The sequence below is a fragment of the Squalius cephalus genome (assembly GCF_949319135.1).
Source record: "Squalius cephalus genome assembly, chromosome: 2".
In the NCBI taxonomy this organism is placed as follows: Eukaryota; Metazoa; Chordata; class Actinopteri; order Cypriniformes; family Leuciscidae; genus Squalius; species Squalius cephalus.
The window spans coordinates 15,382,490-15,599,989 of NC_137123.1; the positions used below are offsets into that span (position 1 = coordinate 15,382,490).

At 39.3% G+C, this 217,500-nt stretch overlaps 13 protein-coding genes and 1 long non-coding RNA gene across 19 annotated transcripts in view; 6 read left to right on the forward strand and 8 right to left on the reverse strand.

The window, feature by feature from the left end:
- The window catches only part of LOC307152176 (sialoadhesin-like), a 49,229-nt gene extending 39,317 nt beyond the window's left edge, over nt 1–9,912 (reverse strand). The window contains exons 1-4 of the mRNA XM_079860583.1: nt 9,820–9,912; nt 9,282–9,632; nt 3,543–3,788; nt 3,032–3,373 (exon numbers count right to left, since the gene is read on the reverse strand). Coding sequence (XP_079716709.1) covers nt 3,032–3,373; nt 3,543–3,788; nt 9,282–9,632; nt 9,820–9,892 — 1,012 coding nt within the window. The 5' untranslated portion in view covers nt 9,893–9,912. The remainder of the gene's footprint in view (nt 1–3,031; nt 3,374–3,542; nt 3,789–9,281; nt 9,633–9,819) is intronic.
- Nucleotides 9,913–15,153: 5,241 nt separating this feature from the next.
- On the reverse strand, nt 15,154–36,112 carry LOC307152596 (B-cell receptor CD22-like). Of its 3 annotated transcripts, none has more exons than XM_079861371.1 (8): nt 35,720–36,112; nt 35,216–35,563; nt 16,980–17,225; nt 16,389–16,652; nt 16,199–16,310; nt 16,006–16,051; nt 15,814–15,891; nt 15,154–15,728 (listed from the first exon to the last, which is right to left on the reverse strand). In XM_079861371.1, exons 2-8 carry the CDS (start codon nt 35,247–35,249, stop codon nt 15,624–15,626), a joined length of 885 nt encoding a protein of 294 aa, XP_079717497.1. In that variant the 5' UTR covers nt 35,250–35,563; nt 35,720–36,112; the 3' UTR covers nt 15,154–15,623. The 3 variants fall into 3 exon arrangements, with proteins under 3 accessions (XP_079717497.1, XP_079717498.1, XP_079717499.1); XM_079861372.1 differs by having other exon boundaries at nt 16,208–16,310; nt 35,720–36,105; XM_079861373.1 differs by having other exon boundaries at nt 16,980–17,247; nt 35,720–35,948.
- A 2,903-nt stretch (nt 36,113–39,015) lies between these two features.
- On the reverse strand, nt 39,016–45,098 carry LOC307152845. The gene is made up of 3 exons (XR_013820069.1): nt 45,000–45,098; nt 44,624–44,700; nt 39,016–39,256 (listed from the first exon to the last, which is right to left on the reverse strand). It is a non-coding gene; the product is annotated as an uncharacterized lncRNA (long non-coding RNA).
- Nucleotides 45,099–71,170: 26,072 nt separating this feature from the next.
- LOC307152361 (B-cell receptor CD22-like) lies at nt 71,171–102,550 on the reverse strand. Its single transcript, XM_079860921.1, has 10 exons — nt 101,663–102,550; nt 82,554–82,901; nt 81,120–81,371; nt 80,619–80,963; nt 73,435–73,677; nt 72,840–73,115; nt 72,676–72,766; nt 72,478–72,517; nt 71,914–72,149; nt 71,171–71,783 (listed from the first exon to the last, which is right to left on the reverse strand). The coding sequence occupies exons 1-10, from the start codon at nt 101,823–101,825 to the stop codon at nt 71,729–71,731; spliced, it is 2,049 nt and encodes a 682-aa protein (XP_079717047.1). The 5' UTR covers nt 101,826–102,550; the 3' UTR covers nt 71,171–71,728.
- LOC307152464 (afadin- and alpha-actinin-binding protein) lies at nt 80,749–161,499 on the forward strand. Its single transcript, XM_079861144.1, has 14 exons — nt 80,749–80,752; nt 154,724–154,759; nt 155,007–155,071; nt 155,164–155,267; nt 155,885–155,953; nt 156,025–156,178; nt 156,578–156,656; nt 156,876–156,993; nt 157,741–157,891; nt 158,455–158,558; nt 159,193–159,354; nt 160,884–161,001; nt 161,105–161,252; nt 161,363–161,499. Exons 3-14 carry the CDS (start codon nt 155,011–155,013, stop codon nt 161,415–161,417), a joined length of 1,323 nt encoding a protein of 440 aa, XP_079717270.1. The 5' UTR covers nt 80,749–80,752; nt 154,724–154,759; nt 155,007–155,010; the 3' UTR covers nt 161,418–161,499.
- LOC307152419 (B-cell receptor CD22-like) lies at nt 107,173–131,314 on the reverse strand. Its single transcript, XM_079861056.1, has 10 exons — nt 131,295–131,314; nt 119,909–120,061; nt 119,742–119,785; nt 111,444–111,785; nt 111,114–111,362; nt 110,770–111,030; nt 110,606–110,696; nt 110,203–110,245; nt 108,281–108,516; nt 107,173–108,149 (listed from the first exon to the last, which is right to left on the reverse strand). The coding sequence occupies exons 2-10, from the start codon at nt 119,980–119,982 to the stop codon at nt 108,095–108,097; spliced, it is 1,395 nt and encodes a 464-aa protein (XP_079717182.1). The 5' UTR covers nt 119,983–120,061; nt 131,295–131,314; the 3' UTR covers nt 107,173–108,094.
- On the reverse strand, nt 127,313–131,552 carry LOC307152477 (pregnancy-specific beta-1-glycoprotein 5-like). Its single transcript, XM_079861161.1, has 9 exons — nt 131,478–131,552; nt 131,295–131,338; nt 130,073–130,414; nt 129,742–129,990; nt 129,382–129,657; nt 129,218–129,308; nt 128,118–128,175; nt 127,959–128,030; nt 127,313–127,882 (listed from the first exon to the last, which is right to left on the reverse strand). Exons 2-9 carry the CDS (start codon nt 131,335–131,337, stop codon nt 127,811–127,813), a joined length of 1,203 nt encoding a protein of 400 aa, XP_079717287.1. The 5' UTR covers nt 131,338; nt 131,478–131,552; the 3' UTR covers nt 127,313–127,810.
- LOC307154749 (B-cell receptor CD22) lies at nt 134,649–144,993 on the reverse strand. Its single transcript, XM_079864838.1, has 12 exons — nt 144,928–144,993; nt 141,598–141,652; nt 139,910–140,239; nt 137,813–138,073; nt 137,187–137,441; nt 136,848–137,102; nt 135,679–135,933; nt 135,332–135,595; nt 135,135–135,225; nt 134,997–135,054; nt 134,838–134,909; nt 134,649–134,761 (listed from the first exon to the last, which is right to left on the reverse strand). Exons 1-12 carry the CDS (start codon nt 144,928–144,930, stop codon nt 134,690–134,692), a joined length of 1,971 nt encoding a protein of 656 aa, XP_079720964.1. The 5' UTR covers nt 144,931–144,993; the 3' UTR covers nt 134,649–134,689.
- Nucleotides 150,968–154,537, forward strand: LOC307152806 (guanine nucleotide-binding protein G(I)/G(S)/G(O) subunit gamma-5). The gene is made up of 3 exons (XM_079861733.1): nt 150,968–151,099; nt 153,658–153,798; nt 153,921–154,537. Exons 1-2 carry the CDS (start codon nt 151,007–151,009, stop codon nt 153,781–153,783), a joined length of 219 nt encoding a protein of 72 aa, XP_079717859.1. The 5' UTR covers nt 150,968–151,006; the 3' UTR covers nt 153,784–153,798; nt 153,921–154,537.
- Nucleotides 161,500–162,590: 1,091 nt separating the features above from the next.
- Nucleotides 162,591–163,463, forward strand: nanos3 (nanos homolog 3). The gene has a single exon (XM_079854383.1). It carries the CDS (start codon nt 162,664–162,666, stop codon nt 163,138–163,140), a length of 477 nt encoding a protein of 158 aa, XP_079710509.1. The 5' UTR covers nt 162,591–162,663; the 3' UTR covers nt 163,141–163,463.
- Nucleotides 163,368–169,071, reverse strand: LOC307148663 (uncharacterized protein). Of its 2 annotated transcripts, none has more exons than XM_079854351.1 (7): nt 168,920–169,032; nt 168,565–168,595; nt 168,358–168,446; nt 166,761–168,248; nt 164,791–164,921; nt 164,557–164,649; nt 163,368–164,429 (listed from the first exon to the last, which is right to left on the reverse strand). In XM_079854351.1, exons 2-7 carry the CDS (start codon nt 168,590–168,592, stop codon nt 164,330–164,332), a joined length of 1,929 nt encoding a protein of 642 aa, XP_079710477.1. In that variant the 5' UTR covers nt 168,593–168,595; nt 168,920–169,032; the 3' UTR covers nt 163,368–164,329. The 2 variants fall into 2 exon arrangements, with proteins under 2 accessions (XP_079710477.1, XP_079710478.1); XM_079854352.1 differs by having other exon boundaries at nt 164,285–164,429; nt 169,030–169,071.
- A 15-nt stretch (nt 169,072–169,086) lies between these two features.
- On the forward strand, nt 169,087–191,426 carry cc2d1a (coiled-coil and C2 domain containing 1A). Of its 2 annotated transcripts, none has more exons than XM_079854329.1 (29): nt 169,087–169,298; nt 169,742–169,820; nt 170,646–170,790; nt 171,218–171,324; nt 171,414–171,632; nt 171,893–172,187; nt 172,293–172,402; nt 173,288–173,360; nt 173,448–173,525; nt 173,608–173,735; nt 173,824–173,896; nt 174,589–174,713; nt 175,449–175,560; nt 175,639–175,811; nt 176,457–176,579; nt 176,674–176,732; nt 177,575–177,691; nt 177,771–177,844; nt 178,530–178,588; nt 178,910–178,961; nt 179,068–179,167; nt 179,437–179,527; nt 179,601–179,750; nt 181,455–181,513; nt 187,793–187,862; nt 187,936–188,056; nt 189,098–189,174; nt 189,546–189,593; nt 189,679–191,426. In XM_079854329.1, exons 2-29 carry the CDS (start codon nt 169,764–169,766, stop codon nt 189,715–189,717), a joined length of 2,934 nt encoding a protein of 977 aa, XP_079710455.1. In that variant the 5' UTR covers nt 169,087–169,298; nt 169,742–169,763; the 3' UTR covers nt 189,718–191,426. The 2 variants fall into 2 exon arrangements, with proteins under 2 accessions (XP_079710455.1, XP_079710454.1); XM_079854328.1 differs by having other exon boundaries at nt 169,087–169,262.
- Nucleotides 191,427–194,005: 2,579 nt separating this feature from the next.
- Nucleotides 194,006–208,710, forward strand: mri1 (methylthioribose-1-phosphate isomerase 1). Its single transcript, XM_079854370.1, has 6 exons — nt 194,006–194,383; nt 198,249–198,472; nt 199,540–199,709; nt 200,909–201,085; nt 201,915–202,139; nt 203,020–208,710. Exons 1-6 carry the CDS (start codon nt 194,015–194,017, stop codon nt 203,151–203,153), a joined length of 1,299 nt encoding a protein of 432 aa, XP_079710496.1. The 5' UTR covers nt 194,006–194,014; the 3' UTR covers nt 203,154–208,710.
- Nucleotides 208,711–210,151: 1,441 nt separating this feature from the next.
- The window catches only part of LOC307154593 (putative RNA-binding protein Luc7-like 1), an 8,017-nt gene continuing 668 nt past the window's right edge, over nt 210,152–217,500 (forward strand). The window contains exons 1-10 of one of the 2 annotated variants that reach the window (XM_079864588.1): nt 210,152–210,750; nt 211,757–211,851; nt 211,979–212,077; nt 212,167–212,277; nt 214,338–214,481; nt 214,618–214,794; nt 214,871–215,049; nt 215,994–216,023; nt 216,101–216,238; nt 217,099–217,500. The exon at nt 217,099–217,500 is cut by the window's right edge and continues 668 nt beyond it. In XM_079864588.1, the coding sequence (XP_079720714.1) occupies nt 210,690–210,750; nt 211,757–211,851; nt 211,979–212,077; nt 212,167–212,277; nt 214,338–214,481; nt 214,618–214,794; nt 214,871–215,049; nt 215,994–216,023; nt 216,101–216,238; nt 217,099–217,345 (1,281 nt within the window). In that variant the 5' untranslated portion in view covers nt 210,152–210,689 and the 3' untranslated portion in view covers nt 217,346–217,500. The remainder of the gene's footprint in view (nt 210,751–211,756; nt 211,852–211,978; nt 212,078–212,166; nt 212,278–214,337; nt 214,482–214,617; nt 214,795–214,870; nt 215,050–215,993; nt 216,024–216,100; nt 216,239–217,098) is intronic. The other variant, XM_079864589.1, reaches the window with a different exon arrangement.

Here is a 217,500-nt window from a genome sequence, read left to right on the forward strand (position 1 = left end):
CTAGATCTAGGCACAATGAGTCGACAGTGATCACTAGATCTCAGAGCTCTAGAAGGAGTGTACGGACAGAGTAGATCAGTCAGGTACCGAGGGGCCAATTTGTTGAGGGCTTTATAAACAAATAATAAAATTATTAAAATCAATTCTAAATTTGACAGGTAGCCAGTGCAGTGTGGATAAAATAGGGGTGATCGACTCATACTTGCGGGACTCAAAACATTCACCTCATAACATTGTTCATGCAATTGTAATTGCAGTGAAAATGCATAAATACCACATTTGTGTGTGTTCAATACTCACTGCTGTATGTGTGTGTGTTCAATACTCACTGCTGTCTGTGTGTGTGTGTGTGTGTGTGTGTGTGTGTGTGTGTGTGTGTGTGTGTGTGTGTGTGTGTGTGTGTGTGTGTCTGTGTGTGCACTTGGATGGGTGAAATGCAAAGCACGAATTCCAAGTATGGGACACTATACTTTGCTACATGTCATGTCACTTTCACTTATCTAAAGTCACTTCATGCAGCTTCTGTACTTCAGTGCAGTGCTAATATGAGTTTTCTTTACACTGATTCATTTAATTGGTAACAATAGTGAAGTGAAGTGACATAGGTGTGTGCAATATTGATAAAAAGTGTTTATTGTCCTGGTACCTCAACAGGTTTAGGACTGCCATGGACAGCTGACTCTGTGTGGTGGTCAGTTCACAGCAGTGACAGAAATTATTTTCCCCCAATACGTTTCAATTTATTTTTACCTTTTATGGGCATTTTTACCTTTTTTTTTAACTAATTGTGCATGCACCATTTTGTGTGTCTATTTCATAAATTTAACCAAATTAAATAATAATAATAAGGCACAATAGGGCTGTTACCAATCAAATTAAATAAGTATCAACAAAATTCATCTTTGCAATGGAGAGGAAGCAGAAGCTGCATTTGAAGTGGCATTTAGATGCATTTACACAGAATCAACTCAGAGGTGACAAACGAATAATCTGCAGTTACAAATGCATAAATAATGTTTTGATGTTTTAAAGATAAAACGTTGAATATTGGTATTTGAAATGATTTAAAGGGTTAGTTCACCCAAAAATGAAAATTATGTCATTAATGACTCACCCTCATGTCGTTCCAAGCCCGTAAGACCTCCGTTCATCTTCGGGACACAGTTTAAGATATTTTAGATTTAGTCCAAGAGCTTTCTGTCCCTCCATTGAAAATGTATGTACGTATACTGTCCAGTGTCCATGTCCAGAAAAGGTAATACAGACATCATCAAAGTAGTCCATGTGACTACAGTGGCTCAATCTTAAGTTTATAAAGCGACAAGAATACTTTTTGTGCGCAAAAAACAACAAAAATAACGACTTTATTCCACTATTCATTTCCTTCTCTCTGTTGGTTCACGTAGTGTTTCAGCGCAGCGCTTCTGTGTTGTACGTCACACGCATCACACACATGACCAGCGTCGGCCAATAGTGAGCCTACGTGTGACGTACAACACAGAAGCGCTGTGATGAGGAAATGAATAGTGGAATAAAGTCGTTATTTTTGTTGTTTTTTGCTCACAAAAAGTATTATATGATAAACTTAAGATTGAGCCACTGTAGTCACTTGGACTACTTTGATGATGTCTGTATTACCTTTTCTGGACATGGACAGTATACCGTACATACATTTTCAATGAGGGACAGAAAGCTCTCGGACTAAATCTAAAATATCTTAAACTGTGTTCCGAAGATGAACGGAGGTCTTACGGGCTTGGAACGACATGAGGGTGAGTCATTAATGACATAATTTTCATTTTTGGGTGAACTAACCCTTTAAAAGATGAAAAGATACTTTAAATGTGAAATTAAAACCGCCAGTAGGTGGCAGCAAGTCACTGTTAATGAGTGAGTCATTGAGATTCAACCAATTCATTCAAACGGCTGATTAATTCAGGAATGTCTTAATCCATCTTAGTCACTGATTTGCTCAAAAAGCTGATTCCTTCAGTAAGGAAACACCGCCATGTGTTGCTCAGACGCGATTACAGTGCTGTGGCTTTGCTTTGAACTATTTTGTTTGGCGAAATAGAGCAAAAACAGGCAATATGGTGTCTAAAATGTAAGTCACTTAATATTAACTTCTTGTTTATTAAACTTGTGTACACTCAATATCACATTTGTTACCATACTGATTTCTGGAGAAAAACTGCACTCTCTGTGTGATATTTATTAACTAAATTAAATAATAAAAAATTGACTAAATCACGCAGTGAAAGCGTGCACTCGTAATGTGCAACACTAGTCTAATCTACTAGACTACAACACGTAGTGTATGCATGCTCTCTCTCGATGTGTGTGAGGGGTAAACTCGATAATGTCAGATCGCACATCGTTAAAACAACAATTACCACATTATCGCAGACAATATATATCGCACACCCCTACGTGACGTGTAGCCAGGTATGGTGTCCCAAACTTGGAATTTTTGCTTTGCATTTCACCCATCCAAGTGCACACACAGAGCAGTGAGTATTGAACACACACACACACACCGAGAACACACACATAGTGAACACCCATTTTTGCTGCGGCGCCCAGGGAGCGATTGGGGGTTCGATGTCTTGCTCAAGGGCACCTCAGTTGTGGGTAAAGAGAGTGGAGGAGTTCATTCACTCCCTCATCTACACTTCCTGCAGGAACCAATCAACGTTCCTCTAATGTTGAGTTGTTCATAAAAATGAAGTTGATAGAATGATTCAGGAACATCATACTAATCTTAAAAAAAACGTTCCACTAACATTAAGAAAACTGGACATGTTACCGTTTCCAGAACCAAAACAATGTTTGGAAAACGTTCTTAGAACAATAATTCGTTAGCTGGGATAATGCTTCATGTTGACAGTCTCATCACACCGGACAAACACAGCTGATATAAAGAGCTGTTGTGCTCTGGATCATGTGCTCATCTCATTCCTTTCTGTTTCTCCCTGAACTTTCCTGTCATTTATGCACTACTATATAATAAATGCAAAAAGACTAGTTTTACCTGTGACATCAAGACGAGCTCCAGGAATCACTGTCCATCTTTTCTGCCATGCTGTAAATCTGCAGTAGTAGATGTGTTTATCAGCTTCTGTTACAGCCGTCAAAGTGATGCTGGAAGTGTTTCTATTTTCACTCAAACACTGAACTCTTCCTTTCTTCTGTGGATCTGAACACAGATCAGGTGATTCTCCATCAGTTACAACAGGTTTAGTCCAGAAACCTTCTACGAGTTTATTACTCTGAGGATATGTTAAAGTACAGGATATTGTCACTGTTGATCCCTTTAATGCACAAACATATGAAGGGCTGTAATTCACTCCCCAATCCTGCAGACCATCAACCCCTGAAACACAGAAATGAGGAAAATAATTAAAGAGACTTTCAGCAACAAATGCAGAAATCTTTCATCACACCAGGGATTTTTGTACCTTTATATATTCACCCAAATGAAATGTAGAAATTCCAAGTGTGTGAAATATTTCACTAATATTAATGAATCAGTTTGTACTCACATCCTACTTTGAGATAAACAGGAGGAGAGATCAGATGTTCATGTCCTTTAACGGCACACCTGTAGTATCCAGTATCAGAACGACTGACTGACCGCAGATGAAGCGGATTCACTGTTGGATCAGTTATTCTCTGTGTGTTTCTGTACCAGATGAATGTTGTGTGTTCAGGCAGAGAGCAGCTGCTTTTACATGTCAGAGTGACTGAATCTCCCTCTTTCACACTCTGCTGTGTCTCCACCTGCAGGTCTGACACAACAACAACAACAACAACAACAACAACATCAACATCAACAACATCATCAACAACAACAACAACATCAACATCAACAACAACAACAACAACAACAACAACATCAACATCAACAACATCATCAACAACAACATCAACAACATCATCAACAACAACAACAACATCATCAACAACAACAACAACATCAACAACAACAACAACATCATCAACAACATCAACAACAACAACATCAACAACATCAACAACATCATCAACAACAACATCAACAACATCAACAACATCATCAACAACAACAACAACATCATCAACAACAACAACAACAACAACATCAACAACAAGATTCACTGTCAGCTTAAAGTTAAGAGTTCATCCAAAAATAAAAATTCAGTCCTTTATCATTATTCGTGATTTTGTTATAAAGCCATATGACCTTCTTTCTTTTTCAGGTCACAAAAGGAGACAATTAAAGAAGAAAAAACAGTTAAATTCATATATAATAATTCTTACATGTACAGTGCTTTGGTACATATTGTTTAAAGCAGCTTTACAGCAAATTAATGTTTCAATGATACAATGTCACTGTTCTTAATGAACAGTGAATCTCGCATTAAATCAACACATTTATTTTAATCTTTTTCAGTTCTAGTGAGTTTCAGCAACTGTCACGCTCGGTGACTGTAATGATCGCACAACGATGCAGAATAAATAGAAAAAGTCTTTATACGGACCACAGAAACTCAGGAGAAATATAACAACCACATTTAACATTGACGACACCAAACACACAACTGAGGAAACTAAGGGTTCGTTTACACGACAACGACATGCTTAAAACTGAGACGTTTTTCCTTTTAGTTTTCCACGTACAGACGACATCGTCAAAAAGATCCCCATTCACACGGATCCGTGAAAACGACTAGAAACCCTGTTTTCTGCTGCTATAGATAATATACAATATCACTCAGTATTACTATTAAATACTATGGCATGGCCGTAAATTAGTCCTACCTACGACATTCCCTTCTCTTATAATAACCTTTTTTATCATAATAAAATCTAGATATCGTTCCCAACAAAAGCATTGTTTAGCGTAAAATGTTGAAAATTAGTGGAAAGGCAGTCGATTCATTAAATGATAAGGTGTTTCCTCACAAAAGCTGTTTATTCAGTGTTTTGAAGCCTCTTATTGACATCCATTTTAAAAAAACGGCCTCTGTGCTGCGTTCCAGTCCACTTTTAGACACACACTTGCGAACTTCCCTAAGCACTTCCCCTCGAGGGAATCCCCGCCGCCATTTTGAAGTGCCTTCCACTTCGTGAAGTGGAATAGGGAAGTTTATATGGACAGATCGTTCCCTCGAGTCTACTTCATAAGTACACTTCAGGCACCTATATGTCCCACAATGCAGTACGATTGTGATGTCACAACCAATCTCGTCTAATCACCACCAAAACAGACAACTCTATGATATATTAATTATATACATTTTTTAGTTTAAAACAACCCACACACACATATATACATTTGGATGCTACATTAAACAAATTCTTAAAGGGAAAAAATGTAAATAATAAATCAACTCTTTAGCTGATTCCAAGTGATCAAGGGCTTAAGACGTTCCAGTTCAGCCCATTGCAGTTTCCGCCAGTAGTGGGCACTCGTGCACCGTAAGCAATGACGTACATCCGAGTGAACGAGACGGAGGGAAGTTAGCGAGTGAAGGGCATGACAATTTTGGACTGGAACGTAGCCCTTGTCTCATTTCCCTGCATACTAACCATAGACTGTAAAACATATGGATGTAGTGTCCGTGTCGTCACCCGTAGGTTTCTGAAGAGCGATTTCTGAATAGAGGGTTTTCACTACAGGTCATCAATCCGGAAGTCGGCCATTTTGGAGGCACTGAACCGAACGGACTCGCAAATTTGGCTGATTATTGCTGCTGAAAATGGTCGAGTTTTGGACTGTACTAATCGGTCGCACCGGGAAAAAACATTTCGAGTTCTTTAGACTGTCAGAAGTTAAAGAGAAGAGTGCAAACAACTGATGAAAGAAGGCATTTGTGGTTGAGAGAAGCACAGCATCAGCCACATGTGTAAATGAAGCGCTGACTATGGCTAAAATGCTGACGTAGTTAAAGGAACACTCCACCATTTTTATATATTAAACTATGTTATTCCCTTAAAGGAGACATATCATGCTTTTAAATCGTTCCTTTTTACATATAAATCATACATTTGTAGTCTATATAAAGCGGAACTGCAATGCTTGGGTCTGAATTCCTCATTATTATAGCTCCACAGGCCCCTTTTCTACCCCTTTTCTGATGTGCGTCTGAGAGCAACTCGTTTTGGTGCGTTCTCTTTAAATACAATTGAGACACTTCATACCCCGCCCCCTCTCCAGGATGCAGAGGTGACACTCCACCCCGTTCGGCCATTTTTGTAGTTTGATAGCAGAGATACGATTATCTAGCGGCACAGAAACTTTTTATTCACACGTTATTAACAAAATGTCAACAACGGAAGACTTGTCCAGCCAGCCTTACATGTTCGAGCCAGAGTCGGAGCCGGAGCGAGATGAAAATGAAGACGACGAACCTGCAGAACAACGTCTTCATATGGATGTATCGCAATGGTGTGTTACTGTATTTACACATGAAACTTTGGTCTTCCGACCTTTTACCACCGTGTCGATTTATTTTGATTAATATGTGCGAGGGAGAGAGAGCAAGACAGCGTCTAGTTTGGAGCATAGACTGTAAAAAATAGGTTTGGAGACGGTGTCTTGTTTACATTTTCGCCTGGCTCCGAAGAGAGAGAGTGCGCGCGCGTGCAACCGGGTCTCTCTCTCTGCTCGTTCTTTCAGTTAAACATGCGCCCTGTCACAAGCGTGGCAGTTCATCTACATTAGACGGTGTAATGAAGCGTGTGGGTTACTACATCCAACAACCGAACATTTTAACTTACCCTCTCGTAACTTCTGCATCCTTTAGCTTGGACTACAAAATTGCAGCGAGAAATAAAAATGGCGGATTGCTCGAAGTGTTGGGCCGGAAGTCAATGCCCTTATTTGGCAGTTCCGCTGCAAATACTGTGACGTAATAGTTCACAAAACTTCATAGATAACAGAAAAATCGGAACAGGTTGAAAAATAAGGCCAAAACAGAATATAAAGATATCAACGAAGTACCTGAAGAGAATAATTTCAACTTTTCTGTACTTCTAAACACTCCAAATATACAACACAATGCATTTAAGGGCTAAAAAAACATGATATGTCCCCTTTAACTAAGACGAGTTGATACATACCTCACTCGTCTCAGTGCGTGCACTCAATTGCTCTGGCACGCGGCGACACTTTGATAGCACTTAGCTTAGCCCAGTTCATTCATTAGGAACCAAATCTCTGTTTGACATGAGGACATTTTTTCATAGTCGATTTTGATCAAACTTTGTATCTTTGTATCCGATTGGAATATGATCTAAAATTATGTCCACACTGTGTATCGCAACTGTTCAGATCTGATTTGTGTGTCCATGCAGCTCTTTGGCAATTACGTTGCATTGTTGGAGGGGTTTGCATTTGTAATAGAGATGTTGTCTTATTTAAATTTTACAACATGGAAATGTGTATCCGCCGCGCTGGACTACTGAGCCTCTTGAGCCGGCTGCAGAACTGTAGGAGGCTGGTATGCACAGCTTTTTTTCGCGCTCTTATCTGCACCGGTTTCAAAAATAAAAATGTTCTGCTCGTCCGGCACTTTGCAACAACACAGCCTTGTTTCGGCAGCGACTTTCAGCATGTTCCCTATAACAACGTCTGACGTTTACATTTTACGTGGCGTGAGAAAGTCACATAAACCACGCAAAATCCGATCAGAGCGTTCAGACTGAAGCGGATTTCCTGGTATGTGATTTGAATAGGATTTCACATGTGGATGTAGCTTGAAACGGATTTCATGTGCTTTTTTGGACTGACAATCTGAACGTAGCCAATGTCGGGATAAGAAATAGAAGGAAGAATTGCAGTAAGGGGTAACGTTAGAGAAGCTAGCTCATTCGGATCTTTACCACATATTAACTTTAGCATGGCAAAATTTTGCGCTCTTTCCTGCTTACTAAGTTCTTCTCTATATGATTTCGCAGCTTCCATGTGTTTTTTCTGTGGTTTATTAGTGTAACAGTGTGTTCAGTAGTACATAAATTGTGCAATCTATGCTGTTGTTTACATCCGAGTGCCTCCATAATGGCCGCGCATCCGGGTTACCACCCAGAACATGACGTCAGTGAAAACCCTCAATGGTTAAAAGCACTATATAAATGAAGGTGACTTGACATGATATTTCATGACTCTTGCCACTAGAAGGCCTTATAGCACTATTTGGAGCAAATGAGCTGTTCCTCTGGGTCACAAAATCCGTTTACTTCAGGATGCATTCAGATACACATGTAGACATTATAAAAAAAAAAAAAAATGTTTGAATTTTGAGCATTTTTAGGTTTTCTATGTGTACTGAAGCATCGGGGGCAATTTGACGTGAGAGAAGGTTACTTTTTTAAAGGTGACCTATTATGCCCATTTTCACATGATGTATTATAAATTTCTTGTGTCCTCAGAATGTGTCTGTTAAGTTTAAGCTCAAAATACCACCCATATTTTTTATTATAGCTTGTCAAATTTGCCCCTATTTGGGTGTGAGCGAAAAATGTTTTTGTGTGTCCCTTTAAATGCAAATGAGCTTCTGCTCCGCCTCCATTCAGAAGAGCGTTCAAATCCAGCGTTGTACTGACCCTCGTTGATGAAGCAGTCATGTGTAAAATGATTTGCGCAAATATATAACATTTTACCGATGTTCTTCGGCACATTTCCGTCAAAACTGATAATCCACGGTGTCCAGTGACTCGGAGAGTCTATGGACACTCGTATGTTTAGTGGTACATCCAGCAGTAACAGAACATTTATAATGTTCTCCAGGCGCAGACATTGTAATACTAGCTGATACAGAAAGTAAACAGTAATGTCGGACTGCTGCTGCTTCTCACTCAGGGCGGGATCTAGTGCAGATCATCACCAGTCGTTGGACGGGTTTCCCTACGTAGGAGTTTAAAATTTACTGCTTATAAAAGTGAATTTTGCATATAGGTCCTCTTTAAATTTCAACCACAAAACTCCTTGAATCCATTAAAAAAACAATTTGTGTATTCGTGGTTCAAGTGCGACAAAAGTCATGGGGTCTTGGACCCCTCAGATGAACACTCGATTTAAAAAAAAAAATCAAACAAAATTTCTGGATCAAAATGACCCGAGGGAAGGATGAAGCTTGAAGAAGGTGCTGTCATTATATTAACATTTGATAAAATATCTCCTTTTGTGTTTCAACAAATAAAGAAGGTCATCTGGCAGATTCAGTAACATAAGAAAGTGTGTGATGATGTGTGTGTTTGTATGTTTCTGTGGTCTATTTCTGAGAGTTCAGTAGTTTTACCTGTGACGTCAAGCTGAACTCCAGGAATCCCCGTCCATTTTCCAACCGCTGTATCTGTAGTAAATCTGCAGTAGTAGATGTGTTTATCAGCTTCTGTTACAGCCGTCAAAGTGATGCTGGAAGTGTCTTTATAATATTCCCAGTAACACTGAATCCCTCTTCTCTTCTGTGGACTTGAACAAAAGTTAGGCGGTTCTCCATCATTTACAACAGTTTTGGTCCAGAAAGCTGTTCTGATCTCATAACCATAAGGATATGTTAAAGTACAGGATATTTTCACTGATGATCCCTTTAATGCACAAACATATGAAGGGCTGTAATTCACTCCCCAATCCTGTACACCATCAACCCCTGAAACACAGAAATGAGGAATGAAGAGACTTTCAGGTGTTTTGAAGGAATGTACAAAAAATATATTTTCACTTTTGATCATTTTTATGTTAGCTGACAGTAAAACACTCATGTCCGTTTATAAGTGTGACGAGCTCAATCATCTTTTGTTAAAATACCAGTATAGAGATTGAAAGTGAAGACTCACCCACAGTCATGATCACTACGATCAGAGGAAGAGACTTTATGAGAGACGACACCATAGTGACTTCTGCAATCATAAAACTGACAATTATGACATTATGAGCATCATCTATATACAACATCACAAACTCTATTGATAAAGCACATGATGATTAATAATTCACGGCTCATTGAAGGCTTGATGTGAACTGATGATGTTCCTCATGTCAGGCCTCGTGTGTCTAAAGAGCTTCACACAATATTTACACATGAATCTACAACAGATATTGAGCTTCTGGAGTTTAAATCACTTCATCAAATTAACATTCACCTTAAACAGTTTTACAAACATCAATCGTAGCTCTACTGAACTATTTTAAATTACAGTAAAATGGTCTTACCGTTCTGAAGTGTCAATGTTTCAGTGTCGAGGGCCAAATGAGGAAAACATCCGCAGTTTAAGGCGTCAAACGCTGCAGTTTTCACATTAAATATTGTGTAACTAAATGTTGGTCTTCCTCTTTGTGGTTATGAGTGACCGTCATCTCAACTACACAAGAACAACTGGAGAAGAAAGTTAACGTCTCAGGTGTCAAACACACACAAGCTTTACATGTATCTCTGTAGAGCTCAGTATTGTCAGATCTTTGTGAGAGAATATGTGAAAGATGTTTGCTTTGAGGAAGAACAGTGTAAAGATGCTCATCATGTCTGCAGGAGCGTCTGAGCAGCATCTTTACAGCTCTTAGTTTCACTTCCTCTTTCTGACACAAACTCTGTGTTTAACACATGAAGTGCTGGACAACACACACACACACACACACACACATACCCACATAGCAACATTATGTCTGCCCAGATCCGGCCCACATCTGGCAAACGTGGAAAGATGATCTGGCCCACATGCAGCGTGGAATGACGGCCCTTGGGCGGCTCACTCCTGTTTGCCAGATCTGGGCCACAAGCAGGCCATAGCAATGCCACATGTCAGCCAAGAGCAAAGAACTAAACCAGAACTGGACCTTATCTGAGCCACAAAGTCTGTGTATATTAAATATGGAGTCATCTCAGCCTTAATAAGCCTGTTAACAAGCAGAATCACTGAAGGAAAGAAGAGAACAGAAAAAAGAGACGAGCAGAAACACAAGAACTACAACTAAAGAGAAAAGAAGACATTAAATCTGTGAAGATCTCAGCAGAGGAGGATTAAACAACTCCACAAACAGCATTACCAGCTTCACTTATTACTAACCAGACTGACTTTATTTCTGTCAGACGTCTACAGAAGTTTTATTGAGAATTAACAGAGGTTTAACTCTAATGTGTTTCATTTGAAGTCACCATAAGAGTGATTAGTGTTTCCATTAGTTGGGCTCTTAACTCTTATTATATCTATTGTCTTCTTTGGCCGCTGTGACAGAGTGTTTGTCAAACACATTTGCAGCTGCAAAGAAAGCTAAAGTGAAATGAGATCAGGTGATGATGGTTACCTGCTGATGGTTTTATAATCATCGTGAAATAGACTAATTCACTACACAGCAAAATCCCCAGTGTTAAATTAACACTCCTCAGTGTTTATATGTGTCCACTCTACAGGGTGTGAAAAATTAACACTGAAGCAGTGTTGAAGTTAATGCAATAATTAAGTGATTAACAGATTTAATGTCTTCTTTTCTCTTCAGTTGATTTCATCTGAGGCTGTGGCTGAAATTACTCCATATTTAATATACACAGATTATTTTGGCTACGATAAGGTCCAGTTCTGGTTTATTTCTTTACTCTTGGCTGACATGTGGCATTGCTATGCAGAGGTGTAAAGTCCAGGTTCAGAAAGTAAAAGTCCTCCTCAGTATTTTGTTCCAATCACCTGGATTTGCTAATTCAGCAGGAGAGAGAACTAATTAGTGAAATCAGATGACTTTTATGTTTGACAGTTTATGCGTGGAATAAACATATGGCAGGACTTTTACTCTTTGGCCCCTGGATTACCCACCTCTGCCTATTTCCAATAGACTATATGCACCAAGCCTGCCTGGGGGTCACAAAAAAATTGATCACAGAGTGGATGAGAGGAAACCGGAATGTGCGAATGCCAGCTGGACAAATCAATGAAGTGACCCAACGGCTGCTGGCACTCAGAAAAGACACTCCGAGCTGTTTTGCTAGAAAACCAAGGGGTCTGGACGACATAGATAGGTGGAAGGCAACAGAACTGTGGCAGTTTGCCGTGTACACTGGCAAGATTGTACTAAAAGGAATTCTGGCCGACCAGCTGTGATGCAGGTGATGGCGATTCACTACTAATCAAGGAACCGGCTTTACTGACGAGATGCGCATAACAATATCGCGATTTAAATCGCCCAGCCCTACTGTAAATATAAAAAAACGTGTTTCAAGATTTAATCCACAATGGACTTTAAAGTAATATATTTCTCTCTCTTCTCCACAGGCAATCAGGAAAAGCCAAGATCTCCCAACTTATTTTGTAAGAAGCTTTAAATGTTAATAAAAACAATTTAATGTCCATGTATACCTATTGTACATTTATACTCTATTAAAAATGTATTTATTTACAGCAGAGGCATCACTGTCGTGCTCACTGCAAACTGTGTCACCACCCCATCAAGGTGTGTAACAATTTCATTGATATTCATAAACGTGTATGTAATGTCAATTTTGAAACATAGGTATTTTTTTTTTTTGCCACAGCAGATCAATGTCAGATCTCCTCTTAAGAGAACCACAGGCCTCATCCGAAGAAGCAACAGAGTAAGCTTACAGCTCTGTCACAAACATGCATACACATTTCAGGAACTGATTCCATAATATTTTTTTGTTTGCTTGTTTGTTTTTAGACTACCGCACAAAAGTCTTGCAGAAGTTACAAGAGCTCTGCGAGAACCAGCAAGACATCCTCACACTGCAGAGAAGACTGTTGGCTGCTATGACTGTGCCAGGGGTAGAGACAGAGGAGGAAACTCTAGAAAATGGGCTATAGAAGAGCTTAAACAGTTTGACACCTCATTAGAAAATAAAGAGACTAATAAAATTGGTTTCTGGGAACCAAAAATTGTTTGCTGGGATGATGCAAATGTCATTTCAAGGAAGAAATTTTATCATTTATGGTCATGTGACCCAGCGAATAGGGTGCTCTTGATTTATTTTAAAGCCAGATGGCTGGAGAGTTCGAGATAACAAACAGAGCAATTCAAGTTGTTTTGTCCGTGATATATTTCACATATGTTGTCACTTGTTTTGTTTAAAGTTTCATCGGTAAGAAATGTGTTAGGTAATGTGCAGGGTCCAAAGATGACACGACACGTTTTAAAGTTGAGAGTAGGGCTGTGCGATATATATCGTGAGATTGTTATGCGCATCTCGTCAGTAAAGCCGGTTCCTTGATTAGTAGTAAATCGCCATCACCTGCTTTCAGATGAAGCGGCATTTAGGGCTGAGGAGATAATTAAGTGATTAATTTAGTGATGATTGAGCATTATTGAAGACACCTGATGTTAACAAGCAGACTCACTGAAGAAGAAAATCACAAATTGTAAGTTACCATTAAGGTGATGGGTGTTTGCTTTAGTTGGGATCTAGACCATTATATGTTTACTTTAATATTTACTGTTGTTTGTCTGCTGTTATTGATTTATAACAGTTAAATGAACAAAGTAAAATGTTATCTATCTTATAGTGTTGGTTATGTTTTGACATAATCATGCTGTGATTTGAAAAAGGAAACTTATTGAGATAGTTTGGTTTAACTTGTTAGCAGCCGTTTAGTGATTCTTCAGCCTATGATTATCAGTATTTTACTTATAATTCTAAATATTTAATAAACATTGTTCTGATCAAAAGACATTCAGATAAATTCATTTAAAACACAGACATCAATAATCAGCCTGTGAATCTCAACAATGGTGACAATAATAAAGCATGTTGCAGTGGCTGCCACCAATCACAACTCATTAATGGCTCCCATCATGCATTGCGGTATGAATAAATTATGATCTGAATTGTCTATGTAATTTACTTTTCCTAATTGAATATTCTGCTCCTCACCATTGTTGAGATGCATAGACTGAATCTTGACATCTGTGTGTGCCTAAAAGATTGATTTTTTTTAACAACTTTTAAGAAATCCTTTATATTATATCAAAAATTCTGGGCATTTATGCAGATTCACTAACCAGTTCACTGAGTTCAGTGATCAAGTTCAAATGACGATTGTCATAATATAACCTACACCATCAGATCACTTTTTTTTTCTTTGTTTATCTGTCAGTTATAACTCAGATACAGCAGCCAAATAAAATCTAAAGTACACATATAATGGTCTAGAGCCCAACTAAAACAAACACCCATCACCTTAATGGTAACTTACAATTTGTGATTTTCTCCTTCAGTGATTCTGCTTGTTAACATCAGGTGTCTTCAATAATGTTCAATCATCACTAAATTAATCACTTAATTATCTCATTAACTTAAACACTCTTGAGTGTGGACTCATACACTCCCAGGAGTGTTAATTTAACACTGGAGTTTTTGCTGTGAAAGAGCCGTAGTTAACTGACAAGCTGAGCCATATCGCATTAAGTATCGCTGGTGATACGTCCGCGATATTAATGCGATATGGCTCAGCTTGTCAGTTAACTACGGCTCTTTGTAGTAAATGCCGCTCCATCTGAAAGCAGGTGATGGTGATTTACTACTAATCAAGGAACCGGCTTTACTGACGAGATGCGCATAACAATCTCACGATATATATCGCACAGCCCTAGTTGAGAGCAGAGAAATACACTCACCGTTTGGAAATTGCTCTTGCTCTGAAAGTCATGAGGACTCAAATTTTCCCGCGCTGTGGGCGGAGCAACGGCGTCACGTCAGGCGTTAATCTGATTGGTGTTTAGACTCCTGCAGTCTCATTAATCCTGTTTGACTGGTTATTTTTTGCAACGCTTTGCACAATTATACATTTTTTAAATGATTAACTATTAAAATTAATTATTAACTATTCTGGTTCGCTGTGTTTGAGTTTTCCATTTTGTCCAATCTCAGATTTCTAATTCTTCACTTCTGGCCTTTCATTACTTACTGTATAATTCATAAAGGATCCTAATATCAGCATCTCAAATAAACATTTCTCTCGTTGCTGATGTGTATTTTATCATTATAACTGATATTATAACTGACATTTCATGTGCCATCTAGAGGATATTACGTAATAGGCAACATTTATTATTACGTAATATCCTCTAGATGGCAGTCTGGACACACACATGAAATATCAGTTATAATATCAGTTATAATGATAAAATGCACATCAGCAACTAGAGAAATGTTTATTTGAGATGCTGATATTAGGATCCTTCATTAAAGATACAGTAGAACAAAATCCAGTCAACAGAGCAATCCAACATGACAGAGAAACTAGAGACTTTAATACAATCAGGTACAGATTTTACTGAGTTTAACAAGATAATATGTGCATTTAGCTGTGCAATAAACATACATAAATACATTTATACTCCAGTGAAGCAGATAATCAAGTATCGACTACATTATTGCAGTGTTACTTTAAATTGCACAAGTTTTCTCCTCTAGTGCATTTGCTTTGCTGCACAAATATAAAATGTGAAATAAAGGCTAAAATATAGATTTGCAAGACTAATACAAAAAAACTATTCTGCCAACTCTTATAAGCTCAATGACAATATACACAGTTTAAGAAATCAGAATGTTATTGATAATGAAATTATGTTTATGAGCTCATAATGATGGATTATCAGTTTGTGAGGAGCATCAGATGTATATTAGCAGTAATACAGTTTAATGTGGATCTGCTGAAGTCACTGCTAGAGTCTCATATTCAGAAGATCTGGACTGAAGCTCAAGAGCCGTGTAGGAGTCATCAGGAGCTCTGGACTGAACAGACTGTGAGAGACAGATCAACAACAGCCTGTTTATGTGTGGATCTGCTGAATCTGAGTGTACAAGTGTGTAAAAGACATTTACTGACTGTGATTGTGCTGTAAACGTCAGATGTTCTGGACGCTGGATCCAGAGCTGTGTATGTATCATCACTCGCGTCAGCCGCCTATAGAGGAAGATTTATACACTTATATTGCTTCACTGTTGTATTCATAGTTCAATGCAACAATAATCACACTGTATTGCAGTTGTAGATGGAGGTGTGTGTGTGTCGACTCGCCTGCTTTTGATTCCCGTCTTCAGTTCCTCCTCTCCTCTTCTTCCTCCTGAAAACAGAGAGAAAACTATTAAGAAATACATTTTAAAAAGAAAAGGCTTGAAATCCAGTCCATTTACTTTGTATGTGAGACTGATTTTGGTCGATTTTTTTAGTGAATAGACTTAGATTTAGTGTGCAGATAAACTTCACTCACTTTATGAACACGATGATGATGATGATGATGATGATGATGATGATGATGAAGATCAATCCTCCACATCCCGCAACGATCCCAGAAACTGTGAGCAGAGCATCTCTCTGAACCCCTGAAACAAGATGATCATGAAGATCATTTCACACGTGAGACAGATGAAACTGAAAGAGTGTCTGATTATAGAAAATACCTTTAACAGTGAGTGAAACAGACGCTGATCTCTGAGATCCATGTTTATTCTGAGCCTCACAGTAGAAGCGTCCACTGAAACTGGAGTTAAAGCTGGAGATGCTGAAACTCTGTCCAGATCCAACAGCTGAGGTTTCATTCTCCTTAATCCAGCTGAAGTTCAGAGCAGGAGGGTTTGAGTCACTGCTGCAGTTCAGAGTCACTGAATCTCCCTCCACTATTACACCAGACCGACTGACCGACACTGAGACGCTCTGTGGAGAATCTACATGAAATATATTTAACATATATATATAAATCAAAATAGGAATGAAAAATTTGCAAATCTACATCTGAACTGGTGCAAAGTCAATGAAACAATATAATATTTACAGATATACTGTATCAACTCAAGATTCATAAAAAAAGATCACTAGATTCACGATTTACATTCATTTTGCGTATTAATAAATTAATATGAATAATCATGATTAATACACAAAAATGTCATGCAGTCTGTCTGTATATGATCGGGCCTGAAATGATCAAACAAATCTGAATAATCTGAACTATTTCACTAATATTAATTCATATGTTATTAATATGTACTCACATTCAACATTAAGATAAACAGGAGGAGAGATCAGATGTTGTTGTCCTGTAACGGCACACCTGTAGTCTCCGGTATCAGAACGACTGACTGACTGCAGATGAAGCTGATTCACTGTTCGCTCAGTTATTCTCTGTGTGTTTCTGTACCAGATGAATGTTGTTTGTTCAGGCAGAGAGCAGCTGCTTTTACATGTCAGAGTGACTGAATCTCCCTCTTTCACTCTCTGCTGTGTCTCCACCTGCAGGTCTGACACAACAACTCTCCACATCTTAATGAAATCATGTTACGCCTATGTAAACCAGAGGCCTACCTTCAGATAGAATATTAGAATATATATATATAGAAGATATTCATTCAAGTTTCCAGTAGCAACAATTAAAACAAATAATAAAAACAAACAAAACAAGACAAGCTGCCCAATATACATAAATACATAAATAAAGCCCTGCTCACAGGTATGAATTAAAAAGCTGTATCGCCTGAGGGACAAACGCCTTCCCTCAGTGTGTCTGTGGAACAGGACAGAGACAGCATCCTGAAGCTGAAGGTGCTCTTCTGCCTGACGATGGTATTGTGCAGTGGGTGATGGACATTGTCCAAGATGGACAAAAACTTGCTACGGGTCCTCCTCTCTGCCACAGATGTTAATGAGTCAAGTTCCACAGCCACCACAGAACCAGCCTTCTTCACCAGCTTATCCAGTCCCTTTTCTTACTGCCGCTCCCCCAACATACCACAGCATAGAAGAGGACGCTAGCGATGACATCTCCAGTAGCTTCTGACTGATACTGAAGGACCCTAGCCTTCTCAGGAAATAGAGTCGACTCTGTCCCTTCCAGTATAGGGCATCTGTGTTCTTGTCCAGCCCAGTCTGTCGTCCAGCTGCAGAACTATCTTTGTAGGTCTGGACCACCTTCACACAGACGCCTTCGATGAACACAGGGGCCTTGGTCCCCTGGAAGTTGACCACCATGTCCTTAGTTTTTGTAGTTTTGAGCTGTAGATAGTTAAAGCTACACCACCTCACAAAGTCCCCAATCAAGGTCTGATACTCTCCCTCATCTCCATTCTTGATACACCTCATGATGGCAGTGTCATCAGAATACTTCTGGAGACTTCCGGTTTGGTGAGATGGCGTAGACACACGTTAAGTCTCGCTCCCACTTTTTTTGTTGTTGCCTATAATAGTTTTAAAACCCCACTATTTACTTCTACTTCGCTACGCTAAGTGGGCAATATCTTTGTTGCATACATATTGGCATCAAATTATGGCAGCTAAATCTACAAAACAAAGGCAAGGCAAGGCAAGGCAAGGCAAGTTTATTTATATAGCACATTTCATACACAATGGTAATTCAAAGTGCTTTACATACTATTAAAAATAATCAGAAGAAATAAGAATATACAAAACAGTTTAAAATAAAGAAACAAGAAAGAACTAAAAATAATTAAAACAGTTTAGAATAAAGAACAGTTTAAAATAAAGAAACGAGAAAGAACTAAAAATAATTAAAACAGTTTAGAATAAAGACTAAAATAAGACACAGTATAAACAGTCGGACAAACAGTGACACAGTGCTCATTCATTAAATGCAAAGTTAAACAGAAGTGTTTTGAGTCTGGATTTGAATGTGACTAATGTAGGAGCACATCTGATCTCCTCTGGAAGCTGGTTCCAGCTGCGGCTGGCATAATAGCTAAAAGCAGACTCACCATGCTTAGAGTGAACTCTTGGAACTTCTAGCTGATGTGATCCTAATGATCTGAGTAATCTGTTGGGTTTGTATTCCGTGAGCATATCTGCAATGTATTGAGGTCCTAGGCCATTAAATGATTTATATACTAGTAATAATACTTTAAAATCAATCCTATAAGTAACTGGCAGCCAGTGTAATGACCTGAGTACTGGTGTGATATGATCATATTTTCTGGTTCTGCTCAGAATCCTGGCGGCAGCGTTCTGTATGAGCTGCAAATGTTTTATGGTCTTTTTGGGAAGGCCAGTGAGGAGTCCATTACAATAATCCACCCTGCTGGTGATGAAAGCATGCACTAGTTTTTCTAAGTCTTGACTGGAAACAAAGCATCTAATTCTTGCAATATTTTTCAGATGATAGTATGCTGATTTAGTTATTGCTTTGACATGACTATTGAAACTAAGGTCTGACTCTAAAGACACACCAAGATTCTTGACCTGATTTTTAGTTGTTTGACCTTTAGAGTGAAGGTATGCGTTCACCTTGAGAACTTCATCTTTGTTTCCAAACACAATGACTTCAGTTTTGTCTTTGTTTAACTGTAGAAAGTTTTGGCACATCCAGCTGTTGACTTCATCAATGCATTGAAGCAGAGAGTCAATGGGGCTGTAATCATTAGGCGATAGGGCTAAGTAGATCTGTGTGTCGTCTGCATAGCTGTGGTAAGAGATTTGGTTCTTTCTCATTATTTTGCTCATTGGGAGCATATACAGGTTGAACAGGAGTGGCGCAAGAATTGAGCCTTGAGGGACTCCGCATGTCATGGGCGTCCACTCAGACTTATGGTCACCTATACTCACATAATAACCTCTCCCATCTAAGTATGACCTGAACCATTTTAGAACTGTCCCAGAAAGCCCCACCCAGTTTTCCAGCCTGTCTAGAAGTATTTTGTGATCGACAGTGTCAAATGCAGCACTGAGGTCGAGTAGAACCAGCACTGATAATTTGCCTGAATCCGTATTTAAGCGAATATCGTTTATTATCTTAATGAGCGCCGTCTCTGTGCTGTGATGCGATCGGAAGCCAGATTGAAAATTATCAAAGTATCCATTTGAGTTTAAGAATTTGTTCAGCTGGTTGAAGACAACTTTTTCAATGATTTTGCCTGTGAAAGGAAGATTTGAGATCGGTCTATAGTTGCTTAATATAGTCTTATCCAGATTGCTCTTTTTCAGGAGGGGTTTGACAACAGCAGTTTTAAGGGAGTTTGGAAAACTTCCATAGAAAAGTGAGGCATTTACCACTTCTAGGAGATCTGCTTCTAAACAGTCTAACACACTTTTAAAAAAAGATGTGGGAAGTGTGTCAAGAGCGCAGGTTGATGTTTTAAGGTGCTGAACGGTTTCTTTCAGAATTGTGCCATCAATTTCTTCAAAATCAGACATAGTAACTACTTTCTCAGGTTGTAGTCTGATCTGACTGACCCCAGCGCAACTCAAGGATGTGCTGATCACCTTTCTAATATTATTGATTTTCTCAGAGAAAAAGGTAGCAAACTCACTACACTTGCTATCGGAGAGCATTTCACTGGGAATCTGGCTTGGGGGATTTGTTAGTCTGTCGACAGTAGCGAAGAGATTTCGAGTATTATTTAGGTTTCTGTTTATGATATCGGAGAAGAAAGTCTGTCTAGCTTTGCCTAGTTCCATATTGAAAGCACGAATGGTGTCTCTATAGATGTTATAGTGGATTACAAGTTTTGTCTTTCGCCACATGCGCTCTGATTTTCTGCATTGTCTTTTCATAATTTGCACTGCTGTTGAGTTTCTCCAAGGTGCTTTTTGTTTACCATTCTTCCTGACTTTCACAGGAGCAATATCATCAATTACATTTTTAACCTTCGAGTTAAAAGAATCAAGGAGAGAATCAACCGAGTCAGCAGATATGCTCGGTCTTAGGGATATGGCCTTCATAAATAGTACACTAGTGTTCTCATTTAGGCATCTCTTCTTGACAGACACAGATCTAACTTCAATGGCAGGAGAGATCAATATATCAAAGAAAATACAGTAATGATCAGAGAGTGCGACATCCTTAATATCATTCAATGAAATGTTTAGACCCTTACTGATAAGTAAATCTAGAGTGTGTCCACGATTGTGTGTGGGCCCATGTACATGTTGAATCAGATCAAAAGTTTTTAAAACAGTATTGATTTCTTTTGCCATATTATTTTCTGCATTATCTATGTGAATGTTAAAATCTCCAGCAATAGTGAAACTGTCAAACTCTGAGGAAATTATTGATAACAGTTCTGTAAAGTCTTCAGCAAAGGCTGAAGAGTATTTTGGAGGCCTGTAAATAGTGATAAGTAAAATCCGTGGAGCACCTTTTAACACAATACCCAGATATTCGAAAGACGGGTAATTACCAAATGATATTTGCTTACATTGATAGACATCTTTAAAAAGAGCAGCTACACCCCCACCTCTCCTTCCAGCTCTGGAGACACTCATAAAGGTAAAGTTCGGAGGAGATGTTTCATTGAGAATTGTTGCACTGCAGCTGGCTTCTAGCCAAGTTTCATTTAGAAATATAAAGTCCAGGTTGTATGTGCTTATAAAGTCATTGACTAGAAGTGATTTATTTTTAAGTGAGCGGATGTTTAAAAGTGCTAACTTAACAGTCTTGCTTTTTGTGTCCACAATCTTAGTTTGTCGTGTGATAGGCACCAGATTAGATGGGTTTGCTGTACGGCTTTTAAAGGCCTTAGACTTTCTAACATGTGAATGAACAGATGATACAGGAACACTGGGTTCCCGCTTGTTCTGTAAACATTTGAGAAAGTTACTGTTATCACAGCGGGGACCCGGCACAAATCACTTGGAGCTGGTATCGGTTGATTTTGTAACACCTCGAGCAGACGGTGGAAGTTGTGGGCCCTGGCGTTGTGGAAGGGGCCTTAATGCTCGGGGAGGAGGGGGAGGGGGGAGAGGGCGAGCTGCGCCCATAGACTTTGGTGGTAGTGATGTTTTTCTGGTTGATATCTGGGGGCTTCCAGCGAATTGGGTTCCAGCATACACTAGTTTTTCCATTTTCTCTGAGAAACACATCAATGGGGATGTAGGAGATAGTGATAGCGGTGAGAGTGGCTGTGGTGTTAATGGAGGCTGTAATATGCTGTCTTGGCTTTCCTGGTCGTGTTTGGGTGCTGAATCTGTTGTTACTGGTGGCTGTAATGTACTGTCCTGGCTTCCCTGGTCATTCTTGGGTGCTGAATCTGTTGTTATTGGAGGCTGTAATATGCTGTCCTGGTTTCCCTGGTCATTCTTGGGTGCTGAATCTGTTGTTATTGGAGGCTGTAATATGCTGTCCTGGCTTCCCTGGTCATTCTTGGGTGCTGAATCTGTTGTTATTCGAGGCTGTAATATGCTGTCCTTGGGAGCTGAATCTTGTGACATTTCTAATATGTCACAGTCTGACTCTGGTGAGCTCAGTGGGCAGGGCTCAGCTGAAGTTGTGTCCGTGAGCAGAAGTTGTTTTGGCAAAGCAAAAAGTATTAGAAAGCTGAGGCGTGTGGAGACGACGGCAAAGAGGTTAACATGGCAGCCATCTCTAACCTCCTGGAGGAACACCGGGTCACTCTTTCTGCAGACTTTAAAACCGCCGTTTCGACACTCGAGGTAAAGCTAGACCAAATTCAAACTGCCGTGACGGACCACGCTTCGAAGATTGCCTCGCTCGAGACACACGTAAATGCACAGGATGAGCGCGTGCAAGCCCTGGGTACGACTTGTGCTATCCCAACAGAGAGCAACGCTAAATTGCTAGCCAAAGTCGTGGATCTCGAGTCCCGTAGCAGGCGCAATAACGAATTATTTGACTACCTGAATCCATTGAAGGGCCCCGACCATCTATCTTCTTCTCAGAACTACTTGCGGAAGTATTTGGGGACGGAGTACTGGAATCTCCGCCGGAATGTGATAGAGCCCACCGGTCGCTGTCTGATAAACCGAGGCCGGGGCAGAGGCCTAGGCCTGTTATCATTCAGCTACATGAATTCCAACAGAAGGAAAAGATCATCCGTGAGGTCAGAGCGAGGAGGGGAAAGCTTTACCGCGGCACACTATTTACGAAGACTATAGCCAGAGGTGCTGGAACAACGCTCCAAGTACAGAGAGGTGCTATCTGAACTGTACAATCTTGGCCTAAAACCAGCGCTGTTGTTTCCGGCCAGACTTACTATCGTAACGAAGGATGGAGATAAGAGAAGATTTGCATCGGTCACTGAAGTCAAGGACTACATTGCATCTATTCGTCCTGCTGAGGTCTAAACTCGAAGTGACTTGTGGAGTAACTCATGACTGGATCGACTGACTCAAGAAGTAGTATTCATTAAATGCTTGTATTTCTATACTTACTTAGGTGGGCGTATTATACATAGTGTTTGGTTGTTACATATGAAAGTGGTTACTCTAGATCTATAGATCTATTTTATTTGGCATTAGGGAGGCATTGTTTTGTATACACCCTTGTGTCCACTTAGATCATTGATTTAGATCTAAATTTAGATCACTGTACACTTACAGGCGAACCAAATTAATAATATTATTATTATTATTATTATCTATTTATTTTTTTCTCTCTTACCTCTCCTCCCTTCATTAGGCCTGGTGCTTGTGGTTATTATACACATTTTGTTTTAACAAATTTTTGGTCAGTCCATTAGCCACAGACTAAGGTTTCTGCAAGGTTTTTTTTTTTTTTTTCTTCTAAATTTCAACACTTTTGAACCACTACACACCCAGTGCCTGAGAGACTAGTTCCCTTACGAGAACGTTCTCTCGTACTGCGTTGCAAACGCTGTGGGAAAACTCCTTTTCTTGAGAATATTGAAGCCTTTATTTTAAAACGCATTGCATGCAGCACAGGCGAGAGCATCAAGCTCGCGCGAGCGAGCTGATAGGCTGTGCTGTGGGCAACTGCACGAACCAATGGCGGATCGGCAGAGGCGCGCGAACCAATCAGGGAGCTTGGCACACTGCCAGTGTCAAGCGCGCGAAACTGCACGTGACCAAAGCATATAAATATAGACAATATTCCGCCATTTGACAGATTTTATCTCCTTCAGCTCGACTCACCTCGTCGCTGATCTTCTCCGGATAAAGAAGCCGCTCGTCGTTGAACAGCCGTCCAGCGGAACAGCTTCGCATCCCGGCATCTGCCAGCTGAGCGTTTCCCTGTGGCATCCGACGAGTATCCTTTTTCTCTATCTCTCTCTCTCTTTCTAAAAGAGCTAAATCGCTGTTTTCACAGCGCGCGGCGTTGTTTCAAATGCCGCTCTCTATTTGTGAATCCTGCGGGGTTCCTCTGCATGTGTCTGACAGACACACACAGTGTGCTGCCTGTCTCGGCCCTGAGCACGCCGAGTCAGCGCTCACTAAAGGCGGCTGCCTTCTCTGCGACGGGATGCCTGTTTCTACTCTCCGCTCGCGGCTCGTGCACGCTTCGTCGGTGAGTGATTCCGCCCATCTTCCATCTTCGGCGCCCCGCGAGCCCCGTAGGAAGAAGCGGCGCGATCAGAGGCTTCCTGAACGCGGTGAGTTCAGCGAATGCACGCCGGGCCTCTCTCCACGTGCTTCGCCCACGCCCTCTTCGCCTGTTCTATTCTCTCAGAGCGACCAACGCCCCTCATCTGAAGCGGCTGGGCTCGTCTCTTTCGGCGGATCTGCTGATGATATGGAGGACGCAGTTTCCGTGGCGGCATCTGAGAGTGAGGATTGGTCGGGCTCCGCGGACCCCGCCCCCCCCCCTCTCAGTTAGATCCTTCTGACACTCGAGCGAACATCGACGCCGAACTCTTCCGTGTCATGTCTCGCGCTGTTGACGAGTTGGGACTCGACTGGCTCTCCCCAGCTGAGCCTGCCAGAAGCCGCCTCGACGAGTGGTACCTGCCGGGGCGCCAACAGGCCCCTCGTCAGCGCTCCGCCCCTTTTCTGCCTGAGGTCCACGAAGAGCTCACAAAAAGCTGGCGTGCGCCCTTTTCAGCGCGAACGCGCTCATCTGCCTCTTCAACGCTCTCCACTGTTGACGGCGCTGAAGAGAAAGGTTATGTGTGTCTCCCCCCACTGGAGGAAGCGGTCGCTGCACACTTATGCCCTCCCACTGCAGGAAGTTGGAGGTCTAAGACTGTGCACCCATCTAAGCCGTGCAGAACTACTTCGGCCATTGCCAGCCGCGCTTATGCTGCCGCCGGTCAAGCCGCCTCTGCTCTCCACGCCATGGCGACCCTCCAAGTGTTTCAGGCGAAGCTCCTCCGCTCCATGGATGAGTCAGGCCCTGACCCAGACACTTTTAAGGACCTCAGAAGTGCGACAGATCTAGCGCTACGGGCCACTAAGACTACCGCTCAAGCACTGGGCCGCAACATGGCCAGCCTAGTAGTTTTAGAGCACCACCTTTGGCTGACATTGACCGAAATCAGGGACGCAGACAAAACCGCCTTCCTCGATTCTCCGGTCACAGCATCTGGTCTCTTCGGCCCATCTGTCAGCGGCTTCGCAGAACGCTTCACTGAGGCTCAGAAAGCCTCCAGCGCCATGAAGCATTTCCTCCCCAAACGCTCCAGTTCAGTCCAGCGGCGCCCCAAGAGCACGCCGCGACCTGAGAGGGTAGCTTCACAAGTCCTCCAGCCCCGCCCAGTGGCTGAGACTAGCCAGCGCATGAAGCCTGCAAAACGGTTCCCGTTCCCTAAGCGCCAGGGCCCGCGGCCGAAGCTCACGCTCGATCACGAGCCCAAGAAGCCGTCCTAACCGGCTTAAAAAGGGGTCATTGTCCCGCCGCGGCTGGACCAGCCCCGAAGATCGCTCGAGTGCTACTCTCAGCCCCCTCTTCAGTTCAGGCGGTTGGAGCAGTATTAAATGCAGAACATGGGCCCGTCACCTGTCACGCACCCCTGCACACAAACGCTGTTTTAACAGCGACCCACAAAAAGCACAAATCGAGCAAAATTTCTCCCTCACATACATGTCAGTTCGAACCCCCAACACTGGGCGTTCCAGATATGATAATGTCTCTGTCTCTGCGGGCTCTAGCTTGGCAAGCTATCCCCGGAGTTTCAGAATGGGTAATGAACATCATAAAGCGCGGTTACTCGCTTCAGTTCGCCCGCAGACCACCGCGTTTCCGTGCGGTTATACAAACCACGGTAAGGAGCACACTGAGTCATGTCCTCCGCACCGAAGTGTTAAGTCTGCTGGCCAAAGGGGCCATCGAAAAGATCCCCCTTTCTCAGAGCGAGTCAGGTTTTTACAGCCGTTACTTTCTTGTTCCAAAGAAAGACGGCGGCCTGAGACCCATTTTAGATCTGAGACATCTGAACAAGGCTCTCATGTCACGGCCGTTCAGAATGCTCACGACCAGACACATCCTGGCGCAAATTCGCCCAGGCAACTGGTTTTTCTCAATAGATCTAAAAGACGCTTACTTTCACATTCAAGTGAACCCCCACCACAGGCCATTCCTAAGATTCGCCTTCGAGGGGCAGACATACCAGTACACAGTCCTACCATTTGGACTGGCACTGGCACCTCGTACATTCACGAAGTGCATGGATGCAGCTCTCTCCCCCCTGAGACAGCGGGGAATGCGCATCCTGAACTACCTCGACGACTGGCTCATATTGACCCAGTCAGAGGCGGAGTCACATACTCACAGAGCCTGGCTCCTCAGACATCTAGAATGTCTAGGGCTCAAGGTCAATTTTGCCAAGAGTATTCTGTTGCCCAGCCAACGTATCACGTTCCTGGGAACAGTTCTCGACTCCGTACTTATGAGAGCATGGCCCACACCGGCCCGTGCTCTAACGATTCAGCAGCTCGCAGCATCGTTCACAGAGGGCTCTTATGTACCCCTCAGAACGTTCCAGAGGATCCTTGGCCTCATGGCCTCCGCATCATCAGTACTCCAACTCGGCCTACTGCGTATGTGTCCTCTTCAGCTGTGGCTAGCACCTCTGGTGCCACCCCACGCCTGGCATTCAGGCCACTTGGTTATCAAGGTGAACCAGCGCTGTGTTCAAGCCCTGGCCCCTTGGAAAGACGCCAGCTGGTACCAGCAGGGCGTAAGCATGGGGGTGGTCTCAGAGAGGAGGGTGATTTCAACAGACGCTTCCAACTCAGGTTGGGGAGCGCTGTACGAGGGCAGGCCTGCCTCCGGCCTCTGGTCGAGCTCGGAGAAACGCCTACACATCAACTGCCTCGAAATGAGAGCAGTTTTTCTAGCCCTAAAAACCTTCCTTCCTCACCTGGCTGGACACCACGTGCTGGTCCGAACGGACAATATGTCAGTGGTCTCCTACATAAATCGCCAGGGCGGCCTCAGGTCCCACAACCTGCTTGCCATAGCCACGCAGCTCCTGCTATGGGCTCACACCAACCTGCGCTCGCTCAGGGCAGCTCACGTGCCAGGCACGTTGAACACAGGAGCAGACATGCTCTCTCGGGGCAGAGTTCCCCCAGAGGAATGGTCTCTCCACCCTCAGACGGTTCTCCTGCTTTGGGAGGTCTTCGGGAAGGCAGAAGTAGATCTTTTCGCCTCAGAAGACAACTGTCACTGCCCAATATTCTTTTCAAAGAACAGGGATGCGTTGGCCCACGACTGGCCCAACCTCCCTCTCTATGCGTTTCCTCCGGTCTCGATGCTCCCTCAGGTCATCGAACGGATCAGGAACACCAAAAGCGCGGTCCTCTTGGTGGCTCCTCTCTGGCGGACCCAGATTTGGTTCCCAGAGTTGATGCAACTGTCTGTAACAGACCCTTGGCCAATTCCACTGAGGTGCGACCTTCTGGCTCAGGCCAACAGGACAATCTGGCATCCTCGTCCCGACTTGTGGGCCCTACATGTATGGCCACTCAACGGGTACCCCAGGATCTCCCAGAAGGTGTCCTAAACACTATTATGGAGGCTAGAGCTCCGTCTACTAGACGCCTCTATCTCCTAAAATGGTCAGTGTTTTCCAGCTGGTGTTTAGCTCGAAACCTCGACCCACACACTTGTGAAGTGCCAAATGTGCTTTCTTTTCTACAGGAGATGTTGGATGCGGGTCGCTCCCCCTCCACTCTCAAAGTGTACGTGGCAGCCATCGCTGCTTTTCACGTATTGGAAGCCGGAGCCTCCTTAGGTAAAAACGACCTTATAGTTCGTTTCCTTAAGGGTGCCAGAAGGCTTAACCCGCCTCGGCCACCGTCTGTGCCGGCCTGGGACCTTTCACTGGTCCTGCGGGCTCTTAGGGGACCTCCCTTTGAACCACTTCAGTCGGCAGATCTCAAGCCCCTCTCTCTGAAGACAGCCCTGCTTCTGGCACTGGCGTCAGTTAAAAGAGTAGGGGACTTGCAGGCGCTCTCTACTAGCGCTTCCTGTCTAGAGTTTGGCCCTAATGACTCCAAGGTCATCCTTAGGCCAAGACATGGATATATTCCTAAGGTGCTCTCAACTCCGTTCAGAGCCCAGGTTATTTCTCTGTCAGCTCTTCCCTCCTCCGAAGAGGACAGTGATTCTCTCACGCTTTGCCCCGTCAGAGTTTTGAGAATTTATCTGGAGCGTTCAGCCTCTTTCAGACAGTCTGAACAGCTCTTTGTTTGTTTCGGGGGCCGAACCAAGGGCCTTCCTGTTACTAAGCCCACGCTGTCCAGGTGGATAGTTGACGCCATTGCTCTGGCTTACACTTCACTGGGCCTTTCCTGTCCCATAGGTGTTAGAGCTCACTCCACGAGAGGTGTCGCCTCTTCGTGGGCCTGATCGAGTGGTGTTCCTATCGAGGACATTTGTGCGGCGGCCGGCTGGTCCGTTCCGTCCACATTTGTCAGATTCTATAACCTAGACGTTCCTGCCCTGCAGGCACGAGTTCTTTCTGTCTAAACCCTGGCTTTGCGGACCCAGGCTGACTTTAGGACTCAGACACATGAGTGTTCTTATCCGGACATTTGTGCGGCGGCCGGTTGGTCCGTTCCGTCCACATTTGTTAGATTCTATAGCTTGGATGTTCCTGCTCTGCAGGCACGAGCTCTTTTCTGTTCAGAACCTGGCTCTGCGGACTCAGTCTGACTTCAGACCTGAACACGTGAGTGTTCCTATACAGGATATTTGTGTGGCGGCCGGCTAAGTCCACTCCGTCCACATTTGTGAGTTTTTTCAACTTATATGTCTCTGCTTTGCAGACACAATTTTTCCTTCTAGACTTTGGCTCTGTGGACCCAGACTAGTTGTGAAATTGGACACTCAGTTGTCACTGGACTTGTGGTAAAGTTAATCTGGCCCTTCGCCCAGATCTTTATTATTGGATATTTTCTGGGCCCGAAATTCGGTCTCGTTTTATCCTGGCTATTCTGTAACTTCCCGGAACATCTGGTGAGTCAGAGCGGCCATAAGAGATTAATTGCACGGCGTTTTAAATAAGCGTTCCCACAGCGTTTGCAACGCAGTACGAGAGAACGTTCTCGTAAGGGAACGTACTTGGTTACTTACGTAACCTCGGTTCCCTTAGAGATAAGGGAACGAGTACTGCGTTGCCTTGCCGTGCAATCTCTCTTATGTCAGGTGTTTTCGCTTCAGTCGATTATATCTGTCAAATGGCGGAATATTGTCTATATTTATATGCTTTGGTCACGTGCAGTTTCGCGCGCTTGACACTGGCAGTGTGCCAAGCTCCCTGATTGGTTCGCGCGCCTCTGCCGATCCGCCATTGGTTCGTGCAGTTGCCCACAGCACAGCCTATCAGCTCGCTCGCGCGAGCTTGATGCTCTCGCCTGTGCTGCATGCAATGCGTTTTAAAATAAAGGCTTCAATATTCTCGAGAAAAGGAGTTTTCCCACAGCGTTTGCAACGCAGTACTCGTTCCCTTATCTCTAAGGGAACCGAGGTTACGTAAGTAACCAAGTACGTTTTCTGCTCATAAGAATTTGCAGTGGTGCTTTATAGTAGTGATGCTTATAGTATGTGCCTATTCGAATATACATGAAAATAGTTATAAAGAGTATAAAAATATATTTATGTTTTTCTTTTCTTGGCAAATGTACATTGTATATGAACATAACTTAATTTTTGTTGTTTACTTATTTTATATATATATATATATATATATATATATATATATATATATATATATATATATATATAATATTTTTGTTTGTATATGGTTTCCGTTTGTTGTCTTTTTCTTTTTTCTTTCTTTTTTCAGGACAAGGTTGGATATGCAGATGGCACACAGATCTACTTAGCCCTATCGCCTAACGATTACAGCCCCATTGACTCCCTGTGCCAATGCATCGATGAAGTCAACAGTTGGATGTGTCAAAACTTTCTTCAGCTAAACAAAGACAAAACTGAAGTCATTGCGTTTGGAAACAAAGATGAAGTTCTCAAGGTGAATGCATACCTTCACTCTAGGGGTCAAACAACTAAAAATCAAGTCAGGAATCTTGGTGTGTCACTAGAGTCAGACCTTAGTTTCAGTAGTCATGTCAAAGCAATAACTAAATCAGCATACTATCATCTGAAAAATATTGCAAGAATTAGATGCTTTGTTTCCAGACAAGACTTAGAGAAACTTGTGCATGCTTTCATCACCAGCAGGGTGGATTATTGTAATGGACTCCTCACTGGCCTTCCCAAAAAGACCATAAGACAGTTGCAGCTCATACAGAACGCTGAGCAGAACCAGAACATATCAACAAATCACACCAGTCCTCAGGTCTTTAAACAGCAAAATCCCCAGAGTTAAATTAAAGGTCCCGTTTTTCCTGTGTTTTTGAAGCTTTGATTGTGTTTACAGTGTGCAATATAACATGTGTTCATGTTTCGCATGTAAAAAAAACACAGTATTTTTCACACAATTTACTTATCTGTATACCGCTGTTTTCACTGTCCTAAGAACGGGCTGATAACTTCCTTGTTCTATGAAGTCCCTCCTTCAGAAATACGTAATGAGTTGATTGTGCCAGCGGTTCCTGTGTTGTGATTCGACAGCAGCTTAAAGGTCACGCCTCTTACCATAACGTGGAGATGCATGCGCTCAGTGTTATTGTAAACATGTCTTTAATATTACCCTATCAATTTGAAGGCCAAACAAAGGTGATTGGAGTCAGGGATGAAAGTAACAGCGTCTCGACGACATGGCGACAAACACACTCTACAAACGCAACTCTTCCTCTTCTCCGTGGGAGCGCAACAAGACCACGCCCCCTTTTTTTGTGTATTCCTGTGGGCGGAGGTTAGTCAAAAAACTGTTCTAGTGACGTCATTAAAGAAGGAAGTAGAGGGATGTAGTCCAAACCGGCCGTTCACTGTAGGTGACTTCTGTTAAATAAAATATCTCGCTTGGCATTGAACTTTGAGCTTTATAATTTTACAGATATTATTTATACTCTAACAACAACATTACACACTAACTAAAGTTTGAAACATGGGATCACGAAGAACGGGACCTTTAACACTCCTCAGTGTACATATGTGTCCACACTACAGGGTGTTAAAATGAACACTGAAGCAGTGTTGAAGTTAATGAGATAATTAAGTGATTAATTAAGTGATGATTGGCTATTAGTGGTGACACCTGATGTTAATAAGCAGAATCATTGAAGGAAAGAGAAAAAAACAGTAACAGAAAAAAGAGAAACACAAGAACTACAACTGACTTCGTGACATTACACATTATTGCACTTAATATTACCAGTTTGACTTTATTTCTGTCATACATCTACTTGAGATTCAACAGAAGTTTAGACGGTAATGTTTTATGGAATGTTTCATTTCAAGTCACCATTATGGTGATCAGTGTTTGCTTTAGTTGGGCTCTTGACCCTTGTAATTATTTGACGATAGTTTTTTTCTGACTGTTCCAACGTTGTGTTTATAAAGCACATTTGTTACTGCAGAGTAAACATGACCTGCTCACAACATGATTTGATGATGACATTATCAGCATGTAGAGACCTGATTCACTGATGTCATTCAGAGTCTAAATCTTTTCCTGTATGCTTGATGTTTTGTAGTCCTGAGATTCGACAATTTGAGATCCTATAGCAATATGAACAATTTCAAAAATACTTTGTGCACTGAAGTTTTTAAACACACAGACATCAAGAATCAGCATATGAATCTCAACAATGGTGACAATAAACAAACTAGTGACAAACAGATCAACTCTGAACATCACAAAACTAAAGTCATAATAAAACAATAGCAAAATAAAAAACAAACAGGAAAAAACAATAAAAATTACAGGACAATTCAGCTGCATAATTTATTCATGCTGCAATGCATGATGTCAGCCATTGATGCTTTTTGATTGGTGGCTCCCATCATGCATTGCAACATTAAGCATTTGTTTGTTTGTCACCATTGTTGAGATTCATATGTAGATTCTTGATTTCTGTGTGTGATTTTTAAAGCTTCATAATATTAAAGCATTGCTGAAATTAACTACTGTAGTGAAAAATGAATGAAGCTTTTGTATATTAAGTTTATAATGCTGGGTGAGATCAGTGAATCAGGTCACTAGTAATTTCTTCATAGAAACATAACCAGGGCTGCATTTCCAAAAGCATCTTAAGCCTAACTTGATCATAGATCAACTGCAACAAATGGTCTGTACAATTAAGTTAGGCTTACAATACTTTTGGGCAACACAGCCAAAGTCATAGTTTCTCTTGCAACAACAAATGTGTTTTATAAACACAGAGTTGGAGCAGCCAGAGAAAAACTAATGTTAAAAAGTAAAGGGTCAAGAGCCCAACTAAAGCAACCACTGGTCACCATAATGGTGACATAATACGAAATATTCCCATAAACCATTACCATCTAAACTTCTGTTAAATCTAAATAAGACCGTGTGTAGATGTATGACAGAAATAAAGTCAAACTGGTAAAATAATAAGTGCAATAATGTGTAATGACTCGAAGTCAGTGGTTCTTGTGTTTCGCTTTTTTCTGTTCTTGTTTCTCTTTCCTTCAGTGATTCTGCTTATTAACATCAGGTGTCTTCAATAATGCTCAATCATCACTTAATTAATCACTTAATTATCTCATTAACTTCAGCACTGCTTCAGTGTTAATTTTAACACTATGTAGTGTGGACACATACAGTGCTATGCATAAGTTTAGACACCCATGCTAAAGTTGACTAAAAAGAGGAATAAAAAATCATCTTTTGGAAATTGAACTTAATGCCTTAATTTAAAAAATTAGGAAAAATCCAACCTTTAAGGACACCAATTTTCTTTGTGAATGAATAATGTATCGTAAATAAATAAATGTTCTTCCTTAAAATACAGGGTGCATAAGTTTGGACACCCCTATGTTAAATTCCCATAGAGCCAGGCAGATTTTTATTTTTAAAGGCCAGTTACTTCATGGATCCAGTATACTATGCATCCTGATAAAGTTCCCTTGGCCTTTGGAAATAACATAGCCCCACATCATCACATAGCCTTCACCATACCTAGAGATTGGCATGGTTTTATTTCAGTTAGCCTAATAGCTAGTTTGATTTGCATTGAGAGATGATCTTATGGAAAGTACTCCATGCCAATCTCTAGGTATGGTGAAGGCTATGTGATGATGTGGGGCTATGTTATTTCCAAAGGCCAAGGGAACTTTATCAGGATGCATAGTATCCTGGATCCACGAAGTAACTGGCCTTTAAAAATAAAAATCTGCCTGTCTCTATGGGAATTTAACATAGGGGTGTCCAAACTTATGCACCCTGTATTTTAAGGAAGAACATTTATTTATTTACGATACATTATTCATTCACAAAGAAAATTAGTGTTCTTAAAGGTTGGATTTTTCCTAATTTTTTTAATTAAGGCATTAAGTTCAATTTCCAAAAGATGATTTTTTATTCTTCTTTTTAGTCAACTTTAGCATGGGTGTCTAAACTTATGCATAGCACTGTATGTACACTGAGGAGTGTTAATTTAACACTGGGGATTTTGCTGTGTACACTGGCTTCCAGTTAGATTTAGGATTGATTTTAAAGTATTATTACTGGTATATAAATCATACAATGGCCTAGGACCTCAATATATTGCAGATATGCTCACTGAATATAAGCCCAACAGATCACTCAGATCATTAGGATCATATCAGCTAGAAATACCAAGGGTTCACTCTAAGCATGGCGAGTCCACTTTTAGCTATTATGCTGGAACGCTTCCAGAGGAGATCAGATGTGCTCCTACACAGTAAAATCCCCAGTGTTAAATCAACACTGCTCAGAGCACATATGGTCCCACTCTACATGGTGTTAAAGTAACACTGAAGCAGTGTTAAAGTTAATGAGACAATTAAGTGATCAATTGAGTGATGATTGAGCATTAGTGATGAACACCTGTTGTTGTTAACAAGCAGAATCACTGAAGGAAAGAGAAACAGTAGTCACTTTCAAATCCAGACTCAAAACACTTCTGTTTAGCTGTGCATTTACTGAATGAGCACTGTGCCACTGTTCGTCCGACTGTTTGTACTGTACTGTATTTTATTTTATTTTTCTAAACTGTTTTAATTATTCATATTTCTTATTATTTTAATTTCTTGTATGTAAAGCACTTTGAATTGCCATTGTGTATGAAATGTGCTATATAAACATGCCTTGCCTTGCCTTTAAGTTAGGCTTGGATGGGTTTAAATATCTGGGGATATTTATCACCGGTTCGCTTAAAGACTTAAGGGTTGGGGTCTATATTACTGTGTTGAACTGTTCTGCTGTTTTTTCCATCTTTTTTTTTTCTTTTTCAGACACCTTGTTTTATTTTACATCTGTTGTAACACCCTTTATATGTCTGCAGAAAACGTAATAAAAAACACTTGGGATAAAAAAAAAAATACTTCTGCACTTCTGCATGTGACACAATTGACTGTTCGCAAAGACCCGCCCCCTTTAGTTACCGTTGCTATGTCCGACAAGCCTCATGCCTCACCATGTTCTCACGCAGTGAAAAATACATCGCGGTACAAAGAGGAAACTGACACCATGCCGACAGACAGGACAGAGCAGAAAAGTTGAGCAGGTCTCAACTTTCAAATTTGGTCATTTTTTGTAAGAAATTTAAACAAATACCGTTTTATGGCTTTTATGTGTCGTGACAGATCGCTGTACAGCCTCAGTTAAAGCTGCGAGTGAAACGATCATCTCTTCCTTCTAGTTAATTTATAGCATAAATATGAATGATCAGAAGGAATGTTGTTTCAACCGCAGAAAGACGTCAGTACACAACATTTTTAATGTTTAAATCCACCGACGTTAATCTACTAACTCTCCTGACTGCTTTGTCGGACAAAAATGGCGGATGGTGGATTACGTTGCTGCTCTACTGGTACTGGAACTACTGGTCCTCCAGGACTCGAGTTAAAGAGTCCTAATGCAAACTTAATTTAATATGATAAAAAAATGAAGCAGGTCGTAGTTAAATAGCTTTATACTGTATGTGTGTGTTTGTATGTTTCTGTGGTCTATTTCTGAGAGTTCAGTAGTTTTACCTGTGACGTCAAGCTGAACTCCAGGAATCCCCATCCATTTTCCACCCTCTCTGTCCGTAGTAAATCTGCAGTAGTAGATGTGTTTATCAGCTTCTGTTACAGCCGTCAAAGTGATGCTGGAGGTGTCATTATCTTCTCTGTCACACTGAACTCTTCCTTTTTTTTCTGGATCTGAACACAGATCAGGTGATTCTCCATCAGTTACAGTAGGTTTGGTCCAGAAAACTGTTCTGATCTCATGACCATCAGGATATTTTACAGTACAGGATAATTTCACTGTTGATCCCTTCAATGCACAAACATATGAAGGGCTGTAATTCACTCCCCAACCCTTCACATCATCAGCCGCTGAAACACAGAAATGAGGAAAATAATTAAAGAGACTTACACACACCAAAGATTTCCTTTTGAAACTACAGTAGCTTTATATATTCACCCAAATGAAATTCAGAAATTCCAAGTGTGTGAAATATTTCACTAATATTAATGAATCCGTTTACTCACTTTCTACTTTGAGATAAACAGGAGGAGAAGTCAGACGATGTTCATTTCCTCTTATTTCACACTGATAGTTTCCTCTATCAGAACGACTGACTGACCGCAGATGAAGCTGATTCACTTTCACTGTTCCTTCAGTGAATATCTGTGTGTTTCTGTACCAGATGAATGTTGTTTGTTCAGGCAGAGAGCAGCTGCTTTTACATGTCAGAGTGACTGAATCTCCCTCTCTCACTCTCTGCTGTGTCTCCACCTGCAGGTCTGACACAACAACAACAACAACAACAACAGATTCACTGTCAGCTTAAAGTGAGAGTTCACACAAAAAATATTTTTCATTATTTATAGTTTTGTTCTAAAGCTTCATGAACTTGTTTCTTTCTTTTATTTTCAGCACACAAAGGGAAAGAATATGTTAATCCTGTCCCATCATTAATGAATAACTACACAGGAACAGATTACACAACACTGACGGTGGACTTGCGCTCAGGAGTAGAGCGGATCAATTGCGAAAATTTAATTTGAACAAAGTCCTGTTTGCGTTTGTTTATTGAGCCTACTAGCAGTTCAATTCACTTTTGGCACAATCACTGTATCTGAAATCTAGCCACATAGCAACATTTTGACGTCCCAGATCCGGCCCACATCTGGCACACGTGGAAAGATGATCTGGCCCACATGCAGCGTGGAACACTCTCTTGAACAATGTCTTCTTTCTTTCAGTGATTCTGCTTGTTAACAGGCTTATTAAGACTGAGATGACTCCATATTTAATATACACAGGTTTTGTGGCTCAGATAAGGTCCAGTTCTGGTTTATTTCTTTGCTCTTGGCTGACATGTGGCATTGCTATGGCCTGCATGTGGGCCAGATCATCTTTCCACGTGTGCCAGATGTGGGCCGGATCTGGGATCTGATCTTTTAAAAAAGTACATTTATTATTTTTGGTAATAAAATATATACCTTTATATAAAAAAAGGTGACTTGACTTGACTCTAAAGGCATACGACAGGGATTGATGAGTAAAAAAAATAGTGTCATTTAATATTTAGTGAAAACCTTGACTTTGCATGTATGAGAGTCTTTGAGAACAGCAGTTCAGTCTGAGAACTGTTATGACTGACAAACAGAAAACATCTGAGAAGAAAGTACAGGCATAATATTGATAAACTTATAGACATTGGGCTTTAATGTGCATGAACTGCTGCTGTCATAAACTCATGAATGTGCACAGGAGAGATTTTGAGATTAATTTCTGCTTATTATTTTATTTCTTGTTCTAGTCTATTTCTGAGAGTTCAGTAGTTTTACCTGTGACGTCAAGCTGAACTCCAGGAATCCCCGTCCATTTTCCCTCCGCTTTATCTGTAGTAAATCTGCAGTAGTAGATGTGTTTATCAGCTTCTGTTACACTCTTAAAAGAGATGTGTTAAAAAACAACACACAGCATGTGTTGATGGTATTTTGACACATGTTGTGTTGTGTATATTTTTAACACACAATGTGTGTTAAAATGTAACTCTGGATAGAATAGCACTGGGTGGAGGAGAGTTTGTGTTTATGAAAAAAATTATAGGTATTTTTATATGGTATCCCATAAAATGCTCTAAAATATATAAAACAATACATTCAAATAAATAAATTCAATCTTAATTCATGAAAACTTAAAGATTAATGGGTGTTTTTTGCAGCCAATCACATCATGCCTCTTTTTCAATGTCTTTTTCAAATGCTGCTTTCACTTGTTATTAATAACCAGATTAACTTTATTTCTGTCAGACTCTACAGAAGCTCTTATTGAGAATTAACAGGTTTTGGTGTTGATGATTCATTGAATGTTTCATTTAAAGTCACCAGAATCGTGATTAGTGTCAGCTTTATTTGGGCTCTTGACCCTTGACTCTTTAACATTAGTTTACTCTGATTGCTGTAAAAGTGTGTTTATTTGAACACATTTGAAACAGCAGAAATAATCATGAGAAAAACATGCTCAGATAATAATATTATCACTATGAACATGTAAAAATGTTAAGCTAAGCAAGAGTTAAATATTTGAAAGATTAGTGTACTTTTAAAAGGATTATCATATTACAATTAGCTTCAAATTATTTTTAAATACCGTTCGTACAGGACTTTACAGACTATGGTAACAAACAGACATCAAGCATCCGCGTATGAATCTCAACAATGGTGAAAAACGAAAAGCTTCATGCCGCAATTCATGCTGGGTGCCACCATACACATCTCATCCATGACTCCCAGCATGCATTGCGGCATGAAGCTTTTCGTTTGTCACCATTGTTGAGATTCATACGCGGATTCTTGAGGTCTGTATTTGTCTAGCTTCTGCTGCAGATTACAATTTTTGGAAAACATGTTTTAATATGATGGATAGCATGATGTAGTGTCACAAGATTGCTATAAATAACAGAACATAAATAAATTAAATGCGCACCATCCATATACTCATAAACTTGATCAGATCAGCACTTGTTCATTATGACATCATCAAGAAACATCTGATCATATTATCTCTTGCCAAATGTATTTTATTAAAATACATTAAAAGTAGCCAGAAAAAAACTAAAAGAAGAGTAAAGGGTCAAGAGCTCAAATAAAGGAGCCATTAATCACGATTCTGGTGACTTCAAATAAAACATTCAGTGACGCATCAACATCTAAACTCAGTTAATTCTCAATAAGAGCTTGTCTATGTAGATTCATGATGTCTAAAACATCCAAATGTTCAAACAAACTCTTTATTAAACGTCACTGGACTCCATAAACACAAGTTAACAATACGTTTCAGTGTTCGTCCAAACACTCAGTTGTAAAAACACAGAAAGTGACTCTGGCAAATACACACCGACTACAGTCACATGTGACACATATCTGACACAAGTTGTGTAACTATAACACATTAGTGTGTAAAAGGTTTTAACACACTTCTGTGTTAAGAACAATAACACACTGATTGAGTTAAAAGTAACACAAAATGTGTTGTCCTTAACTAGACACACAGGTGTGTTAAGATATAACACAGGTTGTGTTGTTTTAACACATCCATTTTAAGAGTGTTTTAATTGGTCACATATATGACATCTATGACACAAATTGTGTGATTTATGACACATTAGTGTGTTAAATATTTTAACACACTCACTGTGTTAAGAACAATAACACACTGGTTGAGTTAAAAGTAACACAAAATGTGTTGTCCTTAACTAGACACACAGGTGTGTTAAGATATAACACAGGTTGTGTTGTTTTTAACACACCCGTTTTAAGAGTGTACAGCCGTCAAAGTGATGTTGGAAGTGTCTTTATCTTCACTGTCACACTCAACTCTTCCGTTTTTTTCTGGATCTAAACACAGATCCGGTGGTTCTCCATCAGTTACAACAGTTTTGGTCCAGAAAGCTGTTTTGATCTCATAACCATCAGGATATGTTAAAGTACAGGATATTTTCACTGTTGATCCCTTTAATGCACAAACATATGAAGGGCTGTAATTCACTCCCCAATCCTGCACACCATCAACCCCTGAAACACAGAAATGAGAAATGAAGAGGCTTTCAGGTGTTTTCAAGCAATGTAAATATATTTATTTTTTTCACTGTTCACCCTTTTTATTTTAACCGTCAGCACAATCATGCCTACGGTGGCTGAGAGAGCTCAACATGCTGCAACTGAAGAAAACATGAAAATAGAAAAAACACCAGTAAATTAAAGGCACAATATGTAAGTTTTCTCCACCAGAGGTCGCATTATCAAAACAATAACAAACACAAAGCTTGATGACGCTATGAAGGAGAGTGGAACGATGGGAGATTGTTGTTTCACCATCCAGAGATGAATAGAATTCATGAATCATGTTCACAGATGAGGTAATGAATTAGTTATTTTTATTACCTGTACATTTGATCACATTGTTTAATGTCATCGTAATGAAATATCTGCAAGGAAAGTGACATGTAATGCTATAATAGCCTGTTACTGATATGTATTTGTCAAATGATTTGGTGGGTTAATGCTGCACAGTTTTAAGTGTTTAAAATAATCGTACTAAAAGTACATTTGAATGAACTCAAAGTATTTGCAAGTATTGGCTAAATATTTTTGTGCAACACATACTGTATTTATTTTCACTGCCATAGACTTGATCACCAGACTGGATAAAAAGCGTTACTGAAGCACAAACAAAGAGCAATATAATGTGTACAATAAATAATATATATTTGTTCACCTGTCTATTAAAACACATGTGAGAGCAGATTCCGTCAAGTCCAAGTTTGTCTCGAAGCTCTCTCCATCTTGTTTTATTTCTCTGTTTGTCCCAAAGCCTGCTTGCCTCAGTTTATCTACATTAACAGTCATTTGTTTTATTTTTTTCTGTATACAGCAAATTTCCTCGTTAATTAACACCGCTCAGTGTTTATTTGAGTCCACACTCAGAGTGTTAAGTAGCCTAACACTGAAGCAGTGCTGAAGTTAATTAGGTAATTAAGTGATTAATTGAGAGATTATTGAGCATTGTTGAAGACATCTGATGATATCAAGCAGAATCACCAAAGGAAAGAGAAACACAAGAACTACAACTGACTTCCAGCCTCAACCTTGGATTAAATCAACTGAAGATTAAAGAAGACATTAAATCTGTGAAGATCTCAGCAGAGGAGGATTAAACAACTCCACAAACAGCATTACCAGCTTCACTTATTACTAACCAGACTGACTTTATTTCTTCTATTTTTCTGTTTTTCTCCTTCCTTCAGTGATTCTGCTTGTTAACAGCAGGTTTTTTGGAAGTTTTCCTCTCTGTCCTGCAGTTGCCACGCCCCATTTTTCTTTGCCACTCAGTTCCCCACACCTTCAACTAATTAGCCTCAATCACTTCATTAGACAGCACCTTCCTTAGTTCATGCCACATGGAGGAATCCTTGTGTGTTGCTGCTGGAAATGCCTAGTCTCCTGCCTTGTGTGCGTTATTGAACTATGTAAGTTCCATACGTTTCTACTGTTAGATTGAACAGTTTAACTTGGTTTATATTGCTCATGTGACTCACTGTGGTAATTGTAAGAATATGTGCATTTGAGTATTTATAGGCCTTACCAGTTCATTAATTCCAGGGCAGAGAAAATGTATTGACTTTGTTTGTAGGCTACCTAGCTAATTTCCTGCAATCTAAGTTCTTGTACAAATGTTTGATTATCATTCAAATGAATTGTGGCCTTGTATTGTGGCATTATGTACACTGTTAACCCTTGCTGTAAAAAAAGACCAAATTCTGACAATATCATACCATTTTCCATTAAAACAGTACTATACCGTAGAAAACAAAACTAGCCTACAGGAATATACTGTGAATTAACATTGCTCAAAATCGACACTCAGAGGCTGTTTTCACAATCACACCCTATACCCTCATTCACTATTCCCTAGTTCACCAATAAAGTCCACTTGAATGAAAAGAAGTGAGTGAATTGAGACACTGATGAACATCTGATAAGCAGAATCACTGAAGGACAGAGAAACAAGAACAGGAAAAAGAGAAACACAAAAACTACAACTGACTTCCAGCAACACTGAGTGTGAAAACATTTTACGATTATTTATTTCATACATGTACAAAAGTTCTTGTTGAGAATTAACAGAGATATAGTTAATAATAAAGTTGGTTGTCACCATGATGGAGATCAGTATTTGCTTTAGTTGGTCACTTGTCCCTTGACTTCATATCATTCATCTCTTTCTGACTGCTGTAACTGTGAGTTTATAAAACACATTTGTTATGGCAAGAAAGAGCCAAGAGGAAGATGACCAGGTGTGTTTGAATTTTGTGATGATGTCACAATCATCTTGGACATGTCTGATTCTCTGATCTTTTCTGCAGATATTATTTGAATTTATGGGTATTTCAAATTTAGCATATATCTGTGAATCTACAACATGAAATCACTATTTCTATAATCAGGTCTTCTGAAGAATATCAAAATCATATAGTGCTTTAAACCATTTTGAACTCCTGCTTATCCTGGACACACACAGACATCAACAATCAGCACATGAATCTCAACAATGGTGACAATCAAAAGTTTCATGTCGCAATGCATGCTGGGTTCCAGCATGCACTGCTGCATGAATAAAAAAAATATATATATATTGCCACCACTGTTGAGATTAATGTGCTAAATTGTGATATCTCTGTGTTTCTTTAAGACAGTGTAGCTCTGTTTCTCTGGTTATGCATGATGTGTTAAAAAAATGAGTCATTGTAATTTATTGCTGTGGTTTCACAGTGGTGGTAATGTAACACTTTTGATTGAGGATTAAACTCTGAACGAGTGAGAATGAATTTCCTTAGTGAATGAACAGGCAATATGAGGATTTTGTCATCACAATCATTTTAACCGCAATCATTCATAAACTGTGTGTGTGCACAAGTGTGACTTGCAAAAACAGCTCAAGCAGCAAAAGAAACACTAATGTTATAGCATCAGCAAACCAACTAAAGCAAGCACTGATCTCTATAATGGTAACTTCAAACCAAACATTTTCAATTAAACATCTCAATAACAACTTCTGTAGATGTATGACAGAAATAAAGTCATACTGGTTAATAGTGTAATAATGTGTAATGGCTGGAAGTCAGTTGTAGGTCTTGTGTTTCTCTATTTTCTGTTCTAAAAGCAGGTGTTCATCACTAATGCTCAACAATCACTTACATATTCCCTTAATTATCTCACTGCAACACTGCGTCAGTGTTACTTTATACTCTTTGTAGTGTGGATTTCCCTGTGGGGTTGAAAGGGTTAACAGTGTAAGATAAAAAGACACACCCACAAAATGTATTTTAACAGTAATAAACTGTAAGTTAAAAAACAGGTATATACTGGCAACACTGTTGCCAGTAGTTTACTGTAAAATGTATTTTTTGGGTCACCATTGTGCAGAAGAGAGCCTGTGCTTCAGTCCAGGAGAAGATCTACAACCATTGATGATTTGCTGCATGTTGCTTTATTTAACAGGCGGTGACTGTGTAGTTGCTCGTCCAGTGGAAATCTCTTTATTTACAAAAGTTTTGTTGTGGTTTCAAATGAAATAAGTTCACAGTAATACTTTGCTCACGTTATTAATGCATTATACATTTTAGTTAATACAATTAAATGACAGTTGGTCAATTTAAGGCAGTCGGTTTCTGCAAGTGAAATTAGTTAACTCGAGTTTTAGTGCATTTTACAGTAAAGAACTGCACAATTAACAGTAAATTACTGGCAACAGGGGGATTAAAGGGGGATGTAAAAACAATTATTGCATCACAATAAGTGTAATTGTGATTGTCAAAACATTTGGTAACTAAATAGAATTTTATGAAGTTTAGTGACAACATGTTACAATGTTTACATTGTACAATGACTGGTAGGATACAGTTTTTATTATTGCTTGACTGGTAGGATACAGTTTTTATTATTGCTTGACTGGTAGGATACAGTTTTTATTATTGCTTGACAAAAATTTCAAGATTTCAATTCCATTCTTGTGATTTGATTCCGATTTTGACTCAATATTGACTCATCTGGATACATGTTTATTTTAAATTTTATTTAAAAAAATAATCTCACCTAATGCTGTAAACATAGAGGGCCCAATCTGCTGGTATTATTAAAGGTTAAAAATAACAAATTAAATGAAATATAATGCAGTTTTTGTTATAATAACAATTATTTAATGACATAAGTAAAAATACAATAAATATGTAATATAGTGCTCAGCAAAAGCTCCTCTCTAGCTATTTTTTCTATTCAGTTAACATGCTATGGTCATTAAATGGCTTTCCTGAGGTAAATGTAACGTTATGTGACATAATTGTTCTCCTGCTGTTATATTTACCGCTTTCCGTGGTTGAAAAACACTAATTGGTCGATATTATGTATACTTTCGGTAAGTTGTAGGCTACTGCATCTTTAAATAAAAAAGTAACAGATGATCGTTTCACGTGCACTTGAACTGAGGCGCTCAGCGATCTGTCACGTCACATTTACAAGCGCCAAACGTATTTTTGTCTGAATTTCGTAATAAAATTGACGGAATCTAAGAGCTGAGAATTAGTTTAATATTAAAAGTAGGCTACGTCTTTGCTCCGCAATTTTTCGGTGCGTGAGAAAGTGGATGTGTGGCGTGAGAGCGTGTGAAAAGTGTCAATTGCGTGAGTCTCACGGTGAATGCGTGAGAGTTGGCAGCCCTGTAATTGTATCCCATATATTTTTCCCTCCTAGAAACCACACACACATACCTAATAAAGAAAGACGTTGTGTAATTAAAGTGACTGGACTGTTCTTACCGACACCTCCACTGGTCTCAAGCCAGCCACTACACATCCTTCTCAAACCTCCTTTTCACAGGTGCTTATCAATAATTCTCAATCAACACTTAATTAACCACTTTATTATCTCATTAACTTCAACACTGCTTCATGGTGTTTTTTCTATTTGCATGTTCAGTTGCAGCATGTTGAACTCTCTCAGCCACCGTACATGTCAGTTGAGTTAACAAAAAACTACAAAGTGTGAAGAGCTCAATCATCTTTTCAAAATATCTGATAACACATTACAATAAGGTACATTAGTTAACATTAGTTTATGTATTAATTAATATGAACTAACAATGAGCAATACATTTGTTACAGTATTTATTAATCTTTGATAATGTTAGTTAATAAAAATACAGCTGTTCATGTTAATTCACAGTGCATTAACTAATGTTAACAAATACAACTTCTGATTTCAATAATGTATTAGTAAATGTAAAAATGACTATTAACTAAGATTAATAAATGCTGAATAAGTATTCTTAATTCTTAGTTCATATTAACTAATGAACCAGTATAGAGAGTGAAACTGAAGACTCACCCGCAGTCATGATCACTACGATCAGAGGAAGAGACTTTATGAGAGACGACACCATAGTGACTTCTGCAATCATAAAACTGACAGTTATGACATTATGAGCATCATCTATATACAACATCACAAACTCTATTGATAAAGCACATGATGATTAATAATTCACGGCTCATTGAAGGCTTGATGTGAACTGATGATGTTTCTCATGTCAGGCCTCGTGTGTCTAAAGAGCTTCACACAATATTTACTCATGAATCTACAACAGATATTGAGCTTCTGGAGTTTAAATCACTTCATCAAATTAACATTCACCTAAAACAGTTTTACAAATATCAATCGTAGCTCTACTGAACTATTTTAAATAACAGTAAAATGGTCTTACCGCTCTGAAGTGTCAATGTTTCAGTGTCGACACCCAAATGAGGAAAACATCCGCAGTTTGAAGTTTTAATACTATATATTGTGCAACTAAATGTTGGTCTTCCTCTTTCTGGTTATGAGTGACCGTCATCTCAACTACACAAGAACAACTGGAGAAGAAATTTATCAAACACACAACAAGCTTAATCGCTGTAGAGCTCAGTATTGTCAGATCTTTGTGAGAGAATATGTGAAAGATGTTTGCTTTGAGGAAGAACAGTGTAAAGATGCTCATCATGTCTGCAGGAGCGTCTGAGCAGCATCTTTACAGCTCTTAGTTTCACTTCCTCTTTCTGACACAAACTCTGTGTTAAATACATGAAGCAACACACACACACACACACACACACACAGTCATAACCATCAGCAACTACATTGAGTTTAAGTGGGTCAATGGCAGTTTCTGACAGACGACACAAGCACTCAGAGACCAGACCGACGACAGATACAGGAGAAATAGTTTTAATGGTCTTCATAAACACTAATACATCACTGATGGATCTATTTAATAACTCCTAATAATGGAGCAGTGATGTTCACTGCAGAGCCAAATGACGTCCAGCTCCTCCTCAGTGGATCTAATGGGTGGAGGGAGAGAGTTATGGGTCGGTTAGGGTGTTGTTGGACCGTCTCGCTCCACCCATTACACCCAAATTACATCCAGAGAGAAGAGCTGGACTTCTCTCTCCACCCACGACTCTGCAGTGAACAGCCTCTCAAAATAGAGGAATTACATCCATTACTCAAATCTTTCCTGCACTTCCATTGACTTTACTGTCATCTAGTGGTCAAAAAGATCCAGTGCACTTTACTGCCATTACAGCAGCTTTTACATCTGACTCTTGACATTAATTGATATTAGAAGTAATGAAAGTTACTAAAGTTGTATTTTCTATATTGTTCACTATGTGTTAATAAATCAGTCATGTAAATAGGAGAAGCTAATGTGTGCTTCATATATGTATTACAAAGATATTGTACTAAAAAAAAATGCACGTATGTAAAATGAATGAAGCTTTATACATTTAGGATGGGAAATGAACACCCGTCACCAGCCAAATACTGGAACTTTTAGGACAATAGCTGGTTATATTACTTCATCTGCCAGTCAATGTGTCGCCAATCCAACATCTCAGATTATCCTTTGACCAAAAAACTGCACAAAAAATACAGTGCGAATGCGTATTGTAAGACTGGGAAAACTGGAAGAGAGGGCAACTCTCTGAGAAAACAAAGGAAATTAACATCTGAACTCTCTTGCTGTAACATCCCCATTCGAGCACGATCACACTTGATTTGATCACCATTATGTCTCAGTGCGACTGGTACAAAGGTCTCATCCCCAAAGAAGTCAGACAAAAGGTGATAAAGTTTTTAAGAGTTTAGACACATCAGCAACAAGATAAATGTTTATTTCAGTTGCTGCCCTTTTAAACACTACAAAAATGATTAGTATCCTCAATTAAAGATACAGTAGAACTAGGGCTGGGCGATTTAAATCGCGATATTATTTTGCGCATCTCGTCAGTAAAGCCGGTTCCTTGATTAGTAGTAAATCGCCATCACCTGCTTTCAGATGAAGCGGCATTTACTACAAAGAGCCGTAGTTAACTGACAAGCTGAGCCATATCTCATCAATATCGCGGACGTATCACCAGCGATAATTAATGCGATATGGCTCAGCTTGTCAGTTAACTACGGCTCTTTGTACACAGCAAAAACTCCTGTGTTAAATTAACACTCCTGGGAGTGTATGAGTCCACACTCAAGAGTGTTTAAGTTAATGAGATAATTAAGTGATTAATTTAGTGATGATTGACCATTATTGAAGACACCTGATGTTAACAAGCAGAATCACTGAAGGAGAAAAGCTCAAATTGTAAGTTACCGTTATGACGATCAATGGTTGCTTTAGTTGGACTCTATACCCTTATATTATTAACTTTAGATTTTGTTTGTCTGTTGTTTCTGAATTATAATCACCAGTTGAACAAAGAAAAAAGTGATCTGATGGTGTTGGTTATGTTATGACAATCATCATTTGTGACCCGATCTGGCGAAATGAGTCGGAAGTCGCAACGTTCCATTTTAAGATATGGGCCGATTATGTGGAAAAACAATGAAATAATAGATTTTTTTTTTTTTGATTTTTTTTGCTAAAATCCAAAGAACAGACATTCAAAAATAATCTCCTAAAGTTTCGTAGTCCAGATAATTGAGTAAAGGTATTTAAATGACTATTAAAGTTTACAAAGTTTTACTAAATTCGCTGAAAATGAATATTGCTTTTCTCAACTCCTTTCGTCACCTCTGAGCATTTCCCCCTCAAACGTCTCTGCTCTCCAAATATGGTGTTTCACGTTGTATAGAACCAATCAAAGAGCTTAGAAATGTACACAAACGCTGATCATTTGTCAATGGGAAGCCCCGTTTCGACTGACCGGCACGCGATTGGTCCAGCCATCTTCCTGTCAGACTCGTAGCGCTATGTGTAAACAAGCTAGCAGATCTCCTCAGAAAGATTAAATATTATTAATTTGAGAAATGTCGCTGTCAAAAGAGAGCAAAGTCGCCAAAAAGTCGCCAAAAGCGTTGAAATCACTAGAGGCTTCTAACCTAAGCTCTGCTGCTGGTCATCAAGAGTGGCTAAGGCTAGTCAGTGATTTTTTTGGATCTGGAGACGTGTCATCCTCTGATGACAGCGACAGCAGTGACAGCCCTGTGGTATTTATCGTGTATGGATGTGAGTGAGTGCAATTATTCTGTGAGTGTATTTATCTGCAAGGAGAATCCATTACAATGTGTTTGATTTATTTTAACCCAATATTTAACTGTTGGTATCTCCGTTATGAATGTGTTAAACTATTATTGTCAACTAGCCTACACAAATATATGATTGCATAGGCTAACATTATTTTGTTCTCTGTTTCCTTGTCTCTCTGCCTCTCTGCCTCTCTCTCTCTCTCTCTCTCTCTCTCTCTCTCTCTCACACACACACACACACACACAGACACACACACACACACACACACACACACACAGACACACACACACACACACACACACACACACACACACACACACACACACACACACCCTCTCTCAAGGAAAACTGTAGCAGTAGTTCTTATACTATACCATGTGTCAAAATGATTGATGACTTCCGGTCCCGCCCACTAGATATGACATCTGGTCACCGCCCTTCCGGTTGTCCGTTGACTTGTCCCGCCCTTTCTGGTGTATATTGATAAGGATATGGATTGTCGTATTGACCGTTCGATCATGCGTTTTGACCGTTCGATCATGCGTTTTGACAGTTTTATCTACCGCATATGTTGTTTTTTATCTATTATCTTTCCGGCATATGTTGTTATGGTTTGCCTATCGTCCTAGCTAGTTGTAGATAATGTGGTTTTGTCAGAAAGTTTGAAGACTGTGTCACACACAAGCATTATCTCTTATGCACACAAGCTGGGTGTATTTTCTGTGTTTTTGATCTGTTTTTGACAGAAAGTTTGAATTTGTGGTCTGTATTCACTGAATGGGTCCTAAACACTGATATCTCTGCTACGCAGACGTCCACCCTCACATTCCAGAGGTAACAGTGAAAGTGAGAAAAAAGAGAGATGACTCTAATCATGTTTTTATATTTCACACAAATGATATACAATAATATCTTAGCAAAAAATCTACTGAAACCATTTAATTCAGCTTTAGAGAAACAAAAGAATAAAAAAATCATATTACATAAACATTCCGTTCTTTAGGCCTATAAGTGTATAAAATAAAATAGCTATCTTGCTAATTTAACTAAAGTTGAAAACCATTCAGTTCTTTATAAAAGTATATAATGAAATGCTTATAAAATAAATATCTTATTGATCCAATTGTTTTTGATAAACAAAAGAATAAAAATCATATTACATAAAAAAGGGTATACATTAAAATGGTTATCTTGCTAATTTAACTAAAGTTGAAAAACATACCGTTCGTTTAAAGTATAAATGAAAAGATTATAAAATAATTTAATAAAGGTTGAAAAACATACCGTTCTTTTATAAAGTATAAATGCAAAGATTATAAAATAATAGGAAATGTCAGTGTTTCTCTCTCTCTCTCTCTCTCTCTCTCTCCCTCTCTCGCAGCTCCATCTCGCGGCGTCTCACTCATTCAGTGTTTACGGTGCACGCGCAGGTGTCTGTCTTTCTAAGCGCGCGTCCTCCTACTCCTCACTAGCCTATTCCATATTAGGTAACAGGGGATTTTAGTTTTAGATAAATAAATAAAATTCTTAATCTCACATGTTTATAGACAGTTACAACTCCCGAACTTATGTGTTCAAGAAAGCTGATGTAAGCGCCTTTGTGCACAATCATTATCTCTTGCACGCACTAAACGGTCTATTTTTCACTTTGTGTAGCCTACTGGTCATTTTAGCAGTCCGTTTGACTTTACGATCTGTATTCGCTGAATCGCCCATAAACACTGATATCTCTGCAACGCATGGTTTAACGTGTTAGCCGTTTCTGTTTAAAGATACACAGATGGTGGACATTTTATTAGTCCGTTTGACAGGTTGAAATAGATTATTGGCGTTGCATAGGGTGTTGGCATCCTGTTTCGATCCTGACTCGTGATGTGCATTTCCTGAGTACAAATTTATTCCTTATGCAAGAGCGCCATCTTTCGTTGCAGTACCGTTTTTTCACCACAGGCACAACAGGTCTATAAATACAGAGTTTGGATTTCAGCCAAACCATCAGTTTACCGACTCTGACCAACTCACCTTTTCAAGATGCAAAAAAGTAAGTGTTTTATGTTATATTACTACGCTGTTTTTATACATTATGAATAGCATTGTTTTAAATCATTGATTGACTAGTTGCTTTTTGACTGTTATTGCGGCTGTTTTATCTAAGAAACATTGTTTTAAACTGCTTTGTCAAAAACATGGGTTATCATATCATAATTTCCCGGTTGTCGCACTCACCAGGACACATAAATCTGATTGTCAACTAGTTTTGGTCTATGTTTCAGAAAAAAACAAAATTATAATTTTGTTCGTTTTCCCATGACTTTTATTATGAAAAGACTAGGTCTTCCTTAACCCCCGTCGGTTGATTAGCCATTATGCTACATTTGTTTTTGTCTTTTTATGTTCACAACAAATGTTTTTCCCCACATCTAAGCTTTCATTACGTCTTTGCTCTGATTGTGTTCTAACGCTGGCCCGTCTGATCTCATTTTGATGTTCTATTATAAGTTATTGGCTTATCATATCATATGCGTGCTAACTGTGACTTATGTTCTATGAGTTCTACGTGTAATTGTTTACCCAAAAAATAGTTTACCGCCGTCTACATGGTTTCTTAAGTTGGGTCGCTATGTTTTCGTGATGTTTTAAAACATAAAAGTCTGTTTTTACACTTTCTGAAAAGCGGGGTCATTCAACCCAGCTGTTGTTGTTGTTGTTAAACCGACGCCACAGCAACCCTAGCGTTGGGGATGTAAGAACTACATCCTGTTTATGGTAAATTGTTCCTCGATTATGGTTGAAACCGAATACATATAGTGCTCTGCTACCATCTCGTGGTTGTTTTTGTTATAGCACCCCTGTTTTTGTAAAATACTGCCATCTCCTGGTTGTTTTTGTTATAGCACCCCTGTTTTTTGTAAAATACGGCCATCTCCTGGTTGTTTTTGTTATAGCACCCCTGTTTTTGTAAAATACTGCCATCTCCTGGTTGTTTTTGTTATAGCACCCCTGTTTTTGTAAAATACTGCCATCTCCTGGTTGTTTTTGTTATAGCACCCCTGTTTTTGTAAAATACTGCCATCTCCTGGTTGTTTTTGTTATAGCACCCCTGTTTTTGTAAAATACTGCCATCTCCTGGTTGTTTTTGTTATAGCACCCCTGTTTTTGTAAAATACTGCCATCTCCTGGTTGTTTTTGTTATAGCACCCCTGTTTTTGTAAAATACTGCCATCTCCTGGTTGTTTTTGTTATAGCACCCCTGTTTTGTAAAATACTGCCATCTCCTGGTTGTTTTTGTTATAGCACCCCTGTTTTTTGTAAAATACTGCCATCTCGTGGTTGTTTTTGTTATAGCACCCCTGTTTTTGTAAAATACTGCCATCTCCTGGTTGTTTTTGTTATAGCACCCCTGTTTTTGTAAAATACTGCCATCTCCTGGTTGTTTTTGTTATAGCACCCCTGTTTTGTAAAATACTGCCATCTCGTGGTTTGTTATTGGTACGACAAGCTGTTATATTTTATTTTATGATTGATAATCTGTTTAATTTAATTTAATTTATTTATTTTAATTATTTATTTTTTATTTTATTTATTTTTTATTTATTTATATTTAATTATTTTAAATTTTATTTTATTTTAAAATTTAATTATTTGTTTTTAAATGTAATTTATTTATTTATTTTTATTTTTATTTATTTATATTTAATTATTTATTTTTTTATTTTTTTATTTTATTTATTTATATTTAATTATTTTAAATGATTTATTTTATTTTAAATGATTTATTTTAAAATTTAATTATTTGTTTTTAAATGTAATTTATTTATTTTATTTATTTTTTATTTTATTTTAAATGATTTATTTATATTCAATTATTTTATTTTAAATGATTTATTTTTATTTTTTAATTTATTTTAAATTCATGCTGTGTGTGTGTGTGTGTGTGTGTGTGTGTGTGTGTGTGTGTGTGTATGTGTTTGTGTAAAATCAACTCACTAAATTGTCTTTCATGCATAAACAGGTTTTATATTTTTCCAGGCTCGAATAACCCGAATATTGAATTGAACGCCTTCCAAGCCATTAATGATGCATGTGAGAACTTATCTTTTATATTGTTTTATAAATTAAAATGAACTTATTTTATTCCATTTATTTTAACTAAATTTTTATTTTACAGTATCGGCTGTGATAGATCTTACGAAAGATGATGACGACGGCGAGAGTGCTGGACCAAGCGGTGAACCTTTGAGAAAGGTTAGAAAGACCAACGATTCCACCCCGCACGACGATGACGGCGAGATTGCTGGACCAAGCGGTGAACCTTTGAGAAAGACCGCGCGTTCCAGTTCCCCCGGTACCCCACCAACCATTCCACTAGCCGCCCCACCCCCCAGTCCTATTACACCGCCTACCAGACCTCCTGTCACGCCTCCTACCATCCCTCCGGTCATTCTACCTATCACCCCGCCTGTCACCCCACCCGTCATTTCCCCTACTACCCCGCCTGACAATCAGTCAGCCAGACCATCTACCACTGGCGCAAGCAGTCGGCAGCACAGTCCTGACACGACCGGATTTTACGGTAAGACTAACTACATTATCATAAGTTTAAAAATCCAAATTGAAACCGACCATTAAGAATTTTGTTATTTTTCTACACAACAGGTTCGACCGGAAAGCATGATGATGTGACGACTTGGAATAGTGATCAACTGGAAGCATGGGAGCGTGGTTCTTGGGCAAGTGAGCTCGACGACGACGAGGTATCGGTCGCAAACACTAATCAAACAATTGATGAAAACAGCGGTCAATCATCGGAAGAAGAAGACGAAGGAGACATTGAGGAAGAAGTAGCCCCAGCGGGAGGGTCTCAGGCAGTTGATGACGACGCTGCTACTCCTCTGATGCATACGCTTATTGATTCAATAGAATCATTGAGACAACAGTTTCGCGATGCACACAGCGAAACACAAAACCGATTAGAGACACTGCACACTCAGGTTCGTGACATACAGATAGAAACACGTAGTAGATTAGTCGCATTGAGCGACGATCTTCACAACTCTCAGTTGCAGGTACATAGCAGAATCGATGCGCAAGATCGATTTATTCAAAATCTGGTTGATAAAATATTTCGACGTATCAATAGAAACGGACGCGTGTTCAACGAACACCATCGTGAACTGGTACTTTTGGTTCATCATCTTCTTCTCATTCTCGTCGAACAGTCAGATGAGTAAAATACATGTGTTCCATTAAATCATGTATTGATTTTTATATATTCTGATTTTTATATTGTACTATTTCATTTATGGTTTTATACTCTGATTTTTATATTGTACTACTTCATTTATGGTTTTATACTCTGATTTTGTACTATTTTATGTTTGCTTTTTATACTTTTTTACATATACTCTTTTTTTTTTACTATTTACTTTTTACATATACTCTGATTTTGTACTATTTACTTTTTACATATACTCTGATTTTTTAAATATACTCTGACTTTGTACTATTTCATGTTTTGGTCTGAAATCTAAAATGGACGGTGCTAAAAGCTTTGACGCTGACGACACAGAACTGTCACCCGACGAAATTGAAATGCTAAGTATACTTCCTGATTCTTTAGAAGACTATCTGTTTAATTTAGAATCTTCACAACCCTTCGCTAATTTGGATCTTTTCGAATTAGCTGTAAATCCAAATATGAATTTGTACGATCACATGCCAAGTGTAGACGTTGATCCTGTTGTACAATTTGGCGGTGTTTTAAACAACCAACCACCACCAGACCACCCCGGCGGTAATGATACTTCGCAACCATCCACATCAGGTAATGTCGATTCTACTACTACACAGACTCTAAGTCGCACAGACATTGACAGGTTGATTCGTGAGGGTGGGGGCGTTAACGGATATCATGTTTTACCACGACCTCGTTTCAATAGCGTAACATTGAGAAGGACTATGAATCTGAGAGAGATTAACTCTACAGATTTGGCCTCTTATCACACTTACTTGCACGACATGGTCAATGGGATTGTTAATTTTGCTAGAGAATTCGACCACAATTCCGTAATCAATATTACATTGTCAGCCCCCAGTCTCCAAACACCAGTCAGCGGGGTTTTAACTCATGGTAATAATTACAACGTGGATTTACTTCTCGATCAAATTGAAAAAGTTTTACAGAGCAACAATCGGTTACTATCTGACCAAACCGTTGAAATTGATGCGTCAGTAGCAATGAACAGACAAGGAGGAGGTCGTCGAAAAATTACAGATCTGGCCGTTGATCAGGTAATTAAAAGAAAAAAGTCGAGCTTATTCTGCCCAAACAATATTTCAAATAATTTGTGCTTTTCCATCTGTATCGCCCATTTCCTTAACCCACAACAGCCCGAGAGTGAGTTAGAAAAAGTGGCTGCCGTTATCCAAAACAGCGTAGGCTTCTCAATCCAAGACAAAATCGGTCTTGACGACATAGCATCGTTTGAACGTGCGCTAGACATTAAAATCGTCGTATTTCACAGATCTAACGCAATGGTCTTAGAAACGTACAAAAATTCTGACGAACCCCACCCAAAAACGATTTTCCTTTACCTACACAATGATCATTACTACATGATACTGAATTTGACTGGGTTCATGGGTTCACCATACGTGTGTCCATTTTGCTACAAATCTTACACCAACCGCAGGGACCATCGATGTAAGCACGCTTGCAACATCTGTTTTGACACCGATTGTCACAGGTTCCCTGTAAGAATCATACATTGTCCAGATTGTTTGCGGTACTGTAAATCGGCATATTGTTTCGAAATGCATAAAAAAAACTCACCTCCCGGTCAGGAATACCGAGCCTGTGATATGATTAAATACTGTGAGCTATGTAACAGACGTTACTACGTTAAACCGGGTGACAAGAAAAAAAGTAAACACATCTGCGCCCCGGACAAATGCATGCACTGTCGAGAGCGTCTGACGGGCAATGGGGAGCACCAATGCTTCATACAACCTCTAGAGCCTAAGGAGCCTTGTGAGAAATACATCTTCTATGATTTTGAAACGCGTTACGAAAATGGTAGGCACGTGGCTAATTTTGTTTGCGCCATCACATTCAAAGGTAAGAAATTTACTGCTCATGGTACCAACTGCATCGCTAAGCTAATCAACCATTTCAGACAACCTCAATACGAAGGCTACTGCTTCATCGCTCATTACGCCTCCAGATTTGACTCCTTTCTAATCCTCGAGTATTTTTGCAAATCCGGGATCGCGCTTGAGGTCATAATGCAAGGGTGCAAATTACTTCTGTTGTACGACGAAGCATTCTCCCAGCGATATATCGACAGTTACTCATTTTTCCCATTCGCTCTGGCCAAAATGCCCGCGGCGTTAGACTTAACGACGACTGAAAAAGGTTACTTTCCGCATCTTTTCAACAGGGTGGAAAATGAGAACTATTTCGGACCATACCCCGACAAAAAGTTCTACAACTACGATAACATGTCTGATAAAGACAGAGAAAAGTTTGATGCGTGGTACAGCACGGTTCAGGGTAAGTTCTTTGACTTCAAGAAAGAACTGTACGCGTACGGCGTTAACGACGTCGTCTTATTACGCGAAGGGTGTATGACATACAGAAAGTCTTTCATACAATGCACCAAACTTGACCCTTTTGCGTTCACGACGATCGCCAGCTGCGCGATGGGTGTCTTCAAAACACATTATCTCAACAGAAACACGCTCGCCCTGACCCATAACAAAGCGTACGTCCATCAGAATAAGGCCTACTCAAGCGGTTCGATCGAATGGCTAGAGTATGTAAAAAAGACTCGAAACGTGGACCTTCACCACGCCGTAAACCATGGTGAAGTATCGATCGGTAACTACTTTTTAGACGGCTACTACGAGCAGGACGGTGTTAGGCACGGTTTAGAGTACGCCGGCTGTGTCTTCCATGGTCATTGCTGTCGCTTTGAACCCCATCATAGCCACCCCCTTTCTGGAGTACCCTACGGGGTTCTCAGGGGCGAGTTTGACGATAAGATTGAAATTCTGCAGAACGCGTACGGTTTGCAAATCGATGTTCTTTGGGAATGCGAATGGAACCGGATGAAAAAGACCGACCCCTCTGTGATAGAATTTATGACCGATTATTCCGCCCCGGAGAGATTGAACCCCCGAGATGCGTTGTACGGTGGCAGAACGAACGCCTACAAACTTTATCACAAAGTGACCGGTGATGAGAAAATAAGGTATCTCGATTTCACTAGCTTATATCCATATTGTCAAGCGAGGAAAACCTATCCGATCGAACACCCCCAAATCATATTCACAGATTTTGAACCGATTGAAAATTATTACGGGCTTATCAAAGCGACCGTGTACCCTCCGCGTAAATTACTGCACCCGGTTCTCCCTTACAGATGTCAAGGAAAACTCATGTTCCCGCTATGCAGAACCTGCGCTCAGGAGCAAAACCAGACCACGAGTTGTAGTCACACGGACGAGGAAAGATCGCTCTCGGGCTGTTGGGTCAGTATCGAGCTTTTAAAAGCCATCGAGAAGGGATATGTGGTGGGCAAGATAGACGAGGTTTGGCATTTTCCGCAGCGGTCAGACACGTTGTTTGCCGAATACGTAAAAACGTTTTTGCGCTTGAAACAACAAGCGTCCGGCTACCCGTCCAATGTCGTCACGGATGCTGAGAAAGAGACTTACATTCGTGAGTATTTTGAAAAAGAGGGGATTCAACTCGACCCCGAAAAGATTAAGTACAACGCCGCCCAGAGGGCAATAACGAAATTAATTTTGAATTCGCTATGGGGACGTTTCTCTTTAAGACAGAACTTGCCTCAAACTACTCTGGTGAACGACCCCGAAGATTTCACCAGAATTGTTTTTGGCAATACCGACACGTTGTCGTATTTCTCATTCGTTTCAGATGACGTAGCGCTCGTCCAGCATAAACCATCCAAAGAGGATGTTTGCAAGGCGCGCGACGTAAACGTTTTTGTAGGTGCTTTTACCACCGCGCACGCCCGACTGGAATTGTACGAATTGATGGACAGACTCGGCAGCCGATTGCTTTACTCTGACACAGATAGTGTTATTTTTGTGTCTAGGGAGGGGGACTGGGAGCCTCCTCTGGGGGATTATTTGGGAGATCTGACTAGCGAATTGGACGATGGGGATTTTATATCACAATTTTCGTCGAGCGGTCCCAAATCGTATGGTTTTGCCACGGCCAAAGGTAAAGTGTGTATGAAAGCTAAAGGGATAACCCTGAATGCTAAAAATTCACAAGCTATCTGTCTCGAATCCCTGATTGGTCTGGTTGACAGTTATGTGACGTCGCATGATAGATCCAAATACATCCTGGCTCAGAGCGGGAATATTGTGCGAAATAAGAGCTCTCTCACATTGCACAACAAACCAGTCGTTAAAAGGTTCAAGGTCGTGTACAATAAACGTAGACTTTTACAGGACTTTAGCACGCTTCCTTATGGCTACTGATCAGATGATGCACAGAGGCTCTCAGGATGTTTCCGATTTTGATTTCAGACTTCAACACCCTTTCTCTTGTGTCGTGAGCGGCCCATCAAATTCTGGAAAGTCTTATTTTGTAAAACTTTTGTTGGAAAAAGGTTTGAATATCATTTCCAAGAAAATTGAAAACATTGTTTGGTTGTATGATTGTTGGCAGACTTTGTACGATGATTTACTTCAATTGTATGACATTAAATTTGTGCAAGGAATACCCCAGACTCTGAATGATGATGATTTACTGCCTGTCACCAAGACAAACCTACTCGTGGTGGATGATTTAATGGAGCAAGCTAGCGGTAACGTGGAACTTCAACGGGTTTTTACGCAATACTGTCACCATAGGAATCTCAGTTCTATTTACATAGTGCAAAATTTATTTGCACAGGGTAAGTCCAGCCGAACCATAAGCTTAAACGCCAATTATATGATACTGTTTAAAAATCCTCGGGACGTCAATCAAGTAGCGATGCTAGGACGTCAAATGTACCCGGGAAACACTAAATACTTTATGGAGTGTTATCACGACGCAGTCGACCGTCCTTTCGGCTACCTAATGATAGACTATAAAGCAAAAACTCCGGAGCAGTACCGTCTCAGAACAGGATTGCTTTCTGACCGTCAAGTGGTTTATATCCCGAAAAAAAGAAGAACGTGATCAAACGTCATGTCCGCCAGACTTTGTAAACATCTGCCGGTGTTAAAACTGCTACATAAATCCAGTCCTAAACAGCGACGTCTTATTTTACAATCGTCGTCCGACGAATTCATTTTAGCGTTGTGTGAAGTGGCGCTTAACATCCTCTACGGTACCATTCCGGTCAATAGGCAACAGTACCAAAAACTGAAAAAGAGAAAAGCCGAAATCAAATTTATAGCCGATAAAAAAATTGGCATTACGGCCAAGAAACGAGTCTTCAACCAGAAGGGTGGATTCCTATTGCCGCTTCTAAGCGTCGCAGTACCCTTTATATCAAGCTTAATAGCAAATCGATAGGATGGAGTATGCCGAAAAGATGTATTTAGTTCCACACCATCAACTGGATAAGATGAAGAGTGAAAATGTTCGCGAGAACATTCAACGGAGCGTGGAAAACGATTTGGATGATAGCATAAGAAATATTTTACGTCGCACTGACCTGAATCCGTACGAAAAAGCCAAACTTTACACCAATACCCTGAGTAGGTTTTTGACCATCGTTAAACAAGGCGATCGTGAGAGCAGTGTTTTAACGCTTTCGCTACCCGATACTGATCTCAATCATAAAGACGAACCAGCGGATGGTGATAATAATGTCGAAGACGGCAGAGCTGAGGGGGAGGACATTGTCGATGAAGTTCTGAAGAACGTACCTTCGAGAAGCGTGAAAAACAGCAGATACATATTAGACAAGATGTCTAAAGCTAAAGCGCTAAGTACGTGGAACGAAACGGGGGAGTTTGTGTTCAGGGGTAAAGCCGTACAAGGGTCGCACATGGTCGATTTGTTAAAAAATGTTACGGCACCGCAAAACGTTAGGGATGAACGGAGACCTCGAGGATGGTCAGAGTTTCTACGTGCCTTTGCCGAATTAAACATCCCATTTTCTACAGTACCAAATCAGCAGGTCAGACGCAAGATTAAGTCTCTAAAGACTAAACCCGGCAGCCCTCCACGTGTTAGACCTTATAAAAAGACACAAAGATATTCACCTTACACGGTTCCAAACCCCGAAGACTCGGTGTTTAAATCGCCGGCTCTCAAACGAAAGCGATGGTTGGAATTTTAACAAATACATTAAATAAAAGATGCTAAAAATATATATAATGGTTTCAAGATTTTTATTTATACGTCAAACACGTCTGCACACAGGGGACACAGGATAACATTTTATCATTACAAACATGCGGTCTTAATCTCTTTACAAAGAGGGACACCATTTTATCATTTTTGATATAATCATCGGTATATAGTTTCATCACATGGTTATAGTCATAACCTCTGACTAAATGATACAGAAAAAACACACAATGCTGACCACAGGTATCTGATGAAAAATCCTGAACACGTCTGTCGGAATATAACACATCGACGTTGTTGGCCGTTAGAAAGTTATTGATGGTGATTGGAAAGCGGGGGCTGTTGGGCGGATTGCCAAAACTATCGAAAAAACAAGCGGCTCCGTCTTGGGTTAAATAAACGGCAACCCAATGCTCTCCCGGTAGCCGAGCAGGGTGGGTGTTTATGACGGCCATCGACGGTAAGATCCTAAGCGGTTTTTCGGGTAGTTGATCGCTCGGTAGCACGCCGAGAAAATGAGTCCTGCACGTAATTTTATCCATGATCGCGGTCAGTTGTAGAGTATTCATCTCAGTAGTAATCGACTAGTACTTGTCGCCGGTTAGACACTTCAATGATGCTGTCGAATACGGCATAAATTAATAAATTAACGGTATTCGGCAGCGGTTGTCTGAATCGAGCTTCGAGTCTGATATTCCCGGACTTGATGAGGGAAATGTGCTGACCACAGTCTTCATCAGGCGTGAGATTAAACGCGTAAAGCGTGTATCCGTTCAGGAAATCAGCCCTGTCGATAGAGAGTGCCTGGTTTTTAAGATGTCTTCCTGTCGTCATCGCCAACTGATAAAATTCACGCACTGCCGTACCAGCTTCGAAATTAGGCTGTAGAGGCTTGGAGGGGAATTGTTGACCGTCTACATAGACGGCCAGGAACTCAAGATCGTAATGTTTGAAAGCAAATGGATTTTTTTCGTAGGAACCGGTGAATGCGTCATTGTCGACCATGGCTATGACGATAGATTTTGGTAGGGTCCCTAAAAACAGATTTTCTTGATTTGAAACACGTGTACCCTCAGGTATGGAGAAATTTTTTAGAACCACCCTATCTATGGGGTACTTTGCGGTTGTCGAGAGTAACGCCTGGGCGTGCCCCAGTCTCACCGGTGGTGCTACGGCAACTTTCTTGACAAATAGGGACGCCGACTCTATTTTTATTTTGTAAGCCACATCATCACACCTCATCAGACAGAATTCATCTTTTGCTCTAATTAGACGTATCTTGATGTCAACTCCATTCAGCAAAAGTTTTTCTTGAAAGAATATATCACTGTGTATAGGGGCCATCAGCTCCACCACCTTACTTTCGGTGGTGTAGGTCGATCTCTTTGTCAACCCCGCGTTACGGCCTACGGGGTCATTCACATCCATGTGACCGGCAGTGTCTTTGTAAAACAGTCCGGCGGAGAAAAGAGATTCCAACGCATCTTTACTGTAGTTGATCAGACTCTCTATGATGCAACGGTAAGGGTAGGTGCTCGAACTCTGTGATATCAGACGATCGCCCAGGGTCACGTCGACTTGTGAAAATATGGTGGCTCCGGGGTAATTTATTAAGGCAACCCGTGCAGGATGCACAATGTTCTCTCCATTAGGTCTCGTGATTTTCAGGCGTAGATAGAGCATCGTGTTATTTAGGTCCACATAATCATCGCCATTGCCTGCGATAAAAAACTCTAATGGCGCGGTGTCCGATATGGCGGATAAAGGGGCAACTTCTAAATAGCCGTTTTTCTCAATAACCGTCTGTGTCAGCGGGACCGTAAATAAGTCCAACTCGGACTTGATGCATTCCCCCGACATACGATGCAGTAGCGCCATGTTAGAATATGGTTTTTACGAATCTCTTGGTCGTCGCTTTTCGACTAACAGACTTCTTACGCTTTCTACGTGTGACTGGACGCTTCCTTGTTCCGCTTGTTGTTTTCTTCTTCTTATTACCCCATTGACCACGCCTCCTCACACCAGGTGGTTTAGACATCCTCTTACGGGCCATGACCATCAGTCCAGATCCGTCTTGAGCATTAGCATTATTGCTATGCGCCCGCGTCAATACGTTTGAGACGACGTCGGATACTATATTTTTAGCAGCGGATTTTAGATGGGGTTTCGCGATGCTAAATCCTCTTTTTAACAGAGGTATGGCCATCCTGAACAAACCTCTGAAAAGTCCTCCTAACCCTGCCCCGTACATAACCCCTCCCCCGGCATAGCCTGGCAAACCCCCGCCGGCCTGATTTCGGTAATAGTCCACATAGTCCGCGGTATTGTGCTCTCTAGGGCCATAGTAATAACTCATTTTAAAGAATAGAATGATTCGTTGGCTTAAAGTGTAGTTTTACGATGACTTTCCCGTAAGAAAATGGTATTTCACAGTTTTGGTCGTCCTTCAACTCTATGGTAATGCTGGTGATGTGATCCTTGTTGATCGATGCGTAATGCGGGTTGTCGTATCTAGCAATGACCGTCTCGTTGCTTTTACCCGATATATGTACGCATCTCAAAAGCGGGACGTAAGAATCACCGACCGATTGATATTGAATGATGTCGGTGTAAACGTACATTGTGTAGAACCCTGCGTTGATATCGGATTGATGAGGAGCGTACGTGATATGACTCGTAGTAAAATCTGCTTCTTTATGGTAGTTCGAGCGTCCGAGAGCATCGTCCGGTATCATTCCTAAAATAGTGGCTAGTCTGCCTTGAAAGCTGACTGAAACATTGGGTTTCGCGATCAGAAACACTTTGTTTTTTAATTCATCGTAATCCAATACGGCCGTCGGTGCTAGAAGTTGATTTATCACGCGGAGGATCGCACGAATGTTCGCGTAGTACCCACCAGATATGTATAATATCCTCGATACAAAAAACGTGGGTAAGTCTTTTTTAACTGTGTCTTTGGGGTCCCCACTATTTTTGAATATGGGGCCTGTGTACAGGGTGAAACCCCCGTCTTTGTCATTAAAGTTATACCAACTTCTAGGATATTCGATTTCGGCGAGCCCCACCTCCCATTGTCCTTTCAATTGTATAGCTTTTGCTAACCTGGTTGTATAGCCGGATATGCGATTTTCGGGGTAAACCGAGCTCGATGCATTGCACGGTAGCGTAATGTAGAACCCTTGATCATCCATGACTGTCCTTCGCTCGTATGAACTCATCCATTAAACGTCGGGGTGTTTTAAGTCCAACAGTGTTTTTTTATCTATATAACTATTGAATTTTGAAGGCCAGCCTAGCCATTTCACTAAAACAAGCGTAGATTTCCCTTGTTTTTTCTGACCTAAAATCTTTTCCACCTTAAAAGATTTGTTTTTACTCACAATTATTTTTTGTAACTCTTTTTCATAAAAAACCCCCTCGATGACATCACCGTCATAATCGCTGAGTCTGTAGACCGGGGGTTGTCGCGGAATGCATGCGGATATGGTGAAAAATTCTTCCGTGTAGTTCTGCTCATAACCTTTGGCGAACGGGCCTCTCACTTTAGAAATCCTGACGACGTCGCCGACTTTGAAATTAAATACGGCTCTCTCGGTCTTCTTTATATCACCATACAAGTTTTGAAACACTTGATCCTCGTTTACTTTGTCGACGTCCACGGGTCTCATGCAGATACTTCGGTGATAACTGGTGTTGTACCCCTGCATAATGTCTTGTAAAACATCTGTGTATCGTCGGGAATTTGTAGCTGTTAAAAATCTCCACATACGACTCTTTAACGTTCTATTAAATCGTTCTACGACGCTGGCTTTCAAATCGGTAGCGGTAGCGAAATGATCAATGTTGTGCTTTTTCATTACATCTTGAAATTGTTTGTTAAAAAATTCCTTCCCCTGATCCGTCTGCAATTTCTGTGGCACACGACCCTCCTCGAGTATAGACTCGAACGCTCTAGCGACCTCGGGCCCACTCTTATTCTTCAACACGCGACTCCACGCATACTTGCTAAATACGTCTATGCAAGTCAACAGATATTTATTGCCGTCGTTATCCTTGGCATAGGCGATCATGTCGACTAGATCGGCCTGGAACTGGGTATCGACCCCGTACACAACCACTCTATTTCGTTTGTATTTTATAGGAGCTGTTTTGTGTAAAGTGTAAGCATCCTCACCAGACAACCATTCTGAAACCTTTTTATCGCTTAGTCGGACCCCGCTATCTTTTAAGACGGCGTCTTTTAATCGTTTTTTACCCCCTAAAGAGCCCGGGTTGGAGGGTGTATAATAAGCCTTTTTCATGAGCTCCGACATGCTGCCGTTTCAACCGCTGCAAAAGAATAACTCATACATGTGGTTTGAATCAATCTTTTATTAAAAAATTACAGGATACATGATTGAAGTAAAATAGTGTTAATATAACGCAAGTAAAATGGATATAATAAAAGATAGTATACATGGATATAATAATAATAATAATCTTAGTACAACAAAATCTAAGTAAAATTGATAATAATAATAATAATAATGTTAGTACAACAAAATCTAAGTAAAATTGAATATAATGATGTTAGTACAAAACGGAATATAGTAAAATTAGATATAACGATGTTACATGCATAGTCTAAGTAAAATGGATCACTGATAGTCTAACCAGAAAAGAAAATCGCGACAGGCCATCATGTTTTTGTCTAGGATGTAATCGACGTACATTACGACAATTTCATTGACATTTTCAGACATTTCGTCCTGATCATCAGAGCCATATTCTTTTGATTTCTTCACCAGCTCGGTACACACATCAACCACATAGGTACAAGTACATAGCACATCGGTGACCCCGAGCGGGAGTTGTGATTCACACATCATATCTAGAACCTGTTTTATCATTACACCGGGGGGATCGAAGCCATAAGAACATTTGTCCGTCAAATCATCCCATGAATTAGCGGCTCCTCTTATATACACCATTTGTTTCTTGAAATTTGCTTCACGCGTAGTTGCCTCCATAGGTGGATGACCGTCGCGTGATGCAAAATCGATAATCTTTTTCATCAGTTTGGTCATCTGTCGTCTGTAATGTCCTTTAAACAGGAATTCCATACAGCTGGTTAGACTACTGGCAGCACCCATACTAGTGGGGTCTTGGTCACTCTCCATTCACGATCGAAATACCTTCCCAGAGATCAACGACGTCGTGCACTATTTCCTCACAGGGTTTGTCCAGAAGTCTCGTCCTGATTTCTTCTAGCTTAGCGGCGATGAATGGTTCGTCTTTTAATTCGTACAGAATAGTCCCGACTGTTCCTTGAATACGTTGTGGGTGAGATTTCAACCCCAACCGTCCTAGGAGGATACCGATGATGGCGTGAAAATAGGGTCTAAACAGTTTGCCTGAAAGTTCATCAAAATGTGTGTCAAAGTAGTAGTTAGGTGGGTCGAACAGGCAGGAATGTTGCAGTTGACTAGGGTGATCAATCTCACACCCTTCGCACTCGTCCTTCAGCTTCTTTCCGATGAGATGTTGCAGCAAAACCACTGTCGCGGCTTTTATGATTTTGAATCCCACGTCACTGAAACATCCGTCTGTAGCATCGAAACCGGGTTTAGCATGAGAGAGGTCAGGCAGGTTGGGAGATTCAAGCTTTTTGTTGGATGGTGATGGTGGTGGTGGTGGTGGTGGTGACCATGGTTTAGTACAAGCACAGTCGCACTCGATCTCCGGATCCCTGTCTAAGCTACGTTTGCGTCTTTCAGCCAGAGCCCAGTCTTTGCGCAGGTCCAATGGTTCAGGGTTGAAAATGTTACCCGGACACCAAACGCTTTCAATGCATGGTTCAAAGTCTATGCGACGTTTGATAGTTTTAGCCGGAGCCCAGTCTTTGTGTATGCCCAATGGCCCGCAGGCGTCAGTCAGAGTATGGAGGGTTGCGTTGTCGTCAGGAGGTTCGAGAATGCTACCGAAAGAGATACCGCAGCTGCATACATGATTGGGTTCTGAAGTGGCGTCTTCAGCCATGGTTTATAAATGCTGCTTGGAAGGGTCTGGTCGCAGGAATTTATGATAGTTGTAGTAAAGGGGCGGGGTTGTTGTAGCACTCAAAACCTGATTAATAGGCGTTATTTGGATAGGTCTGGCTTGCGAGCTTTAGGATGGCTGTAGTAAATGGGTGGGGATGGTCGAGACCACATGCCACTCCGTGGGCATGTCTGAGGGTTGAACAGTTGCACTTTAATTTTGCTGTATTCGTCATGCATGTCACACCATTTGAACATTTTGTTGATGATTGAAAAAACCATATTCAGGAGATTCAGATCGCACCAGTCGAACAAAAATTGCATTTCATACAGATCGTGATGCTCGTTAGGCTGGATGCGTCCCGACCGCTTGTTGTTGAGCTTTGTCTTGTCTCTACAACAGAATATGTAAACAGAATCAGTAGGACTCTTGTTAGTATGGTCACCTACCACACGGTACCGAACATTATCGGTCACCCCGTCCCACTCCGAAATGTACAAAGGCTCTTCGCCGTCATCATTCAGATCCTTCCAGACACGATTGTAGAAGAGAGTCCAGTCTTTTTCAGGAAATACCACACACGTATCTTCCCCAGGCTGAAACTCTCCGACGCTGTCAGTGGTGTAGAGTGTAACAACTCGAGTTGGTTTGTGAAATTTGTAGCCGAATACACGGTTCCTACACATTACATATTCAGCTGTAGTCCATTCCGAAAGTTCATGGAGAAAACTTGTCAAACGGATGCGTCCGAAAGGGTTCTTTTTTCTTGGTGCCATAGTCAGCCTTTCCATCATTTGGTCGCACACCCCCGGCTCTGGGGATTGAGGAGAGGATAAACCATCCATGCTCATGTAGCTCATGTTTTTGGTGATGGTTTTACAACACACTACCACCCATTTATATACATTGCTCTGGAATGTGAGGGTGGACGTCTGCGTAGCAGAGATATCAGTGTTTAGGACCCATTCAGTGAATACAGACCACAAATTCAAACTTTCTGTCAAAAACAGATCAAAAACACAGAAAATACACCCAGCTTGTGTGCATAAGAGATAATGCTTGTGTGTGACACAGTCTTCAAACTTTCTGACAAAACCACATTATCTACAACTAGCTAGGACGATAGGCAAACCATAACAACATATGCCGGAAAGATAATAGATAAAAAACAACATATGCGGTAGATAAAACTGTCAAAACGCATGATCGAACGGTCAAAACGCATGATCAAACGGTCAATACGACAATCCATATCCTTATCAATATACACCAGAAAGGGCGGGGCAAGTCAACGGACAACCGGAAGGGCGGTGACCAGATGTCTTATCTAGTGGGCGGGACCGGAAGTCATCAATCATTTTGACACATGGTATAGTATAAGAACTACTTGTAGCACCTCTGTTCAATCTTTCTGATTTTAGTAAATGTTTGTAAAAGTGCCTTTTAAATTATTTATTAAAATAAAAACTTTAAAATAATTTGAGCTTCAGCCTGGTTTAATAGCATATATTAATGTCTTTGGTCAAATTAAGCTGTACAATAAATAGTTTACCCCTTTAAATGCAATGGATTTTGAAAGATATCAACAAAAAACGGGCAAAAAACTTTAAAAGCGATTTTCTCAGGTTTTCAATTGTAAAAAGAGGACAGACGACCATAATTCAAATGTGTATATCTTTACAACCATTCAAGGTATGACTTTGACTTGGAAAGCTTATGGTCAACTCTTTCCATTAATACCAAAATCTCAATTTTGAAATTTGGGTCACTGTGACTCATTTTGCTGGATCAGGTCACATTTGAACTTGATCACTGAACTCATTAAAATCCTTCTTTCTGACTTCGATTTATGTTGTTGGTTAGTGAATCTGCATAAATGCCCAGCATTTTTGATATAATATAAAGGATTTCTTAAAAGTTCTTTAAAACAAAAAATCATTCTTTGAGGCACACACAGATGTCAAGATTCAGTCTATGCATCTCAACAATGGTGAGGAGCAGACTATTCAATTAGGAAAAGTAAATTACATAGACAATTCAGATCATAATTTATTCATACCGCAATGCATGATGGGAGCCATTAATGAGTTGTGATTGGTGGCAGCCACTGCAACATGCTTTATTATTGTCACCATTGTTGAGATTCACAGGCTGATTATTGATGTCTGTGTTTTAAATAAATTTATCTGAATGTCTTTTGATCAGAACAATGTTTATTAAATATTTTGAATTATAAGTAAAGTACTGATAATCATAGGCTGAAGAATCATAGAGCTGCTGCTAACAAGTTAAGCCAAACTATCTCAATAAGTTTCCTTTTTCAGATCACAGCATGATTATGTCAAAACATAACCAACACTATAAGATAACATTTTACTTTGTTCATTTAACTGTTATAAATCAATAACAGCAGACAAACAACAGTAAATATTAAAGTAAACATGTAATGGTCAGAGCCCAACTAAAGCAAACACCCATCACCTTAATGGTAACTTACAATTTGTGATTTTCTTCTTCAGTGATTCTGCTTGTTAACATCAGGTGTCTTCAATAATGCTCAATCATCACTAAATTAATCACTTAATTATCTCCTCAGCCCTAAATGCCGCTTCATCTGAAAGCAGGTGATGGCGATTTACTACTAATCAAGGAACCGGCTTTACTGACGAGATGCGCATAACAATATCGCGATTTAAATCGCCCAGCCCTACGAACAAAATCCAGTCAACAGAGCAATCCAACATGACAGAGAAACTAGAGACTTTCATACAATCAGGTACAGATTTTACAGAGTTTAACATGAAAATACTGCTTACTGTGCAATTAACATATATAAATAAGATGTGTAATACTCCAGTGAAGCAGACAATTAAGTATCAACTACGTTATTGCAGTGTTACTTTAAATTGCACAAGTTTTCTCCTCTAATGCATTTGCTTTGCTGCACAAATGTGAAATAAAGGCTAAAATATAGATTTGCAAGACTAATACAAAAAAACTATTCTGCCAACTCTTATAAGCTCAATGACAATATACACAGTTTAAGAAACCAGAATGTTATTGATAAAGTAATGATGTTTATGAGCTCATAATGATGGATTATCAGTTTGTGAGGAGCATCAGATGTATATTAGCAGTAATACAGTTTAATGTGGATCTGCTGAAGTCACTGCTAGAGTTTCATATTCAGAAGATCTGGACTGAAGCTCAAGAGCCGTGTAATTAGTTAAGTTTACCTTATGGATTATAGCAGCACTGTCCTTGTACAGCATAACAGTTCTAGCTTTTTCAATTAAATCCAAATTACTTCTTAATAGTAGTTCAATTACAAAAAAAAAAAAAAATTCGAAACAAAATTTATTACGCATGCAGACTAGGCACACACAGACATCAAGAATTAGTATGCATCTCAGCAATGGTGACAAACAGATCAAATCTGAACATAAGGTACATACATAAGGCTGAACATTATTTATTCATGCAGAAATGCATGATGGGAGCCATGAATGTGTTTTGATTGTGGCACTGCACCAATGTTAAAACACAATCAACATCATCAGATAACTTTTGCTATGTGTTCATCTAGCTGTTATAACTCAGTTACAGCAGCCAAACTAAACTTTTGTTTAAGGGTCAATTTTGTGAAGAGCCCAAATAAAACAAACACTGATCACCATAATTGTGACTTGTATTTTTTTTATTTTCTCCTTCAGTGATTCTGCTTGTTAACATCAGGTGTCTTCAATAATGGTCAATCATCACTAAATTAATCACTTAATTATCTCAATTTTAACACTGCTTCAGTGTTACTTATAACACTCTGAGTGTGGACTCATATATTTCATTTCATTTTATTTTGTTTCGAACATATTACAAATAGACAAAGAAAATACAATATAACATATATAAGTTGTAAACAAAGCAACAAAACAAAACAAAACAAACAAAGTATTTATCCACAATATTTGAATAAATAACTAATGTGTTCGAAAAGGAGCAGGAGGAAGCCAAAGCTTATTACTTCCCACCCCTGATTTCAATGCTCATAATTACTTAAACACTTATTTACACCATTTCTTTACAAACTTAAACCAAACACCCCAAAAACAATGAAAACAGAAACACAACAGCCAAACATAATAATTTACTGTGCAACCCAGCACATTATAATCACCTGTCCCTTTACAGTCTGTATAATATCCCCGCCCAACATTACCTGTCTTCATCCCTGTATCCTTTTATAAGCATGTTTCTATACAATATTTTAAACTTATATGTACTGTTTTTTAGCTCCAACTCCAAACCATTCCACAAACTCACCCCACATACCGTTATGCACATGCTTTTCATATTTGTTCTGACTTTGAATTTTTTGAAATTATATTAGCCTACCCTCCTAAAGCTACACTGTGTAACTTTTTTAGTTGATTCTTAGCAAAAAACACTTAGTTCTTTCAAAAATATATGTGCTCATTAATGTATATTTACTTCTTTCAAGTAATAAAGTATTCTCTTAAGTTTATAATCTGCCATTGAAAGTACATACGGGTGAGGGGTTCGAATGCCGGTCGCCATGTTGCCCCTCCATCTTGAAACTACATTAGCCAAAGAGGGACATACCTGTAAATTCAAGCTTCGCCTTTTGTGTTTTTCACTCAGTGACACCGTGACGAATGCGAGGGGGAGATTACTCGAGAGCTCGCGAGTGCCGGCAGATTTGAAAGATAGTGTGGTGTGTGTGTGTGTGTGTGTGTGTGTGCGTGCGTACTCACATTTGAAAGAGAGAATTAAAACGTCAACGCGACAGACAAATCAGCAAGACCATAGTCAATATTGGAGTAACTTTTCCCAGATGGAAAGAGCTCATGAGGAGAAAAGATTTTAAAACGGACGCCGAGGTTGCCTGCTTTCTTCTCGACAGGTAATTCAGCCTGTTGTAATTCATTTGTGTAAATTCGAAGTTTTATAGTTGCTTGTCTAACCATAGCATGGTTGTGCATAACGCCAGAACGACCTCTAGTATAACTTCATCCTCGCGTCAATGGTGAAAAAGTATTGTTTACCTTGTAACATAAATCTGTGCTGCGACGGATCACAGGTAATGAATAGTTTTAAAGGCACAATTTTTTAAGCTATATAAAAAAAAGGACACTGTAAATTTTAGTTATTTTTAATTGCTTTTACTTTGTACACATTGTAACGTTAGCCTAATCTGATTATGCTGGGATAGCCGATTCCAAGGGTGACATTTACTGACATCTGTCCTGTAGTTTTATTCATTTTAGACGTATTGTTTAGTCGAACTGGAAGCCATGTTAATCTTGGAATAATACGGCCACCGTAGGAGTTAAAACGCCCTCGGAATTGAGAGGAACAGAAACTAATATTCACTGGGTAGTCATATACAATTTCACCGCTAGATGGGGGTAAAAATCACACAGTGTAGCTTTAAGTTATACCCACCCTGCCTATCCATAAACATTTTTTTGCATATTTCCTGGAAGTAAATTATTTCTTGCTTTGTACAAAATTTGAGCAGTCTTAAATTTAACCAAATCAATGAACTGTGAACAATGAACATTTAATATATGTGATTTAAAAAACAATAGATTGGTATGTTCAAGGTGTCCTGTATTATTAATGATTCTTATAGCTTTTTTTTTGTAATGTGCATAATGGCTGTATAAACACTGAGAGTGTTAATTTAACACTGGGGATTTAGCAGAATCACCGAAGGAAAGACAAACACAAGAACTACAACTGACTTTGACGCACTAAGAAACAGCGTTATCTGGAAACACACCCCTGACCTTCTGCCGTCAGTCTGAAGCTCTGGCTACGCGAGACTAATTGATCAAACAGCTTTACAAAAATACCTGAAATAGTTTGCTTCATTATTTTAGACAGTTCAACCGTGCACTGAATGTTTTTTAATATATATTGTATCGGGATGTTGTGGCCGATCGACCACTTGGGATTTTGAAGAAGCAGAAAGGTTCTTTTTTAAACACTCAATGAAGCCAAGGTTGAAGATAAAACCCAACATTTATTAACACACTTCATGGGCATGCCCCAAAAAAAACAAGCAGTTATCAAGCAAACACACTCGCCCTCCACCAGGAGGAGGCACTGATGCTCTACTCTTTTTAACACATACAAAAACAGATTGTAGTAAATACAATCTTCCTTAATAAACAATCTATGCCATATGGTCTTTTCAACTCAGTATTCAAAAAGAACATACTTTAATATGTTTCTTCACATTAAATACACCACACTTGATACTTTATTAGTTATTAGAAAAACAGTGGATGAAGTGATATTTACATGCAGTTCACAGTATGAAACAAAACTCGCAAATGTTCTATTAGTCATGTGTCTGTGATGAAGCAGCTTGTGAATGAGCAACACACTCTGCAGGAAAAGACAATTTATACAGACTTCATATATCCAAAGCAGTAACACGCACACACACACACACACACAAAAGATTCACTCAGAAATACATCACAGTATGGTATTAACGTTGGTTGCAACTTGCAACTTAACACAATGGCATTCACTTGAGGTGTTTGTGATCAGATGCTCAAAATCTTCCTGCAACATTGATGCTGCTGTAGATCACACTGGAATCATCAGATCTGTTCAATAAGTGTAAAAAAAGACAAAATAAGATTAATCATACACATAAAACCTTGTTTCTCTGAGTCGCCTGCAGAGTTTTAGGGATTGGTTCAAATCTTTAATGGTGAGTAACGAAGTGCGCCTCACCTGGCAGAGTCAGCAGGACCACGATCCCTCACGTCTCCAGACTGACCTTCACCCTTCACACTCGTGTTCCCTGTGTTTCTGTGGTGCTGGACGGTGGCGTACTGAACCTCGTCTTCATCTCCAGCGCTCTGAGGCTTCCTGGGTCTCTTCTGAGCGATGCTTGCGTACATCAAGTCATTCTGAACGCCTGAATCACTCGTGCTCATCTGATTCGTCCCCGCTGCGCTGATGTTTTCCTGAACGAACACACACAGTCCAGATGTTCACACTACAATCTGTCACTGTTCCTGGATCAACATTCCTGTCCAAAAATCTAATCCCACTACCCATAACTTGAATGATAGGTGAATAACACTGTTGAGAAGCACCTAATCCTGATTTTAAGCCTAAACTTGACATAAACTGTAAACTTGTCCCTCAAATCTGATTGGTTGATTGGAATGTTGTTCCAGGATCAATAAATATGTTTATCCAGGAACATGTTGTACTTTGAGAAATCATGTTCACCAATTGGGATCATAATTGCATGAAAATGTGCTGAAATAGACACTTTTCTAGACTTGCCTGTGATACGCCACCTTGGACGCCAGTATCTCCTGCTTTCCTAACGGAGAGAAGAGAAATTGGAAACATACAGTATCTATATCATGGAAATGCACATCTTAAAAGGGGGAAATACAGGATTAAATGTGTCATAAAAGTGATTAATATGACCTGTGAGTTATTAATACATCATATATTTCCACAGCAGTTTTCTCTTACCTTTTGATTTTTATCACTACAACAATAATGCAGATGCCGATGAGCACCGCCCCGATCCCAGCAGCTGCGTACACACCTGTGCTCTGGCCACCTGAGCGAAGAGAAACATCATTCACACGGCTGATAATGACACCAGCATAAGAGCCAACGGCACATATCAACACCTGCAACTGTTTCAGACACGAACAAAGACACAGACGCTGATCTCCCAGATCCATATTTATTCTGAGCCTCACAGTAGAAGCGTCCACTGAAACTGGAGTTAAAGCTGGAGATGCTGAAACTCTGTCCAGATCCAACAGCTGAGGTTTCATTCTCCTTAAACCAGCTGAAGTTCAGAGCAGGAGGGTTTGAGTCACTGCTGCAGTTCAGAGTCACTGAATCTCCCTCCACTATTACACCAGACGGACTGACAGACACGGAGACGTTCTGTGGAGGATCTACATGAAATATATATAACATATTTATAAATCAAAATAGGAATGAAAAATTTGCTAATCTAAATCTGAACTGGTGCAAAGTCAATGAAACCATATAATATTTACAGATATATCAACTCAAGATAAAAAAAAAGATCACTATACAGATTCACGATTTACATTCATTTTGCGTATTAATAAATGAATATGAATAAATCATGATTAATACACAAAAATGTCATGCAGTCTGTATATGATTGGGCCTGAAATCATCAAACAAATCTGAATAATCTGAACTATTTCACTAATATTAATTCATATGTTATTAATATGTACTCACATTCAACATTAAGATAAACAGCAGGAGAGATCAGATAATGTCCTGTAACACCACACCTGTAGTCTCCGGTATCAGAGCGACTGACTGACTGCAGATGAAGCCGATTCACTGTTCGATCAGTTATTCTCTGTGTGTTTCTGTTCCAGATGAATGTTGTTTGTTCAGTCAGATTGCAACTGCTTTTACATGTCAGAGTGACTGAATCTCCCTCTTTCACTCTCTGCTGTGTCTCCACCTGCAGGCCTGACACAACAACAACTCTCTAAATCATCATCAGCTTAATGAAATCATGTTACGCCAATGTAAACCAGAGGCCTACACCTTCAGATAGATAGATAGATTCTTTATTCATTCGCTAGGCAAATTCAAGTTTCCAGTAGCAACAATTAAAACAAATAATAAAAACAAACAAAACAAGACAAGCTGCCCAATATACATAAATACATAAATAAAGCCCTGCTCACAGGGATGAATTAAAAAGCTGTATCGTCTGAGGGACAAACGCCTTCCCTCAGTGTGTCTGTGGAACAGGACAGAGACAGCATCCTGAAGCTGAAGGTGCTCTTCTGCCTGACAATGGTATTGTGCAGTGGGTGATGGACATTGTCCAAGATGGACAAAAACTTGCTACGGGTCCTCCTCTCTGCCACAGATGTTAATGAGTCAAGTTCCACACCCACCACAGAACCAGCCTTCTTCACCAGCTTATCCAGTCCCTTTTCTTACTGCCGCTCCCCCAACATACCACAGCATAGAAGAGGACGCTAGTGATGACATCTGCAGTAGCTTCTGACTGATACTGAAGAACCCTAGCCTTCTCAGGAAATAGAGTCGACTCTGTCCCTTCCAGTATAGGGCATCTGTGTTCTTGTCCAGCCCAGTCTGTCGTCCAGCTGCAGAACTAGATCTTTGTAGGTCTGGACCACCTTCACACAGACGCCTTCGATGAACACAGGGGCCTTGGTCCCCTGGAAGTTGACCACCATCTCCTTATTTTTTGTTTGAGCTGTAGATAGTTAAAGCTACACCACCTCACAAAGTCCCCAATCAGGGTCCGATACTCTCCCTCATCTCCATTCTTGATACACCTCATGATGCCAGTGTCATCAGAATACTTCTGGAGACTTCCGGTTTGGTGAGATGGCGTAGACACACGTTAAGTCTCGCTCCCACTTTTTTTTTTGTTGCCTATAATAGTTTTAAAACCCCACTATTTACTTCTACTTCGCTACCAAGTATGCAATATCTTTGTTGCATACATATTGGCATCAAATTATGGCAGCTAAATCTAGAAAACAAAGCAAAAAGTATTAGAAAGCCGAGGCGTGTGAAGACGACGGCAAAGAGGTTAACATGGCAGCTAACCTTCTGGAGGAACACCGGGTCACTCTTTCTGCAGACTTTAAAACCGCCGTTTCGACACTCGAGGTAAAGCTAGACCAAATTCAAACTGCCATGACAGACCACGCTTCGAAGATTGCCTCGCTCGAGACACACGTAAATGCACAGGATGAGCGCACGCAAGCCCTGGGTACCACTTGTGCTATCCCAACAGAGAGCAACGCTAAATTGCTAGCCAAAGTCGTGGATCTCGAGTCCCGTAGCCGGCGCAATAACATAAGAATTATTGGACTACCTGAATCCATTGAAGGGCCCCGACCATCTATCTTCTCAGAACTACTTGCGGAAGTATTTGGGGACGGAGTACGGGAATCTCCGCCAGAATGTGATAGAGCCCACCGGTCGCTGTCTGATAAACCAAGGCCGGGGCAGAGGCCTAGGCCTGTTATCATTCGGCTACATAAATTCCAACAGAAGGAAAAGATCATCCGTGAGGTCAGAGCGAGGAGGGGAAAGCTTCACTACCGCGGCACACCTAGCACTATTTACGAAGACTATGAGCCGGAGGTGCTGGAACAACGCTCCAAGTACAGAGAGGTGCTATCTGAACTGTACAATCTTGGCCTAAAACCAGCGCTGTTGTTTCCGGCCAGACTTACTACACAGCAAAATCCCCAGAGTTATATTAACTCTGCTCAGAGAACATTTGGTCCCTCTCTACAGAGAGTTAAAATAACTCTGAATCAGAGTTAAAGTTAATGAGATAGTTAAGTGATTAAGTGATGATTGGGCATTAATGATGAACACATACTGTCAACAAGCAGAATCACTGAAGGAAAGAGAAACAACAAGAACAGAAAAAAGAGAAACACAAGAACTACAACTGACTTCAGCCACAGCCTCAGATGAAATCAACTGAAGAGAAAAGAAGACATTAAATCTGTGAAGATCTCAGCAGAGGAGGATTAAACAACTCCACAAACAGCATTACCAGCTTCACTTATTACTAACCAGACTGACTTTATTTCTGTCAGACGTCTACAGAAGTTCTTTATTAACAGAGAATTAACAGATGTTTAGATGTTGATGATTTATTGAACATGCTTGGTCACCATTGTGGTGACCAGTGTTTAATTTAGTTGGGTAGTTTGACTCTTAGGGGTTTTTTGGTGAATTTGTGATTTTTGTAACATAACACGTAATTTGTTGCAAAGAAAGCCAGAAGCAAAGATGAGAAGGTGATACTGTTTTCAACAACAAAAAGTAAACTAATGCACTTATCTCATCACTGTCCAAAAGTGGTTATTTGATGTTAATAGATTATATTCACTAATACTACTCTCTTGACACAGATCAGACTTTCTGAATTTTTTTATTTTTTTATTAATAATAAAAAATTATTTCCCCATTTTCCCAACCGTCCACCCGAATCAGAAATTGATTAAATTCTCACCTTTGACCCTGATCAAAGATGACTGATTTCAACCATTTATGGTAGAATATCTCCTTAACCCCTTCTCCGACTGACTCCCTTAAAGCAGGATTTGGGCACTGACATTTCCGAGGACCAGTGGAAAAACATTCTCAGTTTAGTTCACTCTTCGTATATTTGTGCTAGACATGCCCTAATACAATGTAAAGTGCTTCACAGAGCCCATTTCACTAATGCCAGACTGGCTAAATTGTTTCCTAACAGAAGTGGTGCCTGTAACAGATAAATCTGCAGACAATCTCCAGCTGATCATCTTCACATGTTCTGGTCATGCCCGGTGCTATCAGACTACTGGTCAGACATTTTCAGAACTCTCTCACAGGCCCTCAATGCCACCATTGTCCCCAATTCCTTGACTGTCCTGTTCGGCCTTTCCCCAATCACATTCACTGAGATCATTTCATAAAACTTGAAGCCCTGTACTGACTACTATTGAGGGCCTTATCAGGAATTCAGAACCTCCTGATTAGACTTCTGTGGGGAGGGGGGAGACTTTTCTTTGTTTACTGTCTTATAATAACTTTTGTATGTGTATTATGTACACAGCAAAATCCCCAGTGTTAAATCAACACTGCTTAGAGCAAATATGGTCCCACTCTACAGAGTGTTAAAATAACACTAAAGCAGTGGTAAAGTTAATGAGATAATTAAGTGATTAATTGAGTGATGATTGAGCATTAGTGATGAACACCTGCAGTTAACAAGCATCACTGAAGGAAAGAGAAACACAAGAACTACAACTGACTTTTAGTCACAGCCTTAGATTAAATCAGATGAAGATAAAAAGAAGAGATTCAATCTGTGAAGATCTCAGCAGAGGAGGATTAAACAACTCCACAAACAGCATTACCAGCTTCACTTATTACTAACCAGACTGACTTTATTTCTGTCAGACGTCTACAGTTCTTATTGAGAATTAACAGAGGTTTAGATGTTGATGTTTTAAAATCCCCATTAAAAAATCACCATTATGGTGAACAGTGTTGCCTTTAGTTGTGCAATTTGACTCTTGACTTCTTATGAGAGTTTACGGTTTTTGTAAGTTTACAAGTTTACAAATTGTATCATTGACTGAAAATGGTTATTTGTTATTAATATATATTTTTCAACAACATTGACTTCTTTCTTCAGATCAGACATCAAGCTGTTTTTTTTTTGTTTTTTTTTTTGTTTTTTAATTATTGGGAAAATAATCTTTGGACAAACACACAGACATCAATAATCCACATATGAATCTCAGCAATGGTGACATGCTTTTTATGCCGCAATGCATTCTGGGAGGCACCATAGTATAAAACGCTTGGCTCCCAGCATGCATTGCAGCATGAAGCATGTCACCATTGTTGAGATTCATATGCTGCTTCTTGATGTCTGTCTGTTTGTTCCTAAAAAAAAAAAAAAGATTTTCAAAAAATATTCAGCAATGTATATAAAAATAAAAATGTCAGCTCTGTATCAAGAAAGGTGTAAGCTATTTTTAAATAACAAGTGACAACTTATGATCAGGGAAAAGATTAGTGAATCACTCTACTTTATAATAATGAAAACTAAAAACCACCTGAACGCCTTTGTTTTTGGCATTCTTTGTAACAAATTATGTGTTTTGGTAAATACTGTTACAAAGACCAAAATTGTACTTAAAATGGCAAGATTCAAACTGCCCAACTAAAGGAAACACCGATCACCATAATGGTGGCCAAACATTTTAAAACCCCATAAGATCAACATCTAAACCTCTGTTCATAGACATATGACAGAAATAAAGTCAGTCTGGTTAGTAATAAGTGAAGCTGGTTGGTGTCTATATTACTGTGTTGAACTGTTCTGCTGATTTTTCCATCTTTTTTTTCTTTTTCAGACACCACACAGCAAAAACTCCAGTGTTAAATTAACACTCCTGGGAGTGTATATGAGTCCACACTCAAGAGTGTAAAGTGTTAAAATATGAGTGTTAAATTAACACTCAAGAGTGTTAAAGTTAATGAGATAATTAAGTGATTAATTGAGTGATGATTGATCATCATTGAAGACACCTGATGTTAACAAGCAGAATCACTGAAGGAGAAAATCTCAAATTGTAAGTTACCGTTATGGTGATGGGTGTTTGCTTTAGTTGGGCTCTTGACCCTTATATGTTTACTTTAGATTTTGTTTGAGTCTGGACTCAGATACACTCCCAGGAGTGTTAATTTAACACTGGAGTTTTTGCTGTGCATGTTTGTTTGTTTTTTTTACATCTGTTGTAACACCCTTTATATGTCTGCAGAAAACATAATAAAAAAACTTGGGATAAAAAATATTAAAAGAATATTTAAATAAAGAATACTTCTGCATGTAAAACTATTGACTGTTCAAAGACCCGCCCCCTTTAGTTACCGTTGCTATGTCTGACAAGCCTGATGCATCACCATGTTCTCACGCAGTGAAAAACACATCGCGGTACAAAGAGGAAACTGACAACATGCCGACAGACAGGACAGAGCAGGAGAGTTGAGCAGGTCTCAACTTTCAAATTTGGTCATTTTTTGTAAGAAATTTAAACAAATACCTTTTTATGGCTTTTGTGTGTCGTGACAGATCGCTGTACAGCCTCAGTTAAAGCTGCGAGTGAAACGATCATCTCTTCCTTCTAGTTAATTTATAGCATAAAATAAATATGAATGATCAGAAGGAATGTTGTTTCAACCGCAGAAAGACGTCAGTACACAACATTTTTAATGTTTAAATCCACCGACGTTAATCTATTAACTCTCCTGACTGCTTTGTCGGACAAAAATGGCGGATGGTGGATTACGTTGCTGCTCTACCAGAGGTGGAAAGTCCAGGGGTCAGAAAGTAAAAGTCCTGCCATATATTTATTCCACCCATGAACTCACACAGCAAAAACTCCAGTGTTAAATGAACTCTCCTGGGAGTGTATTTGGCTCCAGACTCAAGAGTGTTAAAGTTAATGAGATAATTAAGTGATTGATTGAGTGATGATTGACCATTATTGAAGACACCTGATGTTAACAAGCAGAATCACTGAAGGAGAAAATCTCATTTTTCAAGTTGCCATTATGGTGATCAGTGTTTGCTTTAGTTGGGCTCTTGACACTTAAACTGTTAACATTAGATTTTGTTTGGCTGTTGTATCTGAGTTATAACTCTCAGATGAACAAAGAGAAACATTGATCAGGTGGTGTTGGTTATGTTTTGACATAATCATCATTTGACCTGAATCACAAAACTCATTTAGAGAGTTAGGTTTACTTTGTTGATTACAGCAGTCTGTGATTCTACAGTATACTATTTGCAGCATTTTCAATATAATCAAAAAGATTTCTTAAAAATTGTTCTGATCAAAAGACTTTAAATAAGTATTGTATTTGGACACACAGACATCAATAATCAGCCTGTGAATCTCAACAATGGTGACACTAATCAAGCATGTTGCAGTGCATTCTGGGTGCCACCAATCAAAACTCATTCATGGCTCCCATCATGCATTGCGGTATGAATAAATTATGATCTGAATTGTTTTAGTAATTTCCTTTTCCTAATTGAATATTCTTTTTGTCACCATTGTTGAGATTCATACACTCATTCTTGATGTCTGTGTGTGCCTTAAAGAAAGATTTTTTTATTTTTTTATATCAGAACAACTTTTAAGAAATCGTTTGGATTAAATTGAAAAATCTGGATCTTACTCTGTAGAATCACTGTGATGCTGTAATGACCAATATACATTTAAGTCAAAGATTAGGCTCTAAATGAGTTCAGTCATTCAGGTCAAATAATGATTATGTCAAATCATAACCAACACCACCTGTTCAGCTTTTCTCTTTGTTCATCTGAGAGTTATAACTCAGATACAACAGCCAAACAAAATCTAATGTTAACAGTTTAAGTGTCAAGAGCCCAACTAAAGCCAACGCTAATCACCATAATGGCAACTTGAAAAAAGAGATTTTCTCCTTCAGTGATTCTGCTTGTTATCATCAGGTGTCTTCAATAATGGTCAATAATCACTCACTCAATCACTTAATTATCTCATTAACTTTAACACTCTTGAGTCTGGAGCCAAATACACTCCCAGGAGAGTTAATTTAACACTAGAGTTTTTGCTGTGTGAGTTCATGGGTGGAATAGACATATGGCAGGACTTTTACTTTCTGACCCCTGGACTTTCCACCTCTGTGCTCTACTGGTACTGGAACTACTGGTCCTTCAGGACTCGAGTTAAAGAGTCCTAATTCAAACTTAATTTAATACGATAAAAAATGAAGTAGGTCGTAGTTAAATTGCTTTATACTGTATGTGTGCGTTTGTATGTTTCTGTGGTCTATTTCTGAGAGTTCAGTAGTTTTACCTGTGACGTCAAGCTGAACTCCAGGAATCCCCGTCCATTTTCCCTTCGCTTTATCTGTAGTAAATCTGCAGTAGTAGATGTGTTTATCAGCTTCTGTTACAGCCGTCAAAGTGATGCTGGGAGTGTTTTTATCTCTGTTACACTGAATTCCTGCTCTCTTCTGTGGATCTGAACACAGATCAGGTAATTCTCCATCAGTTACAACAGGTTTGGTCCAGAAAACTGTTTTGATCTCATAACCATCAGGATATTTTACAGTACAGGATATTTTCACTGTTGATCCCTTTAATGCACAAACATATGAAGGGCTGTAATTCACTCCCCAACCCTTCAGATCATCAGCCGCTGAAACACAGAAATGAGGAAAATAATTAAAGAGACTTACACACACCAATGATTTCCTTTTGAAACTACAGTAGCTTTATATATTCACCCAAATGAAATTCAGAAATTCCAAGTGTGTGATATTTCACTAATATTAATGAATCAGTTTGTACTCACTTTCTACTTTGAGATAAACAGGAGGAGAGGTCAGATGTTCATGTCCTTTAACGCCACATCTGTAGTTTCCTGCATCAGAACGACTGAATGACTGCAGATGAAGCCGATTCACTGTCACTGTTCCTTCAGTTATTCTCTGTGTGTTTCTGTACCAGATGAATGTTGTTTGTTCAGGCAGAGAGCAGCTGCTTTTACATGTCAGAGTGACTGAATCTCCCTCTTTCACTCTCTGCTGTGTCTCCACCTGCAGGTCTGACACAACAACAACAACAACAACAACAACAACAACATCAACAACATCAACATCAACAACAGATTCACTGTCAGCTTAAAGTGAGAGTTCACACAAAAATATTTTTCATTATTTATAGTTTTGTTCTAAAGCTTCATGAACTTGTTTCTTTCTTTTATTTTCAGCACAAAGGGAAAGAATGTGTTAATACTGTTCCATCATTAATGAATAACTACACAGGAACAGATTACACAACACTGACGGTGGACTTGTGCTCAGGAGAAGAGCGGATCAATTACGAAAATTTAATTTGAACAAAGTCCTGTTTGCGTTTGTTTATTAAGCCTACTAGCAGTTCAATTTACTTTTATTTGTATAGCGTTTTCCACAATACATATAAATTCAAAGCAGTTTCAATGGCACAATCACTGTATCTGAAATCTACCCACATAGCAACATTTTGACGTCCCAGATCCGGCCCACATCTGGCACATGTGGAAAGATGATCTGGCCCACATGCAGCGTGGAACACTCTCTTAAACAATCTCTTCATTCTTTCAGTGATTCTGCTTGTTAACAGGCTTATTAAGGCTGAGATGACTCCATATTTAATATACACAGGTTTTGTGGCTCAGATAAGGTCCAGTTGTGGTTTATTTCTTTACTCTTGGCTGACATGTGGCATTGCTATGGCCTGCTTGTGGGCCAGATCTGGCAAACAGGAGTGAGCCACCCAAGGGACGTCATTCCACGCTGCATGTGGGCCAGATCCTCTTTTCACATGTGCCAGATGTGGGCCGGATCTGGGATCTGATCTTTTAAAAAAGTACATTTATTATTTTTGGTAATAAAATATATACCTTTATATAAATAAAGGTGACTTGACTTGACTCTAAAGGCATACGACAGGGATTGATGAGTAAAAAAAATAGTGTCATTTAGTATTTAGTGAAAATCTTGACTTTGCATGTATGAGAGTCTTTGAGAACAGCAGTTCAGTCTGAGAACTGTTATGACTGACAAACAGAAAACATCTGAGAAGAAAGTACAGGCATAATTTTGATATACTTAAAGACGTGTTTTAATGTGCATGAACTGCTGCTCTCATAAACCCTCAGTAAAGTGTAGAGGAGAGATTTTGAGATTAATTTCTGCTTATTTTATTTCTCGGTAGTCTATTTCTGAGAGTTCAGTAGTTTTACCTGTGACGTCAAGCTGAACTCCAGGAATCCCCGTCCATTTTCCCTCCGCTTTATCTGTAGTAAATCTGCAGTAGTAGATGTGTTTATCAGCTTCTGTTACAGCCGTCAAAGTGATGCTGGAAGTGTCTTTATCTTCTCTGTTACACTGAATCCCTGCTCTCTTCTGTGGATCTGAACAAAAGTTAGGTGGTTCTCCATAATTTACAACAGTTTTGGTCCAGAAAGCTGTTCTGATCTCATGACCATCAGGATATTTTACAGTACAGGATATGTTCACTGTTGATCCCTTTAATGCACAAACATATGAAGGGCTGTAATTCACTCCCCAATCCTGCACACCATCAACCCCTGAAACACAGAAATGAGAAATGAAGAGACTTTCAGGTGTTTTCAAGCTATGTAAAAAAAAAATATATCTTTTTAACTGTTCACCCTTTTTATTTTAACCGTCAGCACAATCATGCCTACAGTGGCTGAGAGAGCTCAATGTGCAGCAACTGAAGAAAACATGAAAATAGAAAAAACACCAGTAAATTAAAGGCACAATATGTAAGTTTTTACCGCCAGAGGTCGCATTATCAAAAGCTTGATGACGTTATGAAGGAGAGTGGAACGATGGGAGATTGTCTTTTTCACTATCCAGAGATGAATAGAATTCATGAATCATGTTCATGGATGAGGTAATGAATTAGTTTTTTTATTACCTGTACGTTTGATCATTGTTTAATGTCATCGTAATGAATTATCTGCAAGGAACGTGAAATGTAATGCTATAATAGCCTGTTACTGATATGTGACTATTTGTCAAATGATCACCAGACTGGATAAAAAGCATTACTGAAGCAATATAACAAAGTGCAATATAACTATGTGTACAAGAGATGCGCGGTTGGCGGTTACAGCCACGGATAAACTGCGGATCGGGCGGATGACGTGACGAAAAATAATATTTTAATTAAATTCGGGCGGGTGGCGGGCGGTTGAATCAATCAAATGAAAAATATATGTATACACCAATCAGCGGGTGGCGGGCGGGTGCGGTTTTGAAAATTGGTCAAAAACGTTGGTGATGATGAGTTTTGTGATGCGGTTGCGGATGAAATAATAGCCCATCCGCGCATCTCTAATGTGTACAATAAATAATATATTTTGTTCACCTGTCTTTTAAAACACATGTGAGAGCAGATTCTCTGTCAAGTCCAAGTTTGTCACAAAGCTCTCTCCATCTTGTTTTATTTCTCCGTTTATCACAAAGCCTGCTTGCCTCAGTTTATCTACATTTACGGTTATTTTTATTTATTTCACAAACTAGACTCTGAATGAGATCTGTAAATGAGACAATTACATGATGATGATTACAATATCTTTACATTTCTCTTACTGTTTTTTCCATATTTACAATAGCCAGTGTAATGTTGTAAAAATCAAGTGTCAAACTGCCCAACTAAAGCAAACACGGATCACCATAATGGTGACTTCAGCCAGAACTTATTTTCAATAAATCATCAACATCTAAAGCTCTGTTAATTTTCAATAAGAATTTTTTAGACATCTGACAGAAATAGTCAGTCTGGTTAGTAATAAGTGAAGCTGGTAATGCTGTTTGTGGAGTTGTTTAATCCTCCTCTGCTGAGATCTTCACAGATTTAATATCTTCTATTTTTCTTTCCTTCAGTGATTCTGCTTGTTAACAGCAGTTGCTTATCAATAATTCTCAATCAACACTTAATTAACCACTTTATTATCTCATTAACTTCAACACTGCTTCATGGTGTTTTTTCTATTTGCATGTGTTTTCTTCAGTTGCAGCATGTTGAACTCTCTCAGCCACCATACATGTCAGTTGAGTTTATAAAAAAAATACAAAGTGTGAAGAGCTCAATCATCTTTTCAAAGAGTGTTAAAATATCTGATAACACGTTACAATAAGGTTCATTAGTTAACATTTGTTAATGTATTAACTAACATGAACTAACAATGAGCAATACATTTGTTACAGTATTCATTAATCTTTGATAATGTTAGTTAATAAAAATAGAGCTGTTCATTGTTTGTTCATGTTAATTCACAGTGCATCAACTAATGTTAACAAATACAACTTCTGATTTCAATAATGTATTAGTAAATATAAAAATTAATATTATCTAAGATTAATAATTGCTGAAGAAGTATTCTTAGTTCATTCTTAGTTCACGTTAACTAATGAACCAGTATAGTGAGTGTTGGAAAGGCCGAGTCATGTGCGCATGCGCTACTTACTGTCAGTCATCATCATCAGCAGACGAGCGGGACTGTACAAGCAAGACTGTGTGTGCGAAGTGCGTCAATAAATATATACCACAAACACACACATCTAAATACTTTAAGCAATCTGTGTACTGCTGTGTTGTGCATAGCCAAAACTGTCAACAATAAACCACCTTTGCATGGAACATTCTGGGAACAATGATGGGTGAACTTCAGATAATGAAAGATCAGATCTTAGCGGCGGCACCTACACTCTAAAAAGAGATGTGTTAAAAAACAACACACAAGATGTGTTGATGGAATTTGACACATGTTGTGTAGATTTTTAACACACAATGTGTGTTAAAATGTAACTCTGGAAACACTCTAAAAAGAGATGTGTTAAAAAACAACACACAGCATGTACAAGCAAGACTGTGTGTGCGAAGTGCGTCAATAAATATATACCACAAACACACACATCTAAATACTTTAAGCAATCTGTGTACTGCTGTGTTGTGCATAGCCAAAACTGTCAACAATAAACCACCTTTGCATGGAACTGATTCAATCTAGTGTGTTCTGATCGACACCCCATTGAGGAAAGCTAGAAATAATAAATCATCACCTATTACAGTCCAATCCTTCTATCGAATAAATGGTCCTTCGAGCCGGATCTGGCATTTCTCATGGACAAAGAATTGATCAGTACACTCTAAAAAGAGATGTGTTAAAAAACAACACACAAGATGTGTTGATGGCATTTTGACACATGTTGTGTAGATTTTTAACACACAATGTGTGTTAAAATGTAACACTGGAAACACTCTAAAAAGAGATGTGTTAAAAAACAACACACAAGATGTGTTGATGGCATTTTGACACAATGTGTATTACAATGTAACTCTGGATAGAATAGCACTGGGTGGAGGGCAGTTTTTATGAAAAAAAATTATAGGTATATTTTATATGGTATCCCATAAAATGCTCTAAAATAAATAAAGCAATATATTCAAATAAATAAATTAAATCTTAATTCATGAAAACTTAAAGATTAACAGGTGTTTTTTTGCAGCCAATCACATCATGCCTCTTTTTCAATGTCTTTTTCAAATGCTGCTTTCACTTGTTATTAATAACCAGATTGACTTTATTTCTGTCAGATGTCTACAGAAGCTTTTATTGAGAATTAACAGGTTTTGGTGTTGACGATTCATTGAATGTTTCATTTAAAGTCACCAGAATCGTGATTAGTGTCAGCTTTATTTGGGCTCTTTACCCTTGACTCTTTAACATTAGTTTTCTCTGATTGCTGTAAATGTGTATTTAATTTAACACATTTGAAACAGCAGAAATAAACATGAGAAAAATATGCTCCGATGATAATATTATCATTATGAACATGTAAAATTGTTCAGCTGAAGCTCAGAAAGAGTTTAATATTTGAAAAATGAGTGTAATACATAATAGATTAGCATAATGCAATTAGCTTAAAATTAATTAATAAATACACAGTTCGAACAGAATCTTACAGTCTAAGGTATCAAACAGACATCAAGAATCAGCGTATGAATCAACAATGGTGACAAACAAAATGCTTCATGCCGCAATGCATGCTGGGTGCCACAATAGTGCAAATCTCATCCATGACTCCCAGCATGCATTGCGGCATGAAGCTTTTCATTTGTCACCATTGTTGAGATTCATACGCTGATTCTTGAGGTCGGTGTTTGACTAGTTTCTGCTACAGATTAAAATTTTCAGAAAACATTTATTTTATTATTCTGCAGTGCTGGACAGCATGATGTGTCACAGGATAATTATAACTAACAGTACATAAATAAATTAAACGTGCACACCATCCATTTACTCATAAACTTGATCAGATCAGCACTTGTTGATTATGACATCATCAAGAAACATCTGATCATATTTTCTCTCGCCATAACAAATGTATTTTATTAAAATACAGTTAAAGCAGCCAGAGAAACACTAAAAGAAGAGTCAAGGGTCAAGAGCTCAAATAAAGGAGCCATTAATCACGATTCTGGTGACTTCAAATAAAACATTCAGTGAAACATCAACATCTAAACCTCAGTTAATTCTCAATAAGAGCTTGTCTATGTAGATTCATGATGTCTAAACCATCCAGCTAATAAAATGTCCAAACAAACTCTTTATTAAACGTCATTGGACTCCATAAACACAAGTTAACAATACGTTTCAGTTTTCATCCAAACACTCAGTTGTAAAAACACAGGAAGTAACTCTGGCAAATACACACCGACTACAGTCACATGTGACACATATCTGACACAAGTTGTGTAACTATAACACATTAGTGTGTAAAAGGTTTCAACACACTTCTGTGTAAGAGGAATAACACATTAGTTGTGTTAAAGGTAATACAAAATGTGTAGTCCTTATAAACACAGAGATGTGTTAAGAATCGACACAGGTTGTGTGTTAAATTTGACACAACATGTGTTGTCCCTGAGCACACTCACTACATGTGTTAAAACTGACACAATATGTGTTAAAATCTACACAACATGTGTTAAAATCTACACAACATGTGTTGTCCCTGAGCACACACACCACATGTGTTAAAACTGACACAACATGTGTCATTTTTAACAACTCTTTTTACAGGTTGTGTTGTTTTCAACTCCTCATTTTGAGCGCCGACACTCACCATCACTGTGAATGGTATGCAGTGTTTGCTATGTTCTCAAACAAACAGGCCAGTGTAAATACAAGTTATTTATATACAATATTTTGTCAGCTGCTTCATTTTAATAAAATTCAAAGTGCAAACTCGGTTAACCTTTATTTCTTCATGAACTTTTGTCAAAAGCAGCATTATCAATTAGGGGTTGAAGTGTGAATAACTGAATAATGTCCAGTACAGTGAGTCTGTCCAGTCATTGAGCTTGAAACATTGTGTTGTACTTTGTGTGCACATGCATTCTGTACTCGACTATTGATTAAACGGTTAATATTTTTGCATCTGGCCCTTTCGCTTTATTTTTTAAAATGACACAATTTGTGTGTTAAAATGACTTACACATTTATTGTGTTAAATTTGACACAACATGTGTTGTCCCTGAGCACACTCACCACATGTGTTAAAACTGACACAACATGTGTCATTTTTAACACATCTCTTTTTAGAGTGTATCAGTATGCAACCTGAAGAAGCACATGCACAGATTGTAAGACCCAAACGTCAGGTCCATCCTCCTGCCTACCTTAAAGACTTTGATCTTACAACTGTGCGTCATAGAGCAGCCAGTCAGCCGGTATCACCTTACACAACACAGCATACACAGTGGCTTGGAGATGCTGCAGAGAACGTTCCTTCACCTTCTACCAGAGTATCAAGTCCCATAAGTCAAGGTCCATGGGACACAGTGGACGAATGGTCTGTAGTCGGGGAAAGGGATCCTTTTTTCCAAGGAATGGATAACACTGAACTGCAACAACCTAGCGCCAGCTACGCTCCAGTGCAGCCAGTTCACCATCCTCAGTCTTCTCCATATCATCGGCCATGGGAAGAACATCATTCCACGCCGTTGCCAAGTACATCTTTCCCTGCACAGGATAGACTCCTCCCACATCCTGGAACGGCATCTTACCATTCACACTCCATGGTGTCTACATCTTTGCCCCCACCTACCTATGGTAAGCGTCGCCAGACAGACTACACAACAGCGCCACCTCTAAAGCCACACCAGCCCCTTCCTGCTACAACAGGTGACTCTAAAATGTTAGACATTCTGGGAACAATGATGGGTGAACTTCAGATAATGAAAGATCAGATCTTAGCGGCGGCACCTACACTCTAAAAAGAGATGTGTTAAAAAACAACACACAAGATGTGTTGATGGAATTTGACACATGTTGTGTAGATTTTTAACACACAATGTGTGTTAAAATGTAACTCTGGAAACACTCTAAAAAGAGATGTGTTAAAAAACAACACACAGCATGTGTTGATGGTATTTTGACACATGTTGTGTAGATTTTTAACACACAATGTGTGTTAAAATGTAACTCTGGATAGAATAGCACTGGGTGGAGGAGAGTTTGTTTTTATGAAAAAAATTATAGGTATATTTTATATGGCATCCCATAAAATGCTCTAAAATAAATAAAGCAATATATTCAAATAAATAAATTAAATCTTAATTCATGAAAACTAGGGCTGGGCGATTTAAATCGCGATATTGTTATGCGCATCTCGTCAGTAAAGCCGGTTCCATGATTAGTAGTAAATCACCATCACCTGCTTTCAGATGAAGCGGCATTTAGGGCTGAGGAGATAATTAAGTGATTAATTTAGTGATGATTGAGCATTATTGAAGACACCTGATGATAACAAGCAGAATCACTGAAGAAGAAAATCACAAATTGTAAGTTACCATTAAGGTGATGGGTGTTTGCTTTAGTTGGGCTCTAGACCATTATATGATTATTTTGATATTTACTGTTGTTCGTCTGCTGTTATTAATTTATAACTGTTAAATGAACAAAGTAAAATGTTTTGACATAATCATGCTGTGATCTGAAAAAGGAAACATATTGAGATAGTTTGGCTTAACTTGTTAGCAGCAGTTTTGTGATTCTTCAGCCTATAATTATCAGTACTTTACTTATAATTCAAATTTAATAAACATTGTTCTGATCAAAATGACATTCAGATAAATTAATTTAAAACACAGACATCAATAATCAGCCTGTGAATCTCAACAATGGTGACAATAATAAAGCATGTTGCAGTGGCTGCCACCAATCACAACTCATTAATGGCTCCCATCATGCATTGCGGTATGAATAAATTATGATCTGAATTGTCTATGTAATTTACTTTTCCTCATTGAATATTCTGCTCCTCACCATTGTTGAGATGCATAGACTGAATCTTGACATCTGTGTGTGCCTAAAATAATAATTTTGTTTTTTAAATATCTTTTAAGAAATCTTTTAAATTACATAACAAAATTCTGGCCATTTATTCAGATTCACAGTTATGCTGTAACCAACAACATAAATCGAAGTCAGAAAGAAGGATTTTAATGAGTTCAGTGATCAAATGATGATTGTCATAATATAACCAACACCATCAGATCACTTTTTATTCTTTGTTCAACTGGCAGTTATAACTCAGATACAACAGCCAAACTTAATCTAAAGTAGGCTACATATAAAAGGGTCAGAGCCCAACTAAAGCAAACACCCATCACAATAATGGTAACTTACAATTTGTGATTTTCTCCTTCAGTGATTCTGCTTTTTAACATCAGGTGTCTTCAATAATGCTCAATCATCACTAAATTAATCACTTAGTTATCTCATTAACTTAAACACTCTTGAGTGTGGACTCATACACTCCCAGGAGTGTTAATTTAACACTGGATGTTTCGCTGTGTACAAAGAGCCGTAGTTAACTGACAAGCTGAGCCATATCGCATTAAATATCGCTGGCGATACGTCCGCGATATTAATGCGATATGGCTCAGCTTGTCAGTTAACTACGGCTCTTTGTAGTAAATGCCGCTCCATCTGAAAGCAGGTGATGGTGATTTACTACTAATCAAGGAACCGGCTTTACTGATGAGATGCGCATAACAATATCGCGATTTAAATCGCCCAGCCCTAATGAAAACTTAAAGATTAACGGGTGGGTTTTTTTTCAGCCAATCACATCATGCCTCTTTTTCAATGTCTTTTTCAAATGCTGCTTTCACTTGTTATTAATAACCAGATTAACTTTATTTCTGTCAGACTCTACAGAAGCTCTTATTGAGAATGAACAGGTTTTGGTGTTGAAGATTCATTGAATGTTTCATTTAAATTCACCAGAATCGTGATTAGTGTCAGCTTTATATGAGCTATTGACTCTTTAACATTAGTTTTCTCTGATTGCTGTAAATGTGTATTTAATCTACGCATTTGAAAAAGCAGATATAATCATGAGAAAAATATGCTCAGATGATAATATTATCATCATGGACATGTAAGATTATTCAAATGGAGCTCAGAAATAGTTTAATATTTGAAAGATGAGTGTAACACACAAAAGATTAGCATAATGCACTTAGCTTAAAATTAATTTTTAAATACACAGTTCGTACAGAATCTTACAGTCAAAGGTATCAAACAGACATCAAGAATCAGCGTATGAATCTCAACAACGGTGACGAACAAAAAGCTTCATGCCGCAATGCATGCTGGGTGCCACAATAGTGCAAATCTCATCCATGACTCCCAGCATGCACTGCGGCATGAAGCTTTTTGTTTGTCACCATTGTTGAGATTCATACGCTGATTCTTGATGTCTGTGTTTGACTAATTTCTGCTGCAGATTAATATTTTCAGAAAACATTTATTTTATTTTTCTGCACTGCTGGATAGCATGATATAGTGTCACAAGATCATTATAACTAACAGCACATAAATAAACTAAATGAGCACCATCCATATACTCATAAACTTGATCAGATCAGCACTTGTTGATTATGTCATCATCAAGAAAAATCTGATCATATTTTCACTCGCCATAACAAATGTATTTTATTAAAATACAGTTAAAGCAGCAGGAGAAAAACTAAAAGATGAGTAAAGGGTCAAGAGCTCAAATAAAGGAGCCATTAATCACGATTCTGGTGACTTCAAATAAAACATTCAGTGAAACATCAACATCTAAACCTCTGTTAATTCTCAATAAGAGCTTGTCTATGTAGATTCATGATGTCTAAAACATCCAAATGTTCAAACAAACTCTTTATTAAACGTCACTGGACTCCATAAACACAAGTTAACAATACGTTTCAGTGTTCATCCAAACACTCAGTTGTAAAAACACAGGAAGTAACTCTGGCAAATACACACCGACTACAGTCACATGTGACACATATCTGACACAAGTTGTGTAACTTTAACACATTAGTGTGTAAAAGGTTTCAACACACTTCTGTGTAAGAGGAATAACACATTAGTTGTGTTAAAGGTAATACAAAATGTGTAGTCCTTATAAACACAGAGATGTGTTAAGAATCGACACAGGTTGTGTGTTAAGAATCGACACAGGTTGTGTGTTAAATTTGACACAACATGTGTTGTCCCTGAGCACACTCACTACATGTGTTAAAATCTACACAACATGTGTTGTCCCTGAGCACACACACTACATGTGTTAAAATCTACACAACATGTGTCATTTTTAACATCTCTTTCTACAGGTTGTGTTGTTTTCAACTCCTCATTTTGAGCACCGACACTCACCATCACTGTGAATGGTGTGCAGTGTTTGCTATGTTCTCAAACAAACAGACCAGTGAAAATACAAGTTATTAATATACAATATTTTGTCAGTTGTTACATTTTAATTAAATTCAAAGTGCAAACTCGGTTAACTGTTTCTCTTCAGGAACTTTTGTCAAAAGCAGCATTATCAATTAGGGGTTGAAGCGTGAATAACTGAATAATGTCCAGTACAGTGAGTCTGTCCAGTCATTGAGCTTGAAACATTGTGTTGTACTTTGTGTGCACATGCATTCTGTACTCGACTATTGATTAAACGGTTAATATTGTTGCATCTGGCCCTTTCGCTTTATTTTTTAAAATGACACAATTTGTGTGTTAAAATGACTTACACATTTATTGTGTTAAATTTGACACAACATGTGTTGTCCCTGAGCACACTCACCACATGTGTTAAAACTGACACAACATGTGTCATTTTTAACACATCTCTTTTTAGAGTGTACTAAATCACACATTCAGCCAACCATGTGTGGTGAACGTGCTGGCTATGATTTCCCTTCCTGGCAGTATCCTGAAAACCCAAGTCACCCTCTTTATCAGAGAACAGCTCTTCCTATGCCGGGCCTTCAAGCAGATACTCCTGTCCCTCACTGGCATTCCAGGACATTGTACAAGTCCCCAAGAGAGACTTTAGATTACCCTACACAGGTGCGTTCTCAGTCCCAGCAACCCACAGGGCCACAGTTAGTACACAGAGATCCTTATGCCTCTAACCTGAATCCTGTAAGACAAGAAACCACCTACCGAGGTCCAGTGCCAACCATACCCAACTTTTGTACTAAGGACCCCAGTGAGTTTACTCGTTTAAAGATAGCTCTTGAGAACCTTCTACCATCAGATGCCACAGAACTGTTCCGGTACCAAATCTTGCTGGATCATTTGAAGCTAGACGAAGCTCGTCTGGTGGCAGATTCCTATCTCAATTCACCATTTCCATACTCTGCTACCATGGCTGCTCTGAATGAAAGGTTTGGCCAGCCTCACAAGTTGGCACTCAAGAAGATATCCAAAGTGATGGATTCCCCAGATATCCGACGAGGAGATACTGAGGCCTTTGACAAATTTGCTCTACAGATTAGGGCTTTGGTGGGTATGTTGGAAACTCTTGGAGATGAAGGTGAAGCCGAGCTTCGATGTGGGTCACATGTAGAGAGACTGCTGAGTAAGTTACCTGCTGAAATGAGATCAGGATTCCGAAGACAGATGTACCACCGTCTAGGGTCTGTGTATAACCTTCGTGAATTTTCACAGTGGCTCCAGTATGAGGCCTGGTGTCAAAGCAGTGAGTCACAGATCAGTTACAAGAGCCAGAGACCAGAACGCTGGAGAGAAACCAAACCCAAACCCAAACCCGTTCAGCTACCATTCTTCATGGAGCGGACGACATTGCCACAAAGATACCCTCAGCACCGTCTCAAGTTAGACCAGTTAAAGCGGAGAAACCTAAACTCCCACCTAGAGCTTTTTGTCCTTACTGCGATAACGAGGACCATTATCTTAGTCAATGTCCCACTTTTAAGTCCTTTGATAAACAGCAAATGATTGAATGGATCCAGACCAATCATCGTTGTTGGCGCTGTGGTCGTGCACACCAAGCAGCCCAGTGCACACTCAAGAAGCCTTGTAGCATCTGCAAAGGGAAGCACTTACAAATCTTGCATGAAGTCAACACAAAGAGTACCAGAGAAGGTTCCTGCCTTGTTAGTTCAACCACTGAGACACTGTACTTGGACAGACCCACTGACTGCAGGCGTGTTCTCCTAAAGGTCATCCGGGTCTTGCTGCGCTATGGAGGCAAGACGCTCGACACCTATGCTGTCATGGATGATGGGTCCGAGCGCACTATTCTTCTTCCTGATGCTGCCCATGAGCTTGGTATACAAGGTCAAGCCGAAAACATAGCCTTGCGGACCATCCGCCAAGATGTGCAGACCATCAGTGGTACCACGGTTACCTTCCACATATCTCCTGCCACTCAACCACGGAAGACCTTTAAGATCAATGCAGCATTCACTGCGAAACGTCTTGGTCTGGCCGATTACTCCTATCCTGTCAGTTTGTTGGAGAAGTACAAGCATCTTAAGGATCTCCCCCTGCAGGCCTTTGAAAGAGTGAGTCCTTTACTTCTCATCGGAGCTGATAACACCCATCTAATCACACCAATTGCACCTGTCCGAATTGGTCCACTTGGTGGTCCGGCCGCCATAAAGACAAGGCTAGGATGGACACTGCAGGGACCAGCCAAGATCTTGGAGACCAAGTTGCAGCCACAGCAGTGCCTTTTCCTGTCTCTCACCCCTGCGGAAATAGAACTCAAAAGAGATGTTGAAAGGCTATGGCAACTTGATGTTTTGCCTTTCCGTTGTGAAAAGCAGGTGACAAGGTCCAGGGAGGACCAGGATGCCATTAACCTCTTAGAGACCAGGACAACTCATGTGGAGGTGAATGGAATCTTACGCTACGCGACACCCTTGTTGCGCAGAAAGGATTCACCCTCATTTTGTGCTCCGAAAGAGGCTGTGGTTCCAAGTCTCCGGAGTATGGAACGACGACTAACACAAAATCCAGAGAAAGCAGCCGTGTACAATGCTGAAATTGAAAAGCTAGAACTGAATGGAGCAGTTACCAAACTCTCAGCTGCTGTAAGCACTATGACAGGGGAGACCTGGTATATCCCGCACCACTTGGTCAGCCACAATGATAAGGACCGTATTGTGTTCAATTGCTCTTTCCAATATAAAGGACTGAACCTTAATGATTCCTTGATGCCTGGTCCAATCTTGAGCCCTTCTCTGTTAGGTGTAGGGCTGTCAACTTTAGTCGTTTAGTCGACTAATCGGTCGATGCCGTCTTGGTCGATTGACATTCTCAATGGTCGACCAGTTGCATAAATTTTTTATTTTTTTTTCACCAATAAAGAAATTTTCATTGATTTACTCCTTGATATTTATTCCTTTATAAGCAGTTATATATTACTGTATTCTAAATATAATTAGCCTATGTTTTATCCCCAACTTTAAATGCTTTAATTTAGGCTATTTTGTAACAGCGCCACAGTTTAGCGCATCACATAGAACACTCGGGAACCGCACCTGTGGCTGGCTGCACTGCTGCTTCGCGCTCAGTAAGGAATAAAGGTAGTTTTGCTGTATTCATTCAGTTAGAACCAGTGCTTAATTTGTAAAGTGGGAGGTCCCGGAGCGCAAAGGATGGGTGGATCCGGCGATTTAAAACAGGGGTTGGAGGTAACGGAACAAGTAAGGAATAATTGACGACAGGCCGTTGAATTATTAGAAAAATAATGCACACCCGAGGTGGTAATGCGGTCACGACGCGAAACGGAGTTATTAAATTGTTTAAATTATTATTAAATTGATCAAGCGCAACATTCAGCATTCAATCAAATATTTTAAAAGATGTAGGCTATTAATAATGTTATTTCAACATAATATCTCGTTATAATGTTATTTCAACATAATATCTCGTTATTTCGACATAATATGTGTGCGTGCAACAAGCAAGATGTGCATAAATCCGGTGATGAGTGCATTGATTTTTATTAATAAACTAGTGTTTTCTGACGACTGCAAATATGAAGTTGACGATCGCCATCTCCGTAGTGAACGAGCCTACAGAGAGAAATGCACATAATGGATCATAATCAGAGAGTGGCCTATTTCTTTTTTCTTTTTGAATTATTTCGTTTAAAGACATTTCAAGCTTTGTGTATTTGATGTATTTCTCATGTCTGTGTGAGGCATACACTTAGTTTCGTTAAGTTAGGATGAGATGCGCTCCAGTTAACGTGCAATGTGACCGCGCGGGCGCCCATTATATTGTCTGTTATACCGTATTTGCTTCTTATTTATTACAAAATAAAACGAAAATAAACCTATAGGCCTTCCTTCTATACAGCCTATTATTAGGATTGTTTTTTAGGTTATTTCCCAGTCAACACGTTGATCTCACAGTGATCTCTCCATATGACCACAATGTGAGTTCACAGTGAGCTAAAAGTGTAACCGCACTGTGCACTCACTGTGTGCTCATATTATGGACACGATGTGAGTCACCCCAGCTAGAAATGTAATTGGACATGGATGGACACAAATTGTAAGTTACCATTAAGGTGATGGGTGTTTGCTTTAGTTGGGCTCTAGACCATTATATTTTTACTTTAATATTTACTTTTGTTTGACTGCAGTTATTGATTTATAACAGTTAAATGAACAAAGTAAAATGTTATCTTAGTGTTGGTTATGTTTTGACATAATCATGCTGTTATCTGAAAAAGGAAACTTATTGAGGTAGTTTGGTGATTCTTCAGCCTATGATTATCAGTACTTTACATATAATTCAAAATATTTAATACACATTGTTCTGATCAAAAGACATTCAGATAACTTCATTTAAAACACAGACATCAATAATCAGCCTGTGAATCTCAACAATGGTGACAGTAATAAAGCATGTTGCAGTGGCTGCCACCAATCACAACTCATTAATGGCTCCCATCATGCATTGCGGTATGAATAAATTATGATCTGAATTGTCTATGTAATTTACTTTTCCTAATTGAATATTCTGCTCCTCACCATTGTTGAGATGCATAGACTGAATCTTGACATCTGTGTGTGCCTAAAAGAATGATTTTTTTATTTTTAACAACTTTTAAGAAATCCTTCATATTATATAAAAAATTCTGGGCATTTATGCAGATTCACTAACCAACAACATAAATCGAAGTCAGAAAGAAGGATTTTAATGAGTTCAGTGATCAAGTTCAAATGATGATTGTCATAACATAACCAACACCATCAGATCACTTTTTTCTTTGTTCATCTGGTGATTATAATTCAGAAACAACAGACAAACAAAATCTAAAGTTAATAATATATGGGTCTAGAGTCCAACTAAAGCAACCATTGATCGTCATAACGGTAACTTACAATTTGTGATTTTCTCCTTCAGTGATTCTGCTTGTTAACATCAGGTGTCTTCAATAATGTTCAATCATCACTAAATTAATCACTTAATTATCTCATTAACTTAAACACTCTTGAGTGTGGACTCATACACTCCCAGGAGTGTTAATTTAACACTGGAGTTTTTGCTGTGTACAAAGAGCCGTAGTTAACTGACAAGCTGAGCCATATCGCATTAATTATCACTGGCGATACGTCCGAGATATTAATGCGATATGGCTCAGCTTGTCAGTTAACTAAGGCTCTTTGTAGTAAATGCCGCTTCATCTGAAAGCAGGTGATGGCGATTTACTACTAATCAAGGAACCGGCTTTACTGATGAGATGCGCATAACAATATCGCGATTTAAATCGCCCAGCCCTAGTCAAGACCAAAGAGCCCAACTACAGCAAACACTGACCTCTACAATGGTGACCAAACCAAACTCTTCAAACAAACTTCAACATGTAAACCTCTTAAACATAATTTCTAAACATCGAAACTTCCCGCTATAACTGTCTAAGCTAAGAATGTTAGGGGGGATAATGTTCTATCAATGTCATCACTAAACATGTTTGAAATGTTTATAGAGAGTGTTATCCTACCTTTTAGGAGAACATTCTGGTTACAAAAATAAAATTAGCTACAGAAAATATTACAAGAACATAACATAATGCTCTCAAAACATTCATAGAACAATAACATTTCTAGCTGGGATGAGCTCATATTGTGGCCATAGTTTGAGCACACAGTGAGAGCGCTGTGAGGTTACACTTTTAGAACACTGTGAACTCAGATTGCTGACGTTGTGACCACATGGTGACATCACTGTGAGATCATAGTGTTGACTGGGTTGGGTTTTTTGTGTGTTTGTTTTAAAACGCCTAGATCGGCTGGACAAAAGTTAACCCATAGCTTTGAAAGTAAAGAAGAATATAGTTACAGCTTGTATAAATGAGAGCTTTTGTTAGGTTTTTTCATTATTTGGCAATTTTAGCAGTTATATTTTTTGTAGCGTGTGGTGTGGTCAGGTGCGCGATTGTGACTGTCAATAGACCTAGGACAGAGCTTTGCACTGTCACTTTGCAGTTAAAAAAAATCACTTAATTTTCAAAGAATTGTATTATTATTATAGTTTTATGTATTATTGATTTTTTTCGTTGTTGTTTTATAAATGCTCTATGACAATTGTTTATTTTTTTTATTTTTTATTAGTGTTTAATAAATGTCAAAATCGCGTCTTTTTTTTCTTTTCTTTTTTTTTTAGTCGACTAATCGTTGCGCAGGACATGACTTTGGTCGACTAAGCATTTCTTTGGTTGACTACAGCCCTAGTTAGGTGTTCTACTTCGTTTCAGGGAGCATTGTGTGGCTATCAGCGGTGATATACGTGGAATGTTCCACCAAGTTCTGCTCTTACCTGAGGACAAACCCCTCCTGCGCTTTTTCTGGCGTGGCATGAGACGCGGCGATCCCCCTGACATCTATGAATGGCAGGTGCTGCCGTTCGGAACCACGTGCAGTCCCTGCTGTGCATCCTTCGCCCTCCAAAGACATGTCTCATCGCACAGCACAGCGGATGAAGATGTGAGACATTCCGTGGAACGCTGCTTTTATGTGGATAACTGTCTACAGAGCTTCCCATCTGCTCAAGAGGCACGGCAGTTACTAGACAAACTTCGTAAGCTGCTAGCATCCGGAGGGTTTGATATCCGTCAATGGGCCAGCAACGCGCAAGAAGTCATCAGTCACTTGCCACCAGAAGCCAGATCTCCCAAGCTAGAGCTGTGGCTTTCACATAATAAAGAAGACCCACGTGAATCCACCTTGGGACTGAATTGGCACTGTGAGTCGGACCACCTAGGATTTAAGCATAGACCTGTTACTTACAGTGTTCTGACGATGCGGAACATATATCGTGTGTTAGCAAGTCAGTATGACCCCCTTGGTGTCATTCTTCCTTTCACCACACGAGCCAAGGTGATTGTTCAACAGCTCTGGATTAAGAACAGGAACTGGGATGATCCACAACTTCCCGATGATCTTCAGCAGGCATGGAAGGTGTGGGAAGCTGAGCTTCAGTACTTACCTCTTGTAGTACTCCCTAGGTGCTACATTCCATCAAGCATGGACAACTCAGAGGTCACTCGGGAAATCCATATCTTCACTGATGCTCCTGAGAAGGCTTATGGGGCAGTCGCTTACCTTCGCTCAGAAGATCCATGCGGGAAGGTACACCTTTCATTCCTCATGGCCCGATCACGTGTTGCCCCACGTAAGCAGTGCTCAATTCCTAGACTGGAGCTGTGTGCTGCTCTAATAGGAGCGCAGTTGGCCAAGTTGGCTGAAAATGAGCTCACCTTGAAGATCCAGAAGGTCACTTTCTGGACAGATTCAACAACTGTCCTCCACTGGTTACATTCCGAATCCTGCCGCTTCAAGGTGTTCGTGGGCACTAGGGTGGCAGAGATTCAAGAATTGACTGACCTTAAAGGGTGGAATTACATTGACTCTGTCAGGAACCCTGCGGATGATCTTACCCGTGGTAAGAGCCTGAAGGACCTCATTGAACCCAATCGGTGGATCCAAGGGCCAAAATTCCTCCTCCAACTTCAGAGTACTTGGCCAGCACCACCAGTTATGCACAGATTAGTGCCTGATGACGCTACGGAATTAAAGCGAAGTGCCTTCTGTGGCGTGATTAACTCAGCACCAGTGACAGCAGATGGTAGTAAGTTTAGTAGCTGGAAAGACTTGGTCGAAGCAGTAGCACAGGAGTTGCACGGGGCGGCAGAACAAAGTGGCTCTCCTCCAGCCAGCGCTTACCAGAAGGCAGAACTGACCGCGCTGAGACAGGTCCAGATGGATAGTTTTCATGAAGACTACCATCTGTTGAAGAGTGGTAAGCCTGTTCGTTCTAGCAGCCGCTTACTTTGTCTCTCCCCAGAGTTCGACAGAACCAGTGAGGTAATACGGGTTGGAGGACGATTAAGGCGGGTGGAAGGATTAGACCCAAGCACAGTACACCCTATCGTGTTGGATTCCAGTCACCCTAACACTCAGCTACTCATGAAGGAATATGATGCTCGCCTTTGCCATCCAGGACCAGAACGAGTGTTTGTGGAGCTCCGTCGAAATGTGTGGATACTGAAAGGGAGAGAGGCAGTGAGAAAGCACCAGCGAACATGTCTTGAATGCTGTAAATGGAGGTCAAAGCCAGCCTCCCAGAAGATGGTTGATCTCCCTCCACCACGACTTCGGTTGTTCAAGCCTGCTTTTCATTCAACCGGAATGGACTGCTTTGGGCCTCTTCTGGTCAAAATAGGTCGTCGGACAGAGAAGCGGTGGGGACTTTTATTTAAGTGCTTGACCACCCGGGCAGTGCACCTTGAGGTGCTGACATCTATAGATAGTGATGCCTTTCTCATGGCACTACGTCGGTTTATAGGTCGCCGTGGGAAACCTGCAGAGTTATATTCGGACCAAGGCACCAACTTTCGAGGTGGTGAGAGAGAGCTTAAAGAAGCCTTCAGTCAGCTCAGTGGTGATCTGCAACAGCAGCTAGCGAAGCAACAAATTAGCTTTCATTTCAATCCTCCAGCTGCTCCACACTTTGGAGGGGTGTGGGAACGCGAGATTCGTTCGGTAAAGGCCGCACTTTATACAACCCTGGGCTCAGAATCAGTAACTGAAGAAGTGCTTCGGACTGTCCTCATAGAGATTGAGGCCATCCTCAACTCCAAACCTCTTGGTTACGTTTCAGCAGACATTGCTGATGCAGATCCGATCACCCCAAACTGCCTTCTAATGGGGCGGCCAGATGGGTCCCTACCCCAAGTCATATATCTAGTGTCTGAGATCCTAGGAAGACGGAGATGGAGGCATTCACAAGTATTGTCTGACAGATTCTGGACAGCCTTCATAAAGTATTACTTACCTGACATGCAGGCCAGGGGAAAGTGGCAGAATCCATCAGTAGACATCAAACCCGGGACAGTTGTCATGCTTGTTGACCCTCAGTTACCCCGTTCATTCTGGCAGATCGGGAGAGTACTTAATGTCTTTCCTGGGGCTGATAATCGAGTTCGAACAGTCGAGGTGCAGATTAAGGACAAAGTCTACACAAGACCCATCGCTCGACTGATTGTTCTTCCAGAGATCCGAGATGAAGGGGATGAAAGCCACACTAGTGACCAACGGTAGTCCATATAGTGTCGGCCTTTCAATGGAGCAAATTTGTAACCAAATTTGGGGGCGGCTGTGTTGGAAAGGCCGAGTCATGTGCGCATGCGCTACTTACTGTCAGTCATCATCATCAGCAGACGAGCGGGACTGTACAAGCAAGACTGTGTGTGCGAAGTGCGTCAATAAATATATACCACAAACACACACATCTAAATACTTTAAGCAACCTGTGTACTGCTGTGTTGTGCATAGCCAAAACTGTCAACAATAAACCACCTTTGCATGGAACTGATTCAATCTAGTGTGTTCTGATCGACACCCCATTGAGGAAAGCTAGAAATAATAAATCATCACCTATTACAGTCCAATCCTTCTATCGAATAGTGAGTGAAACTGAAGACTCACCCGCAGTCATGATCACTACGATCAGAGGAAGAGACTTTATGAGAGACGACACCATAGTGACTTCTGCAATCATAAAACTGACAATTATGACATTATGAGCATCATATACAACATCACAAACTCTATTGATAAAGCACATGATGATCAATAATTCACGGCTCATTGAAGGCTTGATGTGAACTGATGATGTTTCTCATGTCAGGCCTCGTGTGTCTAAAGAGCTTCACACAATATTTACACATGAATCTACAACAGATATTGAGCTTCTGGAGTTTAAATCACTTCATCAAATCAACATTCACCTAAAACACTTTTACAAACATCAATCGTAGCTCTACTGAACTATTTTAAATAACAGTAAAATGGTCTTACCGCTCTGAAGTGTCAATGTTTCAGTGTCGACGGCCAAATGAGAAAAACATCCGCAGTTTAAGGCGTCAAACGCTGCAGTTTTCACACTTTATAAAGAGCAACTAAATGTTGGTCTTCCTCTTTGTGGTTATATGAGTGACCATCATTTCAATTGCACAAGAACAACTGGAGAAGAAATTTTCAAACACACATAAGCTTTACATGTATCTCTGTAGAGCTCAGTATTGTCAGATCTTTGTGAGAGAATATGTGAAAGATGTTTGCTTTGAGAAAGAACAGTGTAAGATCATCATGTCTGCAGGAGCGTCTGAGCATCTTTACAGCTCTTAGTTTCACTTCCTCTTTCTGACACAAACTCTATATTTAACACATGAAGCAGTGGACAACACACACACACACACACACACACACACACACACACACACACACAGAGTCATAACCATCAGCAACTACATTGAGTTTAAGTGGGTCAATGGCAGTTTCTGACAGACGGCACAAGCACTCAGAGACCAGACCGACGACAGATACAGGAGAAATAGTTTTAATGGTCTTCATAAACACTAATACATCACTGATGGATCTATTTAATAACTCCTAATAATGGAGCAGTGATGTTCACTGCAGAGCCAAATGACGTCCAGCTCCTCCTCAGTGGATCTAATGGGTGGAGGGAGAGAGTTATGGGTCGGTTAGGGTGTTGTTGGACCGTCTCGCTCCACCCATTACACCCAAATTACATCCAGAGAGAAGAGCTGGACTTCTCTAGCCTGGTTAAAACCAGACCCTTCTCAGTTGAAACTGAGTGTAGGGTCTGGAGAAGCTATGTAGACAAATCATTTCGAAAGGGGCGTCACCAACCGACGTAGCTCAGCTTGATTGACAGGTGATCTAACCAATCATACTTCGCCATCCGCCATTTTGTCCGACAAAGCAGTCAGGAGAGAGTAGATTAACAGGATTTGAACTTGAAAAACGGAGTGTACTGACGCCTTTCCGTGGTTAAAACAACATTCCTTTTTATGTTTGTTCATGTTTATTTGAGGCTATAAATTAACTAGAAGGAAGAGATGATCGGTTCACAAGAACAGCTTTAACTGATGCTCTAGTCTACAGCGATCTGTCACGGCACATTAAAGAGCAACAAAACGGTATTTATTGTTTAAATTTCTTTTAAAAAATTACCAAATTTGAAAGCTGAGACTTTGTTTAATATGTTTAATATCAAACGTAACAGAAAAGTAGCCTGCTCTGTCCTGTCTGCCAGCGTGTGTTCAGTCTCCTCTCTGCTCCGCAATGTATTTTTCACTGCGTGAGAACTCCTTCAGCGTCGCTGCGCTGTCGTCATCATGTAAATCCCTCCCCAAACGTTTCTGATTGGTGCCGCGATTTCGCCGGCACAGTAATGAGTTTGAATGGGCTCTTCTCCAGACTATCCTGAAGAGAGAATTAAAATTCGCCGGAAGTAGTCTGGGTTTTCAGGCTAGGACTTCTCTCTCCACCCACGACTCTGCAGTGAACAGTCTCTCAAAATAGAGGAATTACATCCATTACTCAAATCTTTCCTGCACTTCCATTGACTTTACTGTCATCTAGTGGTCAAAAAGATCCAGTGCACTTTACTGCCATTACAGCAGCTTTTACATCTGACTCTTGACATGTTGATATTAGAAGTAATGAAAGTTACTAAAGTCGTATTTCTGTCTATATTGTTCACTTTGTGTTTATAAATCAATCATGTAAATAGGACAAGCTAATGTGTGCTTTATATGTATTACAAAGATATTGTACTAAAAAAATGCACGTATGTAAAATGAATCAAGCTTTATACAGTCAGGATGGGAAATGAACACCCGTCAAAAACTGTTATATAATACTGTCAAATATTAACACTCTCAGCCAAATACTGGAACTTCAGGACAATAGCTGGTTATTTTGCTTCATCTGCCAGTCAATGTGTCGCCAATCCTACATCTCAGATTATCCTTTGACAAAAAAACTGCACAAAAAATACAGTGCGAACGCGTATTGTAAGACTGGAAAAACTGGAAGAGAGGACAACTCTCTGAGAAAACAAAGGAAACTAACATCTGAACTCTCTTGCTATATTTACATCCCCATTCGAGACCATTGATTTGATCACCATTTTGTCTCAACGAGACTGGTACAAAGGTCTCATCCACAAAGAAGTCATACAAAAGGTGATAAAGTTTTGAAGAGTTTAGACACATCAGCAACAAGAGAAATGTTTATTTGCTGGTCTTTTAAACACTACAAAAACTATTAGGATCCTCAATTAAAGATACAGTAGAACAAAATACGGTCAACAGAGCAATCCGACATGACAGAGAAACTAGAGACTTTAATACAATCAGGTACAGATTTTACTGAGTTTAACATGAAAATACTGCTTTACTGTGCAATTAACATATATAAATAAGATGTATAATACTCCAGTGAAGCAGACAATCAAATATTGACTATGTTATTGTGGTGTTACTTTAAATTGCACAAGTTTTCTCCTCTAATGCATTTGCTTTGCTGCACAAATATAAAATGTGAAATAAAGGCTAAAACATAGATTTGCAAGACTAATACAAAAAAACCAACTCTGCCAACTCTTATAAGCTCAATGACAATATACACAGCTTAAGAAATCAGAATGTTATTGATAAAGTAATGATGTTTATGAGCTCATAATGATGGATTATCAGTTTGTGAGGAGCATCAGATGTATATTAGCAGTAATACAGTTTAATGTGGATCTGCTGAAGTCACTGCTAGAGTCTCATATTCAGAAGATCTGGACTGAAGCTCAAGAGCCGTGTAATTAGTTAAGTTCACCTTATGGATTATAGCAGCACTGTCCTTGTACATTAATTCTTAATAGTTGTTCATTTATAAAAAATAAAAAAAACTTCTACAAAAAACATGTTAAGCAGGCACACACAGACATCAAGAATTAGCGTATGCATCTCAGCAATGGTAACAGATCAACTCAACATAAGCTCATTATTTATTCATGCAGCAATGCATGATGGGAGCCATGAATGAGTGTTGATTGGTGGCAGCGCACCAAGCTTTATAATTGTCACATTGTTGACATTCACAGGCTGATTCTTGATGTCTGTGTGTTAAAAAAAAAGAAAATTATTGTATAAAAACAACTTTTAAGAAATCGTTTAGATTAATAATGTTAATATTATGCTGTACAAGGACAGTGCTGCTATAATCAAGAAAGTAAACCTGACTCAGAAATTAGGCTCTATATGAGATAAGTAATTCTGGTCAAATTAGAGTGAAATAATTATTATTTTGAAACATAGTCAACATCATCAGATAACTTTTGCTATTTGTTCGCCTGCAGTTGTAACTCAGTTGCAGCAGCCAAACTAAATCAGAAATTTTGTTTAAGGATAATTTTGTCAAGAGCCCAAATAAAACAAACACTAATTACCATAATGGTGACTTTATTTTCTAGGAGCGAGATGGAAAAAAAATTTTACATTTTTTTTTTTCCTCCTTCAGTGATTCTGCTTGTTAACATCAGGTGTCTTTAATAATGCTCAATCAACACTCAATTAATCACTTAATTATCTCATTAACTTTAACACTGCTTCAGTGTTACTTATAACACTCTGAGTGTGGATTATATAAACACTGAGTGTGTTCATTTAACACTGGGGATTTAGCAGAATCACTGAAGGAAAGACAAACACAAGAACTACAACTGACTTTGACGCACTAAGAAACAGCGTTATCTGGAAACGCACCCCTGACTTTCTACCGTCAGTCTGAAGCTCTGGCTACGCGAGACTAATTGATCAAACAGCTTTACAAAAATACCTGAAATAGTTTGATTCATTATTTTAGACAGTTCAACCGTGCACTGAATGGTTTTTAATATATATCGTATCGGGATGTTGTGGCCGATCGACCACTTGGGATTTCAAATAAGCAGAAAGGTTCTTTTTTAAACACTCAATGAAGCCAAGGTTGAAGATAAAACCCAACATTTATTAACACACTTCATGGGCATGCCCCCCAAAAAACAAGCAGTTATCAAGCAAACACACTCGTCCTGATGCTCTGATGCTCTCGCTTTTTAACACATACAAAAACAGATTGTAGTAAATACAATCTTCCTTAATAAACAATCTATGCCATATGGTCTTTTCAACTTGGTATTCAAAAAGAACATACTTTAATATTAGGGCTGGGCGATTTAAATCGCGATATTGTTATGCGCATCTCGTCAGTAAAGCCGGTTCCTTGATTAGTAGTAAATCGCCATCACCTGCTTTCAGAAGAAGCGGCATTTAGGGCTGAGGAAATAATTAAGTGATTCATTTAGTGATGACTGAGCATTATTGAAGACACCTGATGATAACAAGCAGAATCACTGAAGGAGCAAATCACAAATTGTAAGTTACCATTAAGGTGATGGGTGTTTGCTTTAGTTGGGCTCTAGACCATTATATGTTTACTGTTGTTTGTCTGCTGTTATTGATTTATAACAGTTAACTGAACAAAGTAAAATGTTATCTATCTTATAGTGTTGGCTATGTTTTGACATAATCATGCTGTGATCTGAAAAAGGAAACATACTAAGATAGTTTGGTTTAACTTGTTAGCAGCAGTTTTGTGATTCTTCAGCCTATGATTATCAGTACTTTACTTATAATTCAAATTTAATAAACATTGTTCTGATCAAAAAGACATTCAGATAAATTAATTTAAAACACAGACATCAATAATCAGCCTGTGAATCTCAACAATGGTGACAATAATAAAGCATGTTGCAGTGGCTGCCACCAATCACAACTCATTAATGGCTCCCATCATGCATTGCGGTATGAATAAATTATGATCTGAATTGTCTATGTAATTTACTTTTCCTCATTGAATATTCTGCTCCTCACCATTGTTGAGATGCATTGACTGAATCTTGACATCTGTGTGTGCCTAAAAGAATGATTTTTTTTTAAAACATCTTTTAAAAAATCCTTTATATTATTTCATAAATTCTGACCATTTCTTCAGATTCACAGTTATGCTGTAACCAACAACATAAATCGAAGTCAGAAAGAAGGATTTTAATGAGTTCAGTAATCAAGTTCAAATGATGATTGTCATAATATAACCAACACCATCAGATCACTTTTTATTCTTTGTTCAACTGGCAGTTTTAACTCAGTTACAACAGCCAAACAAATTCTAAAGTACACATAAAAGGGTCAGAGTCCAACTAAAGCAACTACCCATCACAATAATGGTAACTTACAATTTGCGATTTTCTCCTTCAGCGATTCTACTTGTTAACATCAGGTGTCTTCAATAATGCTCAATCATCACTAAATTAATCACTTAGTTATCTCATTAACTTAAACACTCTTGAGTGTGGACTCATACACTCCCAGGAGTGTTAATTTAACACTGGATGTTTCGCTGTGTACAAAGAGCCGTAGTTAACTGACAAGCTGAGCCATATCGCATTAAATATCGCTGGCGATACGTCCGCGATATTGATGTGATTTGGCTCAGCTTGTCAGTTAACTACGGCTCTTTGTAGTAAATGCCGCTTCATCTGAAAGCAGGTGATGGCGATTTATTACTAATCAAGGAACCGGCTTTACTGATGAGATGCGCATAACAATATCGCGATTTAAATCGCCCAGCCCTATTTAATATGTTTCTTCACATTAAATACACCACACTGGATATTTTATTACACAGAAAAACAGTGGATGAAGTGATATTTACATGCAGTTCACAGTATGAAACAAAACTCGCAAATATTCTATTAGTCATGTGTCTGTGATGAAGCAGCTTGTGAATGAGCAACACACTCTGCAGGAAAACACAATTTATACAGACTTCATATATCCAAAACAGTAACACACACACACACACACACACACACACACACAAAAGATTCACTCAGAAACAGATCACAGTATGGTATTAACGTTGGTTGCCACTTCCATTTAATGCCACATTTAGGACATGTCAGCGTGTTGACACGATGGTTCAGTAGCAGTTCAGGTGTTTGTGATCAGATGCTCAGAATCTTCCTGCAACATTGATGCTGCTGTAGATCACACTGGAATCATCAGATCTGTTCAATAAGTGTAAAAAAAAGACCAAATCAGATTAATCATACACATAAAACCTTGTTTCTCTGAGTCGCCTGCAGAGTTTGAGGGATTTGTTCAAATCTTTAACGGTGAGTAACGAAGTGCGCCTCACCTGGCAGAGTCAGCAGGACCACGATCCCTCACGTCTCCAGACTGACCTTCAGCCTTCACACTCGTGTTCCCTGTGTTTCTGTGGTGCTGGACGGTGGCGTACTGAACCTCGTCTTCATCTCCAGCGCTCTGAGGCTTCCTGGGTCTCTTCTGAGCGATGCTTGCGTACATCAAGTCATTCTGAACGCCTGAATCACTCGTGCTCATCTGATTCGTCCCCGCTGTGCTGATGTTTTCCTGAACGAACACACACAGTCCAGATGTTCACACTACAATCGGTCACTGTTCCTGGATCAACATTCCTGTCCGAAAATTTAGTCCCACTATACCCATAACTTGAATGATAGGTGAATAACACTGATGTAGAAGCACCTAATCCTGATTTTAAGCCTAAACTTGACATAAACTGTAAACTTGTCCCTCAAATCTGATTGGTTGATTGGAATGTTGTTCCAGGATCAATAAAGATGTTTATCCAGGAACATGTTGTATACAGCAAAATCCCCAGTGTTAAATTAACACTCACAGTGTTTATAAGAGTCCACACTCAGAGTGTTATAAGTCAGTGGTTTTCAACTCCAGTCCTCAGGACCCGTTGCTCTGCACATTTTGTATGTCTCTCTTATCTGACACGTTCAGTTCAGTTCATGGAGTCTCTCTTAACGAGCTGATGATCTGATTCAGGTGTGTTAAATAAGGGAGACATACAAAATGTGCAGAGCAGTGGGTCCCGAGGACTGGAGTTGAGAACCACTGTTATAAGTAACACTGAAGCAGTGTTAAAGTTAATGAGATAATTAAGTGATTAATTTAGTGATGGTTGAGCATTATTGAAGACACCTGATGATAACAAGCAGAATCACTGAAGGAGAAAAAACGTAATTGGTATGTCACCGTTATGGTGATCAGTGTTTTCTTTAGTTGGACTGTTGACCCTTAAATCATTAACTTTAGATTTTGTTTGGATGCTGTACTTCAGTTACAACAGCCAGAAGAACAAAGAGAAAAAGTGATCTGATGGTGTTGGTTGTGTTTTATTATAATCACTGTCCTTGAAAAGCATAATAGTTTTAACTTGTACAATGTAATCCAAATAATTTCCTAAACGTTGTTCACATATATATATATTTTTAGACACAGACATCAATAATCAGCCTGTGAATCTCAACAATGGTGACAATAATAAAGCATGTTGCAGTGCATTCTGGGTACCACCAATCAAAACTCATTCATGGCTCCCATCATGCATTGCTGCATGAATAAATAATGAGCTTATGATTCATACACTAATTCTTAATGTCTGTGTGTGCCTGAAAAGAACACTTTTAAAGATTTTTTTTTTTTCGTAATTGATTTGATCATTTGGTTTTGATTGAAAAGGCTAAAAATGGCATGCTCGACAAGGACAGTGCTGCTTATAATCCATTAAACGTAACTCAGAAATTATACTCTCAATGATTTCAGTGATTCAGGCCAACTAATGATTATGTTAAAACACAACCAACACCATCAGATCACATTTGCTCTTTGTTCATCTGGCTGTTATAACCGAATTACAGCAGCCAAACAAAATCTAAAATTAGAAAGTAAGGGTCAAGAGCCCAACTAAACTAAACATCAATCACCATAATGGTGACCATTTAAAAAAATTACTTTCTCCTTCAGTGATTCTGCTTATTAACATCAGATGTCTTCACTAATGCTCAATCATCACTAAATTAATCAATTAATCACTTAATTATCTCATTAACTTTAACACTGCTTCAGTGTTAATTATAACACTCTGAGTGTGGACTCATATAAACACTGAGCAGTGTTAATTTAATACTGGGGATTTTGCTGTGTACTTTGAGAAATCATGTTCACCAATTGGGATCATAATTGCCTTAAAATGTGCTGAAATAGACACTTTTCTAGACTTGCCTGTTTTGATACGCCACCTTGGACGCCAGTATCTCCTGCTTTCCTAACAGAGAGAAGAGAATTTGGAAACATACAGCATCATATTGCAGTGGTTCTCAACTCCAGTCCTCGGGACCCGCTGCTCTGCACATTTTGTATGTCTCCCTTATTTTAACACACCTGATTCAGATCATCAGCTCGTTAAGAGAGACTCCATGAACTGAACTGAGTGTGTCAGATAAGAGAGACATACAAAATGTGCAGAGCAACGGGTCCTGAGGACTGGAGTTGAGAACCACTGATCTATATCATGGAAATGCACATCTTAAAAGGGGGAAATACAGGATTAAATGTGTCATAAAAGTGATTAATATGACCTGTGAGTTATAAATACATCATATATTTCCACAGCAGTTTTCTATACCGTGTGATTTTTATCACCACAACAATAATGCAGATGCCGATGAGCGCCGCCCCGATCCCAGCAGCTGCGTACACACCTGTGCTCTGGCCACCTGAGCGAAGAGAAACATCATTCACACGGCTGATAATGACACCAGCATAAGAGCCAACGGCACATATCAATACCTGCAACTGTTTCAGACACGAACAAAGACACAGACGCTGATCTCCCAGATCCATATTTATTCTGAGCCTCACAGTAGAAGCGTCCACTGAAACTGGAGTTAAAGCTGGAGATGCTGAAACTCTGTCCAGATCCAACAGCTGAGGTTTCATTCTCCTTAAACCAGCTGAAGTTCAGAGCAGGAGGGTTTGAGTCACTGATGCAGTTCAGAGTCACTGAATCTCCCGATGAACTGACCGACACTGAGACGCTCTTCGGAGGATCTGAAAAAAGACTAAAATGACTCACAGTGCATCATTTGATGAGTCTGGACTGAATTTGTCTGAAAGCTGAGAGTGTGTGTTACATCTGATGCTGAGAGTGACGGCAGGAGACGGCAGATGTTCCTGATCTCTCGCTGCACAGCTGTAGTTTCCCGTATCATCACTGCTGACCGACCACAGAATCAGCCGATTCCCGACGCTCAACTCTGATAAAGACTCGCCGTTTTTATACCAGATAAAGTCTGTTCTGTCTGAGAGGCTACAGGAGCTCTTACACAATAAAGCAGGGGAATCTTTCTCAACGACCTCTTCAGGAATCTCCACTCTGAGCTCTGAAATCACAGACAAATCATAATTTATATTTATATGAAGAACAGAGTAAATCTGTCAGTGCAATATAAGTTTGACTGTACCTGTGACTTTGAGCTCAATCCCAGGATAACCCAGATAGTTTTGTTTTTCTTCATTTGTAATGATTCTGATGCAGTACATTCCTTCATCCTCACGTCTCACACTACTGAGTCTGAGAGCAAATTTTCGGTCTTTATTGGGGAAATACTCAACTCTGCCTTCGTAATCTGAATGATTCAACAGATTGATGGACTTCCCTTTTTCTGGGTTTACGGTCCAAAATACCTCTGTCACAGTGACACGATCTGGGTGTTTATAAGTGCCTGTTAAATATGTTGTTGAACCCTTTAGGACACATTTCATCATCTGTGTGTACTGAACCTTCCATTCCTGACTGCAAATCCCTGGAAAATATAAAACAGGAAAACACTGATTTTGACCATACACTGTAAAAAAGAATACAATATGTCTAATCAATAAAATCGAGGCAACAGATTACAAGCAATATTATTAAATTTAACAAATTAGAATTGAGTAATAATTAATCAAATTAATTCCTTAAAAGGTAACCATTTAAAATGAGTAAAATTTACAACATTTTTTTTTTAAACTTTGTTTTTTTATTGCCAACATTGAAGACACCTGATGTTAGAAGCAGAATCACTGAAGGAGAAAACCGCAATTTTAAGTCACCATTATGGTGATTGGTGTTTAGTTTAGTTGGGCTCTTGACCCTTAAATCATTAACTTTAGATTTTGTTTGACTGCTGTACATGAGTTATAACAGCCAGATGAACAAAGAGAAAATGTGATCTGATGGTGTTGGTTATGTTTTAACATAATCATTATTTCACAATCATTTGACCTGAATCACTGAAATTCAAAGTACAATAATTCATACAAATAACTTAAAACTTTCATGTAATCTTAATATGAACACTTTTATTAGTATAAACTATTCTTTTAAAAGCTAATCTGCTAACATAATCTGCTAACATATTAGCAATAGTTTGTTATACAGAAACACTTGCTGTACGAGCGCATCAATATAAAAGGAATATTTGCTCTCAAATCAAGATGCATGCACCACTTGTCACCATGATGGTAACTATCTTACGCTGTAAAAAAATCCTAATTTGACAGAAAATAACTGTGATTTTTTGACGATCATTTTCTTTAATTTTAAATTGTACTCAAAACACTGTAAAATTACAATATCTGTAAAATAAAAATGATTTATTTATTATTAGTTATTTTAGGTGTTTTGACATTAATGACAAATTCCAGTAATTCACATTTTTTATACAGAAAATTGATTGTATTTTTCATATAGTATTTTTTCTGTTTTCTTAAATTACATAAAAATGTATGTAAAATTACAAATATAATCTGTAACTAAACAGTAACAGAACAGTAAAAGAACAGCTCCCCAAAAAACTGTAAAACATCCTAAATTAAATAAACTGAAAAACACTGTTATTTTACAGGTGTTTCCTGCATTATTATGATCAAATACCTTCATTGTAAAAAATCGTTAAAAAATGGTCAAATGACAGGCAGCTGCGGCTGCCAAACAAAAACCATAAAATTAAAGTAAAATATGCTAATTTAAATAAAGTGTAAAAAACTTTAAAATAAATTTGATGTTACCATGATTGAGATCAGTGTCTGCTTTAGTTGGGCTCATGACCCTTGACTTTTTAACTTTTAGTTTTCTCTGGCTGCTTTAACTGTGTAAGTGATACACATTTGTTATAGCAATAAATGAAGGAGAAAATATCAGATGATCTTGGTCATTCATTGGTGATGTTATATTCATCATATGATGATCTGATTCACTAATATGACAGTCAAATCTCTAATATATTAAGTTACATAAAATGTAGATGGCTATATACAATTAGGGCTGTGCGATATATATCGTGAGATTGTTATGCGCATCTCGTCAGTAAAGCCGGTTCCTTGATTAGTAGTAAATCGCCATCACCTGCTTTCAGATGAAGCGGCATTTAGGGCTGAGGAGATAATTAAGTGATTAATTTAGTGATGATTGAGCATTATTGAAGACACCTGATGTTAACAAGCAGACTCACTGAAGAAGAAAATCACAAATTGTAAGTTACCATTAAGGTGATGGGTGTTTGCTTTAGTTGGGATCTAGACCATTATATGTTTACTTTAATATTTACTGTTGTTTGTCTGCTGTTATTGATTTATAACAGTTAAATGAACAAAGTAAAATGTTATCTATCTTATAGTGTTGGTTATGTTTTGACATAATCATGCTGTGATTTGAAAAAGGAAACTTATTGAGATAGTTTGGTTTAACTTGTTAGCAGCAGTTTAGTGATTCTTCAGCCTATGATTATCAGTATTTTACTTATAATTCTAAATATTTAATAAACATTGTTCTGATCAAAAGACATTCAGATAAATTCATTTAAAACACAGACATCAATAATCAGCCTGTGAATCTCAACAATGGTGACAATAATAAAGCATGTTGCAGTGGCTGCCACCAATCACAACTCATTAATGGCTCCCATCATGCATTGCGGTATGAATAAATTATGATCTGAATTGTCTATGTAATTTACTTTTCCTAATTGAATATTCTGCTCCTCACCATTGTTGAGATGCATAGACTGAATCTTGACATCTGTGTGTGCCTAAAAGATTGATTTTTTTTAACAACTTTTAAGAAATCCTTTATATTATATCAAAAATTCTGGGCATTTATGCAGATTCACTAACCAGTTCACTGAGTTCAGTGATCAAGTTCAAATGACGATTGTCATAATATAACCTACACCATCAGATCACTTTTTTTTTCTTTGTTTATCTGTCAGTTATAACTCAGATACAGCAGCCAAATAAAATCTAAAGTACACATATAATGGTCTAGAGCCCAACTAAAACAAACACCCATCACCTTAATGGTAACTTACAATTTGTGATTTTCTCCTTCAGTGATTCTGCTTGTTAACATCAGGTGTCTTCAATAATGTTCAATCATCACTAAATTAATCACTTAATTATCTCATTAACTTAAACACTCTTGAGTGTGGACTCATACACTCCCAGGAGTGTTAATTTAACACTGGAGTTTTTGCTGTGAAAGAGCCGTAGTTAACTGACAAGCTGAGCCATATCGCATTAAGTATCGCTGGTGATACGTCCGCGATATTAATGCGATATGGCTCAGCTTGTCAGTTAACTACGGCTCTTTGTAGTAAATGCCGCTCCATCTGAAAGCAGGTGATGGTGATTTACTACTAATCAAGGAACCGGCTTTACTGACGAGATGCGCATAACAATCTCACGATATATATCGCACAGCCCTATATACAATGTCAATGTTTAATTATTGTATTGTAATATAATTAACAACTAATATTTATCAACTTAATCAGATATTACACTTCAGGTGGTAGCAATGAAGCAGGACATTACATGATGACTATTATCACTTAAAAGTGACCAACATCATCTGATCTGAGTTTTTCTTGGATTCTTACCATAACTAACATGCATCAGAGACACACAGTTAAAGCAACCAGAGAAAACTCAAGTTAAAGATTAAACGGTCAAGAGCCCAACTAAAACAAACACTGATCTCCATCATGGTGACATCAAACTTTATTATTTTCAATAAAGCTTCAACTTCTAAACCTCTGTTAATTCTCAATAAGAATGTTAGTATGAAAGAAATAAAGTCTGGATTGTAATAAGTGAAGATGCTGAGATCCTGAGAGATCTGGTAGTGTTTAATGTTCTGTTGGGTTTTAAAGTGTTTCTGTATGGTGTGTTTCGTGTGTCACCATTGTGTTGAAGAGTAGAGCCTGAGCTTCAGTCCAGGATGAGCAAAAAAACACTGATGATCTGCTGCATGTTGCTTTATTTAACTGACAGTAACTGTGTAGTTGCTGATGCAGTGATGTTAGTCACAGCAAATCATGCATGTAGTTAACAGCATGTATTTCAGTAAAAAAAATCAGAAAATAAATGTGAAGTAACTGTATTTCTGTTAAAAAAGATTAATGAAGATTTCTGTAAAAGTATTTTTCACTTATTTGAATTAGGATATTTTACATTAATTTTACGGTTTTTGTTTGGCAGCCGTTGCTGACAGTCATTGACCGTTTTTTCAAGATTTTATTTTTTACAGTGTAAAGCCAACATTAACAGAAATTCTTCTAAATTAGCATAACAAAACATTAATCACTACTAAATCTCACACTTCACATTAATCTTACACACACAAAACAACAACATTATATTACACTTAATTTTAGCGTTTTCTCTCCCTTTCGAGTGCCATCGGCAAAGCATGCTGGGAAATAGACATCCCAGCCGTTTCAGTTAAACTTAAGTTTGTCTAAATTAAAATAAATAATTTCATAAAACTCAAAACAATTAAACAGTTCAGTTTACTTAAAATATATCAGTTCTGTGAACTTGAAAGAAAAAGAAAGTGCTAAATACTCATACAAGTTAATTTGACTGAACTAATTAGTTAAATTTAAGTTTGTCCTACTCAAACCAATTAATTATTTTGAGCGTTAGGGTTTACAGTGCAGTATTGGAAGTGTCTAAACTACACTGTTAGACCTTACCGGGTTTTTTTACAGTAAAATACTGGCAACACTGTTGCCAGCAAAATACTGTTAATTGTACAGTTCTTTAGTGTAATCTAGTTTGTTTCTGTAAAAATGCACTAAATTCTAATTCAAGTTAACTAATTACACTTGCAGAAACCGACTGCCTTAAATTGACCAACTGTCATTTAAATGTATTAACTAAAATGTATAATGCATTAATAATGTGAGCAAAGTATAACTGTGAACTTCTTTCATTTGAGACCACTAAAAAACTTTTGAACATAAAGATATTTCCACTGGACCAGCAACTACACAGTCACCGTCTGTTAAATAAAGCAACATGCAGCATATCATCAATGTTTGTAGATCTTCTCCTGGACTGAAGCACAGGCTCTACTCTTCTGCACAATGGTGACCCAAAAAAAATATTTTTACAGTAAACTACTGGCAACAGTGTTGCCAGTATAAAACAGTTTTATAACTTACAGTTTATTACTGTTAAAATACATTTTGTGGGTGTGACTTTTTATCTTACACTGTTAACCCTTTCAACCCCACAGGAAAATCCACACTACAAAGAGTAAAAGTAACGTTGAGACAGTGTTGCAGTGAGATAATTAAGTGAATATGTAAGTGATGATTGAGCATTAGTGATGAACACCTGCTGTTAGAACAGAAAATAGAGAAACACAAGACCTACAACTGACTTCCAGCCATTACACATTATTACACTTATTATTAACCAGTATGACTTTATTTCTGTCATACATCTACAGAAGTTGTTATTAAGATGTTTAATTGAAAATGTTTGTTTGAAGTTACCATTATAGAGATCAGTGCTTGCTTTAGTTGGGATGCTGATGCTAAAACATTAATTTTTCTTTTGCTACTGTGTTTTTGCAAGTCACACTTGTGCACACACACAGTTTATGAATGATTGCGGTTGTAATGCTTATGGTGACAAATTCATCATATTGCCGGTTCATTCACTAAGGAATTAATTCTTATTCATTCATAGTTTTATCCTCGATCAAAAATGTTACATTAGCACTACTGTGAAACTACAGCAATAAATTGCTATGACTAATTTTTTTTAACACATCATGCATAAACCAAAAAAAAAAGCTACGATATATTGTAGAAACACAGAGATATCACAATTTAGCACATTAATCTCAACAATGGTGGCAATATTTTTTCTTTTTTCTTTTATTCATGCAGCAGTGCATGCTGGGAGTTTTATATTATCCTGGAACCCAGCATGCATTGCGACATGAAACTTTTCACCATTGTTGAGATTCATGTGCTGATTGTTGATATCTGTGTGTGTCTGAGCCAAGCAGGAGTAAAATAAAATTGAATGCACTATATGATTGTTATTTTCAGAAGACATGATTACAGAAATTTTGATTTCATTTTGTAGATACACAGTTTTATGCTAAATATGACATACCCATAATTTCAATGAATATATACAGGAAAAATCTGAAAATCAGATAATCCAAGATGACTGTGACATCATCACAAAAGAATAAAAACACCTGATCATCTTCTTCCTCTTGACTCTTTCTTGCCATAACAAATGTGTTTTATAAACTCACTGTTACAGCAGCCAGAGAGAGATGAATGGTAAGTAGTCAAGGGACAAGTGACCAACTAAAGCAAATACTGATCTCCATCATGGTGACAACAAACTTTATTATTAACTAAATCTCTGTTAATTCTCAACAAGAACTTTTGTACATGTATGAAAGAAATAATCGTAAACTGGTTTGTAAACTGGTTTCACACTCAGTGTTGCTGGAAGTCAATTGTAGTTTTTGTGTTTCTCTTTTTTCTGTTCTTGTTTCTCTGTCCTTCAGTGATTCTGCTTATCAGGTGTTCATCAGTGTCTCAATTCACTCACTTCTTTTCATTCACTCTGTCAAGTGGACTTTATTAGTGAACTAATGTAGGGAATAGTGAATGAGGGTATAGGGTGTGATTGGGAAAACAGCCTCTGAGTGTCGATTTTGAGCACTGTTAATTCACAGTATATTCCTGTAGGCTAGTTTTGTTTTCTACGGTATATTACTGTTTTAATGGAAAATGGTATGATACTGTCTGAATTACGCCTTTTTTTACAGCAAGGGCTAACAGTGTAGGGCTGTGCGATATATATCGTGAGATTGTTATGCGCATCTCGTCAGTAAAGCCGGTTCCTTGATTAGTAGTAAATCGCCATCACCTGCTTTCAGATGAAGCGGCATTTAGGGCTGAGGAGATAATTAAGTGATTAATTTAGTGATGATTGAGCATTATTGAAGACACCTGATGTTAACAAGCAGACTCACTGAAGAAGAAAATCACAAATTGTAAGTTACCATTAAGGTGATGGGTGTTTGCTTTAGTTGGGATCTAGACCATTATATGTTTACTTTAATATTTACTGTTGTTTGTCTGCTGTTATTGATTTATAACAGTTAAATGAACAAAGTAAAATGTTATCTATCTTATAGTGTTGGTTATGTTTTGACATAATCATGCTGTGATTTGAAAAAGGAAACTTATTGAGATAGTTTGGTTTAACTTGTTAGCAGCCGTTTAGTGATTCTTCAGCCTATGATTATCAGTATTTTACTTATAATTCTAAATATTTAATAAACATTGTTCTGATCAAAAGACATTCAGATAAATTCATTTAAAACACAGACATCAATAATCAGCCTGTGAATCTCAACAATGGTGACAATAATAAAGCATGTTGCAGTGGCTGCCACCAATCACAACTCATTAATGGCTCCCATCATGCATTGCGGTATGAATAAATTATGATCTGAATTGTCTATGTAATTTACTTTTCCTAATTGAATATTCTGCTCCTCACCATTGTTGAGATGCATAGACTGAATCTTGACATCTGTGTGTGCCTAAAAGATTGATTTTTTTTAACAACTTTTAAGAAATCCTTTATATTATATCAAAAATTCTGGGCATTTATGCAGATTCACTAACCAGTTCACTGAGTTCAGTGATCAAGTTCAAATGACGATTGTCATAATATAACCTACACCATCAGATCACTTTTTTTTTCTTTGTTTATCTGTCAGTTATAACTCAGATACAGCAGCCAAATAAAATCTAAAGTACACATATAATGGTCTAGAGCCCAACTAAAACAAACACCCATCACCTTAATGGTAACTTACAATTTGTGATTTTCTCCTTCAGTGATTCTGCTTGTTAACATCAGGTGTCTTCAATAATGTTCAATCATCACTAAATTAATCACTTAATTATCTCATTAACTTAAACACTCTTGAGTGTGGACTCATACACTCCCAGGAGTGTTAATTTAACACTGGAGTTTTTGCTGTGAAAGAGCCGTAGTTAACTGACAAGCTGAGCCATATCGCATTAAGTATCGCTGGTGATACGTCCGCGATATTAATGCGATATGGCTCAGCTTGTCAGTTAACTACGGCTCTTTGTAGTAAATGCCGCTCCATCTGAAAGCAGGTGATGGTGATTTACTACTAATCAAGGAACCGGCTTTACTGACGAGATGCGCATAACAATCTCACGATATATATCGCACAGCCCTAGTCTAAACAGACTTATTTGATGTGTGATATATATCGGATTTTTGACATAGACATTAAACTGTCTTTAAATACAGACAAAACATCCTGAAAGATGGAGATTTCTTCAGCGTGTGTGTGTGTGTGTGTGTGTGTGTGTGTGTGTGTGTGTGTAAATAAGAATTCGGTTCAGACTCACCAGGAATCAAAAGCAGAGAAATCAGAGAGAAAAGACCAAACATTCTGGAAGACACGAGGAGGATTGTTACAATTACACAAATGTAAGACTGACGTCTGTTTGCAGATCAATAATCTTTCTATTAAAGCTGAAACATGTTTTTGCATCGTAAAATATATGTGTCCTACCTTACTGTAATCTGCAGGGTCTGAGTGTAAAACTGCATATGATCTGTTTGCAAGAGTAAACTGTTTTCACACATCCTGTCTTTCTTCACTTCCTCTGAATGAGTGCAAAACACTCCTTTTCCAGTCAAACGACATAGATAACACTCTCTCTCTCTCACACACACACACACACACACACACACACACACACACACACACACACACACAACAATATATAATTATTTTGAAATATGATTCCACAAACCCAGATGAAAATGTCTGATTATGATTAAATGCCTAAAAGTCACTCAAGCCTTTCTGAATCTGTATTAAAGGGGTCATGAACTGGATTGTTGTATTATTTTATAATGTTGCCTAGGGTGCCCTTATAATGTTAGTATGATTTTTACATCAAAAATTGTCATAATTTATAAATAAAAGCCATTTTTCCAAGCCTGATTTCAGCTTCAGATTTGAACGCTCTGTTTTAAGGGGCGTGTCTGCTGTGAGACTGCAGTGTAAACGCCCACTGCTGTGATTGGCTGACATGCTTGCATATGAAATAGCTAGTATTATATGAACTCTCTCGAAAACTTTTACTACGTTTTTACTATTACAGCTAACGAGATTAACAAATCGTGAAAAGTATCGTTTAAAGCATTATATTTAAATCTATTCCATCACATGAAAGGTTGCAGCATGATGAGCACTGAGCAGATGACAGACAGTCTGTTGATCGCGTGAATAAAGATCTTATCATTGCAACGCAATTTTTGCACTCTCACAAATGCTTACAAATCACAATGCAAACACGATGTGAATACACAGTAAGAGCTTCGTTGTGTAGTGTAACAGTGTCATTATTTCATCACGAGTCCAGATAAGCTCTCGCGGCTCGCGCTGTGCTGTTTGATTGACAGCTTGGGCGATTGGAAAGGGATCGTTCTTTGATCGCTTTCTGTATATAATTTAATAACAGTTTAAAAAAGATTATTTTCATAATACTACGAGAAATTATGTGAAGTTGGTCGTTTAGTCACTGAAGAGAAATATCTGAACTTGAATAATTACACAGAAATCACTGATCGCAGATCAGGCGAGTACACATGGTTACTTACATGTTGCTGGCAGATCCATGTCGGGAAATTGTGATTGACTGATTTAATAAAGTTTAACCATGCTGGAATCCGAAGGAAGCTTATGACTGTCTTCTTCCACAAACAGGAACTGCACAATATTTAGTAAACAGCATGTTTATTGCTTGTAAGTAGCTCGATCCGGTTTAGCAATTATCATGTTATTTAGCATGTTTGGGCGAATCGGTGGGCGGGGCTAAACAGGCCGTGTTGAAGTAGGCGTTGATCTTCTTTTGTGGAGGCGGTGTTTTATCCTCTTTGACGTCATAGTTCCCCACTTTGAAAAACGAGTCGTTTGCTGAGCCTGATGTCTATAAAAGCTTTTATTGGACTAACAAGGTAGTTTTCAGTTCTGAAACTTACAGGATATTATTATAGTATGATGATCTCTTATATGTCAAAAGCTCAAGGAAATTTGGATTTCTCAGTTCATCACCCCTTTAATGCATATATTCAGTCACATGAACTGAAGTCACTGAAACGTCATTGTCACATTCACATGACACTAAAAATTACACTTCTGTAGAGCCGCTTCCTTTTTCTCTTTTAAGTGTATGCTGACGCAAGATTCATCATGAACTCTTGAGAAACAGCTTCTCTTTGACTTCATTTAAACTACACTGTTAACCCTTGCTGTAAAAAAAGGCCAAATTCTGACAATATCATACCATTTTCCATTAAAACAGTAATATACCGTAGAAAACAACACTAGCCTACAGGAATATACTGTGAATTAACATTGCTCAAAATCGACACTCAGAGGCTGTTTTCACAATCACACCCTATACCCTCATTCACTATTCCCTACATTAGTTCACTAATAAAGTCCTCTTGACAAAGTGAATGAAAAGAAGTGAGTGAATTGAGAAACTGATGAACACCTGATAAGCAGAATCACTGAAGGACAGAGAAACAAGAACAGAAAAAAGAGAAACACAAAAACTACAATTGACTTCCAGCAACACTGAGTGTGAAACCAGTTTAACATTATTTCTTTCATACATGTACAAAAGTTCTTGTTGAGAATTAACAGAGATTTAGTTAATAATAAAGTTTGTTGTCACCATGATGGAGATCAGTATTTGCTTTAGTTGGTCACTTGTCCCTTGACTACTTACCATTCATCTCTCTGGCTGCTATAACAGTGAGTTTATAAAACACATTTGTTATGGCAAGAAAGTGTCAAGAGGAAGATGATCAGGTGTGTTTGGATTTTGTGATAATGTCACAATCATCCTGGACATGTCTGATTCTCTGATCTTTTCTGTATTTATTCTTTGAATTTATGGGTATTTCATATTTAGCATATATCTGTGAATCTACAACATAAAATCAATACTTCTGTAATCAGGTCTTCTGAAGAATATTGTAATCATATAGTGCATTAAAAAAACTCCTGCTTGAATTAGACACACACAGACATCAACAATCAGCACATGAATCTCAACAATGGTGACAATCAAAAGTTTCATGTCGCAATGCATGCTGGGTTCCAGGATAATATAAAACTCCCAGCATGCACTGCTGCATGAATAAAAATATATATATTGCCACCGTTGTTGAGATTCATGTGCTAAATTGTGATATCTCTGTGTTTCTCAAAGACAGTATAGCTCTGTTTCTCTGGTTATGCATGATGTGTTAAACAAAATGAATCATTGTAATTTATTGTTGTGGTTTCATAGTAGTGGTAATGTAACACTTTTAAATGAGGATGAATTCCTTAGTGAATGAACAGGCAATATGATGATTTTGTCACCATAATCAGTATAACCGCAATCATCATAAACTGTGGGGGCACAAGCAGCAAAAGAAAAATGAATGTTTTAGCATCAGCATCCCAACTAAAGCAAGCACTGATCTCTATAACGGTAACTTCAAACCAAACATTTTCAATTAAACATCTCAATAACAACTTCTGTAGATGTATGACAGAAATAAAGTCATACAATAATAAGTGTAATAATGTGTAATGGCTGGAAGTCAGTTGTATTTCTTGTGTTTCTCTATTTTCTGTTCTAACAGCAGGTGTTCATCACTAATGCTCAACAATCACTTACATATTCCCTTAATTATCTCACTGCAACACTGTCTCAATGTTACTTTTACTCTTTGTAGTGTGGATTTCCCTGTGGGGTTGAATGGGTTAACAGTGTAAGATAAAAAGACACACCCACAAATAGGGCTGGGCGATTTAAATCGCGATATTGTTATGCGCATCTCATCAGTAAAGCCGGTTCCTTGATTAGTAGTAAATCACCATCACCTGCTTTCAGATGGAGCGGCATTTACTACAAAGAGCCGTAGTTAACTGACAAGCTGAGCCATATCGCATTAATATCGCGGACGTATCGCCAGCGATAATTAATGCGATATGGCTCAGCTTGTCAGTTAACTACGGCTCTTTGTACACAGCGAAACATCCAGTGTTAAATTAACACTCCTGGGAGTGTATGAGTCCACACTCAAGAGTGTTTAAGTTAATGAGATAACTAAGTGATTAATTTAGTGATGATTGAGCATTATTGAAGACACCTGATGTTAACAAGTAGAATCGCTGAAGGAGAAAATCGCAAATTGTAAGTTACCATTATTGTGATGGGTGTTTGCTTTAGTTGGACTCTGACCCTTTTATGTGTACTTTAGATTTTGTTTGGCTGCTGTATCTGAGTTAAAACTGCCAGTTGAACAAAGAATAAAAAGTGATCTGATGGTGTTGGTTATATTATGACAATCACCATTTGAACTTGATCACTGAACTCTTTAAAATCCTTCTTTCTGACTTCGATTTATGTTGTTGGTTACAGCATAACTGTGAATCTGAAGAAATGGTCAGAATTTTTTGATGTAATGTAAAGGATTTCTTAAAAGATGTTTTAAAAAAATATATTCTTTTAGGCACACACAGATGTCAAGATTCAGTCTATGCATCTCAACAATGGTGAGGAGCAGAATATTCAATGAGGAAAAGTAAATTACATTATACATATTACAGACAATTCAGATCATGATTTATTCATACCGCAATGCATGATGGGAGCCATTAATGAGTTGTGATTGGTGGCAGCCACTGCAACATGCTTTATTATTGTCACCATTGTTGAGATTCACAGGCTGATTATTGATGTCTGTGTTTTAAATTAATTTATCTGAATGTCTTTTTGATCAGAACAATGTTTATTAAATTTGAATTATAAGTAAAGTACTGATAATCATAGGCTGAAGAATCACAAAACTGCTGCTAACAAGTTAAGCCAAACTATCTCAATATGTTTCCTTTTTCAGATCACAGTATGATTATGTTAAAACGTAGACAACACTATAAGATAACATTTTACTTTGTTCATTTAACTGTTATAAATCAATAACAGCAGACGAACAACAGTAAATATTAAAGTAATCATATAATGGTCTAGAGCCCAACTAAAGCAAACACCCATCACCTTAATGGTAACTTCCAATTTGTGATTTGCTCCTTCAGTGATTCTGCTTGTTATCATCAGGTGTCTTCAATAATGCTCAATCATCACTAAATTAATCACTTAATTATTTCCTCAGCCCTAAATGCCGCTCCATCTGAAAGCAGGTGATGGTGATTTACTACTAATCAAGGAACCGGCTTTACTGAAGAGATGCGCATAACAATATCGCGATTTAAATCGCCCAGCCCTACCCACAAAATGTATTTTAACAGTAATAAACTGTAAGTTATAAAACAGGTATATACTGGCAACACTGTTGCCAGTAGTTTACTGTAAAATGTATTTTTTGGGTCACCGTTGTGCAGAAGAGTAGAGCCTGTGCTTCAGTCCAGGAGAAGATCTACAAACATTGATGATTTGCTGCATGTTGCTTTATTTAACAGGCGGTGACTGTGTAGTTGCTGGTCCAGTGGAAATCTTTTTATTTACAAAAGTTTTGTTGTGGTTTCAAATGAAAGAAGTTCACAGTAATACTTTGCTCACGTTATTAATGCATTATAAATTTTAGTTAATACATTTAAATGACAGTTGGTCAATTTAAGGCAGTCGGTTTCTGCAAGTGAAATTAGTTAACTCGAGTTTTAGTGCATTTTTACAGTAAAGAACTGCACAATTAACAGTAAATTACTGGCAACAGTGTTGCCAGTATTTTACTGTAAAAACACCCGGTAAGGTCTAACAGTCATCAACACAAACACAAATCACCCCAGATATTTCACATAAACACAGAGTAAACGGCAAAAATCAAGACGATTTGATGATTTCATAACTGATAACTCACTGTAATTCCTGAAGCTCACAAAGAAGAGCCTCTTGACCAGTTTTACCCAGGTTTTTTTTTTTTTTTTTTTTTTTTTTTTTCAGAACAGGGCATTTGGGCCTTTATAGGTTGCACAGATGTAGAAAATACACAATGAGATGAAAGGCAAAGTTGCAGTGACATTCTTACTATAGAATTTCTTCTTATTATTATTATTTAAAAACATGTTTTTATTGTTTTTCGTCTTGAGGCCTATAGGCATCTCAAACACTTTTATTTTGTACCATTAGAGCAATGAACATTCCACACACGTCACTGTTGATGGATTTTTTTTATTTATTTATTTTGATCAGCACCTCGGACAGCGCCGTCACACACACACACACACACGCACACAAACACATACCTACAGCCTCACCGACCTGACGCGCCATCTACAGGAAGACACATGTACCTGCATGCACATCATATTAGTGAGAGAAAAGCCCATTTTTCCCCAGTTTTTAAGACCGTTTGTTGTAATAATACAATTTATAATCTATATTTCTAACAACAAATACAGCCACAGATATTTTGATTTATGCAAAAGTAGAAAAGAAAAATCTGGCAAATAATATGATGTAGACGTCATAAGCGGACCGTATAGAGACCACATCCTGATGGTCGCACTGGGAACAGTCGCATACAGTATTAAAAATCTCCAAATTCCATATGGAAATTAACCATAGCAATAGTACACTCTTCATAGAAACAACTTTTCTGTTTGGTCAGCGTCACAAGGATATCAACAAAACACAGCCGCTATTCATCACCGAAAAACAGCCGATAGAAATAATTGTTTTAAATAACCACTCCGCAAACAGTAGTAGGGGCAGATACATGCAATCACACATCACTGAAGCATAATTCACACATAGCCTACAAGACACGCATATTTGACACGTCCCCTTTAAGACGCGGGAGAGTTTGAGAGTTTAGTTGAGACAAAAAAAAAAAAAGTTTAGTTGAGACACCCCTCGCTGCAGCCTCTAGCACGATGACGTAGCTGGATCAGATCCAATACGTACTGGATGGTGGTGTGTTTTGGCAACGTCATAGACGCATGCGCAGTACCGATCTCTGGGTTATAATGCATATGCGCTGACATGTATGCTAAATATTGTATTGAAATGATGTTCTAACCTGTGTAGTAGTAGTACTGATAAATAGTAATAAGTAATTATAGATGTATTTATTTACATAAATGTGATGCTTAAATTATCCTAGTTTATCTCTGTATGCAAAATAGTTAATTTTACAACATTTTAAATCACATGATTTTAAACCTAAATTTGATGGATTAATAGCATGTCGTCACCGTTTTTTGTTGTTGTTGTTGTTGTTGTGTTTTTTTTATGCGTGTATAGAGAACTTTTTTTTTTTTAAAAAAGCCATTTTATTTTATTCAGGTCATATTTGCTGTTGAGTGGAAGCAAAAATGAGTCAAGTAATTGTCTCTGTAATTTTAAAAGGTACAATACAATAAGATCTGTAAACAACTTAAAATACCAGCACACATTCAAGGGAAAATGTAAATATAATAACAGTATCAAGAAAAGAAATCTTGTCAGTGATCTGCACATAAGGTTCCTCTTAATTTGCTGTTCAGTGTCTGCAGGACATGTACGTACATTAAAAAACAGGAAGTCTTTAAATAAGTCCCCACAACAAATGCAACTGGTCAGTTTATATGGCACTCGATACATCTCCATGTAGTGACTAGAGAATGCACTCCAGTTGACAACACCAATCACAATCTACTAGTGCGCATGCATATATGACCAAAAACCACCAAAACACACCACCGCGCATGTGCGTAACAGCGTCCAGTACGTGTTGGATCTGATCCAGCTACGTCATCGTGCTACAGGCTGCAGCGAGGACCTTAGTTTAGTTGATGCGTCGTTCTGACGCAGGAGTTGAGAATAAAGACTGTTTTCTGGTCTCATGCTGTAATCCTGCCTCTGTTTATTTTTGATAGCTCAAAAAGCCACAGTGATTTACAATGTCGTTTCAATTCATTTTTATTTGTATAGCACTTTTTGACAATATCGTTTTAAAGCAGGTGAATAAAGGGAAAGTGACTATAATTGTCCTCTGTTGCAAACATCCTGAATGCAATAATGGCGAGGGAAATTCACCATGAACACGTTTTTGAATTGAACTGTTTTTCTGCTGTTGCTTTTTAAACATGCACAAATGTTTGACCATTGAGCTCGACTTAAGGTCAACTTTAAAAAAAAAAAGAAGAAAAAAAAGAAAAAAATTGTATTACCAGAAGTTATACCCAAATATTTACCTTTTATTTTTACCCAAACATATTATATTATTATATTGTTCACAAACAGAAAGTTTTATGTATACAATACTGCATTTTGTTTTTAAATGTGAACATGCACTATATTGATGCATTTGACTGTTGAGATGTTCTCTCATTTTTACAGCACAACATTAAAAAATTAATATGAAATTAACTGTCAAGTTAAATTAATATAAGGTATAATAATCAATTGGCAGTGTTATGATAAATGGGGTCCTGATCTTCAGGGTTGTCTGTGTCACAGGATCTCTTCATATTCTAGAGAAGAAGTGAACATATGCATCACAAATAAGATCTCCTGTAACACCTTCACAACAACAGCAGAATAACTCACATCCAGTGTGTCGTACTCAGAACATCTGGACTTGGGGTCAAGGGTCATGTAGGCGTCCTCAGGAGACTCGACCTGACGACACACAGTGATGAGAGAATCAATTCTCCCTTCATAACTGACAGGACACACATGAGAAGAAGCAGGAGAAGATTGTCTCACTGTTTTATGGTGTCGTGATCCTCTGTGGTTTCGCTCTTCTGATGGAGTCACTCGTTTCCTGTGAGAGAAGAAGAAATGAACATGAACACAAACTGACTCTGAATCTTTATGACGCTACAGACACAGAGCCCTATTTTAACAATCTAAGCGATGGTCTAAAGCGCACGGCGCAAGAGTCGTGTCCGAATCCACTTTTGCTAGTTTAACAACGGGAAAAATGGTCGGTGCGCGCGGTGCATGGTCTAAAAGTGTTGCCCCTATTCTCATAATGAGTAATGGGTGTGTTTTGGGCGTAACGTGCAAAAAAACAATCATAGTGTAATTTCCCATTCCCTTTAAAAATCAGTTGCACTCGCGCCATGGCGGATTCGCTATTTACATAGAGGAATTTGCAAGTGGAAAGACTGAACGCTTCTCCAGAGAGCAAACGGATCTGCACTGTAAAAAATGTTCGTAATTTGAACGGTAAAATACTGGCATCCAAGCTGACATTTTGTTACCGTAAATTTCACAGGTTTTCTTTACATTGTGTTTTTTTTTTGCCCGTAAATTTAAGTCCCGTAAAACATAAAAGGTTGCCACCGTATTTTTTACGGTAAAAGACTGGCAACCACAGCTGCCGGTATTTTACCGTAAATTTTACAGTTTTTTTTTTAACAGTGTGCTTATGCGCGAGGTTAAAGCACAAGAACACCGTCTACGGGAAAAGCCGGATTTCACCATATCTTTATGTACACAATATTAATCTTTTACATTGTAATCCTTTTATTTTTAATACTTGGCATGTTTGTGTGCTGCTGCGCGTCCCTGTGTGTGTAACAAGCAGAGTGTACACGTGCTGTGGACGCACCTATAGGCTCATTAGTAATGCGCTCTTTAAATAACAAAAAAATATTTTGCCATTGACTGTAGACCAGGTTTCAGTTGGTCAATGACACAGTTTATTTAATTTACCATCAATGCGCCTAAACACACCTCGTTTTCAGACCAGCAGCCCATCGGCGTACAAATGGGCACAAATGCATTTGCTATTTAAACAACGTGGCGCAGGACGTGAAAATGAAAACTGCGTTGGGCTGAAACTAGCAAAACACACTTACCTGAGGATTTTTATCACTACAGCAATAATGCAGATGCCGATGAGCGCCGCCCCGATCCCAGCAGCTGCGTACACACCTGTGCTCTGGCCACCTGAGCGAAGAGAAACATCATTCACACGGCTGATAATGACACCAGCATAAGAGCCAACGGCACATATCAATACCTGCAGCTGTTTCATACACGAACAAAGACACAGACGCTGATCTCCCAGATCCATATTTATTCTGAGCCTCACAGTAGAAGCGTCCACTGAAACTGGAGTTAAAGCTGGAGATGCTGAAACTCTGTCCAGATCCAACAGCTGAGGTTTCATTCTCCTTAAACCAGCTGAAGTTCAGAGCAGGAGGGTTTGAGTCACTGCTGCAGTTCAGAGTCACTGAATCTCCCTCCACTATTACACCAGACGGACTGAACGACACTGAGACGCTCTGTGGAGGATCTGAAAAAAGACTATAAATGACTCACAGTGCATCATTTGATGAGTCTGGACTGAATTTGTCTGAAAGCTGAGAGTGTGTGTTACATCTGACGCTGAGAGTGACGGCAGGAGACGGCAGATGTTCCTGATCTCTCGCTGCACAGCTGTAGTTTCCCGTATCATCACTGCTGACCGACTGCAGAGTCAGCCGATTCCCGACGCTCGACTTTGATAAAGACTCGCCGTTTTTATACCAGATAAAGTCTGTTCTGTCTGAGAGGTTACAGGAGCTCTTACACAATAAAGCAGGGGAATCTTTCTCAACGACCTCTTTAGGAATCTCCACTCTGAGCTCTGAAATCACAGACAAATCATCATTTATATTTATATGAAAGAACAGATTAAATCTGTCAGTGCAATATTAGTTTGACTGTACCTGTGACTTTGAGCTCAATCCCAGGATAACCCAGAAATCTTTGTTTTTCTTCATTTGTAATGAGTCTGATGCAGTACATTCCTTCATCCTCACGTCTCACATTACTGAGTCTGAGAACCATTGTTCGGTTTTTAATGAGGAAATACTCAACTCTGCCTTCGTAATCTGGAAGATCCAACAGATTGATGGCCTTCTCTTTATCTGGGTTTATCATCCAAAATACCTCTGTCACAGTGAGACGATCTGGGTGTTTATAAGTGGCTGATAAAAGTGTTGTTGAACCCTTTAGGACACATTTCATCATATTTGTGTACTGAACCTTCCATTCCTGACTGCAAATCCCTGGAAAATATAAAAGAGTAAAAACACTGTATTTGACCATCTGTGTGTTTTTACTTTTCTCTTCAACACAAAAGCAGTTCTTACTTATTCTGCTTCTACTTCAGTATTGGCTTTGCTTGTTTTCATATAAAAAAAAAAACATTGCTTTACTCTTCAGTTTTACTTCTTGTAACTTCACAAGACAAAATACAAGATCAACATTTGATCACTGATCCTACTCATGATCTCTATATCCCAAATATTCTAGTAACATGCGACCCAGAGGATAACAAACACTTTACATGAACACAAACATGGCGCCAATAGCCAGTATTTCCAGGAAGTTGATCTGTCATATATATCGAAGGTTTCTGTGTCAGTTTAGCAGAACTGTGGACACTACACATTCTTGACAAAGACATTGAACTGTCTTTAAATACAGAAATACAGACAAAACATCCTGAAAGATGGAGGTTTCTTCAGTGTGTGTGTCAAAGTGTCTGGTTGGTGTACCCTGGGTGTCCACTAGAGGTCTCTTCCCCATACCATCACAACCACATCATGAACTGCATTTCCCATAATCCTTTGTCTGAACTCATCACTGATCATTGCACACAGCTGTTCCCACTCACATTGTTTGTATCTGTCTATTTATACCCTGTCTGTGTCAGTCATTGTCATTGTCAAGGAGTCCTTGTTTGATGTCAGATTGCACTTCTAGTTCCATTCCTGTTTTGTTTCCAGTTTTTGGACTGTCTTTGTATGGATTTTGACCCTTTGCCTGGCTGGTTTATGATTATGGATTACCCCATTAAACTGCACATGGATCGATCTTACCCTTTTTGTGTGCATCTCGTGACTGTGTGTGTGTGTGTAAATAAGAATTATAGTTCAGACTCACCAGGAATCACAAGCAGAGAAATCAGAGAGAAAAGACCAAACATTCTGGAAGAAACGAGGAGGATTGCTACAATTACACAAATGTATGACTGATGCGTGTTTATAGATACATAAAACAAGTATACTTAATATATCATATTCTATAATCTCTCTATGCCCCCCTACCTTAGAATATGTGTCCTACCTTACTGTAATCTGCAGGGTCTGAGTGTAAAAACTGCATATGATCTCTATGCAAGAGTTTTCACACTTCCTGTCTTTCTTCACTTCCTCTGAATGAGTGCAAAACACTCCTCTTCCAGTCAAACAACACGAGTACTAGATTTACACACACAAATATATAAATCTTTTGAAATATGATTCCGCAAACCCAGATGAAAATGTCTGATTATGATTAAATGCCTAAAAAGTCACTCAAGTCTCTCTGAATCTGTATTAATGCATATATTCAGTCCCAGAGGAGCTGAACTGAAGACACTGAAACGTCATCGTCACATTCACATGGCACTAAAAATTACACTTCTGTAGAGCCGCTTCCTTTTTCTCTTTTAAGCGTATGCTGACGCAAGATTCATCATGAACTCTTGAGAAACAGCTTCTCTTTAACTTCATTTAAACTATCATCAACACAAACACAAATCACCCCAGATATTTCACATAAACACAGAGTAAAAGGCAAAAATCAAGAGGATTTGATGATTTCATAACTGATAATTCACTGTAATTCCTGAATCTCACAAAGACGAGCCTCTTGACCAGTTTCCTTTTCAGAACAGGGCATTTGGGCCTTTATAGGTTGCACAGATGGAGAAAATACACAATGAGATGAAAGGCAAAGTTGCAGTGACATTCTTCTTGCATACTATTTAATTTTTTATTATTATTTAAAAACAAATGTTTTTTATTGTTTACCCCTTGCTACATATAGGCCATCTCAAACGCTTTTATTTTGTAACATTCCACACACACACACACACATACACAAACACACACACTTAACTGTTGATGGATTTTTTTATTTTGATCAGCACCTTGGACAGCACTGTCTCACACACACACCTACAGCCTCACCGACCTGACGCGCCATCTACAGGAAGACACATGTAACTGCATGCACATTTTTTCCCCAGGTTTCAAGACCATTTATTGTAATAACACACTTTTTAATCTATATTTCTAACAACAAATACAGCCACAGATATTCTTATTTATGCAAAAGTAGAAAAGAAAAATCTGGGGTGATTCACGGCAATAATATGATGTAGACGTCATAAGCAGACCGTATAGAGACCACCTCCTGATGGTCGCACTGGGCACAGTCGCATACAGTATTAAAAATCTCCAAATTCCATAGTAACAGATTTAACAGATTCCAAATTAACCATAGCTATAGTACACACACCTTTTCTGTTTTCTGATTTACAATGTCATTTTAATAAAAAAATTTAAAGCACTTTTTTACAATTCATATAGTTTTGAAGCAGGTGAATAAAGGGAAAGTGACTATAATAGTCCTCTGTTGCAAACAACCTGAAGACAAAAATGGCAAGGAAAATTCACACAGAACGCGTTTTTGTATTGAACTGATTTTCTATTGTTGTTTTTTAAGCAGTTCAAGGGGAGCTTGCAAGAGACCGAAGACTGCTTTTTGTACAAGTAGGGCTCTATGACAGTTCAGGGTGCTCTGCTTTGGCCTCTGCAATGCACCAACCACTTTTGCCAGGTTAATGGACAGGGTGTTATTGGGTATTTCGCGGTCAGAGTGTCTGGTTTACCTGGATGACATCCTGGTCCATGGTAGATAATTTAAGGCCACACTGGAGGCCCTCAGGCGTGTGCTGGTTCGCATAAGCAAAACTGGCTTGAAGCTGCACCCAGAGAAATGTCATTTTTTTAGGAGGGAGGTGATGTTTTTGGGGCACAAGCTGGGGGGCCAGGAGATTGGCATGATGGAAGAGAAGGTGCAGGCGGTAAGCAACTGGCCTCAAGGACCTGCGTCTGCGAGACGGGGTGTTAGAAAGGGAGAGGATAGACCCCACCACTGGGGAGGGGAGGTGGCAGGTGGTGATGCCCAGGTCACTGCAGGAGGGGGTTATTAGGACTGCCCACGGGTCGGTGGTGTCTGGACACTTTGGGGTTTCAAAAACATTCAAACATGTCAGAGACAGAGTTTTTACTGGGGGCTTGTGAGGAGAGATGTGAAGAATTTTTGAAAGCGGTGTGATGGTTGCACTGCCCGCAAGGGCCCGTCTGGCCAGTCCCTGAATCCCTGAATGTAATGGGTCCTTTTCCATGTTCGGAAAGGGGTAACTGGGTTGTGCTGGCGGCTATGGATTATTACACTAAATGGCCAGAAGCTTACGCACTGCCTGACCAAGAAGCTGAGACAGTGGTGAACGCATTGGTAGAAGGCATGATCAGCCAGTTCGGGGTCGGAGAATCCATACACAGTGACCAAGGCCGGAATTTTGAGTCGCACGTCTTCTCTGTGATGTGTGAAATATTAGGGATTCACAAAACAAGGACCACCCCTTTGCATCCCCAAAGTGATGGCCTCGTTGAGAGGTTTAACATGATGCTGGCGGAACAGCTGGCCATTGTGCCTGCCAAGCATCAGCGAGATTGGGATACGCACTTGCCATTCATCCTAATGGCATGCCAATCCGCAGTGCAAGACTCAACCTCTTGCACACCTGCCCTTTTGATGTTGGGACGGGAGATCAGAAGACTTGGGGAAATGGCTTTCGGGAGGCCACCTGATGCGCCTGCTGTGCCCCTGGGCCCTGAGTATGCTAGGAAGCTTCAGGACTCCTTGGAAGCCGCTCATAATTTTGCAAAGAAGCAGGTGTTAAAAGCAAGGACCCGGCAGAAGTGAAATTACGACCTGGAAGCAAAAGGGCGACATTTCACAGCGGCAGAGCTGGTGTGGGTGTACTTTGTGAATGGGGAGAAGTGTAGCAAGTCTAAAGATTGTTTTATGTTCTGTATTAGGTGTGTTCTAGGTGCATGTATATTCTTTTTGTGTGTTATGAGTTCTGTTTGTGTGAGGCTTTAAGGCGTGGGCTTTTCTTCTGAAGAACAAGCCTGCGCAGTCATGTGTGAGCGGGATCTGGGGTGAAACGTTCCAGACGTTTGAAGTTTGCAGGTCTGTGTGAGGCAAGAGCATCAGCCACACAGTTACTCATGTTAATAAAGGAGCATTAAAACCATTAAGTGAGTCTATCATTTTCTCTGTACGCTAAAATATTGAATCATTTGGTCAGAACGTAGATACCATTCACAAACAGAAAGTCTTCTTTATATGCAATGCTGCATTTTGTTTTTAAATGTGAACATGCACAAGATTGATGTATTTGACTGTTGAGATGTTCTCTCATTTTAATATTGGTATAATAATCAATTGCCAGTGTTATGATAAACGGGGTCCTGATCTTCAGGGTCGTCTGTGTCACAGGATCTCTTCATATTCTAGAGAAGAAGTGAACATATGCATCACAAAAAAGATCTCCTGTAACACCTTCACAACAACAGCAGAATAACTCACATCCAGTGTGTCGTACTCAGAACATCTGGACTTGGGGTCAAGGGTCATGTAGGCGTCCTCAGGAGACTCGACCTGACGACACACAATGATGAGAGAATCAATTCTCCCTTCATAACTGACAGGACACACATGAGAAGAAGCAGGAGAAGATTGTCTCACTGTTTTATGGTGTCGTGATCCTCTGTGGTTTCGCTCTTCTGATGGAGTCACTCGTTTCCTGTGAGAGAAGAAGAAATGAACATGAACACAAACTGACTCTGAATCTTTATGACGCTACAGACACAGAGTCTCTCTCACCTTCTGATCAACAGCCAGAAGACAAGCATCAGTATCACAGTCACGACAACAGATGCAGTGATTCCCACTGTGACTGAAGACCAGCTGCTTTCTTCAGCCGTGCAGACGAGAGAAAGAGAAACTCTTCAGAGACCAGTGCTTTACCTCAATACATACAGACAATGACCTCCGAAACTGAGACCAACACAGATTCTCACCTTTAACAGTGAGTGAAACAGACGCTGATCTCTGAGATCCATGTTTATTCTGAGCCTCACAGTAGAAGCGTCCACTGAAACTGGAGTTAAAGCTGGAGATGCTGAAACTCTGTCCAGATCCAACAGCTGAGGTTTCATTCTCCTTAAACCAGCTGAAGTTCAGAGCAGGAGGGTTTGAGTCACTGCTGCAGTTCAGAGTCACTGAATCTCCCTCCACTATTACACCAGACGGACTGACAGACACTGAGATGCTCTTTGGAGGATCTGAAAAGACAAAAGTGTCAAATGAAATGCAGTAATTGAGCAAATAATCATCCAGAACTGATCTAAAATCAAGGTAGACTTACACATGACATTCACAGTCACAGCAGAGGAGTTCAGAGATCCATGTTTATTTCTAGCAGAGCAATAATAGTTTCCACTGGCCTCAGATTTAATATTAGTGATACTGTATGTGTCGCCAGATTGCAGAATCGTTCCTCCTTTAATCCAGCTGATTTCTGCAGGAGGGTTTGAGTCACTGATGCAGTTCAGGGTCACTGAATCTCCCTCCACTATTACACCAGACGGACTGAACGACACTGAGACGTTTCTTGGTCGGACTGAAAGAGACAAAAAATATATATTGGATAACTTGCTATAACCAGATGATTTACTGACTCAAATTTATTAAAGGGGGGGTGAAATGCTATTTCATGCATACTGAGTTTTTTACACTGGTAAAGAGTTGGATTCCCATGCTAAACATGGACAAAGTTTCAAAAACTAAGTTGTACGTTTGAAGGAGTATTTTTGTTCCAAAAATACTCCTTCCGGTTTGTCACAAGTTTCGGAAAGTTTTTTTCGAGTATGGCTCTGTCTTACGAAAGATAGGGCGGAATTTCCTTATATGGGTCCTAAGGGCACTTCTCCGGTAAGATCGCGGCCGCGCGCGCACTCGTAGACCAGAGCAAGAGAGTGAAAGCAGTTCGCCATCAAAGCGCCCTGCCCGGCTTTTGGGAAGTCAATGTCACCAAAGTAGTGTGTTTTTGGTTGCCAGGGCAAGACAACCCTGCACAGATTCCCAAAGAACCCAGCGTTAAGGAACCCGTGGATGGAGTTTGTTTTCCTGAGCATAAACGGAGTTGTGTAAGACTGTTTGTTCCCTGCATTTCGACGATGATTGTTTTATAAACAAAGCCCAGATCGTCTAATGCTTAAGGATCGAGCAGTCGCAATGATAAAGGTTCGCGGTCGTGCGTTGGAACCGGACGGTGAGTAAAACTGTTTGTTGAACAAATGTCTCTGTGTGTTGTCACTAGCTTGGCGCGTTAGCACAGCTAAGCTTCGCCCACACGGCCCGCCCCCAGCCGCTCGGTTTTTTCCGGAAAGACTCGGTACAGCCTATCTTTATGTTAAAAATGTAATAAAACAAAAGACTTTTTGGAGATATGAAGGATGCAATATTACTCTATAGGTACTCAAGATTAACAGGAGATTGAGTGAAAATGAGCATTTCACCCCCCCTTTAACTCACACATGACATTCAGCTTTACAGCTCCAGAGTCTTTCTCTCCATGTTTATTTCTGGATCTGCACTTGTATTCTCCACTGTGATCAGAGCTGATGTTTGAGATGCTGAAGATTCTTCCAGATCCTACAATCATTCCTCCTTTAAACCAGCTGTTTTCTGCAGGAGGGTTTGAGTCACTGCTGCAGTTCAGAGTCACTGAATCTCCCTCCACTATTACACCAGACGGACTGACCGACACTGAGACGCTCTTTGGAGGATCTGAAAAGACAAGAAGTGTCAAATGACATTCAGTAATTGAGCAAATAATCATCCAGAACTGATCTAAAATCAAGGTAGACTTACACATGACATTCACAGTCACAGCAGAGGAGTTCAGAGATCCATGTTTATTTCTAGCAGAGCAATAATAGTTTCCACTGGCCTCAGATTTAATATTAGTGATGCTGTATGTGTCGCCAGATTGCAGAATCATTCCTCCTTTAATCCAGCTGATTTCTGCAGGAGGGTTTGAGTCACTGCTGCAGTTCAGAGTCACTGAATCTCCCTCCACTATTACACCAAATGGACTGACGGACACTGAGACATTCTTTGGTGGATCTGAAAGAGACAACCAAGTGTGAAAACATGCAGCAAATTTCAACTCAATTCAATTATGTTCAGGGTTAAATTACATTATACTTTGTAAGCATTATTTAAAATTACAACAGTGAAAGGGACTGATGATACTTGATGACCAATAAGATGGCTTGGAGAAACTGTGCACTAAAGAATATCAAGAATTTCTTTCTTTCAGCACACTTAGAGTTTGGGATGTAGTTCAACGTGTTTTTACGTAACATTGTTTCCTGAGCCACTACTACACTTCTCACAACTTTCATAGACATTTCATTCTAAAGACATTTCTACATTTTCTGAGGAACATGTGTAGTGTTTCAAAATAAAGTTATAAAAGCTCTCAGCTCACTTACATCCGGGTCTTACAGTGATGTCAACAGATGTGGAGTTGAGTCCCTCATGGCCGCTTATGGTGCATAAATATCGGCCTCTATCCTCCAGCCCGACAGACTCCAGATAAAGCAAGTTTTCCCCATGATGCCGACTGTGCAGACGCCCATCTTTCCTCCAGATGTAGGTTGCAGTCACGGAGGGGATGCATGAACCGCAGACAAACAAAATCCAATCTCCCTCCGTCACATTGTCAGACTCGGTCTGTACCTCCACCTCCGCATCTGGACCAGAAAGAAGAATCTCCTTATGTGCTTAGTGTGTAAATACAGCAGAGAGTTGACATGAATATGACGGTCTTTACTGGTGAAGCATGGCACTAAACACCACAGTCATGGGTTTGATTCCCAAAGAACATACTTTGAATGCACTGCAAGTCACTTTAAATGTAAATATAACGTACTTTGGATATAAGCATCTCACAAAGGCAAGTAAATGTAAAGATCTATTTCTGAGCCTTCTTAAAGTTGCCAAAGTTGCCATGTAACAGAAGACGTGATCTTCTTTTCTTCCCTATTTGTGACATACCCTATATCCGAGTGAAACATAGTGATGGGCTCTTTCAATCCACTGCTTTATGAAGCTTTGAATCCTATTGCGAATCGCTTGTTTTGAATCAGTGATTCGGAGCGTGTATTAAAACTGCCAAAGTCATGTGATTTCATTAAACAAGGCTTCGTCATAACCGTTTTGAAATTTCAATGGTTTGCCGCTAGGAGACGATGATCTCTATGAACCAGTGTCTATGATCTACGATTATTTTTATACATTTGTAGACATTTCAAATGATACATTTGCATTATAAAAAGGAAAGAGTTGTAGTTGATAGTCTCTTATTGATCTGATTAAAACAAACGAAATAAGAAAAAATAACACATTATACACTTAATATTTAATGGTATAAGATGATTTGTTGGTTGCATTGAATAGATGGCACTTTCAATAAGACATTCGCAAATTGGTTTATAAAAGGGGTTTTTGTTTATGTTTGAGCTGAGATTACTGCATTTACACCATTCTGACCAGCAGGCGTCCCAGCGGGCAATTGATGTTGAAAAGACATCAAATTGACATCCAACATTGATGTCAAAAAACTTGACAAATATGCAAATCAAATCGACGTCAAAAACTTGACATCCATTTGACATCCGCACACTGATGTCCTATTCTCGACCAAAATAACGACACAAAAGTAATAAAATTCTGAAAAAATCTAAACTTCTTGAGTCGACCACCATATATTGCTCAGCGATTCTCTGCCACCGGGGATCGAACAGGGACCTTTTGATCTTTAGGTCTACTACAATGTATAGTAGTAATAATAATAATGGTATCACTATAAATAAAAAATATGAATAATATACAATACTTTATGTTTAGATTTACAGCAAAAATGCTGTATTGAATTACAGTTCAATGTAGTGAATCAGCAAATCATTTTGGTAAATGTAATACTCACTCCACTGCTTCCATTTCAGCGTGGGTATTATTTCATTATTATCAACATATTTTGCTAATCCTGGAATAACATTCCTGTGAGTGTCCAAACATTTTGTCCCAACCCTATCCCTATGTAACATGTCTGGCCTTTCCTGTGTTTTCATTTCTGCCCTCTGTGACCTAGTTTTAGTTAATTTGTCTCCCCATGTGTTCATTAATTATCTCGTTTGTCTCTGTTCATTTAAGGCCAGTCGCTCCCAGTCGCTGTCTGTCCTCTTTTGAGATAGTGTTTGGTTGTGTTTATTCTTTGTTGTTCTCTGAATTTACTATTAAATATTACTAGAGTTCATTATCCTTCGTTGGCACTTGGTTAAATCAACCAAACTGTTACACCCTACCCCTAACCTAACCATCCCTAAAATCAGAGGGAAATGATAGGTGAATAACTGGTTCAATCGGTTTTCCCGCGGAATTGGGCTACTTTTAAATTGCCTACCTTGAGCGGCATAAATTTCAATTTAAGGTTTGGAACTTTTATTTTCAATAGTGCACGGTGGTACCATACCTTAAATTAATTCTAAGTAAAATTAAGTTCTCACACCTATTATTATCCAACTCACCTGTTACGTCGAGACGGATTCCCCGTGCGTTCATCCTGATTTGGCCGGAAGCGGTGTTGTGCACGAGACGGAAGATCCCCGCGTCACTCTTTCTCACGTCCCTCAGGATCAGCGAGCAGTTCTTCGCGTCAGACTGCACAAACTCCACGCGGCCTTCAAACGCAGGGTCCTGAGAAACTCTGACCACCTCCTCCGGTGATTTCTCATGGAGCCATTCCACTGAGCTCACCTCCTCATGTTGAGGATGAATGTATTTGCAGGGTATGAGCACCGTCGACTGCTGAACAACACACATACTGCCGATAATATGAGTAACGTTATCCTGCACACCTGCAATACAAACAAATGCACGCTTAAAATGCTGATTTGCATTTCAGTTGCATATAAAGTGTATACACTGACCACCGTGCACTATTGAAAATAAAAGTTCAAAAATTTGCAATGAAATGAACTTTTCAGTGAACAGTTCTTAAAAGAAATAGTTTTTTCTTAGTTTGAAGAACATTTTTATCTGAAGGACCTTTTTCCACTATTAAAAAATGACAAAAAATAAATGTTTTAGCCATGTTTACACCTGGTATTAAGATGCATTTTGGTCGATCTGATCACAAGTGGACAACGCTAAATACAGGTGTAAACGGGGTCTAAAGCGTTTTGAGCTTGTCCACCTCCGACCACTTCCAGAGGAAGTCAAGAGTCAAGACGCATTCGACCGGATTGCTTTCGTAGTGTAAACGCTCATGTGGTCGAATGCGTTCGAACCATACGTCAGAACGCCGGCTCTGTATTGGCCGATGCTGTTCACGTGAGCGCCACGACACATGCGTGTGATGCTGACGCAGGAGCTGGCCAATAATGAGCCGCCGTTCTGACGAAGAACCATGAATTCTCGTTGCTTTATAACATTAAGGTTGAACCATAGTCACATGGACTATTTTAACGATGTCTTTACTCTTTTCTTGGCCTTGAAAGTGGTCGTTGCGTTTCTGTCTATATGGGGGGTTTCAGAAAGCTCTCAGATTTCATCAAAAATATGTTAATTTGTGTTCTGAAGATAAATTAATGTCTTACAGGTTTGGAACTACATGAGGCTGAGTAATTAATGACAGAATTTTCATTTTTGGGGTGAACTAACCCTTTAAAAATGTTCATAGATGACACTATTTGGTTTCTTATAATATAAAAGAAGTATAACATATGCTCATGTCACTTCAAAATGAGAACTCTCATACAACTCCCAGTTTCTTTGTCACTGTAGATTGCTGTAAGTGTGAATGCCCCTTTAAAGCACCACTAAGGAACTTTTCCTCTTCGGTCGCCCTACAGGTTGGAAGCAGAATTGTCCATTACCGCTGTCGTAAATAAATGACTATTGTAACGCTTGACATAAAGCAAGTCAGATTTGTAGTTTTCTTATGTCTCATTCGAACTACAGAAACACGACCCGGTTTGGCAAACTTCCATAGTGTGGTTATAGCAGATATAGGGCTGCAAAGCGAATGCAGAGGTGCCGTTCACCCTGTTACGACTTGATGAACCACTGATACGATTTTGGAAATATTATTTTAAGGTAAAAAATGTTCCTTAGTGTTGCTTTAATGAAGACTAATTCATTATGCACTGCAAGCACAAGAGAGAAGTTGCTGAAAGAGAAGTTACTTTAAGCAATATTGTAGATGTTATGTTACCTGTTGCCATCAGAGAGATCCAGATGAAGCACTGAAGCAGTACAGCTGCACACACCTGCAAGATATGAGATTTAGCAGGACCTCCTTGACATCTTTAAGATATCTGATCTGTCTTCACACACTCTGAAAATTGACTGAAGTAGCAATATCACCCACACTGTCAGAAATAGGGGTACAGTAGGAGTCAATTTCTGTCCCCCAAGGTACATATATGTCCCCAAGCATTAAAAGGTTCATATATATACCGTTTCTTTTAAAGGTTAAGGTACAATATCAAAAGACAGCCTTTTTTTTTTTTTTTTTTAAGGTAGATTTTAACTTATCACTATATTTGAGTATAATAAATAAAAGTTTTGAAAGTCAATTTACTGATATTAAATCATTATAACACAGCAAAAACTCCAGTGTTAATTGAACTCTCCTGGGAGTTTATTTGGCTCCAGACTCAAGAGTGTTAAAGTGTTAAAATATGAATGTTAAATTAACAATCAAGATTGTTAAAGTTAATGAGATAATTAAGTGATTGATTGAGTGATGATTGACCATTATTGAAGACACCTGATGTTAACAAGCAGAATCACTGAAGGAGAAAATATATATTTTTAAGACACCATTGTGGTGATCAGTGTTTGCTTTAGTTGGGCTCTGGACCCTTAAATCATTAACTTTAGTTTTTGTTTGGCTGTTGTATCTGTGTTATAACTGCCAGATGAACAATGAGAAAATTTGATCAGGTGGTGTTGGTTATGTTTTGACATAATCATAATTTGACCTGAATCACTGAACTCATTTAAAATCTAATCTCTGACTTAAATGTATATCGTTGATTACAGCAACCCTGTGATTCTACAGCATAAGATCCAGACTATTCAAAATAATCTAAAGTATTTCTTAAAAGTTGATCTGATAAAACAAATATTTATTTAAGGCACTCAAAGACATCAAGAATCAGTGTATGAATCTCAACAATGGTGACAAACAGAATATTCAATTAGGGAAAGGAAATTAGTAAAACAATTCAGATCATAATTTATTCATACCGCAATGCATGATGGGAGCCATGAATGAGTTTTGATTGGTGGCACCCAGAATGCACTGCAACATGCTTTATAATGACCGCCGCTAGCGTAGCTAGCGAAAGCGGTCATATAGGGATTGTCAAAGTTTTTTTTTTTTTTTTTTCCCGTCATCACTGAATTTTTCGTCAACGATACCAGGGACACCGAAACACCGGGGAACATGAAATTTGGTGGGCATGTAGCCCCACTAGACTTTTACGGAAAAATTTCGTTTGGTCCCCGGGGGCCACTCCCCCCCCCCCCCCCCCCCCCCCCCCCCCACGCTGGGCCCCCCCAAACCCAAAAAAATGCAGTTTTTCCTAAATAACTACCTGAACCGTGGCACCGAGGATGAAGACATTTTTATGGTATGTTGGTCTTAAGGGCCCACATCAACCTAGCCCATAATCACTCATTTGTGATTTGCGCCCCTTCCCATAAAAAATGAAAATGCAATATTATTCTGCTTTAATCGCCCCTATCTTCAGTGGAGATGTTCAGAACTGCACCATATTTCATGTGTATGATTAACTTGACATCCTCTAGGGGTTTGCTAAGTTTCGTAGAATTTCATCCATGGGGGGGTGTAAAATAAATTCATTTATGTGCACATTTAGTGACTGTACACTCATCGGCCTGTAGATGGTGCTGTTGAGTGAAGGGTTGCTGGTTTAGGATGATACTGTCACACACACACATGCAGGAATACAAACAAACGCAAGCATGCACACACACTGACATCCACACACACCCATACACACACATACAAATCCACATGCACAGACACACACACACAAACACACACGCGCACACACATGTACGCACGCATACATACACGCACAGACACACACACACACACACACACACACACACAGACACACACTATGAATACATTTTATCAGCGTTATGGACATAACATGAAATACACACACTTTACAAGTGTCCTACAAACTCTGTGAATTATTAAACAAACTGCCGATGTAGCATGAAAAAGACTTGCTTGAACACAATAAGTGTGTTTTTGAAACTCATTTTTGTAATACATTATGTAGGGAAAACCACTGTTATGGATGTGACGTTTTCACATTATGGATGTTAAGTGTCTAAACTAATGACTTTTGATATAAAACTTAAATAGTAATGGCAAATAATTACAAAACTCTAAATTATCCATGATCCACAGGAATACTCCAGACAGTCTTTTAAAATATACAACTTATATACATAAACACGCAATACAGCCAAATTGCTCCACGTCATTTATTTTTGTGGAAAGCCAGTGCAGGCCTGAGCGGCGGTCATATTTTGTACCGCCATGCGGTACATCTAGTTATTGTCACCATTGTTGAGATTCACAGGCTGATTATTGATGTCAGTGTGTCTCTCAATAAAGTAATTTTCAAAGTCTTTTGATCAGAACAACTTTTAAGAAATATTTTGGATTATATTGAAAATGCTGAAAATCATTTGCTGTAGAATCACAGGCTGCTGAAATCAACAATATACATTTAAGTCAGAGATTAGGCTCTAAATGAGGTCAGTGATTCAGGTCAAATTATGATTATGTCAAAACATAACCAACACCACCTGATCAACATTTCTCTTTGTTCATCTGGCTGATATAACTCAGATACAACAGCCAAACAAAATCTAAAGTTAATGATTTAAGGGTCAAGAGCCCAACTAAAGCAAACACTGATCTCCATAACGGTAATAATATTTTCTCCCAATCTCCCTTTGGTGATTCTGCTTGCTAACATCAGGTGTCTTCAATAATGGTCAATCATCACTCAATGAATCACTTAATTATCTCATTAACTTTAACACTCATATTTTAACACTTTACACTCTTGAGTCTGGAGTCATATAAACTCCCAGGAGAGTTCAATTAACACTGGAGTTTTTGCTGTTGGACCTCAAGGTACATATACGTACCGTTTCTTTTAAAGGTTAAGGTACAATATTGTACCCTTGAGGGTACAGCCCCAGAGACAAGCCATTGTACCCCTAAAGGTACAATTATGTACTTTATTTTCTGAGAGTGCATATAAACTAATATGTATTCAATTCTGTCATTATTCCTTAACATTTATCAGAAAGCCTTTAATTAAAGCACGTTTCCAGCCATTGCATGACCTTCATTGCCTGCTCCTTACTGTACGTCTCGTGCTAAAACAGTGCAGTGCAATACGCAGAGAGTGAGTTAAGATAACTGTCAAGAAAACCATCTCAGTCATTTAAAAACAAAAGATTTTGAAGTGAAATATATTACCATAATGCTGAAGTCTTTCAATGAGGACGATCAAAACAGCCGGCAGAAAGTGAAGTCAAACGCTTTAGTACGAGGAACTGGCCAAAGACCAGAAGAAATGTAGCCTTGCCCTCTTCCCCTTAAAACCTCTAGTTGTTATAAATAAATAAAAACTGCTGACTGCACTGCTAGTAAAGGGTGTCATAACCACAGAAAATACTGTAGCTCTGAAGATGCCTTAGTATTGCTCATGCTTATGATGCATAAATTGTCCCACAGTGTTTTTGACAAGGACATGAATGATGCCTCAAATTGAGTAGACTGACTCTACCTGTAAAAGGAGGCTTGGTTACACTTTACTTCGATAGTCCACTTTAGACATAGCCTAACTATAAGTAACTTTTCAACTACATGTCAACTATCTCTCATTAGAGTATTAGAAGGCTGTAGTAGACTGTTAGGTTATGGTTAGGTGTTAGGGTTCGGGTTAGGAGAATAAGTTGACTTGTATTTGCCAAGTTACTTATAGAATGTCTGTTGGAGGAGCATCACAATAAAGTGTTAACAGATAGGCTATTAAGCAGACAGTCTAATACTCTAATAAGAGTTAGTTGACATGTAGCTGCAAAGTTACTTATAGTTAGTAGAATGTCTAAAGTGGACAATCTAAAATTAATAAAGTGTTACTGGAGAATTTAAAGGCGTACACTGAAGGAGGGATCCATTTTTTGGGGAATTGTCATATTTTTGTGTTTCTAGAACAGAATTCAAGAATTCAAATGCTTAAGGAAGAGAATATAACAAAGTTAGACCAGGGTTCTCAAGTCTCACGCATTGGCCGTGAGACACACGCAATTCAGCCAGTTCACATGCTCACACGCAGTGTTGGTCAAGTTACTTGGAAAAATTAATTAGTTACTGATTACTGATTACTTCTCCAAGAAAGTAATCCAGTTACTTTACTGATTACTTATTTTCAGAAGTAATTAGTTACTTTACTAGTTACTTTTCAAAAACATGATGCACGAAATGAATAAGCTATGTAAAGCCATAGACCTTTCTGCTTAATTCTATTCTTTCTGCATATTCCATCATCTAAAATTTTATCAAATTAAACATTCTTTTTTAAAACTTGTTTTATTAGTTTCAGTATTTTAACTTTATGCACATTGCATCAATGACTCACTCATTAAGATGGTCGCCTGCCGCCTCCTACTGGCGGTTTATAAATATTATTTCTATGCACAAATAATATTTCTTATTTGTATATTCAAAAAAATATTTTAAATAATCTCATTACATTATTTAATGCAGTTTATTTGATTGGTAACAGCCCTTTAGCATGTTATTATTCTATTGTAATTTATTGATCAAATTTAAGAATTTTAAATGAAAGATGAAGCAAACGATTAGGGAAAAATGCCCTTTATAAAGGTTAAAATATCATAAATATGCCGATTTATATATGTTAAAGCTGACTGAACTGATGAGAATACTGATTCGGAATAAATGATATTTACAACACACACACAAAAAATAATAAAAAAAATTCCTTTTCTAACAAATGTTTTTACTCAGACAAGTGAATGACCGACTGAAGGACAAATGAAAAGGCTTAATGACCGACCGAAGGACAAATACAAAGGCTTAAATGTTGAGCCCTGGTATATTTTTTTAATTATTATTCATTTATTTACCCATAAACCTGTCTTTAGGAAGCCATAAGTTACAGTGGCAAGAATAACTTTGTGAAACCTTTGGGGGTGGTGGACAGGGTTTAAATTAAGACAGGAGTTTGCCTTAATCTAGTTGATCATGCATTTCTTTTCTTTTATTCCACAGCTGATGTGTGCAGTTTTTTATTGCTTGCATTAAAATAATTTTCTCTTATTTTGTTTTTTAATTGCAGTCTTTTTCTTCTGCCATTCATGCTTATCAGCTCCATGCAATCTTAAGCTTTTCTTGGTTCAGCTGCACACAGTCTGAAAAGGTTTTTTGGCAGTTTGCTAAAATAAAAGACCCATTCTAAGAGCTGTTGTCTTTTCTACCTTGGGAAATAATGTTAAACGAACAACTTAAAAAGGCATGACAAATCATAAGACTGACATCACTCACAACGTACCAATGCATTATCCCTCATGAACAAATATAACGTGTTTGCACGTTCATACCAGTTTACCATTACGACATCATTCATGAATAAACATGACGTCTGAACACGGACAAACGGTGCGTGTTGACGCGTCAAAATTCACGCGTTTCGTTTAAAGACTTTTGAACGCGATCGCTTGCCATAGTGTTTACCACTGACTTCGCGGCGCTCATGTCATTTGTCACTCACGAGTCACTGCTCATGTCGCGAGACAGTAACGCAGTAACGCAGCCTGCTTACAGGAAAGTAACAGTAATCTAATTACTGCTTTTGCAATTGTAATCCCTTACTTTACTCGTTACTTGAAAAAAGTAATCAGATTACAGTAACGCGTTACTGCCCATCACTGCTCACACGCCACACCGTGTATTTCTCACGCTAAAAAGGCAAGTTGTCCTGCAAGCTTTATAACGTTGTATACGAGGCGCGGGCACACAAAGTGAAGTTTTCTGCCGCCAGCACGTATCTTGGCCAGATTGCGTTCGTTACTAGGCAACATAGATGCGCGAACACACGGAAGTTGACGGAACATTCTCGGCCGCCGTACGTTCGTTACTAGGTAACCAACAACATCGCGCGAACACTCGTGAATGACGGAGAAGGTAAGTTGGAAGAAAGCTCGTCTAACATTTTTAGGCTAAAACATTTCATATATAGCCCATCGTATACATTATTATTGATGCAGTCAAAAACTCTACAACTACTGCAACCAGGCCAGAAGCTTTGGCTCAGTTTGGCTAGCTTACGTTATCTGAAACTAAGGGAAATGTTAGTGGGTATGGGAAGGAATGAAGATGTATTTCTTCATTTTATTTTAAATAAATTTAAATGTATTTATTTTATTTTAAATTATATATTATTCTGTATTAATCTTTCTAGTTACATTAAGGCTACATGTATTAAAGCAGATGCTCTGGGTAATATTTTATATCCTGTCAAAACATACATTAATCATTGCCATTGCATTTGTATTTGTATTTTTCAAAACTTACAACACAAAACACATTTCATAAGCTGGAGTGTGTACTCTTGTGTACACACACACACACACACCTTAATAATACTCTAATATGTCATTTGTTCACAATGTCCCACCACACAATAAATCATTATACCATTTCGACTAGACACATTCAAAATGCAAAAAGATTTGTTTTTCAAAAAATGGAGAAATTTGTTATATTTTTGTAATTTTTGTATAACTTATTTGTAATTTTGAAATATAACATTAAAGAGTATATTTGATGTGATGAATTGCTCTGTCATTTATCAGATTTACCAATTGTAATAATTTCAATTTGTGCTGGTTAATTTGGGTAAAATTGGGGGGTGGGGACAGGTGGGGGCGTGGCTCCATTATGGCTCCTCCCCCAACCGCATGTGATCTCACTCCAAGCTTTTGATAAAACTTGAGAACCCTGCCGGGGCTGTTCCATAAAAGCCGCTTAGAAAAGCGGGGATTAAACTCCAAAACCGGACTTGAATGAGCCTAACAAATGAGTTGGGGCTAAAGTGGTTCCATAAAAGGTAATTGAAGCTCACGCAATCTCACTAATTTGATCCAGGTTTATCTAGTCTAGATAATTGCGTGTGCACGCGTTTCTTAAGCAGCCCTAGAGGTCGATCGTGGATCAAATCGATCCACCATCAAACAGCGTATATTTTGTGCTGTTTTATGCGTTTGTAACATGTTTTTTTTCCCCTCAGTGCAAAACTTACATTTTACAGTTATATTCTCCATCTGTAAATGTTCGAAAGTCATGCAAATGTATCCATTTTGCTGCTAATTTTCATATTGAACGAGCGCTGCTGCGCGCATGCGCGCCAAATAGGAGCGCAATAATTCTGACTAAAATATACATTTTGCTTGGAAAATTAATATGCGATATTTTATAACACTAGAAATATCTTCTAATTATAATAATTTATCTTTAGGATGTTGGATAAGTTGCAGTGAACTTCTAGCAAACAGAAGTACTTCAGTGAAGTAGCCTATAATTCAGGGAAGATTTTTTTTAAGAAACTAAATATAAAGATACAAAATATAGTTTTGGGTATAGGACCTATGCTACTTAATAAAGATGATGTATACTTATTTAGAATGCTGAGAATTACCGCTTTTAATGCAATATTTTTTTGGAGAAAGCAAGAATCCCCAGTTTTAAATGAGTAGATTTAGTTTCTAAAGTACATTATGGAGAGGATAACATTAAATTAAGAGCAAATGTATACATTTTGAAAAGATATGGGCAACTCTAAAATCAAAGAATATTCCATAAAATAAAGGAATATATATTAGCCTACATTAACTACATTTTTATATAACCCTCCCTCCCTTTTATTTCTAGTTATTTGTTATTTTATTTATTTACTTATTTAATATTGAATATTTGATATTCAAATAATATTACTTGAATAACTATTAGGAATTATGTGTCATTATAAGAGTTTGATATAAATATGTTAATGTTACATTTTTATTACTATTTATTTATTGTTTTTTGTCTTTTCCCCCTTAAATCATATGTAAAAGTGTCTATGTACTTTTTGGTTATTGTTCTAATCATGTGTGTTTTTAGGCTATGTGTTGGTGGGTATTATCACAAAAGAAAAAAAGTAGAAGGAAAAATAAGGAATATTTATTGGGGGAAAATATGATGTCTTTAAAGGAACTGTCAATTTGTATAATTGTGTTAAATGTGTTTGAATTGAAAGACATAATAAAGTACATTATTTATATATATATATATATATATATATATATATATATATATATATATATATATATATATATACTAAAATATTTGTTATTTGGACATTAGATGTGCCTTATTTAGAATTTTAAACCTGTGTGTATTTTTATGATAGCAATAACTGTAAAGGGGTAATAACTATTGTAATGGGGTAAATCAAATGTAGGCTAATATACTGTCAATTACTAAGCTCAGATTCATCTTACCAGTTAAAATTTATACTCTGCTTTTGTAATTATTTATTTTTAATTTTGTGATTTTAACTTCTGCTTTACAAAGCTTTTTTTCAGATTGTGTTCTAATGTTCTTCTAATAATCATAAACATGTACTACAAGCTGCCAAACAAAACCAGTGAGAAATGTATTCATAAATCTTTAAAACAATCTAATTAAATCTTGGGCACAAAACATTCAGCCAGTAAAAAAACCTGTAGTATATATATTGTATTTAGGCCTATCTATCGATCTATCTATCTATCTATCTATCTATCTATCTATCTATCTATATAGGTCTATATTGTCTAATTTATCATTGTAGTCTTATTTAAGTTGATTTTCTGTATACTGTGTATTTATTTTTGGACTAATAGTGGTTAATAAAGTCCAATAATGGTATGAGAGAGTGTCAGTGGTAATATCATTGTGTTCCTATTGGTCAGTGTTAGAGGATCTGTGTAACAGCTGAGGCTTAGCCTGACAGTTAGCCTGCCCTGGACCAGGCTAGTTTCCCAGCATAAGTTGCCAGGGTAACTGAGTTTGAACTATTTTAAGTTTGCTTTATGAAACCGAATCTACCAAAAATAAGCCTGACTAACCGAAATAAGCCTGGCTTATACTCTAATCTTGGTTTATGGAACAGCCCCCTGGTTAGACAATCTGCCAGTTTTAATGACGTGTTACTCTTGCAAAAGTGGTGTTACATTTCTTGGTTCCACAGACGTTTTTTTTTTTTTTTTTTTTTATGCGATCTGGACTTTGAGACACTGCACGCGTTCTCAAATACTTTGGAGACAAATTTGTCGTCAGTTAAATCTGACAAAACCTCCATTTGTAAAAAAAAAGTATAAGTAGATAGTAAAAGTGGCTGTATTATGTCCATATAGATAGTGAAATCGTGTTGTGTGTGCGCGCGCTTGCGCGCGTTCCTCTTCCTCAAACTTCCGCAAACTCTTTTTCAGTCATTCGGTCAGTCATCATGTCCAACAATAACGCTAGCAGCAGTAGTGTGGCTGTGGCGACCAAAGCCGTCAAACAGCTCAGACTAGAGGCGAAAATACGAAGAATTAACGTAAGTATGTCAGCGTCAACTTTAAAGGTGAAAGAGTTTGTGGGTTGAGGAAGAACACGGACAAAAGCGTTTAACCGGTGTGAGTTAACTGTTACTGCTAGCGCTAACGCTAACCGACAAAACAACTATTTAAACGCGTTTAAACTAACTTATAGGTAAATTACATCCGTTTGTTTACGTCACGGCAACTCGGAGATGTTTTTAAAGTGTTAATGATAGTTTTATACGGTCAGATCTGCATTGTAGTCGTAAACTTCAGACAACAGTTTGTTGTTATGCCCTCTGCTCATTAATAATGCAAACGCACAGAGAGAAGCGCTATAAACTGAGACTCTGCTAGTACTATAGGGTACAGTGAATGTGATGGCATCAGATTGCAATATTATGGTACTTTTTTGTATACTGTCTATAGCACTTTAAAAAAAATACATTTGTGTCTAAACAAAACAACTCTTTACTGTGACCGAAACTTTTTTCCAGCTCAAAGATACTTTAATATGAAAATGCCAAATTTTCTCTATAATGCATGCAGTATATTTAATTATTAATAACAACACTGTATTATTTTAAAGTAGTGTTTGTTGACCTAATTTTCAGTTAACTAGCGTTTAAATCCTTTCCCATAGATTAATCATACCACTGTGTTGTCAGACAAAAATAGATGAAGGCCTACATTTATTTAATAGAGATTATATAAGAGCTTAATTCAACCATAAATTTAAGGCAAGATACCACAGGTTATTAGGTTAAAAAAATCGATAAATAGATATTCTTCTCAAATACCGCAGTTGATTAATCACAGGACATTAAAACAATTGCTTTTTATTACAAGTTTTTTTTTAAATGTTGTTTAAATATGTGATCCATTATCTAATTACATCTGCAGTAATTTGCATATAATTTCCAGAACGGAAATATGAACTTTGGATAAAGCCAGGTTCAAAAACTGCATTGATGTATTGTTATGTAACTAATAAGAAAATAAACTGTTAGATATGTATTTTGGATGTTTTCTTCTCACTAGTCCGAAGCAAAATAGCCCTCAAAATTGACCAGTGCATGAAATAACAATGGTTTTGTCTGTAATATCTTGCCTTAAAAATATACACGTGTGCCAAAACATTATGTCCACCTGCCTAATATGCTGTCGGTCCTGCCAAAACAGTGCCGACCCGCGAGGCATGGACTCTGTGCTGTGGTCTCTGACACGAGACGTTAGCAGATCCTTCGAGTCCTGTAGATTGCGAGGTGGAGCCGCCGTGGATCGAACGCGTTGGCCCATATTCAGTTGGATTGAGGACTGGGGAATTTGGAGGCCAGGGCAACACCTTAAACTCTTCATCATGTTCCTCAAACCATTCCTGAACAACGTGTGTCAGGATACATTATCCTGCTGAAAGAGGACACTTTTATGAAGGGGTGCACCTGGTCTGCAACTATGACAACGTTTACGTGTGCACCAATAATGCGATTATTTCCGGTAATCAGAGTAAGGTCTTAAAGGGATACTCCACTTTTTTTTGGAAATAGGCTCATTTTACAACTCCCCCAGAGTTAAACAGTTGAATTTTAGCGTTTTCGAATCCATCGATCCGATCTCCGGGTCTGGCAGTACCACTTTTAGCATAGCTTAGCATAGATCATTGAATCGGACAGGACCATTAGCATCTCTCTCAAAAAAATGACCAAAGAGTTTCGATAGAGTTCCAGCAGGCGTAATGATATGACGCAGCGCCTGAAAATAGTCCACCCTATAGTCTGCCGAGCTGTGGTCATATCACTACGCCTGCTGGACTCATGGTACGGCAGCAAAGTTTCTTGATTATTACGCAGGAATGAGAGTATAGTTCCTAGCCATATCAGCCTAGAAAATCACAACTTTATATTTTCCGTCGGTCTTAGTACACGATGTAACTACAGAAGAGTCAAGTTTTAAATAGGAAAAATATCAAAACTCTTTGGTCATTTTTTTGAGAGAGATGCTAATGGTCCTGTCCGATTCAATGATCTATGCTAAGCTATGCTAAAAGTGGTACTGCCAGACCCGGAGATCGGCTGAATGGATTCGAAAACGGTAAAACTCAACTGTTTAACTCTGGGGGAGTTGTAAAATGAGCCTATTTCCAAAAAAAAAGTGGAGTATCCCTTTAATCGCAGTAAGATGTTTACACGACATGAGCAGAACTCGCTCCAGTTTACATGCAGTTTTCATTAGTCTGATTATTCTCTTATAAGTATGGTGATTCCACACTCAGATATGCATGTTACCGGCCATTGTTTTAATCTACTGCGTGATGAACGTCGCAGTGCCTACACTGACTGCACTCTGGTTGAAGATACGCAGCAGAGTGAGTCGTGTTGACAGTTTCGCGTTTTGGAGAAGAGAAAACTTCAGAATAATGTCACCGAGTTCGCTCATGAAGTTGTGTGAACGACACACTGCATCAGTGCAGACCCGAGCACATGCGCACTTTAGTCAGAGTGTGATTTTACATTCTGCTTCATCACTGTGTTAATCACGATCGGGACTCATGTCGTCTTCACTGCGATCTCTGCAGGTTTCTCAAGCTGCCTCAGACCTGAAGAACTTCTGCCTGCAAAACGCCCATAAAGACCCTCTTCTGATGGGCGTCCCGTCCAGCGACAACCCCTTCCGCCCGCCCAAATCCTGCGGGCTCCTCTGAGCTGATCCCGCAGAGGTTACAGCGCCTCCTGACCTCCTCTCAGCTAATGCTAATGCTAATGCATGCACTAAAGGCTCTCGTTTGTCTTTGTCATGATTCCATATATTAATATTTATATGTTATATCTGTTATTTCAGAGCCGATGAAGCCGTTTCTGACGATGCGTCTGTCCTCGAGCGTCTGTTTCTACCTTTACACTACTACATAAAGACCCACACAAACACTAGACAAATTGTTTGTTTGTATGAACTGTATTATGTGTAATAATACTTTGATTATGCTGAATTTACACTGTATGGCATGGTACGATCAGTCACTGTATTAACGTTTCTGAACATGCATTACCCATAACTTAAAAAGCAATTCCGTTCAAACTTCATGTACTAAACACTATTTTATTTGTGATGTGTATAAAGCAAAAACAGTTTGTTGAAGATTGTATGAAGGTTTCCCTGGTTTATGAGGAAGGAATTGAAGAATTAGCTGACGTAAAGTGACAGATTTTTACTATAGTGTTTTACTAATTTATAGCCAGCAGAATTTGGCTTGAAGGTCATTTTAAACAAGCATTTGTGTTCAGATTCAGTGTTCACACTAAACATCGCTGTATCTGACCCTCGTCAGCTGATCAGTTGATTCAGGTGTGTTTGATGAGGGAGATCCTGATCTACACGATCACCTACTGGATGAACATGTTACGTTTAAGTCTTTTTCAATGTCTTTTTGCCTTTAAAATAAAGTGTCATTGATCATTTGTCTGTTGTGTTGACTTTAAAGTGCATATTAACCTTTAATATTGTACGTATTTCTCAACACTCAGTCCATTAGGAATGTGTGTTAGCTGTTAAATAGACCGAAGCTGTCGATCACCGATGAGATGATTGAAGGAAACACAAGTCACTGGAGCTCTCGTTTGCTCTAACACGCTTTAATGTTTTTAAACTTTTGAGAAGGCACAACATATTTCTTTGCTGTGGTAAGACATGTTAGGTTAACATATTTGCTTATTTATCTATTAGAGATTTCATTTATGCTAACGTGTTTTAGATAAATTGCTTAATATTTAAATTACATTGAAAAAATACAAGTCAAATTGCTGTGGTTTTACAGATTTCACAATCACTTCTGATTATTTTTCATGCACTGAAAAGGAAAAGTTGCACAAGGCATCAGTGTTTTCTGTAGCCGTGATTTCTAATGTTGTGCTGTTAGTATTTCTGCAGGGTTATGGCACACAAACATCTCTGCAGATCACCATCGTATCATAGCCGAGCTCAAGACTGCTCAGGTAAGTGTGATCTCTCTCACACACACACACACACACACACGTGATATGTAACGGTCAGAAAGAGCAGCCTGAGTTTGTCCTGTGTCTGTCAGAGATGCTGAACTCGGTGTGTGTGCCTCATCATGATGAAACCACACTCCGCTTCACACACAGGATCTTCAGTGAAGAGCACAGAGACCCGATCCACTCGTTACAGGTGCGCATGTGCCACACCTGAGCCTCACTACACTTCACTGAACATCACGAGTCACGGCAGATCACGTCCAGAACCTCTAAATAATGAACAAGGCTGTGATATTATTTTCACATTAGTTCTGCTTATTTTCTGACACATCATGGCAGTATTTATTTTACTGCCTTTTAATTCAGGATTGATATTATATTATATTATATTATATTATATTATATTATATTATATTATATTATGGGACCCCATTAAAAATGAGATGTAAATCTCAAGAGGTTTATCCCAAAATCGAAATAATATTACTAATGAATATTAAATTATGGCATTATATTGTGTAAATTAATATTAATGGAAATTAAGTTATTATATTATAACATTGTATGTTATATATTATATTTTGGGACCCCATAAAAAAAAACCAACGTGCATCTCAATGGGTTTATCCCAATATATAAATAATATTCCTAATTAATGCTTAATTATATTATTTGCTAAATAATTTTATATTGTATTTTGGGACTCCCTCAGAAATGAGATGTAACTCTTGGGGTTTATCCCAATAGCTATATAAATAATATTCCTAATTAATGTTATTAAAGACTGACTGAGCTTATTGTCTTTCACAGGAGCAGCTTATGGAGAAGGACCTGCACATCTCCAGGCTACAAGATGCTCTGACCTCTGAAAGAGAGAAGGTTGTGTTATGATGTGTTATAATTCCTGCAGTAGAGCGCACCAGACGACGGTCGTGTGTGTGTGTGTGTAGTGCGCGCGGCTGCAGTGCCGCTGTCACCAGCAGGGGGCGGAACTGAGGCGCAGAGAGCAGAACATCAGCCGCATGAAGGAGAAACTCTCTCAGCTCTCCGACAGACACAAGCAGCGCGGAGTGTGTGAGACTCACGGCCCGCGGTCACAACACGGTTTCATGTTCAACTTCTAGCGACTTAATTCACCACCTTAATATTCTGTCCTTTCCCTTTTTGAAACATTTGCCCTCGTTAACTTACAATAATGTGTCACAAATGCTATTATTCTTGGAAAGTTTATATTAAACAGACAGCAACATAGTGTCGCCCACATCTGGTATGCGTGGAATCCACATGTACATGTACCAGATGTGGGCCGGATCTGGGCCGACACTATTGCTGTCTGGGAAACTCCCCTGAGTGCAAGATGATGTCATCAGTATTTTTGTGCGTTTCTTCCTCAATTTTGAGTGCGTTAACTTGCAGAATAAAAAGCCACGAAACATTAAATTAGGATGCATGCACCATGAAACCCACAAACTGCACAGTGACAACAATATTCCCCATCTACAGCCATGGAGATCATAAATGTGTTGCCAAAGCGGACGGGACGGAGAGAGCCTGGCTTCAAGCCCGCAAAGGCTGATGGGAGGTACGACCAATGACCCGATAGACTGTACAACGCGCTTTAATCCATCAGAAACATTTGTGTAATTTGCAATAATGTGCTTTAATGTGGAATTTAAGCATCTTTTATGTAAAATTTGAGGAACAGGAATTATTTGTGGAGAGAAAAGTATAGAAAATATTTGCCTATTCCCCCCCCCAAAAAAATGTCTTTTGGCTCGAGCGCTTTGTGTTCCCCCTGCAGGACGGAAGAAGCACTGCGTCTGCTGCTGGACCGGAGAGAAGCCGAGCTCAGAGAGGCCATGAAACTACGGCACGCGCTCACCACACTGCTGCACATGCTCAGAAATAACATGGCACAGGTGAGAGAGACCCCTGCACATGCACTGGAAAGATCTCCTTTAAAAAAAAAATGTACGGCAGAGTTTGTACAAACTATACTGCAAATGCGAATTCTGAGAGTGCAGAAAAACATACTACTTTTTCAATTAAAACATGTCTTGACACCACAGACTTCCCTTCACTGTTCCTAAGCTAAATTGACTATTACTGAACTTTAAAGTTCATATAGACTGCTGAGGCTTCAAACTCTCATGATTTTTATTAAACTTTAATTCAACTGAAAAAGTAAAAGTGATCTGAAACCTGTTCAATAGCAGCCTTGCTATGTTTCACATGAAACGGGCCTCCGTCCACTTGTGCTCGAAAAACAGCCCCGGCCCACCGCCATCATGGAAATTAACGGGGGTTTGGGGAAAAAATGCCACCAAAATTAATTAAAATGCCCCCCCAAAATCAAGATATACAGGGCAAAAATGTCCCTGTATAAGATCATGTTTTTAATACTTATAACAGGATATAGAGTGCTGTTTTCCTAGCGCAATATCAGCGCACTTTCAAATGTGATAGTCTATTGATTTTATACAACAGTTCAGTGAACAAGTTAATTTTGGCTGACATTCCTTATTGGGGATGAGGGGCCTCCGAACTGCAAAGTCTGCCTCTTTCAGGGTAATACGTGATGCACACTTACTATTATTTACATACATACTATTTAGGATATGAAGTATGCAATTGGGTGCATCATATAGTAAAATCTTTCTAATTAGATACTACAAGATGACCATACAGGACTGGGGGATGAGGACAAAGACAGTGTGCTGGTCCAATCAGAGCAGGGCCTTGGTGATCATGTGACCGGAGGTGTGGTCCAGGAGTGGATGCAAGTCCAGAAGAGACTCCGGGAGCTCGTGTCTCAGAGTAAGAACCGAATGCTTGAAATTGACATGTTAGAAGAGGCTTTATGGACTGAAGTCAACAATTACCTTTGAATATATACAGTCAAACCAAAAATTATTCAGACACTATAGTTCATTTATGAAAGTGAGGAGAGCAAAATAAAGTAAACTGTGACATATTATACCCAAATATTCTTCATTCAGTGACTACCAGTAAATATTCTTCAGACACTTTGAGCTGATCATGTTTTGCTGAAGTGTTTTTTCTGTAATTGCTAATGTGACCTTTTCACACACAGACTGAACTAAATGAAGCATTGCTTGGTAACTGGTTGATCTAAACTGGTATTATATAATTGTGTAGTTAAATTGAACAGCTGACAGATATTCAACATAATTCATTTGTGAGACAGTCTAACAGAAGGACGGACAAAACCACTGAAATATCAACTGATTTAATAACTCTTCTTGACATATTTTATAACCATTTTCTAAACGATAGCGAATAAACTGTGATAATGTGAGAAATGTTGAAGGCGTCTGGATAAGTTTTGGTTTGACTGTATGTGTGTGTGTGTTCATCAGGTGCTGTCGCTCAGGGAACAGACCAGGAGAAGCTGCTGGCTCATCTGGAGGAGGAACTGGAGCAGAGCCGGGAGCTGATCCGAGCACAGCAGGAGTTACTGCAGGTCAGACACCAGAGCTGGGGCTCGTACACGCTCAAACCGGCGCGTGACGTTCTGCTATGGTTTCCGGGTTGAACAACATGTTTCCTGGAAATGGTTTCAGATACGTTTTCTCTTGTTTGGTGGGTGTGTCAAAAATGTCAGCCCAATCAGCAGCAACATGTATATAAAGCACGCGGTATTAAAGAGACAGCTCGCACAATGGGTCCGAGTAAAGTCGTTTACACATGTGTCCGCTGCAGCTCGGTGGACGCAACAACTGAAGATATTAGAAGACATGTTTGTCTTTTCATCCTGAAATGCGAGGCAAATGTTGGATCACAATAATTAGGAACCAACCACAGGAATCCCTTCACTCGATTGGGATGTTCTCTTTTATTCTGGACGGCGAGGGCAGTGACTGTAACATAGACCGTATTTTGCAGTATTAAACACATATTTATACTGATTTCATCTCAAATTCTTCAAAAAGAACACAAAAAATGTCCTTCTCAGCTGCCGTAGATGCAACTCTTGCGTCATCAGAACAGGGTGTTCAACGCACCACCATTTTGCAGCTTTTTGTCGGGGCTGAACGCAGCCCTGATGTCCCGTCCGGCTCGGTGTTTACCACGGTAAAGTGAGTGTTTTCTCCCAGGACAGTGTGACTCCGCCTCTCCCCGCGGTGCTGATGGACTGCTATTATCTGGAGGAGTGGGAGCGGCTACAGGACCGCTGGGAGGAGCTTAACCGGCAGAGGCGGAGCTTCCAGCGAGAGAGGCGGGCCTTCACTGAGGCGGCTATCCGATTGGGTCACGAGGTGAGAGGCACTTACGATGATTTATGCGCCTGTTTATCTCTCTGAACTAACTTTTCTTTGTCATTTTTGCTCATTTTGTTTGAATCCGCTGGTGTTTTTAGTGGATGAAGTGAGTTCTCCTTAAGTTTACACGGGCAGAGGAACCACAGGTGTAGAGAATCACATCAAATTATCAACATGATCCACTAAGGCGGGTGTTTACATGACACTTTCAACTAAAAACTGAAAACCTTTTATGAATTTTGGCCGATTTATTTGCACGTCAACGGCGCTTTGGGGGACTGTAAGTGCAAACTTTTGAAAACTGGTTTAAAAGTGCAAGTTTTTGTGAAAACGGTGACGTCATGCACATCACGTGTTCAGTCTATAGGCGTGTTGTTTCTATATAAGCTGACATCGCCATCTACTGGCCAGGATTGAAAAATACAGTATTTTAAACGTTTTCACGGATCGGTGTGAACGGGATCATTTTGACAACCTTGTCATCTGTACTTGAAACTTTTCAAAAACACAAAAGGAGTTAATTCTCAACCAGGCACACTTCAAAGGGGTGATTTAAAAATTATAACAAAAAAACAAGCTTTAAAATAAACTATAACAAATAAACTCGAGATATTTCTAATTTGAAGTCACTCCCTCAACACCTGTTATTTTTATTTTAAAAACCAGAGTTCTCACGGTCTTGGAAAACCTGGATATATGCGGTATTTTTAAAGACAAGATCTGGAAAAGTCATGGGAATTAAAAAAAATCTTAGTCATGGGTGTTTTATTTTTATTTTATAATAGGAAAAAATCTGGTTATGCTCTAAAAGATCAATTATTTGTGAGTAAAAAATAATTTACAAACTGAATTAATTTATTGAACTAATTCAGTTAATGAAACTTAACTTAAAAAAATATATTTTAAATATTTATAATTTAACTAAATTATTTTTTACATAATTATAAATATAATTTAGAATATATTTTCTATAAATATTTAAATATTAAATTTATATTGACACACATAGTTCTGGAAATAAAGTTTGAAAATGATCAGCTTTGTCATTACAGCAGAAGTTCTAGAAAAATCTTGGGATCCTTCAAATATTGACAGAAATCAGACTACAAATCACCCAGCGCACTTTGCAGAGCACAAAAGAGACGTTTTGAAGAATAGTTACACAGATTTTTGCTTCATGGACAGTTTACAGTGACCAGGGAATTGTCGAGAATTTAAAATAAATAATAAAATCACCATGAAATATAATAAAAAATAGTATAATCAACTTTTGTTATATGAACAAACTGAGTGAAGGCTTGCATTTTCTTTTAGTCTTCTACAGAAAACAATAATGGCATATTGAGTAAATAAAAGGATTTCATTTTCAGAATCAGAATGAGCTTTATTGCCAAGTATGTTTACACACATACAATTTGTGTGTGAATATCTTGGCTGAATTTCTCCTTATAATGCTTAATAATCTACATGGTCCCTCAGCAGTGTGTGTGTGTGTGTGTGTGTGTGTGTGTGTGTTTGTGTTTCAGAGAAGTGAGTTTGAGCAGCAGAAAGCCTCCCGTTTGAAGTCCGAGTTCCTCAGTTTTTCTCCCGTCAAGAAAAGCTGTCAGTGGAACAGGAGAGAGAGCACAGCGCTCAGCGACCCCCGTACATACACACACACACACACACACACGCAAACACACACAGATCAACACTACAGCATTCATATCACACTATAACACAGCCCTGTGTGTGTGTGTGTGTGCAGGTGCAGCAGCTCCGGATCAGCTCTCTCTCTCTCCGTGTGTCACTCCGTCATCTGAGAGGTCAGGGGTCACGCCAGGGTCCCGTCAGAACGGGGTCATGACCCCCAACACCCCTGAACTGTACTCCACTCTTAAACTGCCCTACCGCAGGTCTAATATCTCTTTAATATCTGTAATATCCATCTAATATCTCTCACTCGCTGAAATGAGAGGTGAATGATACAGTCGGACTCAGTGCTGTCCTTCTCTCTGTCTCTCAGGTCTCGGCGGATCCTTCTGTCCCCTGAGGAACACAACACCGACTGGCCCTTTTAGTTCACACACTTCAAGGAAATACTGCGTGTTTTGTGAAGATTCAGTCTTTTTTGAATAAATTAAATAAAGGATATGCATTATATATGTGGGATTTCCTTGTGTTTTCTCTTTCCAGCATATCGGCATCTCTCACAAATGCACACTTCATATTCACAATTGCACATGTTGTTTTGTAAGCTGCGGCTGAGACCGGGGCTAGTTGTCACAGGCTCTACGGCCGGTTTCACAGACGAGGCTTAAGCTGGTCCTCGACTAAAATGCATGTTTGAGACAAAACAAGTTGATTTCAGTTAAAACAGCTCAAGTTGCACACCAATAATATTTTTTTTCTTTCCTAAGGCGTGTTTATAAAAGCAACTTAAATGCTCTAATTGAACTATAAGGCAAATTGTGGCTTAATCTAAGCCCTGTCTGTGAAACCAAAGATTTCTATTCAAAAATACGCTTTTTGTTGTTGTTGTGGTTTTGTATGTTGGTTTTAAATATCCTAGTTCAAAAATGTCTTGAAATAATATATTTTTTTTAATATTAAAATGTTCAACTGAGAATATTTAATTTGAATGTAATATTTGTGGTATAAGATGTGTAACCAAAACACATTTACATTCAGACAAGGAATTTAATTAAATAAAAGGATTTCATAAAATACTTTGCAGGTATTCACAATTGTACATTATTTACACTGACATTTGTTTCTTATTTTTGATTTTTCTTATTGCTGCTTATACTGTTTGTATTGTCTCTTACAGTATTTTATTTATATATATATAGTGTATTGTTTATTATAATTATTACTGGTTATTGTCCCTTATTGTGTATTATTTTATATTTATAGTCTTTGTATGTTTTGTGTTGTCTTTCTTGCGAGGAATAGACAAAATTCATATATGAATATTTTTGGTTTGTTTGGCAAAATAAAGGTTATATAATTTTTTTTGTATGTTACGATCGTACAAGGCCTTTTTAAAACGCCATAGAGTAGCCTATTTCATATTACAAAAACGCTTCTTCTCCAACCAGTTTCAATAAACAACGGGTTCTCGTTGCGAAAACTTACAATAGTAATCCCAGAGGAATTCAAATGAAATTTATTTCACTTACCAGTCTTTTTTTTTTTTTTTTCTTCTTCTTCAGGGGACACAATTGACAAACCAATCATGCCCTAATTGGTCTCGTGCTGTGACGTCTGCCCTTTAAACCCCACGCGTGTTCAGCGCGTGCAAGTTGTTTTGGTGGCGAGTGTGACATGTCTTTTCCTCTTCTCCGTTACATCTTGTCAGCTCATAGATCCATGGAGTTTAAAAACGATTATTTCCAGCCCTGGAATGACTACCTGGGTTTGGCAGACCTGGTCAGAAGAATGCATCGGTCGGGACAGCAATCAGGCGCGGATGAGGGCAAAAGTCAAACAACAACAACCGCCGCGCGTGTGGAGTCTCCAAGCGGCCCAGCGCGCGCGCGCACGACAGAGACGAGCGAGGAACCCTGCAAGAACTCAAGCGACCAACGTGAGAGGATGTTTTGCAGTTTCTGCAAGCACAACGGCGAGAGTGAGGTCGTGTTCAGATCCCACTACCTTAAGGACCGCAACGGGAGTGTGACGTGCCCGTATTTGAGCCAGTACATGTGTCCGCTGTGCGGGGCCACCGGGGCCAAAGCGCACACCAAGAGGTTCTGCCCGCTGGTGGAGAAAACGTACAGCTCCGTGTACGCCAAGAAATAAACATGTCGAACGGGACATTTCTGACCCGCAGAGGAGCTGGAGGAACGAGACGATTTGAAAGGACACTTTTTACATAAGGTTTTAATGTTAAGTTTTAACTTTTAATTGTTTGTTTTATACGTAATGGCTTGTGTGTGAGTTTGCATGCATGTGTGCTTCCACGGTTTGATTTTGCACTTTTCCTTTGGATTTCCTTCAGTTGTGTGCACTGGTCTTGTGTGTTTCACTTTTTCTTTTCTTTTCTTTTACCCCCTTGTGAACAAACTTGTACACCAGCCATTAGGCTTGCTACAGGTGCAACCGCGTTTCAACTCTCCTCTACAAACAAGCTCTTTATTCTTATAAAGAAAAATATTTTGTATTTTATATAACACCTTTTTTATTGTGAGACTTTAACTATTTTAAAAAATATATATATTTTACTGTTAACATTAGGTGTGTGTTACTCTTGAGATGCCTGTGTTTGCATCAATAACAAACCAAATGGAACAATCTACAAAAGCTTCTGTTTTATTCATTTCTCTCATTCTCCACTTTATAATTGCTCAAATTGTGCTGGAAATCATGATCATCAGGTTTTGTCATATTGTGAAATTCATGTGTTTTTCAATGACCAAGTTACACTAAAAATTGGATTAAGTTAAATGAAAAATGTGAGTTTTTCACTAGATTTTTAGAACCCATTTTTGTGTGTGTACCATCACAGCACTTTAATTGAAACAAGCTCAGTTTGACCATTTTTTGAGGTGTACAAAACAAGCTCAAACACGCACAACAATGGAAAGAGTCATTTAATTATGTAGTATTTACTGTATGTAGTACGTTTTGCACAGAAGGATGGACAGATTTAGGACTAAAACTTTCAGACCCTTCAATCCAGGGGTCACAACCTGTGATTGACAGAATTACAATGTTTACTTCTTTGCTTGAACTTCTGAAGAAAAAAAGTTAACTTTGGCTTACTGAAACGAAAACCACTCTATGCAAGTTGAGCATTTGCTCTTAGACACAAAGATGTGAACAAACTTCAAACATGTGTAACTGAACAATATGTGAACAAGTGGTCGGTAGCTAACTGTTACTACAGCTAAATCACTATGAACTAGTGTTCTTTCTTTTGTTAAAACACTAAAAAAATTGTCCACTATATCCTTCGTTAGAACATAATCAGAAACTGATGCCTATGCTTCTAGTGTTTAGGGCCATAGATGCTGTGAAACGGTGGTCTTGGAGGTTTTCGGCCTTGTTGCAGAGGTCCAATTTTCCTGTGTGCATCCCTCACTATCCGACTGCAAGAAAAAAGTTATGTTGGTTTTTAGTCAAAGGTTTCAGTGTAAACCACAACATCAGAATCATGTTTTTTTGTGTGTGTGTGTGTGGTAGAAGTGCTCAAGACTTCTACGAGTCATGACTTACTTCAGAGAGGTGAGATCTCTGATAAGGCCACACACCAGGTCTGTGGCGTCTTCCAGATCACAAGTGTCTTCTACGATGGGGAAGTCCTCCAAACTGAACAAAAGTAAACCATGAAAATGGACAAAAACGCCTTGTATTGTACAGCACATTAATGAGTCTAAGACAGTCAATTCTGAAATGTAACCAATTAAACAAGAGTAGACAGTCAAAGTGAACCGCTGGCACTCGTCTCACCTCAGAGGGATGTTGTTGAGCTGGGAATCTGTCACGGAGTGGATGGATAACGGGCTGGAGGGATCGGGTTCAGCAGGACTCGGATGAGGCTCCTGAGTTTCACTCGGTAGACCATCATGCTCTGAAAGCGACTGATGATCCAGCACAGTTTTAGTATCTTAATGTTGACTTTAAATGACATGTGAGAGTTTTGTACACTTATTATCAAACTAAATCCCACATTATTTTGTCAACTTATGGTATGGCAAACTAACAGTCAATTAACAAATCCAAAGTAGTGGTTCTGGTGTTTTAAAGGAATTCTACATACAGAAAAATGACAATTCTGTCATCATACTTAATCTCTCATGCCATTATAAAGCTAGAAGTCTTTCTTTCATCCCCTTTAGCTTAAATCAAATCAAGTTCAATTCAAGTAAAGCACTTCACACCAGGTTTGAGGTCCAACGACATTGATTTTTGCGTGTCTAGACATTGTTGTCAAATGTAGTGCAATGAATCTTGATGTGTCATATTTGAGTTAAAGGGTTGGTTCATCCAAACTTTTAAATACGGTCATTTATATGATGAACAGATTTAATTTGAGCTTTTGTTCTCATATAGACATTCATGAATGCACATCAACGGAAGCTCAAACATGATTGCTTGATGTGCAAGAACCAATGAGGTTCATTCACATGTTACGCATCATGTTTGAGCTTCAGCAAGAACCAATGAGATTCATTCTCATGTTACGCATCATGTTTGAGCTTCAGCAAGAACCAATGAGGTTCATTCTCATGTTACGCATCATGTTTGAGCTTCAGCAAGAACCAATGAGATTCATTCTCATGTTACGCATCATGTTTGAGCTTCAGCAAGAACCAATGAGATTCATTCTCATGTTACGCATCATGTTTGAGCTTCAGCAAGAACCAATGAGGTTCATTCTCATGTTACGCATCATGTTTGAGCTTCAGCAAGAACCAATGAGGTTCATTCTCATGTTATGCATCATGTTTGAGCTTCAGCAAGAACCAATGAGGTTCATTCTCATGTTACGCATCATGTTTGAGCTTCAGCAAGAACCAATGAGATTCATTCTCATGTTACGCATCATGTTTGAGCTTCAGCAAGAACCAATGAGATTCATTCTCATGTTATGCATCATGTTTGAGCTTCAGCAAGAACCAATGAGATTCATTCTCATGTTACGCATCATGTTTGAGCTTCAGCAAGAACAATGAGATTCATTCTCATGTTATGCATCATGTTTGAGCTTCAGCAAGAACCAATGAGGTTCATTCTCATGTTACGCATCATGTTTGAGCTTCAGCAAGAACCAATGAGATTCATTCTCATGTTACGCATCATGTTTGAGCTTCAGCAAGAACCAATGAGATTCATTCTCATGGTTCATTCTTGCTTCCACAAGAGGTTTGTTCTCACGCGTCATAGCAAGAACGGTTGAGCTTCTGTTTATGTTTGCTGATCAGTGTTTATATGTGAATAAAAGCCTAAATGCAATCTGTTCAACATATAAAGCGATCGAGTCTCTTAAGAAAATTTGGACTAAACCGCTCGATTCATATGGATTACTTTTACGATCTCGTTATTAACTTTTTGAAGCTTCAAAATGGTAGTTGCGTAGCTGTCAATAGATGGACAGAAATCGCTCAGATCTTCATTTGTGTTCTGAAGATAAATGAACATCTTACGGGTCTGGAACGACATGAGGGTAAGTAAATTAAGACAGAATTCAAATTTTTGGTTGAACTAACCCTTTAAATACGATTTGAGAAGTTTTTCATTGAGTAACAATTTACATCTTGGCCTTTTCTCATAGAAATGTATTACTTTTTATGATACTTCTATGTCCTTTCTAGAACTTAAAAGCACTCTTAGGGCATCCTGCAGTATATCATGTGACAGTGAGTATTAAATAATGTCAGGAATTTTCTATATGTTCTTCATTCAAAAGAATAACTCACTTGCACATCTTTATCTTCACCACAAGGTGGGGCTGCGGGTGCGGACCAACTCCACAAGTCTCTGTTCTCACAGTTCTCTGTGGTCTCAGCTGTTACAGATGCAGCAACCAAAGTACAGTCCAAAGACTCACTCTTATCTTTAATCTCGTCGATTACCGGAGGTGCACTGACGGTCTCATTGACTGCGATATCTGTGAACTCCACACACTCTTCATTGGTTTGGCCATCGATTGAAGTGTTCATGTCAAGTTCAGATGGACAGCACTCCTCATCCTCCATCTCATTGCCTCCCACTGCCAGTTCTTCAAAATGATTAGCAACCTCAGAAGTGGATGCTGATTCTTCGTTGGTCTCTTTGAGGACTTCAAGTGGACCCTCTATCACAACCGCATCTTGAGCCGAAACATCGGTCGATTCCTTGTAATCATCAGCTAAATCTACAGACACTTCGGTACCAATCTCAGTTGTGAGGTCATCACACATTTCTGGCTTATTATCTTTTTTAATGTTGCTTTCATTATTGCTATGCTCCACACGTTCAGTTTCAATGTCTTTAAGAGGATCGTCAGAATTAGCATGCGACGGGAGTGTATTGTCAGTTTCATGAGAAATATCTTGCTCGCTTGACATGCATTCAACCATTATCTGAACTTGAACTTCATTCCCATTCTCCACATTAAGCTCCTCCTGTTTTTCCAGTTCAGGTATATCTTCTAATGGGCAAGAGGTTGGGAAGGAGGATCCTGAAACCTCTGACTCGGTTCCCTCCTCTTCAAGAGAGATTGAGCCATCGCTGATCATCACAGACTCCTTGTTAATATCTTGACCTGCCTCGTTCTCCAGTTCTTCTCCAAACACATTTCCTATAGTCGACTGTTCCTTGAGCATCTTCTTCCTATCTCCAAGCCTACACATTCCCATCCTCTTTTTTATTTTCCTCTTTACTAGAGGATCTGCATCTTCAGTCATCTGAATTCCTGTCTCGCCAACTGAGGTCTCATCTTTGATGCCCGAAGACCGCAAATATTCGCCCATCTTAGGTTCAGTGGCTAAACTATCCTCATGTGACAATTCTCTCTCGGTTTGACACTCATCTGATGGTAATTCAGAGTCACAGTCATCTGGGACCTTCTGGGATTTGTGGTTTGAATTGCTTTTGATTTTACTCTTTTCATCATCCAGCTCTGCGTCAGGCTGATCTTCCTTGGTAACTTCGACATTTAAAGGTTGAGAGAGCGTGTACTTGTCGCTATTGATAGGCTCTGGGGTTTGTACTGTGATCTCTCCAGTTTGTTCAATCTCAGGTGTGTTTGTGCCATTTCCATCCTCATCATTGCATGTTTTTTCTTCCAAAGGACAACAAGGATCAACAGGGAACTCTGTTGTCTGACAGATTTGTAATGTGATCTGTCCAGGCTGATGCTCATCCAGCTTCTCTGAGCATGATGCATTATGGGAGTTGTTGTTTTCTGGATTTGGTGTCTGAATCTAGATATTAAGTAAAAGAATCAGCAAAAGAAACACAAATATAACAGCATCAAAGCATAGAAAATCTTCTAAATGTTGTTTGTGTAGCCTAATTGAAAGACAAATCCACCTGAGTTTCATCTGCAGACAGCAGATTTGTTTCTTCAGTGCTTCTCTGTCGTTTTGCACTGGACTTCGTTCTTTTAGGAGGTTTGAACTCTGCAAAAATACATTTATTTACATCAACATGTATCTTGTAATTTAAAAAGTCAATATAGCTACAATCAAGCTTGTTGAGTGAATTACTGATAATTATGTTTTCATGGGTTCAAGATACCTGTAGTCTTTGATTTTCTTTTGGTCATTGTCTTGTTTTAGTCCAGATTTAACCAAGTGAATAAAAAGAAACAAGTTAAAACAAATTCATGGCACACTTGACACATTTCATTAGTATATCTTGTAGCTTGTTTGTTTAAATGTATTAATTTAATTATCATCTAACCCACGTTCATAAAATATATATTTTTAAATATTATAAAACGTTCAACAAACAAAATAAACCTATTATGCTTAAGTAAACCACGTATAATTTATCTGACAGACATTAACTGTCAATTCAAATGCGCGCGCGCGAAAGATTCGTGACGCTATTCGTAATGTAAAGTCGCTAATGTAAAAAAACATTTCTGCACCTTTTCTCAGAGAAAACCAATTTCAACGCGAACAAATACCAGAAAGCGTAATATATGATTAAAAAAATCACTACATCGACACACCCCACCCAGCGATTGAACTACAAGACCTCAGAGTCTGTGGGGCGTTCCCGCGTGCCGTAAAGCGCGAGGCTCTGCCGTTGCTATGGGAAACCTGGCGAAAAGCAGGAAGTGCTGAATTGTCATTGACAGCAGTGCAGATTTGTGTTTACTTCTGTATTTATGAAACTCTAGTGCAATAACTTCATGACAGACAGCTCATTCTTCTCAACGGAACAGATATTGACCACGTAACCCGCCCTCGGAGGAACATATGATCGAGGTATCGTGTTCAAATTATTAGTAAAGAGAGTCTGAGGTAAGAACTAGCCTCGGTAGCTTGCACTTTGACTCAATTAGTTGTTTACGTTCTCGTTTATATTGTGAATGAGCTGAAATGTATTTCATAGCTTCATTCAGCTTTGCCTCCAACAGTTTTTGGTGCAAAATCAGCTTTCGATTCCCATGTTTAAACACTAGCACAGGCTAAATACTGTTGAAACATTAGCTATTGAGCTTATAGTCAGGTAATGTAATCTGATGGAGGTCTAGGAGGTATATGGCACAATTAAATAAACATTTGCTGTTGATTTTGTCTATGCATGGATTATGCAAATATAAACGTCATTATTCACGTCATGATTCCGGAATGTGCCTTGACCAAGCCTGTCACTTTCTTTCAGGTCTTGTTGTCTGTGGTGTTACTGGAGGGCTAATTACGATTGTAGCTTTATAAATGAATCTTTCTTGTTCTCACTCCAGGTTTGAAGGATCTGTGAAGAAAATGAGCCGAAGCCGTAACCCTCCGCAGAAGGGCCAGGGGGCTGCCAGGGCCAAACAGGTAAAACACAAGATGAGAGTCAGTATTGTGTCCAGAATCATGAAATCTCAGCTTTAAAGTCAGCATAAAAATGGAAATTCACCCTATTTATTTTATAAATGCGTGTTATACACTACCTGAGCAAAAAAAAAATATTCGCTGTTTGGATTTAAAAAGGCAAACAACATCAAGAGGTGCATAATATTTTGGTCAAAATCTTGTATGGACAATGTAAGAGTCCATCACTCTGTAAAGTCTCCTCCAGCACATCCAAAATACTTTCAATGAATTTAAAGTCTGGACTCGTGTGTGAAAATGATTCTTCATGCTCCCTCACAACCATTCTTTCACAATCTGAGCCGGATGAATCCTGACATTGTCATCCTGGAATATGGCCATTATGAGTTTTGCTGCATGGTTGTTTAAGAAATGAAATGCTACACACTCCATCAATTAGGGTTAGAAGAACTGTTGCCAAACATAATAATCACTGCAATAATGATCCAATCATAGACTCTTAAGCATTTGCCTATTTAAATCCAAACAGACACTTTTGTGGCCAGGCAGTTTAGATCTAATAGTGAACAATTAATCCGATCATGTTTTTTTTATATTTTTATTATTTTTCAAAACTATTTTGACCTCGGAATGTTTAATCAATATGTCTTAAATGCATAAAACTTTATGGACATATTAAAAAAGACACATCAAAATTACTAAAGCTAACAAAAGTTCAAATAAAATTGGGCAATATGAAATAAAAACTTCAAAATAATAATAAAAAGATTTAATAGTATCTCAATTTTACCAAAATAACACTGGCTCTATGTCCTCACGTGTAATCAGATGGGACTGCTGTTGGATTTGGCTCCTGATGGCGGGCTGGATGAATCCGGGGGAAATGAGGAGGAGTTAGAGGCGGAGCTTCTGGCCTTGATGGGGGGAGGAGGAGGGAGGGGCGGACCAGCGGGCAGGAAACCTGGAGGAAAAGGTGAGGACACCAAACATTATGTAGATATGTCATCTATTAAAGTCCCCCGTAATCATTTTATCCCTTAAAACTCATCCATGAATATGCAAATTATCCCTGCCTCCACTCACTCACTCAGCTCAGAGTTCCACTCGTTGACGATCACACGTTGATCTGATTGGTTACAAGGTAGTTTGTGACGTCAGAAGCACCAGCGATTTCAAAGTGTGTTTTTGAGACTGTCTTTGGTTCACTAAAGTTTTAAGGAGAAAATACTCAGCAATGGTGTCGACTTATGAATTTGCACATGGTTTGTCTTAAAGCATATTAACAACACCACATAGACATATAAACAACATTAAAAGCTGGATTTTCACCCCAGGGGGACTTTAACAATTAAAACCATGGCATTTTTCCATCATCTTTCTCTCTTTTTTGCCTCATGTAGCTCCGCTGCCCATGGAGGACATTGATCGGATGGCCGCTCTGTGTATGAGAGATCTGGACGAGGACGGAGACGATGATGGTGATTTGGAGGACGATGCTGATCTCCTGGTTAGGCAAAAACCTTCTTGTCTTTACGTCCACTGCATGGGATATGATGTTTCTCGCATGAAGAGATTTTCACTAAAGTCGTTTTTCAGGCCGAGCTGAATGAGGTGTTGGAAGACGATGAGGAGCAAGTGGTCAGGAAAGCCCCTCCGTCACCAGCACCTCCTCAACGCTCGAATGCAACGCCCCAGTCCACAACCAGCCTGGAGTCTCGCCTGAGAGAGCGCTTAGACATGTACCAAACCGCCATTACCAACGCCAAGGCATCGGGAGAGACCAGCAAAGCTCGGAGATACGACCGTGGACTGAAGGTGGACCATATCTGAGAATAAAGATAGATTTTTTTTTTGATGGCCACTGCCAGTATCTGAGAGAGCAGGGTGGCTGCTGTCAAAATAAAAGTCCCGCTTAGCTCACTTATCAGTCAAACTTTTCGGCTGATGCAATCATTTAAATTGACCAAATATATTGGCGATATAGATATCTGTCGAACGCCATGTCAAACTTTCTGTCCTGCTCATTTTTCCTCATGTTTGAGTATTGGTCTGTAACATGTTCTCCTTGTTTTTAGACTCTACAGTCAATGCTGACGTCAGCTAAAAAGGGGAAACCCATCAATGAAGACGAGATTCCTCCTCCTGTGGCCACTGGTGGAAAACCCTCCGCTGATTCGCAGGCAGAGCCAATCGGAGAGCAGGAAAAACCTGCACCAGCAAACACACCACCTCAGACGGCCAACGTGAAGCCAATCGCTCCATCCAAACCTCAGTTTCTACAGCCTCCATCACAGAGACTGACTGCCGTAACGCCCGATACACCAGCCATATCACCCCTCACGCCCAGCCAGCCCAACACACAGCACTCAGGTACACACACACACACACACACACACTGAATATCTCATTTAACTCTTATAAAACTGTTTGGAAAGCCGTTACTGTACACATTAGTCACATTTGTGTGTGTTTCAGAGCTCAAAGCGAGTATATTAAGCAGACAGAGAGAGTATAAGCTGGCAGCCATAAAGGCCAAACAGAGCGGAAACACTGACCAAGCCAAACAACTCTACTCAGTGTCCAAGGTAAGAGCGTCTCATTTAGGCCACATTTACATTCGTTTGTTTGTTTCTCTTCACATTTTATCCAAGAGCGCTATCGTTTATTTGGAAAGAAACTAATAGTTTTATTCAGCAAGGATGCATTAAATTGGTCTAAAGTGACAGTAAAGACCAAGGATATTATTATAATAAAACAAAAAGCATAAAAAAATTATTTCATGAAATAAAATAAATGTTAACTGAAATAAAATCAAATATTAAAAACATTAAATCAGCTAGTTTTTCATTTTGTTGAGCTTGATATAAAACTGAAAAAAAGATAGAGACATTTACATTTTTTTTATAAAAATAATAAAAGCACAATAAAATGACTAAAACTTTCAAATTAAAATGAAACCGAAAAAAAAAACCTAAAAGTGATCTCAGTGATACTAAAATGTTATATTTTTAAAGACATTTAAAATGTTACAAAAGATTTTATTTCAAATGCTGTTCTTTTAACTTTCTATTCTTTAAAAGTCCTGAAATCAAATGTATCGTGGTTTCAAAAAAAATATTTACCAGCACAACTGTTTTCAACATTGATAATAATCATAAATAATGTAATGATACTGAAAATTCAGCTTTGATCACAGGAATAGATTACATTTTAATATACATTCACATAGAAAACAGCTATTTTGAATTGTAATAATGTTTCACAATATTACTGTGTTTTACTGTATTTTCGGTCAAATAAATGCAGCCTTTGTGAGCAGAAGAGACTTGTTTCAAAAACATTTAAACATCTTACCGACCCCAAGTGTAGGTCTATTATTGTGGACTGTAGATTTACTCAACACTAGGTTACAATTAACCACCACAACAACTATGACACTCATTTGTTGTCTGTCTCTGCATTTCCCACAGAGATTAGACTCGCTGGTGGAGACGGTTGACCGAGGGGAGTTTGTGGACATCAGCTCACTGCCGCCCCCTCCTGGTACAGCCTTACCTCACAGATCATCACTCACCCCAGTTGCATCCTGGTTAGTTTATTCAGATATTGATGATAGTCTTTCTGTTTCAGCTGAGGTCGAAGTGCCACGTTCAAACCCCCCCCAGCTGTCCTCTAAACCAGACGCCCCTCCTCCTGCCCCAGAACCAGGTGAGAACGAGGGTGTCGCTGATTAAACGCGGTCTAGATATCAGTTACACTGTATATGAACGGATGTGTGTGTGTGTTTCAGCTCTCTCTGCTCCCCGGAGCGTCGCCGAGGCCTTACAGCAGCGCATGGACAAATACAAAGAAGCTGCAGAGAGCGCCAAGAGCAAAGGAGACGACCGCAAAGCACGCATGCACCAGCGCATTATCAAGGTAACACACCTGAGGAGTCACATGTGTATAACAATAATACAAAAAGCCATTTCTTTAACTTCTTTTGTGTGTGTGTTCTTCACTTCAGCAATATCAAGACGCCATTAAAGCTCAAAAAGCAGGACGGCCTGTGAATCTGGCAGATCTTCCTGTTCCACCAGGTAATGCTTGTGTACTTGTTTGCAGCGAGGGCCACTTTCCTGCAGAGTTTGGCTTCAGCCCTGATCACACACATCTGCCTGTGGCTTTCTAGTAATCCTGAAGACCTTGATTGTGTTTGATTAGCGTTTGGAGCTAAACTCTGCAGGACAGTGGCCTTTCTTGCCTTGGCTTTTGGCTTGCTTAGTTGGGGACATTTAATATCCAACAATAATGTTGATCTGCCTGCATTGACACCATAATATGAGAACTGAACTGGACAATGACATCACGGTTTTCTCCAGAGCGGCTATATATATAAATTAACTAAATTAATAACTTTTCTACAACAAAAATGAACCATCACTGAACGAACTTAAGCTGGACTGTGACGCTATTTTCTTCTAGAAACAAACTTAGTTGCATTATTTTCCTGTTATCTTTAAAGCTGCTTTGACACTGTATCTGTATTGTAAAAAGCGCTGTATGTGACTTGACTTGACTTGACAGTGGCCCTCGAGGGACAGAGTTCAGAATGTACAGCAGATAAATTAGAGATCACAGGAAAGTCCTCACAATCATAGTTGAAGATGGTTTGTGTGCCTCTTTTGACGGGGTGTGTGTGTGTGTGTGTTTGTGTGTGTGTGTGTGTGTGTGTGTGTGTGTGTGTGTGTGTGTGTGTGTGTGTGTGTGTGTGTGTGTGTGCGCATGTCAGGTTGTCCTCCGCTGCAGGGCACCGAGGGAGGCAACCAGAACTTTATGGGCGTCCTGGAGACAGCCATGAAACTGGCCAATCAGGACGAAGATGCTGACGCGGATGAAGATGAGGAGACACACAAGGTCAGTGAAGCATCTAGAACAGAGATGGGCAACTTCAGTCCTGCGGAGTTTGGCTCCAACTCTAATCAAACACACCCAAACAAGCTAATCTAACATCTTCAGGATGAGCTGAGTTCGAAATCATTCACTATTCCCTACATCACTCCACTGATATAGTCCACTGGAAGGAGTGAATGAAAACGAGTGAGTGAATTCAGACGCTGAGTCCCGGAAGGGCTGCTGCTTTTGCATAGATTGTGCTGTTTAATAATCATTTTAAACTTATCGAACTGGCATCTCTAGGAGTAATGAAAAGATTTATCTTGAACTCTATGGAAACTGGCATGTATAAACCGTAATTAAACGATTTAATAATCAATTAAAAAGGAATTTATACCTGTATGATATTACGCTGTACCCACATTGGACCAGCGGTTTGTTAAATGGATGGATGATTGATTCAGCTGCGGGCGACATCTTCTCCTTATTGCAGTGCATTGTGGGATTGAATGAGTGCACTCGATAACGTCCACTATGATTTCGGACACCACTACAAATAACTGTCCTGTCAAATAGTGCCGTATCTAAGGGTGTAGGGGGCGATTTCAGACACAGCCCTGGAAACTACAGGCAGGAGTTAAATCAGCGTTGGAGCTGAACTCTTCAGGACAGTGTCCCTCCAGGACCGAAGTTGCCCATCCCTGATCTAGAAAGTGTGTTTCAGCCTGATTCTTCATCGCTCTGTTTCATGTGTAGCCATCAGCTCCGCCTGCCGTTCAGAAATCAAGAGCTCCCGCTCCTCCGAAAGCCCCGTCCACCGCAGGGACGCCCACTGGCTCCACAAACACACCCAAACCAGGAGGGAAAGGTAGGCAGAGTTCATGCAAAGGCATTAATGTGCATGCGCTGATGTGTAATATGTGTGTGTGTGTGTTGTGTTTTGCAGCCCAGCAGCAGCTGGATTTCCTGATGATGCGCAGACAGCAGTTTGTGAAGGCGGCGTTGCGCTCTAAAGAGATGAAGGACATGCAGGGAGCCGCGCAGCACCTCAGACACGCTAAAGGACTCGATGCCATGATCAATGCCGCCAAGTCCGGACTTCCTGTTGACATCACCAAGGTTTGCGAATTTATGATGCTTTTCACATTTCCAGGGTTCTCAGAAAGTCATCACAGTTGGGTAAACTTCTGTAGTGGCGAACAAAAACTACAACAAATATCTTTTTTGTGTTATCATTTGCTCCAATAGAAAAATCCATGTCACTCCCTCAGCTGTTGTATTACAAGCACTATATGATAAACACAGCGATAAATGTCGGCATGAAAGGAAGTTGCGATAGTCTTTTATTCCCTATTGTGATGTATGTCCTAGTGAAACGGCTTCACAAACATGAGCAAATGTTGGGCGGGCGGGGCAACCTGTCACTCACATCAGATCCACCAATAGCAAACCACAACCATTTAATCAATTCCTCACGGACAAAATCAAGCCCCGCCCTCATCATCAGAGAAGAGAAGAGTGTGAAATAAGTGTTTGAGAAAAAGTTGATTATTTTCAGCCTCCGAGCTCGTCGCTCATCTAAACTGTATTTCAGTCCTTTTCTGGACAGTCCTGCATCAGTGTGTGAATGTGAAGAGCTGTGTGTGTGTGTGTGTGTGTGTGTGAAGTGTCTGGATGCAGTGTTGTTCACAGTGGTGTGTGTGTGTGTGTGTGTGTGTGTGTGTGTGTGTGTGTGTGTGTGTGTGTGTGTGTGTGTGTGTGCAGGTGCCGGGCGCTCCGGTCAGTGAGGAGGACTACAGACTGTCTCAGTCTCGCTCGTCTGCAGTGTCCCCGCGCTCGACTGAACAGTACACACAACTCATGGAGAAGCTCAAACTGCAGCACGAGGTCAGTGTCACACAGCGACTCGTACATCTGACTCCTGTAGAGCGTTAACCACAAACGCATGGCTTATTAACTATCTAATGATTGATGTTTCCAGAAATGCCTGGCCTACTCGCAGCAGTTCACTCATATGGGGAATGTAGCTGAAACTGCCAGGTGTGTGTTTTCATTCATCTTGATGCTGTGTGTTTGTGTTAGTGAATGTCTGTTTAGATTTTTACATTCAGTAAGGTTTACAAGTGTGTTTTGAGTGATGAATGTGCACTACTGTTCAAAAAGTTTGAGCTTTTTTTTGCGAAGAAATTAATACTTTTATTCAGCAAGGACACATTAAATTGATCAAAAGTGACAGTGAAGACATTTATAATGTTACAGAAGATTTTATTTCAAATAAATGCTGTTCTTTTGAACTTTCTGTTCATCAAAGAATCCTGAAAAAAATAATCAAGTTTTCAACCAAAATATGAATTTTACTACTTTTTTTACTGTATTTTTTGATCAAATAAATGCAGCCTTGGTGTGCAGAAGACACTTTAAAAATCTTTTCAACCCAAAACTTTTGAATAGTTGTGTATAAAATATTAAATAAAACAGAAAAATGTTGTCCTATTTACGTAACTAAGCACTAAAAGTGCAAAATCTAATTTTAATAAATTAATGTGCTGGCTTTTTATTTTAAGTACTGTTGTTATATATATATATATATATCTTTTACAAATTTTTTGATTTATACAAACACATTTTTTTACACATTAATGATGTAAAAAGTTAACCATTATATAAATTAAATTGAATTCATAAAAAAAATTAAATTAAAGAAATATTTAAAATCTGTCAGAAAGAAAGTTCTAATCTGAAAAGTGTATGAAAGTGTATCTGTGTCAGATTTTGGTAACGTTGTAGAGACTGAATGTCCCACGTGGACAGTAAAGCCTGAAATGACACACACAGTGTGAGCAGCGAACAGTCCCATGAGGAAGACTTGCTTTGTGTTGTAGGTTTGAGAAGCTGGCAGAGGAATGCATGAGTAATATTGAAGTACTGAAGAAAGCTCACGCTAAAGGCCGACCAGTACCCAAGTACCACACGGAGGAGCGCACCCTCAACACCGTCAAGTAAGAACACACACACACATGTGTGTCCGTGAGGACGTCCTGCACAGAGTCCCTAAATGAGCCATCTCTGTGTTTATAGGATCTTTCCTAACCTGACGTCCAATGACATGGTGCTGACCATCGTGAAAGGAATCAACCTGCCCACTCCTCCAGGTGTGTGTGTGTGTGTGTGTGTGTGTGTGTGTGTGTGTGTGTGTGTGAGGAGTGTGAGGAGTGTGAGGAGTGTGAGGAGTGTGAGGAGTGTGAGGAGTGTGAGGAGTGTGAGGAGTGTGAGGAGTGTGAGGAGTGTGAGAGTGTGTGTGTGTGAGAGTGTGTGAGAGTGTGTGTGTGTGAGAGTGTGTGTGTGAGTGTGTGTGTGTGTGTGTGTGAGTGTGAGGAGTGTGAGTACAACTAACTTTGTGAGGACCGGTTTGAGTTTTAGACCTTCGGAAATATTATTACAAATTAAAATGTAAGTTTTCTATGTGGATATCTGTTAAACTTTAATTTATTCCTGTGATCAAAGCTGAATGTTCAGCATCATCACTCCAGTCTTCAGGGTCACATGATCCTCCAGAAGTCATTCTAATATGATTCTAATTCTTCTAAAGAACAGCATTTATTTGAAATAGAATATTTTGTAACATTATTAATATCTTTATTGTCACTTTTGATCAATTCAATTGTCACAACACATCCTTTTCTGAATAAAAAATATGAATTTGTTAAGAATATAGAATTTTACTGACCCCAAACTTTTGAATGTTATATATATAGTCTAAATAAAGTCTGAGGAAATAAATAAATAATGATATTCTGTGACAAAATCCTGCAAATGTTGTTTTGGTGTTTTCTCCAGGAGTTTCTGCCAACGATCTGGATTCAAGTGTGCGCTTCGAGTTTCCCTTCCCCAGTGCGGTACGCCACACACACACTCCAACACACTCTCTCACACACACTCACACTCACACTCACACACACATGTCTGACTCTCTGAACACAACTCATTTATGATGGAGGACAAAAGTAGCCACAGTTTCTTCCTCGACTGCAGCAACTTTCATTTTATTACAGATATTTTGTGTTTCCCAGGAAGTGATGATTTTGTTCTTTTGAACACATAAGATGGAAATTATGCTTTATTCTCAAATGTTTTATGCGATATTGCAGTTTTGCGCATAAGTTAAATTCACAACTTTGAACTTTGAAACATGTCTATTGTGTGTATTGTTTTCTCAGGAAGAAGCTCAGAGAGACAAAACCAGCACTGTGAAAAACACCAACTGTCCAGGTACACACACACACACTCACTCACTCACTCACTCACTCACACACACACACACGGTCTGTCTGTTAAACAGGTGGCAGCATTAGATGACAGTCTCTGTGTGTTTCAGAGTTTAAGGAGCAGTTCAAGCTGAACATCAAGCGAGATCACAGAGGCTTTAAGAGGATCGTACAGGCCAAAGGCATCAAGCTGGAGATCGTTCACAAGGGGTGAGGACACTGTAGTTCAGGCAGTCCAGATCACACTCCACCACAACAGAGAGGAAACTGCTAATAATACTAATAAGTTTAAAAAACAAACTTGCATTGTGACAATTAAGGAAATTCTCATCGCTGTAATATATCTGGATGTTTCTTTTTTTGTTTTGTTTTGTTTTCCAAAATCATGTTATTGTCAGTGATTATTCTCAATACTCTAATTGTGTGTATGTGTGTGTGTGTGTGTGTGTGTGTGTGTGTGTGTGCGCGTGCGCGTGCAGCGGTCTCTTCAAGACGGATAGAGTGGTGGGAAGCGCTCAGCTGAAGCTGGAAGCCCTGGAGAACCAGTGTGAGATCCGAGAGATTATAGACGTGAGTGATTCACACAGACTCACACTCACGCGTCACACACACACACACACACAAGCCTGTGCTGCTGTTGCAGGTGCTGGACGGGCGTAAGGCGACGGGGGGGAAGCTGGAGGTGCGAGTGAAGATCCGGGAGCCGCTGGGAGGAGTTCAGCTACAGTCGGTGACGGAGAAGTGGCTCGTCATCGACCCCATCACACCTTCACCTGAGAAAAACAAGGAACGGGTACGAGAGGCCGTTTTTATTACACACAGGATGTACAATAAATAAAATGATATCGGGCCCTATATTAACGATCTGAAACGCAAGTATCAAACGCGAAACGCAAGTAACTTTGTGGGTGGATCTCAGCGCAAATCTAAAATGGGTTGGTCTGAAGTAGCTTCATTATTCATAGGTGTGGTTTGGGCGTAACGTGAAATAAACCAATCAGAGCGACATCTCACATTCCCTTTAAGAGCAGGCGTGCTTGTTCCATGGCGGATTGCTATTATAACGGCGGATTTGCCAGACACACGCCAGGAGCGGTTCACAGCCAAGGAGACCGGCGTTCTCGTCAGGGCCGTAAAACACAGAGAAGTGACATTGGGGATGGGAGAAACCCACCCAAATAAGCTTCGGTTAAACAGGCGTATAATAATTTTGGTAAATGTGTAAACTAGATTTATGCCTATTTTTTCACATCTTCATGGACACAACAATGATTTCCCTCATGTGGAATATTTTTCCTTGTAATTATGTATGGTTTGCAAAAATGGGAACTGCTGCGTCTGTGTAGATGAGAGAAACAACAAAGTGTATGTGCATTGTGTGCACACGCTACATTATGGCCAAGCATGCGCCCTTAAAATAGCATCTGAATAACATGCGCAACACGCCACTGACTTTAGACGAGGTTTCTCCTGGTTAGTGGCGGAATTGTTTTCTGAAACTGCAAAATAACATCAGGGAACGTTTGCGCCGGAACACGCCTCCTCTTTTCGCTGAACCGCCCCCGGCAGCGCAAGTTCATTCCCTAGTTTACCGACGTGCGTCTGTGCAGGGAAAAGTCCGCTGTGCGTCGGGTGCAAAATAGGAATGATACATGCGTCAGTGTACAAAGTCAATTGCGCTGGGTACAAGATAGGGCCCTGAGTGTATGTGTGTGTATATGTATATAGTGTAGGAAACTCAGAAGCGAAGACCAGGAGAGCAGGATTCTTCATTGAGAACACGAGCTGTCGGTGGCTGCAGTCATCATGTCTGACTGAGGCAGTGTACATGGTAGTTCATATAGATTTTAGTGGGCAATGCTTAGATATGGAGACAAAGCACCTGGGTGACGACCTTAAAGCATGCAAATGAAGTATCCAGCTATAGGAACCAGCCCTACACTCTACCAGTCCTAATCCAATCAGCATAACTATTCAACAACTGGGACAGGGGCTCCAGGAGCCATTAGAGACTGAGGGTGAGAGTCCCAGTAATCTGACTCATTTAACTTACAGTAGAGAGAACAGGACTGGCAGGAACCTCTGCGTAACCGCTGATATCATCATCATAACCCTACATGCTAAACTCAGTGTGCTCCACCTTAGTGTCTCATGTTATGTAAGATCAGCAGATCTTAAACAGATTCTTACATTTGTAATCCCACAGTAATGAAAAATTAACGATACATCATGGTAGTATTTGTTATACTGGCTTTTATACTGACTAAAATAAAGAAATGACAATATTCAGTGTTTTTTTTTTAATTTTTAATTTATTTACTGTCTTTTTAAGAGTTTTTTATTGCAAAACAATATACTGTACAAGACAACAAAGTTCAAATGAGAGAACATATGAGAAAATATGATGAAACTGAACATTTTTCAAAAATCTAATGTTTTTTTTTATTTTGTTGTTTTGTTTTACGTTTCTATAAATCATAAACCATTTTCTTTCCAGCAAGCGCCTTCTCCAAGATCCAAACCCCAAAACGATCACGACAGGAACTCGAAGCCAAGGTAAAAGTGAAGCCGATTGGACGACAGTTATTGCGTGTCTATGAGAGTGTTCACGTGTGTGTGTGTGTGTGTGTGTCTGTTTCAGCTCATCTATGAGTGTGTTCACGTGTGTGTCTCTGTTTCAGCTCATCTATGAGTGTGTTCACATGTGTGTGTCTCTGTTTCAGCTCATCTATGAGTGTGTTCACGTGTGTGTCTCTGTTTCAGCTCATCTATGAGTGTGTTCACGTGTGTGTGTCTCTGTTTCAGCTCATCTATGAGTGTGTTCACGTGTGTGTGTCTGTTTCAGCTCATCTATGAGTGTGTTCACGTGTGTGTGTCTCTGTTTCAGCTCATCTATGCGTGTGTTCATGTGTGTGTGTCTGTTTCAGCTCATCTATGAGTGTGTTCACGTGTGTGTGTCTCTGTTTCAGCTCATCTATGAGTGTGTTCACGTGTGTGTGTCTGTTTCAGCTCATCTATGAGTGTGTTCACGTGTGTGTCTGTTTCAGCTCATCTATGAGTGTGTTCACGTGTGTGTGTCTGTTTCAGCTCATCTATGAGTGTGTTCACGTGTGTGTGTCTCTGTTTCAGCTCATCTATGAGTGTGTTCACGTGTGTGTGTCTGTTTCAGCTCATCTATGAGTGTGTTCACGTGTGTGTGTGTGTGTGTGTGTGTGTGTCTCTGTTTCAGCTCATCTATGAGTGTGTTCACGTGTGTGTGTGTGTGTCTCTGTTTCAGCTCATCTATGAGTGTGTTCACGTGTGTGTGTCTCTGTTTCAGCTCATCTATGAGTGTGTTCACGTGTGTGTGTCTGTTTCAGCTCATCTATGAGTGTGTTCACGTGTGTGTGTGTGTGTGTGTGTGTGTCTCTGTTTCAGCTCATCTATGAGTGTGTTCACGTGTGTGTGTGTGTGTCTCTGTTTCAGCTCATCTATGAGTGTGTTCACGTGTGTGTGTCTCTGTTTCAGCTCATCTATGAGTGTGTTCACGTGTGTGTGTCTGTTTCAGCTCATCTATGAGTGTGTTCACGTGTGTGTGTGTGTGTGTGTGTGTCTCTGTTTCAGCTCATCTATGAGTGTGTTCACGTGTGTGTGTGTGTGTCTCTGTTTCAGCTCATCTATGAGTGTGTTCACGTGTGTGTGTCTCTGTTTCAGCTCATCTATGAGTGTGTTCACGTGTGTGTGTCTGTTTCAGCTCATCTATGAGTGTGTTCACGTGTGTGTGTCTCTGTTTCAGCTCATCTATGAGTGTGTTCACGTGTGTGTGTCTGTTTCAGCTCATCTATGAGTGTGTTCACGTGTGTGTGTCTGTTTCAGCTCATCTATGAGTGTGTTCACGTGTGTGTGTGTGTGTGTGTGTCTCTGTTTCAGCTCATCTATGAGTGTGTTCACGTGTGTGTGTGTGTGTCTCTGTTTCAGCTCATCTATGAGTGTGTTCACGTGTGTGTGTCTCTGTTTCAGCTCATCTATGAGTGTGTTCACGTGTGTGTCTGTTTCAGCTCATCTATGAGTGTGTTCACGTGTGTGTGTCTCTGTTTCAGCTCATCTATGAGTGTGTTCACGTGTGTGTGTGTTTCAGCTCATCTATGAGTGTGTTCACGTGTGTGTGTCTGTTTCAGCTCATCTATGAGTGTGTTCACGTGTGTGTCTCTGTTTCAGCTCATCTATGAGTGTGTTCACGTGTGTGTGTCTGTTTCAGCTCATCTATGAGTGTGTTCACGTGTGTGTGTCTGTTTCAGCTCATCTATGAGTGTGTTCACGTGTGTGTGTGTTTCAGCTCATCTATGAGTGTGTTCACGTGTGTGTGTCTGTTTCAGCTCATCTATGAGTGTGTTCACGTGTGTGTGTCTGTTTCAGCTCATCTATGAGTGTGTTCACGTGTGTGTGTGTTTCAGCTCATCTATGAGTGTGTTCACGTGTGTGTGTCTGTTTCAGCTCATCTATGAGTGTGTTCACGTGTGTGTGTCTCTGTTTCAGCTCATCTATGAGTGTGTTCACGTGTGTGTGTCTCTGTTTCAGCTCATCTATGAGTGTGTTCACGTGTGTGTGTCTGTTTCAGCTCATCTATGAGTGTGTTCACGTGTGTGTGTCTCTGTTTCAGCTCATCTATGAGTGTGTTCACGTGTGTGTGTCTGTTTCAGCTCATCTATGAGTGTGTTCACGTGTGTGTGTCTGTTTCAGCTCATCTATGAGTGTGTTCACGTGTGTGTGTCTGTTTCAGCTCATCTATGAGTGTGTTCACGTGTGTGTGTCTCTGTTTCAGCTCATCTATGAGTGTGTTCACGTGTGTGTGTCTGTTTCAGCTCATCTATGAGTGTGTTCACGTGTGTGTGTCTGTTTCAGCTCATCTATGAGTGTGTTCACGTGTGTGTGTCTGTTTCAGCTCATCTATGAGTGTGTTCACGTGTGTGTGTCTCTGTTTCAGCTCATCTATGAGTGTGTTGATGTGTGTGTGTCTGTTTCAGCTCATCTATGAGTGTGTTCACGTGTGTGTGTCTCTGTTTCAGCTCATCTATGAGTGTGTTCACGTGTGTGTCTGTTTCAGCTCATCTATGAGTGTGTTCACGTGTGTGTGTCTCTGTTTCAGCTCATCTATGAGTGTGTTCACGTGTGTGTGTCTCTGTTTCAGCTCATCTATGAGTGTGTTCACGTGTGTGTGTGTGTGTGTGTGTGTGTGTGTCTCTGTTTCAGCTCATCTATGAGTGTGTTCACGTGTGTGTGTCTGTTTCAGCTCATCTATGAGTGTGTTCACGTGTGTGTGTCTGTTTCAGCTCATCTATGAGTGTGTTCACGTGTGTGTGTCTCTGTTTCAGCTCATCTATGAGTGTGTTCACGTGTGTGTCTGTTTCAGCTCATCTATGAGTGTGTTCACGTGTGTGTGTCTCTGTTTCAGCTCATCTATGAGTGTGTTCACGTGTGTGTCTGTTTCAGCTCATCTATGAGTGTGTTCACGTGTGTGTGTCTCTGTTTCAGCTCATCTATGAGTGTGTTCACGTGTGTGTGTCTCTGTTTCAGCTCATCTATGAGTGTGTTCACGTGTGTGTGTCTGTTTCAGCTCATCTATGAGTGTGTTTCAGCTCATCTATGAGTGTGTTCACGTGTGTGTGTCTGTTTCAGCTCATCTATGAGTGTGTGTGTGTGTCTGTTTCAGCTCATCTATGAGTGTGTGTGTGTGTCTGTTTCAGCTCATCTATGAGTGTGTTCACGTGTGTGTCTGTTTCAGCTCATCTATGAGTGTGTGTGTGTGTCTGTTTCAGCTCATCTATGAGTGTGTTCACGTGTGTGTGTGTCTGTTTCAGCTCATCTATGAGTGTGTTCACGTGTGTGTGTCTCTGTTTCAGCTCATCTATGAGTGTGTTCACGTGTGTGTGTCTGTTTCAGCTCATCTATGAGTGTGTGTGTGTGTCTGTTTCAGCTCATCTATGAGTGTGTGTGTGTGTCTGTTTCAGCTCATCTATGAGTGTGTTCACGTGTGTGTGTCTCTGTTTCAGCTCATCTATGAGTGTGTTCACGTGTGTGTGTCTGTTTCAGCTCATCTATGAGTGTGTGTGTGTGTCTGTTTCAGCTCATCTATGAGTGTGTGTGTGTGTCTGTTTCAGCTCATCTATGAGTGTGTTCACGTGTGTGTCTGTTTCAGCTCATCTATGAGTGTGTGTGTGTGTCTGTTTCAGCTCATCTATGAGTGTGTTCACGTGTGTGTGTCTGTTTCAGCTCATCTATGAGTGTGTTCACGTGTGTGTGTCTCTGTTTCAGCTCATCTATGAGTGTGTTCACGTGTGTGTGTGTGTCTCTGTTTCAGCTCATCTATGAGTGTGTTCACGTGTGTGTGTCTGTTTCAGCTCATCTATGAGTGTGTTCACGTGTGTGTGTCTGTTTCAGCTCATCTATGAGTGTGTTCACGTGTGTGTGTCTCTGTTTCAGCTCATCTATGAGTGTGTTCACGTGTGTGTCTCTGTTTCAGCTCATCTATGAGTGTGTTCACGTGTGTGTGTCTCTGTTTCAGCTCATCTATGAGTGTGTTCACGTGTGTGTGTCTCTGTTTCAGCTCATCTATGAGTGTGTTCACGTGTGTGTGTCTGTTTCAGCTCATCTATGAGTGTGTTCACGTGTGTGTGTCTGTTTCAGCTCATCTATGAGTGTGTTCACGTGTGTGTGTCTCTGTTTCAGCTCATCTATGAGTGTGTTCACGTGTGTGTGTCTCTGTTTCAGCTCATCTATGAGTGTGTTCACGTGTGTGTGTCTGTTTCAGCTCATCTATGAGTGTGTTCACGTGTGTGTGTCTGTTTCAGCTCATCTATGAGTGTGTTCACGTGTGTGTGTCTCTGTTTCAGCTCATCTATGAGTGTGTTCACGTGTGTGTGTCTGTTTCAGCTCATCTATGAGTGTGTTCACGTGTGTGTGTCTGTTTCAGCTCATCTATGAGTGTGTTCACGTGTGTGTCTCTGTTTCAGCTCATCTATGAGTGTGTTCACGTGTGTGTGTCTGTTTCAGCTCATCTATGAGTGTGTTCACGTGTGTGTGTCTCTGTTTCAGCTCATCTATGAGTGTGTTCACGTGTGTGTCTCTGTTTCAGCTCATCTATGAGTGTGTTCACGTGTGTGTGTCTCTGTTTCAGCTCATCTATGAGTGTGTTGATGTGTGTGTGTCTGTTTCAGCTCATCTATGAGTGTGTTCACGTGTGTGTGTCTCTGTTTCAGCTCATCTATGAGTGTGTTCACGTGTGTGTGTCTGTTTCAGCTCATCTATGAGTGTGTTCACGTGTGTGTGTCTCTGTTTCAGCTCATCTATGAGTGTGTTCACGTGTGTGTGTCTGTTTCAGCTCGTCTATGAGTGTGTGTGTGTGTCTGTTTCAGCTCATCTATGAGTGTGTGTGTGTGTCTGTTTCAGCTCATCTATGAGTGTGTTCACGTGTGTGTCTGTTTCAGCTCATCTATGAGTGTGTGTGTGTGTCTGTTTCAGCTCATCTATGAGTGTGTTCACGTGTGTGTGTCTGTTTCAGCTCATCTATGAGTGTGTTCACGTGTGTGTGTCTCTGTTTCAGCTCATCTATGAGTGTGTTCACGTGTGTGTGTGTGTCTCTGTTTCAGCTCATCTATGAGTGTGTTCACGTGTGTGTGTCTCTGTTTCAGCTCATCTATGAGTGTGTTCACGTGTGTGTCTGTTTCAGCTCATCTATGAGTGTGTTCACGTGTGTGTGTCTGTTTCTGCTCATCTATGAGTGTGTTCACGTGTGTGTCTGTTTCAGCTCATCTATGAGTGTGTTCACGTGTGTGTCTCTGTTTCAGCTCATCTATGAGTGTGTTCACGTGTGTGTGTCTGTTTCAGCTCATCTATGAGTGTGTTCACGTGTGTGTGTCTCTGTTTCAGCTCATCTATGAGTGTGTTCACGTGTGTGTGTCTGTTTCAGCTCATCTATGAGTGTGTTCACGTGTGTGTGTCTGTTTCAGCTCATCTATGAGTGTGTTCACGTGTGTGTGTCTCTGTTTCAGCTCATCTATGAGTGTGTTCACGTGTGTGTGTCTGTTTCAGCTCATCTATGAGTGTGTTCACGTGTGTGTGTCTCTGTTTCAGCTCATCTATGAGTGTGTTCACGTGTGTGTGTCTGTTTCAGCTCATCTATGAGTGTGTTCACGTGTGTGTGTCTGTTTCAGCTCATCTATGAGTGTGTTCACGTGTGTGTCTCTGTTTCAGCTCAACTATGAGTGTGTTCACGTGTGTGTGTCTCTGTTTCAGCTCATCTATGAGTGTGTTCACGTGTGTGTGTCTCTGTTTCAGCTCATCTATGAGTGTGTTCACGTGTGTGTGTCTCTGTTTCAGCTCATCTATGAGTGTGTTCACGTGTGTGTGTCTCTGTTTCAGCTCATCTATGAGTGTGTTCACGTGTGTGTGTCTCTGTTTCAGCTCATCTATGAGTGTGTTCACGTGTGTGTGTCTCTGTTTCAGCTCATCTATGAGTGTGTTCACGTGTGTGTGTCTGTTTCAGCTCATCTATGAGTGTGTTCACGTGTGTGTGTCTCTGTTTCAGCTCATCTATGAGTGTGTTTCAGCTCATCTATGAGTGTGTTCACGTGTGTGTGTCTCTGTTTCAGCTCATCTATGAGTGTGTTCACGTGTGTGTGTCTCTGTTTCAGCTCATCTATGAGTGTGTTCACGTGTGTGTGTCTCTGTTTCAGCTCATCTATGAGTGTGTTCACGTGTGTGTGTCTCTGTTTCAGCTCATCTATGAGTGTGTTCACGTGTGTGTGTCTGTTTCAGCTCATCTATGAGTGTGTTCACGTGTGTGTGTCTCTGTTTCAGCTCTCCTCCGCAGTATAAACTGCACAGCTTCAGCCTGCTTCACTACGACAAAGAGAGACTGGAGTGGAAGGTGTGTGTTGTTGCTGTTGACTGTTTTAAGCAGATATGGAGTGTATCATGAGTCAGTGTGTGCATCTCTTCAGATCAGTGAATATAAGAAGAACAGACGAGATCCGTCGGAGCTGGTGAAGCAGCACATGGAGGCCTGTCAGCGACTGCAGTGGCAGAAATCATTCCTGGAGAAACACCCGGCAGCGCTGACAGGTAACACACACACCACCAGCTTTAACAGAGGCGGCGCTGGGACAACTGTAGGGTCATTAAGAAAGAAAATCACATTTATATTCAGAAAGGACGCATTCAATTGATCAAAAATGACAAAAAAGTGACAGTATACGTTACAGAAAATTTCTATTTCAAATTAACAAACTTTCTATTTATCAAAAAAATCCTGAAATCAAATGAGTCACTGTTTCCACATTAATATTCCACATTAAACTGTTTTCAACACTGATTATAATAATAAATGTTTCTTGAGCAGAAAATCCTCATATTAGAGTGATTTCTGAAGGGTCATGTGACACTGAAGACTGGAGTAATGATGCTGAAAATTCAGCTTTGATCACAGGAATAAATTACATTTTAACAATATATTCACATAGAAAACAGTTATTTTAAATTGTAATAATATTTCACAATATTACTATTTTTACTGTATTTTTGATCAAATAAATGCAGCCTTGGTGAGCAGAAAATACAAATTTCAAAAACATTTTATAAATCTTACCGACCCCAAACCTTTGAACAAGAGTAGTGTACATAATTACATTAATTATAATACATAAATAATAAGCACACCACACTAACATTAACAAATACCTCTTGAATTTTTTACATTTTAATTAATACAATTATTTGGTCCATTTATTAACTTTGTTCATGTCTAAATAGTAGTGTAACAGACACATTTTGTACATTTACATGAAATGCAACTATGAAAAAAAAAAATTTAAAAATTAAAAATAATTAAAAAATAAAATTAAAATAAATTTTAAAAAAGTCAACAACAGCTGAATTTCACAAAATATCTATTTTATTACAGAAATGAATATGAAATGCTGCATGTGGACTACTGGGAATAATACTGATTGATGATTCAAACGGATCTGTGAATCTTTTTTTTAAGTGATACATTGAAACGAACTGTCTGAATAAACCGATTCACTAGCATGAACTGATCTTTCCAGCGCTAGAATGACCGACAACAAGACAGATCATCAATAATGTTCTCTGTCTGTGTCTCAGAATATGAAAATGTGCTGCGGAAGTTCATTCACGCTCTCTCGGATTCAGTCAAAGTGTTTTCCAGCCAAGGCAACAGGGTGAGCGAAACAGCACACACACACACACACACACACACACACACACACACACACACTCATACACACTGCAGTGATAGGTTTGTATTTCCTTCTTGATTGTCTTCCATCAGGAGTGAGTTTTCCTATTTTCCCTCATTAAATGTCCCATTGCACTCAGAAACACTTGACATGGCTGAAGTAAAATGGTTTGTGAATGTTGTGTGATGTTGATTTGAAACACTCGAGCGCAGATGTTTCATCAGAACTTTGTGACGTGCCTTTAAACCCGGCAGACGCTGGATGCCACATTTGCTCGTAAAGAGATGAAATAATTTCCTGATTTGTGGATCAGTCAGTTTGATGAAAGCTAAAGAAGTGTTGTTGTGTCTCAGGATGCAGCGAAAGACGCTCTCGGCCGGCTGAAGATGGTGGAGAACGAGGTGTGTGTTAAACCTGCAGTCTGTCAGTGTCTCAGCTCACTCACTCGCGTGTCCTGTGAACTCACTGTCATTCTCTCCCTCACAGCTGGAGTCTGTCAGGAAGAAACGGGCCGTCAGAGAGTGAACACACTCTTCACACACTTCTGAAATCACCACAATATAGATGAATCGTGACAGATGTGAAGGAGCTGCAGAGGGAAACACTACTCACACACACACACTCACTCAGACAAAGACAAACACACACACTCACTCACTCACTCACTCACTCATACACTACTCACACACACACACACACACACACACTCAGACAGACACACACTCACACACACTCACACACATGCGCACACACACACACACACACACATACTCAGACTCACAGTACACTACACACATATACACTCACTCAGACACACACACACACACACACAAACTCTCTCTCTCACACTCACACTCACACACACTCAGACTCACTCACTCACTCACACACACACACACACACACACACGTCTTGCGTTGCTGCTCTCCATCACTCTGCGGCTCAGAGCATCAGAAACTCATCTATGAGTGTGTTTCTGTAAGGACAGACGTCTGAATGTTTCGAGTGAGATCAGACTCTTCTCACCTTATGCAAAACTGAAGATTAATCATAGACTACTGGGGAATCTCACAAAACCCTTCAAGATGCCTGGCTCATATTTCAGACCAAAATCAAAAGATTAGAAATTATATTCGGCATAAAACAAAACAAGATTATTTTAGGACCATTACGATTTTTTTTATTGCATTGTGACTTTTTTTAATGATAATTAAGCACATTTAAACCATAATGTGAAAAATGTATATATAATTTAAATTGTAAAAATAAGCATACATGATGGTAATATTTGATGTAGTACATTTATTTTTTCATTCAAATTTGAAATGAATTAAAAAATGTTAATTAAAAATAATTATATGATAAGGAATAAGAATATATATACATACACTAATGTATATTATGGGGAAATTGTGCTTAATTTTCAAGTCAAATGGTCTTAAAATTATATATTTATATAGGTTGTGAAATATGACTGTGAGATTCCTCCTAAATACTTTGTAAATAAGATAAATACAATCACGGTTAGAGTGACAGACGGTCATTCCCTCTGACAGAGTCATACGTGTAACTAGCACTACAGAAATGAAATCGATCTTTTTATTATAAGCCTATTGTTCTTTTTGGTCTTCCATCTCCTATCATTCTCTCTCTCTCTTTCTCTCTGTCTCTCTCTCTCTCTCTCTCTCTCTCTCTCTCTGTCTCTCTCTCTCTCTCTGTCTCTCTCTCTCTCTCTCTCTCTCTCTCTCTCTCTCTCTCTCTTTCTCTCTGTCTCTCTCTCTCTCTCTCTCTCTCTCTCTCTCTCTCTCTCTCTCTCTCTCTCTCTCTCTGTCTCTCGCTCTCTGTCTCTCTCTCTCTGTCTCTCGCTCTCTGTCTCTCTCTCTGTCTGTCTGTCTCTCTCTCTTTCTCTCTCTCTCTCTCTCTCTCTCTCTCTCTCTCTCTCTCTCTCTCTCATGTACAAGTGCTGTTAATCTGGGGTCTATAATAGCATCTTTACAGTAATCTGTGTCCAACAATATTCCCAGATTAGGATAATGCCGCTGCACGGCTGTGATATGGGAATAATCTCAGCACTCCAGGGAAGATGTTCAAGTGTGTGTGACTGTGTTAGATAGAGGAGATGCGGATAATATCCCATAATCGCGGATTATCTGCACCCCGCTGGAGAACAGACGTGAGAGAATATCAAACGGGGTTCATTGTGAGGGGGTTCAGGGTGTGTGTGTGTGTGTGTGTGTTTGATCAAATCCAGTGAGTGTGTATAAAGAGGTTTCGTATCTGGGTGATAATGAAGGAAATGTGATTTTGAGGTTGTGTGTGTGTGTTGATTCAGCATGTTTTAGGGAAGCTGTCGCCTCTTTTTCTTCACTTGTCTATTTCAGAGTCAAAAGGGCATCAACTTTAACCCCTGAGCGTCACAATCAGACCCCCGTGTTGTTTGTGTAGAGCAGAAACACATTTCTAGATCTCAGTAGGTTCAGTGTGTGTGTGTGTGTGATGTGGTCAGTCAATATATCAACTCTTTTATGGGGTTTTTGTTTGTTTTTTTTGTTTTTCATTTGAAAAGTCAGACATAAATCTGCCTCGTTTCCATGAAAACCTCTCATTATTTTAGTTTGGTGTCTGAACCCCATTAGCCTGCCTTCGTCTTCATCATCCTCATTCACTCCAGTTTGTACAGATGAGGTTTATTACCCACATATTGAAGGCAATCACTGCTAATGTATTAATGTATGTACTGACGTTCTGACGATGGGTCTATTTTTAAAAAGCTGCATTAATTTGTTAATATGTCTAATGGCTAATAATTAAAAAGAAAAGTTGAGCTAAAAATGGAAATGCTGTCATCATTTAAGGCTCGTTCACTGCATGTACGATAATAATGGCTCTAATTCTATGAGAAAAGGGAAGCCACGCCACAATATCATTGGAATCGCTTTAAAGGGGTGGTATAATTCCTTTTCACAAGATGTAAAATAAGTCTCTGATGTCCCCAGAGTGTGTATGTGACGTTTTAGCTCAACAGATATTTTTATAGCATGTTAAAAATGTCGCTTTTTGAGGGTGAGCAAAAACGCCCTGTTTTTGTGTATGTCCCTTTAAATGCAAATGAGCTGCTGCTCCCGGCACAGAGGTTTGTTCTTAGCAGTTTCAATTACCTCACACAGACATGCACTGAAAATTTCAAAAACTTTTAGCTTTAATGTTCAAACCGTCAGACAAAGATGGAGAGACTAAATAAGAAGTGAGAACATGTAGACAACATTTCTGAATGGTAAGTTGATGAATTAATGTATCTTATGTGTAGTTGTCTTCAAGTCATTGATTAGCATATTCTGTCATGATAATCTATTAATCGCGTTCCCGGGGGTGGGGTTTATGTAAATTTTAGGGTTGGTGATGTCACTAACCCGGGAGGAATGTCGTGTTTGTTGTAGTCCTTAAAAAGTGATTTCTTTAAAAGCAAATATCTCCCTTTGCTTTGAACTTTGAGCGTTGTAGCTTTGCAGATGTTGTTTATGCTCAAACAGCAACATTACACACTAACTAAAGTTAGAAAAGTGAAATCATATTCAACCACCCCTTAAACAACTATTTTGAACATCAACAGCCAATCAGAATCCACCCTGCTTTAACGAACTCGAGCATTTAAAGCGACAGGCGACGAAACAGAACGTTATCATCCGCCTGTGCATGCTAGTTACAGTTATCGTTATCTTTATACTTATCATTCTTGGGGTGAACTGGCCTTTACTAACACTTGTGTTGTTCCAAACCCGTATAACTTTCATTTTAATAAAGAACACTAAAGGAGGAGATGTTTTGCAGAATGTCCTGGCTGCTTCGTACAGGACTGGGACTCATTCTCAAGAAACAATAGAAAACAACTTATGTATGTAGTCCATAGCTTGTTCTTTATATTTGGCATGATGCATCTTGACATGCCATATGTAAAAGTATGCAAACACAAATGAGATTCCACAAATTGTGAAAAAATCTTTTTAATTATACTTTTAGAGACTGCACTTTTTTTCAATCCACCGTCTTTCCATTTCCATGCGAATGTGCTAGATGGACATCTTTGACCGCTGTACGCGAGTCTAATTTTTATTTTCATTTTTTTGCTGCGACTTTAAAAAATGCATCTCGAAAACTTATTTCTATCCAACTGCCCACATATTTTTTTACGCAACACTGCATTCTGTGCGAATAGCCCCATCGATAACTATTTTAGCTTAAACGCCAATGAATAACGATAAAGTTCTGTTTGTGTCTGCCGCTTTAAATGCTCGAGCTCTTGGAAGTAGGGTGGATTCTGATTGGCTGACAATGTTTTATTTAGCTGGGGGAAAAATCGTTCTGAAAGTGATTCCAACAATATCGTTCCTCTGTGTCGTTATCGTTATAGCAGTGGTGTACTTTCATTATCTCGTAGAATTAGAATGATTGATTAGTAAATCTTTACAGTTATTATTACTTGTTTATTTTTTGGCGCTCAACAGACCTTAGTCCCCATTCACTATAACTAAAAAGATCTGTGTGTGAACATCTCGTTTTAATGTTACACAGAAGACATATCGTTTGCAAAGATGTGAAATTAAGAAAATTAAGAACCATTCCTTTACATTAAAAGCCCTCTGAGGTGGATAACGTTATCATGACGTATTAAAATATCAAACTCGCGGAACAACAGAGTGCATTTTAATCGATATTTACATTTAACATTGTTGCCTTGTAACGTTAGTTATAAGAACAAGGCTTCAGCTGAATGTCAAATGCAGCACACGGGAGCGCGCACTCTCTGCTGGAGGATGATTGACAGATGTGGGCGGGGCCAGATGGGCGGGGCTTCCTACCGGAGAGAACACGCGGTTCCGTGAGCCGTGCGCTTTTTTTCCCCAGTCCGGGCAGGCCTTTAAACTACGCCCACACCTCGCTCGCGATTCACCCTGCTTTTAACACACCCCGAAATCTACAGGACTCGAGACGAACCGACGGAATCCGTCACACATCGGCGACAGCGCTCCCGGAATCCCTTCATCCGCATCTCATACGGGTCATGACGCTGGAAGCGATCCGGTACCGGTCCGGGTCTCTGCAGATCCTCAACCAGCTGCTGCTGCCGCACGAGACCGTGTTCGACGAGATCCGGTCGGTGCGGGACGGATATGAGGCCATCAAGAGCATGAAGGTACGGAAGGCCCGATCCACGGATCCTCTGCCCGGTTCCGTTCACACACATCCGAGCATCTCAAAGCCGGGCTGAGGTTCCTTTGTGTCGGATCAGAGCACGGGGTCGCGCTTTGTTCGTGCGTGTGCATGTGTGATCTGCATAACCTGCGCTTGGTGTGAAGTCCCTGTAAGCCTGGTGAATATATTAATATATAGGAAATTATAGGATTGAATCGCAGTTAATAATGTCATTAATGGAATCCCTGTTGGCCTCTCAGATCTATTGGAATGAATCCTGCACATCGTTCAAAGTGTGATGAACGCTTGTGCGCATCAGGACGCGTTCTTGCGTTCAGTCTGCGCTGTTTATTTTTGAATAATGCAGGCGTGCGTCTTATTTTGTTTACCGCCATAATTTGTTTATCTTTGAAAATGATTGAAAATAAATTTCCTGGAATGTTCCTAAAAGGAAAATCAATCGGGAACGTTAGGGAACGTTCTGTATTAGGTTCACGCAGAAGAACGTGCACTTGTGTTTTGTTTGTGTTCTAATTTTTGTTTGGTAGACAGAATGTTCATAATTTTTTCAGTATCTCACGCACCTTTTAAAGTGTTAAGTTAAAAAAAACGTCCCTTGCGTTCTGTTTCGATTGTTTCTTGCACTATTTTGCTAATTAAGTTGGTCTATGCACTGATGCATCACATAGATGCTTTTGGCTGCTGTGTTTGTATGATGGCATGTCAAGTTTAAAGGGTTAATTCACCCAAAAAATGTAATTCTGTCATCATTTACTCACTCTCGTGTCATTCCAAACCCGTAAGACTTTCGTTCATCTTCAAAAACACAAATGAAGATTTTCCATTGACAGCTACGCAACTACCACTTTGACGCTTCAAAAAGTTCATTAAGCAATCGTAAAACTAATATCCATATGAATCAAGCGGTTTAGTTCAAATTTTCCAAAGAGACTCGATCGCTTTATATGATGAACAGATTTAATTTAGGCTTTTATTCACACATCCCTTTCAAAACTGTTCCGAACTCTTTGAACACAAGTACCTGTCCCGCACGAACCGCCCCTTATCGTTTGCGAACACGCATTGATTGTAAAGGTGTTGTTGCTCGGATGTTCTTCCTCACGCCGTTCCAGTCTTGATTAATGCAGTGCATAATTAATGTGTTGGGGTGCTGGTTTTCCGGCAGCCACGTCTGCGCCTCATTAATAGTCGTTACTGCAAATATCTCGCATGAATTATTGATCAATCAGGGGTTGAGGGGTTTGGTTGAGGGGTTTGGTCGTGTGCCACGCGCTGTCACTGTCATGAGAGCTTTACTAATGTACGGCAAGTGACGGTCACCAGACCTTCCATTCATCTTCTCCGATGGTTCACCAAGAGTGTGTGGAACAAAGACATGTAGTGTGTTTTCAGTTAAAGGAGTAGTTCACTTCAGAATTAAAATTTCCTGATAATTTACTCACCCCCACGTCATCAAAGATGTTCATGTCTTTCTTTCTTCAGTCGAAAAGAAATGAAGGTTTTTAAGGAAAACATTCCAGGATTTTTCTCCATATAGTGACTTCAATGGGGTCCAACAGGTTTAAAGGTCCAAATTTCAGTTTCAGTGCAGCTTCAAAGTCTCGACACGATAGCCGAGGAATAAGAGTCTTATCTGGAGAAACCATCGCTCATTTACTAAAAATAAACATTTATATACTTTTTAACCACAAATGCTCGTCTTCCACTAGCTGCGATGCGCCACACATTACGTAATCACGTTGAAAGGTCAAGCGTGACATAGGCGTAAGGGCCGACCTAGTGTTTACAAAGTGAACGTGCAAAGACTAAGTCAAACGCCATTTACTAAAAAAATAAAAGGTAAAACAACGAGGTCGGACAATTTTGAAGTTGGAGGAGAAAATGAGATTCGCCCTAACCTACATTTTCCGCCTACGTCAGGTTACCACCTGACCTTTCCAACACGATTGCGTAATGCGTGAAGTCGTGGACGTGCAAGATGAGCATTTCTGGTTAAAAAGTATATAAATGTTGTTGTTTTTTTTAGAAAATGGCCGATGGTTTCTCTAGATAAGACTCTTATTCTAGGTCGGTCCTTACGCCTATGTCACGCTTGACCTTTCAACGTGATTACGTAATGTGTGGCGCATCGCAGCTGGTGGAAGACGAGCATTTGTGGTTAAAAAGTATATAAATGTTTATTTTTAGTAAATGAGCGATGGTTTCTCCAGATAAGACTCTTATTCCTCGGCTGGATCGTGTCGAGACTTTGAAGCTGCACTGAAACTCACATTTGGACCTTTAAACCTGTTGGACCCCATTGAAGTCACTATATGGAGAAAAATCCTGGAATGTTTTCCTCAAAAACCTTCATTTCTTTTCGACTGAAGAAAGATAGACATGAACATCTTGGATGATGTGGGGGTGAGGAAATTAACAGGAAATTTTAATTCTGAAGTGAACTACTCCTTTGAGAATAGTGACGTCATCCTGTTATTAAACCACTATGACATCACAGTCATGTAATCAGCTCTTTGAACTGAACGGAATGACCACTTCAGAATGATGTCGTAATCCTCTATTGTTATCATAATGGCAGAAGTTCTAAAGGAATGATGACATCATACTTACCGCACACACGATGTCATTTCTACTGGAGTTGTTTAATAACCTCTGAACTGTGACTGCTATGCATGACTCTATGAGCATTTCATTGAAACTCTTAAAAGAAAATGACGTTTTCCTTGAATGTGTCCACAAAAACTCCAAACAGTGAACTTATTCATCTGTCTCACATCATGATTAATTAATCAATGGGGCTTTTCACTGTAATAATGTAGTTTTCCATTCCAGTGAGCTGATTTTAGACCTGAATGGAAGCGTTAAAATCATGAAAATCAATTTAAATAGATGATCTGTGAGAGCAGAATGTGTGAAGGAATAAATCTCCTCTTAAAGGGACAGTTCACCCATAAATGAACATTGTCATTTACTCACCCTCATGTTGTAACAAATCTATATGAGTTTCTTACTTCTGTTGAACACAAAAGATGATATTTTGAAGAATGTTGGTTAGCAGACGGTTGACTTTCATAGTAATTTTTTTCCTAAAACATATATTAAAATAATCAATCTCTAATCTAAATTACAATGCTAAAAAGTCACATAAAATCAATTTTTTATTATTTAATTGATTTAAAAACAATTTCTTTCGTTTATAATATTATAATATAATAAAAAAAAACATTGCCATCACAAGAATTAAATACATTTTACAACATATTCAAAATATTTTGTATATTGAAAACAGTTATTTTAAATTGTAATACATCACAGTATTGCTGTTTTTTTTTTACTGTATTTATAATCTAATTAACTGTTGTTTTTAAAGTCCCCCTGTAATTTTAATAATTAATAATCAGTGAGCTGATTTTAGGCCTGAATGGAAGCGTTAAAATCATGAAAATCAATGTAAATAGATGATCTGTGAGAGCAGAATGTGTGAAGGAATAAACCTCTTAAAGGGACAGGTCACAAATTGTCATTTACTCACCCTCATGTTGTAACAAACCTGTATGAGTTTCTTACTTCTGTTGAACACAAAAGATGATATTTTGAAGAATGTTGGTTAGCAGACGGTTGACTTTTACAATAATTTTTTTTTTTTTCTACGATGGAAGTCAATGGTTACCTACATTCTTCAAAATTTCCTGTGTTCAACAGAAGAAAGAAAGGTTATACAGGTCAAACAGGTTTGGAACAACATGAGGGTGAGTAAATGATTTTTGGGAGAACTAACCCTTCAATGAGAAACATTGTAGAGCGTTTGTCCCTGACTCTCTGGCGTGTGACCTTTGACCCTGCAGGTGCGCGGCGCTCCCGCCATTGCCATCGTGGGGTGCCTGAGCCTGGCGGTGGAGCTGCGGGGGGGCGCCGGGGCCGACGACCTCGTGTCCTTCATCAGGGAGTCTCTGTGTCACCTGACCTCCGCCCGACCCACGGCGGTCAACATGGGCCGAGCCGCGCGCGAGCTCATGGAGTTCACCGAGAACGAGAGCATGGAGAAGAACACAGAGCAGCTGAGAGACAGGTGACACTGAGAGCTTAAATCTTTTAATGATATTCAGGGATTTGCTGGAGGCACGTTTGATACCAAGATAGTCCAGAGCAGAATCATGTTCTCGGCTTTGTCTTCTTGAGTTATGTCTGTGGAAGCTTGTTTCCGCCACAGAATAAAAATAAGAAGGTAATTGCGAATCAGTTTTGGATTCTCAGATTTGGACTTTATAGCTTACAATTGCGAGTTTATATCTCACAATTCAGAGAAAAGTTAGAATTGTGAGATTAAATTTCACAATTACCTTTTTAATGTTTTTTTTTTTTTTTTTTTGTGGTGGTGGTGGAAACAAGCTTTTATATGTCTGTGAAATCTGTCTTAAAGTTTAATTGAAATTCTGAACACACATTATATGCTATTTCTGCTGTTTTTGACCCGAATATGTTCAGTGAGAAACGTAGGATTGTCAAAAATGTGGCTATTTGAGACTAGCTTAGTTATGAAGAACGGAGAACTAAAACGGAGCGAAATAATGCTATTAGCTTTCAAAAATATTTTATTATTTAGTTATTATTCATTTAATATTTTAAACTTTTAGAAATATTTAAAAGAATCATTTGAAATATTTCTGTCAATAAATTATTAATATTAAAAATGATCAAACTCCTATCTAAAGTACTATGCTAAAAAGCCACATAAATTCTAAATCATTTCTATAATTATTTAATTGATTAAAAAACATTTATTTCAATTATAATATAGTTAAAAAACATTGCCATCACAGGAATAAAATACAACATATTCAAAATATATAGTATATTGAAAACTGTCATCTTAAATTGTGATAAATCACAGTATAACTGTTTTTTTACTCTATTTATAATATAATTAACTGTTGTCTTTAACTGAAGAACATAATTAAAGGAAATTATATTTGCTATTGTGTTCAAATTCACTTTTCATCCAACTTTCACCATCAGAGACCAATTAAATTGACAACCACAATTATATGTATGACCTTTAATCTCCAGCAAAGGATTATTAACCATAACAGACCAGCGTATTAATGTGTTTCTCTCTTGGCCACGCCCCTGCTGCAGCGTGATTGGCTGGATTGAGGAAATGTTGGAGCGGGACGTGAACGACAACAAAAAAATCGGCAACTACGGCGCCCAGCACATCCTGTCAGGAGTCCCGCGAGACTCGGTCACCATCCTCACACACTGCAACACCGGCAGCCTCGCCACAGCGGGATACGGCACAGCTCTCGGTGAGTCCGCGTGCGCATTAAAGGTGGGGTAAGCGCCATTTCAAAAACGCTGTTGGACAATGTTGATATTTGAAATCAACCCAAACAAACACACCCCTTCTTCATTGCTCCGCCTCCAAACCTCAACCTCCAATCCGGAGCCAAACCTCCTAAAGCTCTTGTCCAGACATAACCCTTTATTTTCCAGAGCTTTTCTCTTTTGTATTGTTTCTCATCTATATTATTTCTGCAGTCTTTCTTCAAATCTCCCTCTTGCTCGTTCTTATTCCTCCACCGTCATTCTAATGCTGATTGGCTACACACGTTACACACGTTGTGTGTCGGTCGACTAAAGCTGCTTGCACACCAAGTCTGAAATTCTCGTCCGAAATTTTCGCATGTTAAAAAATAAATACGACCTCGCGTTGTGGCAATCACGTTCACACACTGCCTCTGAAACTTTCGTCCGTCATAAAAAAATTCGGATCGGGTTCGATTTTCTGCGTTATTCGCATCCATAGCAAGCATTTATGAGAGGTTTTTTGACAATTGACCCTTCGTAGGGAGTTTGATTGACAGGCGATCTGACCAATCATAATCCGCCATCCACCGATTCCGCCATTTTTGTCCGACAAAGCAGTCAGGAGAGTTAGTAGATTAACGTCGGTGGATTTGAACTTTAAACCGTGTGTACTGACATCTTTCCGTGGTTAAAACAACATTCCTTCTGATGTTTATTCATGTTTATTTGATGCTATAAATTAACTAGAAGGAAGAGATGATCGGTTCACGATTGAGGCTCTACAGCGATCTGTCAGACACGTTAAAAGCCACAAAACGGTATTTATTGTTTAAATTTCTTTAAAAAAATGACCAAATTTGAAAGGTGAGACTTTGTTTAATATCAAAAGTAACCTGGTCTGTCAGCGTGTTGTCAGTGTCCTCTTTGCTCTGCGATGTATTTTTCACTGTGTGAGAACATGGTGTGGCGTGAGAGCGGCGTGAGGCTTGTCGGACATAGCAACAGTAACTAAAGGGGGCGGGTCTTTGTGAACGGTCAATTCAGAGCCACCGAATGACAAATACGAAAGAAAATTTCAGACTCAGTGTGCAAGGACCTTAGCATCCAAACAGCGTTTTTCACATCCCGCTTACCCCACCTTTAATCATGCGCTGGTGTAGCAATGCTAGAAATGAATGTGTGTATCTGATCCGTGCAGGAGTGGTGCGGTCGCTGCACACGCTGGGCCGCTTGAAGCGCTTGTACTGCACAGAGACGAGGCCCTACAACCAGGGCGCCCGCCTGACGGCGTACGAGGCCGTCGCTGAGGGGTTCCCCGCCACCCTCATCACAGACAGCATGGCAGCGCTCGCCATGAGGGAGAAGGGCATCACAGGTGACACTCCAGTTCTGTTTCTGGATCAGGTCTGGCAGAGTTTAAAGGGGTGGTTGATCATGATTTCACTTTTCTAACTTTAGTTAGTGTGTAATGTTGCTGTTTGAGCATAAACAACATCTGCAAGTTACGACGCTCAAAGTTCAAAGCAAAGGGAGATATTACCAAAGGGAACCTACAAAAAAAAGCTGAAAAAAAAAAAAAATTCATTAATATCTCGATTCTGTGTATGCTACTGTATACTAATAAATTTCTCTGGTTAATAAAAACATAAACAAACGGCTGGTAGGGACTACAATGAGCTTCTTCATGAGTAAGTGACATCACTAACCCTAAAATGTACATAAACCCCGCCCCCAGGAATGCGATTTATAGATTATCATGAAGAATATGCTAATCAATGACTAGAAGATAGTTAACTCCCATAAGCTACATAAATTCATCAACTAACCATTCAGAAACGTCCTGTTGCTTCTACATGTTGTCACTTCTTGATTCTCTCCATCTTTCCGACTCCGGTTTAAACATAAAAGGCTAAAAGTTTTTGAAATGTTCAGTGCATGTGTGTGAGGTAATCGGACCTGCTAACATGCACAAGCTGTTGAAGCTCCGCCCTCTGCGCCGGGAGCAGCAGCTCATTTGCATTTTAAAGGGACACACACAAAATGGTGCGTTTTTGCTCACCCTCAAAAAGTGACAATTTTAACATGCTATAAAATATCTGTGGGGTATTTTGAGCTAAAACTTCACATACACACTCTGGGGACATCTTGTACATCTTGTGAAAAGGTCATTCTAGGACCCCTGTGACGTTCTTGTGTGCACACAGCTGTCGTCGTCGGAGCGGACAGGGTTGTTGCGAACGGTGACACGGCGAATAAAGTGGGCACGTATCAGCTGGCCATCGCCGCCAAACACCACGGGGTGCCGTTTTACGTGGCGGCGCCGAGCACGTCCTGCGACCTGAGTCTGGAGAGCGGGCGAGACATCGTGATCGAGGAACGTCCCGCTGTGGAGCTCACCAGCATCAATGGGGTTCCTGTAGCTGCACCTGGTGAGTGTGTGTGAAAGGAGGAATAAACAATAAAAAAAAGTAAAAAGGCACAAATTTGACTCACTTTTCAACCCTAAGGTTGCCAACATTTACCATGATTTACTGTAGTAACACTAACTGAAACCATGAGAATGTGGTGTAAATGTATTCATATTGAATTTTATGATATTATTAATGTAGACATTAAAGGAGTAATGGAATATAATTGCAGTATTTCTTGTTATCAAGCATTTTGTGCATTAGTGTTATGCCTAACTACAGATTGTAAACTCTAGTGTGTGTGTGTGGTAAATTTTCACCTGCCATTGTGTTTTTTTGCACTTACGCGCAGTAAACAGCTTTTTGTATTTTTGTGTTTGCAAATGTTTAAAGCAGGAGGTTATTTTAGTGAAGAAGGGGTGAGAAAGTCAGAAAAAGATGATTAGTGTGTGTGTGTGAGAGAGAAAGTGTGTGTGTGTGTGTGCGGGACCGCAGGGCTTAAGTGAGATTTGAAACAGAGCAGAGCTGCTTTTAATTAAACGGTTGTGATATGAGGGCGAGGGAGGAATGATCCTACATACGTGTGAAAAGAGAAGAGAGAGAGAGACGAGTCAGAAGCATCAGATTAATTAAAGCCGCAGCGTTTAATAGCTGCCGGCGTCTCGGGGGGGGAGAGACAGATTACTGCACTCTCTCATGAACTCCTGCCTGACGCACAGTGGACAAGACCAGGAGTTTCAGAGTCTTCAGGAGTGGGACGGGAGAGTTGCGCACCCCCCTTTTATTCATTGACTTGTGTTTTCATTTTTAATTTCAGAAAATATCCAACTCTAAAAAAATATACATCAGTGATACTAAAACAGCGCTGTTTTTTTAAGGAGCTCATTCTCTGTGGTTGCAGGGATCGACGTGTGGAACCCGGCGTTCGACGTCACCCCGCACCAGCTGATCACGGGCGGCATCATCACCGAGCTCGGCGTGTTCCTGCCGTCTGAACTGCAGGCCGCTCTGACGGGGAGACTCACTGCGCTGTGAGGCACGGGTGTATCGCTGCACCTCACACACCTCTCGCCTCTCTCTCTCCTAGTGTTTCCACCTCACTGTGGTGGAGGTTGCACCTTTAATTACACACACAAGCATCGGCGCCGAGGTGTTAACAAGGCACACGCACGTTCCGTTCAATTCAACACTTACAAAGTGAAGTGGAATAACACCATGTGACACACAATGTACAACCCAGGGATGCTTGTAAACACACACACACACACACACACACACACACACACACACGCAAACACACACCTTCTCCTTCTCTCTGTGTACAGCTCATGTCACACCATCTCATGTCTTTTGTCTACATCTTTGTGAAAACCTCATTCAACTGTTCCCTTTTTTTGTCCACTTGTTTCTTCCCCTCTTTCTGGCTCAGCTCCAGGTTGTTTGTAACAGGAAGTGTTTCACACACAGAGATGGCAAACAGTGGGCAGGCGTTGAGAACATTCAGAGTATTTCAAAATAAAAGTCTTAGGTTTAATACGGGTTGAACTGATGTCCTGTGAGGGTCCGGGTCATATTTCACCCCAAAATCAAATGGAAAAAGTAAACAAAGCCTGTTTTTAGGAGCATTAAGATTTTATTTTATTGACAGTTATGCATATTCTCCCTCCATATTCTCAGTACTTTAATACAAAAACACTTTCTATTTATATTGTAAATCTATATTACACTTTAGATTTTTAAAAATATGTAATATCATAGGAGCATTTCTCTTATTACAATATTTATTACTGTAATATTGTTAAAAAAAAAGTATTACAGTGTACAGTAGTCTAATTTACAATACCGTTCAAAAGATTGGGATCAGTACGATTTTTCTGAAAATAATATTTCTGTTTTTACTCTATTTGTAACCAAATATTGTAGTGCTAATTGGACTTGATGCTTCAATCCCTGGGGAAGGTTGGCACACCTGATGTCAGCAGTGAGATTTGAGTGGTAGAAATATCAGTGGGCCTTCATGAACGTTTGTTGATGAACCCATGACGTCTCCAGAGGGCTTAAAAGTGACACCTGGCATCCCAGGTACACCCCCCCCCCCCCAGCTCCGTGTCCTCCCGTCTTCATCCCACCGCCCAGTTGATATCCTTCCTTTTAATCCACTGCCAATTCCTGCTTCTTCCCGCTGGATTCGACATGGACTTGATTGCTTGTTGGAGAGAGCGACTCCTAAACCCCCATTTACCTCAGTAGACTGGTGGTGAAAACCCCTACATCCCTCTTCCACTGGAAAAATCCTCACCTTCCAGCCATTTTGTGTAGCTCCGGTTGGCAGTTCAGAGTACTTCAAACATTTTCTCTCAAATGCTTCCTCCACTCCATCCTCCCATGGGACTGTAAGCTTGACTGTTGTAGACCAAAGGACCAAATCTGAGTCTGTTCACCCAGTTAGTCCATATTGACCTTTCTTGGCCAGTTTCTCTTTCTCTGCCGCCTCATCTCTTCTGCCTTGACGTGTCCTTGTGCCATTGAGGAGCGTTTGGACTGAGCCCAAGGCCAGCTCTCCCATATTAAACTTGACCAACCATGTCCCTGAAATGAAGTGCTGACTTTGCATTGCCCACGGCTTCAGATGGTGTCCGCTTTCTCCCCGCTTTCTCCCGAGGGGCCGCTGTGCACACAGCAGGATCTTCACAGTCAGTGAGGGTCATGTCCAAAAAACGTGCTTTGGTGCGGTTTTAATTCTTCCAGCAGACTTGTAATTGGTCATTTCATTTGCCATTCCCGTACAGTCCCGTACCTGTGCATTTATCACCCTTTCCAGCTTTTCCACTTTGCTGAGTGGGATCTTGTACACAGTTTGAGGCCACATGAGTCTTGGGAGTTTGCCAAACTGAAAGCACCACAGCTTGAGTTTTCCTGGCAGAAAGGTCTTGGTGATGTCATTTATGTACATGATGGTGTCCTTTTTTAATCGTTCAAACTTTTTATCGCTCCGAAACAGTTATTTCATCAATTATTCCAACAAGTATTCCATCAATATGAAATCTTTGATCTGTGACATGACTTTTTCAATGGAGCTTTTCAGTTACTGGGCTTGATTTTCATCCTCGCCCATGTGATGTTTTGATGAAGTCTTTTGGCGCAGGGGACCGTTGTTATGACCTCCATGGTGAACGTGATTTCACCAAGTACAACATGTTCCTGGATCAACATTCCAATCAACCAATCAGATTTGAGGGACAAGTTTACAGCTTATGTCAAGTTTAGGCTTACAATCAGGGTGAGATGCTTCTACTCAGTGTTATTATGGGTATACTCATCATTTCCCTCTGATTTTAGTGATAACTGATGGGTAGGGTTAGGTGTAGGGGTGTAGGCTAAATTTTCAGATAGGAATATTCTTCCAGGATCAACAGAATATGTTGCTGTATCACTTGGCAAAATCCTGGTGACCTATAATCCATATAGGCTCATATTGGTGGAACAAGAAAAACTAACCAAACTGTAGTTGTTTAATGAAACCCTTTTCATGGCTTTGATAATGAGCTCCATTGCCATAGTAAAGGCCAAGGGGTAGATGGTGTACCCGCCATGATGCCTACTTCCAATGGCTGCCATGCTGAAGTAAAGTTGGGTGTTGTGAGGCAAACTTGCAAATCTTGGAAGTAATGTTTTACCAGATTTGTTATTAGTATAGGCACCTGTAAAAACTCAACTCAAAAGCCGTCCTCAGGAAGGAATGAGGAACTGGCCCAAAGGCGTTGGCCAGATTGAGGAACAAGACGTGCAGTTCCCTTTCTTTCTTCCTAGCATCTGAAATTGATGCCATATAACACTGTTATGTTCAAGGCATCCTGAGAAGCCAGCCTTTTCTATAGCTGGGTCAATAAAATGGTTTTGTTTTAGGTTCTTTGTGCCAACACACTGAAGAAAATCTTGCCTTCAATATTCAGAAGGTTTATTTAGCGAAACTGTTCGATGGTGAATGAATTCTTGTCTTTTGGGATCAGCACTCCCCCTGCTTTTCACCAAGCTTTGGGAATAATTTGCTTTTCCCATACCGTTAGGGTTAGGGTTTCTTTCTCCAAAGAAACTTCATAACATCCAGGGCATTTACTGATGCCGATCTTGTTTGCATGTTCTCCCCGTGTCAGGGTGGGTTTTCTCCCAGGGTCTCCCCAACAATGACATGTCCAAAGAAAATCAGGTTCATGCCAAATTGTCCGTAGGTGTGAATGAGTGTGTGAGTCCCAAGGAGGGTTGGGGAAAGACCTGTCAACCTACCCCAAAAAACATTGCCAAGAAAATTCATGGAGAGTCTCTTTCGTATGGCGAGAGATGGCAATATAATCACCGAATTGTTAATGAGGGAGAGATGTTAAAGTGATGTTGTGGGGGGGTGATTTGGAGGGATGTCAGCAAGAACAGGTATTGGCGTATCTTTTAACTCATCCGTATAAGTGGGTCTATGATGTGTCTCAATCTCCTCTTTAGACTCTTTCAGAGATCCACTTTTTTATTAGTAAGGATGTTCTTTACAAATTTAAATGGATGTTTGTAAAAGTTTGTTTTTGCTTTTTGCGTCGATCTCTTAATTCCTCTGCTCTACGCAGTTTCGAGAGCCGCTGCCTTGCGGAGACTCAAAAACTATATCTTACCGACCCCAAATCTTACTTGTATGACACGTCTCAACCTCAACTTTTACAATTTTAAATGGATGTTTTTAAAATAATTTGTTCTTGCTTTTTACTTTTTTCTTTCAAAAACTAAATCTTACCAAGCCCAATCTTATTTGAATGACGTTGAGATTTTTTTTTGCATTACAATATTGAGAATTTTGGTGGGAAAATGTATTTAATTGTCATCTTCATGATCCTAAAGTCTTTGCAAAGCTTTGTGCTGATTATAATACCATGCATTTTCTTTTGATTTTGAGCTGAAGTGTTTCCATGAGACTTCCAGGTCCAACTGTTTATTAGTTATAGTGATAGATATGTAAAAATGTAAGCCCAGTTTAGATAAGGGCTGTACTTTAATGTACATATGTACGATTTATCAGCATAATGCCAATCTGAGCGCCAGTCCTTTTACAGGGAATGCCAATTGAATCACATGTTACTGAATCAAAATGTTATATTAACATTTCGAGAGATTTGAATCCTGCAGTCGAACAAATAAAACACATACAGAGATTATGAACATTCGTGCACAGACGATTTTTAACGGTGCGTTTCACAAGTAAATACAGTGTGTATTTAATTAATAGTGTGTATTTAATGTATTTCGACCAGAATGGTCGATCTACCATAAACGTACAATAACCGGTCAGTGATTTTTTCAGTGGTCAATGATTTCAAGGTTTCAGGTTCATCTCGTGTTTGTGACATTCCTATGGCGAAAAAAATGATTTTCACTCATAATCAAGATCATGTCACAGATGCTCGAGTTAAACCCGTGGTATTCCTTTAAATCTGTCATTTAGATCGATGTATCTGATCAGGGTGTGGGGAAATGGTGCTATGGAGCTAGACTTTAGACGATACCTCAGAAGAGATCCCGAACTCCTCTAGTACTTCCACTTTGTTTTTTATCGTAGTTCTGTGTCGTATTTACTCTCTCACACACACACATGCGCGCAGCTGATCTTGGGTCAGAATTTGGCACGGGCCGCCGTGTGTTTGGGTTTAGATCTGATCCGGGATCAGCACCGCGAGTCGGTCAGGGCTTCTGCTCCGTGTTACCGAATGTAACGAGGCCTAAAATCCTCACTGCCTTACGAGACCAGCAAAAACACCCCGCCCACTGATGTCCGATTGGCTGAATGAGACGGAGCCACGCCCACTTCTCAGAGAGCGCAACCCGGTCATATAAATCTATCAAAAGAATTAATCATTTCCCTCATTTTCTTTTTTGTTTTTCTCCCCACATCGAGACCATCAGTGTCACATTAATTTAGATAATAACTTCGGATCACACATGGTAATGATTGCACATTTATTTTTTTACATTTCATCTGTTTAAATTGAAAAATGTAGCATCAAAACACGTAGAGCAGCTGTAAATGTGTTCATCTACTTTTAAAGAAATTCAAATTCTCATCTAAAACAGCTCGAAGGAAAATCTGTTTTGCTTTGGGGGGGGTTTTTTGTTTTGTTTTTTTGGAAAATTTAATTTCTTTGATTTTTAAGACCAGAACTATAAACGAGAGGTATGGAAATAGTCATAATAAAGACAAATGTAGCATCATTTGAGGTCATATGTGTGTGGATTTGTGTTGTTCTGGTGGTACAAATTTAGTTTTCACTTCAAATTGATTGTTTTATTTTATTTTTTTGAGGGGGGAGGGGGGGGGCTGTGCAAGCAGATTATTTGTTTTATATATATCTATACACTGTATATCCATGAATTGTGATTCTTGGTGATGAAACTGTTGTTTAAAAGCTTTCATTGAGAGGCCCTCTATAGATTCGACTCCCCACTCGACAACTAGATGCGACAAGCAAAGAATATTTGCAATTTAAGCAGTTCAATATCTCAGATTTCGCTCTTGGCTTTGAAGCGCTTCACATGCACGGCCTGGCTCACGTACAAACTGAATCAAGCAGTTAATGTTCATTTATTCTTCTCTCTGTTAAATTCGGACATTTATTCGAATGCAAAAAAATATATATCTTTGTTTATCCAAACTCGCACTTGAGAGAGAGCCGATAGATGGGCCGTTTTCTCCTCCACCACACAGTCTGAATACAGGCGAGTAGATGCATGTGTAAAGTCTTCAACATGTGCTTTAGTACGGTGAGAGAGAGCGAGGAGTTTCTCCTGAGCTCTGGTGCCAAAACTAGTGTTCCTGTCGAAGCGTGACGGACGTCGGTCTGAGAGGACCTCTTTGTGTTTCTGTTTGTTCTCGTTCTTCTAATTGATAATCACTGCTGGGTTTGATTTTGTATTCTGTGGAAGTAGTTGGAGAAAAAACTATTAGACTGGATGTTTTTTTATACATATGAATATAATATACAACATGCATAAATTAAGAGATGTCTGTTCCACATCAGTACAATAAACAGAGAGAACCAATACTGTTGTGTGTTTGTGGTCATTTATTGTGTAATTATTTATGATCATTATTGAACTGTGAGATGCTAACGGAGAGATTAAAGCAGTCATATACCTTAGTCCTTAATATTTTATCATTTGAATATATATATATATTTATATAATATATTATAAGTGTATATTTGTATTACACTTTGAGACACTGGGTAGATTTAAGTTGTAAATTTAATTTAGTATAGAAGTAAATATCAAGAACACACACACACCCACACATATATATTATGTAAATATGTTATTTATAAATGCATCATTATACAACAACATCATATGTTGTAAGTGTAAATTATATATCATTCATAATTTATGTAAATATATTATGTGAAACAAATACATCATTATACAACATGTGTAAATTATATCATTAATAGAATATCATTAATATTTTATGTAAATATATTATTCGTAAATATATCACTATACACATTATTGTACGTGTGTGTTCTTGATATTTATTTCTATACAAGATTACATTTACAACTTAAATCTACCCAGTGTCTCAAAAGTATTATAGAAAAAAAGTCTCTCACCTTATGAATTAGTTTTTTAATTTTTGCATATATAAAGAACTCATTGTAAAATATTAGAAAATTATATATATATATATATATATATACACACACACACACACACACATATATAGCCTACATAGTGTGTGTGTGTGTGTGTGTATAATTTTCTGACGTTTATATATGTATATATATGTATATTCACTAAGAAAGTAATTTTAGAGACATTAAGGGTAAAGATTCGGGTTTTTGTTTGCTGTTAGGTGCGAAATATTTACGTTTAAAACGATTTAACCAGTTCAACATGAGTTTTTGTGTCCATGTTGCTCCACGTGCTCGAACTACACTCGCTGAGCGGCGCGACCGTTCTGACGTCACCCGCCCGTCAGCCAATCAGCGCGCGAGCTCCTCGGCACTTCCTCGAGGCCGCGTAACCGAGCGGGAGCTGCGCGCGCGCGGGTCGGAAGTCTCATTCCGAGAGGGGGAAAAAAGAAATAAAACAATAAAACAACAAAAAATAAACACTGTCAAAACTTTGCGAATATGGATCACTACACAAAATATTGATCTGCGGACTGATAAAGCAGCGCCAGGACTGATAATAAGCGCATATAAGGCGGATTCAGGGGCGTTGGGGGAAGAGTTAGCCGCTAATGCTAACGCACGAGACTATTGAGAGTCAAGACTAACTCACTGATTTATGATCTGACAGATTTAAGCGTCATTTCAGCTATAAGCTGCACAACCTGAGGGGTTTAACACACAGAAGTGGCCGTGGTGCGAACAGAAAGTGTGTTAGCCGAGGTGGATTGTCTTGTTTTCGGCGGCCGGTGGTTTTGAGGCCTGCTGTGTGAGGAGTTAGTTTCTCAGGCTAGATAAACAGAGCACTAGTTTAACTCGATATATCACACACTCTCACACACACACACACACACGTGTCTGTGGAGAGGAGATGTCGGCCCAGGCGCAGATGCGAGCCATGCTGGACCAGCTCATGGGAACCAGCAGAGATGGTGAGTGTTTATTTCATTCTCGGCAAAGCGAAACTAAACCAGGAATTTGATTCATACCGCGATTCCTTACTTTAACCGACTCAACTCGTGTATGTATGCTCAGGTATTGAGTTTCTCGTGATTTGCTTGACTGGTGTGTTAAAAAGTCACGTTTTCATATGATTCATGGTTCTTGTGATTTGGATAAATCATTTGATGGCATTGAAATCATTGGTTTGATTGACAGGAATCACTTCAGAATGATTATTCCAATGTTATGATGTCTATTCGATTGCCATGTTTTTGTAAACACCGTTTTTGTTTCACCGTCACTATTTACTTGATTTGATCAAACATCATGAGTCTTATGATTTGTCTAATTTCATATCCCTCAAATTATTTGATGAGAATCGTAATTGTTATGATTCATGAATAATTAATTGAGGCAAATCATGACTCGAAACATGGTGTCATCATTTTTTATTCCCTTATTCTACTTTTTTGGCTGTAAAAACTGTAATTTGATCAACATGATGGTTCATGAAGTCATCATGATTTTTTTGTCATGACTTTTTATAATCAGTGTTATTCCTCTTCTTTTATTTCCTCCTCTTTTTTTTGATTGAGAACCATTATTTTCATGGTTCTCATCATTTTTATGACTTGTCATGAATCTTAGGATTAGTCTGAAATGATTTCGTATCAGTCGAATTCATTGATGTGATCTAATGATTATGATGATTCGTTTGCCCTGATGAGATTTGTGATTTTAGGCAATTTCTGATTAACCTGATTTGGTTGACAATTATATAAGGTTATATATATCTTGATGTTGATCAAAATGATGATTTTGACCTCCTTATTCTTTGTCATTATTTATTGATTTTTATCAGTGAGAATCATAATTTTATTTGTGGCACTGTTGTATATTTTCATTGGAGTGTTTCATTATTTGTTTGACATGATCATGATTTGATTGTGACTTGAGTTTAGTTTCTCATGATTTGTCTGATCTGGTTGCCCGCAGGCGACACGATGCGACAGAGGATCAAGTTCACGGATGAGCGTGTGTGTAAGAGTCATCTGCTGGAGTCCTGTCCTCACGACATACTCTCTGGAACTGTAAGTGTCTCAACAATCGACTCAGTGGTTATGACTTTACTCATCTAAAAAGCTGTTTGATAATTGCAGCGCTCGATCTAAGCCTCGCCACAGTTGCATTATGACATCCTGCTTTGTGTTTGTGCAGCGCATGGATCTGGGCGAGTGTGTGAAGATTCATGATCTGGCTTTGAGAGCAGATTATGAGATCGCATCTAAACAGCAGGAGTTTTTCTTTGAGCTGGATGTGAGTATGAACCTTTTCCAGTCATCTACATTATGCTGTGTGTGTGTGTAAACTGCTCATACATGGCTAATTGTGGTGTCTTTCCTCAGGCCTCAGAGCACCTGCAGTCCTTCATCGCAGACTGTGACCGAAGAACCGAACTGGCCAAGAAACGGCTGGCCGAAACGCAGGAAGAAATCAGTGCTGAAGTGGCTGCCAAGGTAAAGAGCTGACGATATGATCTCACTGCAACGGTGGGGAATCCCTGAATCATTGCTTCTCGGCAATTTCACTTTCAGATCGTTTTCATATTGAAGTTTCACACACCTGCTTTTTATCCACAGACTAGCACGTAGTCAATCATGGTCCACAGCAGTGATATAAATGGTCTTTTTATGAGAGTAAAAAAAGAGGATGAGCCCTTCGATGTGTCCTGTTCCAACTTCCTGTTTCAATAGGAAATGCATACAAACAGAGGAACTCAGTCTGGGTTGTTTTTAGAGGGACCATATGTTATGGAAGCTTGTTCCCACCACCGAATAAAATAATTGCAAAACAATTCTGAGAACAAAATTCTGAATTGTGAGATAAAAACTCTGAATTCTGAGAACAAAAGTCCGAATTGCGAGATGTAAACTCGGAATTCTGAGAACAAAAGTCTGAATTGCAAGATAAAAACTCGGAATTCTTAGAACAAAAGTTTGAATTGCGAGATGTAAACTTGGAACTCTGAGAACAAAAGTCAGAATTGTGAGATGTAAACTCGGAATTCTCATAACAAAAGTCTGAATTGCGAGATAACAACTCTGAATTCTGAGAACAAAAGTCCGAATTGTGAGAAAAACTCGGAATTCTGAGAACAAAAGTCTGAATTGTGAAATGTAAACTCGGAATTCTCAGAACAAAAGTCTGAATTGTGAGATGAAAACTCGGAATTCTGAGAACAAAAGTCCGAACTGTGAGATGTAAACTCGGAATTCTCAGAACAAAAGTCGGAATTGCGAGATAAAAACTCGGAATTCTGAGAACAAAAGTCAAAATTGTGAGATGTAAACTCGGAATTCTCAGAACAAAAGTCTGAATTGTGAGATGAAAACTCGGAATTCTGGGAACAAAAGTCCGAACTGTGAGATGTAAACTCGGAATTCTGAGAACAAAAGTCGGAATTGCGAGATAAAAACTCGGAATTCTTAGAACAAAAGTTTGAATTACAAGATGTAAACTTGGAACTCTGAGAACAAAAGTCAGAATTGTGAGATAACAACTCTGAATTATGAGAACAAAAGTCCGAATTGTGAGAAAAACTCGGAATTCTGTGAACAAAAGTCTGAATTGTGAGAGAAAAACTCGGAATTCTGAGAACAAAAGTCCGAATTGTGAGATAAAAACTCGGAATTCTGAGAACAAAAGTCCGAATTGTGAGATAAAAACTCGGAATTCTGAGAACAAAAGTCCGAATTGTGAGATAAAAACTCGGAATTCTGAAAACAAAAGTCCGAACTGTGAGATGTAAACTCGGAATTCTGAGAACAAAAGTCTGAATTGTGAGATGTAAACTCGGAATTCTGAGAACAAAAGTCTGAATTGCGAGATAAAAACTCGGAATTCTGAGAACAAAAGTCCGAATTGCGAGATAAAAACTCGGAATTCTGAGAACAAAAGTCCGAATTGTGAGATAAAAACTCGGAATTCTGAGAACAAAAGTCCGAATTGTGAGATAAAAACTCGGAATTCTGAAAACAAAAGTCCGAACTGTGAGATGTAAACTCGGAATTCTGAGAACAAAAGTCTGAATTGTGAGATGTAAACTCGGAATTCTGAGAACAAAAGTCCGAATTGCGAGATAAAAACTCGGAATTCTGAGAACAAAAGTCCGAATTGTGAGATAAAAACTCGGAATTCTGAGAACAAAAGTCCGAATTGTGAGATAAAAACTCGGAATTCTGAGAACAAAAGTCCGAATTGTGAGATGTAAAACTAAAACTCAAAATAGTTTACAACTATAATCTTAATCTATAAACAAGATATAATCTTGTAATTATAAGAAATAAAGAATTGTGAGATATTGTTTTTATCCCGTGGTAGAAACAGACTTATCTTGCCTTTTCATAGTTTTTATTTTATTTAGCTTGAGATCAGTTTATAACAATATTCAAGTCTTTATTTGTTATTTCCCTCCCTCTCTGACCCTTAGTATCAGCCAGCCTGTTTTCACTCCTCCACCTTTAAGACTTCTTGCTGTGCTCCGAGTGTGTGACGTGTGTGTGTGTGTGTGTTGCAGGCGGAGCGTGTGCACGAGCTGAACGAGGAGATCGGGAAGCTGCTGGCGCGTGCAGAGCAACTGGGCGGCGAGGGTAACGTGGAGGAGGCTCAACAGGTGCTGGAGAAGGTGGAGAAAACACGCACCCTGAAGAAAGAGGCAGAGGTCAGTGTGGGGTCACAGCTGGAAACATCACTGTAGTCCTCTGGAACTGACTCAAATCACAAATCAAAGGTGTTCATGTTTGCAACGGCATTATCACAGTTAATTGTGTTCATCTAAACAGCGTGTTTGTGTTTAGGACATATACCGCAACTCGATGCCGGCCTCCAGCTTCCAGCAGCAGAAGCTGCGAGTGTGTGAGGTTTGCTCCGCTTACCTCGGCCTCCACGACAACGACCGCAGACTCGCCGACCACTTTGGAGGGAAACTTCATCTTGGTTTCATCGAAATCCGTGAGAAACTCGACAAACTGCGGGTAAGATGGCAGCAAACGGAGCTCAACCCCCCCGGTGTGGATCAGCATCTCGCTGACGAACTGCTCTGATTTCCAGAAAGCTGTGACGGAGAAACAGGAGCGCATGCGCACCAAGAGAAGAGAGGAGCGCGACAGGGAAGAGGAGCGAGCCAGGGAGTGGGAGCTGGAGAAAGAGCGGGAGCGCGAGAAGGAGCGAGAGAGGGAGCGGGAGAGAGAGCGGGAAAGAGAGAGAGACAGAGAGAGAGATCGCAGGAGGTGTGATTTCACTCACTCGAATCATGTAGGGTTGGGTATCAGTTGAATTTTAACTATTTCGATTCTTCTTATCGATTCCTAATTTCGATTCCAATAAGGTAAAAAAAAAAAAACAAGACGTAGATATCATTCACATTTAGTCTTATTGCAAAACATTTAATTGTAACTGAATATCATGAACGAAAATCAACAGGCTAAAGAACTCTTACACAAGGAGCGTTTGCCTGTGGTTTGAAAATATCATTAAAAATACAACTAGCCTAACTAATATAGATTTCAAGCATTATTAAAGACAAGTAAACACTCAGTAATTAAAAAACGACAAATAAAATCAGCAATCGAAAGCAAATAGATACAACTGAACAAAGATACGATTGAAATAAACAGTGTTTTAAGATTTTCAGGTATTCAAGGAACGGAAGCTGTAATCAAATGTAAAATAACACTGCACTTTATAAATAAAATATACATTACAAATATAGTTAGAAAAGTTATTCAGTCAAGAACGAGTGAATTTTCTGTCTTTTGTAGTTTGATGAGTGCTATGATAGAGAGGGAAGCAGGAATATTAGGCTGCTGTCACTTTAAGAGCTGCACGGATCCGATACACTGTTACACACTGCAGCTCAGAAAACAGCGAGTCGTCTCACGCTTGAATTGTCATATTGAAATGCTCACAAAGGAATCGATAAGAGGAATCGAAATTTTTATTTTATTAGAGTACAATTCCTGAAATGGAATCACTTTTTGATTCCAAACCCGACTCTGATGTCTTCATAATTGGGCCTCCAAATAGTGGAAGCAGTGTTTTGAACAAACTCACTGACTCGCAGAAATTAATCAAACTGATCGGATCTACCTGAAAATTCAATTTAAAGAAGCGATACAATTTTAATTGGGCTTCATCTTAAATTCTCATGATCACCTTATCCCTCTCGTTTTAGGTCCAGATCCAGGAGTGGCGAGCGATATCGGTGAGGATCGTTCTCGTAACATCTGCAAGGAAATCTCCCGTTTCTGCATCTTTCTCATCTTTCTCTCTGGTTTTCAGGGAAGGAGGAAGCTCGTCCTCCCATCGCTCTCGTCGGCACCGTGAGGATGGAGAGCGGGAACGAGAGCGGGAGAGGAAACACAGACACAAAGATCGCCATCGCTCTCGCTCCCACTCGCACAGGAGCAAAAGGAAGAGGTACCAGATCAACTTCTGAGCAATTTACACTGAGTGTACGGTAGTCAAGGGCAGTTATGTGTGGTAACGTGGTAAATATCAGTGTGAAAACAACGGCATTATGACAAGATACCAATGTTAAATAATTGTTAACATTTTATTAAATAATGGAAATTATTTATAAATTATTAAATAATATTTGGAATTTAAATATAACATAATTTTACTTATTTTTTTAAATTAAGTGATTTACGTTTGGAATGAAAATTTTATACTATTTTCAATAATTCTAAATTACTTTTCAATTCTTATTTATATTTAAAATATTATATATATATATATTATATATTTTATTATATATTTTTTTATAGAAATGTATAAAATAATTTATATTGGAATTTTATTTAAAATTATTTTTAAACTATTAAATCCAAATATATATTATTTAACTTTATTTTAAACTATTTAAAGTAGTTTGAAATTAATCTAAATTTTGAATTTATGTTTAGAATTTCAAACAATATGAAGTAATTCTTATTTGTAAATTAATTGAATTATGTTTGGAATTAAATATATCTGAAACTCTTTTAAATCATTTTAAATTATTTATTTGGAATTTAAATATGAAATTTAAATTTAAGTAATTTATAATGAAAATTGAAATTATTTTAAAATGTACTAATTTACATAAAAAAAATTAAATGACTTAATCGTTTAAATTCTAAACATATATTTAAAATGATCTGAAGCTATTTTAAATAAATTTATATGTAGAATTTAAATAATTTGAAATGATTTCACAATTAAATGAATCTTTGTGTTGTAAACATAAAAGAACAAACTAGTATTTAACAAAATGTTTCCTCTGTCGCACTCTTAAGTACTGGCTCTGACCTGGATTTCTCCAGGTCTTCCCACACCAGAGACCCGGAACAGCCTGTTCCTCAGGAGAGATGGCGGGAAAACCCCGCAGACGAGAGATGGCGGGACAACGGGCGCCGCGACCCGGAGAGAGAGCGATCCCCGGCCTCCCCAGACATCAGCCAAACGGGAGAGCGGGAGCGATCCGTGTCTCTGGAGAGGGATCAGCGCTCCAGCTCCGAGGAGAGAGAGTCCGGAGAGATCTAGCACACGAGAATCAGACACTTTACAACGATCCCTGTCGCGTCCCGTAGCCGGCAGTCGCCCACACTGATCTGTCAATAACGGAGTGACCGTTTCATCCGGTTACTCATACATCAGTAGAAGCTCGGCGGCTACAGAGAGGAAGCCAGTCGCAGATG

Coding starts and splice junctions, on each gene's coding strand:
- nanos3 (XM_079854383.1), top strand. CDS start 162,664: ATGTCTTTTCCTCTTCTCCGTTACATCTTGTCAGCTCATAGATCCATG.
- LOC307152596 (XM_079861371.1), bottom strand. CDS start 35,249: ATGGGGATTCCTGGAGTTCAGCTTGACGTCACAG. Junction 16,311..16,388: donor TGTTTCACTCACTGTTAAAG/GTATTTTCTATA, acceptor ATCTTGTTTCAG/GGGTTCAGAGAGATGCTCTG. Junction 16,052..16,198: donor ATCATCATCGTGTTCATAAA/GTGAGTGAAGTT, acceptor CTCTGTTTTCAG/GAGGAAGAAGAGGAGAGGAG.
- LOC307152361 (XM_079860921.1), bottom strand. CDS start 101,825: ATGAGCCGTGAATTATTGATCATCATGTGCTTTATCAATAGAGTTTGT. Junction 72,767..72,839: donor CGTGTCTGAAACAGTTGCAG/GTGTTGATATGT, acceptor CTCTTCGCTCAG/GTGGCCAGAGCACAGGTGTG. Junction 72,518..72,675: donor GTAGTGATAAAAATCAAAAG/GTAAGAGAAAAC, acceptor TCTCTCCGTTAG/GAAAGCAGGAGATACTGGCG.
- LOC307152419 (XM_079861056.1), bottom strand. CDS start 119,982: ATGTGTGAAAACAGTTTACTCTTGCAAACAGATCATATGCAGTTTTAC. Junction 110,246..110,605: donor GTGGTGATAAAAATCACACG/GTATAGAAAACT, acceptor TCTCTCTGTTAG/GAAAGCAGGAGATACTGGCG. Junction 108,150..108,280: donor GGTCCTGCTGACTCTGCCAG/GTGAGGCGCACT, acceptor CTTATTGAACAG/ATCTGATGATTCCAGTGTGA.
- cc2d1a (XM_079854329.1), top strand. CDS start 169,764: ATGAGCCGAAGCCGTAACCCTCCGCAGAAGGGCCAGGGGGCTGCCAGG. Junction 175,812..176,456: donor TTCCTGTTGACATCACCAAG/GTTTGCGAATTT, acceptor GTGTGTGTGCAG/GTGCCGGGCGCTCCGGTCAG. Junction 188,057..189,097: donor ACACCCGGCAGCGCTGACAG/GTAACACACACA, acceptor TCTGTGTCTCAG/AATATGAAAATGTGCTGCGG.
- LOC307148663 (XM_079854351.1), bottom strand. CDS start 168,592: ATGACCAAAAGAAAATCAAAGACTACAG. Junction 168,249..168,357: donor TGTCTGCAGATGAAACTCAG/GTGGATTTGTCT, acceptor CTTAATATCTAG/ATTCAGACACCAAATCCAGA. Junction 164,430..164,556: donor AGAGATCTCACCTCTCTGAA/GTAAGTCATGAC, acceptor TTTTTCTTGCAG/TCGGATAGTGAGGGATGCAC.
- LOC307152464 (XM_079861144.1), top strand. CDS start 155,011: ATGGCACACAAACATCTCTGCAGATCACCATCGTATCATAGCCGAGCT. Junction 155,072..155,163: donor CCGAGCTCAAGACTGCTCAG/GTAAGTGTGATC, acceptor TGTGTCTGTCAG/AGATGCTGAACTCGGTGTGT. Junction 156,179..156,577: donor CGGCCCGCGGTCACAACACG/GTTTCATGTTCA, acceptor CCCCATCTACAG/CCATGGAGATCATAAATGTG.
- LOC307152477 (XM_079861161.1), bottom strand. CDS start 131,337: ATGTTTGGTCTTTTCTCTCTGATTTCTCTGCTTGTGATTCCTG. Junction 128,176..129,217: donor GTAGTGATAAAAATCCTCAG/GTAAGTGTGTTT, acceptor CTTCTCTCACAG/GAAACGAGTGACTCCATCAG. Junction 128,031..128,117: donor GATCACGACACCATAAAACA/GTGAGACAATCT, acceptor GTGTGTCGTCAG/GTCGAGTCTCCTGAGGACGC.
- LOC307152806 (XM_079861733.1), top strand. CDS start 151,007: ATGTCCAACAATAACGCTAGCAGCAGTAGTGTGGCTGTGGCGACCAAA. Junction 151,100..153,657: donor CGAAAATACGAAGAATTAAC/GTAAGTATGTCA, acceptor CGATCTCTGCAG/GTTTCTCAAGCTGCCTCAGA.
- LOC307154749 (XM_079864838.1), bottom strand. Junction 137,442..137,812: donor CATCACTGTAAGACCCGGAT/GTAAGTGAGCTG, acceptor TGTCTCTTTCAG/ATCCACCAAAGAATGTCTCA. Junction 135,934..136,847: donor TGTAAAGCTGAATGTCATGT/GTGAGTTAAAGG, acceptor TGTCTCTTTCAG/TCCGACCAAGAAACGTCTCA.
- mri1 (XM_079854370.1), top strand. CDS start 194,015: ATGTGGGCGGGGCCAGATGGGCGGGGCTTCCTACCGGAGAGAACACGC. Junction 199,710..200,908: donor GGGATACGGCACAGCTCTCG/GTGAGTCCGCGT, acceptor TGATCCGTGCAG/GAGTGGTGCGGTCGCTGCAC. Junction 201,086..201,914: donor GAGGGAGAAGGGCATCACAG/GTGACACTCCAG, acceptor GTGTGCACACAG/CTGTCGTCGTCGGAGCGGAC.